This window comes from Rhinoderma darwinii, chromosome 1 (genome assembly GCF_050947455.1).
Source record: "Rhinoderma darwinii isolate aRhiDar2 chromosome 1, aRhiDar2.hap1, whole genome shotgun sequence".
Taxonomy (NCBI): Eukaryota; Metazoa; Chordata; class Amphibia; order Anura; family Rhinodermatidae; genus Rhinoderma; species Rhinoderma darwinii.
The window spans coordinates 248936789-249210282 of record NC_134687.1 but is presented as its reverse complement, the minus strand read 5'-3'; the positions used below and the strand labels follow the sequence as shown (position 1 = coordinate 249210282).

General features: G+C 43.3%; 1 protein-coding gene and 277 pseudogenes across 1 annotated transcript; 1 reads left to right on the top strand and 277 right to left on the bottom strand.

The window, feature by feature from the left end:
* The first annotated feature begins 67559 nt into the window (after window positions 1-67559).
* LOC142740775 (neurturin-like) lies at window positions 67560-104865 on the top strand. The gene is made up of 2 exons (XM_075850202.1): window positions 67560-67778; window positions 103340-104865. The coding sequence occupies exons 1-2, from the start codon at window positions 67583-67585 to the stop codon at window positions 103771-103773; spliced, it is 630 nt and encodes a 209-aa protein (XP_075706317.1). The 5' UTR covers window positions 67560-67582; the 3' UTR covers window positions 103774-104865.
* A 23054-nt stretch (window positions 104866-127919) lies between these two features.
* LOC142703378 (5S ribosomal RNA) lies at window positions 127920-128038 on the bottom strand (annotated as a pseudogene).
* Window positions 128039-129842: 1804 nt separating this feature from the next.
* On the bottom strand, window positions 129843-129961 carry LOC142699387 (5S ribosomal RNA; annotated as a pseudogene).
* Window positions 129962-130214: 253 nt separating this feature from the next.
* Window positions 130215-130333, bottom strand: LOC142685827 (5S ribosomal RNA; annotated as a pseudogene).
* A 438-nt stretch (window positions 130334-130771) lies between these two features.
* LOC142707021 (5S ribosomal RNA) lies at window positions 130772-130890 on the bottom strand (annotated as a pseudogene).
* Window positions 130891-130957: 67 nt separating this feature from the next.
* LOC142703143 (5S ribosomal RNA) lies at window positions 130958-131076 on the bottom strand (annotated as a pseudogene).
* Window positions 131077-132816: 1740 nt separating this feature from the next.
* Window positions 132817-132935, bottom strand: LOC142675323 (5S ribosomal RNA; annotated as a pseudogene).
* A 67-nt stretch (window positions 132936-133002) lies between these two features.
* Window positions 133003-133121, bottom strand: LOC142672279 (5S ribosomal RNA; annotated as a pseudogene).
* Window positions 133122-133374: 253 nt separating this feature from the next.
* On the bottom strand, window positions 133375-133493 carry LOC142716223 (5S ribosomal RNA; annotated as a pseudogene).
* Window positions 133494-133560: 67 nt separating this feature from the next.
* On the bottom strand, window positions 133561-133679 carry LOC142736426 (5S ribosomal RNA; annotated as a pseudogene).
* Window positions 133680-133746: 67 nt separating this feature from the next.
* Window positions 133747-133865, bottom strand: LOC142699179 (5S ribosomal RNA; annotated as a pseudogene).
* A 67-nt stretch (window positions 133866-133932) lies between these two features.
* LOC142683287 (5S ribosomal RNA) lies at window positions 133933-134051 on the bottom strand (annotated as a pseudogene).
* A 67-nt stretch (window positions 134052-134118) lies between these two features.
* Window positions 134119-134237, bottom strand: LOC142666932 (5S ribosomal RNA; annotated as a pseudogene).
* Window positions 134238-134304: 67 nt separating this feature from the next.
* On the bottom strand, window positions 134305-134423 carry LOC142735794 (5S ribosomal RNA; annotated as a pseudogene).
* Window positions 134424-134490: 67 nt separating this feature from the next.
* On the bottom strand, window positions 134491-134609 carry LOC142727137 (5S ribosomal RNA; annotated as a pseudogene).
* Window positions 134610-134676: 67 nt separating this feature from the next.
* On the bottom strand, window positions 134677-134795 carry LOC142697561 (5S ribosomal RNA; annotated as a pseudogene).
* Window positions 134796-134862: 67 nt separating this feature from the next.
* LOC142737750 (5S ribosomal RNA) lies at window positions 134863-134981 on the bottom strand (annotated as a pseudogene).
* Window positions 134982-135234: 253 nt separating this feature from the next.
* On the bottom strand, window positions 135235-135353 carry LOC142699115 (5S ribosomal RNA; annotated as a pseudogene).
* A 67-nt stretch (window positions 135354-135420) lies between these two features.
* On the bottom strand, window positions 135421-135539 carry LOC142699048 (5S ribosomal RNA; annotated as a pseudogene).
* A 67-nt stretch (window positions 135540-135606) lies between these two features.
* Window positions 135607-135725, bottom strand: LOC142699487 (5S ribosomal RNA; annotated as a pseudogene).
* Window positions 135726-135792: 67 nt separating this feature from the next.
* LOC142737643 (5S ribosomal RNA) lies at window positions 135793-135911 on the bottom strand (annotated as a pseudogene).
* A 67-nt stretch (window positions 135912-135978) lies between these two features.
* LOC142704166 (5S ribosomal RNA) lies at window positions 135979-136097 on the bottom strand (annotated as a pseudogene).
* A 67-nt stretch (window positions 136098-136164) lies between these two features.
* LOC142731362 (5S ribosomal RNA) lies at window positions 136165-136283 on the bottom strand (annotated as a pseudogene).
* A 439-nt stretch (window positions 136284-136722) lies between these two features.
* LOC142736665 (5S ribosomal RNA) lies at window positions 136723-136841 on the bottom strand (annotated as a pseudogene).
* A 67-nt stretch (window positions 136842-136908) lies between these two features.
* Window positions 136909-137027, bottom strand: LOC142737068 (5S ribosomal RNA; annotated as a pseudogene).
* A 67-nt stretch (window positions 137028-137094) lies between these two features.
* LOC142735884 (5S ribosomal RNA) lies at window positions 137095-137213 on the bottom strand (annotated as a pseudogene).
* Window positions 137214-137280: 67 nt separating this feature from the next.
* Window positions 137281-137399, bottom strand: LOC142676619 (5S ribosomal RNA; annotated as a pseudogene).
* A 67-nt stretch (window positions 137400-137466) lies between these two features.
* Window positions 137467-137585, bottom strand: LOC142667549 (5S ribosomal RNA; annotated as a pseudogene).
* Window positions 137586-137838: 253 nt separating this feature from the next.
* LOC142698975 (5S ribosomal RNA) lies at window positions 137839-137957 on the bottom strand (annotated as a pseudogene).
* Window positions 137958-138024: 67 nt separating this feature from the next.
* Window positions 138025-138143, bottom strand: LOC142736766 (5S ribosomal RNA; annotated as a pseudogene).
* Window positions 138144-138210: 67 nt separating this feature from the next.
* LOC142736378 (5S ribosomal RNA) lies at window positions 138211-138329 on the bottom strand (annotated as a pseudogene).
* Window positions 138330-138396: 67 nt separating this feature from the next.
* LOC142697428 (5S ribosomal RNA) lies at window positions 138397-138516 on the bottom strand (annotated as a pseudogene).
* Window positions 138517-138583: 67 nt separating this feature from the next.
* LOC142735955 (5S ribosomal RNA) lies at window positions 138584-138702 on the bottom strand (annotated as a pseudogene).
* A 67-nt stretch (window positions 138703-138769) lies between these two features.
* On the bottom strand, window positions 138770-138888 carry LOC142735693 (5S ribosomal RNA; annotated as a pseudogene).
* Window positions 138889-139141: 253 nt separating this feature from the next.
* On the bottom strand, window positions 139142-139260 carry LOC142737066 (5S ribosomal RNA; annotated as a pseudogene).
* A 67-nt stretch (window positions 139261-139327) lies between these two features.
* LOC142670710 (5S ribosomal RNA) lies at window positions 139328-139446 on the bottom strand (annotated as a pseudogene).
* A 67-nt stretch (window positions 139447-139513) lies between these two features.
* On the bottom strand, window positions 139514-139632 carry LOC142724754 (5S ribosomal RNA; annotated as a pseudogene).
* Window positions 139633-139885: 253 nt separating this feature from the next.
* Window positions 139886-140004, bottom strand: LOC142735835 (5S ribosomal RNA; annotated as a pseudogene).
* A 67-nt stretch (window positions 140005-140071) lies between these two features.
* Window positions 140072-140190, bottom strand: LOC142690831 (5S ribosomal RNA; annotated as a pseudogene).
* A 67-nt stretch (window positions 140191-140257) lies between these two features.
* LOC142672566 (5S ribosomal RNA) lies at window positions 140258-140376 on the bottom strand (annotated as a pseudogene).
* A 67-nt stretch (window positions 140377-140443) lies between these two features.
* LOC142671539 (5S ribosomal RNA) lies at window positions 140444-140562 on the bottom strand (annotated as a pseudogene).
* A 67-nt stretch (window positions 140563-140629) lies between these two features.
* LOC142685935 (5S ribosomal RNA) lies at window positions 140630-140748 on the bottom strand (annotated as a pseudogene).
* Window positions 140749-140815: 67 nt separating this feature from the next.
* LOC142685914 (5S ribosomal RNA) lies at window positions 140816-140934 on the bottom strand (annotated as a pseudogene).
* A 67-nt stretch (window positions 140935-141001) lies between these two features.
* LOC142736164 (5S ribosomal RNA) lies at window positions 141002-141120 on the bottom strand (annotated as a pseudogene).
* A 67-nt stretch (window positions 141121-141187) lies between these two features.
* Window positions 141188-141306, bottom strand: LOC142735690 (5S ribosomal RNA; annotated as a pseudogene).
* Window positions 141307-141373: 67 nt separating this feature from the next.
* On the bottom strand, window positions 141374-141492 carry LOC142737864 (5S ribosomal RNA; annotated as a pseudogene).
* Window positions 141493-141559: 67 nt separating this feature from the next.
* On the bottom strand, window positions 141560-141678 carry LOC142689611 (5S ribosomal RNA; annotated as a pseudogene).
* A 67-nt stretch (window positions 141679-141745) lies between these two features.
* Window positions 141746-141864, bottom strand: LOC142672554 (5S ribosomal RNA; annotated as a pseudogene).
* Window positions 141865-141931: 67 nt separating this feature from the next.
* On the bottom strand, window positions 141932-142050 carry LOC142667638 (5S ribosomal RNA; annotated as a pseudogene).
* A 67-nt stretch (window positions 142051-142117) lies between these two features.
* Window positions 142118-142236, bottom strand: LOC142736821 (5S ribosomal RNA; annotated as a pseudogene).
* Window positions 142237-142303: 67 nt separating this feature from the next.
* On the bottom strand, window positions 142304-142422 carry LOC142735538 (5S ribosomal RNA; annotated as a pseudogene).
* Window positions 142423-142489: 67 nt separating this feature from the next.
* Window positions 142490-142608, bottom strand: LOC142737113 (5S ribosomal RNA; annotated as a pseudogene).
* A 67-nt stretch (window positions 142609-142675) lies between these two features.
* Window positions 142676-142794, bottom strand: LOC142670346 (5S ribosomal RNA; annotated as a pseudogene).
* Window positions 142795-142861: 67 nt separating this feature from the next.
* Window positions 142862-142980, bottom strand: LOC142735672 (5S ribosomal RNA; annotated as a pseudogene).
* Window positions 142981-143047: 67 nt separating this feature from the next.
* On the bottom strand, window positions 143048-143166 carry LOC142736461 (5S ribosomal RNA; annotated as a pseudogene).
* A 67-nt stretch (window positions 143167-143233) lies between these two features.
* On the bottom strand, window positions 143234-143352 carry LOC142736442 (5S ribosomal RNA; annotated as a pseudogene).
* A 68-nt stretch (window positions 143353-143420) lies between these two features.
* On the bottom strand, window positions 143421-143539 carry LOC142672268 (5S ribosomal RNA; annotated as a pseudogene).
* A 253-nt stretch (window positions 143540-143792) lies between these two features.
* Window positions 143793-143911, bottom strand: LOC142727126 (5S ribosomal RNA; annotated as a pseudogene).
* Window positions 143912-144164: 253 nt separating this feature from the next.
* Window positions 144165-144283, bottom strand: LOC142738349 (5S ribosomal RNA; annotated as a pseudogene).
* Window positions 144284-144350: 67 nt separating this feature from the next.
* LOC142692312 (5S ribosomal RNA) lies at window positions 144351-144469 on the bottom strand (annotated as a pseudogene).
* Window positions 144470-144536: 67 nt separating this feature from the next.
* On the bottom strand, window positions 144537-144655 carry LOC142686598 (5S ribosomal RNA; annotated as a pseudogene).
* Window positions 144656-144908: 253 nt separating this feature from the next.
* Window positions 144909-145027, bottom strand: LOC142707320 (5S ribosomal RNA; annotated as a pseudogene).
* An 811-nt stretch (window positions 145028-145838) lies between these two features.
* On the bottom strand, window positions 145839-145957 carry LOC142698874 (5S ribosomal RNA; annotated as a pseudogene).
* Window positions 145958-146024: 67 nt separating this feature from the next.
* LOC142671152 (5S ribosomal RNA) lies at window positions 146025-146143 on the bottom strand (annotated as a pseudogene).
* A 67-nt stretch (window positions 146144-146210) lies between these two features.
* On the bottom strand, window positions 146211-146329 carry LOC142736613 (5S ribosomal RNA; annotated as a pseudogene).
* Window positions 146330-146396: 67 nt separating this feature from the next.
* Window positions 146397-146515, bottom strand: LOC142724273 (5S ribosomal RNA; annotated as a pseudogene).
* Window positions 146516-146582: 67 nt separating this feature from the next.
* LOC142738275 (5S ribosomal RNA) lies at window positions 146583-146701 on the bottom strand (annotated as a pseudogene).
* Window positions 146702-146768: 67 nt separating this feature from the next.
* LOC142693081 (5S ribosomal RNA) lies at window positions 146769-146887 on the bottom strand (annotated as a pseudogene).
* Window positions 146888-146954: 67 nt separating this feature from the next.
* On the bottom strand, window positions 146955-147073 carry LOC142736731 (5S ribosomal RNA; annotated as a pseudogene).
* A 67-nt stretch (window positions 147074-147140) lies between these two features.
* On the bottom strand, window positions 147141-147259 carry LOC142707120 (5S ribosomal RNA; annotated as a pseudogene).
* Window positions 147260-147326: 67 nt separating this feature from the next.
* On the bottom strand, window positions 147327-147445 carry LOC142737931 (5S ribosomal RNA; annotated as a pseudogene).
* A 67-nt stretch (window positions 147446-147512) lies between these two features.
* On the bottom strand, window positions 147513-147631 carry LOC142683643 (5S ribosomal RNA; annotated as a pseudogene).
* Window positions 147632-147701: 70 nt separating this feature from the next.
* Window positions 147702-147820, bottom strand: LOC142725151 (5S ribosomal RNA; annotated as a pseudogene).
* Window positions 147821-147887: 67 nt separating this feature from the next.
* Window positions 147888-148006, bottom strand: LOC142727115 (5S ribosomal RNA; annotated as a pseudogene).
* Window positions 148007-148259: 253 nt separating this feature from the next.
* LOC142736304 (5S ribosomal RNA) lies at window positions 148260-148378 on the bottom strand (annotated as a pseudogene).
* Window positions 148379-148445: 67 nt separating this feature from the next.
* Window positions 148446-148564, bottom strand: LOC142735860 (5S ribosomal RNA; annotated as a pseudogene).
* A 67-nt stretch (window positions 148565-148631) lies between these two features.
* LOC142696919 (5S ribosomal RNA) lies at window positions 148632-148750 on the bottom strand (annotated as a pseudogene).
* A 70-nt stretch (window positions 148751-148820) lies between these two features.
* Window positions 148821-148939, bottom strand: LOC142700743 (5S ribosomal RNA; annotated as a pseudogene).
* A 67-nt stretch (window positions 148940-149006) lies between these two features.
* On the bottom strand, window positions 149007-149125 carry LOC142736612 (5S ribosomal RNA; annotated as a pseudogene).
* A 253-nt stretch (window positions 149126-149378) lies between these two features.
* On the bottom strand, window positions 149379-149497 carry LOC142735653 (5S ribosomal RNA; annotated as a pseudogene).
* Window positions 149498-149750: 253 nt separating this feature from the next.
* On the bottom strand, window positions 149751-149869 carry LOC142698756 (5S ribosomal RNA; annotated as a pseudogene).
* Window positions 149870-149936: 67 nt separating this feature from the next.
* Window positions 149937-150055, bottom strand: LOC142699609 (5S ribosomal RNA; annotated as a pseudogene).
* A 67-nt stretch (window positions 150056-150122) lies between these two features.
* LOC142673880 (5S ribosomal RNA) lies at window positions 150123-150241 on the bottom strand (annotated as a pseudogene).
* Window positions 150242-150308: 67 nt separating this feature from the next.
* LOC142736082 (5S ribosomal RNA) lies at window positions 150309-150427 on the bottom strand (annotated as a pseudogene).
* A 67-nt stretch (window positions 150428-150494) lies between these two features.
* LOC142736351 (5S ribosomal RNA) lies at window positions 150495-150613 on the bottom strand (annotated as a pseudogene).
* Window positions 150614-150680: 67 nt separating this feature from the next.
* LOC142683599 (5S ribosomal RNA) lies at window positions 150681-150799 on the bottom strand (annotated as a pseudogene).
* Window positions 150800-151052: 253 nt separating this feature from the next.
* LOC142736794 (5S ribosomal RNA) lies at window positions 151053-151171 on the bottom strand (annotated as a pseudogene).
* Window positions 151172-151424: 253 nt separating this feature from the next.
* LOC142708523 (5S ribosomal RNA) lies at window positions 151425-151543 on the bottom strand (annotated as a pseudogene).
* A 67-nt stretch (window positions 151544-151610) lies between these two features.
* On the bottom strand, window positions 151611-151729 carry LOC142681893 (5S ribosomal RNA; annotated as a pseudogene).
* A 67-nt stretch (window positions 151730-151796) lies between these two features.
* On the bottom strand, window positions 151797-151915 carry LOC142736611 (5S ribosomal RNA; annotated as a pseudogene).
* A 67-nt stretch (window positions 151916-151982) lies between these two features.
* Window positions 151983-152101, bottom strand: LOC142737924 (5S ribosomal RNA; annotated as a pseudogene).
* Window positions 152102-152168: 67 nt separating this feature from the next.
* Window positions 152169-152287, bottom strand: LOC142738279 (5S ribosomal RNA; annotated as a pseudogene).
* Window positions 152288-152540: 253 nt separating this feature from the next.
* Window positions 152541-152659, bottom strand: LOC142737101 (5S ribosomal RNA; annotated as a pseudogene).
* A 253-nt stretch (window positions 152660-152912) lies between these two features.
* LOC142736721 (5S ribosomal RNA) lies at window positions 152913-153031 on the bottom strand (annotated as a pseudogene).
* A 67-nt stretch (window positions 153032-153098) lies between these two features.
* Window positions 153099-153217, bottom strand: LOC142709437 (5S ribosomal RNA; annotated as a pseudogene).
* A 67-nt stretch (window positions 153218-153284) lies between these two features.
* Window positions 153285-153403, bottom strand: LOC142737445 (5S ribosomal RNA; annotated as a pseudogene).
* Window positions 153404-153470: 67 nt separating this feature from the next.
* LOC142709420 (5S ribosomal RNA) lies at window positions 153471-153589 on the bottom strand (annotated as a pseudogene).
* A 67-nt stretch (window positions 153590-153656) lies between these two features.
* On the bottom strand, window positions 153657-153775 carry LOC142736512 (5S ribosomal RNA; annotated as a pseudogene).
* Window positions 153776-153842: 67 nt separating this feature from the next.
* On the bottom strand, window positions 153843-153961 carry LOC142736697 (5S ribosomal RNA; annotated as a pseudogene).
* Window positions 153962-154028: 67 nt separating this feature from the next.
* Window positions 154029-154147, bottom strand: LOC142698635 (5S ribosomal RNA; annotated as a pseudogene).
* Window positions 154148-154214: 67 nt separating this feature from the next.
* On the bottom strand, window positions 154215-154333 carry LOC142709409 (5S ribosomal RNA; annotated as a pseudogene).
* Window positions 154334-154400: 67 nt separating this feature from the next.
* On the bottom strand, window positions 154401-154519 carry LOC142737433 (5S ribosomal RNA; annotated as a pseudogene).
* A 67-nt stretch (window positions 154520-154586) lies between these two features.
* On the bottom strand, window positions 154587-154705 carry LOC142737130 (5S ribosomal RNA; annotated as a pseudogene).
* A 67-nt stretch (window positions 154706-154772) lies between these two features.
* On the bottom strand, window positions 154773-154891 carry LOC142732991 (5S ribosomal RNA; annotated as a pseudogene).
* Window positions 154892-154958: 67 nt separating this feature from the next.
* Window positions 154959-155077, bottom strand: LOC142698513 (5S ribosomal RNA; annotated as a pseudogene).
* Window positions 155078-155144: 67 nt separating this feature from the next.
* On the bottom strand, window positions 155145-155263 carry LOC142719548 (5S ribosomal RNA; annotated as a pseudogene).
* Window positions 155264-155330: 67 nt separating this feature from the next.
* LOC142738509 (5S ribosomal RNA) lies at window positions 155331-155449 on the bottom strand (annotated as a pseudogene).
* Window positions 155450-155516: 67 nt separating this feature from the next.
* LOC142736268 (5S ribosomal RNA) lies at window positions 155517-155635 on the bottom strand (annotated as a pseudogene).
* Window positions 155636-155702: 67 nt separating this feature from the next.
* Window positions 155703-155821, bottom strand: LOC142696098 (5S ribosomal RNA; annotated as a pseudogene).
* A 67-nt stretch (window positions 155822-155888) lies between these two features.
* Window positions 155889-156007, bottom strand: LOC142689522 (5S ribosomal RNA; annotated as a pseudogene).
* Window positions 156008-156074: 67 nt separating this feature from the next.
* LOC142681959 (5S ribosomal RNA) lies at window positions 156075-156193 on the bottom strand (annotated as a pseudogene).
* Window positions 156194-156260: 67 nt separating this feature from the next.
* On the bottom strand, window positions 156261-156379 carry LOC142727104 (5S ribosomal RNA; annotated as a pseudogene).
* A 253-nt stretch (window positions 156380-156632) lies between these two features.
* Window positions 156633-156751, bottom strand: LOC142731498 (5S ribosomal RNA; annotated as a pseudogene).
* Window positions 156752-156818: 67 nt separating this feature from the next.
* On the bottom strand, window positions 156819-156937 carry LOC142732980 (5S ribosomal RNA; annotated as a pseudogene).
* A 67-nt stretch (window positions 156938-157004) lies between these two features.
* On the bottom strand, window positions 157005-157123 carry LOC142716863 (5S ribosomal RNA; annotated as a pseudogene).
* Window positions 157124-157190: 67 nt separating this feature from the next.
* On the bottom strand, window positions 157191-157309 carry LOC142736641 (5S ribosomal RNA; annotated as a pseudogene).
* Window positions 157310-157376: 67 nt separating this feature from the next.
* On the bottom strand, window positions 157377-157495 carry LOC142737056 (5S ribosomal RNA; annotated as a pseudogene).
* A 67-nt stretch (window positions 157496-157562) lies between these two features.
* On the bottom strand, window positions 157563-157681 carry LOC142709398 (5S ribosomal RNA; annotated as a pseudogene).
* Window positions 157682-157748: 67 nt separating this feature from the next.
* LOC142737422 (5S ribosomal RNA) lies at window positions 157749-157867 on the bottom strand (annotated as a pseudogene).
* Window positions 157868-157934: 67 nt separating this feature from the next.
* Window positions 157935-158053, bottom strand: LOC142709387 (5S ribosomal RNA; annotated as a pseudogene).
* Window positions 158054-158120: 67 nt separating this feature from the next.
* Window positions 158121-158239, bottom strand: LOC142736500 (5S ribosomal RNA; annotated as a pseudogene).
* Window positions 158240-158306: 67 nt separating this feature from the next.
* LOC142736629 (5S ribosomal RNA) lies at window positions 158307-158425 on the bottom strand (annotated as a pseudogene).
* A 67-nt stretch (window positions 158426-158492) lies between these two features.
* On the bottom strand, window positions 158493-158611 carry LOC142698391 (5S ribosomal RNA; annotated as a pseudogene).
* Window positions 158612-158678: 67 nt separating this feature from the next.
* Window positions 158679-158797, bottom strand: LOC142709375 (5S ribosomal RNA; annotated as a pseudogene).
* Window positions 158798-158864: 67 nt separating this feature from the next.
* On the bottom strand, window positions 158865-158983 carry LOC142737410 (5S ribosomal RNA; annotated as a pseudogene).
* Window positions 158984-159050: 67 nt separating this feature from the next.
* LOC142737129 (5S ribosomal RNA) lies at window positions 159051-159169 on the bottom strand (annotated as a pseudogene).
* A 67-nt stretch (window positions 159170-159236) lies between these two features.
* On the bottom strand, window positions 159237-159355 carry LOC142732969 (5S ribosomal RNA; annotated as a pseudogene).
* Window positions 159356-159422: 67 nt separating this feature from the next.
* Window positions 159423-159541, bottom strand: LOC142737902 (5S ribosomal RNA; annotated as a pseudogene).
* A 624-nt stretch (window positions 159542-160165) lies between these two features.
* On the bottom strand, window positions 160166-160284 carry LOC142698286 (5S ribosomal RNA; annotated as a pseudogene).
* Window positions 160285-160351: 67 nt separating this feature from the next.
* On the bottom strand, window positions 160352-160466 carry LOC142688878 (5S ribosomal RNA; annotated as a pseudogene).
* A 67-nt stretch (window positions 160467-160533) lies between these two features.
* Window positions 160534-160652, bottom strand: LOC142732068 (5S ribosomal RNA; annotated as a pseudogene).
* Window positions 160653-160719: 67 nt separating this feature from the next.
* On the bottom strand, window positions 160720-160838 carry LOC142736267 (5S ribosomal RNA; annotated as a pseudogene).
* A 67-nt stretch (window positions 160839-160905) lies between these two features.
* On the bottom strand, window positions 160906-161024 carry LOC142681948 (5S ribosomal RNA; annotated as a pseudogene).
* Window positions 161025-161091: 67 nt separating this feature from the next.
* Window positions 161092-161210, bottom strand: LOC142727093 (5S ribosomal RNA; annotated as a pseudogene).
* Window positions 161211-161463: 253 nt separating this feature from the next.
* LOC142672742 (5S ribosomal RNA) lies at window positions 161464-161582 on the bottom strand (annotated as a pseudogene).
* A 67-nt stretch (window positions 161583-161649) lies between these two features.
* On the bottom strand, window positions 161650-161768 carry LOC142695391 (5S ribosomal RNA; annotated as a pseudogene).
* Window positions 161769-161835: 67 nt separating this feature from the next.
* Window positions 161836-161954, bottom strand: LOC142736406 (5S ribosomal RNA; annotated as a pseudogene).
* Window positions 161955-162021: 67 nt separating this feature from the next.
* On the bottom strand, window positions 162022-162140 carry LOC142698197 (5S ribosomal RNA; annotated as a pseudogene).
* Window positions 162141-162393: 253 nt separating this feature from the next.
* LOC142709198 (5S ribosomal RNA) lies at window positions 162394-162512 on the bottom strand (annotated as a pseudogene).
* Window positions 162513-162579: 67 nt separating this feature from the next.
* LOC142736843 (5S ribosomal RNA) lies at window positions 162580-162698 on the bottom strand (annotated as a pseudogene).
* A 67-nt stretch (window positions 162699-162765) lies between these two features.
* On the bottom strand, window positions 162766-162884 carry LOC142704058 (5S ribosomal RNA; annotated as a pseudogene).
* Window positions 162885-162951: 67 nt separating this feature from the next.
* Window positions 162952-163070, bottom strand: LOC142736488 (5S ribosomal RNA; annotated as a pseudogene).
* Window positions 163071-163137: 67 nt separating this feature from the next.
* Window positions 163138-163256, bottom strand: LOC142736840 (5S ribosomal RNA; annotated as a pseudogene).
* A 67-nt stretch (window positions 163257-163323) lies between these two features.
* On the bottom strand, window positions 163324-163442 carry LOC142736610 (5S ribosomal RNA; annotated as a pseudogene).
* A 67-nt stretch (window positions 163443-163509) lies between these two features.
* Window positions 163510-163628, bottom strand: LOC142735576 (5S ribosomal RNA; annotated as a pseudogene).
* A 67-nt stretch (window positions 163629-163695) lies between these two features.
* LOC142698111 (5S ribosomal RNA) lies at window positions 163696-163814 on the bottom strand (annotated as a pseudogene).
* A 67-nt stretch (window positions 163815-163881) lies between these two features.
* Window positions 163882-164000, bottom strand: LOC142698015 (5S ribosomal RNA; annotated as a pseudogene).
* Window positions 164001-164067: 67 nt separating this feature from the next.
* LOC142736350 (5S ribosomal RNA) lies at window positions 164068-164186 on the bottom strand (annotated as a pseudogene).
* A 67-nt stretch (window positions 164187-164253) lies between these two features.
* Window positions 164254-164372, bottom strand: LOC142697931 (5S ribosomal RNA; annotated as a pseudogene).
* Window positions 164373-164439: 67 nt separating this feature from the next.
* LOC142702329 (5S ribosomal RNA) lies at window positions 164440-164558 on the bottom strand (annotated as a pseudogene).
* Window positions 164559-164625: 67 nt separating this feature from the next.
* On the bottom strand, window positions 164626-164744 carry LOC142737816 (5S ribosomal RNA; annotated as a pseudogene).
* A 67-nt stretch (window positions 164745-164811) lies between these two features.
* On the bottom strand, window positions 164812-164930 carry LOC142735441 (5S ribosomal RNA; annotated as a pseudogene).
* A 67-nt stretch (window positions 164931-164997) lies between these two features.
* On the bottom strand, window positions 164998-165116 carry LOC142732056 (5S ribosomal RNA; annotated as a pseudogene).
* Window positions 165117-165183: 67 nt separating this feature from the next.
* LOC142736265 (5S ribosomal RNA) lies at window positions 165184-165302 on the bottom strand (annotated as a pseudogene).
* A 253-nt stretch (window positions 165303-165555) lies between these two features.
* LOC142686808 (5S ribosomal RNA) lies at window positions 165556-165674 on the bottom strand (annotated as a pseudogene).
* A 67-nt stretch (window positions 165675-165741) lies between these two features.
* Window positions 165742-165860, bottom strand: LOC142736264 (5S ribosomal RNA; annotated as a pseudogene).
* A 67-nt stretch (window positions 165861-165927) lies between these two features.
* LOC142696087 (5S ribosomal RNA) lies at window positions 165928-166046 on the bottom strand (annotated as a pseudogene).
* Window positions 166047-166113: 67 nt separating this feature from the next.
* On the bottom strand, window positions 166114-166232 carry LOC142689511 (5S ribosomal RNA; annotated as a pseudogene).
* A 67-nt stretch (window positions 166233-166299) lies between these two features.
* Window positions 166300-166418, bottom strand: LOC142681937 (5S ribosomal RNA; annotated as a pseudogene).
* Window positions 166419-166485: 67 nt separating this feature from the next.
* Window positions 166486-166604, bottom strand: LOC142727082 (5S ribosomal RNA; annotated as a pseudogene).
* A 253-nt stretch (window positions 166605-166857) lies between these two features.
* Window positions 166858-166976, bottom strand: LOC142738239 (5S ribosomal RNA; annotated as a pseudogene).
* A 67-nt stretch (window positions 166977-167043) lies between these two features.
* Window positions 167044-167162, bottom strand: LOC142736362 (5S ribosomal RNA; annotated as a pseudogene).
* Window positions 167163-167229: 67 nt separating this feature from the next.
* LOC142736404 (5S ribosomal RNA) lies at window positions 167230-167348 on the bottom strand (annotated as a pseudogene).
* Window positions 167349-167415: 67 nt separating this feature from the next.
* Window positions 167416-167534, bottom strand: LOC142697838 (5S ribosomal RNA; annotated as a pseudogene).
* Window positions 167535-167787: 253 nt separating this feature from the next.
* LOC142738064 (5S ribosomal RNA) lies at window positions 167788-167906 on the bottom strand (annotated as a pseudogene).
* Window positions 167907-167973: 67 nt separating this feature from the next.
* Window positions 167974-168092, bottom strand: LOC142683610 (5S ribosomal RNA; annotated as a pseudogene).
* Window positions 168093-168159: 67 nt separating this feature from the next.
* On the bottom strand, window positions 168160-168278 carry LOC142736832 (5S ribosomal RNA; annotated as a pseudogene).
* Window positions 168279-168345: 67 nt separating this feature from the next.
* Window positions 168346-168464, bottom strand: LOC142704049 (5S ribosomal RNA; annotated as a pseudogene).
* Window positions 168465-168531: 67 nt separating this feature from the next.
* LOC142736477 (5S ribosomal RNA) lies at window positions 168532-168650 on the bottom strand (annotated as a pseudogene).
* Window positions 168651-168717: 67 nt separating this feature from the next.
* Window positions 168718-168836, bottom strand: LOC142736839 (5S ribosomal RNA; annotated as a pseudogene).
* A 253-nt stretch (window positions 168837-169089) lies between these two features.
* LOC142699166 (5S ribosomal RNA) lies at window positions 169090-169208 on the bottom strand (annotated as a pseudogene).
* A 253-nt stretch (window positions 169209-169461) lies between these two features.
* Window positions 169462-169580, bottom strand: LOC142731477 (5S ribosomal RNA; annotated as a pseudogene).
* A 67-nt stretch (window positions 169581-169647) lies between these two features.
* LOC142732958 (5S ribosomal RNA) lies at window positions 169648-169766 on the bottom strand (annotated as a pseudogene).
* A 66-nt stretch (window positions 169767-169832) lies between these two features.
* LOC142738428 (5S ribosomal RNA) lies at window positions 169833-169951 on the bottom strand (annotated as a pseudogene).
* A 67-nt stretch (window positions 169952-170018) lies between these two features.
* On the bottom strand, window positions 170019-170137 carry LOC142736403 (5S ribosomal RNA; annotated as a pseudogene).
* A 67-nt stretch (window positions 170138-170204) lies between these two features.
* On the bottom strand, window positions 170205-170323 carry LOC142697716 (5S ribosomal RNA; annotated as a pseudogene).
* Window positions 170324-170576: 253 nt separating this feature from the next.
* LOC142683590 (5S ribosomal RNA) lies at window positions 170577-170695 on the bottom strand (annotated as a pseudogene).
* Window positions 170696-170762: 67 nt separating this feature from the next.
* LOC142736820 (5S ribosomal RNA) lies at window positions 170763-170881 on the bottom strand (annotated as a pseudogene).
* Window positions 170882-170948: 67 nt separating this feature from the next.
* Window positions 170949-171067, bottom strand: LOC142704038 (5S ribosomal RNA; annotated as a pseudogene).
* Window positions 171068-171134: 67 nt separating this feature from the next.
* On the bottom strand, window positions 171135-171253 carry LOC142736464 (5S ribosomal RNA; annotated as a pseudogene).
* Window positions 171254-171320: 67 nt separating this feature from the next.
* On the bottom strand, window positions 171321-171439 carry LOC142735575 (5S ribosomal RNA; annotated as a pseudogene).
* A 67-nt stretch (window positions 171440-171506) lies between these two features.
* Window positions 171507-171625, bottom strand: LOC142697594 (5S ribosomal RNA; annotated as a pseudogene).
* A 67-nt stretch (window positions 171626-171692) lies between these two features.
* On the bottom strand, window positions 171693-171811 carry LOC142697473 (5S ribosomal RNA; annotated as a pseudogene).
* Window positions 171812-171878: 67 nt separating this feature from the next.
* On the bottom strand, window positions 171879-171997 carry LOC142735574 (5S ribosomal RNA; annotated as a pseudogene).
* A 67-nt stretch (window positions 171998-172064) lies between these two features.
* LOC142697351 (5S ribosomal RNA) lies at window positions 172065-172183 on the bottom strand (annotated as a pseudogene).
* Window positions 172184-172250: 67 nt separating this feature from the next.
* Window positions 172251-172369, bottom strand: LOC142697229 (5S ribosomal RNA; annotated as a pseudogene).
* A 67-nt stretch (window positions 172370-172436) lies between these two features.
* On the bottom strand, window positions 172437-172555 carry LOC142736349 (5S ribosomal RNA; annotated as a pseudogene).
* A 67-nt stretch (window positions 172556-172622) lies between these two features.
* On the bottom strand, window positions 172623-172741 carry LOC142697107 (5S ribosomal RNA; annotated as a pseudogene).
* A 67-nt stretch (window positions 172742-172808) lies between these two features.
* Window positions 172809-172927, bottom strand: LOC142702318 (5S ribosomal RNA; annotated as a pseudogene).
* Window positions 172928-172994: 67 nt separating this feature from the next.
* LOC142737815 (5S ribosomal RNA) lies at window positions 172995-173113 on the bottom strand (annotated as a pseudogene).
* Window positions 173114-173180: 67 nt separating this feature from the next.
* LOC142734486 (5S ribosomal RNA) lies at window positions 173181-173299 on the bottom strand (annotated as a pseudogene).
* A 67-nt stretch (window positions 173300-173366) lies between these two features.
* Window positions 173367-173485, bottom strand: LOC142732045 (5S ribosomal RNA; annotated as a pseudogene).
* Window positions 173486-173552: 67 nt separating this feature from the next.
* On the bottom strand, window positions 173553-173671 carry LOC142736263 (5S ribosomal RNA; annotated as a pseudogene).
* A 253-nt stretch (window positions 173672-173924) lies between these two features.
* On the bottom strand, window positions 173925-174043 carry LOC142689500 (5S ribosomal RNA; annotated as a pseudogene).
* A 67-nt stretch (window positions 174044-174110) lies between these two features.
* Window positions 174111-174229, bottom strand: LOC142727071 (5S ribosomal RNA; annotated as a pseudogene).
* Window positions 174230-174482: 253 nt separating this feature from the next.
* LOC142735581 (5S ribosomal RNA) lies at window positions 174483-174601 on the bottom strand (annotated as a pseudogene).
* A 67-nt stretch (window positions 174602-174668) lies between these two features.
* Window positions 174669-174787, bottom strand: LOC142727060 (5S ribosomal RNA; annotated as a pseudogene).
* Window positions 174788-174854: 67 nt separating this feature from the next.
* Window positions 174855-174973, bottom strand: LOC142736283 (5S ribosomal RNA; annotated as a pseudogene).
* Window positions 174974-175040: 67 nt separating this feature from the next.
* LOC142736024 (5S ribosomal RNA) lies at window positions 175041-175159 on the bottom strand (annotated as a pseudogene).
* Window positions 175160-175226: 67 nt separating this feature from the next.
* Window positions 175227-175345, bottom strand: LOC142731949 (5S ribosomal RNA; annotated as a pseudogene).
* A 253-nt stretch (window positions 175346-175598) lies between these two features.
* Window positions 175599-175717, bottom strand: LOC142737293 (5S ribosomal RNA; annotated as a pseudogene).
* Window positions 175718-175971: 254 nt separating this feature from the next.
* On the bottom strand, window positions 175972-176090 carry LOC142736838 (5S ribosomal RNA; annotated as a pseudogene).
* Window positions 176091-176343: 253 nt separating this feature from the next.
* LOC142688636 (5S ribosomal RNA) lies at window positions 176344-176462 on the bottom strand (annotated as a pseudogene).
* A 67-nt stretch (window positions 176463-176529) lies between these two features.
* Window positions 176530-176648, bottom strand: LOC142703093 (5S ribosomal RNA; annotated as a pseudogene).
* A 67-nt stretch (window positions 176649-176715) lies between these two features.
* LOC142736248 (5S ribosomal RNA) lies at window positions 176716-176834 on the bottom strand (annotated as a pseudogene).
* A 67-nt stretch (window positions 176835-176901) lies between these two features.
* LOC142668268 (5S ribosomal RNA) lies at window positions 176902-177019 on the bottom strand (annotated as a pseudogene).
* Window positions 177020-177086: 67 nt separating this feature from the next.
* Window positions 177087-177205, bottom strand: LOC142737928 (5S ribosomal RNA; annotated as a pseudogene).
* Window positions 177206-177272: 67 nt separating this feature from the next.
* On the bottom strand, window positions 177273-177391 carry LOC142736609 (5S ribosomal RNA; annotated as a pseudogene).
* Window positions 177392-177644: 253 nt separating this feature from the next.
* Window positions 177645-177763, bottom strand: LOC142700217 (5S ribosomal RNA; annotated as a pseudogene).
* An 811-nt stretch (window positions 177764-178574) lies between these two features.
* LOC142703070 (5S ribosomal RNA) lies at window positions 178575-178693 on the bottom strand (annotated as a pseudogene).
* A 67-nt stretch (window positions 178694-178760) lies between these two features.
* Window positions 178761-178879, bottom strand: LOC142738348 (5S ribosomal RNA; annotated as a pseudogene).
* A 67-nt stretch (window positions 178880-178946) lies between these two features.
* Window positions 178947-179065, bottom strand: LOC142737520 (5S ribosomal RNA; annotated as a pseudogene).
* A 67-nt stretch (window positions 179066-179132) lies between these two features.
* On the bottom strand, window positions 179133-179251 carry LOC142738017 (5S ribosomal RNA; annotated as a pseudogene).
* A 439-nt stretch (window positions 179252-179690) lies between these two features.
* Window positions 179691-179809, bottom strand: LOC142691406 (5S ribosomal RNA; annotated as a pseudogene).
* Window positions 179810-179876: 67 nt separating this feature from the next.
* On the bottom strand, window positions 179877-179995 carry LOC142737519 (5S ribosomal RNA; annotated as a pseudogene).
* Window positions 179996-180248: 253 nt separating this feature from the next.
* Window positions 180249-180367, bottom strand: LOC142738255 (5S ribosomal RNA; annotated as a pseudogene).
* A 67-nt stretch (window positions 180368-180434) lies between these two features.
* Window positions 180435-180553, bottom strand: LOC142738326 (5S ribosomal RNA; annotated as a pseudogene).
* A 253-nt stretch (window positions 180554-180806) lies between these two features.
* LOC142676410 (5S ribosomal RNA) lies at window positions 180807-180925 on the bottom strand (annotated as a pseudogene).
* Window positions 180926-180992: 67 nt separating this feature from the next.
* On the bottom strand, window positions 180993-181111 carry LOC142736804 (5S ribosomal RNA; annotated as a pseudogene).
* Window positions 181112-181178: 67 nt separating this feature from the next.
* Window positions 181179-181297, bottom strand: LOC142665485 (5S ribosomal RNA; annotated as a pseudogene).
* Window positions 181298-181549: 252 nt separating this feature from the next.
* On the bottom strand, window positions 181550-181668 carry LOC142672059 (5S ribosomal RNA; annotated as a pseudogene).
* Window positions 181669-182293: 625 nt separating this feature from the next.
* Window positions 182294-182412, bottom strand: LOC142732389 (5S ribosomal RNA; annotated as a pseudogene).
* Window positions 182413-182479: 67 nt separating this feature from the next.
* LOC142735965 (5S ribosomal RNA) lies at window positions 182480-182598 on the bottom strand (annotated as a pseudogene).
* Window positions 182599-183013: 415 nt separating this feature from the next.
* Window positions 183014-183132, bottom strand: LOC142736233 (5S ribosomal RNA; annotated as a pseudogene).
* Window positions 183133-183385: 253 nt separating this feature from the next.
* LOC142738325 (5S ribosomal RNA) lies at window positions 183386-183504 on the bottom strand (annotated as a pseudogene).
* Window positions 183505-183571: 67 nt separating this feature from the next.
* Window positions 183572-183690, bottom strand: LOC142675676 (5S ribosomal RNA; annotated as a pseudogene).
* A 67-nt stretch (window positions 183691-183757) lies between these two features.
* Window positions 183758-183876, bottom strand: LOC142665795 (5S ribosomal RNA; annotated as a pseudogene).
* Window positions 183877-183943: 67 nt separating this feature from the next.
* On the bottom strand, window positions 183944-184062 carry LOC142704404 (5S ribosomal RNA; annotated as a pseudogene).
* Window positions 184063-184502: 440 nt separating this feature from the next.
* Window positions 184503-184619, bottom strand: LOC142700150 (5S ribosomal RNA; annotated as a pseudogene).
* A 68-nt stretch (window positions 184620-184687) lies between these two features.
* Window positions 184688-184806, bottom strand: LOC142674487 (5S ribosomal RNA; annotated as a pseudogene).
* A 625-nt stretch (window positions 184807-185431) lies between these two features.
* LOC142696986 (5S ribosomal RNA) lies at window positions 185432-185550 on the bottom strand (annotated as a pseudogene).
* Window positions 185551-185617: 67 nt separating this feature from the next.
* Window positions 185618-185736, bottom strand: LOC142667991 (5S ribosomal RNA; annotated as a pseudogene).
* A 67-nt stretch (window positions 185737-185803) lies between these two features.
* Window positions 185804-185922, bottom strand: LOC142666323 (5S ribosomal RNA; annotated as a pseudogene).
* A 67-nt stretch (window positions 185923-185989) lies between these two features.
* On the bottom strand, window positions 185990-186108 carry LOC142737370 (5S ribosomal RNA; annotated as a pseudogene).
* A 253-nt stretch (window positions 186109-186361) lies between these two features.
* On the bottom strand, window positions 186362-186480 carry LOC142665955 (5S ribosomal RNA; annotated as a pseudogene).
* Window positions 186481-186547: 67 nt separating this feature from the next.
* LOC142735935 (5S ribosomal RNA) lies at window positions 186548-186666 on the bottom strand (annotated as a pseudogene).
* A 241-nt stretch (window positions 186667-186907) lies between these two features.
* LOC142731041 (5S ribosomal RNA) lies at window positions 186908-187026 on the bottom strand (annotated as a pseudogene).
* A 439-nt stretch (window positions 187027-187465) lies between these two features.
* Window positions 187466-187584, bottom strand: LOC142737282 (5S ribosomal RNA; annotated as a pseudogene).
* A 67-nt stretch (window positions 187585-187651) lies between these two features.
* On the bottom strand, window positions 187652-187770 carry LOC142727049 (5S ribosomal RNA; annotated as a pseudogene).
* A 67-nt stretch (window positions 187771-187837) lies between these two features.
* LOC142696853 (5S ribosomal RNA) lies at window positions 187838-187956 on the bottom strand (annotated as a pseudogene).
* A 67-nt stretch (window positions 187957-188023) lies between these two features.
* On the bottom strand, window positions 188024-188142 carry LOC142673018 (5S ribosomal RNA; annotated as a pseudogene).
* A 67-nt stretch (window positions 188143-188209) lies between these two features.
* LOC142737123 (5S ribosomal RNA) lies at window positions 188210-188328 on the bottom strand (annotated as a pseudogene).
* A 67-nt stretch (window positions 188329-188395) lies between these two features.
* Window positions 188396-188514, bottom strand: LOC142696731 (5S ribosomal RNA; annotated as a pseudogene).
* Window positions 188515-188581: 67 nt separating this feature from the next.
* On the bottom strand, window positions 188582-188700 carry LOC142736803 (5S ribosomal RNA; annotated as a pseudogene).
* A 67-nt stretch (window positions 188701-188767) lies between these two features.
* LOC142716940 (5S ribosomal RNA) lies at window positions 188768-188886 on the bottom strand (annotated as a pseudogene).
* A 253-nt stretch (window positions 188887-189139) lies between these two features.
* LOC142734897 (5S ribosomal RNA) lies at window positions 189140-189258 on the bottom strand (annotated as a pseudogene).
* Window positions 189259-189325: 67 nt separating this feature from the next.
* On the bottom strand, window positions 189326-189444 carry LOC142696609 (5S ribosomal RNA; annotated as a pseudogene).
* A 67-nt stretch (window positions 189445-189511) lies between these two features.
* Window positions 189512-189630, bottom strand: LOC142667485 (5S ribosomal RNA; annotated as a pseudogene).
* A 439-nt stretch (window positions 189631-190069) lies between these two features.
* Window positions 190070-190188, bottom strand: LOC142713997 (5S ribosomal RNA; annotated as a pseudogene).
* A 439-nt stretch (window positions 190189-190627) lies between these two features.
* LOC142688779 (5S ribosomal RNA) lies at window positions 190628-190746 on the bottom strand (annotated as a pseudogene).
* A 67-nt stretch (window positions 190747-190813) lies between these two features.
* On the bottom strand, window positions 190814-190932 carry LOC142727038 (5S ribosomal RNA; annotated as a pseudogene).
* Window positions 190933-190999: 67 nt separating this feature from the next.
* Window positions 191000-191118, bottom strand: LOC142731786 (5S ribosomal RNA; annotated as a pseudogene).
* Window positions 191119-191185: 67 nt separating this feature from the next.
* LOC142698298 (5S ribosomal RNA) lies at window positions 191186-191304 on the bottom strand (annotated as a pseudogene).
* Window positions 191305-191371: 67 nt separating this feature from the next.
* Window positions 191372-191490, bottom strand: LOC142735539 (5S ribosomal RNA; annotated as a pseudogene).
* A 67-nt stretch (window positions 191491-191557) lies between these two features.
* LOC142696488 (5S ribosomal RNA) lies at window positions 191558-191676 on the bottom strand (annotated as a pseudogene).
* Window positions 191677-191743: 67 nt separating this feature from the next.
* On the bottom strand, window positions 191744-191862 carry LOC142727016 (5S ribosomal RNA; annotated as a pseudogene).
* A 253-nt stretch (window positions 191863-192115) lies between these two features.
* LOC142733689 (5S ribosomal RNA) lies at window positions 192116-192234 on the bottom strand (annotated as a pseudogene).
* A 67-nt stretch (window positions 192235-192301) lies between these two features.
* Window positions 192302-192420, bottom strand: LOC142732154 (5S ribosomal RNA; annotated as a pseudogene).
* Window positions 192421-192487: 67 nt separating this feature from the next.
* LOC142727005 (5S ribosomal RNA) lies at window positions 192488-192606 on the bottom strand (annotated as a pseudogene).
* Window positions 192607-193045: 439 nt separating this feature from the next.
* LOC142716268 (5S ribosomal RNA) lies at window positions 193046-193164 on the bottom strand (annotated as a pseudogene).
* A 67-nt stretch (window positions 193165-193231) lies between these two features.
* LOC142737281 (5S ribosomal RNA) lies at window positions 193232-193350 on the bottom strand (annotated as a pseudogene).
* A 67-nt stretch (window positions 193351-193417) lies between these two features.
* LOC142696366 (5S ribosomal RNA) lies at window positions 193418-193536 on the bottom strand (annotated as a pseudogene).
* Window positions 193537-193603: 67 nt separating this feature from the next.
* On the bottom strand, window positions 193604-193722 carry LOC142673007 (5S ribosomal RNA; annotated as a pseudogene).
* A 67-nt stretch (window positions 193723-193789) lies between these two features.
* On the bottom strand, window positions 193790-193908 carry LOC142737121 (5S ribosomal RNA; annotated as a pseudogene).
* Window positions 193909-193975: 67 nt separating this feature from the next.
* Window positions 193976-194094, bottom strand: LOC142696295 (5S ribosomal RNA; annotated as a pseudogene).
* Window positions 194095-194161: 67 nt separating this feature from the next.
* Window positions 194162-194280, bottom strand: LOC142736802 (5S ribosomal RNA; annotated as a pseudogene).
* Window positions 194281-194347: 67 nt separating this feature from the next.
* LOC142726994 (5S ribosomal RNA) lies at window positions 194348-194466 on the bottom strand (annotated as a pseudogene).
* Window positions 194467-194719: 253 nt separating this feature from the next.
* Window positions 194720-194838, bottom strand: LOC142732555 (5S ribosomal RNA; annotated as a pseudogene).
* A 67-nt stretch (window positions 194839-194905) lies between these two features.
* LOC142731296 (5S ribosomal RNA) lies at window positions 194906-195024 on the bottom strand (annotated as a pseudogene).
* A 67-nt stretch (window positions 195025-195091) lies between these two features.
* On the bottom strand, window positions 195092-195210 carry LOC142726983 (5S ribosomal RNA; annotated as a pseudogene).
* A 439-nt stretch (window positions 195211-195649) lies between these two features.
* On the bottom strand, window positions 195650-195768 carry LOC142726973 (5S ribosomal RNA; annotated as a pseudogene).
* A 67-nt stretch (window positions 195769-195835) lies between these two features.
* On the bottom strand, window positions 195836-195954 carry LOC142731971 (5S ribosomal RNA; annotated as a pseudogene).
* Window positions 195955-196021: 67 nt separating this feature from the next.
* Window positions 196022-196140, bottom strand: LOC142736779 (5S ribosomal RNA; annotated as a pseudogene).
* A 67-nt stretch (window positions 196141-196207) lies between these two features.
* On the bottom strand, window positions 196208-196326 carry LOC142728035 (5S ribosomal RNA; annotated as a pseudogene).
* Window positions 196327-196393: 67 nt separating this feature from the next.
* LOC142693246 (5S ribosomal RNA) lies at window positions 196394-196512 on the bottom strand (annotated as a pseudogene).
* Window positions 196513-196765: 253 nt separating this feature from the next.
* Window positions 196766-196884, bottom strand: LOC142715710 (5S ribosomal RNA; annotated as a pseudogene).
* A 67-nt stretch (window positions 196885-196951) lies between these two features.
* LOC142697008 (5S ribosomal RNA) lies at window positions 196952-197070 on the bottom strand (annotated as a pseudogene).
* A 253-nt stretch (window positions 197071-197323) lies between these two features.
* Window positions 197324-197442, bottom strand: LOC142700655 (5S ribosomal RNA; annotated as a pseudogene).
* Between the last annotated feature and the right edge of the window lie 76052 nt (window positions 197443-273494).

The following is a 273494-nucleotide window of genomic DNA, read 5'->3' as shown; positions in this document are numbered from 1 at the left end:
AGTAACTTTTACTAGGTTGCTAGAGACAGGTAATTGAACCAGGGATTTGTTCTCATATTTGGAGTGTGAAATTAATTTCCCCCACAATATGAGGCAATTGGCAGCTGTCTCCTAGGGGTTTTTACATTTCTCTGGATCAACACTGTAGAATTATAAGTTTGACTTGATGCACATGCTTTTTTCAACCTTATCAACTATGTAACTGTGTAATTATGTATTTATCAGCGAAGTGTATGTTGCCTATGAGGAAAAACATGCCTTCTGTGCATGCAGAGCGTCTAAAAGACAATAATTGTTTACTTATCAGTTATTTATCAGTTTATTTATTCTTACATAGTTACATAGTTCATACGGTTGAAAAAAGACACATGTCCATCAAGTTCAACCAAGGGAAAGGAAAAGGGAAGGTAAAAATTTCTACACATAGGAGCTAATATTATTTTGTTCTAGGAAATTATCTAAGCCTTTTTTAAAGCCATCTACTGTCCCTGCTGTGACCAGCTCCTGCGGTAGACTATTCCATAGATTCACAGTTCTCACAGTAAAGAGGCTTGTCGCCTCTCCAGGTTGAACCTTTCTTTTTCCAGACGGAGGGAGTGCCCCCTTGTTTTTTGAGGGGGTTTTACATGGAACAGGATTTCACCATATTTTTTGTATATGCCTTTAATATATTTATATAAATTAATCATGTCCCCCTTAGTCGTCGTTTTTCAAGGCTAAATAGGTTTAGTTCTTTTAATCTTTCCTCATAGCTTAGATTCTCCATGCCCCTTATTAGCTTCGTTGCTCTTCTTTGTATTTTTTCCAACTCCAGGGCATCCTTTCTATGAACTGGAGCCTAGAACTGAACTGCATATTCTAGATGAGGCCTCACTAATGCTTTGTAAAGTGGTAATATTACATCCCTGTCCCGTGAGTCCATGCCTCTTTTAATACACAACAATATCTTGCTGGCCTTTGAAGCAGCTGTGTAACGTCTATGGCCACGGCCCGTCGTTCTGACTCAAACCTCGACGGCCAAGGCCATGGACATCTTACCTGCATTCAGCATCGTCCTCCTATGAGGCGCCGGCACTCACTTCCGGACATCGAGATTACATCCAGCAGGCGCGCGCGCCCACGTGTGCATTGTCTTAAAGGGCCAGTGTGTGCATTTTGCTGGAATTCTTCAATCTAGCCCAGGATGCTCTGGGCTATAAAAAGGGCTCTGCCCTCTTGCTCTTTGCCAGAGCTTTGTTTGTTACCCATAGTTTGTCGTGCTAATGGTCTCACAGTTTCTTCCAGTTTACCAGTGTACCTTGTTCCTGTATCCCGTATCCTGTTTCCGTGTTACCAAGTTCTAGTGCCATGCTGTGCTGTTGCCGTGCTGTGCTACAGTCTCGCTTGATTTGCTACGCCTCACCTGATGTTTTCCCACCGCCTGGTCCAGGACGTGCCTGCTTCGCTACTGTCTACGTTGCCTCAGGTATCCTCGCTGAACTATTGAACTCTGTACTTACCTGTTTGGCCAGCTGCCATCCCGCTATGCGGTACGGCCCAGTGGGTCCACACCCCGCTTCGTGACAGTACGCTCTGGCCATGGACTCCGCTGGTCAATTCAAAGGCTTGGCACCCTCCCAAGCTATGCAGGCGGACCTGCTGGATCTCCGAGCTAGGAAGGATCTGCTCCTTGTGGCAGTGGACTCTATGGCGCAGCAGCTAGTGACGCTAGTTGCTTCTCTTCCTGCCTCTATGCAAGTTTCTCAAGCCGATACTCCTGTTACTCCTCCTGGCAGTTCCTGTCCGGATCCTTGGTTCTCGCTGCCATTGCCCTCACGCCAGTGCATGTCGGGGGTTTCTGAACCAATGCCACATTCATTTTACCCTGCACTCCCGAACATTTCCGTCGGATGGAGCCAAGATCACATTCATCATATCCCTCCTGACTGGCAAGGCCCTTGCATGGGCTAATCCCATCTGGGAACGTCAGGGACCCGAGACCCAAGATTTCCAGGGGTTCGTATGAATATTCTGAACTGTTTTTGAGGAGCCAAGGCGAGTCTCATCGGCAGCCACTGCCATCTTCAACCTTCGCCAAGAGGACACCTCTGTGGGCGAGTATACCTTTTGGCATGGCCTGACGTCCGAGATCAAGGACGAACTGGCCGCTCGAGACCTGCCTCCTGCCTTGGACGACTTGATTCTGCTTGCCACTCGGGTAGACATAAGGCTGAGGGAGAGATCTCACGAAGTTTGTCAGGAGCGTCGGCGCCCTAGACTGGCGCCCAACTTCCAGCAATCCCTCTTGCCTGCTTCTATTGCTTTGCCCAAGGTCCCGATGCAAGTAGACCGACTAAAATTATCGGTCCATGAGAAACAGCGCAGGCGCACCTCTAGAATTTGCTTATATTGCGGCCTCGCTGGCCATGTTGTGTGTCTGTGCTCTCACAAGCCAAAAAACCCCAACGCCTAGGTTTGGTTGGAGAGACAACCCTGGACGTCAACACATTGAATCAAGAACTCTCTTCCAAACTATTCATTCCCGTAACCATCATTGCTGACGAGAGGTCCCATCCGATCTCTGCCTATGCTGGACTCTGCAGCCAACTTCATCTGCCAGAACCTTGTGGATCTTCTTCAGTTGCCTACTATCCCGCTTGAAAGGCCGTTGATCGTTGCCATCGGTGGATGGACTGCCATTGCCTGACCCAGTTGTGTCCGTAACCAAGCCGTTGAGACTACAAGTGGGAGCCCTTCATGCTGAACTCATCTCCCTGTTTGTCCTGTCCAAGGCCGTCAACCCCGTGCTGCTGGGTTTGCCTTGGCTCCGTCTGCCTGCCCCCGTCCTGGATTGGAACTCTGGAAAGGTTCTCCAGTGGAGCCCGAAGTGTCTTGACCGCTGTCTTGGCCATATCCAGTCGCCACATCCTGCCCCTTTTCAGCCTTTGACAGGGTTGCCTTCTTGTTTCTCCATGTTCTCCAATGTCTTCAACAAAAATGAGGCTGAGACCTTGCCGCCACACCAGGCATATGATTGTCCGATCGACCTGGTTCCTGAATCGTCTCCTCCCCGTGGTAGAGTGTACCATCTCTCCTTGCCAGAGACCCAATCCATGTCGGCCTACATTAAGGAGAACCTGGAGAGGGGTTTCATTCGTAAATCCTCATCCCTGGCCGGAGCGAGGTTCTTCTTTGTTAAGAAAAAAGATGGATCGCTAAGACCATGCATTGACTACCGAGGCCTAAACCAGATCACGGTGAAGAACAGGCACCCTCGGCCTTTAATTTCTGAACTGTTTGATTGCATACTGGGGGAATTTTTTTTTTCTAAACTGGACCTGCGGGGGGCCTACAATCTGATCCGGATTCGTCGAGGTGACGAATGGAAGACTGCCTTTAATACTCGTGATGGGCACTACGAATACTTAGTTATGCCCTTCGGCCTGTGTAACGCCCCCGCAGTATTTCAAGAATTTGTCAATGACATTTTTCGTGATCTCCTTTATGTTTGTGTTGTGGTGTATAACGATGACATTTTGATGTTTTCCCCAAATCCAGTAACTCATCAAAGACATGTCCGCCAGGTGTTGCTCTGTCTAAGAGAGAGTCGCCTTTATGCCAAGCTGGAGAAGTGTGTATTTGAGAAGAAGTCTCTATCCTCCCTGGGCTATATCATCACCGATCAGGGCCTCAAGATGGACCCCCAGAAGGTAAAGGCTGTCCTGGAGTGGCTACTGGTATGTGGCTACTATTCTAAGCTGTTTTCTTCCGCAGAGCGCAACTACTCGATTGGGGATCGGGAGTTACTGGCCATCAAGCTGGCTCTGCAGGAGTGGAGACATCTACTGGAGGGCGCGGTTCATCCTATCCTGATCTTCACGGATCACAAGAATTTGACCTACCTACAGACGGCCCAGCGGTTGAATACTTGTCAAGCCAGGTGGTCGTCGTTCTTTGCTCGATTCCCGTTCGAACACCACTACCGACAAGAATGTGAGGGCCGATGCTTTGTCTAGATCTTGTACACGGTCTTAAAGGGCCGGTGTGTGCATTTTGCAGGAAGTCTGCAATCTAGCCCAGGATGCTCTGGGCTATAAAAAGGGCTCTGCCCTCTTGCTCTTTGCCAGAGCTTTGTTTGTTACCAGATAGTTTGTCGTGGTCTCCCAGTGTCTTCCAGTTTCCCAGTGTACCTTGTTCCTGTATCCCGTATCCTGTTTCCGTGTTACCAAGTTTTAGTGCCGTGCTGTGCTGTTGCCGTGCTGTGCTACAGTCTCGCTTGATTTGCTACGCCTCACCTGACGTCTTCCCGCCGCCTGGTCCAGGATGTGCCTGCTTCGCTACTGTCTACGTTGCCTCATGTATCCTCGCTGAACTATTGAACTCTGTACTTACCTGTTTGGCCAGCTGCAATCCCGCTACGCGGTACGGCCCAGTGGGTCTACACCCCGCTTCGTGACAAGCTGATTGACATTGCATGCTGTTATTTAGTTTATGATTTACAAGTACACCCAGATCCTTCTCAACAAGTGAATCCCCCAGTGTAGCTCCCCCTAGGACATTTGATGCATTCAGGTTGTTGGTACCCAGATGCATAACTTTACATTTATCTACATTAATCTTCATTTGCCAACTGGATGCCCAAACACTTAGTTTGTTTAAATCCGCTTGCAATTCACGAACATCTTCCATAGACCGAACTATATTACATAGCTTGGTGTCATCTGCAAAAATAGAAATAGTGATATTAATCCCATCCTCTATATCATTAATATCATTAATGAATAAGTTGAATAATAGTGGTCCCAGCACAAAGCCCTGGGGTACACCACTTATAACCGGGGACCATTCATAGTCGGAATCATTGACCACAATTCTTGCTTACTAGAGCTGGGTTCTGAGTTCAGGATGCTCATTTTATAGTCAGAGGAGTGATCAGCTAAAATTAATTTCTTCCAATCTCTCTTTGGAAAACCTTTCTCTCTATCTCTCTTTGGAGCAACACGCAGACATCAATTTAATTTCAATAGGCACTGTGTAATGCTTAATTTCCCCTGTGGGAACACTGCAGAGAAACTGAACACTTGCTACCAGGTTCCTCCCCAAATTATTGGTAATTGCTGGGGTTCCAAGCAGCAGGACTTTGTGATCAGCCTTATTTTGGGGTATTGCTCAATGGCTTTGTTACCACATTATAAGTGCTCTATCTCCTACATAAGGAGATGGGCGCTATAATGTAGGTGACAGCAGTGCTTTTTATTTAGAAAAACGATCTATATTTACCACGTTAGGAGCGATTTTATCTTTATGCTAATTTGTTTCTTAATACCCAAGTGGGCGTGTTTTTACTTTAGACCAAGTGGGCTTTGTACAGAGGATTGTGTGACGCTGACCAATCAGTGACCAATCAGCGTCATGCACTTCTCTCCATTCATTTAATCAGCGCATAGTGACACTGCGTTGTTCACTATGTGCGGTCTTATACTGACATATTAACGTTACTCAAGTGTTTAGACAGTGACTAGACATTCCTTTCAGCCAGGACAGGATGTCTATTCACAATCCATGCACTTCGTTAACTTTTCTGTGGTACTTACAGCAGAGCAAGCGTAATCTCGCGAGATCTCGCTGTAAATGACAGGTTACAGCGAGATTACGCTTTGCTCTGCTGTAAGTACCAAACAAACGTTAACAAAGTGCAGGGATTGTGAATAGACATCCCATCCTGGCTGGAAGGAATGTCTAGTCACTGTCTAAACACTTCAGTAACGTTAATGTATCAGTATAAGACAGCACATAGTGAACAACGCAGAGTCACTATGCGCTGACTAAATGAATGGAGAGAAGTGCATGACGCTGATTGGTCAGCGTCATACACTCCTCTGTACAACGCCCACTTGATCTAAAGTAAAAACACGCCCACTTGGGCATTAAAACACTAATTAGCATAAAGATAAAATCGCTCCTAACGTGGTAAAAATAGAGCGTTTTTCTAAATAAAAAGCACTGCTGTCACCTACATTATAGCGCCCATCTCCTTATGTAGGAGATAGGGCACTTATAATGTGATGACAAAGTCTCTTTAAAGCTTCCTAAAATTTGCCACATGAATATAAAATTCTGTCAGTTGCTTCTCATGTCTCTTTAACATTTAAATACAGTGCATTCTTGGAGATGTGCACACTATATAATGCATGTGATTTGAAATGTTTTGTTCTGCAGAAAAATAACAAAAACTGTTTGAATTTGAAAATAATTCAACACAAATACAGTTTTTGTCAGAATTCTGGGAAGTAGATAGAAATGAGCAAAGTATTTTGTCATTTCCAAGACTCATCCTGAATGATTGTTTGTTTATTTAGTGTTCACAGAAATTTGGATCCAAATGTGAATTAATCTACATTTAACAAAAACAGATGAAAGAAATGCACCATTCATTAAATTATTTACAGGACAAAAATCATTTGTAGAATATCCTTAAGTGAACCGTAGTCCGCAGATCTTATGTAACTGAGATCCAGCATTCCAGATCTACATAATGTCTCTCTGAAATCCTCATCATTCTACTGCTTCCCCTAGTTTTACAGTCTATAACAGGGCAGCAGTTATCAGGTAGGCAGAATAAGAATGCTATACTCAGACACTAAACTGCTTACTGGAGATCTAAAAGAATTAACTGAAAAAATACTGCCATGTTCCTAAAATTCCCTGAAAATTTAGAAAGTAGAAAGACATTGTACTAGAAGCTGGGCTGCCCTGAAATATGTGGGTAGATATATTTATCATGATACACATGGTTGTTTCACCTATTTCCGCACACATTTTCTTTTTACATTTGTACAGTTGATTTTTTTTTTTATTGTTTTCATTTTGTCTGCCCACCATCCAGTGATATGTTCCCCCATTCATCCACCTTAATCTCATTACACATTTTAAAGGATCTGATGTGAATTAAGCTGTGGAATTTGTGTCTGGATGGCGCCTCTCCTCTGGTAGTAATTAGGTCCGGGATGTTTTGAAATGCTCAGAATCATTATTAGGCTTCTTCAGTGAAGGAGTAAATAGAGATGTACACAGTGTCCTAGCTTGTCATTTCTCTGCAGGAACAGCCCCGAGTTAAACTGCCCTCATAACCTAAGAAAACAAACATCATAAGGCCTTGGAAAAGAGATACCACACACACACACGCACACGCACACGCACACGCACACACACACACACACACACACACACACACACACACACACAAACACACACATTCACTGTTAGCATTATATGCCACATGAGCCACTAGATTATGCTCTAGGAAAATTATAGGTAAATCAGTCAGTCTACCAGTGAGCCATTAAAAATGTATTCATGTCTGATTACTATGATATATTACTGAGATATAATTTTGACCATCATCATGTACATTAGTGAGCATCATCTGTTCCTAACAAAATGAATAAGAGAGAATGATTTCTAGGAAACACTTAAATGGTGCGCTCCTCTTAATATAGCCAAGGTATTTGCTACCAAACCAAAAACTTAACCCTTGTGGTGACAGCTGCAAACATATGGTTAATAAAAACATCATTCTGATTTGTGACCAAATTGATGTAGCACATTCAGGTTAAACTATCATTGTCATTTTTAAGCCTTTGTTCACAGTGAATTCCTCCTTATATACCACTTCTTCAGATTCTTTATGCTAATAGCAGGAGTTACATTTACCAACTGAAGAGTTAAGTATGTCCAATACTCCAATATATGGGGTGAATTACTGCATGTATCATTTCTGCAACACATGGAAATTAAATCCAGGAAGAGAATGCTAGCAAAGTCCCCGCTGAGTTTACAAATTTGTTTTTCATCCTTGTTGCTGCGAGGTTTGTTCAGTGCCTGTATTTGAGGATCAAAGGATTTAATAAGAAAAGTGGTTCATTTTTTCCCCGTAGTTAAATGGTAATTTTTGCGCTAAAGTAACTTGGTTTGTAACAAGTTTAATGTTGTTTCGATTAGATTCAGTGTTCTTCTAGGAAGTCATGGCAAGTTAATGACAAGCCCCCATACGAGCAATCTGTAACGTTGTGCCACTTTTTTTCTTATAAACAGAATACAGCTTACTTAACCTTACAGATGTGGACCACCATATGAGAGAATTGTGTATTGTTGGTGTGGAAAGAGAATAAACGCAGAGTGATGGGCTTTGTGACATTTTCTCATAATGCAACTATGTTTCAGATTCTTCTAAGGTAAAAAAGTTTGTTGTGCAGTCATTTCAGAAAGTCACAGAAAGAACAGAAACAATACAATATTCTGTATGATTTTATTCACATAAAACATTATAAACAAATATTATATAACAACATATATAATAAATGTAACAATCAAAAAAGATAAATAAATACATTTACTTGTTTTTCATAGCATTGGGAATAGGTTCACCTTTTTCACTTTACATGTCCAAATCAGGTCAGTTCATGTATTTGGCATTAAGTACGGTTTTAGTAAACCCTTGGCACAGTTGGATTTGTACAGTCTAGATTGAGGCATGGAGTCTAAGCAACCCCTAGTATTCATCACTAGCCCCCACAAAGATGCAGTGTTTGCCAAGATATGAAAGATAACACAGAAAAAGGCCATACTTACAAATGGACACAGCCAGGTCAGAAACGCTGATGAAGGAGTGAGCAGGTGCTTTAAATAATAATAGCCACTCCCACTGGTCTTGAGGGGAGTGGTGTGTGTGGTGCATGGGATGTGTAGTAAGAAATAATAAATGAATAGTGTGTGTGCAAGTGTAATACTATGAGTGAAATATAGGGGGCAGTAATGAGTGAAGTGCCTCAATAGAAATAAATGGATAATGGGGTGCAAGTGTGTGAAACATGGAGGGATAGTGTGTACGTCATGAGGCACAACGTGTATAGCCAGGTAGAAGCCTATTTGTGACGCCTTGATAATTCATAGAGCGGGCTACCCTGCTTGCTATGCCAAACAACAACACACCATGCTCTCCCAGCATCAAAGACCCGGCTGTGTCCAAGAGAAGCGAATATATGTAGTAATGAAAAATACCTGGGGTATTAGTAATCATTTTGGCCAAAAGGACGCAAGCTCGCAATCCACGACAAGGATCCCCAGACTTGCGAGTCCCTAACTCCTAAATGGAACAGAATGTTCCTGATGTACAAACAGAACCGATAAAAACAAGGGGACATATACGAAAACACAGAAAAAGGCCATACTTACAAATGGACACAGCCAGGTCAGAAACGCTGATGAAGGAGTGAGCAGGTGCTTTAAATAATAATAGCCACTCCCACTGGTCTTGAGGGGAGTGGTGTGTGTGGTGCATGGGATGTGTAGTAAGAAATAATAAATGAATAGTGTGTGTGCAAGTGTAATACTATGAGTGAAATATAGGGGGCAGTAATGAGTGAAGTGCCTCAATAGAAATAAATGGATAATGGGGTGCAAGTGTGTGAAACATGGAGGGATAGTGTGTACGTCATGAGGCACAACGTGTATAGCCAGGTAGAAGCCTATTTGTGACGCCTTGATAATTCATAGAGCGGGCTACCCTGCTTGCTATGCCAAACAACAACACACCATGCTCTCCCAGCATCAAAGACCCGGCTGTGTCCAAGAGAAGCGAATATATGTAGTAATGAAAAATACCTGGGGTATTAGTAATCATTTTGGCCAAAAGGACGCAAGCTCGCAATCCACGACAAGGATCCCCAGACTTGTGAGTCCCTAACTCCTAAATGGAACAGAATGTTCCTGATGTACAAACAGAACCGATAAAAACAAGGGGACATATACGAAAACACAGAAAAAGGCCATACTTACAAATGGACACAGCCAGGTCAGAAACGCTGATGAAGGAGTGAGCAGGTGCTTTAAATAATAATAGCCACTCCCACTGGTCTTGAGGGGAGTGGTGTGTGTGGTGCATGGGATGTGTAGTAAGAAATAATAAATGAATAGTGTGTGTGCAAGTGTAATACTATGAGTGAAATATAGGGGGCAGTAATGAGTGAAGTGCCTCAATAGAAATAAATGGATAATGGGGTGCAAGTGTGTGAAACATGGAGGGATAGTGTGTACGTCATGAGGCACAACGTGTATAGCCAGGTAGAAGCCTATTTGTGACGCCTTGATAATTCATAGAGCGGGCTACCCTGCTTGCTATGCCAAACAACAACACACCATGCTCTCCCAGCATCAAAGACCCGGCTGTGTCCAAGAGAAGCGAATATATGTAGTAATGAAAAATACCTGGGGTATTAGTAATCATTTTGGCCAAAAGGACGCAAGCTCGCAATCCACGACAAGGATCCCCAGACTTGCGAGTCCCTAACTCCTAAATGGAACAGAATGTTCCTGATGTACAAACAGAACCGATAAAAACAAGGGGACATATACGAAAACACAGAAAAAGGCCATACTTACAAATGGACACAGCCAGGTCAGAAACGCTGATGAAGGAGTGAGCAGGTGCTTTAAATAATAATAGCCACTCCCACTGGTCTTGAGGGGAGTGGTGTGTGTGGTGCATGGGATGTGTAGTAAGAAATAATAAATGAATAGTGTGTGTGCAAGTGTAATACTATGAGTGAAATATAGGGGGCAGTAATGAGTGAAGTGCCTCAATAGAAATAAATGGATAATGGGGTGCAAGTGTGTGAACACAGAAAAAGGCCATACTTACAAATGGACACAGCCAGGTCAGAAACGCTGATGAAGGAGTGAGCAGGTGCTTTAAATAATAATAGCCACTCCCACTGGTCTTGAGGGGAGTGGTGTGTGTGGTGCATGGGATGTGTAGTAAGAAATAATAAATGAATAGTGTGTGTGCAAGTGTAATACTATGAGTGAAATATAGGGGGCAGTAATGAGTGAAGTGCCTCAATAGAAATAAATGGATAATGGGGTGCAAGATACAGAAGCCATCATAGCCAACGTAGTGACCAGAGTCAAAGCAATATGACAGATTGGAACCAAGTCAAGAGATGTAACCAGGACTTGTAAAGTCTAGACAATATACTGAAGCCATAGGACAGACCAAAACCTGAACCACAATCAAGGCCAAGAACAGAGCGAACAGTTGATCAGTAAGAGTCAGGGTATGTGCACACGGTAGCAGGCTTTTACGTCTGAAAAGACAGACTGTTTTCAGGAGAAAACAGCTGCCTCGTTTCAGACGTAAATGCTCCTCCTCGCATTTTGCTAGGCTTCTCTGACAGCTGTAAATTTTGAGCTGTGCTTCATTGAGTTCAATGAAGAACGGCTCAAATTACGTCTGAAAGAAGTGTCCTGCACTTCTTTTGACGAGGCTGTATTTTTACGCGTTGTTTTTTGACAGCTGTCAAACGACGACGTGTAAATGACAGGTTGTCTGCACAGTACGTCGGCAAACCCATTCAAATGAATGGGCAGATGTTTGCCGACGTATTGTAGCCTTATTTTAAGACGTAAAACTAGGCATAATACGCCTCGTTTACGTCTGAAAATAGGTTGTGTGAACCCAGCCTCAGTCTTGAACAGTAAAGCACAAGCTCTGAAAATCCTGTGTGGCTTTGGCTTAAATATTCTGTTGGCTGATGGTGCCGCCATGAGAAATGAAACACAAGAGCAGGGAGCTGTGGCCACCATTGTAAAGTGTGGAGGTAAATAACATTGATCTATCTCATATTTATTGATATATTTTACTCCTTCGTCATGATTCTAGAAACCAAATGAGTTCTGAAGTCAGCTGTTATGCTGTGTTATCCTATGATTTTATATACTATGAGTCATTATGTCAAGAATTCTTTTATCAGCAGAATCAGAGCGGTTCATATTAAAAGACCAAAATCTAAAAAAAGTTACACTGTGAAGGAGATTTACTAAGAATAAGGCACCAGAATTTTGGCACAAATTGTGCCCAAAAAGTAGCGTGTTAGGCACTTTTTGCACCTTCCCAGTTTTGAAGCTTCTAGAAAAAGGGTAGTGTCTAAGAGGAGTCATAAATGCACCACATTTGTTACCGGTGTGCACCATTTTTTTGGCGGAAAATATCGGTGTTTTGTGCAATGATTGCTATACACGTTTATATATATGTTTTGTCTTTAGCATTAGCAAGTTTTACTTAAGCCTGCAATAGATACTAACATTTTCCACATTCTGCTAAGGATCCTATGTTTTTATGTTATTTAAGTGAGCATTACAAAAATATGTACAGAGAGAGATTTGTGTTACTATGTTCAGAATGGTAACAAACAGAGGTGTAACAAGATAGAGCCGTCCCCATACCTCCCCCCAATTTGTACTCCCCCAGATTGGACTATTTGAATTCACTGCACCTCTTCACTTGTCTGCAGGTGGCACGTCCGACATGAAGCCTGAGGCCGGAGAGCACCAGGACATTATATGCAACACAGCACATGTCCTCTTTGTGTGCTGCATCACACACTAGGTCCTAACACTGCTCGGTGTCAGAACTTTGTATGCGCAGCAGTGCAGACCTTTGGCAGGGCCTGATGTGCCAGCCTGAGGGGATTCGGGTCGGGTCCCCTTCCCCTCCAGACCCGGTTTGCGAACGTACCCCCTGCGACCGCAATCGTTACACCACTGCCAACAAACATCATTCTAATTGTCGCACTTGCAATGACTTGCAAGCTTTAAAAAGGTTCACTTAGAACCGAAACATTGCTGGTGTCTATATTATGGGACAATAAAAATATTTGCTTTTTAGAATGTTGACATCATCGCTTCTTCCTGTGAGTCTGTGTGAGTGGCTGTTATCTAAAGTGACGTCACCATGGGAAATATCACCACTATTAGACATGAATGTCATGGACCCACATATTCTCTGTAAACAGAGAGGACTGTAAACCAGTGGGAAACAGTAGCACCAAGAACAAAGAAGAGTCAATCAGTAATTATATTAGACATTTATTTTTTAATTTTATGCCCAAACATCAATACACAAATAAACTGTAAAACCATATTATTAATACATGTGTATTACTATGTGTCTTTCTGCAATATAGACATATCTGAATATATGTGGCGGCAGTATTAATAATATTAATACCCAGAAACATCTAAAGTTCTGTATTTGTGCACAAGAGTAGTATTACTCCTGAGCAAGTAAGTGTGTACACACCCATTCATTCCCATTTTCAACTCACTCAGGTTTCAGACTCTGGAAAAAGCAGTTCTTGCCAGGAAAAGTGAGTGGCATATAAAAAGATCAGGGTCAATAATGGCTTGTAAGATCAGGGCAGAGCTTCTCTTTGTTCTGTTATAAACACTGTAGATTTGATTAAAGTGTGTCTTCCGCAGCAGCAATGGATATATAACAGATTTGGCATGGCATACAATATGGTCTAATTTTTCATCTTATGTTTCACCAAGAGATACTGGGTATAGGAATAGCTAGCTTACAGGAAAAATCTGTCAGATCAAAGACATTTCACCCCCACTCTCTAACCTAACCCCCATTAAATGCTGCCCTCCTTTTTTTTCTCCACAGACAAATCAACCCTTTCTTAGGTGCTATAATACAAGCAGCACTCATATATATAATAGCCCTTAAACAGAGCAGCATATACGTACTTGCCCGGCACACATTGTGCATTATCACAAAGGTATAAATGATAGGAGCTTAGGGGTAAGCGGTTATGCTTAGCAAAAAGTGTTGTGCTAGGTTCACAATACCTTCATGTGCCTGTCGGGGTAGGAGAATGAAGCTAAAATTCCAGTTGGAAGCCACTGGGGCACTATAAATAGTATAGGTGGAGGTAGATGGAAAAAAAACAAAACACTTGGAATATTTCCCCAGTGCTGTCTCTTCAAGAAGATGGTAGATGCAGTTGGAATATGCAAAGTCAGTCTATGGGAGTCAGGAGGTAAAGTGCTATATGTTTATTGAATAAAAGCTTTGCGTTACGAGATCGGAACAATCCCTTCATAAGGCTTAAAAACATACATCATACATACATGTATGTTTTTTAGCCTGATGAAGAGATTGGTCCCATCTCATAACGCGTGACTTTTACTCAATAAACATATAGCACATTACCTCCATATTCCACCTACATCTACCATCTTCTTGAAGAGACAGCGCTTGGGAAATATTCCAAGTGTTTTGTTTGTTTTTTTGTTTTTTTTACATCTACCTCCACCTAAAGTATATATATTGGCTTAACTATTAAAGAATCCTGGCAACAAATGTATTTGACTAAATTTAAACAAATAATAATGTAATAATAAATGCAGTTCATAGTGGAAAGGACGTATTTGTCTAAATATATCTTGGTCCACTCATTTTGCTGCTTAATTGAATAAAATGTGAATGTAACTATTGTATTCTTAACCATTGTTCAATAGTGTCCTGCAATCCAATGATACACAACAGTGGTGTTATACATTATTATAGCCTAACAAAAATAACATTGTGCTCAACATTTTTGTGCCTTACTCAGCACACAGTAGTATGACTTGTAGTGTGGGAGTAAAGAGGAAGTTTCTGTATTCCACACTTCTACCCTGAGGGGCATTTCAGTACCATGGACAGCAGCCAGATCTGGTCTAAGTCTGGTTGCCAAAGGTCACAAGATACCCTGTGGATCAATGGGTTTGTTGTCATATCTCGTGTGACACATGGCCTGTTCACTCTAAGACATTTCTATTGTTTAACACTCGCTGCTGAGGATGTGCTGTTACTAAATTTGTAAAATGAGGATAGAATTTACAGATGAAAGTGATTCCCTATGAGGTTTGTTTTAGACTGTATAAGTGTTTTATGTATATGTTTGCTTCTTCTTGCCATTCATTCTATGGCCCCACTATCTCTGACTCTTATCTGATACAGTTATGTTTTACTTAAGTTAGTTATATTTTGTTCTTTCAAATTGAACCACCAACTTTTTAGGTACAAGATATTGGGTTGACCTTGATGAAAAAAATTTGCAAATGTCCTGTATTTTAATATCACATCATTCAAATGTTTCTGAATTTAACCTTATTGATAGTTTTCTGTGCCAGTAGCCCCAGGCATTTAGTTGTTATTTTTTTTACTTCTTCCTTCGTGTCACCAGGAAAAGATAATAGTAAATTACTGTTCACTTTCTAGGCTTAAATTTTCCTGATCCTTGTGTTTAACTGCAGATGACTCTAAGTGAAGATAAAGATTATTTATGAGTACATCTGCATCTAAGATTTGCAGTTTCCACTGAGATGATTGATGTATTTAATGATCTGCCGCTAAGCAGTAACAATAATTGGCAGAGAACAATATAGTGATGTTCACATGCCAAGGTCTAGAATGTTGGTTTGTTGGTAACCAGCAATAAAGAGCTGCAATTGTGAAATTAAATATTTGTTGGAGAAGAATCAGAATTTCCTCCGATTTTTACAGTAAACTTTTAATAACGACCTTCTATCCACTATTTAGTAGTTAAATAGTAACCTGCTATTATACAGTAGGGCAGATTTATTGATGTTAATGTTGTTGGAATCAGTTTTGCTGCTGTTCTCAAAATTGTCATTAATAAGGCTGATGCATGAGCTCTGTTCACTTTTTCAAGACACATTCTATATTTAGACATGTATATACTTGTCACACAGCTGTGACTTACAAGCTATATCTTGTTTTGCCTCTTTTGAAATTTCAAATTTCAAGTGTCTTATGAGTTAGTAGGTAGCTGTTTGATAAATGTGACACATGTCACATGTGAGGACCCTCTCATGCCAGGTTTAAAGAGGATGAGTCATGGAGACAGACCCTTTATTAAATTAGGGCATCTATTAGATAAAGAAGAACAAGTCAAGAGTCTAGACTAAGAACCGAAACAGTGAATGATCATGAAGATTGGGCATGCTTGCTTTCATGGTAGAAATAATAAAAGCCTTTCCACTATATTATGTAATAAAGTATCTCTATTCACCATGAAGGTATTTGGCTTTACCAATGCATTTTTGTTTGTTTTTATCTTGGTTAGTATCATTCATATTATTGCAGTTTGAACACTAGCACCTTTCAAGGCTAAATCTATGCTTTTTAACACATGGTTTTAAGGTAAAATTGCATGCAACTTTCTACGAGTGTGCTTTGCACTGTGAACTTAGCCTTGTCCAGCCTTGACTTTGTATTATATTCTAGCGTAGATGACAGGTGATAATCTCTAGACAAATTAACGGTCAGATATTTAATCAGGGATGGGACGCATGTGTCTACAGGTGGCTCTGCAAAAAGGGCCGCTCAGCAGATGCGGTCACAGACCACTCCTTACAGACAGAGGGAGCACACAGTGGCCATCAGATAACAACACTTGCATGTACTCCTTCTGAATCTGATCTCCGTTAGTATGCATGTAGCCAAATTGATCTTGACGCTGATAACTTGCTGCAGAGTGATATCACACAACAAAAGCCATTGAAAATTATTGAATAAGTCAAGTTAAAGTTTCTTGCCATTGTGTATTTAATGCATTAAAGGGATCATGCCATCAACAGAAATGGCAATATATAAACTCAATGAACATTTTAGAGTAACTTAATAAAGTATTGTTATTACAAAAAAAGTTTCCTTGCAGAAATAAGGTAATTATCTGCTTGTAATAGCACCCCCTGGTGTTCAAATGTATAGGTCTATGCACATATTTATAGAGAATGTCAGAAGTGCATGCACAGTACAATACAGTTAAAGAAACAGGCATATCTTTAAGGCTAGACATATGCCTTACTTCTACATCTCAGAGTACACAAACTTCAAGCAGTAAGGGTTAAAGCTATTAGATAACCTCCTCAACAGTCCATACTGCTTTCCTCCTTATCAGGGACAGAGATAAGAACTATCGTTCAGCACAAGCACTGAAGTGCTTATCTAATGGCTTTTTTCTTCACTGCTTGCAGTCTGTATACCTCTTAATGCCCATGCTGGGCTTTCTTTCTCTCTGTTTGTTTCACTGATAAGAGCAGAAGCTGCGCGTCTAAGGCTTCATTCACATCTGTGCCAGGGTCCCGTTCCGACGTTCCGTCGGAGCTTTCCATTGGAACTGGACCTTGACTGACACAAATGGAAACCAAAGGTTTCCATTTCCATCGCCATTAATTTCAATGGTGATGGATCCAGTGCCAATGGTTTCTGTTTGTCTCCGTTGTGCAAGGGTTTCAATGTTTTGAGGGAATCGATAGCGTAGTCGACGAACCCCTGCACATCTGAGACAAACAGAAACCATTGGAGCCGAATCCGTCAACATTGAAATCAACAACTGAGACAGACGGTACCATTGGCACCGGATCCGTCACCATTGAAATTAATGGTGTCGGTGGCTAAAAACCCCGCCCGGAGGCGGAGCCTGATCGGCTTGCTGTCAGTGAACAACTGACAGTTCTAATACATTGCACTACATAGGTAGTGCAATGTATTAGAACATCAATCAAACAGTTGGACCTTTAAGACCCCTAGTGGGACTAAAAAAAAGTGTAAAAAACAGTTTACAAAAGTATAAATAATACTTGTAAAAAATAAAATAAAAGTTTAAAGTAATAAAATAAAACACAATAGACCCTTTTTCCTTTATCAAGTCATTTATTATTAAAAATAAATAAAATAAACCATACATATTTGGTATCGCTGTGTCCATAACAACCTGAACTATAAAAATATTATGTTATTTGTCCCATTTAGTGAACGCCGTAAAAAAAAAACTAAAAAATACTGCCAGAATTGCTGTTTCTTTGGTCACTTTGTCTTCTAAAAATTTAAATAAAAAGCTAAATTTATAGCTTGTCTTGCAAAAAACAAGCCCTCATACAGCTCCGTCGACGAAAAATGTAAAAAGTTATGGCTCTTACAATATGGCGACAGAAAAAATGCATTATTTTTACAAAAGTAATTTTATTGTGCAAAAAGTTGTAAAACAAAAAAGTGCTAGAAAATTTTGGTATCGCCGGAATCATACTGACCGGCAGAATAAAGTTAACATGTAATTTATGACGCGTGGTGAACGCTATAGAAAAAAAAACTAAAGAAACTATATCAGAATTGCTGTTTTTTGGTCACCTTGCCTCCCAAAAAAAAAGGATAAAAAGTAATCAAAAAGTTGCATATACCCCAAAATCATACCAATAATAACTACAGCTCGTCGCGCAAAAAAACAGCCCTCATACCACTACGTCTATGAAAAAATAAAATAAGTTAAGGCTCCAATAAGTCAGGAAAGAAAAATATGCAGTTGGGAACATTGCTTCTGTTTCAAGAGGTGATTTATCAAGGCCCATAAATTAGGGAACCAGGAAGGGGAAGACTCAAACATATCTGCTGGAAGTGACGGTGCCCGTATTATACCAGGACAACACTTCCCAGCAAATTTCCACAAACTGCAAAGGTGTAGATTGTGCACCAAAAGGGGGATTAGAAAGGACACCATTTATCAGTGCGACACTGGCTTGTGCATAAAGGATTGCTTCACAACGCAACACACATCTACAGATTATTTTACCCCATTATTATACCACCTGACTATGCCCCTGATGTTTTCTGCCCAGATTTCATATGCCTCCACATTATAAACTAAAATACCAGTAAAACTCCAAACAAAACTACTACCAAGCAAAATCCACGCTCCAAAACCCAAATGGTGCTCCCTCCCATCTGAACCCTACAGCGTACCAAAGCAGCAGTTTACTTCCACATATATGGCATCGCCAAACCAGAGAGAACCCTTTTAACAATTTTTGGGGTGTGTGTCTCCAGTGGGACAAGCTGGGCACGACATATTTGCCACTGAAATGGCATATTTGGGTAAAATTCCTATTTTTACTTTGCACCATCCGCAGCGCAATCATTTATGGAAAAGATCCGTGGGGTGAAAATGCTTACTGCACTCCTTAATAAATGCCTTGAGGGTGTAGTTTGCAAAATGGGATCACTTCTCAGGGGTTTCTTTTATTATTTCACATCCGAACCTCTGCAATTGTGAACCAATACTTTATAAGTCGCCAAATTAGGCCTTAATTTCGCATGGTACTCTTTCAATGCAGAGCCCTGTCGATCATCAGGGCAAAAAGATTAGGTCTACATGTAGGGTGTTTCCAAAACCGGGAAACACAGCATAATTATTAGAAAGTTGTCTTTTCATGGTGGCACAAGCTGGGCGCCACATATTGGCATATCTATGGAAAAATTCCCATTTTCACTCTGCAACATTGAGTGCACACTAATTTGTGGAAAACACCTGCATTGTTAACATGCTCACTACACGCCTAGGTGAAAACCTTGAGGAGTGTAGTTTCCAAAATGGGGTCACTTCTGGGGAGTTTCCACTGTACTGGTACCTCAGGGGCTTTGCAAATGTGACATAGCACCCAGAAACCAATCCAGCAAAATCTGCACTCCAAATGCCAAATGGCACTCCTTCCATTCTGAGCCCTCCTCGGAAGCCCACATATGGGGAATTACCGTACTCAGGAGAAATTGCTTAAGAATTGAAATTGCTTTACAAATGTTGGGGTGCTTTTTTTCCCCTTTATTTGTTGAGAAAATGAAACATTTTGAGCTAAAGCTACGTCTTATTGGAAAAAAAATTTTTTCTATTTTCACTGCCCAATTCTAATAAAAACTATGAAACACCTGTGGGGTCAAAATGCTCAATACACCCCTAGATTTATTCCACAGGGGGTGTAGTTTCCTAAATGGAGTCACTTTTGGGTAGTTTCCACTGTACTGGTACCTCAGGGGCTTTGCAAATGCGACATGGTGCCGAGAAACAAATCCAACAAAATCTGCGCTCCAAAAGCCAAATGGCGCTTCTTCCCTTCTAAGCCTTGCCATGTGCCCAAACAGCAGTTTATGACCACATATGGGGTATATACATACTCTGGAAAAGTTGCTTTACTAATGTTGGGCGGCTTTTTCTTCTTTATTTCTTGTGGAAATATTTTTTTTTTAGCTAAAACTACATCTTATTGGAAAAAAAAACAAAAAAACAGAAAAAGAAACAAGTCACGACCAAGTACCTGAAAAAATACAAACCATCTTTATTAATGTCAATTTGACACAGAAGAAACACATAACAACTATACACAGTAAAATAACATGGACCCTCAAGAAAAGATGGAATCCGAACATAAAGGCAGAATGGCCCCCCAGATGTTGAGCTGGTCAAACGATCCCACACAAGGCTACAGTGCATAAATCAGTACTATTAGGCAGGTGCTAGGCATGATACATTTGCACAGATGGTTATCTGTATGTAATAAATATAAAGTGCAATCCTAGATACATAAAGCAATGCAGAGTAATACCCCTGACGAAGCACCAGCGAAACGCGCGTTGGGTCCAGCAGAGTTCCCCTCTCCCGGTCCTGATCCCCCATTCATTCTCCACTACGTGGGTGTAGGTATATTACTCTGCATTGCTTTATGTACCTAGGATTGCACTTTATATTTATTACATACAGATAACCATCTGTGCAAATGTATCATGCCTAGCACCTGCCTAATAGTACTGATTTATGCACTGTAGCCTTGTGTGGGATCGTTTGACCAGCTCAACATCTGGGGGGCCATTCTGCCTTGATGTTCGGATTCCATCTTTTCTTGAGGGTCCATGTTATTTTACTGTGTATAGTTGTTATGTGTTTCTTCTGTGTCAAATTGACTTTAATAAAGATGGTTTGTATTTTTTCAAGTACTTGTTCGTGACTTGTTTCTTTTTCTGGTTTTGTTATATCAGTCACTAGGACCACTAGTATAATTTGGGGCATTGCTCGGTTTGCTTAATCTTATTGGAAAAATGTAAGGGAGTTTCCTTTGTTTTGGCACCACAAGACCTTTTCAAACCTGACATGGTGCCTAAACTATAATCTAAGAAAAAGAAGGCCCCAATATCCTCTAGGTGCTCCTTTGCTTGTGAGGCCAATGTTTCAGTCCAGTAGCACATTAGGGCCACATGTGGGATATTTCTACAAACTGCAGAATCTGGGCAATAAATATGGAATTGCGTTTGTCTTGTAAAACCTTCTGTGTTACAGAAAAAATGAATTAAATATGAATTTCTGCAAAAAAAATGAAATTTGTAAATTTCACCTCTACGTTGCTTTAATTCTTGTGAAACGCCTAAAGGGTTAAGAAACTTTCTAAATGCTGTTTTAAATACTTTGAGGGTATCAGTTTTTTAAATGGGTGGTTTATGGGGGATTTCTAATAAAACGGGCCCTCAAAACGACTTCAGAACTGAACTGGTCCATGAAAAAATAGCCTTTTAAAATTTTCTTGAAAATGTGAGAAATTGCTGCTAAAGTTCTAAGCCTTAAAAAATAAAAGGACGTTCAAAAAACCATGAAATGTTGAAAATTTTAACTAGTAATTATTTTGTGTGATATTACTAGCAATTTTACAAGCAGATACATTTAAATTTAGAAAAATTCTAATTTTTGCAAATTTTCTCTACATTTTGGTGTTTCTCACAAATAAATATTGAATTTATCGACTCAATTTTTTCACTAACATAAAGTCCAATATGTCAACATTCTCAGAACCGCTTGGATAGGTAAAAGCATTCCAAAGTTATTACCACATAAAGTGACACGTCAGATTTGAAAAATAAGGCTCTGTCAGGAAGGTCAAAATTGGCAACAGCGGGAAAGGGTTAAGAGTTAATATAAAGATGGCTACATCTGTATATGGAAAGAGGTACTGTTGCTGTGACCATGTAAAAGAGGAAAGCATTGCTGTGACTGATAAGAAAAGAGGGGTAGGCACTGTTGCCCCTCTACAGGGGGCACTACCTACAGGGGGCACAATCTTCAGGGGACTCTACAGGGTGCCCTATCTACAGGGGGCACAATCTATATTGGGCACTATCTACAGGGGGCACTCTATGGGGGCACTATCTATGGGGAACTCTAGGGAAGCACTATCTACAGGGGGCTCTATGAGAGGCACTAGCTACAGAGGGCTCTATGAGGGGCACTGTCAACAGGGGGCTCTATGAGGGGCATGATCTACAGGGGCTCTATGAGGGGGATTACAGGGCTCTACAGGGGACACTGTGTGTGTGTGTGTGTGTGTGTGTGTGTGTGTGTGTCTTTGTGTGTGTGTGTGTGTGTGTGTGTGTGTGTGTGATGCATTACTTTACAGTGTTTGAAACAATTTTATTCATGGTCACGATGTATGGTACTATTATATTCAGGGGCACAATGTATGATACAATTATATTCAGGGGCATAGAGTGTGGCACCATTTTGTCTGGCAGTGTGGCAGAATTTTATCTTCGTTTATAGGTGAGAAAATGTTAGAAAAGTGAGCAGTCGAAGACATCTGAGCGGCAAGCTCCAGAAATAGGTTGTGGCCAGGAGAAGTAATCATGGAGGTCTGGACCGGATGGAAAAATAGAGAAAGAGAATGACTTCAATCTGAGAAGACATCACCTGTGAGTCACTAAATGTAAATGTTTATTTTCACAGTGACCGATCAGTACTGTAGTCACTGTATAAACTGATGATGGGTGTATCGTTCTTTTTTGTGAAACAGCAACTCCCAGCATATCCTTACCATTGTTCAAGCTGTAGTTTTATGCCATACAAACTTATATAGCAGGGGTTAAACTGAATTTGCAAATGATCTCTGTACTTAGCTGTATTTGTGCTTGTGCTGTATATATGTACTGAGCTTGGTTCTAGTGCTGTATATTTGTACTGAGCTTGATTCTTGAGTTATATACATCATAACAACCAAGCTCAATACATATATACAGCACCAAAACCAAGCTCAGTACATATATATAGCACCAGAACAAGGCTTAGTATGTATATACAGTATAACAACCAAGCTCAAAACATATGTACATGTAATAAGCATAGTTCTTGTAACGTCCATGGCCGCGGACCGTCAGGATTACTCACCCCTTGACGGCTGCAGCCATGGTCTGGTGAGCGGTGGCCCGCATCTCCTCCCTATGATATGCCAGTGCTCACTTCGGCTCCACTCTGCTGTGTCCCGTAGGGTGCGCGCGCACGCTCGCACCCGGCCTTAAGGGGCTAGTGCGCGCAAATGTAAAACATCATTAATTAGCCCATGATCAGTAAAGTACAGAAAAAAATGTGAAAAAAATCCTCCAGCTCACCTTGTCACAAGAAGGGTATGGGAATCAGCACACGGATCCTCGTGTCGGCGCACGCAAGAGATACTTCAGAAACTGGGGAGTTAGATCCAGCGCTGAGAGTGCAATTTCTGTTAAAACGGGAATCTGTTCCCAAGTTTTATTTTGTCTTGGTTAAAATCGCAGCAGAGAAGCTACGAGCAACAGTTAGTGATGGGTGGGTATAGTCCAAAGTACAGAGAGAAGAAGAAAGATAGGCGGTAGCCTACGCGTTTCAGACCTTCACTAGGTCCTTAGTCATGGCTTGACCATAAGCCATGACTAAGGACCTAGTGAAGGTCTGAAACGCATAGGCTACCGCCTATCTTTCTTCTTCTCTCTGTACTTTGGACTATACCCACCCGTCACTAACTGTTGCTCGTAGCTTCTCTGCTGCGATTTTAACCAAGACAAAATAAAACTTGGGAACAGATTCCCGTTTTAACAGAAATTGCACTCTCAGCGCTGGATCTAACTCCCCTGTTTCTGAAGTAGCCCATGATCACCCTGGACTAAAAAATTATCTGTCCTTCTGGGCTACATCATCTCGGATCAAGGTCTCAAGATGAATCCTGAGAATGTAAAGTCTGTCCTAGAATGGCCACGTCCTCAGGGCCTGCGGTCCATACAGTGTTTTTTGGGATTCGTCAACTTCTACAGGCAGTTTATCCAAAATGTCTCATCTCTGACGGCTGCCATCTCTACCCTTACCAACAAGGGTATGAAAGCCAAGGTGTGGACTCCAGAGGTAGAATCTGCATTTAATAGACTCAAGAATGCCTTTAACTCAGCCTCATTCCTCCATCATCCTGATGTCTCTCGACAGTTGGAGGTGCATGCTTCCTCTGTTGGTGCAGGTGCACTTCTGTTCCAGAGAAGCTTCAAAGGAAAGGCAGTGGTGTGTGGCTATTACTCAGGACCTTTTTCCTCTGCTCAGCGCAATTACTCTATTGGGGATCGAGCGTTATTGGCCATCAAGTTGGCGTTGGAGAAGCGGAGACATCTGGTAGAGGGCGCTGCTTATCCCATCCTGATATACACCGACCACAAGAACCTCACTTACCTCCAGTCAGCTCAACGGCTAAACCATCGTCAAGCCAGGCAGTCAAAATTCTTCACCCGTGTCCATTTTGTGCCCCACTACCGTCCTGCTGACAAAAATGTGAGGACCGATGCCCTATCCAGGTAGTTTGAAACAGAGGACATTGTGGAGTCCCCCCAATGTATCATAGTCCTGTCCTGCATTATTACGGCTAATACCCTGCAAGTTAGAGACATCCCTACAGGGAGGACTTTTGTGCGGTTGGCAGACAGGAGGAGAATCCTTCGCTGGGGACACAGTTCCAAGATGGCTGGACACGCGGGTGTTTGTAAGACTCGAGACCTGATAACTCGTCATTTCTGGTGGCCCACTCTGCCCAAAGATGTAATGGACTTTGTGCTTCAAACAAGGTTGCTCACTCCAAGCATGCCAGTCAGTTCCAACCTCTGCCTGTACCCAATGCCCCTTGGCAGCACATTGCAATGGACTTTGTCACTGACCTCCCTCCCTCAGCTGGATGCAATACTGTCTGGGTGGTGATCGACCGGTTTTCAAAGATGGCACATGTTATCCTGCTGACCGGCCTACCTTCTGCTTCTCGACTGGCAAGTCTCTTCATCCATCTTCCGCTTGCATCGCTTGCCCCTTCACATCGTGTCCGATCGGGGGTTCAATTTACCTAAAAATTCTGAAAAGCCCTCTGTAAACTCCTGGATGTGAGATTGGACTTTTCCTCAGCCTATCACCCCCAGTCCAATGGGCAAGTCAAGAAGATTAACCAGATCATGGAAAATTATCTCCGCCACTTCATCTCCATGCAGCATTATGACTGGACACAGCTTCTTCCATGGGCCGAGTTCTCGTATAACAACCACACCAGTGAGTCCACCACTTCCACACCATTCTTCATTGTCTACGGCCAACATCCACGAATCCCTCTTCCTGTGGCGGCTACATCTCAGGTACCCGCAGCTGACTCTGCATTTTGGGACTTTCTGCAAATCTGGGAACATACCCTTTCCTCTATTCTGCTGGCAGTCAATCGCATGAAGCGAAAGGCGGATACTAGAAGAAGAGAGCAGCCTCAGTATCTTCAGGGTACCAAAGTCTGGCTGTCCTCAAGGAATATTCGTCTAAAGGTGCCTTCATACAAATTTGCTCCCAGGTTCCTCTGACCTTTTGAGACCCTGCATCAAATTAACCCTGTCTCCTATAAGCTTCAGCTGCCGCCTACCCTCAAAATCCCCAACTCCTTTCATGTGTCCCTCCTGAAGCCTGTGGTCCTGAACCGCTACACTAAAACTCCTAGTCCTGCAGTTGCTCCTAGCGGTTCTTCCGATGTGTTCGAGGTAAAGGAGATTCTGCACTTCAAGAAAGTAGGAGGAAGGACTATTTATTTGGTGGATTGGAAGGGGTTTGGTCCAGAGTAGAGGACCTGGGAGCCAGAAGAGAACCTCAATGCTCCTAACATCACAAGTTCCTCTCTCGTTCTGGTCCCAAGAAGCAGGGATACTGTAACGCCCATGGGCACGGACCGTCGGTATTACTCACCCCTCGACGGCCGCAGCCATGGTATGGTGAGCACTGCCCCGCATCTCCTCCCCAGGAGACGCCAGCGCTCACTTCCGCTCCACTCTGCTGCGTCTCGTAAGGTGTGCGCGCACGCTCCCGCCCGGCCTTAAAGGGCCAGTGCGTGCACATGTAAAACATCATTAATTAGCCCTTGGTCACCCTGAACTATAAGAAGGGCCCTGTCCCTTTGCTCTTTGCCTGAGCATTGTTAGTATTCCTCTGTTAGTCTTGCAAATGGTCCCTTAGTGTTATCCTGTTCCCGTTGTACCTGTGCCCTGCAACCTGTATCCTGTATCCCGTGTTGTAGTTGTCACTGTGCCCGCTATAGTGTTGAAGTCGAGTTCTGCCACCTCTGCTGTGTTACACCACTTCTTGTGTCATCTGTCTCGTCTGCATCACCTGCCATCAAGATCCCATCTGTGCCTAGCCGTTGCTACTGTCTGGACTATCACAGGTACCCTTGTGCTTGGACTATATATATTGACTTGGTACACTGTAGTTTAACCAGCTGCCATCCGCTACGGTGGCTCAGTGGGTCCACACACCCACAGATCGTGATAGTTTTGGTGTTGTATACATGTACTGAGCTTCTCTTTGTTGCTTTATATATGTATTGAGCTTGGTTCTAAAGTTGTATATTTGTACTGAGTTTTGTTCTGGTGCTGTATATATGTACTGAACTTGGTTCCGGTGTTGTATATATGTACTGAGCTTGGTTGCTATGATGTATATATGTACTAAACTTGGTTCTTGGTTCTGGTGTTGTATTTATGTACTGAACTTTGTGCTGGTGTTCTATTTATGTACTGAGCTTTGTTCTGGTGCTGTACATATGTACTGAGCTTGGATACGGTGTTGTATTTATGTCCTGAGCTTGGTTCTGGTGCTGTATTTATGTACTGAGCTTTGTTCTGGTGCTGTATACGTGTACTGAGATTGGTTCTGGTGTTGTGTATATATATAAATATATATATATATATATATATATATATATATATATATATATATATATATGTACTGAGCTTGGTTCTATTGCTGTATGTATGTACTGAGTTTTGTTCTGGTGTTGTATTTATGTACTGAGCTTTGTTCTGGTGCTGTATATATGAACTGAGCTTGGTTCTGGTGTTGTATTTATGTGCTAAACTTGGTTCTGGTGTTGTATTTATCTACTAAGCTTTGTTCTTATGCTGCATTTATGTATTGAGCTTGGTTCTGGTGTTGTATTTTTGTACGGAGCTTGGTTCTGGTACTTTATTTATGTACTGAGCTTGGTTCTGGTGCTGTATATAAGTACTGAGTGTCACTGTGTGTGGGTATGTGGACCCACTAGACTGCACCGCTGTAGCAGGGAGGCAGCGGGCCAAAAAACAGGGATCCCCAACAATACAAAGTCCCGCACAAGGGTACCTGGACAGTCCAGGCAGTGGTCACAGCTCTGACACAGATGGAGATGGGTGCAGCAGGCAACGCCAGACGTGGCGGATTACAGCAGGTGCCGCAGGTTGCGCCAGACGTGGCGAATCCCTCTGGATGTGGGAGATGACACAGGACGTGGCGGATGACACAGGTGCAGTAGACACGACTCCAACTAGTAGGCACAGGAACAAGAACACAGCACGGGATACAGGAACTGGTAACAGGGCACGGGTAACAACTGGAACGGGAAACACTAAGGGACCATTTGCAAGACAGACTTGGGAATTACTAACAACGCCCAGGCAAAGATCAGAAGGGCTGGGGCCTTCTTATAGTCCAGGAAATCATGTGTGTTGACGATGATGATTTCCTTCATGTGCGCGTGCACCCTACAAAACACATTGGACCGGAGCGAAAGTGAGTGCTGGCGTCTCCTGGGAAGGAGATGGGGACCAGCGCTCACAGATCCATAGCTGCAGGCGTCAGGAGGTGAGTAGACCCGACGGCCCATGGCCATGGACGCTGCAGTATCCCCCTTCTTACGCCCCCTCTTCTTGGGAACAGAGCGAGAGAGGAACTTCTTAACGAGAGCAGGGGCATCGAGGTGCTCCTCTGGCTCCCAGGACCTCTCCTCAGGACCAACCCCTTTCCAGTCCACCAAATAGAAAGTCCTCCCTCCTACCCTCTTGCAGTCCAGGATTTCCCTCACCTCAAACACATCAGAAGAACCGCTGGGAACAATTGTGGAACTGGAAGTCTTGCTGTAGCGGTTCAGGACCACTGGTTTCAGGAGGGACACATGAAAGGAGTTGGGGATTTTGAGGGTAGGAGGCAGCCACAGTTTATAGATGACAGGGTTAATCTGTTGCAGAATATCAAAAGGACCAAGGAAACTGGGAGCAAACTTGTATGAAGACACCTTCAAACTAATGTTCCGTGAGGACAGCCAGACTTTGGTACCAGGAAGATACTGAGGCGGCTCTCTTCTCTTAGTATCCACCTTTCACTTCATGCGATCGACAGCCAGCAAAATAGAGGACCGGGTCTGTTGCCAGATTTTCAGAGTCAGCAGCGGGTACCTGAGAAGTAGTAGACACTGGAAGAGGGACTCTACGATGTTGACTGTATACAATGTAAAACGGAGTGGAAGTGGTGGACTTGCTTGTGTGGTTGTTGTACGAGAACTCGGCCCATGGAAGAAGCTGTACCCAGTTATCATGCTGTAAGGAAATAAAGTGACAGCGATAATTCTCCATGATCTGGTTGATCCTCTCGACTTGCCCATTGGACTGGGGGTGATAGGCTGAGGAAAAGTCCAATCTCACATCCAGGAGTTTACATGGAGCCCTCCAGAATTTCGAGGTAATCTGAACCCCCCGATTGGACACAATATAAAGGGGCAAGCCATGCAAGCGGAAGATGTGCTGAATGAAGAGATTCGCCAGTCGGGGAGCAGAAGGTAGGCCAGTCAGCGGGATAAAATGTGCCATCTTCGAGAACCGGTCCACCAACACCCAGATAGTGTTGCATCCTGCTGAGGGAGGAAGGTCAGTGACAAAGTCCATCGCAATGTGCTGCCAGGGGGCATTGGGTACAGGAAGAGGTTGAAGCAGGCCGGCAGGCTTGGAGTGAGTAACCTTGTTAGAAGCACACACCAAGAAAAAGACAAAGTCCACAACATTCTTGGGCAGCGTGGGCCACCAGAAGTGACGAGCAATCAGGTCTCTGGTTTTACGAACACCAGGCTGCCCAGCCAGTTTAGAACTGTGTCCCCATCGGAATATTCTTCTCCTGTCTGCCAACCGAACAAAAGTCCTCCCCGGAGGGATATCTCAAATCTGCAAAGGATTGGCAGTGACAATGCAGGACGGGTCTATGATACTTTGAAGGGACTCCACCGTGTCATCCGTCTCAAATGACCTGGATAGGGCATCGGCCCTCACATTCTTGTCAGCGGGAATGGTAGTGGAGCACAAATTGGAAACGGGTGAAGAACAGCGACCACCTGGCTTGACGGGGATTTAGTCATTGAGTGGACTGAAGGTAGGTGAGGTTCTTGTGGTCGGTGTAGATCAGGATGGGGTGAGCTGCGCCCTCCAGCAGATGTCTCCACTCCTCCAGAGCCAATTTGATGGTCAGTAGCTCCCGATCCCCAATAGAGTAATTGCGCTCTGCAGAAGAAAGAGTTCTCGAGTAGTAGCCACATACTACTGCCTTTCCTTTGGAGCTCCTCTGGAACAGAAGTGCACCTGCACCAACAGAAGAGGCGTCCACCTCCAAAGAAAACTGCCGAGATACGTCAGGATGATGGAGGATCAAGGCTGAAGTGAAACCTTTTTTTAGACTAATAAATGCAGACTCTGCCTCTGGGGTCCACACCTTGGCGTTCACACCCTACTTAGTAAGGGTGGAAATGGGAGATGTCGAATCCCAGGAAACGCTGTATGGAACTCAGGCCTTGAGGACGTGGACACTCCAGGACATCTCTCACTTTCTCAGGATCCATCTTGAGACCTTGATCCGAGATGATGTAGCCCAGGAATGGCAGAGAACTCTTCTCAAAGACGCAGTTCTCCAGTTTGGCGTATAAACGATTCTCCCTTATTCGTAGCAGAACCTGACGGATATGCCTCCAATGAGTCGTCAGATCTGGGGAGAAAATCAAAATATCATCGAGATAAACAACAACACAGATATAGAGGAGATCTCGGAAGATATCATTAACGAATTCCTGGAAGACCGCGGGAGCGTTACACAGTCCAAATGGCATCACCAGGTATTCATAGTGCCCATCTCGAGTGTTGAACGCTGTCTTCCACTCGTCACCTTGATGGTTCCGGATCAAATTATAAGCCCCACGCAAGTCTAGTTTAGAAAAAATTCTGGCTCCTCGTATATGGTCAAGCAGTTCAGATATAAGTGGCAACGGGTATTTGTTCTTGACCGTGATCTGGTTGAGACCACGGTAGTCAATGCAGGGTCGAAGGGATCCGTCTCTCTTTTTAACAAAGAAAAACCCAGCCCCGGCTGGGGAGGAAGACTTTCGTATGAAACCCCTCTCCCAATTATCCTTGATATAGGCCAACATGGATAGAGACTCTGGCAAGCAGAGAGGATATACTCGGCCACCGGGGAGAGAGGCATTAGGAACCAGTTCAATGGGGCAGTCATTAGTCCAATGTGGAGGCAGCGTCTCAGCCTCCCTTTTGCTGAAGACATCTGCAAACTGAGCAAACTGGGGGTCAGTCCCGCCTTTGACTGAGGCAGAGGAGGCTGGACAAGAAGAATCTGCAACAGACAACGACCAAGGCACTTGGAGCCCCATTGGAGAACTTGTCCAGAATTCCAGTCCAGGACTGGTGCATGCAGTCGAAGCCAAGGCAGGCCCAGCAGAACAGGATTGATGGCTTTGGGCAAAACAAAGTAAGAAATTAGAACAGAATGAAGAACTCCAACCTGGAGCTTCAACAGCTTGGTTTTAGAAACAATGAGATCAGGCAGAGGCAGTCCATTCACTGAGGCAACAGCCAAAGATATCTCCAGGGAAACTGTGGGCAACTGAAGATGATCCACTAGCTCCTTTTGGATGAAGTTTGCTGCAGACCCAGAGTCAAGATAAGCAGAAACTTGATGCATCCTCTCGCCGGATACTAGGTTCACAGGAATAGTCAGCTTGGAACAGAATGCTTTATTAGGTACCGTTCCACCTAGGGTTGTCTCTCCAACCAATCCTAGGCAATGGCGTCACTCTGGCCTCTGGGGACACAGATGCACAATATGGCCTCCGAGGCCGCAATACGGACAAAGTCCAGAAGTGCGTCTGCATTCTTTCTCCTGGATAGACAATTTGACATGGTTCATCTGCATAGGATCTTCTGGTGGGACGACTGAGTAGCATAGTATGGATTGCTGGAAAGTAGAATCCAGCCTAGGAAGTTCTCTCTCCCGGAGAACCTCTTGGGAACGCTCCCGGATCCTCATGGCAAGTAGGATAAGATTGTCCATTTTAGATGGCAGATCGCGAGCGGCCAGCTCGTCCTTAATCCCCGAAGACAGCCCCTGCCAGAATGTGGCCACCAAAGCCTCGTTGTTCCAGGTTAACTCAGCAGCCAGGATACAGAACTGAATGGCATACTCGCCCACGGAGACATCTCCCTGGTGTAGGATCAGCAGAGATGCAGCAGCCGAAGAAACCCTCCCAGGTTCCTCAAATATCGAGCGGAAGGTCCGTAAGAAGCCTTGCAAGTCACGGGTCTCTGGTCCCTGATGTTCCCACAGAGGATTTGCCCATGCCAGGGCTTTGCCAGTAAGGAGAGAGATGATGAAGGCGATCCTGACGACATCCGAAGAGAAGGACCTGGCATGTAGTCTGAAGTGGATCAGGCACTGATTCAAAAATCCCCTGCAGGTCCTCGGGTCTCCGTTATAGCGTGGAGGTAGCGGCAAGAAGCACAGGGGATCAGCACTGGTACAGACAGGAAGTGTAGGAGGAGGAACAGCGGGAATGGGTGCAGTGACGACTGTGGTTGGAGCAACCAGCCGATGTGCTATGGCGTTCTCCGACAGGAGGAGTTGGTCTTGCCAAGACTGGAGGTCTTGCATCTCGGCCAGCACGGCTTGTGTCGTTAAGGTCTTAGGTTGACCAGTGGGGTACATGGCCTGAGCGTACTGTCAAGGTGTGTGGGTATGTGGGCCCACTAGGCCATACCGCCATGGCAGGGAGGCAGCTGGCCAAACAACAGGGAACCCCAGCAATACAAAGTCCCGCACAAGGGTACCTGGACAGTCCAGACAGTGGCCGCAGCTCTGGCACGGATGGAGATGATTGCAGCAGGCAACGCCAGACGTGGCGGATGACAGCAGGTGCTGCAGGTTGCGCCAGACGTGGCGAATCCCTCTGGACGTGACAGATGACACAGGACATGGCGGATGACACAGGTGCAGTAGACACGACTCCAATTAGTAGGCCCAGGAACAAGAACACAGCACGGGATACAGGAACAGGTAAGAGGGTATGGGTAACAACTTGAACGGGAAACACTAAGGGACCATTTGCAAGACAGACTTGGGAATTACTAACAACGCTCAGGCAAAGATCAGAAGGGCTGGGGCCTTCTTATAGTCAAGGAAATCATGTGTGTTGATGATGATAATTTCCTTCATGTGCGCACACTGGCTGGCCCTTTAAGAGCGGGCACGAGCATGCGCGTGCACCCTATGGGACACAGCGGACCAGAGCGGAAGTGAGCGCTGGCGTCTCCAGGGAAGGAGATGGGGACCAGCGCTCACAGATCCATGGCTGCGGGCGTCAGGAGGTGAGTAGACCCGACGACCCGCGGCCATGGACGCTACACTGAGCTTTGTTCTGGTTCTGTATTTATGTACTGAGCTTGGTTCTGCTGCTGTATATATGTACTGAGCTCATTTCTAGCATTGTATATATGTACTGAGCTTTGTTCTGGTGTTGTATATATGTATTGAGCTTGATTCTGGTGTTGTATAAATGTATTGAGCTTGGTTCTCGTGCTGTATATATGTATTAAGCTAGTTTCTGGTGCTGTATATATGTACTGAGCTTTGTTCTGGTGTTGTATTTATGTACTGAGCTTGGTTTTGGTGTTGTATATATGTACTGAGCTTGGTTCTGGCCCCGTATGTATGCATTAGCTGGGAGATTTGTCGCGGCTTACTGCGCACACCACAATATCCTCCACCCTTCTCACAGTGCACAGTCTAACTAAATGGGCTGAGCACACTTAGGATATTGAATGTGCGCATATAGGTCTATATGTAATGTGTGAATTTAATATAATGAATGTCGGTAGGTAGGTATGTAAGCTTACGTAGATACGTACATAGTGTGGAAATCCAGTTAAACATTCTGGACAGGGAATCTCTCTATTCAGAGTCCACTTTAATATAGGGTGTATTTGGAATATTTTAATTGCTTTATTTGATTACTATAATCATTTTCCATGGCGCGATACACTTCGAAACATTGAAACCCCCCCTGGATTTCTTTGTTCGCAAAACAGCGAACCTGTTGTTAAATATTTTAATCCTATCCCTGTGTATACACAATCAGTAAACAGTATTCACATTGTGACAACTTGGGGTAAGTTAGCTCACAGGATCGCCATCTCCAGGGTAAGGTGGTTGGCACACTTAGGAATTTTCACTCCAACACAGTGGTTCGGTATGAAACTGGCCGCAACCAGCTTTACTGTCTTCATACAGGGAAAGCAGTTTTACAGAACAGTTCAAAAATAAACCCTTGGCCATCAAACTAAACATACAGGTTCCCTAGCTATCAGGGTGAAAGGCTTTCTGCCCAGGACCTCACAACAAACATATGTTCTTACCAGAACCTCTGACTCCCACAGGCGGGCAATACCTGTCTTCCTCAGACTTGGAGTCTTGTGTGAATAGGTCACACCTTTATTAAAGGAGCCTTAACAGCTGGCAGCCAATGAGACTCATAAGGCAGCCCAAACCCTGGACTGTCCTGAAGACGGAGTGGAACTTTTACTATTCTTTTCCACTCCAGCAACCCAGACCTTTTAAATATATAATTCTGGGCCCAAATCCTGCCCCTTAGTAGCTGCACTGCTACAACATGTACAATATATACACAATCAGTAAGCAGTATTTATATGTAAAGTGTATACACGAGCAGTTAACAGTATTTTTAAGTAAAGAGTATACACCATCATTTATATGCAAAGTGTATACACAATCAGTAAACAGTATTTATATGTACAGTGTATAGACGATCAGTAAACAGCATTAATATTTACAGTGTATTTGCTGCATGAGAAAGTGCTTTTCAATCTCTATTATGTCTCTTTAGTTTTGCTAAGGAGAGCTGAGATTATAATCAGTAGTAAACATTTACATTAGCTTTTTTTTTAGGTCATATTCACCCCATTTGAACATCCTATGATATACTACATAACTTACTGATCTAAGAGTTCAATCACAAGTGCCCTGTTGGATTTTTAAAATAAAAATTGACACAAAAGATAAAACTAGTAACAGAGCTTCATACTTGTTGCTGTTCATGAAAGTTGCATTTAAAAACAAAATTCAAAGAAGAAAAACCAGCACTCAGGTGAGCTCCATTGGTATAAAAAACAACCTTTTGATACCATTTTCAAAGGCTATGTACACCTATGAAATCGTGTTTTTTTTCTTAAATGAAATTGTCCATCAGTGTGATTGGTGCAACTTTCTAATTACATTTTATTAAAAATAATTTTTACTTTTTGAGAAACAGCTGCTTTGTATTCTGTATACAGTGCAGCTGTATCTTGCGCTGAATCCTGTATCTGTCAGGTCAGTGGCACTGACTGAGTTTAGTGTTAGTGGGTCCTGCGCGTCTCTTGACACACAGGATCGAGCTGCTATTGATCACATCTAAGTTCATAACTTAGATGTGATCGATTACAGGTAAATCCTGTGTGTCAGAAACACTGTATTTAGGAGTCTGCACCAATCACACAGATGCACAATTTTATAAAAAACAAAAAACGATTTCAAAGGTATACCTTGACTTTAAGGTGTTTTCATTCTCCTAAAAAGTAATAATATATTGTAATATATATAGTTTTTGTGATATCTAGCTCAATGTCGTTTTTGTGGTAAAATTTGTGAAATCACCGAACCCTAATAAGAGGTAACACTGTGATTACTGGTGGAAGGGAAAAAGGAGCTGCTGATAGGCAGGTAGCTGAATGTGTGTGAGCTCGGTTCAGAAATCCATCGTGACCAATGTTTTTTTTGTCCTTTGGATTTATGCTTTTTTTTCTGTTCTTAAAGAAACAATAATAGGAAATGTTTTTTAAAACTGTTTTCTAATGAAAACCAATTATGTGATAGTCCATGAAAAAACTACAAGTATTTATATTTTAGGGTTGTGTTGTGAAGTTATGTGCCTATAGGTTTCTGTCATGTAAACCCTGTACTGGAAAGTAGTGTCGCATGCAAGTCTTTTGTTAAAAATATATTTTCTTTGCCTTAATTCCCTCTATTATATTTTCTTATTTCTGTTGAAATATTATACAATTGACAGACTTTGTGTGATCTGTTCCCTAATGAATTGTGTGTCTCTTCTTCATTACACTTTTTAGACATGTCTCAGCATATTCTTCTATGAAACTCTCTCTTAGGTACAGTTTTATTCTTCCCTCTATAACTTTACTGTCCGCTTTATAATCTTGCCCCACAAAAGTCAATATATATTCTTAACTCCTTTCCATTCACCCGTAATCCTTAGGATGTACGCCAACCACGAGGTACATATAACACATTCTCATGGCAGGGAAAGAGAGAAGGGATGGATGAAGTCCCAGAAACCTTTTAACGCTGTTGGAAAGGAATCTCTATGTTGTAAATAGACAGTGAGGGGGCTCTGAAGAATGGCGGTTATCATGAGTCAACATCCCACTTGGCTGTAGTATAAGAGCAAGCTCTGTTTTTGTATGAATGTCTATCAAGGGCAAAAAAAAAGAGAAAACCATTGAACAACTTTGCCATGCCTAGAACATAAATTCTATCTGTGCCTAGTTTTATGTTTCAGATTTACCTTTCACAGACCTATAACTATATTAGAATATTGCATGAACAGCAATTCCCTAACATATACCTGTCATTAGACTCACTCCATATATGTGCAGAAGTAATCCAATGATAGAGCACAAAGTCCATGGGGCATTAAGACTCTCTACTATTGCCAGAACTTCAGCAACAGAATACAGGCTGCTGTATATAGCATTATGGAACAGATAACACTGCACAATCTAATTGTACATGTTCTAGAAAAACACACCAACTTGTAAAATAAATCATTCCTATCATAAATATATATGAGCACATTTTAAGAATTGAGCAAAACTTTGCCAGCATTTCAGCCAAACCAGACATCTGTTTCTATTTGAAATTTATATCAGAACTGTTATAGTATGTTAATTATTTGTGGGTGACTACAGTAATAGGACTAGGGCTAACAATCTTGGGGGCAAGTAGTGGCTTCAGTTTTGGAATCCTACTGACATTAGCACTAGGGCAACTAATGGACGCAGCACGTGCACAAAAACACTTTAAAAAAAATGTCTTTAATTATTTTCCCCAGAAGGAACCTAACACCCCACTAATGCACACACAAAGGCTTAGAATTGCCGTTCACGAGAGAACGTAGCTTTTATTCACACTGGAATCATATATCAATATAGTTGTAAAGGATCTGCCAGGCACAGCTTCGGGGTTAACTCCCATAATTAATCAGTCAGCACCTGAATCTACATACCTGAGACTGACTCCAGCTTCCACCACTCAGGCTGGCAGGCTTAGGAGTGGGAGAGCCTATCGCAACCTGGCCAGACTCAGCTAGCTCCCGCCCTCGGTCTATTTAAGCCTGCCCTTCCTGTCCCTCGGTGCTTGTGATTCTTTTCGTGTGGTTTCCTGGCCCAGCTACAGCTCCTTCTATTTTGATCCTGCTCCATACAGACCCTGGCTTACTGACTACTCTTCTGCTCTTCGTTTGGTACCTCGCACACTTCTGGCTTGACTCGGCTCGTTCACCACTCTGGTTGCTCACGGTGTTGCCGTGGGCAACTGCCCCTTTCCCTTGCTTGTATTCCCTTGTATGTTTGTCGTGTTTGTCGTGCACTTACTGAGCGCAGGGACCGCCGCCCAGTTGTACCCCGTCGCCTAGGGCGGGTCGTTGCAAGTAGGCAGGGACAGAGTGGCGGGTAGACTAGGGCTCACTTGTCCGTTTCCCTACCCCCCGTCATTACATAATCACAAGCCCATACCTAGTCTACCCTGGTCCCTGACACCACTATGGACCCCCGTGAGACCCTGGCTCAGCAAATGCAGGGTCTCTCCCTACAGGTCCAGGCCCTGGCTCAGAGGGTCAACCAGCCTGATGCTACCTTGGTAGTTCCCCTCACCTCACCTCTTGAACCCCACCTCAAGTTGCCCGACCGGTTCTCAGGGGACCGGAGGGCTTTTCTCTCCTTTCGGGAGAGTTGTAGGCTTTACTTTCATTTAAAGCCTCATTCCTCAGGTTCTGAGAGCCAGCGGGTGGGTATAATTATGTCCCGGCTCCAGGAAGGGCCCCAAGAGTGGGCCTTCTCCTTGGCTCCTGACGCCCCTGAACTTTCCTCCGTTGATTGTTTCTTTTCTGCTCTCGGACTTATTTATGATGAGACTGACAGGACTGCCTTTGCCGAGAGTCAGCTGGTGACCTTACGTCAGGGTAAGAGACCTGTTGAGGAGTATTGTTCTGACTTTAGGAAGTGGTGCGTAGATTCTTGGTGGAATGACCCTGCCTTAAGGTGCCAGTTTAGGTTGGGTCTGTCGAATGCCCTGAAAGACCTGCTAGTTAGCTATCCCTCTTCTGACTCCCTAGACCAGGTTATGGCTTTAGCGGTACGACTTGACCGACGTCTCAGGGAACGACAACGTGAACGTTTATGTGTTTTCTCCTCCGACTCCCCCATGATGCCTCAAGAAGTTCTGTTGCTTCGTTCCTCCCCGAAAGACTCAGAGATACCTATGCAACTCCGGGCCTCCGTGTCCCCCCAACAACGTAGAGAATTCCGCAGGAAGAATGGTCTCTGCTTCTACTGTGGGGATGACAAGCATCAAGTGAACAACTGTCCTAAGCGTAAGAATGCAGCCAGAGAACTTCCGCGCGTAAGTGATCATCGGGGAGGTCACTTGGGCGCACAGGTATTTCCCGTAAATAGGAAACATACTAAGATCTTGCTTCCCTTTCAGGTCTCTTTTGGTGGTAGGTCTGCTACCGGCAGGGCCTTCGTGGATTCAGGGTCCTCTACTAATATCATGTCTGTGGAATTTGCTATGTCTCATGCTATGCCTCTGATTGATTTGCCTAAACCTGTCCCGGTAGTGGGTATCGACTCCACTCCTCTTGCTAATGGTTATTTTACACAGCATACCCCTGTTTTTGAACTCATTGTTGGCTCCATGCATTTGGAGCAGTGCTCTGTACTGTTGATGCAGGGATTATCGTACGATTTGGTTCTAGGCCTTCCCTGGTTGCAGTTGCATAATCCCACGTTTGACTGGAATACTGGGGAGCTAACCAAATGGGGTAATGAATGTTTTACGTCATGTTTTTCTGTTAATTCTATTTCTCCCCCTGAGGAGGCGAACACGCTACCCGAGTTTGTTCAGGACTTCGCTGATGTTTTCTCTAAGGAGGCCTCCGAAATGTTACCTCCTCATAGAGAATACGATTGCGCTATCGAATTGGTACCAGGAGCTAAGCTTCCTAAGGGTAGGATATTTAATCTTTCTTGTCCCGAACGTGAAGCCATGAGAGAGTATATCCAGGAACGCCTGGCCAAGGGTTACATTCGTCCCTCTACTTCTCCAGTAGCTGCTGGCTTCTTCTTCGTAGGGAAGAAGGATGGTGGTCTTAGGCCATGCATTGACTACCGTAGCCTGAATAAGGTCACGGTAAGGAACCAGAATCTCCTTCCTTTGATTCCTGATCTCTACAATCAGGTTCAGGGGGCCCAATGGTTCTCTAAGTTGGACCTACGGGGGGCGTATAACCTTATCCGCATCAAAGAGGGGGATGAGTGGAAGACTGCGTTTAACACGCCCGAAGGCCATTTCGAATACCTCGTCATGCCCTTTGGGTTGTGTAATGCCCCTGCGGTCTTCCAGAATTTCATAAATGATATTTTTAAAAATTACCTGTGGATATTTCTTGTAGTGTACCTTGATGATATACTGGTGTTTTCCAAGGACTGGTCCTCCCACATTGAGCATGTCAGGAAGGTGCTCCAGGTCCTTCGGGAAAACAAACTGTTTGCCAAAACCGAAAAATGTGTGTTTGGGGTACAGGAAATACCATTTTTGGGTCAAATCCTCACTCCTCATGCATTCCGCATGGACCCCGCCAAGGTTCAGGCTGTGGCGGAATGGGTCCAACCTGCCTCCCTGAAGGCGTTAATGTGTTTTTTGGGGTTCGCTAATTATTACAGGAGATTTATTGCTAACTTCTCGGTCATCGCTAAGCCTCTTACGGACCTCACTCGCAAAGGAGCTGATCTCCTCCACTGGCCTCCTGAGGCTGTCCAGGCTTTTGAGGTCCTTAAGAAGTGCTTTATCTCGGCCCCGGTGCTGGTTCAGCCCAACCAAATGGAGCCATTTATCGTGGAAGTTGACGCATCTGAGGTGGGAGTGGGGGCTGTCTTGTCCCATGGTACCAGGTCCCTCACCCATCTCCGCCCCTGTGCCTACTTCTCCAGGAAGTTTTCGCCCACTGAGAGTAACTATGATATTGGCAACCGCGAACTCTTAGCCATTAAATGGGCATTTGAAGAGTGGCACCACTTCCTGGAGGGGGCTAGGGACCAGGTAACGGTCCTTACCGACCACAAGAATCTGGTTTTCCTAGAATCTGCCCGGAGGCTAAACCCGAGACAAGCTCGATGGGCGTTATTTTTTACCAGATTCAATTTTTTGGTTACCTATAGGGCTGGGTCTAAAAATATTAATGCTGATGCACTGTCGCGTAGCTTCATGGCCAGCCCTCCTTCGGAGGAAGATCCTGCTTGTATTTTGCCTTCAGGTATAATCATTTCCTCGATCGATTCTGATTTAGTCTCTGAAATTGCTGCTGATCAAGGTTCAGCTCCCGGGAACCTTCCTGAGAACAAGCTGTTTGTTCCCCTGCAATTCCGGCTAAGGGTACTTAGGGAAAATCATGACTCCGCACTATCTGGTAATCCAGGCATCCTGGGTACCAAACACCTCATTACTAGAAACTATTGGTGGCCTGGGTTGCCTAAAGACGTTAAGGCCTACGTCGCCGCTTGTGAGGTTTGTGCTAGGTCCAAGACTCCCAGGTCCCGACCAGCGGGCTTACTGCGTTCGTTGCCCATTCCACAGAGACCTTGGACACATATATCCATGGATTTTATCACCGATTTGCCTCCATCCCAAGGCAAGTCGGTGGTGTGGGTGGTAGTAGACCGCTTCAGTAAGATGTGCCACTTTGTGCTCCTCAAGAAACTACCCAACGCCAAGACGTTGTCTACCTTGTTGGTCAAACACATCCTGCGTCTCCATGGGGTCCCTGTCAATATTGTTTCGGACAGAGGGGTACAATTTGTTTCATTGTTTTGGAGAGCCTTCTGTATGAAGTTGGAGATTGATCTGTCCTTCTCCTCTGCCTTCCATCCTAAAAACCAATGGCCAAAGTGAGAGGACTAATCAATCTCTAGAACAATATTTAAGGTGTTTTGTCTCTGACTGTCAATATGATTGGGTCTCATTCATTCCCCTCGCCGAATTTTCCCTTAATAACCGGGTCAGTAACTCGTCAGGGGTCTCCCCCTTTTTCTGTAATTTTGGGTTTAATCCACGGTTCTCCTCCGTTTCACCTGGTAGTTCCAACAATCCCGAGGTAGATGTCGTTCATCGGGAACTGTGCACAGTCTTGGCCCAGGTTCAGAAGAACCTAGAGGCGTCCCAGAGCGTACAAAAAACTCAGGCTGATAGAAAACGTTCTGCTAACCCCTGTTTATGGTCGGGGATCTGGTGTGGTTGTCGTCTAGGAACTTGCGTCTCAAGGTTCCGTCCAAGAAGTTTGCTCCCCGGTTTATTGGGCCGTATAAGGTCATTGATGTCCTCAATCCTGTCTCCTTCCGGCTGGAGTTACCCCCGTCTTTTCGTATACACAACGTGTTTCATGCCTCTCTCCTTAAACGCTGCTCCCCGTCCTTGGCTCCCTCGAGGAGACCTCCTGTTCCAGTCCTCACCCCTGAGGGGGTGGAATTCGAGGTGGCCAAGATTGTGGACAGCAAGATGGTCCAAGGCTCCCTCCAGTACCTGGTCCATTGGAGAGGATACGGGCCTGAGGAGAGGACTTGGGTACCCGCCCGGGATGTTCACGCTGGGGTATTGGTCAGGAGGTTCCACCTGCGTTTCCCCAGTAAGCCAGGTCCACTTAGAAAGGGTCCGGTGGCCCCTCATAAAAGGGGGGTACTGTAAAGGATCTGCCAGGCACAGCTTCGGGGTTAACTCCCATAATTAATCAGTCAGCACCTGAATCTACATCCCTGAGACTGACTCCATCTTCCACCACTCAGGCTGGCAGGCTTAGGAGTGGGAGAGCCTATCACAACCTGGCCAGACTCAGCTAGCTCCCGCCCTCGGTCTATTTAAGCCTGCCCTTCCTGTCCCTCGGTGCTTGTGATTATTTTCGTGTGGTTTCCTGGCCCAGCTACAGCTCCTTCTATTTTGATCCTGCTCCATACAGACCCTGGCTTACTGACTACTCTTCTGCTCTTCGTTTGGTACCTCGCACACTCCTGGCTTGACTCGGCTCGTTCACCACTCTGGTTGCTCACGGTGTTGCCGTGGGCAACTGCCCCTTTCCCTTGCTTGTATTCCCTTGTATGTTTGTCGTGTTTGTCGTGCACTTACTGAGCGCAGGGACCGCCGCCCAGTTGTACCCCGTCGCCTAGGGCGGGTCGTTGCAAGTAGGCAGGGACAGAGTGGCGGGTAGACTAGGGCTCACTTGTCCATTTCCCTACCCCCCGTCATTACAATAGTTCCCCACCCAGACCTACAAACAGGATATTACTGCCTAAGGAGATTGCTAATGGCTGTGCTATTGTAAAGGATCTGCCAGACACAGCTTCATTGTCGACGCCCGTGGTTAATCAGTCTGCACCTGCTCCTAGGTCTGATAGAGTGACTCGATCTGCTACCACTCAGGCTGGTAGGCTCAGGAGTGGGAGAACCTTTCACAGCCTGGCCAGACGGTTCTAGCTCCTGCCCTCGGCCTATTTATACCTTCATTTCCTGCTTGTCTTTGCCTGTGATTCTTTCCGGTTTCCTGGCTCTGCTGCTCCTGCTATTATTATTGACCTTGCTTCATTTTGACCCTGGCTTTACTGACTACGCTACTGCTCTGCATTTGGTACCTCGTACACTCCTGGTTTGACTCGGCTCGTTCACTACTCCTGTTGCTCACGGCAACTGCCCCATTTCCCTTAGCTTCTGTGTACCCTTGTCTGTTTGTCTGTCGTACACATATTGAGCGTAGGGACCGTCGCCCAGTTGTGCGCCGTCACCTAGGACGGGCCGTGCAAGTAGGCAGGGACTGAGTGGCGTGTAGATTAGGGCTCACCTGTCTGTCTCCCTACCCCGTCATTACAGCTATAACACTAATTTTGCTAACTAAATTGAATTCTAAAGGCTGAATATTAACATTTATCCTTTGTATATGGCACTACTCTGATTTGTGGGAAACACACAAAAAATCTTTGGAAGAAGCCTGTCATATATTGCATGTGCAAAAATAATAAAAGTATAACAGTAACAGTTTAAAACATACGTAACTTTTCAGATGACTTTTAAGAATAAGCTGTCGTATATGTGTACATGAGGATTAACACTATTTCTGGCCATTATATGACTTATATGTATATGGCATTTTTTACTAGATTTTCCCTCTGCAGGCTCTATCTCTAATTCTCAGTTATCTTTGCTAGTGGGCGGCGGAGCCTAACAGCTATCATGTCTTTTATACAAGGCACACATATATAGAAGCTGCAGCAGTATGGAGGAGATTATACAGCAGTAATGAGTAATGTAGCTGAGAATCTAGGACTGTGGTAAGATATAGATCTTACCAAGAAGCTGCAGCAAATCTTTTTGTGTCTTTCTCACTTTGTTCCCCCTCTCCATACACTTGTATTGGCAGCGTGTTTGTGTCTCTTTCTGACTTTGCTCTCTCCACTTGCTCTCCCTTCCCTCTCCATAGACTTGTATGGGCAACAGTGTCTGTGTCTCTTTTTCTCCCCCCTCTCTATAAACTTGTATTGGCAACAAGCCTGTCCCTTTGCTCCCTCGTCCTGCTACCTCTCCCTCTCCAATAGACTTGTTTTGGCAGGCAGTGAAGAGAAACACATCCCCACTTCTTGCAGTTTGTCTGTAACTAGAGACGGATTTTACTTGATAACAGGAGGTGGACAGCAGACTACAGGAAGGGAAACACCTAGTTGCAGTAATTTCAGACAGAATTTGCATGGATAAAACAACAACATTTTATCAGTATCTAAATTACAAAGTTGATCTATATCAGATATACTATTAGTTTAACAGTTTAAAGCTGCCTATATGCTCCCACAATGTCATTATCTATTATTGACTATTCTATTGCAATAAAGTTGGTAACAGAAAGAACTCGCATCCAGTTCATAATATTAAGTTCTTAGGACCCTTTTACACAAGCCAATAATCGAGCAAACGAGCGTCCATATGAATGCTCGTTCCCCATCATTGCCCTGCAAACACTCGGGCATTCAATTGTTTCGTTTATGCAGCAAAAAATATTATAATACCAGGCCCTGTGTATCACTAAGTGCCAGGAAGTAGTAGAAGGGCAAAGTGTGTGGTATTAAATAGAAGTTATTTATTTATATAAAAAGTAACTTTTATTAATTACACTAAAATGAAACAAATAGTTACAGAAATCTCCTAGATTTCAAACTGGGCAGGTGTGAGTGACCCCCACCATCACACCCCCAGGCTGGGTAAAATTAGCCATCAATATTAACTTGTGGCACTTATAATAAATTGCCACTATTATTGAGACAGGTATAGAAGAAGAGACCCAATATGTGCTAGTAGAGGATACACTTGTAAGTATCAATATAATTGTATCATATGGGACAATAAACCCCCGTATGCAGTGGTCCTATAAACAGAGTCACACAGTGGTGTAAAGATGATTGTATTGAACCAGCGACACACTGCCAGTTGACATTCACAGTAAGTCCTCATGAATACAACCGTAGCTGTGTGCACGGTCCGTGATTATGGCACAGATGGCCTGAGATGTGTCATGACCCCACCATCACATCCCCAGGCTGGGTAAAATTAGCCCTCAATATTAACTGGTGGCACTTATAATAAATTGCCACTATTATTGAGACAGGTATAGAAGTAGAGTCCCAATATGTGCTAGTAGAGGATACACCTATTAGTATCAATATAATTGTATCATATGGGACAATAAACTCCCGTATGTAGTGGTCCTGTACACAGAGTCACACTGTGGTGTAAAGATGATTGTATTAAACCAGCGACACACTGCCAGTTGATATTCGCAGTAAGTCCTCATGTATATGACTGTAACTGTGTGCATGGTTCGTGATTGTCATGGCACGGATGGCCTGAGATGTGTCGGACCGCAAATGAGGCTGGTAAAATTATATGTCCTATTTTTTTTTGCGGTCCTGGCACTGGGCAATGCATGGAGCAGACATTGCATGGATGGTCGTGTGCATTGGCCCATAGGATATAATGTGCCCTATACTATTCGCAATTGCAGCTTTGCAATTTCGGAATGTATGCAGACACAAATGCACAGACGTGTTCATGGCGACTTAGTGGCAGACATGGCAGTCTGCAGCGGCGCCTCACAGGGCTACAGATTGTGCAGACCTGGTAAGGCGGCGCTGCAGACAGGAACTGAGTCTGCTAGGGAGAGGGGCAATCCCAGCGATATCACGCTGCTCCGGGATTCAGTGCCGTTGTACTCTGTCAGAGCGGTGAAACCGCAAATTGCTGTCACAGCCCGCCCAAGTGTAATACTGAGGCGTGCTCAGATAATTTTGAATGAATAGAAAAGTTGATTTTGCTTATTTAAATAGTATACCGAATTATTACATATGGAATGCAAATATAGTTTATTGTATATTCCCAGTTGCTAAACGACGGGCTGGTTCCCGTTAGACCTTCCTACTTCAAGCTATTATATTGAGGAAGGGATAGTGTATAAAATATAACTTTGAATTATTTGTCCATATAAAATGGGATAACAATATAGATAAAAATTGTGCTATAGATAAGTAGCATATGTAGCACTATAATGTTCAATTTGCCCAGTGCTTTTTAAATGTCCAGATTCGTATTAAGCAGGATTACTCAGGATCAGTTACGAAACACAATGGTTTTCTATCTGTCCCTTGCGTCTCAAATTTCCTTACTGTACCAACATAACAGGCTCACGTTCTTAAAAGAACGACCTGGTTGTTTCTGGAAGCTGTCCCTATGATGAAGACCGTATTCTAACTAGGTTCATGCTCCTACGCGTTTCAGCAGTTATACTGGCTCGTCAGGGAGATAGAGAGCCTCACGGCTTGACAGATCATATGGCAATGGCAGCGAATGCCTGTATCAGCGCTCTTTTTATGTGCATAAACTCTGCCCACTGTAGAGGCTCGGTCATCGGACATCCAATCAAATGAGAGAGCTGCTGTGTCTTCACCCTCCCCTCGATACCGCGTCCTACGTTACCTGCACGGTGAGTTGATACAATGATATCATATAGGAGATTCATTCAGCCATTCCCCTATATGGCTTTCCTATCATGAAGTTACACAGATCGAGTGATTAAGTTATGATAGTGATAGCAAGCTACAACTACAATTTAACAATGTTATTTAGGGTCCAGATGAGAATATCGCTATTGACAGTACGAACCCTTAATAAATAGGAATGACAAAATCCCCTATACAATCACCTATGTCTTGATCGAGAATCTCTCTCTTCCCGTCCCGTCACTTTGCTATTGAACTACTTATTTTGGCACAAAAAAAATCACTCGATCTGTGTAACTTCATGATAGGAAAGCTGTTAGCCATATAGGGGAATGGCTGAATGAATCCCCTATACGATATCATTGTATAATAAGTTGGTACAGCAAGGAAATTTGAGACGCAAGGGACATATAGAAAACCATTGTGTTTCATAACTGATCCTGAGTAATCCTGCTTAATACGAATCTGGACACTTAAAAAGCACTGGGCAAATTGAACATTATAGTGCTACATATGCTACTTATCGATAGCACAATTTTTATCTATATTGTTATCCCATTTTATATGGACAAATAATTAAAAGTTATATTTTATACACTATCCCTTCCTCAATATATTTGCAAATATAGTTTTGTTTCAAAAGGCATTTATTGGTATATTAGGTTAGAAATTGAATATACAGCTACGTTAAGAGTAAAGAGGATAATACAGAAGAAAAAAAACAATCCCCACACAGGAGGATATAATGAAAAGTGCTTGTATCACATAGGGAGACACATACAGGGAAAAAGGGACGTGGAGGGACATAGGACGGGTAAATAGAAACCAAACAACTGAGCCATAACATAAAATTGCACATATTAGTCACATAAATGTAGAGCGAGCAGAGTATCACATTAGAGGATTACACATTATAAGGTAATGGTATACTGAAAGTCTGGGGAATGAGGGGACGAAAGCCATGGGTCCCACACCGCACGAGGTGGAGTGAGTCAGTTCTCACAGCCTCCAACTTTTCAAAAATAGCGATACGATTAACTCTATTAATAACCATAGAGAAATCAAGATCAGCTGTACGCCACTTGGAAGCTATATAAATTCGAGCAGCCAGGAATATAAACTGGGCAAGCTTAAATTTAGAATTAGACATTCTGGGAGGAATAGCCCCCAATAGACACGTAGGTAGCCGTTTTGGGACGGTAAACTGGCAGATATTGGAGATTAAAGTACAGACATCTGACCAAAAAGTCGACACTCGAGGGCAGGACCACCAAATATGATACATAGTACCATCCAGGCTACATCCTCTAAAGCAACCGGCCGAAACCGTAGGGTAGATGGTCTGAAGTGTTGTTAGAACATAGTAAGCTCTATGGAGCAATTTCGTGGACGTCTCAACCAATGATACCTGCCAGCTACCCTTACTTATCGTGTCACAGCATTGTCTCCAATGTGCAGGCGAGAGAGTGGCACCCATGTCTCCCTCCCACTTCAACTTATACAGCAATTTGGTGTCAGGATGTGGGGTATTAAAAATACTATATACCATAGACAACAAACCCAGTCGAGAGGGTGAGTAAAGTAAAACATTTTCCATAGGGGTGTATGACATACTAACTTGGGCAGGAACTAACTTGTGCAAAAAGGAGAACAGCTGGATAGCCTTGTAGTGCTCAGGTGCAGGGGGGGCATAGGCTTCAGTGAATTGCACGTATGAGATCAAACGTTCATCCCTAATGAAATCATGAACTTTGGTTAAATGTTTAGAGTACCACCAGTGAAAATTTGGGCACTGGAAACCCGAGGGAAACTCTGTATTCCCAAACTCAGAAATCAGCGAGGAGCATCGGGATTGCAAACCATGTCTAAACCTAATAGAGCGCCATAGGAGTAGGGAATGGTAGCAAAGGAGAGAGATATTCTTTAACGTAGCCGGCAGGGGCGATATCATCCACATCAGTGCGCCCCAAGAATATGGTGCAAACTGAGCGACCTCTAGGGAAACCCACACCGGCGCCCTATCTGGTGGGAGATGCATCAATAATAGTTGAGCCACCCTAGCCGCCTTGTAGTATTTTAGTAGGTTCGGGACTGAGAGACCCCCAATTCTTTTATGATACATCATGATATGTGTCGATATCCTGGGACGTTTATTGTTCCAAATGAATTTAAAAATATCTTTCTGGAGGTGTTGTAGATCACCCTTCTGGAGGGGGATAGGAAGGGTTCTAAATAAATAAAGCAGTCTGGGGAGGATAACCATTTTGATAGTATTAATTCTACCCACCCATGAGATCGGTAATTTAGTCCACTTAGCCATATCAGCCCTAATGGCCTTAAACAACGTGGGGTAATTATGTTTATAGAGTGCATCAAGGGAGGGGGTCAGAGCTATGCCCAATTAGGGAAGATAATGTGTTTGGGTGTGAAAGCCAAAATTCAACTCCACTAGTTTTTGCAGGGGAGGTGGGACGTTACAATAAAGGGCCTCCGACTTGGATTGATTCACACGAAGACCTGAGACTGCGGAAAAGGAGCTGAGAGCCGCTATCAGATTTGGGAGGGAAGTCAACGGTTAAGTAACAGTGAGGATGAGATCGTCCGCAAAGAGACTTAACTTTTGTTCCTTGTTTCCAACATGATGACCCGTAATATCTGGATTGCATCTAATGATTTCCGCTAAGGGCTCCATAGCAAGTGCAAATAAGGCTGGCGAGAGGAGACATCCCTGCCTAGTGCCTCTCCGAATATGTATGGGATGAAGTGTGGTAGCTGGTAATTTAAGGTGCGCCTCAGGGTTGTTATATATCGCCTTAACAGCTCGAAGAAAGAGACCCCCGATACCCAACTTTTCCAATACTTTAAATAGGTATTCAAAGGAAAGGCTATCAAAAGCTTTTTCGATATCTAAAGTGAGAAGGACCATCTGAGATTTAGAAGTATTAGCTGAATGGATAGTATTAAGGATTTTCCTAACATTATCAGGCGCTTCTCGTCCCGGAATAAATCCTACCTGATCTCTATGAATTAATTGAGACAAGAACCTGTTTAACCGTCTGGCTAAAATTTAAGTAAATATTTTAGTATCTAGGTTAAGTAGAGAGATTGGTCTATAGTTACCTGTCATCAGGGGGTCCCTGTTGGGTATGGGAATAACCGTTATCATTGCGGAGAGGAATTCAGTGGGCATGGGCCGACCCCTCATCAGATCCGTACAAAAATGTAAAATATGGGGGACTAACTGTTCAGAGAATTTTTTGTAATATAAGGCTGTGAATCCATCAGGTCCCGGTGCCTTCCCCAGTTTCAACTCTTTAATTGTGACCTCCACCTCATTGCTCAAAATTTCAGTATTCAAAAAATCAATAGCCATTTGGGGAAGTTGAGGGATATTGACAGAAGCTAAAATGTCTCTCACCGCAGTCTCAGAAGGGTGAGAGGAGTTGGCATATAAGGATTGGTAAAAAGTGGTAAAGGCAGCATGAATATGATCTGGGTTAGAGGTGGTCTGTCCTGGGCGTGATTGGATACGAAACACCTGGTTGATTCGCTGACGAGCCTTAAGCTGCTGGGCCATAAGTTTATCCGACATATTAGCCCATTTATAGTATTTTGAGTCCATCTAAGGGCCTTTTCCGTCTTGTGGGTTAATAACATATCAATCTGAAGCTTGGTATCTTTAATAGCACGAATAAGATAAAAGGAAGGACTTCTTTGATTGGCCGCCACTAGGCGGGCAAGTTTAGCTTCAAGAGCATTCTGGGCCTGGGACCGTTCTTTTTTACATTGAGAAGCCAATGCCATTATCCTACCCCTTATAAATGCTTTATGGGCAAGCCACATAGTATTTGGGTTAACATCAGGAGTCGCATTATCCTTAAAGTACTGAGAGCGCTCAGTTTGGAGCTGTGACTGAACAGTAGGGTTAGACAAAAGCGACTCATTGAGCCTCCAGGAGAAGGCCATGGCACCTCGTTTGGAGAAATCAAATTCGGCTAGAACTATATCATGGTCAGACCAGGCAGACAGGACATGTCTAGAATAGGGGAGGGAGTTAGTTGAGGCAAGAATCATATCAATACGGGTATGTAGACGATGGGCCGGGGAGAAGTACGTATAACCCCTTCTCGTACCATTATGTTCTCTCCAAGTATCCGCAATAGAGAGCGAGCCCATAATCTTAGTGATCAAAGCTGCCTGACTACGCGTACGCCTGCAAGGAGCAGGTGAGGAACGGTCTAGTGTAGTGTTCAGTACAAAATTAAAATCTTCACTCCATGTTAAATGTTAGTACTGTAGAGTGAGTAAGATATCATGCAAACATTCAAAAAGAGCAGCGGATCATCATTCAGGGCGTATGAATTCACAATACATAAGACTTTATCAAATAACAGGCCGAGTATGATCACAAACCTGCCCTGAGGGTCTATTCTAGTTTCAGTGACTTGAATAGGGAAATTATTCTTAATTAAGGTGATCACTCCCCGTGATTTAGAGGGAAAAGTAGAGGAGTAAAATATAGTATACCGGGGATGAAAGAATTTAGGGTGAGATGTGGGTGTGACATGACATCGGGGTTCTGCTTAACATAGGAGAGACATGCTTTTCTCCTTTTCTGCGGGGAGTTGAATCCCCTTACATTATGACTTAGTACTTTACACATAATACAAGTAAAGAGGTGGTATACACCCGGCAATTACAGAGATAAGAGAGATACTAGGCATACAGTAAAATATGTATAAGTGACTTGTACTTTTCACATATAGACTCATATATGACAGAGGAAACTTAATAAACAAATAACAATGAACACGTGTCCAAAAAAATCCGTAGAGTATTCAGCAAACAGATAGTGCCTCCCGGGGTGCACATCTCTGCTACAGCAATTCTCATAGATAAGGCCAGCATGATGGCCGACAACACCAAGCCTGGTAACAAGACTTAGCCGTAAAGTCCACCGGATCAAAAAAAGGCATAGATGGCTTAGTTGAGGTGTAACATACAGAAATAATATAGACCATTATAGGGCATGATACTCATCTGAATTCCAAGAAAAATAAGAGGATCCTTGTAGTATGTGTCCTCAGGGCCCACGAGGGTCGGGCTGCCTAATAGGAGTGTTCGAGGTTCTCGGCCCAGGTGTCCAGTTCCTAGCCGGTCGTTGAGGTCGGGGCAGGAGGACTGAAGCAGGAACCACTGAGATTCCAGCACAACGTAGGGCATCTCGATCCTCTGCCGGCGATTTAACCACATAGGTTCTGTTGTTCACCTGGAAGTTAAGCGAAAAGGGGAATCCCCATCAGTAATGGACCCGAGCCATCTGTAGAGCTTGAGTGATGTCCCGAGTGTAGAGGGTGCTAAATCCGCATACAAAAGGACAGAGGGTGACATTCCCGGTAAAGGCGAAAGATTCCGTGCCGTCATAAGGATTTTATCTCTAGCCTCCGGATAATGAAATTTCAATATCACATCACGCGGTAAATCCGGATTGCGTGGTCGTGTTAGGGCTCTATGAACCCTATCCATACGAAATAAAGCAATGTAATCTTGGATCAAAAGGGTACAAAAAAGCGTGGTGAGAGTGGGTTCCAAATCTGTAATAGTCTCCAGCAGGCCTCTGACCCGCAGATTCCCTCTCCGGGACCTGTTCTCCAGATCCTCCAATTTAAATTCCAGTGCCTCCAGCTGAACTGGATGGGAATCAATATCCCTGCGGTCTGTCTCTAACGCATCCGCCATGTCATCTGCTCTAGTCTCCATGTCAGAGACTCTTTGACCCACTTCATAAATTTGGCGGGAAAATTCAGCGACCGCCTGTGATAATTCCGTTCGGAACAATGCTGCGATATTCCTAAATAAATCATCAGTGTCAGTGTGGGTTGTTGCTTCTGGAGGTGAGGATGGTGGGGAAGCGTCCACCGATGACGGACTCCTACTGACCTGAGCCGCGGCCGGGTCGGCCATGATGGATTGCCTCGTGGTGCGGAATATCTCCGGTATAGTTGGAGAAGGGGCTGGAGTAGCCGGTCCTCTAGGCTTGGACTTGTTGGTCCGGGTCATATTGAACCTTACCAGACTTTTCGGCTGCTAAGGAGCTGTAAAAGACAGCGCTAATACGGCTTAATCAGTGATGCCGGAGCGGAGCTCACATCAGGTGCGTCCTGTCCCTTGAGCTTCGCGCATGCGCCTCCTCTGCAAATATAGTTTAAATGGCATTCCGTAATGTAGGAGGCATTTCTGAAAACGTTAAGCTTCAACTTACGGGGAGAAAGCCACACAGGTAATTGCATATTTTTATGAGTTATATCATAGTATACATAGTATATCGTCACCATGTACCCCAAGATCTCATTTTAAGGACTGGGACATGATGATGATGAAAATTTTCATTAAGGCCATGTGCGTTGGCTGAATTAATCTTAAAGATCCACTAATTCTCTTTTAAGAAGGGCGAGATCCACAGCACAGTGTGATTGTGCAGTGAAAGAAGCTGGGCTGGAACAATGAGAAGTGTATGACACTGATTGGTCACTGATTGGTCAGCCTCATACACTTCTTTACAACGCCCACTTGGTCAAAAGTAAAAACACGCCCAGTTGGTCTTTAAGAAACGAAATCTAAAATTGCTCATAACTTGCTAAAAAATTATTGTTTTTCCAAAATAAAAACCACTGCTGTTATCTACATTACAGCACTGAACAGATTATGTAGGAGATAGGGAACTTATAATGTGGTGACAGAGCCTCTTTAATACCACACACTTTGCCCTTCTACTCTTTTCCCTACACTTAGACATTTATTTGTTGGTGTTGTACACCCGTGTGGTTAATCTCAATCTTTATTCTCACGTTATTTAATAAGGTCGTAACTATTTCTAATTGATTTTATGCCATCTCCCTGTGTAAACAGAGAGATGTGCTGCCGACTGGGCTGTAAATCTAGAGGGTTTTACACTTTTTCGGAAAGACAGGACAAATAGGAAAGGTGGTGGTGAATGTCTGTATGTGAGAAGTTATATGAAGGCGAGTGTGAAAGAGAGAATAGTGGGTGAAGATTGTGAGGAGGTTGAAGCCTTGTGGGTGGAACTAGAAAGGGAGGTAAACACTGAAAAAAATACTTTTAGTGTAATCTATAGACCCCCCCCCCCCCCCGCAGTATAACTGAGGAGATGGAAGGTCGGCTATATAAACAGATGGATCAGGCTGCACAGGCAGGTAATGTAGTAATAATGGGAGAATTTAATTACCGGGATATTAATTGGTGTCATGGTTCGGCTTCAACTGCAAAGGGGAGACATTTCCTCAACTTGTTGCAGGAAAATGTTATGGCCCAGTTTGTGGAAGACCCGACTAGAGGTGAAGCTCTGTTGGGTCTGGTCATTTCAAATAATGCAGAGCTTGTTGGGAATGTCAATGTTCGTGAAAACCTTGCTAACAGTGATCACAATATAGTTACATTTTACCTATACTGTAAAAAACAAACACAGGCTGGAAGGGCAAAAACACTTTCCCCAGGATGAGGGCTGCAATTCAAGATATAGACTCGGAAGAACTAATGTTAAATAATGGGACAAATGATAAATGGAAGATTTTCTAATCTACTTTGTGTAATTATAGTGCAAAATGTATTCCTATAGGTAACAAGTATAAACGACTAAAATTAAATCCCACATGGCTTACACCTTCTGTAAAAAGGGCAATACATGACAAAGAAAAAGGGCATTTAAAAAATACAAATCTGAGAGTACAGCTGTAGCCTTTTTAAATTATAAAGAGCGTAATAAAAATCGGTAAAAATGTAATAAAATGAGCAAAAATACAAAATGAAAGGCAGGTGGCCAAGGATAGTAAAACAAATCCCCATGTAATGGAAGGGGGGTAGGGAAACAGACAGTGAGCCCTAATCTACCCACCACTCAGTCCCTGCCTACTTGCAACGACCCGCCCTAGGCGACGGGGTACAACTGGGCGACGGTCCCTACGCTCAGTAGGTGCACGACAGACAAACAGACAAGGGGACACAAGCAAAGGGAAATGGGGCAGTTGCCCACGGCAACACCGTGAGCAACAATAGAGGTGAACGAGCCGAGTCAGCCCAGGAATGTACGAGGTACCAAACGCAGAGCAGGAGAGTAGTCAGTAAGCCGGGGTCAGTATGAAGCAAGATCAAATAGCTAGGAGCTGCAGCAAGGCCAGGAAACCACACGAGAAGAATCACAAGCAAAGGAGGAACAGGAAAGGCAGGTATAAATAGACAGAGGCCGGGAGCTAGCTCCGTCTGGCCAGGCTGCGATAGGCTCTCCCACTCCTAAGCCTGCCATCCTGAGTGGTGGAAGATGGAGTCAGTCTCAGAGACATAGAACCAGGTGCAGACTGATTACCCATGGGCGTATACACAGAAGTTGTGCCTGGCAGATCCTTTACACCCCAAAAATTCTTCAAGTATATAAATGCAAAAAAGCCAAGGTCTGAACATTTAGGACCCCTAAATAGTGATAATGGGGAGTTGGTCACAGGCGATCAAGAGAAGGCAGAGTTACTAAATGGGTTCTTTAGCTCTGTATATACAACAGAAGAAAGAGCAGCTGATGTAGCCGCTGCCAGTTCTGTTAATATATCAGTTGATATACTGAATTGGATGAATGAAGATATTGTCCAAGCTAAATGAAATAAAATAAATGTGCACAAGGCCCCGGACCAGATGGGTTGCAACCTAGAGTTCTTAAAGAGCTTAGTTCAGTTATTTCTGTCCCCCTCTTCATAATATTTAGAGATTCTCTAGTGACTGGTATAGTGCCAAGGGACTGGCGCAGGGCAAATGTGGTGCCTATTTTCAAAAAGGGCTCTAGGTCTTCCCCGGGTAATTATAGGCCAGTAAGCTTAACATCCATCGTGGGGAAAATGTTTGAGGGGCTATTGAAGGACTATATACAGGATTATGTGACAAAAAATAGTATTATAAGTGACAGCCAGCACGGTTTTACTAAGGACAGAAGTTGTCAAACTAACCTGATTTGTTTTTATGAAGAGGTGAGCAGAAGCCTAGACAGAGGGGCCGCTGTGGATATAGTATTTTTGGGCTTTGCAAAGGCATTTGACACTGTCCCTCATAGACGTCTAATGGGTAAATTAAGGTCGATGGGTTTAGAAAATATAGTTTGTAATTGGATTGAGAATTGGCTCAAGGACCGTATCCAGAGAGTTGTGGTCAATGATTCCTGCTCTGAATGGTCCCCGGTTATAAGTGGTGTACCCCAGGGTTCAGTGCTGGGACCACTATTATTCAACTTATTTATTAATGATATAGAGGCACTATTTCTATTTTTGCAGATGACACCAAACTATGTAATGTAATTCAGTCTATGGAAGATGTTCGTGAATTGCAAGTGGATTTAAACAAACTAAGTGTTTGGGCATCCAGTTGGCAAATATAGTTTAATGTAGATAAATGTAAAGTTATGCATCTGGGTACCAACAACCTGCATGCATCATGTGTCCTAGGGGAGCTACACTGGGGGAGTCACTTGTTGAGAAGGATCTGGGTGTACTTGTAAATCGTAAACGAAATAACAGCATGCAATGTCAATAAGCTGCTTCAAAGGCCAGCAAGATATTGTCGTGTATTAAAAGAGGCATGGACTCGCGGGAAAGGATTGTAATATTTCCACTTTACAAAGCATTAGTAAGGCCTCATCTAGAATATGCAGTTCAGTTCTGGGCTCCAGTTCATAGAAAGGATTCCCTGGAGTTGGAAAAAATACAAAGAATAGCAACGAATTTAATAAGGGGCATGGAGAATCTAAGTTATGAAGAAAGATTCAAAGAATTAAACTTATTTAGCCTTGAAAAAAGATGACTAAGGGGGGACATGATTAACTTATATAAATATATTAATAGCACATACAAAAAATATGGTGAAATCCTGTTCCATGTAAAACCCCCTCAAAAAACAAGGGGGCACTCCCTCCGTCTGGAGAAAAAAAGGTTCAACCTGCAGAGGCAACAAGCCTTCTTTACTGTGAGAACTGTGAATCTAAGGAATAGTCTACCGCAGGAGCTGGTCACAGCAGGGACAGTAGATGGCTTTAAAAAAGGCTTAGATAATTTCCTAGAACAAAAAAATATTAGCTCCTATGTGTAGAAATTTTTACCTTCCCTTTACCCGTCCCTTAGTTGAACGTGATGGACATGTGTCTTTTTTCAGCCGTACTAACTATGTAACTATGTAATTATGTAACTATGACATGATAGAAATGTATATGGGCGAGCGATCGTACTTGCAATATGAAGAATTGAAACTCAGTAAATTTTCTCTATCTGTTTTGAAGTGGCTCTAATACTTGGTATTGGCCTCTTTGGCAGAAAGAGCACACATTTTTTATAACTGTGTACCAGTCTCTGAATAACATGAAGCAGATCCTTCCTCTTCAAAATGAGGTTCTGCTATTTTCTATTACGTTGCAAACCATGTTCCTCACAAACAGTGCTTGCCAAAGTACCCTCCAAACTATGTGAGCCTCAGTGCCACCCATAATAGTGCCAGCCCCAAATGTTCCAATATTACACCAGCCACAAATAACCCATACACCAGCCGCAATGCCAAACATAAGCTAAATATGTGTTGCTTAAAGTCAAATGACACAAATACTATTAACATACATGTCAATGTAAAAACCACCATTCGTAGTTTGCATTATTTTTTCTTTTATATTTTTAATTACTAACTGTATAACTGACAATAGGCACGAAAAATGTTCCAACAAACTACAGGATGGCAGCCACTGTAGACATTTGGTTCACCTGGGAAAAATGCATGTGTTATAGCTTGAAAACAACTGTATTATGATATAATGTGACTCTACTTGTATTGGGTCATCATACATGTTATAGAATTCTCAGCACATTCCTTGTGCTTTTGATATGTCAATTTATAATGTGGTGTATGTGTCATTAGTACTTTTCAGATTGGGTGACTCAGTGTTATAAATTGAATCCATTGCTTTTAAATTGTGTTCTCTAGCCAGCAATGGTTAATTGCTCAGTTACAACATGAAAAGGGGGTTATGTGTACCGTATATGTGTATAAATTAAAATCTTTACATTTTCCTACAAACCAATAAGAATTTTTCCATTATTTTTAGTTACAGTTGCAAATGAAAAGTATAGTGTAAAACACAATCTATATCATTATAATGTACCCCAAAAGAAGACATGTAAAAAAAGACGTGGTGGAATAAAAAAGAGTATATATTTGGCACTGTATACTCAAGACAAGTATAATAAATTTCCAAGGTTTCTTGTTCATGTTTAAAAGTAATACATTTAGTTACATAGTTATATCATTTATACAATTGAGATAGTCATAGTAACAAAACTAGTAAAATTGAAAAAAGACCATAAAATACATCCTACTATATTACATAGTTCATCTAGAGGAAAGCAAAAAAACCTAAACAAAACATTATAAAGTGGTTGTCAATTGCCTCACGTTAAGGGGAAAATGCCTACCTGACTCCAAACATGTATAATAAATCCCTGGATCAATGACCCATGTCCAGCAATTTCATTCACATAACTTGTTTTATTGTTTGCTACTTTTTTATTTGCCTTGTCAGCAGTTGCCTGGCACTGGTTGCTAAAGACAAGTTTCTTGCTAGTCAATATGCCCAAGTCCCTTTCAGTGGCAGTTTATCCCACTGTTTTACTATTTAATGCATAATTGAAGAATGTGTTTTCTCAGCCCTTGTGCATAACCTTACATAAATCCAAATTACAGTTTAATTGCCATTTTTTGCCCAAGCCCCCAGCTTCCCCAAATCCCTCCTAATATTCTTTTATTTTCTTCTGTGTTGATTACTTTACAGAACATAGTATCAACTGCAAATATTGGACATATGTTCTGTAAACGAGGTCATTAATAATCAGATTGAAAAGAAGAGGGCCCAATACTGACCCCTGTGGAGCCCAACTGGATGACTGTAACTCAAATTGAGTATTTTTCATCTGTTTTCTGTCTTTGAGACAGTTATTAAAGGGGTTTACCAGCCAGTAAAAATTGATGGCCTCTCTTTAGGATAGGCCATCATTAGCTCATGGGTCGGGGTCCGACTCCCGGGACCCCCGCTGATCAGCTGTTTTGAAGGAGGTGCAGCGCTCGTACGAGCGCTGCTTCCCCTTCATTTCTACTTGTTCACCGTAAATCGTCGACACAGATGTAGCGACGATTCACAGTATTGCAGCCTTCTCCCATTTACTTCAATGGGAGAAAAGGCTGCAATACCTGTGAATCATCGCTAAATGCGTGTCGAATATTCACAGTGTACAAGTAGAAATGAAGGGGAATCAGCACTCGTACAAGCACTGCACCCCCTTCAAAACAGCTGATCAGCGGGGGTCCCGGGAGTCGGGCCCCGACACATCAGCTATTGATGGCCTATCCTGAGGATAGGCCATCAATTTTTACTGGCTGTAAAACCCCTTTAAGTCCATCTAGTTCAGGGGTCTCAAGCACGCATGCGGCCGCTGGGGCTGTCATCTGCGGCCCGCGGGACACAGAGCCGCTAGTATCGGCTCTGCTCCGAGACTCTGGAAATCCCTGACATCGCTGTCCACTTATGAACAGCGATGTCTGGGGCTTCCCCAGAGCCGGAGTCCTGGGCAGAGCCCTAGTATAGGCTCTGCTCCGGGACTCTGTGGAATTCCCTGACATCGCTGTCCATATATGGACAGTGTGTCAGGGTCTTCCCCAGAGCGGAGTCCCGGGCAGAGCGCTAGTATAGGCTCCGCTCTGGGGAAGCCTCTGACATCGCTGTCCATACATCGACAATGATGTCAGGGGCTTCCCCAGAGCAGGAGTCCCAGTGATGTCAGGAGCACATCTGGAGTCCCAGGAAGAGCTTACTAGCGCTCTGCCCGGGACTCTAGCTCTGGGGTTGCCCCTGACATCTCTGTCCATATATGGACAGTGATGTCAGGAGCAGAGCTGGAATCCAAGGCTCCACTCACAACTCTACTATTATATCATGTACTTTACTCCAGTCACATCCAGAGCTGCACTCACAACTCTACTGTAACATCATGTACTATACTCCAGAGACATCCACAGCTACACTCACAACTCTACTGCAAGATCAGTAGATGCAGATGCAAACATCTTGTCTTATACTCCAAATAAATCTAGAGCTCCAGTCACAACTCTACTATTATATAATGTGCTATACTCCAGTCACATCCAGAGCTGCAGTCACAACTCTACTGTAACATCATGTCTTATACTCCAGCCACATCCAGAGCTGCAGTCATAACTCTACTGTAACATCATGTCCTCTACTCCAGTCACATCCAGTGCTGCAGTCACAACTGTACTGTAACATCAGGTCCCATACTCCAAACAAATCAAAGAGGGCATCCGCCGAGGGCACTGCGGCTGCATCCGCCGAGGGCACTGCGGCAGCATCCGCCGAGGGCACTGCGGCAGCATCCGCCGAGGGCACTGTGGCAGCATCCGCAGAGGGCACTGCGGCAGCATCTATAGAGGGCACTGTGGCAGTATCTACAGAGGGCACTTTGGCACTATCTAAAAAGGGACTGCCCAATCTTGACATGTGTGTCTGCCAAACGCTGCTAACTGAGTCGCCGGACTGCATTTAGCGACACTTAAACTGGAAAGCTGGATTGTTGAAATAAGCACGTGGGGAATTCTCTAAAATTTTAAAACTAGCGGTATTATTATAGTAATGTAGTATTATTATAGTAATATAGTGTTATTCTAGTTCAAATAACTAATTGATTAATAATAATTTTGTATTGTATCAAATTTGAAAGTAATGCGGCCCATCAACTTCCCATTTTTTCTATATGTGGCCCACTTACCCGGCCGAGTTTGAGACCCCTGATCTAGTTCAACCTATTATCCTTTATTATTGAATCAGACGAAGGCAAAATTGTCCTTATTCTAGGGTTAGAATAAAAATCTTTTTTTAACTCCAAATATTTCAATCAGAATAAATCAGTGGATCAATTACCATCTCAAGCAATCTAATACAAATAACCTGTCATCTCTACCCCATCAGCCATAGTTTGTGCCTATGATATATAACCAACAGTCCTTGTGAATTTTATAAATGACCTTATCCCAATATGTGTCTTCCTCCAAACATACAACATTGTAAAGCTGATGTATGGAAACTCTGGATGATAAATTGCACTGGAAAGTTCAAATAGTGTGGAAAACTAAGCCAAGAGCACTTATGATTCACTATTGGTCTCTGTAGTCAGACAATTTTATATTTCTCTAATGTGTTGCCTGGCAGCACATGTATTTAATAAGATCTGTAAGTTTATCCTTTGACAGAACGTTGTTGAAATGATCAGCATGATAAACACTTTAACAACACTTGGGGGAATGGATGTATAAATGTGGCTTATCATTTACAATTTTGACAGACAATCTAGAACAACAAGAAAAAAAAAGACCATATATTAAAGAATTTTTCATTTAGTACTTTATGATATATCAGCCAATAGGTTACAAAAAAAACAGTAGTAAAACTTTGCCAGATCAGAATTACTGATTAATTTGTGTTCAAAGGACAGACCATAATTTGTATATGATTTTACGGAAATAAAATATTAAAAAGCTAAAGTAATATTTTCTCAATTCTATAATGTGAAATTCTAGAGCACATAGGCTTGGATAAAATTTAATATATTTTTCCGTTCAAATGTGAGAATCCCAATTCAATATCTTCTGGGCACCTTGAAAAATGTCAGTTGCTTTATTAGATCTACTTTTTTGTTTATAGAATATGCTAAAGTTTATACTTTGTACAGGTGTTAGACAAGATAACGGAGAAAACATAGACTTTGGCAAAAACTACATTAAAAGAAATGCTAACCGACTGTGGTTGAAATACAAGTCGAGCTGTTCATTGATTCTCATTGATACATAAATCCCCATCTGTGTTTTAAAGGCATTGTCTGCCATCCCTTTTCGTTAGAAGGGTCCCCTTACAATAAACTAATCAGAGGGTATTCCGCTGCTGTGACCCATTGAGATCAGCTGTTATGTGTGAGGGAACCTAGCAGCAAGTGTTCTATCCCCCTGCAGCACCACCATACAAGAAATGTCTGGTTAAGAGATGAAGGCCCTGAATTAAGGACCTCCTCTATTAACCGTAATTCCCTAATAGCCTATTGGAAAATGTTTTTCAAAGCAGACAACCCTTTTAAGATGGGTACAAAAAATGTATTGCCATTAGTTCTAATGGTAACCGCACTGAGGGAAATGTATCACGGCAATTAAGACAATTTTCTGGCATAACGGCATGAAAAAATATATTTATAAAGCCTTTACAGCACTTTTTGCAACACAAATTTTCATGTGATGTGGTTTTATGTTTAGAGAATTGTTGGTTAACTGCTCTGATCTTGTCCTTGACAGGCCTTTGCCATGAAAAGATATGGGGCACAAACCAAAAAAACTGTATTGAAGACAGCAGAGCTGTAAGACAACTTTTAGAACACATGATAGGCCTACATACACTGCCTCAGCAGTACACTGTCCTTAGATATTACTTCATAAAGAAAATCAGCACTGTGAGTTCTAGCTCCTGTATTCATAGATGCATCAACCCTACCCCCAAATAAGTCATACACTTACCAAATAATACCACAAAAAATGACCAAATAATGCCTCCACACCATGACCAAATATAACTACCACAAAGACTACTATTACCAGTAATATTGCCATACAATGAACAAATAGTGTTGAGATACTGATACGGATGTAGCCATCTTTAACTTGATTCTGATAACTTGCTGCAGCGTGGTATCACACAACAAAAGCCATTGAAAAGTCATTGAAAAATTCAAGATAAGAGATCTAGCCATTGTTTATTCATTTTGTTAAAAGTCAAGGGAAAGACGGCTACATCTGTACTACACTGGCACTCTGCTCCGTAAATACAGTTGAGTTAAATCCATTGACACACGGTTCACGACTACTCTAATTGTAGTCATTCACTCTTACTATTTTTCTTCAAACAGCCCCGATTGCTATGGCGATATTTCCCATCCACAACTTGTCTCTGCAAAGTTTTCTGTCAAGACATCTTTGGCTCTTCGCTTTTCTAACACATTCCTTACCCTCTACACTAACTTTCCATCTTTCCCCTTTAACAGTGTACTACTGCTGTGCCCCATACAGCAATATTCCCCTTAGTGCGCCACACAGTAATAGTGCCCTACACAGTAAGAGTGCTCCCCTTCGGCCCCACACAGTAGCAGTGCTCCTTTTGTGGTCCACACAGTAAAAATACTCCCCACACATTAATATAACCCCTTTTGTGCTCACACATTAATAGTGCCCCCACATAGTAGCAATGTTTTTTATACAGTGATAGTGCCCCCACACAATACTGATGCCCCCATAGGGACCCTAACACAGTAATAGGTGACCCACAAAGTAATAGTGCCCCCACACAGTAATGAGCCCCCACATAGTAATAGTGTACCCTTAGTGCCCTTTCGCACAGCAATAGTGCTTCTGAAAAGAATAAAATTAATACTCCCATTATGAACATAAAAGCTCAAGCTTCGGGCTTCTTTCAGAATATGATTTGTGCCGTTGGTGGCAAGGTGCAGATGGGCAAGATGAGATCACTGCTCTTCACCAGCCTGTGTTGACTTCCCGTCCTTTTATCATGTTGGCTACAGGCCAGTTTATAGGCCAAAGAGTAATGTGAATAGAGTTTTTGCGCATACAGATGAAAGTGATGATCGCCTGGGGATCCAGAGCATTGGACCATAAATCTGTAGCATGTACTCTGGATGCCTGGTGCTAGACACCATGGTTGGGGAACATGGCACATGCTGCCCTAAGATTACACAATGAGGTATCCAATATCTCAAAGTTCTAATGATCTAGTCATGGGAAATTACAAACTATTGACAAACTATGGTAATAATACTGAACAATTAGGGGTATTTTAAAAGGCATCATTGTCTAACATTACATTTTTGGATTTAAATATTTTGTTCCACAGAATGCAGATAGTCTCCTAAATTACTTTTGCTTATAATAATAATAATAATAATAATAATAATAATAATAATAATAATAATAATAATAATAATGTATTGCAAGCTATCATTCAGCTATCTTAATCAGTATTAACAGGTTATAATCCTGCTATTGTTCTAGTTTATCCCTAGACTCAAATACACCAAGGAACGTAGTGTACTCATGTCAGAAAACCCTGGAGGGTGAACACAGATAATTTCCGACAGTACAACAAGGTCAATAAAAGTTCTGTTTATTTCTTCAGGTCTCTGTCAGAGATAAACAGTAAGCTCCTACTATAATCTTATGAACATAATTGACCTACCCTACACAGTGCAATTTTTTACAACCCATTGGAACAATGAAGCACCTTTAACTAATACTACTAAGGCCTTATTCACACGACAGGGTCCGAGTGTCGGGCGTTAAAATCGGCCGTTTTGGGCCGTTTCTCCCGGCCGGTTTGCATCCGTTTTGCATCCGTTCCGATTCCGTTCCGGGCCGTGTTGCCGTTTTTAACGGACGATTTTGACCCATTTTGCATCCATTTTTTTCCCTGTCCGTTTTAAAATCGGATGAATTTCATTTGTACATTTTTGCCACACACTTCCCTCTGTAGATAATGCCACACACTGCCCTCTGTAGATACTGCCACAGCCCCCTGTAGGTAGTGCCACACAGCCCTTTGTAGGTAGTGCCACACAGCTCCCTGTAGGTAATGCCACACAGCCCCTGTAGGTAATGCCACACAGCCCCCTGTAATGCCACACAGGCCCCTGTAGGTTGTGCCACACAGCCCCCTGTAGGTAGTGGCACACAGCCCCCTGTTGGTAGCGGCACACAGCCCCCTGTAGGTAGTGCCACACAGCCCCCTGTAGGTAGTGGCACACAGCGCCCTGTAGGTAGTGGCACACAGCCCCCTGTAGGTAGTGGCACACAGCCCCCTGTAAGTAATGCCACACAGGCCCCTGTAGGTAATGCCACACAGCCCTCTATAGGTAATGCCACATAGGCCCCTGTAGGTAATGCCACACAGCCCTCTGTAGGTAATGCCACACAGGTCCCTGTAGGTAATGCCACACAGCCCTGTGTAGGTAATGCCTCACAGCCCCCCCCCCCATAGGTAATGCCACACAGCCCCCTGCAGGTAGTTCTACACAGCCCCCTACCTGTCTGTAGATAGCGCCACCGTTCCAGGAGAAGTCCCTGACTTCAATGTCCATATATGAAGACAGTGAAGTCAGGGACTTCTCCTGGAGTGGAGACACCAGCCACAGGGTCGGGGATTCCGCTTCAGAAGTGCCTGACGTCACTGTGTCCATATATGGACACAGTGAAGTCAGGGACTTCTCCTGGAGTGGAATCCCCGGCCACATCGCCGGGGATTCCGCTTCCGAAGTCCCTGACGTCACTGTGTCCATATATGGATACAGTGAAGTCAGGGATTTCTGCTGGAGCCAAATCCCCAATCCCTGGCCACAGCGTTGCCGAAGCTCCTACAGGGAGCAAAAAACATACCCTCCTCCTCCTCACATGCACTTCGCACTGTGGGGAGAAGAAGGGAGAGCGAGCGACGGAACACACGGCCGTCACTTGGAGCACATTCAAGTGATGGCCGTGTATTACCCGGCCCCATAGACTTCTATGGGAGGCGGGCGGCCGGGAGAAAATAGGGCATGTCCCATTTTTTGACGGCCGGGTTTCCCGGGCCATCAAAAAATCGGTAGTGTGACTTGCCCCATTAGGGGTCTATTGTTCCTACTGCAGCCGTCTGACGGCCGTTTCTTGAAATTTATCTAAGTTACCACTAAGAGAAACTGTAAATGTATATTGTTATAATGTACATGCTATACAAGACGGTAAAAAACATGGCAGTAAAAAGCACTAATATTGCTGTGACTAAACACATAATTTCTACACTACTGTGTACAGATTTTTAGGGCCCAATACACATGAGCACATAATGGCTCTGAAGAACCGCAGAGTTTTACAGAGCCATATTTCAGCACCCATAGAAGGCCCTATTGTACCTATGAATGCCTACCCCGATTTTAATACGCAATCTGATAAACAATAATCATGGTGTAATAGTGGGGTGTGATTGGGTAGAACCCGCAGGAATGAAGAAAGAGATAAAATGATGCAGGAAGTTAGAGTGCCAACTTTAACTTTTTAATTTACATTTAAAGATATATACAATTCCTTTTCCAGCGCTGAGGGTGCACACTGCCAAGTAAAATATGTAAGTTTCTTCCTGCTCTGGAAAGGCATAAAAATTCTAGTTATAGTATTTACAATCTTCTCACTACTGAGAGGCACAGATTCTGTTTTGATTCAGGCAGGCAATATGATTGGCTTGTTCTGATGTGACAAGCAAATAGTGGGACGAGGGCACCCCTCCTTAATACAAGGTCTATACTGCCTAAGGCCTAGTAGGCCTCAAGATGAGGGCTGCTACTGCATGGTTTGGGCTTATTGCCACTTGTGCTGGTGGTTTCTGACTGCATTTTTATATTAGGCCTTACAAGTCTCCACGTGGGCCGATTATCCCCACAGTCAAATATTATTCTGTCCACTACACTGGCTCAGTAACCGTCATGGCTCCTCCAGGACCTGAATTGCTGATGTTCTGTCCGGAGATTCAGCACCTAGAGGGAGCCCCTGACATCCCTGTCCATAAATGGACAGAGACGTCAGGGTCTTCTTCTGGACCAGAATCCCTGGCCAGGGCATTGCCGATGCTCTGGCCGTGGATTCCGCTCCTGGAAAGGCTCCAGACGTCACTATCCATATATGGACAGTGACGTCCCAGGATCCTCCAATAGCGAAATCCCCGGCCAGAGCGTTGCCGACACTCTTGCCGGGGATTCCGCTCCTAGAGGGAGCCCCTGACGTCCCTGTCCATATATGGACAGTGACGTCAGGTGCTCCTCTAGGACCGTAATCCCTGGCAAGATCGGCAATACTCTGGCTGGGGATTCCACTCCTAGAGGGAGCCCCATTGGAGCTATCTACAGGGGGTGTGTGTGGCGCTATCTACAGACGGCACTGTAGCATTATCTAAAGAGGGCACTGTGGCAATATCTAAAGAGAGCACTGTGGCATTAACTACAGATGGCACTGTGGCATTATCTACAGAGGGCACTGTATATATGGGAGCACAAACTGAGGGCCTAACTTCAATATAGGGACATAAAGGGGGTCTAACTTTTAGATGGGGGCACAAACTGGGGGCCTAACTTCTATATGGGGGCACAGACTTCAGTTTTTTGACATTTTACTGCCATCATAAGTGAGTTCCCCCAAAAAGTAGCCTACTAAGTCTGTGTCGCCCAAGGGCCCACAAAAACCTGGAGCCCTGTGTATACGTCTTATGACAGTGTTGGGCTACGCTTCTATGTTCCCTTTCTTGTATGCCCAGCTATTTCTACAGTAGGGCCCTACACACCAACCCTGCCAGCTCTTCAGGATCTGTTGCCACCCCAGGCCCAATGATGTGATACTGACTAGTACGGTCCTCACCAGTCAAACTTAGGCTCCGCATTTCCAACTCTCTAACAGTCGGTGGTCCTATCCCTCCTTTCAACTTTTATCTCGTTCCAGTTTCGAAAAAACAGCACCTCTCCTCAGCAAGCAATATTTCAGATCATTCTAAGCTTCCCAACACTAAATATTAAATGGGGGGCTCACCACATTTTTTTATCCTAATCTCCGCCCCAAGCCGCGATGACGAATACACTCTTACAGAGCACAAAATGCAGCTATAAATGGCTTTGGGGCCCTACATCACAGTGCCTTAAATTTATAAGCTAACAAGTCAAGCATTGGCCTTAGGGGTTAAAACAAGTATGAAACATAATTGATGCAATTTACTCACGAAGTCTTCATTGTCAGATAGACACCCTTTCCCTCCATTGCAGAACACCTCAGCTGACCTTCCCTTTATTTCAGACAATGGCCAGTTTAACCAATGTACAAGTTTCACCTGTAGTGGACGGAATAAGAATACAACCGCAACAACTAAAACATCATATAATAGCGAGACAATAGCGCTTGAATTCACAGTACACCAGATATGAAGCAATTATATTTATAAAGCTGTGGTCATCGCTAAAGATACTTTTAGAAGAAAGCTATTTTATTCCCCAGATGTTACAGTGCCATGCTTCATCAGTTGCTGTATGACAGAAGTATTTTACCCGAGATGCAAAGAATACCTCTGTTAAAAGGGTACCATAGGGAGGCACCATATGGTGGTGCAGGAAGCTGCAGGGACTTTGTGTAACTGTACAGGTTCCAGGTTTTGCCATGTGCTTGATACCTAAGCAATACTGTACTTTAACATTTCATACCTTCTACTAATTGTCACAGTTATTGTGAGTCCAATACTCAAACTAAATATAGGAGGAAAAAAAGTTATATTCTTAATACGAGCTGAGCCAAGACAATATGGACAGCTGAGTCAAGGATGTAACAACAAATTTAAACTAAAAATCCATTGACATTTCTCTTCTTTTGGAATCAGAATCTTCTAAACAGACATACCCTCTACAAACAAAAAGTTCTTTCTTTAAAATAGTCTATTGATTCAAAACACTAAGAATGAATGAATAAATGACACTGCGGAATGACCAATCTGTGTATGAGTTTGCTAAATTGACCTCATTGTTAAAATTTTCCACAAATTAAACAGAAACGTTAAAAAAGCTATTAACAAATCACCCAGACGGAGTTATATATCTGATACAAACAAGGCACAGTTGCAATTCTAGTTAGATATGAAGAGAAGTGATACATAGTATGCAATTTAAACATATTCTCAAATAATTATAGAAATTTTCTCTTTTTACCTTCTTTTTCTGTTAGGTGCCATTTGCAAATGATGGTTTGTACCCTACTATCAACCCCAATTATTCTCATGTCTGCCTGTGTGTTGACTTTTCTCCAGTATTTCACGTGTAATATTATGTTGTTTTTCAGCGTCTCAATGCCTTGATTGTTCTTAAGATGAAGGTATGGAAGAGGACAACTCCTGCTTTGATGCTCCTCTGTGCTGTGTTGTCCTTACTCGTTTGCACAGAAGTCTTCTTCCGGAGCTGGAAAGTCAGCTCAACCCCTTCTCAGTCAGTCATGGGTTCATCACCAAAGAGACCACGGAGATTTCCACGAGCCTCCGAACGCAAGCCACCTATGATTTCACAATGTAAGAGCAGATTTATTTAGTTACCTTGTCTTAGTCTTCCATTTTTTCATATGTATTCAATTTAAATATTTAGAACATTTGAACATTTAATATAGAGCAATAGCTAGACAAATACTTTTCAATGAAGTGATGGTACAGTAATTTATTACTTCTTTTAGGATTCATAATGAACATAGTAGGAAGCGTATAGCGCTCGCATTGGATAAAAACGGTAAATGAGCCTTTAGTTTGAATATGACAGCATATTTATTGTACTTACATCTAAATCAGGTGGTTTACATTCTCATACACAAGCCAGATTGCAATTTCAAGTAAGGGCAGGTCGCTCTTTACTTATGGGTTTGAGATAAAAGGCAGTAAAGTATTGTTGGTATGTACTTTGTGAAGAAACGCATGGCATGTAATGATTTAGTTATTGTGCAGAATAAGTGATTGTACTTTGTTGTTGTTGTTTTACATTTTCTTGTAAGTGTATGAACTCTTACAATAGAGCGGGCACATGTTGTAGCTTAATACATGCTGATAGGTTGAAGATTATTAATTTGTTTTTCATTGTATGCTTTTATAGTTTTTACCTTCAGATTACTATGTATTTGTTTGCACATGCATGCAGGCAAAAGGTTTTGTATACATTGTAATGTCTTTCTGGCCCCTTTATTTTCTAAAACTCTTTTATATATAAAAAGCAGACTTTTTTTTCTAAATACAAAGATTTGCTCTCAGAACAAAGGTTACTCCAGAATAAAAATCACAAAGCAATAAAGTTAGTAAAAGCTGCAGGGGATGAACTATGAGGTGGTTTATAGTTTCAAACCTTCTTCACATCTTTTTTTTAATGCTAAAATCACAGGATGTCTAACATCTACCTTTAGTTTTTACAGTATGATGAAAAAAAAAATCTGATCTTGGGGACTGCAGTTTGATGTTGGGTTGAGTTATTGGTAAACTTCTGGGCTTTTGGTAGGCTTTTGCAGAGCAGCCAATCTAAAGAACATCTCCATTATAAAGCATAGTTGTTGGACAGAGTAGCTATCTCAGAATGACATACGGATGTAGCCAAATTTATCTTGACTCTGATAACTTGCTGCAGCGGGATATCACACAACAAAAGTTAAAGTTTCTTGACACTGTGTATTTAAAGAGGCTCTGTCACCAGATTATAAGTGCCCTATCTCCTACATAGTCTGATCAGTGCTGTAATGTAGATAACGGCAGTGGTTTTTATTTTGAAAAATGATAATTTTTGAGCTAGTTATGAGCAATTTTAGATTTATGCTAATGAGTTTCTTAAAGACCAACTGGGCGTGTTTTTACTTTTGACCAAGTGGGTGTTGTAAAGAAGTGTATGAGGCTGACCAATCAGTGACTAATCAGTGTCATCCACTTCTTATTGTTCCAGCCCAGCTTCTTTCACTGCACAATCACACTGTGCTGTGGATCATGCTGGGCTGGAACAATGAGAAGTGGATGTCACTGATTGGTCACTGATTGGTCAGCCTCATACACTTCTTTACAACACCCACTTGGTCAAAAGTAAAAACACGCCCAGTTGGTCATTAAGAAACTCAGCATAAATCTAAAATTGCTCATAACTAGCTCAAAAATGATCGTTTTTCAAAATAAAAACCACTGCTGTCATCTACATTACAACACCGATCAGACTATGTAGGAGACAGGGCACTTATAATCTGGCGACAAAGCCTCTTTAATGAGTTAAAAGTCAAGATAAAGATGGCTACATCTGTACCTTAGACTCACATTAGACAATGCAGCTCAGCTGCAGCCACTGATTACCTGTGACTAAAGGCCCTATTAGTCGGAGCGATTATCGTACACATTTTTGTATAATTGTTCGAATGTAAGAGATAATCGCTACGTGTAATAGCATGCAACGATCGAACGATAAATTGTTGGGTTCCGAGGATCGACCACATCTACCTCGGTGAAAGATTATCGTTCGTCGCTGCCACATTCCCTAGTCTAATCAGAAATCTTCCAGTCATTAGCAGTTCAAAGAGGAGGTGTGGGCGAACAAGCAATGATCGCAGTAACGTCTGATCAGCGAAAATCTTTAGCAATTATTTTCATGTGTTATAGACCGTCTTTTGAGCGTAAACGATTTGCTAAATCATAACTCGTCGCTCGTTCATGAAAGAATATGTTCCCGTCTAATAGGACTTTAATACACCGATAATAACATTACAACAACTGACAGGTGTAGTGAATAACATTGATTATAACATTACAATGGCTCCTCTCAAGGGATTGGATATTTCAGGCAGCAAGTAAACAGTCAGTTCTTGAACTTGATGTGTTGAAAGCATGAAAAATTGGCAAGCTTAAGGTTCTGAGTGACTTTGACAAGGCCAAATTGTTATGGCTAGATGATTTTGTCAGAGCATATCAAAAATTTAAGGTCTTGTGAGGTATTCCCTGTATGGAGTGGTTAGTACCTACTAAAAGCAGTCCAAGGAAGGACAACCAGGGAACTGGCGACATGGCCAAGGGTGCCCAAGGCTCATTGATGTGCAGGAGGAGCAGCAAAGGCTTGCTAGTCTGGTTGCTGTCACAGAAAGCAGTTGCAACACAAATCTCTTAAAAAGTTAATGCTGGCTAAGATAAAAAGGTGTAAGAACAATCAGTGCATATCAACCTGATGAGTTTGGGGCTGCATAGAAGCAGACTTGTCAGAATGTCCACGCAGACACCTGTTTACTACCGAATGCACCTACAATGGGCATCAGAACGGGATCATGGTGCAATGAAAGAAGGTGGCCTGGTCTGGTCATTCTTGTACATCACGTGGAATTCCAGTTGCGTGTGTGTGTTGCTTACTTGGAGAAGAGATGACACCAGAATGCACTATTAGAAGGCAAGCCAGCCTATGTAGTGCGTTGCTCTGAGCAATGTTATGCATTTAAACCTTTTGTCCTGGAATTCATGTGGAAGTTACTTTGACATGTACCATCTATCTAAACATTGTTGCAGACCAAGTACACCCCTTCATGGCAATGGTATTCCCTATTGTCAGTAACCTCTTTCAGCAGGATAATACACCCTACCACACTTCAAAAATTGTTCAGGAATGGTTTGAGGAACATGACAAAGACTTCAATGTCTTCAATCTGATCGAGCATCTGTGTGATGTGATCTATAAAAAGTCTGATCTATACAACATACATTACAACTTACAGAACTTAAAAGATCTGTTGCTAACGTCTTGGTGCCAGATAACACAGGACACCATCAGTGGTCTTGTGGAGTTCATGCCTTGATGAGTCAGAGCGGTGTTTTGGTAGCACGAGGGGGACCTGCACAATATTAGGCAGTTAGTTTTGTTGTTATGGCCAGTGGCGTAGCTATAGGGGTCGCAGCGGTCGCACTTGCGACCGGACTCCTAAGTCAGGGGGGCCCGCAGGCCCACCTCACCACACTAACGCTGACTAAGGAAGAGGAGTTAGGATAATCACACTTCCACACTCCGCGCTGTATCAGGCAGCAGTGGTGAACGTGCATGCGCTGCTCTGCCCTTACTTTCCCGTCATTAGGATGAATTTGCTCTGGCCACTGGTCTCTGTGCCTGGGTTATTCTCCCCCTTCCCTCCTGCAAAGACTTTCAGGACATTGTAGTTTGACAGCTGAGCTGCCGAATAACTTTAGATAAGACTAGTACTGCTCCGTCTGCAAGCACCCTGCCATCCCGTCTTATCTTCTCTGCACTTGCCAAGGAAAGAGAAAGAAAAGAAAAACTCTGATTTCTTTCTCCTGAACAGTGCAGAGATATTTCGATCTCTATTTAAAATGTGTACTGCTTTGTATATCATAGTGCATGCTAAGTATACTGTACCACTTCATGCTTCACTGCCCATGAAAGATACAAATATATGGTATGGGTGGTAATGAGGAATAGTTTAAAGCCTATGCAAATATTTGGAGGGCAATTTATTATTCATTTTTTTTTTAATAAAACGCTCCAACATTGTGATTAGTGCAACTTTCTAAATAGTTTTTATTACAAATTATTTTTACTTTCTGAAATACAGCTGCTCTGTATATTATATATATATATATCAGCTGCATCTAGCATTAAATCCTGCTTCCGTCAGGCCCGCGGGACTGACTGGTTCAGAGACACGTAGGATCAACCTGAATATCCCTCATATCTACGTTCATAACTTAGAAGTGATAGATTACAGGTGGATCCTGCGTGTCAGAGAAACACAGGACCTGCTGACACTGAACCCTTCAGGTCCACGGGACTGACGGATTCAGGTGTTATATACAGCTGCTCTGTTTAGAGAATACAGAGCAGCTGTATTTCAGAAAGTAAAAAGAAGGTGTACTAATCACACTGACTGACCTCTTTATAAAAAAAAGTTGCCCTCCAAAAGGTGTACATAGCCTTTAAAGGCTGAAAGCTATTTAATTTTTTTTTAATAAAAGGGTCAGTCAGTGTGTTCTGTGCAATTTTATAATTAGTTTTTATTAAACATTATTTTTAATTTTTAGAGATACAGCTGCTCTGTATTCTCTATATAGAGCAGATGTATCATTTGCTAACCAGGAAGTGAAAAGCGGTCCGTGTGTTGGCCGGATTTCCCGACCTGACCACGATACATGTGAACGGGACTCCTGGCATCATAGACATTTATGATGCTAGGGGTCTCTGCATCCCCACAGAACTGCTGTTCCGTACTGTATCATTTCATTCAGCAAAGAACAGCAGTTCCGTGGGGAGGCAGAGACTTCTAGCGTCATAAATGTCTATGATGCCAGGAGTCCTGTTCACATGTACGGTGGTCGGGCTGGGAAATCCGGCCGACACACAGACCATTTTTCACGGCCCAGTTTCGGTCGTGTGCAAGAGATGTAAGGCCTGAATCCATTAGGTCCGCGGGACTGATCCGTTCAGTGACAGTGGGAAACACGCAGGATCCAACTGTAATCGATCACATCTAAGTTATGAACTTAGATTTGATGGATAACAGGTGGATCCTGCGTGTCAGAGACATGCAGGACCTGCTGTCACTGAACCTGTCAGTCCCGCGAACCTGACTGGTACAGGATTTAGCGTAAGATACAGCTGCTCTATATATAGGATACAAAGCAGTTGTATCTCAAAAAGTAAATATAATTTTTAATAAAGGCTAATTATAAAGTTGCACAAAAAACACTGACCTTTTTATTAGGAAAAAAGAAAAATCGCTTTCAAAGGTTTACAAAGCCTTTGAGGATGTTGCAAAATAGTGCCAGTCCACTGGTGTAGAAGCACATGCTGTGTTTGCTGTGCTGACATACAAGTTCTGCTGTAGGGAGAAATGGGTGATTGTCGGCCAACCAAATGGAAACATACAAGGAACTGGAGGGATAAAGTCATAAAGGGTCCCTGTAAGTTATTTAAAGAAAACAAAAACTTTACATTTGGATATATTAGCAATATAGACACTTTGTCCATGAAGACTGTCATGAGACAATCCACAGTCATGCAGACCCCACAGTCTGTCTCAGCAGACTGCAGGAGGTATTATTAATTTAGGAGGCTCAGGGGGGATTATTACTTTGGGGCACTAGTACTGTAATGTTGCACAAAGCAGTGTACTATTACTCTGTAGGGGCACTGGGGGTAGCAGCAGCATAGGACGTTTGTGTGCAAATACGAGTCATGGCTGGAACTTGGAAGAAGTCAAGAAGGGAAAGAAAAGACGTTACATGTAAGTCATTGGATGTAACTGTACTGTGTTCACTTTTCACTGTGTAGAACTGTTACCATTAGTGGGTTCTGCATTATTTAGAAGTATGGGGGGGCGGTACAAAACATATGTCTTGGTGTTTGGGCCCATGAGCTTTTTAGACCCCTGCAACGCCCCTGGCTACTTGTGCTTCATTAATGGGTCACTTAAGAGACCCAGCAATGCCGCTGAATATTACGGGTCCACAGGGGGCCCAAGTTGAACTTTTGCATCAGGGCCCATGAGCCTTTAGCTATGCCCCTGGTTATGGCTAAATGGTGTATATAGAATAATGAGTCCTAACTGTGAACTATAAGGGTTAATAGGTTAGGCGCATCTCTGCGCCAGATAGTGAAATTTACAACAGTGTAGATTTGCACTATAATTTACACCAATTTCTGGCGTAAATTGTAGTCAATTTGTTGGGCTGCGGGTGGCCTCGTCCCCTTCCGCTAAGTTTGACCCAATTTGGTAAATTGTCATGAACAACTTAAATTCTGCAAAAGTCCAATTTTTTGGCGCAAATTGTGACTGTGGCGGCACTGGTGTAGAACGTTTGATAAATTTCCCCCTTTGTTGCTAGCACTGTATGGGGGTAGTTGCAGCTGTCACTGTTAAGGTAGACACAGTGGCTAGAATTGTTATGCGTGGCACACTGTGACTGGCACTGTAAGACATAGATGACATGAAGGGCCCCCTTGCAAAAAGAGCTTCCTCATTAACTGAAGTGGTGATTTGAAGGAATATTGTGATCTCTACTTAAAATGATCAATAATATTAGAAGTTATATTATCTTGGATTTATGTGACCTATTTATAAGTAATCTGCTTGAAGCCGGTTGCTTTTCTGTGGTCAGTGAACTCCTCATTAGCTTCTAATTGTAGGAAATGCATTTAGCTATTTTAAAACCCCTTTATAGCTAGATAAACATCTAAATTCTGCTACTTAATCCTAAAAAAAAGTCTGAAGTTATTTGAAAATAAGAAATGTCAGGCTCCTTATAACCATGGCCATACACACGACAGGATGGGTAATACTGATAATCTGTATGTTATGTGGCAAAAGTGTACAAGTAGACCAGGACAACAGAGATCCGTTCAACACAGTTTTATTTTCAGTAAAATCAGAACCAATTTGCTGAGTGGTCTTTTGAGGCCTGAACCTTCTACTATAGGACGTCTCTCCTAGACAGGCATATATAGAACTCACATGCTTCTGTGGGTCACAGAGAATAATGCACTCAAAATAATGCAGCTGTGGACAGCAGCTGCACTGCTTGTCTAAGGCCTGATCCACAGCAGACATGTGTTGCGGGTCGTCGCGGTGGCTAGCCGCTACCTTCGCCTGGCGGACTTTACTCTACGGTGGATGAATGGGTTACGCCTTGTCAACTTGTCAACTGTCAGTGTCAAGGAAGATTACGCATTGCTCTAAAGTCTAAACAGTCTGACACAAATTGGTGTATAGTCTATTTAAGGACCATTCTAGTCTACCGTATCACAATGCTTTATCTTGTACAATATTCCATCGTTCAGAATGTAACAGGCACACTTAAAGCGGTTTTCCACTTTCAAATAACTAATAACAAACAGATAGCAAATATCAATAAACCCCTTCACGTCACAGCCATTTTTTGGATTTTCCTTATGATTGTTTCCTCCACATCTTCCAAAAGCCATAACTTATTTATTTTTCCATCGATAAAGCCGTATGACGGCTTGTTTTTTGCGGGACCATTAATTGCACCATATAATGTATTGGGAAACTGGAAAAAAATTATTTGTGAGGTGGAATAATAAAAAAAAACGTGATTCCTCAATCTTTTGAGCGGTTTAATTTTTACGGCTTTAACTGTATGATAAAAATGGCATGTTAACTTATTAACTTTATTTTACTACGATTATGGTGATACCAAAGTTATATAGTTTTTCTTTATGTTTTACTATTTTTACAAGAAGGAAACTAATTGTTAAAAATAAAATTTGTGCTTTGTCGCCACAACTTTTTTATTTTTCTGACGATTGAGCTGGATCAGAGCTTATTTTTTTGCAGAGCAAGCTGTAGTTTCTATTGGTACTATTTTGGGCTACATGAGACTTTTTGATTACTTTTTATTATTTTTTTGTGGGATATGAAATGACCAAAAAATAGCGATTCTGGCATTTTATATTTTTTTACTTTTTACGTTCATCATGCACATTAAATAATGAGATATTGTAATAGTTCAGACTTTTACAGATGCAGCAATGCAATATTTTTTATTTTTATCTTTTACATTACTTCTGAGGAAAAATGGGAAAAGTTTTTTTTTTTTTTACTTTTAACCCCTTCCCGCTTTGGCCACATTTGACCTTACTGACAGAGCCTCATTTTTCAAATCTGACATGTTTCACTTTATGTGGTAATAACTTCGGAATGCTTTCACCTATCCAAGCGATTCTGAGATTGTTTTCTCGTGACACATTGGACTTTATGTTACTGGCAAAATTTGTTCCATACATTCAGTATTTAATTGTGAAAAACACCAAAATTTCGTGAAAAATTGCAAAAATTTGCATTTTTCTAAATTTAAATGTATCTGCTTGTAAGACAGGCAGTTATACCACACAAAATTGTTGCTAATTAACATCCCCCATATGTCTACTTTAGATCGGCATAATTTTTTGAATATTGTTTTCTTTTTCTAGGACGTTACAAGGCTTAGAACTTTAGCTGCAATTTCTCAAATTGTCAAAAAAATTTCAAAAGGCTATTTTTACAGGGGGCAGTTCAGTTGTGAAATGGCTTTGAGGGCTTTATATATTAGAAACCTTGAATAAGTCACCCCATTTTAAACACTTCACCTGTCAAAGTATTCAAAACAGCATTTAGAAAGTTTCTTAACCCTTTAGACGTTTCACAGGAATTAAAGCAAAGTATAGGTGAAACTTACAAATTTCCTTTTTTTTTTGCAGAAATTAATTTTGAATCAATTTTTTTTGTAACACAGAAGGTTTTACCAGAGATATGCAACTCAATATTTTTTGCCCAGTGTCTGCAGTTTTTAGAAATATCCCACATGTGGCCCTAGTGTGCTAATGGACTGAAGCACCGGCCTCAGAAGCAAAGGAGTACCTAGTGAGTCTTGGGGCCTCATTTTATAAGAAAATATTTTAGGCACCATGTCAGGTTTGAAGGCCTCTTGTGGGGCCAAAACAGTGGAAATCCCCAAAAAGTTAACCCATTTGGGAAACTAGACCCCTCAAGGAAATTATCTAGGGGTATAGTGAGCATTTTGATACCACAGGTTTATTGCAGAAATTATTGGAATCAGGCCATGAAAATGGAAAAATGTAGATTTAGCTAATTTTTTTCTCATTTCCACAAAATCTAAAGGACAAAAAGCACTGCCACATTTGTAAAGCACTTTCTCCCGATTAAAACAACACCCCACATGTAGTCCTAGTACTGTTTGGACTAGATTAGAAGGGAGAGAGCGCCATTTGGCTTTTGGAGCTCAAATTTAGCATGAATGGTTTGGGGAGGCCATGTCACATTTGCAAAGCCCCCAAAGGGACAAAACAGTGGAAACCTCCCACAAGTGACCCCATTTTGGAAACTACAATCCTTGAGGAATTCATCTACGGGTGTAGTGAGCATTTTGACCCCACAGGGGTTTTACATTTTTTCAATAAATAAAAGAAAAAAAGGACCACAACGTTTGTAAAGCAATTTCTCCCGAGTACGGCAATACCCGATATGTGGTCATAAACTGCTGTTTGGACACAGAGTAGGGCTCAGAAGGGAAGGTGTGCCATTTGGCTTTTGGAGTACAGATTTTGCTGGATTGGTTCTGGTTGCTATATCGCATTTGCAAAGCCCCTGTGGGACTAAAACAGTAGAAACCCCCCAGAAGTGACCCCATTTTGAAACTACAACCGTCAAGGTATTTACCTAGGGGTGTAGTGAGCATTTTAACCACGCAGGTGTTTTGCAGAAATTAGTGTGCACTCGATGTTGCAGAGTGAAAATTGTATTTTTTCCATAGATATGCCAATATGTTGTGGTGCCCAGCTTATGCCACCATAACAAGACAGCTCTCTAATTATTATGCTGTGTTTGCCGGTTTTAGAAACACCGTACATGTGGCCCTAATCTTTTGCCTGGACTATCGACAGGGCTCAGGAGTGAGAGAGTACCCTGCGAAATTGAGGTCTAATTTTGCAATTTACACAGTATTGGTTCACAATTGCAGAGGCTGTGATGTGAAATAATAAAATAAACACCTGAGTAGTGACCCCATTTTGGAAACTACACCCCTCAAGGCATTTATGTAGAGGTGCAGTGAGCATTTTCACCCCACAGGTGTTTTCCATAAATGATTGCGCTGCAGATGGTGCAAAGTAAAAATTTAACATTTTCCCTAGATGTGACAGTTCAGTGGGAAATATGTCGTGCCCAGCTTATGCCACTGTAGACACACGCCCCAAAAATAGTTAAAACGGTTCTCCCAGGTATGGCGATGCCATACACTACCGTTCAAAAGTTTAGGGTCACTCTGAAATTTCCTTATTTGTGCAAGAAAAGCACAGTTTTTTTCAATGAAGATAACATTAAATTAATCAGAAATACACTCCATACATTGTTAATGTGCTAAATGACTATTCTAGCTGCAAACGTCTGGTTTTTAACCGCTTCCCGACCGCCCACTGTATATTCACGTCGGCATTTGCTGGGCTCTGTGCAGTGCCGACGTGAATTCACGGTGGGTGTTAAAAGCACGATCCGGGTGTCTCAGAGTAGCGCTGACACCCGGATCGCGCTGTTATCCCCTGCCACTGGTCCCGGAGATATGATTGGGACCTGATTAGTTCAGGTCCCGGTCATGTGATCGCAGGGAAAGTGTGTTGTAGCAACGAACTGGAAAGTTTGTTACTACAACAAACTGGAAAGTTTGTTGCTACAACAAACTTTCCCGGGGACCGATTGCAGGTGCTGCACTCGGTTATAAGGCAGAACCGGGGGCCACACAACGGCCCCCGGGTCTGCCATGCACGGCATTCTATGAGAACCAGCCGGAGGCCGGTCCTCATAAGCTTCCTGTCAGTGTGACTCTCAGCGTCACACTGACAGTTTATAAAACGTTACACTACCTAGGTGTAATGTATTATAGCAGCGATCAGTGCTGCCAGTCTTCAAGTAAAGCAAGTAAAAAGTAAAAAATAAAGTAATAAAAATGTTCTATAAAAGTGTAAAAACAAGTTATAAGAGTTACAAAAACAAAAAATGCTTTTTTTCCTATAATAAGTATTTTTGTAAAGGATCTGCCAGACACAACTTCTGTGTCGACGCCCATAGTTAATCAGTCTGCACCTGCTTCTATGTCTGTGAGACTGACTCCATCTTCCACAACCCAGGATGGCAGGCTTAGGAGTGGGAGAGCCTATCACAGCCTGGCCAGATGGGTCTGTCGAACGCCCTGAAAGACCTGCTAGTTAGCTATCCCTCTTCTGACTCCCTAGTCCAGGTTATGGCTTTAGCGGAACGACTTGACCAACGTCTCAGGGAACAACGACTTGTACGTGTTTGTGTTTTCTCCTCTGACTCCCCCATGATGCCTCCCGAGGTTCCGTTGCTTCATTCTTCCACGGAAGACTTGGAGGTACCTATGCAACTCGGGGCCTCCGTGTCCCCCCAACAACGTAGAGAGTTCCGCAGGAAGAATGGTCTCTGCTTCTACTGTGGGGATGACAAGCATCAAGTGAAACACTGTCCTAGGTGTAAGAATAAGCAGCCGGAAGGACTTCCGCGCCTAAGTGACCATCGGGGAGGTCACATGGGGGCACAGGTATTTCCCGTAAATATGAAACGTAATAAAATCTTGCTTCCCTTTCAGGTCTCTTTTGGTGGTAGGTCTGCTACCGGCAGTGCCTTCGTGGATTCAGGGTCTTCTGCTAATATTATGTCTGTGGAATTTTCTATGTCTCTAGCTATGCCATTAATTGATTTGCCTAAACCTGTCCCGGTAGTGGGTATCGACTCCACTCCTCTTGCTAATGGTTATTTTACACAGCATACCCCTGTTTTTGAACTCCTTGTTGGCCCCATGCATTTGGAGCAGTGCTCTGTACTGGTGATGCAGGGATTATCGTCCGATTTGGTTTTAGGCCTTCCCTGGTTGCAGTTGCATAATCCCACGTTTGACTGGAATACTGGGGATCTTACCAAATGGGGTAATGAATGCATGATGTCCTGTTTTTCTGTTAATTCTATTTCTCTCCCTGAGGAGGTGAACACTCTACCTGAGTTTCTTCAGGACTTCGCTGATGTTTTCTCTAAGGTGGCCTCCGAAGTGTTACCTCCTCATAGAGAATACGATTGCGCTATCGATTTGGTACCAGGAGCTAAGCTCCCTAAGGGTAGGATATTTAATCTCTCTTGTCCCGAACGTGAAGCCATGAGAGAGTATATCCAGGAATGCCTGGCCATGGGTTACATTCGCCCCTCTACTTCTCCGGTAGGTGCTGGCTTCTTCTTCGTAGGGAAGAAGGATGGTGGTCTTAGGCCATGCATTGACTACCGTAACTTGAATAAGGTCACTGTAAGGAACCAGTATCCCCTTCCTTTGATTCCTGATCTCTTCAATCAGGTTCAGGGGGCCCAATGGTTCTCTAAGTTTGATCTACGGGGGGCTTATAACCTTATCCGCATCAAAGAGGGGGATGAGTGGAAGACTGCGTTTAACACGCCCGAAGGTCATTTCGAATACCTTGTCATGCCCTTTGGGTTGTGTAATGCTCCTGCGGTCTTCCAGAATTTCATAAATGAGATTTTAAGAGACTACCTGGGGGTATTTCTTGTAGTGTACCTTGATGACATACTTGTGTTTTCCAAGGACTGGTCCTCCCACATTGAGCATGTCAGGAAGGTGCTCCAGGGCCTTCGGGAAAACAAACTGTTTGCTAAGACCGAAAAATGTGTGTTTGGGGTGCAGGAGATACAGTTTTTGGGTCAAATCCTCACTCCTCATGAATTCCGCATGGACCCCGCCAAGGTCCAGGCTGTGGCGGAATGGGTCCAACCTGCCTCCCTGAAGGTGTTACAGTGCTTCCTGGGGTTCGCTAATTATTACAGGAGATTTATTGCTAACTTCTCGGTCATCGCTAAGCCTCTTACGGATCTCACTCGCAAAGGTGCTGATCTCCTCTACTGGCCTCCTGAGGCTGTCCAGGCTTTTGAGGTCCTTAAGAAGTGCTTTATCTCGGCCCCAGTGCTGGTTCAGCGTAACCAAATGGAGCCATTTATCGTGGAGGTGACGCATCCGAGGTGGGAGTGGGGGCTGTCTTGTCCCAGGGTACCAGGTCCCTCACCCATCTCCGCCTACTTCTCCAGGAAGTTTTCGCCCACTGAGAGTAACTATGATATTTGCAACCGCGAACTCTTAGCCATTAAATGGGCATTTGAAGAGTGGCACCACTTCCTGGAGGGGGCTAGTCACCAGGTAACGGTCCTTACCGACCACAAGAATCTGGTTTTCCTAGAATCTGCCCGGAGGCTAAACCCGAGACAAGCTTGATGGGCGTTATTTTTTACCAGATTCAACTTTTTGGTCACCTATAGGGCTGGGTCTAAAAGTATTAAGGCTGATGCACTGTCGCGTAGCTTCATGGCCAGCCCTCCTTCGGAGGAAGATCCTGCTTGTGTTTTGCCTCCAGGTATAATCGTTTCCTCTATTGATTCTGATTTAGTCTCTGAAATTGCGGCTGATCAAGGTTCAGCTCCCGGGAACCTTCCTGAGAGCAAGCTGTTTGTTCCCCTGCAATTCCGGCTAAGGGTACTTAGGGAAAATCATGATTCTGCACTATCTGGCCATCCAGGCATCCTGGGTACCAAGCACCTCATTGCCAGAAACTATTGGTGGCCTGGTTTGCTCAAAGACGTTAAGGCCTATGTCGCCGCTTGTGAAGTTTGTGCTAGGTCCAAGACTCCCAGGTCCCGACCAGCGGGCTTACTATGTTCTTTGCCCATTCCCCAGAGACCTTGGACCCATATCTCCATGGATTTCATCACCGATTTGCCTCCATCAAAAGGCAAGTCGGTGGTGTGGGTTGTAGTAGACCGCTTCAGTAAGATGTGCCACTTTGTGCCCCTCAAGAAACTACCCAATGCTAAGACGTTAGCTACCTTGTTTGTCAAACACATCCTGCGTCTCCATGGGGTCCCTGTCAATATTGTTTCTGACAGAGGGGTACAATTTGTTTCATTGTTTTGGAGAGCCTTCTGTAAAAAGTTGGAGATTGATCTGTCCTTCTCCTCTGCCTTCCATCCTGAAACTAATAGCGAAACTGAGAGGACTAACCAGTCTCTAGAACAATATTTAGGTGTTTTATCTCTGACTGTCAATATGATTGGGTCTCATTCATTCCCCTCGCCGAATTTTTCCTTAATAACCGGGTCAGTAACTCGTCAGGGGTCTCCCCCTTTTTCTGTAATTTTGGGTTTAATCCACGGTTCTCCTCCGTTTCACCTGGTAGTTCCAACAATGCCGAGGTAGATGTCGTTCATCAGGAACTGTGCACAGTCTGGGCCCAGGTTCAGAAGAACCTAGAGGCTTCTTAGAGCATACAAAAGACTCAGGCAGATAGAAGACGTTCTGCTAACCTCTTGTTTGTGGTCTGGGATCTGGTGTGGCTATCGTCAAAAAATTTGCGCCTTAAAGTCCCGTCCAAGAAGTTTGCTCCCCGGTTTATAGGGCCATACAAGGTCATTGAAGTCCTTAACCCTGTCTCCTTCCGACTGGAGTTGCCCCCGTCTTTTCGAGTACACAATGTGTTTCATGCCCCCCTCCTTAAACGCTGCTCCCCGTCCTTGGCTCCCTCGAGGAAACCTCCGGTCCCTGTTCTCACCCCTGGGGGGGTAGAATTCGAGGTGGCCAAGATTGTGGACAGCAGGATGGTCCAAGGCTCCCTCCAATACCTGGTCCATTGGAGGGGATACGGGCCTGAGGAGAGGACTTGGGTACCTGCCTGGGATGTTCACGCTGGGGTATTGCTCAGGAGGTTTCACCTTCGTTTCCCCAATAAACCAGGTCCACCTAGAAAGGGTCCGTTGGCCCCTCATAAACAGGGGGGTACTGTAAAGGATCTGCCAGACACAACTTCTGTGTCGACGCCCATAGTTAATCAGTCTGCACCTGCTTCTATGTCTGTGAGACTGACTCCATCATCCACCACCCAGGATGGCAGGCTTAGGAGTGGGAGAGCCTATCACAGCCTGGCCAGACGGAGCTAGCTCCCACCCTCTGTCTATTTATATCTGCCTTTCCTGTTCCTCCTTTGCTTGTGATTCTTCTCTGCTGGTTTCCTGGCCCTTCTGCAGCTTCTTGAACTACTAATCCTCTGCTTGTGATTGACCTTGGCTTTACTGACCACTCTCCTGCTCAGCGTTTTTGTACCTCGCTCATCTCCTGGTTTGTCTCGGCTTGTTCACTTCGCTTGTTGCTCACGGTGTCCCCATGGGCAGCTTCCCCATTTCCCTGGCTTCTTTGTACCCTTGTCTGTTTGTATGTCGTGCACCTATTGAGTGTAGGGACCGTCGCCCAGTTGTACCCCATTGCCTAGGGCGGGTCGTTGCAAGTAGGCAGGGACTGAGTGGCGGGTAGCTTAGGGCTCACCTGTCTGTCTCCCTACCCCGGCATTACAATTTTATTATAGGAAAAAAATGAAAATGTTAAAAAAAGTACACATATTTGGTATCACCGCGTTCGTAACGACCCAAAATATAAAACTGTAATATTATTTTTCCCGCACGGTGAACAGTGCAAAAATAATAATTAAAAAAACAATGTCAGAATCACTATTTTTTGGTCATCAACCCTCCAAAAATATAGAATAAAAAGTGATCAAAAGGTCGCATGTACCCTAAAATAGTACCAATAAAAACGACAACCCGTCCCGCAAAAAACAAACCCTTACACAGCTTTTTTGACTGAAAAATAAAAAAGTTATGGCTCTCAGAATATGGTGACACAAAAAAGAAATAATTTTATCGAAAAGTGATTCTGGTATCGCCGTAATTGTATCGACCCGCAGAATAAAGTAAAATGTCATTTATAGCGCACGGTGAAAAGTGTAAAAAAAAAAAGACAAAAAACATTGTCAGAATTTGTTTTTTTGTCACTTTGCTTGCCCAAAAAATCTAATAAAAAGTGATAGAAAAAGCACATGTACCCTAAAATGGTACCAATGAAAACTACAGATTGTCCCGCAACAAATAAGTCCTCGCACGGCTCCGGTGAAGAAAAAATAAAAAAAGTTCTGGCTCTCAGAATATAGCGACAGAAATTGTGCAGTGTCCAAAAGCTGATAAGATCGGGCGCCATTTATCAGTGCGACATCGGCCACATATCTGCGGATTATTATTTATTTACTGAATTATTATACCCTCTTATTATGTCCTGATGTACTCTGCCCAATTTACACATACCCCCATATCATAAACTGAAATACCAGCAAAACCCCAAACAGAACAGTTACCAAGCAAACTCTGCACTCCAAAAGCCAAATGGCGCTCCCTCCCTTCTGAGCCCCACAGCGTGCCCAAACACCAGCTTACGTCCACATATATGATATTTTATATCCGGGAAAACCCGCTCAACATTGTATGAGGTACTTGTCTTCAGTGGCACAAACTGGGCACAACATATTGTGCGTTAAAATGGCATATCAGTGTAAAATTGTAATTTTCACTTTGCACCATCCGCTGCGCATTAACGCCTTCACACACCACGACTTAATAGCATGTCGTGGTGCGGGGGGTTATATATGGAGCGGGCTCATGCGCTGCGCCCGCTCTATAGTCTGCAGGTGTCCGCTGTATATTACAGCTGACACCCAGGACTAAGGGACAGGAACAGCGATCGCGCTGTTACAGGAGCCTATAAAAATGATATTATACTGCAATACATTAGTACTGCAGTGTATTGTACCAGCGACCTAATGATCGCTCTTTCCAGTCCCCTAAAGGGACTTTTGCCCATTTTCACTGTTTTGGTACCTCAGGGGCTTTGCAAATGCGACATGACACCCGAAAACCATTCCAGCTAAATTTGAGCTCCAAAAGGCAAATATTGGTCCTTCCCTTCTGAGTCTTGCCGTGGGTCCAAACAGCAGTTTATTACCACATATGGCGTATTTCTGTAATCAGGACAAATTGCTTTACAAATTTTGGGGTGATTTTTCTCCTTTATTCATTGTAAAAATTAAACATTTCTATGTTTTTTCAGAAAAAAGTAGATTTTCATTTTCACTACCTAATTTCACTAGATTCAGCAAAAAAACTGTGGGGTCAAAATGCTAACTATACCCCTAGAAACATTCCTTGAGGGGTGTAGTCTACAAAATGGGGTCACTTTTGGGGGGTTTCCACCGTTTTGCACCCTCCAGGGCGTTGCAAACGCGACATGGCACTGAAAACCAATCCAGCAAAATCTGCGCTTCAAAATCCAAATGGCTCTCCCTCCCTTCTGATCTGTGCCGTGGGTCCAAACAGCAGTTTAGTACCACATATGGGGTATTGCTGTAATCGGGAGAAGTAGCTTTACAAGTTTTGGGGTGCTTTTTATTCTGTGTCCCTTGCAAATATCTTTTTTTTAAATATTTTTTCAGAAAAAAAGTAGATTTTCACTTTCACAGGCAAACTCCAATAAATATAGCAGAAGACCTGTGGGGTCAAGATGCTAACTATACCCCTAGATAAATTCCTTGAGGGTGCAGTTTCCAAAACCGTGTCACTTTGGCAAAAATGGCAAAATGTATTACAAATGAATTGCAGCAAAAAAAAAAAAATTTGTCAATTTCCCCTCTACATTGCTTTAATTCCTGTTAAACGCCTAAAGGGTTAAGAAACTTTCTGAATGCTGTTTTAAATACTTTGAGGGGTGCAGTTTTTAATATGGGGAGATTTATGGGGTCTATCTAGTACATAAGGCCCTCAAAGCCGCTTTAGAACTGAACTGGTCCCTGTAAAAATCGCCTTTTGAAATTTTCTTGAAAATGTGAGAAATTGCTGGTAAAGTACTAAGCCTTGTAACGTCCTAGAAAAATAAAATAATGTTCGAAAACGATGCAAATATAAAGTAGACATATGGAATATGTGAAATAGTAACTATTTTGTGTGATATTACTATCTGTTTTACAAACAGATACATTTAAAATTAGAAAAATCATAATTTTTGCAAATTTTCTCAAAATTTTGGGGTTTTTCACAAATAAGCAATGAATTTATTGACCAAATTTTTCAACTAATATAAATAACAATATGTCACGGGAAAACAATCTTAGAGTCGCTTGGATAGGCAAAAGCATTTCAGAGTTATTACCACATAAAGGGACACATGTCAGATTTGAAAAAATGGGGCTGGTCCTGAAGGCCAAAATGAGCTCGGTCTTGAAAGGGTTAAGCATAAAAATAAATGTCTAGAAATGGGTCTAGAAGAGTCTGATTTGGAAGGCCTTGAAGTGCTTGAGGGGTTGCTCGAGGAATCAAGTAGAGCCCCAGGACAAGGTCCGTTTACTAGACTAAAAATTAAAAGTAGGAAACTGCCGCCAGTTGGAGATTTTACAAATGTTGATCTATTTGTTGAATTGGTGGGAGATGAGTTAATGGCATTGGATCAGGATATGAGTGGAATGCGATATAATGTTTCCCGGTCTGAACATGAGGCTCTGAGTACCTTGGAAAAGAGACAAAATATAGTTTTGAAAGCATCCGACAAGGGTGGGAACATTGTAGTTATGAGTAGGGAGGATTATAAAAAGATATGTAAAGATATACTACTCAATCCTGAGTGCTATACCATCCTCAAAGAGAACCCCACCGCTCAATTTAAGAAGGAGCATTTAGACATCCTTCGAGATGCAAAAAGTAGAGCACTGATTAGTGCTAGCGAGTTTAAAGAGACTCTGTCACCAGATTTTGCAACCCCTATCTCCTATTGCAGCAGATCGGCGCTGCAATGGAGATAAGAGTAACGTTTTTTTTTGTTTTTTTAAACGAGCATTTTTGGCCAAGTTATGACCATTTTAATATTTATGTAAATGAGGCTTTCTAAAGTACAACTGGGCGTGTTTACAGTAAAAGTACAACTGGGCGTGTATTGTGTTCGTTACATCGGGGCGTTTTTACTTCTTTTACTAGCTGGGTGTTGTGTATAGAAGTATCATCCACTTCTCTAAACAACGCCCAGCTTCTGGCAGTGCAGACACAGCGTGTTCTCGAGAGATCACGCTGTGACGTCACTTCCTGTCCCAGGTCCTGCATCGTGTCGGACGAGCGAGGACACATCGGCACCAGAGGCTACAGTTGATTCTGCAGCAACATCAGCGTTTGCAGGTAAGTCGATGTAGCTGATGATCATAAAAAAAGTGAATTACTCCTGTTGCCATAGTAGCAGTCGCCAGCCTTGCCATCGCATGGCAGGCTGCCGATTTGCTATAAACCACTTTGATGAAGCGATCGAATTGGAACGCTGCATCGAAGGGGTTAATGGCAGGAATCGGAGCTAGCTCCGGTTCCTGCCGATACATTGGGGTGTTCGCTGTAACATAGACACCCACTGCTGATGACGCCGGCTCAGCTTCTGAGCCGGAAGCTTAGCCGGCGCCATCTTGCCGATGGTGCCGGAAGCCTTTTAGGCCCCGCTGCCAAGCGGGGCATAGGCGGCTTCCGTTGCTTGCAGATCGGGAGGTAAGTATTAGGCCTCCGATCGCCTTTGCAGTCATCGGCAACCCAACGATCCCGTTGCTGGGGTGCCGGTGCCTAAAAACTCCTCACATGCTGCGATCTCTATTGAACGCAGAATCTGAGGGGTTAATCGGCTGGTCCAGATGCTAGCTCCGGTCCTGGCCGATACCTCAGGGTGCCAGCTGTAACATAAAGGTGGCACCCGTCGGTGATGGTGCGGGCTCAGCTCTTAATGGTACTGCGCTTTGCGGGAAGCCCTTCCCAATTGCGCCGTATGTATACGGCAGATGTCAGGAAGGGGTTAATATGTATTTTAAGAGGCAGTCCTGGGGGCCTTCATTAGGCCCTTGGGCTGCCATGACATCCATCGGCACACCCTGATCGCATTGTGGGGGCGTCAGTGAGCTATTGGAGGGGAGCACACCCCTCTTTCTAACGTCTTAGATGCTGCGATCGTGATTTATTGCAGCTTCTAAGGGGTTAAATTGCCAGAAAAAGCTCAATCGCTGTTCCTGGCCCTTAGTCCCGGGTGTCAGCTTTAATCCACAGCTGACACCAGCTGCGTACGGAGCGGTCTCAGTGGATGGGTGCTATCACGTCGTGGTGCGTGTAGCGGTTACATTTTTTTTCTAATATAGTTACTTTTTAAAGATCTTGAATGGTCCTCATTGCAAATGCGCTCACGTGATGCCGCCCCCATCGGAATTCTGGACTTCCAATGACGTCTCAACTGTTTAGTGTTCTTCTGCCCTTCCAGACGAATGCCTCTTCCGACCGGCTCACTGGATTGTACTGGGCAGGTTTTGCTCTCGATTTTTGCTCTCGGTGCACAGTTTGCTGGGAGAGAGGCGGACTGGAAGCTGTCATAGTAGCAATGGACGCATGTCAACAAACTGCAGCATGTCAACAAATCAAGTTTAGAGCGCTGAAATTACCGGAAAATAAATAAAAGGTATTCAGGGGAGGTTTATGTGTGTAAAATAGAGCAACTGACAGTAAATTAAAATATGTCTTTGATCTCGAAAAACCTCTAACTTTAAGGGTATGTTCACTCACAAACTCAAAAACATCTCAAAATACAGAGCTGATTTTCAGACGTTTTTTAAGCCACTCGCGATTTTTACTGCGTTTTTTACGCCCGTTTTTGGAACTTTTTTCGATAGAGTCAATGAAAAACGGCTCCAAAACCGTCCAAAGTAGTGACTTGCATTTCTTTTTAGTGGCCATTTTGTTACGCGTAAAAAAATGCTGCGAAAAACGTTCCGTCGGAACAGAACGCCATTTTCCCATTGAAATCAATGGGCAGATGTTTGGAAGTGTTCTGCTTCCGATTTTTCGGCGTTTACAGCCCGAAAAAAGGGCGAAAATAAGCCGTGTGAACATACCATCAGAGTGCAGAGGTCATTCACAGTCTCTGCTGGCAAACTCTTATTTCCTGCTCTACACAAATTCCACGGCAGCAGAACGGCTGCAACTCTTAGGGCCTCCTGCCCACAGCTGTTGCAGGGCCTGTGCCTGCCAGGCAAATAAAATTTAGGGATGCAGGGGGCCCTGGTGCTAGCGACAGCCACATTAACTTATAGCTGTGTCCTCAGGACACAGATACAAATGAATATTATAGGCTGCAGGCCACATTAGGCCTGAAGCCTATAAGGCACTGGGAAGACTCCCTGCGCAGGCCGGCGTAATGACGTAACTGTATCACGCTGGTCTGCATATGCATCCCGCCCGGAGGCAGTGCATCTCTCCATCCGTCACGGGAACGGGGCTAGGTAAGTACAATTTAAAAAAAAAAATTGGTGGTTGTCTGGCAATATTCGGGGGGGGGGGGGAGTGGCTGTGTAGCACTATATACAAGGGGGGTGCGCTGTGTAGCACTATATACAAGGGGGGCGGTGCTGTGTAGCACTATATACAAGGGAGGCGGCGCTGTGTAGCACTATATACAAGGGGGGGTGGCACTGTGTAACACTATAGACAGGGGGGGCGGCGCTATATAGCGCTATACACAGCAGGGGCACTGTGTAGCACTATATACAAGGTGGGTGCTGTGTAGCTCTATATAAAAGGGGAGGCTGTGTAGCACTGTATACAAGGGGGGGCTGTGTACTATTTACAAGGGGGCGCTGTGTAGACCAATATACAAGGGGGCGGCTGTGTAGTACTATATTTAACGGGAGGAGCGCTATGTAGCACTATATACAAGGGGACTGTGACGCTGTGTAGCACTATATACAAGGGGGGCGGCGCTGTGTAGCACTATATAAAATGGGGGGCATCGCTGTGTAGCACCATATACAAGGGGCGGTGCTGTGTAGCACTATATACAAGGGGGCGGCACTGTTTAGCACTATAGACAGGGGGTGGCGCTGTATAGCACTATATACAACGGGGGAGAGCTGCCTAGCACTATATACAAGGGGGGCGCTGAGTAGCACTATATACAAGGGGAGGCTGTGTAGCACTATATACAAGGGGGGCTGTGTAACACTATATACAAGGGGGCGCTGTGTAGCACTATATGTAAGGGGAGGTTGTCTAGCGCTATATACAAGGGGGGCTGTGTAGCACTATTTACAAGGGGGCGCTTTGTAGCACTATATACAAGGGGGCGGCTGTGTAGTACTATATTCAATGGGGAGAGTGCTGTGTTGCACTATATACAAGGGGGGGTCAGAGCTGTGTAGCACTGTATACAAGGGGGGTGATGCTGTGTAGCACTATATACATTGGGGGGCAGCGCTGTGTAGCACTATATAAAAGGGGTGCAGTGCTGTGTAGCACTATATACAGCGGGGGTCACTGCGTAGCAATAAATACAAGGGGAAGCTGTGTAGCACTATATACAAGGGGGCGGCTATGTAGCACTATATACAATGGGGGGGCGCTGTGTAGCACTATATACAAGGTGGCGCTGTGTAGCACTATATACAAGGGGAGGCTGTATAGCACTGTATACAAGGGGGTGGCTTTATAGTACTATATTCAATGGGGGAGCCCTGTGTAGCACTATATACAAGGAGGGGCAGAGCTTTGTAGCACTATATACAAGGGGGTGTGACGCTGTGTAGCACTATATACATGGGGGCGGCGCTGTGTAGCACTATATACAAGGGGGGTAGCGCTGTGTAGCACTATATACAAGGGGGCGGTGCTTTGTAGCACTATATACAAGGGGGGCGGCGCTGTGTAGCACTATATACAAGGGGGGTGGCGCTATGTAGCACTATAGACAGGGGGCGGCACTGTATAGCACTATATACAACGGGGGGGGGGGCGCTGTGTAGCACTATATACAATGGGGCACTGTGTAGCACTATATGCAAGGGGAGACTGTGTAGCAATGTATACAAGGGGGGCTGTGTAGAACTATTTACAAGAGGGAGCTGTGTAGCACTATATACAAGGGGGCGGCTGTGTAGTTTTATATTCAACGGGGGGAGCGCTGTGTAGCACTATATACAAGGGGGGGCAGAGCTGTGTAGCGCTATATACATGGGGGCGGCACTGTGTAGTACTATATACAAGGGGGCGGCACTGCGTAGCACTATATACAAGGGGGGCGGTGCTGTGTAGCACTATATACAATGGGGGGCACTGAGTAGCAATATATTCAAGGGGAGGCTGTTTAGCACTATATACAAGGGGGGCTGTGTAGCACTATATACAAGGTTGGCGCTGTGTAGCACTATATACAAGGGGGCGGCTGGGTAGTACTATATACAACGGGGGAAGCACTGTGTAGCACTATATACAAGGGGGAGCGCTGTGGAGCACTATATACAAGGGGGGGCTGTGCGGCATTATATACAAGTTGGGGAGTGCTTTGTAGCACTATATACAAGAGGGGGCCCTGTGTAGCATTATATACAAGGGGTGGCGGTGCTCTGTAGCACTATATACAAGGGAAGGCACTGCGAAGCAATAAATACAAGGGGAGGCTGTGTAGCACTGTATACAAGGGAGGCTGTGTAACACTATATACAAGGTGGGCGCTGTGTAGTACTATATACAAGGGGGCGGCTATGTAGCACTATATACAATGAGGGGCGCTGTGTAGCACTATATACAAGGGGGGCGCTGTGTAGCACTATATACAAGGGGAGGCTGTGTAGCACTGTATACAAGGGGGGGCTGTGTAGCACTATTTACAAGGGGGCGCTGTGTAGCACTATATACAAGGGGGCGGCTGTGTAGTACTATATTCAATGGGGGGAGCGCTGTGTAGCACTATATACAAGGGGGGCAAAGCTGTGTAGCACTATATACAAGGGGGGGGTGACGCTGTGTAGCACTATATACATGAGGGGCGGCGCTGTGTAGCACTATATACAAGGGGGGCGACGCTGTGTAGCACTATATACAAGGGAGGTGGCACTGTGTAGCTCTATATACATGGGGAGGCGCTGTGTAGCACTATATACAAGGGGGGCGGCGCTGTGTAGCAATATATACAACGGTGGGTGCTGTGCAGCACTATATACAAGGGGGGCGCTGTGTAGCACTATATGCAAGAGGAGGCTGTGTAGCACTGTATATAAGGGGGGCTGTGTAGCACTGTATATAAGGGGGGCTGTGTAGCACTATTTACAAGGGGGCGCTGTGTAGCACTATATACAAGGGGGCGACTGTGTAGTACTATATTCAACGGGGGGAGCGCTGTTTAGCACTATATACAAGGGGGGCAGAGCTGTGTAGCACTATATACAAGGGGGGTGACGCTGTGTAGCACTATATACATGGGGGGCGGCGCTGTGTAGCACTATATACAAGGTGGCGGCGCTGTGTAGCACTATATATAAGGGGGGCAGTGCTGTGTAGCACTATATACAATGGGGGGCACTGTGTAGCAATATATTCAAGGGGAGGCTGTGTAGCACTGTATACAAGGGGGGCTGTGTAGCACTATATACAAGGTGGGCGCTGTGTAGCACTATATACAAGGGGGCGGCTGGGTAGTACTATATACAATGGGGGGAGCACTGTGTAGCTCTATATACAACGGGGGAGCGCTGTGTAGCACTATATACAAGGAGAAGTTGTGTGGCATTATATACAAGAGGGGGAGTGCTTTGTAGCACTATATACATGAGGGGGCCCTGTGTAGCACTATATACAAGGGGGGAGCGCTGTGTAGCACTATATACAATAGGATGGGGGCTGTGTGGCACTAGATAAAGGGGGGCTGTATAACAATATATACAAAGGGGCGCTGTGTGGCACTATATACAAGGGCGAGCACTGTGTAGCACTATATACAAGGGGGGCTGTGTAGCACTATATACAAGGGGGGCACTGTGTGGCACTATATACAAGGGGGGCGCTGTGTGGCACTATATACAAGTTGGGGGCTGTGTGGCACTTTATACAAGGGAGTGGGGCTGTGTGGCACTATATATACAAGGGGGGCAGTGTGGCACTTTATATACAAGGGAGTGGCACTATATAGAAGGGAGGGGGCTGTGTGCCACTATCTACTAAGGGGAGGTTTTGTGGCACTATATATAAGGGGGGAGGACTGTGGCGCTATCTACAAGGGGCACAAAGGGGGGCATTACGGCTGTGGTGGCACAAGGGGGGCACGGTTACTGATGGGGCACTTTTATTGTGTCGAGCATTGAGGGATCCTTATTACCATCTTGGGCACTGTAGATTACGAGTTTGTTTAGAGGTTGGGGTATAGTTGTGGTGGGTGCTTAAAAAGCGAGAAACCAATATGTCTGTGTGTTAAATTCTGCAGAGACGAGTCGTGGCTGAAATAAGTTGTCACCGTCGTCTGGGCCGGATGGAAAAAAAAGGGAAAGTGAATGACTCTAATCAGAGAAAACTTCATCTGTGAGTCACTATATCTAAATGTGCTGTAATCACTTATATAGTCTGCAGAGCTCCTGTGTATAACTAGCCTTTACCACTATATGGTCACTACATGTTGGTAATATTGGTCTTTGTATAGTGGTTTTTATTCAGTAACAGTATATAGTTATGGTGTGGAGGTATTATTCAGTAACAGTATGCAGGTAATATTTAATCTGGTATAGTGGTATGATTTAATAACTGTATATGTATATAGATAATTCTTTTGTTTGACAGAGGGGACTTATGCTTTGGGGCTTCCAACACTCCTGGACGTGCTAGAAATCAGTGATGCAGTTCTCTGCACACCGCCTTCTGAATTGAGTGCATTATTGATACAGTAAGGGTGAGTTCACATCTGCGTCGGGGTTCCGTTGATGGCTTCCGTTAGACTTTTCCGTCAGGGGAACCCATGCACGCAAACTAAACGGAAACAATAGCTTTCGTTTGCATTACCATTGATTTCAGTGGTAATGCTTCCTTTGCAAATGGTTTCCGTTTGTGTCCATTCCGTAAGGTTTCAGTTTTTTCGACGGAATCAATAGCGCAGAGTAATTTTATCCAGGTGGAAACTGTTAATGGGTTTTAAAAGGGGTTTATGGTTCTTGGATATGATGATGTAGGTAGGTTAGTAGATTATTGGATTAGAGAGTATCTAATTAATAAAAGAGTATCTAATTAATAAATATGATTTTGAGATGGGTGGTCTTAAAAGTTGTTGAAGGTGTTAGACTAATTTGTGGAAGGTGTAAGAAATTGTTTTGATGGAAGTGAATGCCTGATTGAGGTTGTAAAGCACATAGAATTACAATGTACCTCCCTAGAGCCAACCTCTTGATCTACATGTATCTGTTACCCAGACCCTATCTGGTGGTTTTAATTTAAAGTACTTGGGAATGTTCTCCTGCATTGCAGGAAACAGTATTCCTTTGATCAAGATCTCATACCATTTTCATAGACATGCGAACCCTTAACTCCTTCTTAGTTATCAGTGCGCATAGAGTTTTACTTCTAAAATGTTTCCTCTTATTTATTTGAAAAATCCTTCAGCACAAAATGGCAAGAGTAGGGTTAACCACTTCACACAGTTCTTTCTCTTTTACTCCCAGATGTAACTTTACAGTGCAATTTCATTTTACACCTGGGAATAATAAATGAAAGCTAATAATTTTTATGCAGTGGATCTGCATATTTCCTGGATAATAAATTCAGTATTTTATGACACTGGAATAAAGTATTTGTAGGATTTCAATATTGAGGTGTAAAGTTGACACTAGGAGATGAAGGGGGTGATAAAGAGAGCAATAACATGAGTTACAAGGATACATTACGCTGAGCACAAGAAGTTACAATACAAAGTTATAGGGTGTAATAATGTGGTTAATAGAAAGAGTCTGTATGAAACACCTATGGGTAGGGATATATGAGGGGACAGGCAGAGCAGTACAAAGCTATTGAGAACTTGATTACAGAAATCAATATTAACAGTTACAGAAGGAGAATACTGAGTGATAGAATAAACCAAAAAGAAAGAGGACATCGTAGAACCTGAAAAGTAAGTACAAATGAATTACAGTGTTAGGCCTCATTTACACGAGCGTATTATACGCGCGTGCGACGCGCGTGCTTTTCACGCGTGTCGTACGCACCTATAATAGTCTATGGGGCTGTTTAGACGATGCGTGAATTTTGCGCTGCGTGAGTGCGTTGCGTAAAACTCACGACATGTTCTATATTCTTGCGTTTTTCACGCAACACGCACCCATTGACTTCAATGGGTGCGTGAAAACAACGCATGCCACACGGACGGTCCTGCGTTGCATGCGCGAAAATCACGCAAGAGCTGTCAAACTCCTGAATGTAAACAGAAAAGCACCACGTGCTTTTCTGTTTACAAACATCCAAACGGAGTGTCAAATTCGAGATGAGCGCACCGAACTTCACCGGGTTCGGCCAAACTCGTTTTGACCGAAACCGGTAAAAAATGTTCGGGTACGCGACGTCAGGAGACAGTCACTGTCCACGGTGCTGAAAGCGTTAAACTGGCTCAGCACCATGGACAGTGACTTCCGCTCCGAAAATCCATGAACCTGTAAAAAAAAAAAGACGTTCTGACTTACCGATAACTCCGGTCCGACCTCCCGGGATGACAGTTTAGTCCAAGTGACAGCTGCAGCCAATCACAGGCCAAGCACAGGCTGCAGCCAATCACAGGCTGCAGCGGTCTCATGGACTGCGGCGTCATCCTGGGAGGTGGGGCCGGATGACAAGAGAGGGACGCGTCACCAAGGCAACGGCCGGGAGCCCGGACTGGGGGAAGCAGGAAGTTCTTGGTAAGTATGAAATTTTTTTTTTATTCACAGGTTGGTGTATATTGTGTTCGGCATTCACTGTCGAGGGTGCTGAAAGAGTTACTGCCGATCAGTTAGCTCTTTCAGCACCTTGGACAGTGACGGGCGTCGACTAGCCTCATCTCTATGATGGCGGCTGCGTGAAAATCACGCAGCCGCGCATCATACACGGATGACACACGGAGCTGCCAAGTGCCTTTTGCGCGCGCAAAACGCAGCGTTTTTTGCGCGCGCAAAACGCACACGCTCGTGTAAATGAGGCCTAACTGTGAATGTTTCATCTGTGTAGTATTAAAGGGGAATTGATCAGCAGCCAAGAGCACACCTTAAATGAACAAATCATCAGAACAATGCACTCTAAGGCCACGTTCAGACATGGCGGAATGGCTGGTGACAGTCCGCAGTGGAATTCTGCAGCAGCCATTTTTTACATTTGTTTCTATACATTTTTAGTTAACTGAGTTCAGACATTGCGGAAAATAACTGTGTGGAAATTAGGCTGCGGTGCAGAATTTTCCCTCCGCAGCATGGTCATTACATTGCGGAGAAAAAGCGGAATTTCACTGCGGATTTCAGCCTTTGCGAATCCGCAAAGGCTGAAATCTGTGGCTAGTCCGCTGTGATATCTGCAACGTCTGAATTACCTGTCAAATATGCAAATGTTGGTGCAGATTCATTGTGTAATTGCCAAAATCTGTACCAACATTTGCAGCAAAAAAAAATCTGCCACGTCTGAACGTGGCCTTAGGGTATGTTCACACGGCAAATTAAAAAAGGCTGTAAAATCAGGAGCTGTTTCCAAGGGAAAATAGCATCTGATTTTCAGCCGTTTTTTAAGCCTCAAACGTTTTTTGATGCGTTTTTTGCGGCCGTTTTTAGAGCTGTTTTTCTATTGACACAATGAAACACTGCTCAAGAAGTGACATGCACTTCTTTTTATGGGGCGTTTTTTTACAAGCTATTTTTTCAAACGCCCGCATAAAAAAAAACGCCCTGTCGGAACGAAACGAGGTGAAATCAATGGGCAGAAGTTTGGAGGCGTTCAGCTTTTCTTGAATATTAAAATAGAGCTAAAATTTCAAATGATAAATGAATATCAGTGCTATATTGTGGTGAAATAACAATATATATTTGATAATGACACCAAAACATCTTTCTACAAGCTGGAATGTCAGTCTTTCCTTTCCTGAGGATCAGGGGCGTAACTAGGAAAGACTGGGCCCCATAGCAAACCTCGCCTGGGTATCACACAACCCCCCTTGTAGATAGTGCCTCACTATAGATTCCGCCACACAACTCCCCCCAATAGATAGCACCATACAGCCCCCTGTAGATAGCGCCATACACAGCCCCCTGTAGATAACGCCATACAGCCCTCCCTCTGTAGATAACGCCATACAGCCCTCCTGTAGATAACGGCATACAGCTCCCCTGTAGATAATGCCATACAGCCCCCCTGTAGATAATGCCATACAACCTTCCTTGTAGATAACACCATACAGCCCCCTGTAGATAACGCCATACAGCCCCCTGTAGATAACGCCATACAGCCCCCCCTTCTGTAGATAACGCCATACAGCCCCCCCCCCATAGATAATGCCATACAGCCGTCCCCCTGCAGATAACGCCATACAGCCCCAAACCCCCCTTGTAGATAATGCCATACAGCCCCCTGTAGTTAATGCCATACAGCCACCCCTTAGATAACGTCAAACAGCCCCCTGTAGATAATGCCATACAGCCCCAAACCCCCCTGTAGATAACGCCATACAGCCCCCCTGTAGATAACGCCATACAGCCCCCCTGTAGATAACGCCATACAGCCCTCCCCTGTAGATAACGCCACACAGCCACCCTGTAGATAACGCCATATAGCCCCCTGTAGATAACGCCATACAGCCCCCCTGTGGATAACGCCATACAGCCCCCCCTGTAGATAACGCCATACAGCCCCCCCTGTAGATAACGCCATACAGCCCCAAAACCCCCTGTAGATAACACCATACAACCCCCTGTAGAAAAACGCCATATAGCCCCCCACTGTAGAGAAAGCCATACAGCCCAAAACCCCCTGTAGATAACGCCATACAGCCCCCCTGTAGATAACGCCATACAGCCCCCCTGTAGATAATGCCATAAACCCCCTCCCCCCCCAAAAAAACGACCTACAGTTTGTCCTACAAAAGAGATGTATCCCCTATCCACAGGATAGGGGATACATGTAGGATCGCTGGCAGCGATAAGGAGAACGGGGAACCGAAAGTCCCCCGAAGTTCTTCATGACAAACCTCGGACTTCCAGGGTCTGCGAAGTTCAATAAAAATGGAAGGAGCGCTGGTAACGTATGCGCAGAAGCGCGACTGGTGCACAATTAGTTCTCCTTATCGCTGGGTGTCCCAGTGATCACACATGTATCCCCTATCCTGTGGATAGGGGATGCATGTCTTTTGTAGGAACAACCCCTTCAGTGGCGTCGCGCTGTAGCAGCCATAGCAGATGCTAGCGGAGCCTCCGGCCATGGGAGGGTCTTATGCTGCGGGCCCCGCAGCAGCCGCTACGGCTACTACAGCGGTAGTTACGCCACTGCTGAGGATGTGTTTTCAAATTTAGCAAATTCCAGTGTAATATCATTGGAACACATGTTATATGGGTATTATTTTATTTTTTTACACACTAACATAGGTTAAAAAAAGACGCAGGTCCATCAAGTTCAACCTTTCTCAATTAATAACACGTCATGCAGGATTTATTATAATCCTCAATGCCATTTGTCAGTAAATAAACATCTAGCCTTTTTTAAATGCTGTCATTGTATCTGCCATTACTACCTCTTGGGTTAGGGCATTCCATGGGTTGACTACTCTAAGGGTATGTAGTGGTTCAGAATGCACTGGACCAAGGCAGGTGCACGAATAGGGTCCCAACCCAATCGTATTTGAAGAAGTATTCGGCACACAAAATGTAGTTTTTAATTGGCGCCAAAACAAGCGGTTAGCCGCCATACAGATAATAGCGCCGAACCCCTGGATATTTCAGGAACCAGTGGAACTAAGTGCCTGATGAAGATCTCCTGACCGAAACGTCGCACGCACTAAGCCTCTGGCATCAAATACAATCAACCTAAAGAATTTAAATACTCTAATGGTATGTTCACACGACCTCTTTTCAGATGTAATGGAGGCGTTTTACGCCTCGAAACACGCCTGAAAAGACGTCTCCAATACATCGGAAAACATCTGCCCATTGCTTGCAATGGGTCTTACGATGTTCTGTGCAGACAAGCTGTCATTTTACGCGTCGCTGTCAAAATACGGCATGTAAAATGACGGCTCGTCAAAAGAAGTGCAGGACACTTCTTGGGACGTTTTTGGAGCCGTTTTCTCATAGACTCTATTGAAAACAGCTCCAAAAACGGACGTAAAAAACGATGTGAAAACGCTGCGAAAAACGCGCAAAATACGCGAGTTGCTCAAAAAACTTCTGAAAATCAGGTGCTGTTTTCCCTTGAAAACAGCTCCGTATTTTGAGACGTTTTTGACTCTGCTTGTGAACATACCCTTACTGTAAAGGACCCTTTCCTATATTGATGTTTGAAACGCAATGAAGTTCCCCTGGCCCTCTGTAAATTCCTCTAAAAGAAAAAATCATGTGCTAGTTCTTTGTAGAGACTAGAGATGGGTGAACCTATTTGGCACTGATTAAATTTGGTTAGAATTTCCCATAAGTTTCGGATTCGCCAAAATTCAAGACTTTTGAGATTCGCGATGCACAAATTGGCAAAATGGCGGCCGCCAGCGAGTGCCAGCTGACACTATATAGATTAGAGCAATAAAAAGAGGGAAAAAGAGAAGATTAAAAAAAGAAAATACTGTACTCACCACCTCCCCTGGTTTCCCATAGTGACGCGTTCCTGCCGGCCTCCTGAAATGGCATTGTTTTGTCCCATGTCACCGCTGCAGTCTGTGATTGACTGCAGCAGTCACATGGGACAATAAGACATTATCTCAGGGGGCCAACAGATGAGATGATGTTGTTGTTTTCCATGTGACCGCTGCTGTCAAACACAGCGGTCATATGGGACAAAATTATGTCATCTCAAAAAGTCGGCAGGGATGCATCACTATGGAAGAACAGGGGAGGGTGGGTATGGGATTTTTTTTTTTTTTAGGGTGGAATTGCAACTGCCCCGATTGCCCTGTTTAACTCTATGATGTCTTCTAGGACTGTATCCAACTTGGATACAGTCATAGAAGACATCAGAAAGTTAGACAGGGTAATGGGGGCACTTGCAACTCACAGAAAATTTATTTCGGCCTGAGAGAGACCTTTCATCCCATTTAATAATCTAGCAGCCTGCTTTTGAACTCTCTAAAGCTCTCCTTTATCCTTTTTACAGTGTGGAGCCCAAAACGAAATCCTATATTTCAATATTTATGATGTGGCCTTACTAGGGATTTATAGGGGTAACATTACATTTTAATCATGGGTTTTTATCTCTCTATTTATATACCTTAACATTTTATTTGCGTTTGCAGCTGATAAGATATGTGTCTCACATAATAGGAAAAAAAACTCTGTGATGAACATACATTTAGGAATATTAAGCATGCAGTTGAAATATCAAGACCTTTGTAGAGATCTTTTGTTCAACTGTTAGAATCTCTGTTGTCATCCGTCTGTTTTCTCACACAAAAGGATAGCTACAATAAATAAACAGACAATAAAGCTGCCTATATATATATTACAATAAACTAGCTAAGAAGTGATTTTGTGTACTACGTTATTGTTTCCATTAAAAAAACTGAAACTTTACAGAATTTATTATCAATGGTAATGCAAACGGAAGCTATACTTTCTGTTCGGTTTTCCGGTTTTCTGTTTCTCTGACGGAATAGATGAACGGAAACCCCAAACGGAACCCAACGCTGATGTGAATAGGCCCTAAATGGTTACATTTTAAGATTTCTGTAAACAATATGCATGAATTCAATTATTGTTTTCAGCAATTATTTAATATGTAAAAATCAATCTTATGGCACGACAATTAATAAAATGTGGACAACACTGCCTACACGACATATCGTCATTTTACTTATATGACCTGGCCAGTGACTAGTATTCTGTCTAACTTAAGCAATTTTCAAAGGTCATGGTTATGATCATTCCAAACTTACAATATGAATCCAGTCTCCAGTATTAAAGAGAAATTCTTTAGGGCCAATTCACAGTTTTATGGTGCTGATTTTGACTGGGAAACCGCATCAGAATCAGTGCCAAAAAACGTCCGAAACTGCCTCCCATTGATTTCAATGGGAGACTGAGGCGTTTTTTTTTCTGCGCCAGCTTTTAGCCGCTCGCAGAAAAAAAAAGTGGCATGTTCTCCGCCTCTGACCTTTCATTGAAATCAATGGGAAGCGGAGAAAGCATTTTTTCGCAGCGTTTTTTGCCCGCAGCCCTTGATGGCCGTGGGCGAAGTGCAGGCACAAAGGTGCAGGCAGGTCAAAATCTGCCTCAAAATTTCTGAAGGAATTTTGAGGTTGATTTTTTTTTGCCTGCAAATTCCACTGTGTGAACTAGGCCTTTTTGCCAAGGATTCCGACACGGTTTCCGCGTCAAAATCAGCACAAAAAAAAAACTGTGTGAACTGGACCTTAAGTGTAAACAGCATTAGGATTATTTTTAGATGTCTAAGTGCAAAAGTTTGCTACTTTGTGCAGTTATGCTATAACATATAATACACACACACACGTAGCCCAAAAATCTACTTTTGATATATATATATATATATATATATATATATATATACACACAGTGCTATAGTAAAGCACTGTACAGTAAAGTAAAATTACACTGATACTTTCAGAGCATCAAGGAAAGATTGCCATAAAAAAATACAACAGAGCTAAATATAAAACAGTAAATGAAGCAAAAAAAAGCCGTGTATGATGACTACTTAAAAACACACACATTGCATGCCAATATATCCTGTAATATAAATATGTGCACACAGCAATGTGCCAATAAACCAAACAAACATATTTAGAAAGCAATTGTATCAATTATTCTAAACACAATATATCAGATGCCAACACAACAGTTGTGAGTAAATTGTAAATATGCCACCACATACTATATAATATGCCAAACGTGCCACTGCATAAAGTCTGCCCTTAAAGTAAGAGGTCAGAAGAAAAAAATTAACATAAGCATATACATATTGTATCTCTATAAATAGGACATATCAACCAGTTGCTAACCTAGTGAGTAATTTCCCATCTAAAGAGATTAAACGGTCATTACTTATCCATAGCTATACTTTATTGATTATGCACACGTCAGTATTCTGGTCAGTATTTTGCTTCAGTATTTGGAAGCCAAAACTAGGAATGGGTCCAAAACACGGAAGAGGTGCAAATCTTTCCATTAGGGCGGGTTCACACGTGGCGGAATTTCACTTAAATTCCGCTGCGGACACTCCGCAGCGTTAATCCGCAGCGGTGCCGTTTGTCCATTGACTTACACTTTAATTTAGCAGTGTTCGTTTAGACGAGGCGTAAAATTCCGCTGCGGAGCATAGGCTGCGGAGCGGAATTTGGTGTCCGCAGCATGCTCTGTCTGTTGCGGAGCAGTGGCGGACTCATGGCGGAATTTCTCCATTGACTTCAATGGAGAGTCAAAATTCCGCAATGAAGTCCGCAGATCTTATGTGTGCTGCGGAGCGTATTGGTTTTACTACCATGACATTTCTTCATTCTGGCTGGACCTATGTATTTCTAGGTCTACAGCCAGACTGAGGAAGTCAATGGGGCTCCCGTAATGACGGGAGCGTTGCTAGGAGACGTCTGTAAATAGTCACTGTCCAGGGTGCTGAAAGAGTTAAGCGATCGGCAGTAACTGTTTCTGCACCCGGGACAGTGACTACCGATCTCAATATACATGTATCTGTAAAAAAACATATAAGTTCATACTTACCGAGAACTCCCTGCGTCTGTCTCCAGTCCGGCCTCCCAGGATGACGTTTCAGTGTAAGTGACGGCTGCAGCCAATCACAGGCCAAGCACAGGCTGCAGCGGTCACATGGACTGGCGCGTCATCCAGGGAGGTCGGGCTGGATGCCGAAAGAGGGACGCGTCACCAAGACAACGGCCGGTAAGTATGAAAATCGTTTACTTTCACTAGGGAAAGTGCTGTCCCTTCTCTCTATCCTGCACTGATAGAGAGAAGGGAAGCACTTTTCCCGCAGTCCGCAGCAGCTAGTCCGCATCAATGTACTGCACATTTTGTGCAGATCCGCAGCAGAATCTGCAACGCAGATTCTGTGCGGCATTGATGCGGACAGTTGCGGAGGAAATCCGCCACGTGTGGTCATGCCCTTATAGGTTTTCTCTGTTTATGTTCCACTACTGGTTTCGGCTTCCAAATACTGAAGCAAAATACTGACCAGAATACTGACGTGTCCATGAGGCCTTAGCATCCAGATACTAGTTAATAGGACTCAAAAAGAGTTGTGCAAGGCAACTTGGACTTCTAGGTATAACAAATCTAATTTACTGCTAAATGCTATGAGTACTTGATATAATATGAACTCTCTGCTTCAATTTCCTATTTTAGCAGCAACTTGAAGTTTACAATCTATTTAATTTCATATTTCATAAAATGGGGCATACAGCTGACAATGTCAGGTATTACGTCAAACGAAAGAACCATAATTTTCTCAATTGATATATTTTTGCCGAAAAATATCTATAAATTAAATTAAATGGTAGGACAATTCCATATGTGAAAATATGCTGATGATAAAACAAATTACAAAATGGTTCAGACTATTGTAACTTATTGCATTTTAATTTCTTTATTTAATAAAGCTTTTTTCTACCATTGACAGATATTTGTCTTTTGTTTTCAGACACTGCTCTTTTCGAGAGTTATACTCAAGGCGAGATACGAGAACTTGTTTCTACTCTTGTAGAGAGGTACAGCCAATCTATACATTCTGGGGACGACCCAAAAAATGTAGCAAGAATGAAGAGAGCCCGTGCGCGCAAACAGCCTTGTACTATAAAAGAGCTAGAAGTGAGAGTCAGCGAGCTTGGTCTGGGCTACATATCCGACGAAACAGTTCTGTTCCGCTATTGCAGTGGTACATGCGAAGCTGCTGTACGCAACTACGACCTCTCTCTACAGAGCATCAGAGGCAAAAAGAAGATAAAAAAAGAGAAAGTAAGAGCCAAACCTTGCTGCAGGCCTCTAGGATACGATGATGATATTTCTTTCTTGGACGCCAAAAATCATTACCATACCATCAAAGAGGTATCAGCTAAGGATTGTGGCTGTGTTTGACAGGTATCAAGGATGAAACCAAAAAAAGGTTTGTGTCCACTAGAATGAATGTACACACTTCAAATTATAAAGCTTCATCCCATGAAGACAGGAGATCACCAATTTCTACCTCATTGAATTTCATACATTGAGATATGACTAAAAAAAAAAAATGGTTGCAAGTGACTGAAAGAACTAGATGGAATCAAGGAACTGGAGGTTCTATATAATCTGAATGGATGACCATAACTCAAATACAGATCCGGACTTATGTCAGTGAAACATGATAATGAAACATGAGAAGGAGTCAAGCTTTAAGTCTTGCAATATATTTGCATAGCAAGTGGACTGGGCTGATACCCTCTGAGTGAAATATTTATAGGTTCTTCTCTACTTCCTGCAACCAGACGACCTTTCTATTTTCTTTTAACCAAAAAATAGATTTCATCAAATAAATGACGTACAGTGAACTTTTTATCACTTATTCATCCAGATGACCAAATAAAGCAGTCACAGAATATCCGTGCCAAAATTCAAGCTCTGCAACTTTGGACAATGACTTTAAAGTGTGTATCTTCTCTTACTATCACAAGTAGCCTGAAGGCACCAGGTTATCAGCATTATTTAATTGTATACATGTACATTTTGCCTGTAAATGTCAATGAATGCCGAAAGATATGAGTTGATGTATTTTCTGTATTGGTAATATTTATAAGTATTAAATATAGTCAAGAATCTGATTATGAAATGGCAGAATAGAATAATGACCCTTTCATTTATATTTATGTTTAGTAATAAATTAAAGGGGAACTTCCACCCAAATCAAACAATTGGGCCATAGATTAGTAAATCGCTAGTTAGAGCAGAAGCCAAAATTTGGTCATTACTTATTTAATTACAGAGATATTGGAATTTTTCTGACAACCGGAAGTGCGGCCATATAGGTTGTCACTTTTGAATTGTCTTTTCAGTAGCTAATGGTAAAACCATCGCTTTGATATTGGTAGAACGTTCAGACAAAATGAGAGCTGACCTTTAGTTTCTTAGCAGCTACAATATTTAGCAAAAATTATGGTGACACCTGACCATCACACTCATATGATCTTGTGAGACATCCCATTACAAAAGCATGTGCATTAATATGGAGTTGGACCCCCTTTTGCAACTATATCAGGCTCCACACTTCCGGGAAGCCTTTCCACAAGATTTTGAAATGTGTCTGGGGGAATTTGTGTCAAATCAGCCAAGAGCATTTGTAAGGTCAGGCATTGATGTTGAATGAGAAGATCTAGATCACAATCGGCGTTCCAATTCATCCCAAAGGTGATTGATGGGGTTAAGGATAGGGCTCTGTGCGGGCCACTGAATTACCTCCACACAAAACTTGTCAAACCAGAAAATAGCTTTCCCTAAATTGTTGCCACAAATTTGGAAACATAAGATTCTCCTGGCATCCACTAAACCCAGATTCATCCATCAGACCGCCAGATAGTGAAACCTGATCCATCACTCCAGAGAACACGATTCCATTGCTCCAGAGTCCAGTGACGGCGTGCAATACACCATTCCAGCTAATGCTATGATATTAGACTTTTGTGCATATGCTGGAGCATGGAAACCCATTTCATAAAGCTCCCGATGCACAGTTCTTGTGTTGATGTAATTTCCAGAGGCAGCAGCACTGTAGTGAGTGATGCAACAGAGGATAAGCAATTTTACGTACTACACGTTTCAGTAATCCATGGACCAGCTCTGTGAGTTTGCGTGGCTGAGCTTTTGTAACTCCTAGATGCTTGCACTTCACAATAATAGCACTTAGAGTTGACCAAAAAGACCTAATAAAAACTTTTACAAACTGACACGTGACAAAGGTGGCATCCTATGACTGTGCTACATTTAAAAAAATATATTTTTATTTTTATTATGGATGCCAGAGGCTGTATGTGCGACGTCGACGTTTCGGTCAGACAGACCTTCGTCAGTACTGACCACAGCAGCGCTATACACGCATCATTTTGTACCGATCCAGTCCCCAGCACGGCTCAGTGCCCGACGAAGGTCTGTCTGACCGAAACGTCGACGTCGCACATACAGCCTCTGGCATCCATAATAAAAATAAAAATATATTTTTGTAACACAAGCAAGGTGTGCCGAGTACAAATTCTTAACCTATACCCGGGTTGGGACCCTACCTCGAGCACCCAAAGAAACCAGTGCCATCTGAACACAACCATATGTGCTACATTTAAAGTCACTGAGTTCTTCATTTGGATGTGGCTGAAATGCCTGAACTCAATATCAAAGGGTAACTAAACGTTTAAAAAACTTTTTACATGTCAATAGCGATTCAATTTAGCGATCGGTGGGGGTCTCAGTGCTCGGACTCCCACCGATTGCTAAAAATAATCGCTGTGCTGCTTTGTTTCTGATCGGCTTTCCTCAGAACGCCAAGCAGTGTACGGACTCATAGACTTTCAATTAAGCCCATACACCACTCGCTTTCCAAGGAAAGATGATCAGAAACAAAGTGGCACAGCACTCACCTGAGTGCTCAGACCCCCACCGATCAAAACTTCTGGAATGTCAAAACTTTAAGAGTTTAGTTACACTTTAAGAAGGGCTGTCTACATACTTTTGGCCATATAGTGTCATTTAAAAGTGACAACTGATATAGCTGCACTTAACATACAATGTATATATATCTCATTAAGTAGAAACAAACATAGTTACCAAAGTTTGGCTATTATTCTAACGTGTGATTTAATCATATATGGACAATTTTAGGTTTTGGGTGAAAATCCTTTTTAAATGAGTGTATTTACATTGCATTCACTAAAAAAGATATATTTATCTATGCAAACAGTGGAGTATTTACAGACAATCATTTCTTTCTATATACTGTTTAAACAAAGCATACATTTTGTTGATAAGCAATTACTTTGTTAAAACAAAGATTTGGTTTCACCTAATAAAGAAGCTGTCGGTTCTTTTGAAATGTCTGGTTTAGTAATTGCTTATGTTTCCCATGAAATAACAATTCTGGAGCATCTTTCTTCAGAATTCCATACTGCTGCATTGTTCTGTCATTCCTCCTGCAATTGAAAACTGGGGTGTGTGCCTACACAGTTGGCACAATTAGCACTGATTGGACAGTGTCAGGATGTGTAGGGACACACCCCATTGACAAGGGGAATGGCAACACCCAGTTGTTAATTTATTCATACATTTCTAGGAGGAATAACAGAAGAATGGCACAATTCAGAGTTCAAAGAAAATATGCTCCAGAATTGTTATTTCATGAGGAATAAAGCTATTTACTAACATAAAAAAATAAAAAACACAAAAAATTATCTAAACAAAATAATCTTAAAGGGTAACTAAACTTTCTGAAAACTTCTGACATGTCTTAGTGACATGTCAGTAAGTTTTGATGGGTGGGGGTTCCGAGCACTGATACCCCCACCGATTGCTAGAACGAAGCGGCAGAAGCGCTCGGGTGAGCAATGAGTCACTTAGTTTCTGATCGGCTTTTCACGGAAAGCCGAGCAGTTGGTGTACGGGCTCATAGACTTTCTATTGGGTCCCTTTAGCTCAGCTTTCTGGAAAAAGCCAATTAGGAACCAAGCGGATCACCGCTCACCCGAGCGCTTCTGCTGCTTCATTTTAGCGATCGGTGGGGGTCTCAGTGCTCAGACCCCCGCCAATCAAAAGTTCTGACTTGTCACTATGACTTGTCAGATGTTTTCTGAAAGTTTAGTTACCCTTTAACACAGTACAGTAGGAGGTAACAATTTTAAAAATAAAGGAATACATTTGCACTTTCTTAGACAAATTAAAATTAATTTATAACTTTGTTAAATATAAATACTTTAAACAATTTTTACAAAGATTATCAGGTGATTGTGCACAACACTGACATCAAATACCCGGACTGGTAATAATATTCCACATTGAAAACAATAATTCATGCATGTCCAACTATTAAAGCCACCCTCTGGTTTTACCTAAAAATTTAATTTCTAGCTTGGAATGCAGAGTTACCTTACCTGTTGCCCTCCATTTTTGCTTCTTGTGACACCAATCCGCTGATTCCTGGTCCCCCTCTTCTGTCATCCTAGATGGCCCTGGACATCGTTGGTAAGCGGTGCTCATGGCTGCTCACGTGAGCAGCGCTAGCCAATTGGATAGAACTGTGGAGTGTCTCAGACTACTGAAGCACAGTGTGCATTGAGTAGTCTGAGGAGCGCTGCGGCTATCTTGGATGACAGAAGAGGGGGCATGTGAGGCGGCAGATCACAACAAGTGAAATGGAGGGCACCAGGTAAGTTAATGCTGCATACCCCAGCAAGGGTTACATTTTTAGGTAAAACTGGAGGGTCACTTTAAATTCATGTACGTATAGCCATTAATTCATAAGGTATCAATTCATCAATAAGTAAACAAAATGGCAGGACGTGTCTAGTGGGCCTACTGATCATAGACACATAAATGTAAGGAGTGGGTGATTATTATCAGTAGGCTCACTAGACATTCCCTGCCATTTTGGTTACTTTTTGATGAATTGATACTATAGAAATTAATCGTTGTATATACATGAGTTATATTTAATGGTTGTACATACATGAATTACTACTTTCAATGTAAAATGTTATTACCTGTCAATGTACCTGATATAAGTTTTGTGCAGAATCACCTGATGAACTTTGTTTAAAAAAAATGAACTATTTATATTTAATAAAGATATCAATTAATTTTAATTCCTCTACATGGACATGACCTCTTTAAAATTCCACATTTTAGCACAATTTTAGAGTTAAAATGTTATTTAAAAGTTAAGTAACTTTGTAAATACTTTGCTTTATTGTTCTTGCATCATTTTCAAGTTATTTCATGTTGTATTCTCCATTCATATATGTCTCTGCTTTTGATAGTTGTTCAGAGTATGCTGCTTTTGTATTGCTTTCACTGTCAGACATGTGACCTAACATCATAGTTGTAAAGGTATAACTGTCATCTGGGCTCCTTTCTGTGGTAACAGGATTTCAGCTATCACTGATAATAATTGTGTTTGTCTTCGAGAGCTCACAAAGACTCTAACTAATTTATTTGCAGTTTATTAAAATGTATTATTTATAACACCTATAATATATGTATACATAAAATTGCTGCACTATTATTGGTCAGTTCTATAGGATTGATAATTTGACTATTACAATTCTACTAAAACATTGGATAGCTTCAAGTCTACCTAACTTTTCAGGTGACTTTTCAGAATAACTTGTCATGTGTGTACATGAGGAATAACACAATTGTTGGCGATTATATGCATTTTCACGTGTTTTGCTGTGGTTTTTTAGCCGTTGAATGTAATGCAAAAACCGCCGCAAAAAAAACCCGCTCCAAACGAGTGACGTAGGTTGTTTCTGCCTCCATTTGAGCCAGAGTCAGAGGCAGAAACCGCTCAAAGAAAGAGTATGCCGCATTATTTTCTGCGTGCAGCCAAAATTCGCAACGAAAATTTCTGCCTCCCATTGAAATAAATCGGGGCGATTTTGGGCATTTCTTGGCGCTGATTCCAACGCGGTTTCCACGTCAAAATCAGCACCCAAAAAATACTGTGTAAATGACCACATAGCAGAGCAGAATACTGCTCTCCTATCTCTGTCTGTCATGAGGGGGCCCGTGCCCCCGACAAGCCTAGCCCCTCCCATGCCCAGTGGCACCGCTAGCAGCCGTCATGATTTCTACAGCGGTACTGACACCACTACGGGGCCTGCGCCGCTCAGCTCCTAACATTTAGGGGCCGGACAGCACAAGTCCCCTCATGCACGGTGGCATCGCTAGGACCGGAGGGGGCCCTGGTGCTAGCGACAGCCGCAATCTCTTGTAGGGGGGCTGTGTGACACTATACATGGGAGGGGGGCCTGGTGGCACTATATAAAAGGGGGCTTTGTGCCACTTTATGCAAGGGGGGCTGTGTGCCACTATATACAAGGGAGGGCTGTGTGACACTATATACAAGGGAAAGGGGCTGTGTGGCACTATATACAAGGGGAGACTGTGTGGCACTATATACTATCTACTAGGGGGGCAGTATGGCACTATTTACAAGGGGGCTGTGTGGCGCTAGCTACATGGACTGTGTGTGGCAAAATCTACAGGGGACTGTGTGTGGTGCAATCTACAGGGCGCTGTGTGTGGCGCTATCTACAGAGGTCTGTGTGGCACTATATACAAGGGAGGGGGCTGTGGCACTATATACAAGGGGAAGGCTGTGTGGCACTATATACAAGAGAGGGCTGTGTGGCACTACATACAAGGGGACTCTGTGGCACATACAAGGGGGTTGTGTGGCACTATACACAAGGGGGAGCTGTGTGGCACAATATACAAGGGGGGAGCTGTGTGGCACTATATACAAGGGGGGCTGTATGGAACTACTAAGGGGGGGGTTGCGTGGCACTACTAAGGGGGGCTGTATGACACTATTTACAAGGGAGAGGGCTGTGTGGTGCTATCTACAGAGGTCGGTGTGTGGAGCTATCTACAGGGGTCTGTGTGTGGTGCTATCTATAGGGGTCTGTCTGTGGCGCTATCTACAAGGGGCTCTGTGGCACTATCTACTAAGGGGGGCTATGTATGTGGCACTATATACAAAGGGGGCTGTGTGGCACTATATACAAGAGGGGGCTGTGTGGCATTACATACAAGGGGGCTGTGTGGCACTATATACAAGGAGGGGCTGTGTGGAACTATACACAAGGGGTGCTGTGTGGCACTATACACAAGGGGGAAGCTGTGTGGAACTATATACAAGGGGGGCTGTGTGGCACTACTAAGGGGGGGGCTGTGTGGCATTATCTACTAGGGGGCTGTATGGCACTATTTACAAAGGGGAGGGCTGTGTGGCATTATCTACAGGGGTCTGTGTGTGGCACTGTCTACAGGGGTCTGTGTGTGGCACTATATACAGGGGTCTGTGTGTGGTGCAATCTACAAGGGGCTCTATGGCACTATCTACTATTGGGAGCTGTGTGACACTATATATAAGGGAGGGGGCTTTGTGGCACCATATACAAGGGAGGGGGCTGTGTGGCACTATATACAGGGGATCTCTATGGCGCTATCTACTAAGGGGGGGCTGTATGGCACTATATACAAAGGGGGCTGTGTGGCACTATATACAAGGGGGGCTGTGTGGCACTATATACAAGGGGGAGCTGTGTAGCAATATATACAAGGGGGGCTGTGTGGCACTTCTAAGGGGGACTGTGTGGCACTATCTACTAAGGGGGCTGTATAAAACTATTTACGTGGGCTGTTTGGCGCTATCTACATGGGCTATGTGTGGAGCAATCTACAGGGGTCTGTGTGTAGCACAATCTACAGGGGGCTGTGTGTCGTGCTATCTACAGGGGTCTGTGTGGCACTATATACAAGGGAGGGGGCTGTGGCACTATATACAAGGGGAGGGCTGTGTGGCACTATATACAAGAGGGGGCTGTGTGGGACTACATAAAAGGGGGCTGTGTGACACTATATACAAGGAAGCGCTGTGTGGCACTATACACAAGGGGTGCTGTGTGGCACTATACACAAGGGGGAAGCTGTGTGGAACTATATACAAGGGGGGCTGTGTGGCACTACTAAGGGGGGGGCTGTGTGGCACTATCTACTAGGGGACTGTATGGCACTATTTACAAAGGGGAGGGCTGTGTGGCACCATCTATAGGGGTCTGTGTGTGGCACTATCTACAGGGGTCTGTGTGTGGCACTGTCTACAGGGGTCTGTGTGTGGTGCTATATACAGGGGTCTGTGTGTGGTGCAATCTACAAGGTTCTGTCCGTGGCGCTATCTACAAGGGGCTCTATGGAACTATCTACTATTGGGGGCTGGGTGACACTATATATAAGGGAGGGGGCTTTGTGGCACCATATACAAGGGAGGGGGCTTTGTGACACTATATACAGGGGGAGCTTTATGGCGCTATCTACATGGGGGGCTGTATGGAACTATCTACAAGGGGGAGGTGGGGGCACTATCTACAAGTGGGCCGTGACACTGTCTACAGGGGGGCTGTATAGCACTGTCCACAGGGGGACTGCATGGCACAATCTATAGGGGGACTGTATAGCACTGTCCACAGGGGGCTATATGGCACAATCTACAGGGGGCACTATCTATAAGGGCTGCGTGTGGCACCTAGGGAAAGAGGGGCCCAGTCAAAAGTTTGCTATGGGGCCTATTCTTTCCTAGTTATGCCCCTGTTAGTCTCTCTCTCTCTCTCTCTTTCTCTCTCTCTCTCTCTCTCTCTGCTCCCTCATCCTGCTCCCCCTTCCCTCTCCACAGAAAGTTGTAGGCAGGCAGTGAAGTGATACACCCCCACTTTCTGTAGCCCGTCTGTAACCAGGGATGGCCAAAGCTTGACTACAGGGGGTGGACAGCAGATTACAGGATAGGAAACACCTAGTGGCAGTAACAGAAAATTAGCAGGGATAAAAGTTGTTTTTTTTATCAGGCATACTATTAGATCAGTAGAAGTTGTTTGAAAAGTTAGTGTCCATTTAAGTTATACAGAATATTAGTCATTGGCCAGGCCATATAAGCAAAATGACGATGTGTTATATAGACAGTGTTGTCCACATTTTATTAATTGTCATGCCAGACTATTGAATTCTACATACTAGATAATTGCTCAATGCAATAATTTAACACATGCACATTTTTTATGGAAATCTTAAAATGTAACCACTTATATCTTTGTCAACAGGAACTAACATTTAGATAATCAGGACTTTTGCAGCACAACAGGTAGTGTTGTTTCTTATACACATAAAGACTTTTTATTGTAAGTATTGCAAGTTTATTGTAATATATATAGCCAGCTTATATATTACTTAAAGGTTGGATAGGTTAAGTGTAATAACTGGTCTGTTCTCCTTATTCCTACGTATCTCACACCGACTGATTGTTCTTAACCCATCAAGTGCAGTCAGTCGTTGTGATATAGGAATAGGGATACTGCAGGTCTTTGATCCCAGAATGCTCTCTTTAGAGATAAGGGTAAAACAGACCAGTTATCACACTGGGGGTATGTATACAAGCAGAGTTTTCAGGCCTATTTCGGGGAGTAAATGACTCGAAATACAGCTTGAAAAACGCTAGCTAAATGCCTACATACATCTGCTCATTGAATTCAATGGGAAAAACGGCGTTTAGTTCAAACAGGCATTTTTTTACACCGCTGTATTAAAAAAAAGACGCGGAAATAGAGGCCCCGTAAAAAGAAGGAGCATGTCACCTCTTGAGCCGTTTTTCATTGTGTCAATGGAAAAACAGCTCCAAAAAACGCCTCAAAAAACGTTTTCGGCTACAAAAACTGCTGAAAGTCAGAGGCTGTTTTTCCTAGAAAACAGCATCGTCATTTTCAGCTGTTTTTGATTTTGCGTGTGAACATACTCTGAACCTATCCAACCTTTGAGTAGGACTGTAATAGACAAATTATCAATCTATAGGGCTTATCAATAATAGTGCAGCATTTTTACATACACATACGTTACAGGTGTTTTAGTGTAACAGGAATTAAGCTGAATTCATTCTGATTTACAAAGTTACTTAAGTAGAGTCAAACTATGGAATATTGCAACATGTTATTCAAGAGTGGAGTTTTCATTTAATTCTTGAGTACTCTTTGAGGCAATAAATTATAGCCACAAACTTCTGACATTAATGTGTAATACAGTGAAACCTTCAGAAGGACAACTCTTTGAGAATGCTTCCCCAAAATGACCAGATTTTTTTGTGACTAATTTGCAATTACATTATAGTCCATGTACAGTGGCCCTCCTTAATTAGAACACCTTTTATTCTGACCGGTGACTGTCCTTTATGAACAGGTTTTGCTGTGGCCACCTTTGAGAGCACCACATTTTTCACTGACTTGACCCTTCTCTGCCCTACTGTGTCCTATGAAATTAAATACAGCAAGGTCAGTAGAAGATAGGATGAACCCAGATGACAGGATGTAGCTCACAGGCTCTGAATGGCTTCTTTTGATTTCTTACACAACCTAAAAGATTCCTCTAAACAGACCATAAAGGGCCCTTCATCTACATACCTGAAAAGCTACAATAGTATCCCACAAACAGAAGGATAACATGCCCAAATAGTAATATGAATATGACTTTAATAGTAGATTGTCAAAAATACAATAAATAGCAAATACAATTAAAAACGAGAGAGCAAGATGTGAGACACAGAAAACAGGTACCTATACAATATCCAGTATAAAGTGAATGAGTGCCTGAGCCAAAATAAACAATGGATAATACCAATTATAACCTAACCATAATCAAATAGATAATGTATCATAAATGGAACTGTCATGTCCGTGGCTGCGGGCTGTCAGCTCCGTTCTTCCCCTGACAGCCGCAGCCACTAGTCGGCAAGCGCTGGCCCCAGCCTCCTCCTCAGGAGAAGCCAGCGCCCGCGTCTACTCACCAATGCCGGATCCCGTAGGGTGCGCGCGCACGCGCGTGCCCGCTCTTAAAGGGGCAGCGCGCGCACCGGACCTCGTTCCTGAACTTTGACCCGTGAGTACTCTGGACTATAAGAGGCGTCCAGACCCCTAGTTCTATGCCTGAGCTTTGTTGTTGTATCCCTAGTCTGTCTTGCAAATGGCCCCCTAGTTTTTCCTGCTCCCAGTGTTTCCTGTTTCCTGTTCCTGTTTCTGTATCCTAATCTTGTGCCGTGCTTGCTGTAGCCGTGCTGTGCTGTATTATACGCCTGACCTGCTTTTCCACACCTGACGTCCACCTGCTGCCAAGTTCCTGCCTAGCCTGCCTTGCTACTGACCGAGCTGCCACAGATACCCTATACGAACTATAGACTCTGACCTGCGTCCTGTTAGCCAGCTGCCATACCGCCAAGGCGGTACGGCCCAGTGGGTCCACAAACCCCCCCCCCCCCCGTGACAGGAACAGAGCACTAATGCATGACCAAGTATGTCTAGCTGCGTATAACATGTGGGGAGGTAACCCCACAAAATGAAATGGATATATCCAGATAGAAATACCTAGTCAAGGATATACAAGTGCAGCCTGAAGCCCAAAAGCTGGACATAAGTAATATGCGAAAAAATACTGAGAGCTAAATGAATACAAAGAAATAGGAATCAAAACCGGAAGAGATATGGACACCTCAAAAGAACGCCTGTTTTCTGTGTCTCACATCTTGCTCTCTCGTTTTTAATTGTATTTGCTATGAATTGTATTTTTGACATTCTACTATTAAAGTCATATTCATATTACTATTTGGGCATGTTATGCTTCTGTTTTTGGGGTGCTATTGTAGGTTTTCTTTTGATTTCTTCACAGTGTTGATGCTTTTACTGGTTGAATATAGCACAGAAGCCTCCGTCTCTCTTACAGGAGGATGGAAGAGAGCAAAGGGAAGGGGAACACCCAAGCTCTATATGCAGTTGTCATCATGTTGCATGTGAACAGATATCAGCACTTGTAATAAGCTACAGCACAGTCTGCCACTACCTGCGGAGGAAGGAGCCATCATTTGGAGGAAAACAAGTTAGTGACGCTGGGTAGAATGAGAATGAGAGGGTAGCCTATGCTAGGTACTGAGGAGAGGAAAGCCATGCTGGGGACTAAGTAAAGGGGAGCTATTCCGGTGGCTAAAAATTAAAGGGGAGCCATGCTGAGGACTGAGAAGTAGAGGGGAGCCAGGGGATTGAGAAGAGGGAAGCCATACTGGGGAATAAGAAGGACTGTGGTGCCATGCTGGGGACTGAGAAGCAGAGTTCAGCCAAGTTGGGGACTGACAAGGACAGTGAAGCCACTGAGGGATACTGAACAGCACTATGTGTTCTTCAACCTGTGGCTCTCCAGCTGTTATGAAATTAAAACTCCCATCATGTGCTACAGGTTTCTGGTAGAGTTAACTGGGAAGCCAAAGGTAGAAGACTGCAGTACAATGTTTGGATAGTAAGTTACATGACTAGTTACAGGGAAGGACAATACTTCTCAGATGCAAGGAATAAATGGATTTATTTTTGTTTAAAAAAAGTACAATATGATATGTGCAAACGGTGTCATTGAATACATGATTTTGGGCTGTTTTATCATTTTGCGTGTTTATTTGTGAACTGTACATGTTTGCTGACTGCATTAAACACATTAAGCACTATTGTATATACTTTTACCTTTGAGAGGACCAGCCCCAAAAGAGATCATTTTTCTGAGTAATTTTGACTGGTCATCTCAAAGACTTTTCACTATATACATAATATATATTCATATTATATATCAAATCATAGATAATTGCCTTGATAGTGGGACACAAATTTGGATCTCAGTCAGTGTTTCTACTATTAGTATTTGTGAGAACAATGTTGTGCCCCTTAACAACAGGATGTCGGTTCTCACTACATGGACAAACTTGGATGTTTTCTTTGAAAAGATTTAATAATTTATACTATTTCGGACACTATACCCTTCTATAATAAGGCTGCTATTTGCACTGTTTTTTCAGCCTTCGGTTGGAAAGGAGAAGTCTTCAAGGAAATGACCTTAAGTGTAAACATGCAAGTGTCTGACAACCACAACAACTTGAGGCAGTTCTACAGTAAAATGTCTCCCTGTATTTATCCTCAACTACCACACTCTACAGAATTCCAATAAAACTTAAGAATTAATTAAATTCCTATCTTACATTTATTTGCTATTTAAGGGTAAATCTTCTCACTAACAACATTTTGATAAGGTTTTCAAAGAAAAACAAAACCTCTATTCAATAAAAACAAACTGCACCATGGAAATCTATTTGCACCCTAGTAAATATTGTTCACTGACATGGCCACATATGTGTTTTTCTCTCATGATAGAGAAGTTAATGCTACAATATTTGTGAAACATGTTGACAGCTCTAATAGGTGTTCTGACAAATGGATGCATGTTCAAACCCATTGTTTCACAGGGATAACAAATGTCTTTGATGATCACGTCCCGTAATCAAATTTTTAATTATAATCACTAAATATATGGCCAGCTAAGTCTTCTTGGATATTTTTAACCTTGGGCTCATTCATTTGAGACTTCCCCTAAATATTGGCAATGAGGTTTCTATAGTACATGTACTGATCACCCTCTAGTGGATTAAAAATTGAACTGTTCAAGGTTAAAATTAAATTTTCAAATTTCTTCAAGTTGAACAAGTACATTAAGTATAGAAACGTATTGCAAATCTTGCACATATTGCAAACAGGCATTGGTCCCTTGCACACGAGTGTGTTCATTTCAGCCCATAACTTGGTACACAAAGCGGAACCATTTTGCACAATGTATTGGCCACTTTGTTGTGTGTGAGAATCTGTTTCACAAATTGTGTCTTTCTCTATAAGCATTGAACTAAATGCTTCTAGGAGAGCATGCAAGTTGTCATACGCCATCCGATGGAGCATACTGCAATTTTCTTTTATGAATACACTGTATTTTAATAAAAATGGTGTGCATGGCCCCATTGAAATACATTAACAATGTATTGGGGATCTACAGTATGTGATACAGATCCCAAATACAGTCATGCACATGAGGCCTTACTCTTCGAGTCCATGCATTGGTGTGAAACTCAATTTTTACTGAATTACAACAATCATATAGGAGTCTAGCTCCAACACTATTGCAATAAATTGGGTTTCATATGTAGGAGTAGTTATGACCTAACAAAAGACTGTAAAATACATTCACTCATAATGTGGGACCTTTGTAAGTTAACCTTAAATCTAACTAATTGTTATGGAATTATATTTGAATGTTTTCATCCTAAATGTGAACCAACCATCCTGCATCCAACATTTTGATTTCTCTAGCAGAAAATTGACTTACACATATTCAGTAAATGCCACAGTTATGCCAAATGCTTTATTTTTACTTTCAAATAATTTATTGCATTTTTCAACAAAGCAAACAAATTTGAAGCCTAAACATTTGATTCCATTTTTTTTAAATTAATATTATTACAAAATAGTGATGAAAGTCCATGAAAAAGGAAAGATACAAATGGTGATTACAATGTCAATATATATTACAAAACTATTAGCCTCTCAACTCACCAACAATCAGTATCTTATTTCCAAAAATTTAGATATCATGAATTTCTATCAAATTTGATATTTTGAGTTGTCAACAAAATGAAATGCTGTATATTATTTTATCCCATGAAATGTATGGTTCTAGCTTGTGTAAACATCTGCTTAATTGACTTTGCAAATAGCGATGCATCTATATCTGTTATAAAGTATTTACAGCTCTTTCTGTTATTATCATCATATGGGATCCAATAGCACATTAAGGCCGGGTCCACAAGGGACGGAAATGTGGCAAATTTTCTGTGCGGATTACATTACTAGCCTTGTGGATGAGATATGAACAAATTGCATCCACATGCTGCAGAACATTTTTCCCACGGAAATCAGAATATGAAGCAGAGTTTTAAATCCGTAGCATGCTCATTTTATTGCAGATATTCAGCGGAGTTCAGCCTTTTCAATGTAGAAGGGGTGAAATCTGCAGTGAATCTGCAACAATATCCACAACAAAGCCATTATGGGTATGAGTACCCTTAAAAAAGATCAATAATTCAATCAAAGCATCTGATATTAAAATAAAATTTGTCCACATGTCTATTGAATTATTTTACCAAGGTCCTGCAAATCTTGCAATTTTGTTCATCTATATAACGTTTTGTTTTCAAAAACAACCAAGAGATATGGTTATTTTATTTCATTCCTTATTTAAACTTTTTTTTTTCATTTCCTTCCTTTGTAAAAGTGTATTTATACCTCTTTATTCTTCAACGTTTTATTTGTACCATTTAATTTTGTATAAAAGGTGTTAAAATGCTAAATATTTAAACAAATAAAGTGTAATTTTCAGAAAGATTGTATGGATTTATGCAATATAGTTTACCATATTTTTTATTTTTTTTAAAAAGAGCATGAACTATTGATAGAGTTCTAAATTGTGGAATTTTATCACATCATATGGCTGCCGTGGGTCTTCAGTTTCTTGCGCTATCAAAGGAGATTCATGACAGACACAATTTGTGGATTTCTATCACATATATCCTAATACAGCAGCTTCACATGTTTATTATACAACATGTATAAACAAAAGACAACACAACTGTAATCTTCGGACTACATGTATCAAATCTGTTTCAGGAAACCAACCAATCATAGTGTGAGTTTTATTTTTCCATTGGGATTAAAAACTATTTCTTATTGCTACGGGCAGATGTGATACCGAATGCCCATTATGCCTACAGAGAAGCGCTTTTTAAAACATTGTACAGTGGGAGATCAAACATTTATGGCATATACCTAGTATTGGGAGGTGTGCTTAAAGGGGTTTTCCAGTCCAATAAAATTGATGGCCTATTTGTGATCGGTGAACGGTCGGGATCCGACTCCCGGCACCCCCACCGATCAGCTGTTTTGAAGGGGCCGCAGTGCTCGTATTGTGAATCGTCGACACACTTGTAGCGGCAGTTCACAGTATTACAGAATTTACTCATTCATTTTAATGGGAGACAGCTGTAATACTGTGATCCGTCGCTACAAGTGTGCCGGCAATTCACAGTGTGAGCAGTGATCATAATAAAGGGGAAGCAACGCTTGTACAAGCGCTGTGGCTCCTTCAAAACAGCTGATCGGCGGGGGTGCCAGGTGTCGGACACCGACTGATCACATATTGATGGCCTATCCTGAGGATAGGACATGAATTTTTGGGACTGGTAAACCCCTTTAAGGCTCATACACACCACCATAATATGGCCCTGTACAACCTAAGTCTATGGGGCCTTACTGTAGTGTTCATAGTGAGCCATAGAGAGGTTATTTTTCCATATAAATCTGACGGAAAAAGAATAGTGCCATGTTCCATGAGAAGTTCTGTCACAGAGGTATTCTCCCCTAGAAACATTGCTTCCAAGGAAAAATATTTCTGTAAGTATGGAGGGCCTACTGCACCATATTATCATCTGCTGAAACTCTGTGTGCTTCCATACAGGCTCCGTGCACTAGGTGCTGCCTTGTGCATGAGGTCTTAATTTAAACTAACCTATCTGGACATAGGGCTCTGTTCACACCACATTTGCATGTTATTGAAAGGTACTGTTTTTTATATTAAAAAAGTGCATTTAAATTAAGATCCGAAAAAAAACTAGCCTCCATTTTGTGTCCTGTTGCATCCTGTTTTAAAAGTAAATTTGACAAAAAAAACAAAAACAGTATTTTTCAACACCCTTGCATAAATACAATGCAAACAAAGGGTAAGGCAAAATGCCAATGGAGGACATAATACTGCTCCTATATCCAGCTTGAATAAATCACCCCACCTTATTCTCCCCTGGTTTTCTCATTTGCTTGTATTGGAAATTGGAATGCTACATGCTATCTCTGGCGTACAGGAATTTAAAGTGCCAGTGTGAGTTCTATTCATACTGTCCATTTACACAACATAAGATATCTTGTCACATAGTTTCACAATTAGTATGGTTAAAAAAAAAATAAATACAGGATCAAGCTAAAAAAAAAATGGGCAGAAATGTAAAACTAATATATGAGAGACATTTGTCTAGGCAAAATTGTCTTGTTTTCTGTAAATATAGACAATCATGACAAAAAATGTATACAAATATATGCCAAAAGTATGTTATACACTTGCATATGTCACCTCATTAACTTCTTTTATTTAAAAAAAAATTATATTTTGCTTACACTTTTTTTATAATGTAATCAATACACATATGCTAAACAATCTGCAATATGTTTGCCCCAGAGATATGTTTTTTTTATAAGTTTATTGACAAACAAAAACTTTTCAAAAGGATAGAAACAAACATGGTGTACAATCCTGGCCAAAAGTTTTGAGACTGACAAATTTTGGTTTTCACAAAGTTTGCTGCTTCCGTTTTTATAGTGGCAATTTGCATTAACTCTAGATTGTTATAAAGAGTGATCAGATGAATTGCAATTAACCCCTTAGTGACCACCAATATGCCTTTGCACGGCGGTCACTAAGAGGCCTTAGGCTATTCAAGGCGGCCCAGTCTCAGCCCTGCACGGGTTTCCTGTGCAGGCTGGAGCCGGGGCTCGGCTGTCTGATGACAGCCGGGCTCCTGCTCCAACTCCCGCGATCAAAGTTTACTTAGATCGCGGCAGTTTAACCCGTTAAATGCCGCGGTCAATAACGACCTTGGCATTTAACTTGTTTACAAAGGGAGTGAGCTCCCTCTGTCACCCATCGGCAGCCTGCAAATACAATTGCGGGCCTCCGATGGGGTGTCATGGCAGCCGGGGGCATGATAAAAGCCCCCAGGTCTGCCCTGGGCATATGCCTATTAGGACGCGCCAGAGGCACGTTCTAATAAATTGCCTGTCCGATTTACACAGATTTAAAAACGTATGAAATGCTTATAATTGTACTTCAGTATACCATAGAAACATCTCACTAAGGGCTTATTCAGATTAACGTATAATACGTCCGTGCAACGCGCGTGATATTCAAGTGCCTCGCACGGACCTTTGTTAGTCAATGGGGCCGCTCAGATTGTCCGTGATTTTCACACAGCGTGTGTCCGCTGCATAAAACTCACGGCATGTCCTATATTTGCCCGTTTTTCGTCCATCACGCACCCATTGAATTCAATGGGTGCGTGAAAACCGCGCACGGCACACGGACGCACTTCCGTGTGCTGCGCGTGATGCACGCTACAGTAGTCACCACGTGCTTTCTGTTTACAAACATAGAAACAGAGTGCCATAATGATGCCGGCTGCGCGAAAATGACGCAGCCATGCATCATATGCTGCTGACACACAGAGCTTTTATGGACCTTTTGCGTGCGCAAAACGCGCAAAACGCGCAAAACGCACATGCTCGTGTGAATCCGGCCTTAGACAAACTAAGAAAACAAAAATTTGTGTCAGTCTCAAAACATTTGGCCAGGACTGTACAATGGACCTAAGCTGTTTTAGGTATTCATTATCTAAACAACTATGTTCACTTTTGTCTCAATGAGCGTTCACTTCATATTGCAGGCGGTTGTGTAAGCAGCACCTTTAGCATCAGTGCTAACTCTTTTTGTTTACCATGATCAAGCTTTTCTCTTTGGACATCTGATACACTTATGTGAAAAGTTTAATCAAAGTCTCTGTGCTCACAAATTAGATTGTGAAGCTGAGGTCACCATATTTTCCATGAAGCATGATTTCTGGCAGAGTAAATAGTCAATAAACTTGAATTCTCATTTTAAGGCAAAGCAACATTTTAATAAAGACAGAGTTAATGAGGTCTCATGAACTCTTACAACACAGTGCATTAACAAGCTTAGTGCTGGTAGAAATTTGATATTATCTTTATTTGTGCACTAAGGTGATATTTGAGCTGATCCTCATCTAAATCGTAATAACAGATAAAGTGGATAGACAACAATTGGCACAAACAAAGATATTTGTCCTTACTTTTTAAAATGAGATGTTCATTCGCAGTAATTTTTAGGTCAATGCTCCCCTCTAAAGCCCCATGTACACGACATAGATTGTGTCTGTAATTACAGACCATAATTATGGACCCATTCATTTCTATGGCCGACATACACCTTCCCGTATATTTCCTGGAAGGTTTCTGTACTGTAGAAACCTTTTGTAAAAAATAGGACATGTCCTATTTTTTTATTTTACGGACCATGCTCCCATACTTTATAATGGGAGCACGGCCCGCAAATGCGGATGACTGTCCACAGCAGTCCACGGCCATCCATGCCCATAATCACGTACCGTGATTACGGGCACGGTCGTATGCATGGGGCCTAAGTCTTTGTAGCTAGTGAGTAGGGTAATTTGGGATCTGAGTACTGTTCCCTCTAAGCAAAGGTTATCCTGAACAGCCTCAAATAAATATTGCCTTATAACACCCAAATAATTAGATACAACTGTCAGAAACACAGTGCCCCAAAGCGCCCACATTTTTTTTTTACAGCATCCAGATATAGTAGGGATATATTTAATGTTAAAGGCTATGTACACCTTTGAAAGGCATTTTTAATTTTTTTTAAAAACTAAATTTTTATAAAAAACTATTTAAAAAAACAAAAACAAAATCTTTTAAAACTTTCTAATTAGTTTTTATTTTTTGAGATACAGCTGCTTTGTATTCTCTATACAGAGCAACTGTATCGTTCGCTAAGACCTGAATCTGTCAGTCCCGCGGACCTAACGGGTTCAGTGTCTAAGTTATGAACTTATATGTAATGGATAACAGCTAGATCCTGCGCATACCTGTTAGTCCCGCGGACGTGTCTGAAACAAGATTTAGCAGCTGTATCTCAAAAAGTAAAAATAATTTTTAATAAAAAGTAATTATAAAGTTGCACCAAACACACTGATTGACCTTATTATTAAAAAAAAAATCCCTTTCAAAGGTTTACATAGCCTTTATTAACATTAAATACATCCCTATGCTGTCTGGATGCTGTAACTCTCCATGTGTCTATGGCAGTGAAAGGGTTATTCAACATCCCTAGTGGTCTACGGTAGTGAAAGGGTTATTTCCCACTTCCTTGGTGGTCTAGGGCAGTGAAGTGGTAATCCTATCATCCCTGGTGGTGGTGTAGGACAAGGAAGCATCCTTGATGATCTAGGACAAAAAAGGAGTTGGAAAGGATGGGGTTACTATTTCATAGTGTTTAGTGGTTTACTCACATCTCCAGGCTCTGTTGCTATAGTTTTGACAGGAAGCTGAGCAACACTAGTGTTGAACGTCCTGTTCCCTTCCTGCACTAGGGCTCCACTTTGGCACCAAGTTCAAAACTTTAAAACCTTGTTATTATTTAAGTCTCCCTAATGCACAGGCATTATGCAAAAAGTGATGCCAATAGTACAGGAATAATGCACACAGTAATTTCACTGTGTATAATCAGGGCAGCCATTAGAAATTTTGGGACCCCATACAGTAAGATTAGTCAGGGCCCCTGGGCAGTGGCGGATTAAGTGTACCGTGGGCCTTGGGCTGTTGACACAACTTGGGCCCCCTCCTTCCCCCTCACATGCAATTCAACCCCCCAACCCACTGACACTGTACCCGTCAGTGCCACTGACCTGACGCATACAGGTTTTAGCACTAGATACAGCTGCTCTGTATTCAGTTGTATCTCAAAAAGTAAAAATCATTTTTAATAAAAAAGTATTTAGAAAGTTGCACCAAACACACTGATATACTGTTTTATTAACCCCTTCCCGCTTTGGCCACTTTTGACCTTCCTGACAGAGCCTCATTTTTCAAATCTGACATGTTTCATTTTATGTGATAATAACTTCGGAATGCTTTTACCTATCCAAGCAATTCTGAAATTGTTTTCTCGTGACACATTGGACTTTATGTTACTGGAAAAATTAGCTCGATACATTCAGTAATTAGCATTTTTCTCAATTTAAATGTATCTGCTTGTAAGATAGATAGTTAGTTATACCACACAAAATTGTGACTAATTAACATCCCCCATATGTCTACTTTAGATTGGTATCATTTTTTGAACATCCTTTTATTTATCTAGGACGTTATAAGTCTTTGAACTTTAGCAGCAATTTCTCACATTTTCAAGAAAATTTCAAAAGGCTATTTTTACAGGGGCCAGTTCAGTTGTAAAGTGACTTTGAGGGCCTTATATATTGGAAACCCCCAAAAAGTCACCCCATTTTAAAAACTTCACCCCTCAAAGTATTCAAAACAGCATTTAGAAAGTTTCTTAATCCTTTAGACGTTTCACAGGAATTAAAGCAAAGTAGAGGTGAAATTTACAAATTTCATATTTTTTGGCAGAAATTAATTTTTAATCCATTTTTTTTGTGACACAGAAAGTTTTACCAGAGAAATGGAACTCAATATTTATTACCCAGGTTCTGCAGTTTTAGGAAATATCTCATGTGACCCTAGCGTGCTACTGAACTGAAGCACCGGTATCAGAACAAAGGAGCAACTAGTGGATTTTGGGGCCTTATTTTTATTCGAAAATATTTTAGGCACCATGTCAGGTTTGAAGGACTCTTGCGGTGCCAAAAGACTGGAAATCTCCCAAAAGTGACCCCAGAGTACGGCAATACCCCATATGTGGTCATAACCTGCTGTTTGGGCACACGACAAGGCTCAGACGGGAAGGAGCAGCATTTGGCTTTTGGAGTGCAGATTTTGCTGGATTGGTTTCTGGGCGCCTGTGGGACCAAAACAGTGGAAACCCCCCAGAAGTGACCACATTTTGGAAACTACACCCCTCATCCACCTAGGGGTGTAGTGAGCATGTTAACCCCGCAGGTGGTGTTCTGTAGAAATTAGTGTGCACTCGATGTTGCAGAGTGAAAATTTGTTTTTTTTCCATAGATATGCCAATATGTGGTGCTTAACTTGTGCCACCATAACAAGACAGCGCTCTAATTATTATGCTGTGTTTAGAAACACCCTACATGTGACCCTAACCTTTTGCCTGGACATTTCACAGGGCTCAGGAGTGAAAGAGTACCATGTAAAATTGAGGCCTAATTTGGCGATTTACAAAGTATTGGTTCACAATTGCAGGGCTCAAATGTGAAATAATAAAAAGAAAGTGACCCCATTTTGGAAACTACACCCCTCAAGGCATTTATTATGGGGTGTAGTGAGCATTTTCACCCCACAGGTTTTTTCCATAAATGATTGCGCTGAGGATGGTGCAAATTCAAAATTTATATTTTTCCATATATATGCCATTTCAGTGGCAAATATGTCGTGCAGAGCTTGTGCCACTGGAGACACACAGCCCAAAAATTGTTAAAAGGGTTCTCCCGGGTATGGCGATGCCATATATATGGGAGTAAACTGCTGTTTGGACAAACTGTAGGGCTCAGAAGGGGGGGGGGGCTTTTGGAGAGTGGAATTTGCTTGGTAATAGTTTTGTTTGGAGTCTTGCTGATGTTTCCGTTTATAATGTGGGGCATATGTGAGCTGGGCAGAGTACATCAGGGGCATAGTCAGGTGGTATAATAATAAGGTAAAAAAATAATAAAATAATCCATAGATGTGTGTTACTTCCTCATCCCCCTTTTGGTCCACACTCTGCACCTTTGCAGTTTGGGGAATTTTGCCGGGAAAGTATTGTCCTGGCATAATACGGGCGCCCTCGCTACCAGCAGATATGATTGGGCCCTCCCCTTCCTGGTTCCCTAATTTTAGTGCCTTGATACATCGCCTTTTGAAACAGAAGAAATGTTGCCCTCGGGCCGACACAACCACATATTTTTCATTCCTGACTTATTGGAGCCTTAACTTAGAGCTGTTTTTTTGCGGGACGAGATGTAGCTTTTATTGGTACCATATTGGGGTACATGCGACTTTTTGATCACTTGTTATCCTTTTTTTGAGAGGCAAGGTGACAAAAAATTTTTTATACAGTGTTCACCATGCGTTATAAACTACATGTTACCTTTATTCTGTGGGCCAGTACAATTCCGGAGATACCTAACTTATAGAACTTTTTTATAACTTTTTGCACAATAAAATTACTTTTGGAAAGAGAATGTATTTTTTCTGTCGCCATGTTGTGATAGCCATTACTTTTACATTTTTTCGTCGATGGAGCTGTATGAGGGCTTGTTTTTTGTGAGACGAGTTATAGATTTTATAGGCACCATTTTTGGATACATGCGGCTTTTTGATCACTTTTTATTTCAATTTTTGGAAGACAAAGTGACCAAAAAAAAAGCAATTATGGCAGTGTTTTTTAGTTTTTTTTTTACGGCATTCACTGCGCGGGATAAATAACATAATATTTTTGTATGGTTTCTTATTTTTTTCAATAATAAATGACTTGATAAGGGAAAAAGGGGGAGATTGTGTTTTATTTTATTACTTGAAACATTTATTGTATGTTTTGAAACTTTTTTTTACACTTTTCTTTAGTCCCACTAGGGGACTTGAAGGTGCAACTGTTTGTTTGATGTTCTAATACATTGCACTACCTATGTAGTGCAATGTATTGGAACTGTCAGTTGTTCACTCAAGCAAGCCGATCAGGGTCCGCCTCTGGGCGGGGCCTAATCAGCTTCCGTAATGGCAGACAGGAGGCCATTGTTAGGGCTCCTGTTGACATAGTAGCAGTCGCCAGCCTTGCCATCGCATGGCAGGCTGCCGATTTGCTACAAACCTCTAGGATGAAGCGATCACAATGGATTGCTGCATCGAAGGGGTTAATGCCAGGAATCTGAGCTAGCTCCAGTTCCTGACGATAGATTGGGGGGGGCACTGTAACATAGAACAGACACACGCTGATGATGACGCTGGCTCAGCTTCGTCGAGCAGGGCATAGGAGGCTTCAGTTGCTGGCAGACCGGGAGATAAGTATTAGGCCTCCGATTTCCTTTGCAGCCACCGGCAACCCAGCGATCACGTTGGCTAAAAACTCCTCACATGCTGCAATCTCTATTGAATGCAGCATCTGAGGGGTTAATCGGCCGGATCAGATGCTAGCTCTGGTCCTGGCCGATACCTCAGGGTGCCAGCTGTAACACCGGCGGTGATGGTGCGGGCTCAGCTCCTGAGCTAGCTTCATCTCCTTCACGTACTGTAACGTGAAAAGGCGTTAAGACACCAGTTTCCATCACGATTGGGCAGAAAGGGGATAATAGATTGTGAAACACAATCTAAACAACAAGTCAACCGCACCACAGATTCCCAGACAGTCTCCATACTGGTACTAGCGATGCCTTGAGCTGTGTAACTTCTGCAAGACAGATTCCCACACTGGTATTAGCAAGGTCTTAACCTGAGTAACGTCTACAATCTGACTAGAGCAGGCACATTCAGCTTAGAATGGCCATTGACATTTAAAGCTTTAGTCCATAGTCCTTTTATAATCGATTGCAAAACAAAATCTAAATGACATAGCTATAAGTCAACCGCACCACGGATTCCCAGACAGTCTCCCACATTGGTACAAGCGAGTCGTTAAGGTGGGTAACTACTGTGCTCTAACAAAAGCAGGCACATTCATGGCCATTGACTTTTAAATCTTTAGTCCATAGTTCTTTTTAATCGATAGTGAAATAAAATCTAAACAGCATAACAATAAGACAACAGCACCACTGCATCACAGACAGTCTCCCACACTTGTACTAGCGAGGCCTTAAGCTGTGTAACTTCTGCAATCTGACGAGAGCAGGCACATTCAGCTTAGAATGGCCATTGACATTAAATCCTTTAATCCATAGTCCTTTTTAATCGATTGTGAAACAAAATCTAAACGACATAATAAAAAGGCAACCGCACCACGGATTCCCAGACAGTCTCCCACACTGGTACCAGCGAGGACTTAAAGAGGCTCTGTCACCAGATTTTGCAACCCCTATCTGCTATTGCAGCAGATAGGCGCTGCAATGTAGATTACAGTAACGTTTTTATTTTAAAAAAACGAGCATTTTTGGCCAAGTTATGACCATTTTTGTAATTATGCAAATGAGGCTTGCAAAAGTCCAAGTGGGTGTGTTTAAAAGTACAAGTCCAAGTGGGTGTGTATTATGTGCGTACATCGGGGCGTTTTTAATACTTTCACTAGCTGGGCGCTCTGATGAGAAGTAACATCCTCTTCTCTTCAGAACGCCCAGCTTGTGACAGTGCAGATCTGTGACGTCACTCACAGGTCCTGCATCGTGACGGCCACATCGGCACCAGAGGCTACAGTTGATTCTGCAGCAGCATCAGCGTTTGCAGGTAAGTCGATCTTACCTGCAAACGCTGATGCTGCTGCAGAATCAACTGTAGCCTCTGCTGCCGATGTGGCCGTCACGATGCAGGACCTGTGAGTGACGTCACAGATCTGCACTGTCACAAGCTGGGCGTTCTGAAGAGAAGAGGATGTTACTTCTCATCAGAACGCCCAGCTAGTGAAAGTATTAAAAACGCCCCGATGTACGCACATAATACACACCCACTTGGACTTGTACTTTTAAACACACCCACTTGGACTTTTGCAAGCCTCATTTGCATAACTACAAAAATGGTCATAACTTGGCCAAAAATGCTCGTTTTTTTAAAATAAAAACGTTACTGTAATCTACATTGCAGCGCCTATCTGCTGCAATAGCAGATAGGGGTTGCAAAATCTGGTGACAGAGCCTCTTTAAGCTGCGTAACTTCTGCGATCTGACAAGAGCATGCACATTCAGCTTAGAATGGACACTGACATTAAATGCATTAATCCATAGTCCTTTTTAATCGATTGTGAAACAAAATCTAACCAACATAATAAAAAGGCAACCGCACCATGGGTTCCCAGACAGTCTCCTACACTGGTACTAGCGGGGCCTTAAGCTGTGTAACTGCTGCTAACTGACAAGAGCAGAGATATTAAGCTTAGAATGGCCATTGATTTTAAAAGCTTGAATCCATAGTCCTTTCTAATCTATTGTGAAACAAAATCTAAACGACACAATACAAAGTCAACCGCACCACGGATTCCCAGACACTCTCCAACACTTGTGCTAGCGGGGCCTTAAGCTGTGTAACTGCTGCTAACTGACAAGAGCAGGCACATTCAGCTTAGAATGGCCATTGACATGAAATGCTTGAATCCATAGTCCTTTTTAATCTATTGTGAAACAAAATCGAAACTACATAATATAAAGTCAACCGCACCACGGATTCCCAGAAAGCCTCCCAAACTGGTACTAGCGAGGGCTTAAGCAGTGTAACTTCAGCGATCTGACGAGAGCAGGCACATTCAGCTTAGAATGGCCATTGACATTAAATGCTTTAATCCATAGTCCTTTTTAATCGATTGTGAAACAAAATCTAAACGACATAATAAATAGTCAACCACACCACAGATTCCCAGACAGTCTCCCACACTGGTACTAGCGAGGTCTTAAGCTGTGTAACTTCTGCAATCTGACGAGAAAAGGCACATTCAGCTTAGAATGGCCATTGACATTAAATGCTTTAATGCATAGTCCTTTGTAATCGATTGTGAAACAAAATCTAAACGACATAATAAAAAGACAACCGCACCACGGATTCCCAGACAGTCTCCCACACTGGTACTAGCGAGGACTTAAGCTGTGTAATTTCTGCGATCTGACGAGGGCAGGCACATTCAGCTTAGAATGGCCATTGACATTAAAGGATTTAATCCATAGTCCTTTTAAATCGATTGTGAAACAAAATCTAAACAACATAATAAAAAGTCAACCACACCACAGATTCCCAGACAGTCCCCCACACTGGTACTAGCGAGGCCTTAAGCTGTGTAACTTCTGCGATTTGACGAGAGAAGGCACATTCAGCTTAGAATGGCCATTGACATTAAATGCTTTAATCCATAGTCCTTTGTAATCGATTGTGAAACAAAATCTAAACTACATAATAAAAAGACAACCACACCACGGATTCCCAGACAGTCTCCCACACTGGTACTAGCGAGGACTTAAGCTGTGTAATTTCTGCGATCTGACGAGAGCAGGCACATTCAGCTTAGAATGGCCATTGACATTAAGTGCTTTAATCCATAGTCCTTTTTAATCGATTGTGAAACAAAATCTAAACGACATAATAAACAGCAACCGCACCACAAACTCCCAGACAGTCGCCCACCAAGGTACTAGCGAAGCCTTAAGCTGTGTAACTTCAGCGATCTGACGACAGCAGGCACATTCAGCTTAGAATGGCCATTGACATTAAATGCTTTAATCCATAGTCCTTTTTAATCGATTGTGAAGCCAAATCTAAACGACATAATAAAAACTTAAACGCACCACGGATTCCCAGACATTCTCCCACACTGGTACTAGCGAGGCCTTAAGGTGTGTAACTTCTACGATGTGACGAGAGCAGACACATTCAGCTTAGAATGGCCATTGACATTAAAAGAGTTAATCCATAGTCCTTTTTAATCGATTGTGAAGCCAAATCTAAACGACATAATAAAAAGTCAACCGCACCACAGATTCCCAGACAGTCTCCCACACTGGTACTAGCGAGGCCTTAAGCTGTGTAACTTCTGTGATCTGACGTGAGCAGGCACATTCAGCTTAGAATGGCCACAGACACTAAATGCTTTAATCCATAGTCCTTTTTAATCTATTGTGAAACAAAATCTAAACGACATAATAAAAAGTCAACAGCACCAAAGATTCCCAAACAGTCTCCGATAATGGTACTAGCGAGGCCTTAATCTGTGTAACTTCTGCGATCTGACGAGAGCAGGCACATTCAGCTTAGAATGGCCATTGACATTAAATATTTTAATCCATAGTCCTTTTTAATCGATTGTGAAAATAAATCGAAACGACATAATAAAAAGGTAGCCGCACCGCGGATTCCCAGACAGTCTCCCACACTGGTACTAGCGAGGTCTTAAGCTGTGTAACTTTTGCGATCTGACGAGAGCAGGCACATTCAGCTTAGAATGGCCATTGACATAAAATGCTTTAATCCATAGTCCTTTTTAATCGATTGTGAAACAAAATCTAAACGACATAATAAAAAGTCAACCGCACCACGGATTCCCAGACAGTCTCCCACACTGCTGCTAGCGAGGCCTTAAGCTGCGTAACTTCTGCGATCTGACAAGACCAGGCACATTCAGCTTATAATGGCCATTGACATTAAACGCTTTAATCCATAGTCCTTTTTAATCGATTGTGAAACAAAATCTAAACGACATAATAAATAGTCAACCGCACCACGAATTCCCAGAGAGTCTCCCACACTAGTACTAGCGAGTTCTTAAAATGTTATTCATCTGCGATCTGACAAGAGCAGGCACATTCAGCTTAAAATGCCCATTGACATCAAATGCTTTAATCCATAGTCCTTTTTAATCGATTGTGAAACAAAATCTAAACGAAATAATAAAAAGTCAACTGCTTCACGGATTCCCAGACAGTCTCGCACACTGGTACTAGTGAGGCCTTAAGCTGTGTAACTTCTGCAATCTGATGAGTGTAGGCACATTCAGCTTAGAATGGCCATTGACATTAAATGCTTTAATCCATAGTCCTTTTTAATAGATTGTAAAACAAAATCTAAACTACATATTAAAAAGTAAACCACACCACGGATTCCCAGACAGTCTCCCACACTGGTACTAGTGATGTCTTAAAGTGTTATTCATCTGCGATCTGACGAGAGCAGGCACATTCAGCTTAGAATGGCCATTGACATTAGATGCTTTAATCCATAGTCCTTTTTAATCGATTGTGAAACAAAATCTAAACTACATATTAAAAAGTAAACCACACCACGGATTCCCAGACAGTCTCCCACACTGGTACTAGCGAGGACTTAAGCTGTGTAATTTCTGCGATCTGACGAAAGAAGGCACATTCAGCTTTGAATGGCCATTAACTTAAATGATTTAATCCATAGTCCTTTTTAATCGATTGTGAAACAAAATCTAAACGATATAATAAAATCTCACCCGCACCACGGATTCCCAGACAGTCTCCCAAACTGGTACTAGCGAGGGCTTAAGCTGTGTAACTTATGCGATCTGACGAGAGCAGGCACATTCAGCTTAGAATGGCCATTGACTTTTAATGCTTTAATCCATAGTCCTTTTTTATCGATTGTAAAACATAATCTAAACGACATAATATAAAGTCTACCACACCACGGATACCCAGACAGTCTCCCACACTGGTACTAGCGAGGTCTTAAGCTGTGTAACTTCTGCGATCTGACGAGAGCAGGCAAATTCAGCTTAGAATTGCCATTGACATGAAATACTTTAATCCATAGTCCTTTTTAATCGATTGTGAAACAAAATCTAAACGTCATAATAAAAATTAAACCGCACCAGGAATTCCCAGACAGTCTCCCACACTGGTACTAGCGAGCCCTTAAGCTGTGTAACTTCTGCGATTCGACGAGAGAAGGCACATTCAGCTTAGAATGGCCATTGAGATTAAATGCTTTAATCCATAGTCCTTTTTAATCGATTGTGAAACAAAATCTAAACAATATAATAAATAGTCAACTACACCACGAATTCCCGGACAGTCTCCCACACTGGTACTAGCGAAGCCTTAAGCTGTGTAACTTCTGCGATCTGACGAGAGCAGGGACATTCAGCTTAGAATGGCCATTGACATTAAATTCTTTAATCCATAGTCCTTTTTAATCGATTGTGAAACAAAATCTAAACGACATAATAAAAACTTAACCGCACCACGGATTCCCAGACAGTCTCCCACACTGGTACTAGCGAGGCCTTAAGCTGTGTAACTTCTGCGATCTGACGAGAGCAGGCACATTCAGCTTAGAATGGCAATTGACGTTAAATGTTTTAATCCATAGTCCTATTTAATCTATTGTGAAACAAAATCTAAACGAAATAATAAAAAGTCAACCACACCACGGATTCCCAGACAGTCTCCCACACTGGTACTAGCGAGGCGTTAAGCTGTTTAACTTCTGCGATTTAACGAGAGCATGCACATTCAGCTTAGAATGGCCATTGACATTAAATGCTTTAATCCATAGTCCTTTTTAATCGATTGTGAAACAAAATCTAAACGACATAATAAAAAGTCAACCGCACCACGGATTCCCAGACAGTCTCCCACACTGGTACTAGCGAGGCCTTAAGCTGTGTAACTTCTGCGATCTGACGAGAGCAGGCACGTTCAGCTTAGAATGGCCATTGACTTTAAAAGCCTTAATCCACAGTCCTATTTAATCTATTGTGAAACAAAATCTAAACAACATAACAAAAAGTTAACCGCACCACGGATTCCCAGACAGTCTCCCACACTGGTACTAGCGAGGCCTTAAGCTGTGTAACTTCTGCGATCTGACGAGAGCAGGCACATTCAGCTTAGAATGGCCATTGACATTAAATGCTTTAATCCATAGTCCTTTTTAATCGATTGTGAAACAAAATCTAAACGACATAATAAAAAGTCAACCGCACCACGGATTCCCAGACAGTCTCCCACACTGGTACTAGCGAGGCCTTAAGCTGTGTAACTTCTGCGATCTGACGAGAGCAGGCACATTCAGCTTAGAATGGCCATTGACATTAAAAGCCTTAATCCATAGTCCTATTTAATCTATTGTGAAACAAAATCTAAACAACATAATAAAAAGGCAACCGCACCACGCATTCCCAGACAGTCTCCCACACTGGTACCAGCGAGGCCTTAAGCTGTGTAACTTCTGCGATCTGACGAGAGCAGGGACATTCAGCTTAGAATGGCCATTGACGTTAAAGGCTTTAATCCATAGTCCTTTTTAATCGATTGTGAAACAAAATCTAAACGACATAATAAAAACTCAACCGCACCACGGATTCCCAGACAGTCTCCCACACTGGTACTAGCGAGGCCTTAAGCTGTGTAACTTCTGCGATCCGACGAGAGCAGGCACATTCAGCTTAGAATGGCCATTGACATTAAATGCTTTAATCCATAGTCCTTTTTAATCGATTGTGAAACAAAATCTAAACGACATAATAAGAAGTCAACCGCACCACGGATTCCCAGACAGTCTCCCACACTGGTACTAGCGAGGCCTTAAGCTATGTAACTTCTGCGATCTGACGAGAGCAGGCACATTCAGCTTAGAATGGCCATTGACATTAAATGCTTTAATCCATAGTCCTTTTTAATCGATTGTGAAACAAAATCTAAACGACATAATAAAAAGTCAACCGCACCACGGATTCCCAGACAGTCTCCCACACTGGTACTAGCGAGGCCTTAAGCTGTGTAACTTCTGCGATCTGACGAGAGCAGGGACATTCAGCTTAGAATGGCCATTGACATTAAATGCTTTAATCCATAGTCCTTTTTAATCGATTGTGAAACAAAATCTAAACGACATAATAAAAATTCAACCACACCACGGATTCCCAGACAGTCTCCCACACTGGTACTAGCGAGGCCTTAAGCTGTGTAACTTCTGCGTTCTGACTAGAGCAGGCACATTCAGCTTAGAATGGCCATTGACGGTAAATGCTTTAATCCATAGTCCTATTTAATCTATTGTGAAACAAAATCTAAACGACATAATAAAAAGTCAACCGCACCACGGATCCCCAGACAGTCTCCCACACTGGTACTAGCGAGGCCTTAAGCTGTGTAACTTCTGCGATCTGACGAGAGCAGGCACATTCAGCTTAGAATGGCCATTGACGTTAAATGCTTTAATCCATAGTCCTATTTAATCTATTGTGAAACAAAATCTAAACGACATAATAAAAAGTCAACCGCACCACGGATTCCCAGACAGTCTCCCACACTGGTACTAGCGAGGCGTTAAGCTGTGTAACTTCTGCGATCTAACGAGGGCTGGCACATTCAGCTTAGAATGGCAATTGACATTAAATGCTTTAATCCATAGTCCTTTTTAATCGATTGTGAAACAAAATCTAAACGACATAATAAAAAGTCAACCGCACCACGGATTCCCAGACAGTCTCCCACACTGGTACTAGCGAGGCCTTAAGCTGTGTAACTTCTGCGATCTGACGAGAGCAGGCACATTCAGCTTAGAATGGCCATTGACATTAAAAGCCTTAATCCATAGTCCTATTTAATCTATTGTGAAACAAAATCTAAACAACATAATAAAAAGTCAACCGCACCACGGATTCCCAGACAGTCTCCCACACTGGTACTAGCGAGGCCTTAAGCTGTGTAACTTCTGCGATCTGACGAGAGCAGGCACATTCAGCTTAGAATGGCCATTGACATTAAAAGCCTTAATCCATAGTCCTATTTAATCTATTGTGAAACAAAATCTAAATGACATAATAAAAAGTCAACCGCACCACGGATTCCCAGACAGTCTCCCACACTGGGACTAGCGAGGCGTTAAGCTGTGTAACTTCTGCGTTCTGACGAGAGCAGGCACATTCAGCTTAGAATGGCCATTGACGTTAAATGCTTTAATCCATAGTCCTATTTAATCTATTGTGAAACAAAATCTAAACGACATAATAAAAAGTCAACCGCACCACGGATTCCCAGACAGTCTCCCACACTGGTACTAGCGAGGCCTTAAGCTGTGTAACTTCTGCGATCTGAAGAAAGCAGGCACATTCAGCTTAGAATGGCCATTGACATTAAATGATTTAATCCATAGTCCTATTTAATCTATTGTGAAACAAAATCTAAATGACATAATAAAAAGTCAACCGCACCACGGATTCCCAGACAGTCTCCCACACTGGTACTAGCGAGGCGTTAAGCTGTGTAACTTCTGCGATCTAACGAGGGCAGGCACATTCAGCTTAGAATGGCAATTGACATTAAATGCTTTAATCCATAGTCCTTTTTAATCGATTGTGAAACAAAATCTAAACGACAAAATAAAAAGTCAACAGCACCACGGATTCCCAGACAGTCTCCCACACTGGTACTAGCGAGGCCTTAAGCTGTGTAACTTCTGCGATCTGCCGAGAGCAGGGACATTCAGCTTAGAATGGCCATTGACATTAAATGCTTTAATCCATAGTCCTTTTTAATCGATTGTGAAACAAAATCTAAACGACATAATAAAAATTCAACCGCACAACGGATTCCGAGACAGTCTCCCACACTGGTACTAGCGAGGCCTTAAGCTGGGTAACTTCTGCGATCTGACGAGAGCAGGCACATTCAGCTTAGAATGGCCATTGACGTTAAATGATTTAATCCATAGTCCTATTTAATCTATTGTGAAACAAAATCTAAACGACATAATAAAAAGTCAACCGCACCACGGATTCCCAGACAGTCTCCCACACTGGTACTAGGGAGGCGTTAAGCTGTGTAATTTCTGCGATTTAACGAGAGCAGGCACATTCAGCTTAGAATGGCCATTAACATTAAATGCTTTAATCCATAGTCCTTTTTAATCGATTGTGAAACAAAATCTAAACGACATAATAAAAAGTCAACCGCACCACGGATTCCCAGACAGTCTCCCACAATGGTACTAGCGAGGCCTTAAGCTGTGTAACTTCTGCGTTCTGACGAGAGCAGGCACATTCAGCTTAGAATGGCCATTGACGTTAAATGCTTTAACCCATAGTCCTATTTAATCTATTGTGAAACAAAATCTAAACGACATAATAAAAAGTCAACCGCACCACGGATTCCCAGACAGTCTCCCACACTGGTACTAGCGAGGCCTTAAGCTGTGTAATTTCTGCGATCTGACGAGAGCAGGCACATTCAGCTTAGAATGGCCATTGACATTAAATGCTTTAATCCATAGTCCTTTTTAATCGATTGTGAAACAAAATCTAAACTACATAATAAAAAAGCAACCGCACCACGGATTCCCAGACAGTCTCCCACACTGGTACTAGCGAGGCCTTAAGCTGTGTAACTTCTGCGATCTGACGAGAGCAGGTACATTCAGCTTAGAATGGCCATTGACATTAAATGCTTTAATCCATAGTCCTTTTTAATCGATTGTGAAACAAAATCTAAACGACATAATGAAAAGTCAACCGCACCACGGATTCCCAGACAGTCTCCCACACTGGTACTAGGGAGGCCTTAAGCTGTGTAACTTCTGCGATCTGACGAGAACAGGGACATTCAGCTTAGAATGGCCATTGACATTAAATGCTTTAATCCATAGTCCTTTTTAATCGATTGTGAAACAAAATCTAAACGACATAATAAAAATTCAACCGCACCACGGATTCCCAGACAGTCTCCCACACTGGTACTAGCGAGGCCTTAAGCTGTGTAACTTCTGCGATCTGACGAGAGCAGGCACATTCAGTTTAGAATGGCAATTGACGTTAAATGTTTTAATCCATAGTCCTATTTAATCTATTGTGAAACAAAATCTAAACGACATAATAAAAAGTCAACCGCACCACGGATTCCCAGACAGTCACCCACACTGGTACTAGCGAGGCGTTAAGCTGTGTAACTTCTGCGATCTAACGAGAGGAGGCACATTCAGCTTAGAATGGCCATTGACATTAAATGCTTTAATCCATAGTCCTTTTTAATCGATTGTGAAACAAAATCTAAACGACATAATAAAAAGTCAACCGCACCACGGATTCCCAGACAGTCTCCCACACTGGTACTAGCGAGGCCTTAAGCTGTGTAACTTCTGCGATCTGACGAGAGCAGGCACATTCAGCTTAGAATGGCCATTGACATTAAAAGCCTTAATCCATAGTCCTATTTAATCTATTGTGAAACAAAATCTAAACAACATAATAAAAAGTCAATGGCACCACGGATTCCCAGACAGTCTCCCACACTGGTACTAGCGAGGCCTTAAGCTGTGTAACTTCTGCGTTCTGACGAGAGCAGGCACATTCAGCTTAGAATGGCCATTGACATTAAAAGCCTTAATCCATAGTCCTATTTAATCTACTGTGAAACAAAATCGAAACAACATAATAAAAAGTCAACCGCACCACGGATTCCCAGACAGTCTCCCATACTGGTACTAGCGAGGCCTTAAGCTGTGTAACTTCTGCGATCTGACAAGAGCAGGCACATTCAGCTTAGAATGGCCATTGACATTAAATGCTTTAATCCATAGTCCTTTTTAATCTATTGTGAAACAAAATCTAAACGACATAATAAAAAGTCAACCGCACCACGGATTCCCAGACAGTCTCCCACACTGGTACTAGCGAGGCCTTAAGCTGTGTAACTTCTGCGATTCTGACAAGAGCAGGCACATTCAGCTTAGAATGGCCATTGACATTAAATGCTTTAATCCATAGTCCTTTTTAATCGATTGTGAAACAAAATCTAAACGACATAATAAAAAGTCAACCGCACCACGGATTCCCAGACAGTCTCCCACACTGGTACTAGCGAGGCCTTTAGCTGTGTAACTTCTGCGATCTGACGAGAGCAGGGACATTCAGCTTAGAATGGCCATTGACATTAAATGCTTTAATCCATAGTCCTTTTTAATCGATTGTGAAACAAAATCTAAACGACATAATAAAAATTCAACCGCACCACGGATTCCCAGACAGTCTCCCACACTGGTACTAGCGAGGCCTTAAGCTGTGTAACTTCTGCGATCTGACGAGAGCAGGCACATTCAGCTTAGAATGGCAATTGACGTTAAATGTTTTAATCCATAGTCCTATTTAATCTATTGTGAAACAAAATCTAAACGAAATAATAAAAAGTCAACCGCACCACGGATTCCCAGACAGTCTCCCACACTGGTACTAGCGAGGCGTTAAGCTGTTTAACTTCTGCGATCTAACGAGAGAATGCACATTCAGCTTAGAATGGCCATTGACATTAAATGCTTTAATCCATAGTCCTATTTAATCTATTGTGAAACAAAATCTAAACGACATAATAAAAAGTCAACCGCACCACGGATTCCCAGACAGTCACCCACACTGGTACTAGCGAGGCGTTAAGCTGTGTAACTTCTGCGATCTAACGAGAGCAGGCACATTCAGCTTAGTATGGCCATTGACATTAAATGCTTTAATCCATAGTCCTTTTTAATCATTTGTGAAACAAAATCTAAACGACATAATAAAAAGTCAACCGCACCACGGATTCCCAGACAGTCTCCCACACTGGTACTAGCGAGGCCTTAAGCTGTGTAACTTCTGCAATCTGATGAGAGCAGGCACATTCAGCTTAGAATGGCCTTTGACATTAAATGCTTTAATCCATAGTCCTTTTTAATCGATTGTGAAACAAAATCTAAACGACATAATAAAGAGTCAACAGCACCACGGATTCCCAGACAGTCTCCCACACTGGTACTAGCGAGGCCTTAAGCTGTGTAACTTCTGCGATCTGTCGAGAGCAGGGACATTCAGCTTAGAATGGCCATTGACATTAAATGTTTTAATCCATAGTCCTTTTTAATCGATTGTGAAACAAAATCTAAACGACATAATAAAAATTCAACCGCAAAACGGATTCCGAGACAGTCTCCCACACTGGTACTAGCGAGGCCTTAAGCTGGGTAACTTCTGCGATCTGACGAGAGCAGGCACATTCAGCTTAGAATGGCCATTGACATTAAATGCTTTAATCCATACTCCTTTTTAATCGATTGTGAAACAAAATCTAAACGACATAATAAAAAGTCAACCGCACCACGTATTCCCAGACAGTCTCCCACAATAGTACTAGCGAGGCCTTAAGCTGTGTAACTTCTGCGATCTGACGAGAGCAGGCACATTCAGCTTAGAATGGCCATTGACATTAAATGCATTAATCCATAGTCCTTTTTATTCGATTGTGAAACAAAATCTAAACGACATAATAAAAAGTCAACCGCACCACGGATTCCCAGACAGTCTCCCACACTAGTACTAGCGAGGCCTTAAGCTGTGTAACTTCTGCGTTCTGACGAGAGCAGGCACATTCAGCTTAGAATGGCCATTGACGTTAAATGATTTAATCCATAGTCCTATTTAATCTATTGTGAAACAAAATCTAAACAACATAATAAAAAGTCAACCGCACCACGGATTCCCAGACAGTCACCCACACTGGTACTAGCGAGGCGTTAAGCTGTGTAACTTCTGCGATCTAACGAGAGCAGGCACATTCAGCTTAGAATGGCCATTGACATTAAATGCTTTAATCCATAGTCCTTTTTAATCGATTGTGAAACAAAATCTAAACGACATAATAAATAGTCAACCGCACCACGGATTCCCAGACAGTCTCCCACACTGGTACTAGCGAGGCCTTAAGCTGTGTAACTTCTGCGTTCTGACGAGAGCAGGCACATTCAGCTTAGAATGGCAATTGACATTAAAAGCCTTAATCCATAGTCCTTTTTAATCTACTGTGAAACAAAATCTAAACGACATAATAAAAAGTCAACCGCACCACGGATTCCCAGACAGTCTCCGACACTGGTACTAGCGAGGCCTTAAGCTGTGTAACTTCTGCGATCTGACAAGAGCAGGCACATTCAGCTTAGAATGGCCATTGACATTAAATGCTTTAATCCATAGTCCTTTTTAATCTATTGTGAAACAAAATCTAAACGACATAATAAAAAGTCAACCGCACCACGGATTCCCAGACAGTCTCCGACACTGGTACTAGCGAGGCCTTAAGCTGTGTAACTTCTGCGATCTGACAAGAGCAGGCACATTCAGCTTAGAATGGCCATTGACATTAAATGCTTTAATCCATAGTCCTTTTTAATCGATTGTGAAACAAAATCTAAACGACATAATAAAAAGTCAACCGCACCACGGATTCCCAGACAGTCTCCCACACTGGTACTATCGAGGCCTTAAGCTGCGTAACTTCTGCGATCTGACGAGAGCAGGGACATTGAGCTTAGAATGGCCATTGACATTAAATGCTTTAATCCATAGTCCTTTTTAATCGATTGTGAAACAAAATCTAAACGACATAATAAAAATTCAACCGCACCACGGATTCCCAGACAGTCTCCCACACTGGTACTAGCGAGGCCTTAAGCTGTGTAACTTCTGCGATCTGACGAGAGCAGGCACATTCAGCTTAGAATGGCAATTGACGTTAAATGTTTTAATCCATAGTCCTATTTAATCTATTGTGAAACAAAATCTAAACGACATAATAAAAAGTCAACCGCACCACGGATTCCCAGACAGTCACCCACACTGGTACTAGCGAGGCGTTAAGCTGTGTAACTTCTGCGATCTAACGAGAGCAGGTACATTCAGCTTAGAATGGCCATTGACATTAAATGCATTAATCCATAGTCCTTTTTATTCGATTGTGAAACAAAATCTAAACGACATAATAAAAAGTCAACCGCACCACGGATTCCCAGACAGTCTCCCACACTAGTACTAGCGAGGCCTTAAGCTGTGTAACTTCTGCGTTCTGACGAGAGCAGGCACATTCAGCTTAGAATGGCCATTGACGTTAAATGCTTTAATCCATAGTCCTATTTAATCTATTGTGAAACAAAATCTAAACGACATAATAAAAAGTCAACCGCACCACGGATTCCCAGACAGTCACCCACACTGGTACTAGCGAGGCGTTAAGCTGTGTAACTTCTGCGATCTAACGAGAGCAGGCACATTCAGCTTAGAATGGCCATTGACATTAAAAGCCTTAATCCATAGTCCTATTTAATCTATTGGGAAACAAAATCTAAACAACATAATAAATAGTCAACCGCACCACGGGTTCCCAGACAGTCTCCCACACTGGTACTAGCGAGGACTTAAGCTATGTAACTTCTGCGTTCTGACGAGAGCAGGCACATTCAGCTTAGAATGGCCATTGACGTTAAATGCTTTAATCCATAGTCCTTTTTAATCGATTGTGAAACAAAATCTAAACGACATAATAAAAAGTCAACTGCACCACGGATTCCCAGACAGTCTCCCACACTGGTACTAGCGAGGCCTTAAGCTGTGTAACTTCTGCAATCTGACGAGAGCAGGCACATTCAGCTTAGAATGGCCATTGACATTAAATGCTTAAATCCATAGTCCTTTTTAATCGATTGTGAAACAAAATCTAAACGACATAATAAAAAGTCAACAGCACCACGGATTCCCAGACAGTCTCCCACACTGGTAATAGCGAGGCCTTAAGCTGGGTAACTTCTGCGATCTGACGAGAGCAGGCACATTCAGCTTAGAATGGCCATTGACATTAAATGCTTTAATCCATAGTCCTTTTTAATCGATTGTGAAACAAAATCTAAACGACATAATAAAAAGTCAACCGCACCACGGATTCCCAGACAGTCTCCCACACTAGTACTAGCGAGGGCTTAAGCTGTGTAACTTCTGCGATCTGACGAGAGCAGGCACATTCAGCTTAGAATGGCCATTGACATTAAATGCTTTAATCCATAGTCCTTTTTAATCGATTGTGAAACAAAATCTAAACGACATAATAAAAAGTCAACCGCACCACGGATTCCCAGACAGTCTCCCACACTAGTAATAGCGAGGCCTTAAGCTGTGTAACTTCTGCATTCTGACGAGAGCAGGCACATTCAGCTTAGAATGGCCATTGACGTTAAATGCTTTAATCCATAGTCCTATTTAATCTATTGTGAAACAAAATCTAAACGACATAATAAAAAGTCAACCGCACCACGGATTCCCAGACAGTCTCCCACACTGGTACTAGCGAGGCCTTAAGCTGTGTAATTTCTGCGATCTGACGAAAGCAGGCACATTCAGCTTAGAATGGCCATTGACATTAAATGCTTTAATCCATAGTCCTTTTTAATCGATTGTGAAACAAAATCTAAACGACATAATAAAAAGTCAACCGCACCACGGATTCCCAGACAGTCTCCCACACTGGTACTAGCGAGGCCTTAAGCTGTGTAACTTCTGCAATCTGACGAGAGCAGGCACATTCAGCTTAGAATGGCCATTGACATTAAATGCTTTATTCCATAGTCCTTTTTAATCGATTGTGAAACAAAATCTAAACGACATAATAAAAAGTCAACCGCACCACGGATTCCCAGACAGTCTCCCACACTGGTACTAGCGAAGCCTTAAGCTGTGTAACTTCTGCGATCTGACGAGAGCAGGGACATTCAGCTTAGAATGGCCATTGACATTAAATTCTTTAATCCATAGTCCTTTTTAATCGATTGTGAAACAAAATCTAAACGACATAAATAAAAACTTAACCGCACCACGGATTCCCAGACAGTCTCCCACACTGGTACTAGCGAGGCCTTAAGCTGTGTAACTTCTGCGATCTGACGAGAGCAGGCACATTCAGCTTAGAATGGCAATTGACGTTAAATGTTTTAATCCATAGTCCTATTTAATCTATTGTGAAACAAAATCTAAACGAAATAATAAAAAGTCAACCACACCACGGATTCCCAGACAGTCTCCCACACTGGTACTAGCGAGGCGTTAAGCTGTTTAACTTCTGCGATTTAACGAGAGCATGCACATTCAGCTTAGAATGGCCATTGACATTAAATGCTTTAATCCATAGTCCTTTTTAATCGATTGTGAAACAAAATCTAAACGACATAATAAAAAGTCAACCGCACCACGGATTCCCAGACAGTCTCCCACACTGGTACTAGCGAGGCCTTAAGCTGTGTAACTTCTGCGATCTGACGAGAGCAGGGACATTCAGCTTAGAATGGCCATTGACATTAAATGCTTTAATCCATAGTCCTTTTTAATCGATTGTGAAACAAAATCTAAACGACATAATAAAAATTCAACCGCACCACGGATTCCCAGACAGTCTCCCACACTGGTACTAGCGACGGCTTAAGCTGTGTAACTTCTGCGCTCTGACGAGAGCTGGCACATTCAGCTTAGAATGGCCATTGACGTTAAATGCTTTAATCCATAGTCCTATTTAATCTATTGTGAAACAAAATCTAAACGACATAATAAAAAGTCAACAGCACCACGGATTCCCAGACAGTGTCCCACACTGGTACTAGCGAGGCCTTAAGCTGTGTAACTTCTGCGATCTGACGAGAGAAGGCACATTCAGCTTAGAATGGCCATTGACATTAAATGCTTTAATCCATAGTCCTTTTTAATCGATTGTGAAACAAAATCTAAACGACATAATAAAAAGCAAACCGCACCACGGATTCCCAGACAGTCTCCCTCACTGGTACTAGCGAGGCCTTAAGCTGTGTAACTTCTGCGATCTGACGAGAGCAGGGACATTCAGCTTAGAATGGCCATTGACATTAAATGCTTTAATCCATAGTCCTTTTTAATCGATTGTGAAACAAAATCTAAACGACATAATAAAAAGTCAACCGCTCCACGGATTCCCAGACAGTCTCCCACACTGGTACTAGCGAGGCTTTAAGCTGTGTAACTTCTGCGATCTGACGAGAGCAGGCACATTCAGCTTAGAATGGCCATTGACGTTAAATAGTTTAATCCATAGTCCTATTTAATCTATTGTGAAACAAAATCTAAACGACATAATAAAAAGTCAACCGCACCACGGATTCCCAGACAGTCACCCACACTGGTACTAGCGAGGCATTAAGCTGTGTAACGTCTGCGATCTAACGAGAGCAGGCACATTCAGCTTAGAATGGACATTGACATTAAATGCTTTAATCAATAGTCCTTTTTAATCGATTGTGAAACAAAATCTAAACGACATAATAAAAAGTCAACCTCACCACGGATTCCCTTACAGTCTCCCACACTGGTACTAGCGAGGCCTTAAGCTGTGTAAGTTCTGCGATCTGACGAGAGCAGGCACATTCAGCTTAGAATGGCCATTGACATTAAAAGCCTTAATCCATAGTCCTATTTAATCTATTGTGAAACAAAATCTAAACAACATAATAAAAATTCAACCGCACCACGGATTCCCAGACAGTCTCCCACACTGGTACTAGCGAGGACTTAAGCTATGTAACTTCTGCGTTCTGACGAAAGCAGGCACATTCAGCTTAGAATGGCCATTGACGTTAAATGCTTTAATCTATAGTCCTTTTTAATCGATTGTGAAACAAAATCTAAACGACATAATAAAAAGTCAACCGCACCACGGATTCCCAGACAGTCTCCCACACTGGTACTAGCGAGGCGTTAAGCTGTGTAACTTCTGCGATCTAACTAGAGCAGGCACATTCAGCTTAGAATGGCCATTGACATTAAATGCTTTAATCCATAGTCCTTTTTAATCGATTGTGAAACAAAATCTAAACGACATAATAAAAATTAAACCGCACCACGGATTCCCAGACATTCTCCCACACTGGTACTAGCGAGGCCTTAAGCTGTGTAACTTCTGCGATCTGACGAGAGCAGGCACATTCAGCTTAGAATGGCCATTGACGTTATATGCTTTCATCCATAGTGCTATTTAATCTATTGTGAAACAAAATCTAAACGACATAATAAAAAGTCAACCGCACCACGGATTCCCAGACAGTCTCCCACACTGGTACTAAAGAGGCGATAAGCTGTGTAACTTCTGCGATCTAACTAGAGCAGGCACATTCAGCTTAGAATGGCCATTGACATTAAATGCTTTAATCCATAGTCCTTTTTAATCGATTGTGAAACAAAATCGAAACGACATAATAAAAAGTCAACCGCACCACGGATTCCCAGACAGTCTCCCACACTGGTACTAGCGAGGCCTTAAGCTGTGTAACTTCTGCGATCTGACGAGAGCAGGCACATTCAGCTTAGAATGGCCATTGACATTAAAAAGCTTAATCCATAGTCCTATTTAATCTATTGTGAAACAAAATCTAAACAACATAATAAAAAGTCAACCGCGCCACGGATTCCCAGACAGTCTCCCACACTGGTACTAGGGAGGCCTTAAGCTGTGTAACTTCTGCGATCTGACGAGAGCAGGGACATTCAGCTTAGAATGGCAATTGACATTAAAGGCTTTAATCCATAGTCCTTTTTAATCGATTGTGAAACAAAATCTAAACGACATAATAAAAATTCAACCGCACCACGGATTCCCAGACAGTCTCCCACACTGGTACTAGCGAGGCCTTAAGCTGTGTAACTTCTGCGATCTGACGAGAGCAGGCACATTCAGCTTAGAATGGCCATTGACCTTAAATGCTTTAATCCATAGTCCTTTTTAATCGATTGTGAAACAAAATCTAAACGACATAATAAAAAGTCAACCGCACCACGGATTCCCAGACAGTCTCCCACACTGGTACTAGCGAGGCCTTAAGCTGTGTAATTTCTGCGATCTGACGAGAGCAGGGACATTCAGCTTAGAATGGCCATTGACATTAAATGCTTTAATCCATAGTCCTTTTTAATCGATTGTGAAACAAAATCTAAACGACATAATAAAAATTCTACCGCACCACGGATTCCCAGACAGTCTCCCACACTGGTACTAGCGAGGCCTTAAGCTGTGTAACTTCTGCGATCTGACGAGAGCAGGCACATTCAGCTTAGAATGGCCATTGACGTTATGTGCTTTAATCCATAGTCCTATTTAATCTATTGTGAAACAAAATCTAAACGACATAACAAAAATCCAACCGCACCACGGATTCCCAGACAGTCTCCCACACTGGTACTAGCGAGGCCTTAAGCTGTGTAACTTCTGCGATCTGACGAGAGCAGGCACATTCAGCTTAGAATGGCCTTTGACATTAAAAGACTTAATCCATAGTCCTATTTAATCTATTGTGAAACAAAATCTAAACAACATAATAAAAAGTCAACCGCACCACGGATTCCCAGACAGTCTCCCATACTGGTACTAAGGAGGCCTTAAGCTGTGTAACTTCTGCGATCTGACGAGAGCAGGGACATTCAGCTTAGAATGGCCATTGACATTAAAGGCTTTAATCCATAGTCCTTTTTAATCGATTGTGAAACAAAATCTAAACGACATAATAAAAATTCAACCGCACCACGGATTCCCAGACAGTCTCCCACACTGGTACTAGCGAGGCCTTAAGCTGTGTAACTTCTGCATTCTGACCAGAGCAGGCACATTCAGCTTAGAATGGCCATTGACGTTAAATGCTTTAATCCATAGTCCTATTTAATCTATTGTGAAACAAAATCTAAACGACATAATAAAAAGTCAACCGCACCACGGATTCCCAGACAGTCTCCCACACTGGTACTAGCGAGGCCTTAAGCTGTGTAACTTCTGCGATCTGACGAGAGCAGGCACATTCAGCTTAGAATGGCCATTGACATTAAATGCTTTAATCCATAGTACTTTTTAATCGATTGTGAAACAAAATCTAAACGACATAATAAAAAGTCAACTGCACCACGGATTCCCAGACAGTCTCCCACACTGGTACTAGCGAGGCCTTAAGCTGTGTAACTTCTGCGATCTGACGAGAGGAGGCACATTCAGCTTAGAATGGCCATTGACATCAAAAAATGCTTTAATCCATAGTCCTTTTTAATCGATTGTGAAACAAAATCTAAACGACATAATAAAAAGTCAACCGCACCACGGATTCCCAGACAGTCTCCCACACTGGTACTAGCGAGGCCTTAAGCTGTGTAACTTCTGCGATCTGACGAGAGCAGGCACATTCAGCTTAGAATGACCATTGACATTAAAAGCCTTAATCCATAGTCCTATTTAATCTATTGTGAAACAAAATCTAAACAACATAATAAAAAGTCAACCGCACCACGGATTCCCAGACAGTCTCCCACACTGGTACTAGCGAGGCCTTAAGCTGTGTAACTTCTGCGATCTGACGAGAGCAGGGACATTCAGCTTAGAATGGCCATTGACATTAAAGGCTTTAATCCATAGTCCTTTTTAATCGATTGTGAAACAAAATCTAAACGACATAATAAAAATTCAACCACACCACGGATTCCCAGACAGTCTCCCACACTGGTACTAGCAAGGCCTTAAGCTGTGTAACTTATGCGTTCTGACCAGAGCAGGCACATTCAGCTTAGAATGGCAATTGACGTTAGATGCTTTAATCCATAGTCCTATTTAATCTATTGTGAAACAAAATCTAAACGACATAATAAAAAGTCAACCGCACCACGGATTCCCAGACAGTCTCCCACACTGGTACTAGCGAGGCCTTAAGCTGTGTAACTTCTGCGATCTGACGAGAGCAGGCACATTCAGTTTAGAATGGCCATTGACATTAAATGCTTTAATGCATAGTACTTTTTAATCGATTGTGAAACAAAATCTAAACGACATAATAAAAAGTCAACCGCACCACGGATTCCCAGACAGTCTCCCACACTGGTACTAGCGAGGCCTTAAGCTGTGTAACTTCTGCGATCTGACGAGAGCAGGCACATTCAGCTTAGAATGGCCATTGATATTAAATGCTTTAATCCATAGTACTTTTTAATCGATTGTGAATCAAAATCTAAACGACATAATAAAAAGTCAACCGCACCACGGATTCCCAGACAGTCTCCCACACTGGTACTAGCGAGGCCTTAAGCTGTGTAACTTCTGCGATCTGACGAGAGCAGGTACATTCAGCTTAGAATGGCCATTGACATCAAAAAATGCTTTAATCCATAGTCCTTTTTAATCGATTGTGAAACAAAATCTAAACGACATAATAAAAAGTCAACTGCACCACGGATTCCCAGACAGTCTCCCACACTGGTACTAGCGAGGCCTTAAGCTGTGTAACTTCTGCAATCTGACCAGAGCAGGGACATTCAGCTTAGAATGGCCATTGACATTAAATGCTTTAATCCATAGTCCTTTTTAATCGATTGTGAAACAAAATCTAAACGACATAATAAAAATTCAACCGCACCACGGATTCCCAGACAGTCTCCCACACTGGTACTAGCGAGGCCTTAAGCTGTGTAACTTCTGCGATCTGACGAGAGCAGGCACATTCAGCTTAGAATGGCCATTGACGTTAAATGCTTTAATCCATAGTCCTATTTAATCTATTGTGAAACAAAATCTAAACGACATAATAAAAAGTCAACCGCACCACGGATTCCCAGACAGTCTCTCACACTGGTACTAGCGAGGCGTTAAGCTGTTTAACTTCGGCGATCTAACGAGAGCAGGCACATTCAGCTTAGAATGGCCATTAACATTAAATGCTTTAATCCATAGTCCTTTTTAATCGATTGTGAAACAAAATCTAAACGACATAAAAAAAAGGCAACCGCACCACGGATTCCCAGACAGTCTCCCACACTGGTACTAGCGAGGCCTTAAGCTGTGTAACTTCTGCGATCTGACGAGAGCAGGCACATTCAGCTTAGAATGGCCATTGACGTTAAATGCTTCAATCCATAGTCCTATTTAATCTATTGTGAAACAAAATCTAAACGACATAATAAAAAGTCAAACGCACCACGGATTCCAAGACAGTCTCCCACACTAGTACTAGCGAGGCGTTAAGATGTGTAACTTCTGCGATCTAACGAGAGCAGGCACATTCAGCTTAGAATGGCCTTTGACGTTAAATGCTTTAATCCATAGTCCTATTTAATCTATTGTGAAACAAAATCTAAACGACATAATAAAAAGTCAACCGCACCACGGATTCCCAGACAGTCTCCCACACTGGTACTAGCGAGGCCTTAAGCTGTGTAACTTCTGCGATCTGACGAGAGCAGGCACATTCAGCTTAGAATGGCCATTGACATTAAATGCTTTAATCCATAGTCCTTTTTAATCGATTGTGAAACAAAATCTAAACGACATAATAAAAAGTCAACCGCACCACGGATTCCGAGACAGTCTCCCACACTGGTACTAGCGAGGCCTTAAGCTGTGTAACTTCTGCGATTTGACGAGAGCAGGGACATTCAGCTTAGAATGGCCATTGACATTAAATGCTTTAATCCATAGTCCTTTTTAATCGATTGTGAAACAAAATCTAAACGACATAATAAAAAGTCATCCACACCACGGATTCCCAGACAGTCTCCCACACTGGTACTAGCGAGGCCTTAAGCTGTGTAACTTCTGCGATCTGACGAGAGCAGGCACATTCAGCTTAGAATGGCCATTGACGTTAAATGCTTTAATCCATAGTCCTATTTAATCTATTGTGAAACAAAATCTAAACGACATAATAAAAAGTCAAACGCACCACGGATTCCCAGACAGTCTCCCACACTGGTACTAGCGAGGCCTTAAGCTGTGTAACTTCTGCGATCTGACGAGAGCAGGCACATTCAGCTTAGAATGGCCATTGACATTAAAAGCCTTAATCCATAGTCCTATTTAATCTATTGTGAAATAAAATCTAAACAACATAATAAAAAGTCAACCGCACCACGGATTCACAGACAGTCTCCCACACTGGTACTAGCGAGGCCTTAAGCTGTGTAACTTCTGCGATCTGACGAGAGCAGGCACATTCAGCTTAGAATGGCCATTGACATTAAATGCTTTAATCCATAGTCCTTTTTAATCGATTGTGAAACAAAATCTAAACGACATAATAAAAAGTCAACCGCACCACGGATTCCCAGACAGTCTCCCACTCTGGTACTAGCGAGGCCTTAAGCTGTGTAACTTCTGCGATCTGACGAGAGCAGGCACATTCAGCTTAGAATGGCAATTGACGTTATATGCTTTCATCCATAGTCCTATTTAATCTATTGTGAAACAAAATCTAAACGACATAATAAAAAGGCAACCGCACCACGGATTCCCAGACAGTCTCCCACACTGGTACTAGCGAGGCGTTAAGCTGTGTAACTTCTGCGATCTAACTAGAGCAGGCACATTCAGCTTAGAATGGCCATTGACATTAAATGCTTTAATCCATAGTCCTTTTTAATCGATTGTGAAACAAAATCTAAACGACATAATAAAAATTAAACCGCACCACGGATTCCCAGACAGTCTCCCACACTGGTACTAGCGAGGCCTTAAGCTGTGTAACTTCTGCGATCTGACGAGAGCAGGCACATTCAGCTTAGAATGGCCATTTACGTTATATGCTTTCATCCATAGTCCTATTTAATCTATTGTGAAACAAAATCTAAACGACATAATAAAAAGTCAACCGCACCACGGATTCCCAGACAGTCTCCCACACTGGTACTAGCGAGGCGTTAAGCTGTGTAACTTCTGCGATCTAACTAGAGCAGGCACATTCAGCTTAGAATGGCCATTGACATTAAATGCTTTAATCCATAGTCCTTTTTAATCGATTGTGAAACAAAATCGAAACGACATAATAAAAAGTCAACCGCACCACGGATTCCCAGACAGTCTCCCACACTGGTACTAGCGAGGCCTTAAGCTGTGTAACTTCTGCGATCTGACGAGAGCAGGTACATTCAGCTTAGAATGGCCATTGACATTAAAAGCCGTAATCCATAGTCCTATTTAATCTATTGTGAAACAAAATCTAAACAACATAATAAAAAGTCAACCGCGCCACGGATTCCCAGACAGTCTCCCACACTGGTACTAGGGAGGCCTTAAGCTGTGTAACTTCTGCGATCTGACGAGAGCAGGGACATTCAGCTTAGAATGGCCATTGACATTAAAGGCTTTAATCCATAGTCCTTTTTAATCGATTGTGAAACAAAATCTAAACGACATAATAAAAATTCAACCGCACCACGGATTCCCAGACAGTCTCCCACACTGGTACTAGCGAGGCCTTAAGCTGTGTAACTTCTGCGATCTGACGAGAGCAGGCACATTCAGCTTAGAATGGCCATTGACCTTAAATGCTTTAATCCATAGTCCTTTTTAATCGATTGTGAAACAAAATCTAAACGACATAATAAAAAGTCAACCGCACCACGGATTCCCAGACAGTCTCCCACACTGGTACTAGCGAGGCCTTAAGCTGTGTAATTTCTGCGATCTGACGAGAGCTGGGACATTCAGCTTAGAATGGCCATTGACATTAAATGCTTTAATCCATAGTCCTTTTTAATCGATTGTGAAACAAAATCTAAACGACATAATAAAAATTCTACCGCACCACGGATTCCCAGACAGTCTCCCACACTGGTACTAGCGAGGCCTTAAGCTGTGTAACTTCTGCGATCTGACGAGAGCAGGCACATTCAGCTTAGAATGGCCATTGACGTTATATGCTTTAATCCATAGTCCTATTTAATCTATTGTGAAACAAAATCTAAACGACATAACAAAAATCCAACCGCACCACGGATTCCCAGACCGTCTCCCACACTGGTACTAGCGAGGCGTTAAGCTGTGTAACTTCTGCGATCTAACGAGAGCAGGCACATTCAGCTTAGAATGGCCATTGACATTAAATGCTTTAATCCATAGTCCTTTTTAATCGATTGTGAAACAAAATCTAAACGACATAATAAAAAGTCAACCGCACCACGGATTCCCAGACAGTCTCCCACACTGGTACTAGCGAGGCCTTAAGCTGTGTAACTTCTGCGATCTGACGAGAGCAGGCACATTCAGCTTAGAATGGCCTTTGACATTAAAAGCCTTAATCCATAGTCCTATTTAATCTATTGTGAAACAAAATCTAAACAACATAATAAAAAGTCAACCGCATCACGGATTCGCAGACAGTCTCCCACACTGGTACTAAGGAGGCCTTAAGCTGTGTAACTTCTGCGATCTGACGAGAGCAGGGACATTCAGCTTAGAATGGCCATTGACGTTATATGCTTTAATCCATAGTCCTATTTAATCTATTGTGAAACAAAATCTAAACGACATAATAAAAAGTCAACCGCACCACGGATTTCCAGACAGTCTCCCACACTGGTACTAGCGAGGCCTTAAGCTGTGTAATTTCTGCGATCTGACGAGAGCAGGCACATTCAGCTTAGAATGGCCATTGACATTAAATGCTTTAATCCATAGTCCTTTTTAATCGATTGTGAAACAAAATCTAAACGACATAATAAAAAGTCAACCGCACCACGGATTCCCAGACAGTCTCCCACACTGGTACTAGCGAGGCGTTAAGGTGTGTAACTTCTGCGATCTAACGAGAGCAGGCACATTCAGCTTAGAATGGCCATTGACATTAAATGCTTTAATTCATAGTCCTTTTTAATCGATTGTGAAACAAAATCTAAACGACATAACAAAAAGTCAACCGCACCACGTATTCCCAGACAGTCTCCCACACTGGTACTAACGAGGCCTTAAGCTGCATAACTTCTGCGATCTGACGAGAGCAGGCACATTCAGCTTAGAATGGCCATTGCCATTAAAAGCCTTAATCCATAGTCCTATTTAATCTATTGTGAAACAAAATCTAAACAACATAATAAAAAGTCAACCGCACCACGGATTCCCAGACAGTCTCCCACACTGGTACTAGCGAGGCGTTAAGGTGTGTAACTTCTGCGATCTAACGAGAGCAGGCACATTCAGCTTAGAATGGCCATTGACATTAAATGCTTTAATCCATAGTCCTTTTTAATCGATTGTGAAACAAAATCTAAACGACATAATAAAAAGTCAACCGCACCACGAATTCCCAGACAGTCTCCCACACTGGTACTAGCGAGGCCTTAAGCTGTGTAACTTCTGCGATCTGACGAGAGCAGGCACATTCAGCTTAGAATGGCCATTGACATTAAAAGCCTTAATCCATAGTCCTATTTAATCTATTGTGAAACAAAATCTAAACAACATAATAAAAAGTCAACTGCACCTCGGATTCCCAGACAGTCTCCCACACTGGTACTAGCGAGGACTTAAGCTGTGTAATTTCTGCGTTCTGACGAGAGCAGGGACATTCAGCTTAGAATGGCCATTGACGTTAAATGCTTTAATCCATAGTCCTATTTAATCTATTGTGAAACAAAATCTAAACGACATAATAAAAAGTCAACCGCACCACGGATTCCCAGACAGTCTCCCACACTGGTACTAGCGAGGCCTTAAGCTGTGTAACTTCTGCGATCTGACGAGAGCAGGCACATTCAGCTTAGAATGGCCATTGACATTAAACGCTTTAATCCATAGTCCTTTTTAATCGATTGTGAAACAAAATCTAAACGACATAATAAAAAGTCAACCGCACCACGGATTCCCAGACAGTCTCCCACACTGGTACTAGCGAGGCGTTAAGGTGTGTAACTTCTGCGATCTAACGAGAGCAGGCACATTCAGCTTAGAATGGCCATTGACATTAAATGCTTTAATTCATAGTCCTTTTTAATCGATTGTGAAACAAAATCTAAACGACATAACAAAAAGTCAACCGCACCACGTATTCCCAGACAGTCTCCCACACTGGTACTAACGAGGCCTTAAGCTGCATAACTTCTGCGATCTGACGAGAGCAGGCACATTCAGCTTAGAATGGCCATTGCCATTAAAAGCCTTAATCCATAGTCCTATTTAATCTATTGTGAAACAAAATCTAAACAACATAATAAAAAGTCAACCGCACCACGGATTCCCAGACAGTCTCCCACACTGGTATTAGCGAGGCCTTAAGCTGTGTAACTTCTGCGATCTGACGAGAGCAGGCACATTCAGCTTAGAATGGCCATTGACGTTAAATGCTTTAATCCATAGTCCTATTTTATCTATTGTGAAACAAAATCTAAACAACATAATAAAAAGTCAACCACACCACGGATTCCCAGACAGTCTCCCACACTGGTACTAGCGAGGCCTTAAGCTGTGTAACTTCTGCGATCTGACGAGAGCAGGCACATTCAGCTTAGAATGGCCATTGACATTGAATGCTTTAATCCATAGTCCTCTTTAATCGATTGTGAAACAAAATCTAAACGACATAATAAAAAGTCAACCGCACCACGGATTCCCAGACAGTCTCCCACACTGGTACTAGCGAGGCCTTAAGCTGTGTAACTTCTGCGATCTGACGAGAGCAGGCACATTCAGCTTAGAATGGCCATTGACATTAAATGCTTTAATCCATAGTCCTTTTTAATCGATTGTGAAACAAAATCTAAACGACATAATAAAAAGTCAACGGCACCACGGATTCACAGACAGTCTCCCACACTGGTACTAGCGAGGCCTTAAGCTGTGTAACTTCTGCGATCTGACGAGAGCAGGCACATTCAGCTTAGAATGGCCATTGACATTAAATGCTTTAATCCATAGTCCTTTTTAATCGATTGTGAAACAAAATCTAAACGACATAATAAAAAGTCAACCGCACCACGGATTCCCAGACAGTCTCCCACAATGGTACTAGCGAGGCCTTAAGCTGTGTAACTTCTGCGATCTGACGAGAGCAGGGACATTCAGCTTAGAATGGCCATTTACATTAAATGCTTTAATCCATAGTCCTTTTTAATCGATTGTGAAACAAAATCTAAACCACATAATAAAAAGTCAACCGCACCACGGATTCCCAGACAGTCTCCCACACTGGTACTAGCGAGACCTTAAGCTGTGTAACTTCTGCGATCTGACGAGAGCAGGCACATTCAGCTTAGAATGGCCATTGACATTTAAAGCCTTAATCCATAGTCCTATTTAATCTATTGTGAAACAAAATCTAAACAACATAATAAAAAGTCAACCGCACCACGGATTCCCAGACAGTCTCCCACACTCGTACTAGCGAGGGCTTAAGCTGTGTAACTTCTGCGATCTGACGAGAGCAGGGACATTCAGCTTAGAATGGCCATTGACATTAAATGCTTTAATCCATAGTCCTTTTTAATCGATTGTGAAACAAAATCTAAACGACATAATAAATATTCAACCGCACCACGGATTCCCAGACAGTCTCCCACACTGGTACTAGCGAGGCCTTAAGGTGTGTAACTTCTGCGTTCTGACGAGAGCAGGCACATTCAGCTTAGAATGGCCATAGACGTTAAATGCTTTAATCCATAGTTCTATTTAATCTATTGTGAAACAAAATCTAAACGACATAATAAAAAGTCAACCGCACCACGGATTCACAGACAGTCTCCCACACTGGTACTAGCGAGGCCTTAAGCTGTGTAACTTCTGCGATCTGACGAGAGCAGGCACATTCAGCTTAGAATGGCCTTTGACATTAAATGCTTTAATCCATAGTCCTTTTTAATCGATTGTGAAACAAAATCTAAACGACATAATAAAAAGTCAACCGCACCACGGATTCCCAGACAGTCTCCCACACTGGTACTAGCGAGGCCTTAAGCTGTGTAACTTCTGCGATCTGACGAGAGCAGGGACATTCAGCTTAGAATGGCCATTGACAATAAATGCTTTAATCCATAGTCCTTTTTAATCGATTGTGAAACAAAATCTAAACGACATAATAAAAATTCAACCGCACCACGGATTCCCAGACAGTCTCCCACACTTGTACTAGCGAGGCGTTAAGCTATGTAACTTCTGCGATCTAACGAGAGCAGGCACATTCAGCTTAGAATGGCCATTGACATTAAATGCTTTAATCCATAGTCCTTTTTAATCGATTGTGAAACAAAATCTAAACGACATAATAAAAAGTCAACAGCACCACGGATTCCCAGACAGTCTCACACACTGGTACTAGCGAGGCCTTAAGCTGTGTAACTTCTGCGATCTGACGAGAGCAGGCACATTCAGCTTAGAATGGCCATTGACAATAAATGCTTTAATCCATAGTCCTTTTTAATCGATTGTGAAACAAAATCTAAACGACATAATAAAAAGTCAACCACACCACGGATTCCCAGACAGTCTCCCACACTGGTACTAGCGAGGCCTTAAGCTGTGTAACTTCTGCGATCTGACGAGAGCAGGCACATTCAGCTTAGAATGGCCATTGACGTTAAATGCTTTAATCCATAGTCCTTTTTAATCGATTGTGAAACAAAATCTAAACGACATAATAAAAAGTCAACCGCACCACGAATTCCCAGACAGTCTCCCACACTGGTACTAGCGAGGCCTTAAGCTGTGTAACTTCTGCGATCTGACGAGAGCAGGCACATTCAGCTTAGAATGGCAATTGACATTAAAAGCCTTAATCCATAGTCCTATTTAATCTATTGTGAAACAAAATCTAAACAACATAATAAAAAGTCAACCGCACCTCGGATTCCCAGACAGTCTCCCACACTGGTACTAGCGAGGCCTTAAGCTGTGTAATTTCTGCGTTCTGACGAGAGCAGGGACATTCAGCTTAGAATGGCCATTGACGTTAAATGCTTTAATCCATAGTCCTATTTAATCTATTGTGAAACAAAATCTAAACGACATAATAAAAAGTCAACCGCACCACGGATTCCCAGACAGTCTCCCACACTGGTACTAGCGAGGCCTTAAGCTGTGTAATTTCTGCGATCTGACGAGAGCAGGCACATTCAGCTTAGAATGGCCATTGACATTAAATGCTTTAATCCATAGTCCTTTTTAATCGATTGTGAAACAAAATCTAAACGACATAATAAAAAGTCAACCGCACCACGGATTCCCAGACAGTCTCCCACACTGGTACTAGCGAGGCGTTAAGGTGTGTAACTTCTGCGATCTAACGAGAGCAGGCACATTCAGCTTAGAATGGCCATTGACATTAAATGCTTTAATTCATAGTCCTTTTTAATCGATTGTGAAACAAAATCTAAACGACATAACAAAAAGTCAACCGCACCACGTATTCCCAGACAGTCTCCCACACTGGTACTAACGAGGCCTTAAGCTGCATAACTTCTGCGATCTGACGAGAGCAGGCACATTCAGCTTAGAATGGCCATTGCCATTAAAAGCCTTAATCCATAGTCCTATTTAATCTATTGTGAAACAAAATCTAAACAACATAATAAAAAGTCAACCGCACCACGGATTCCCAGACAGTCTCCCACACTGGTACTAGCGAGGCGTTAAGGTGTGTAACTTCTGCGATCTAACGAGAGCAGGCACATTCAGCTTAGAATGGCCATTGACATTAAATGCTTTAATCCATAGTCCTTTTTAATCGATTGTGAAACAAAATCTAAACGACATAATAAAAAGTCAACCGCACCACGAATTCCCAGACAGTCTCCCACACTGGTACTAGCGAGGCCTTAAGCTGTGTAACTTCTGCGATCTGACGAGAGCAGGCACATTCAGCTTAGAATGGCCATTGACATTAAAAGCCTTAATCCATAGTCCTATTTAATCTATTGTGAAACAAAATCTAAACAACATAATAAAAAGTCAACCGCACCTCGGATTCCCAGACAGTCTCCCACACTGGTACTAGCGAGGCCTTAAGCTGTGTAATTTCTGCGTTCTGACGAGAGCAGGGACATTCAGCTTAGAATGGCCATTGACGTTAAATGCTTTAATCCATAGTCCTATTTAATCTATTGTGAAACAAAATCTAAACGACATAATAAAAAGTCAACCGCACCACGGATTCCCAGACAGTCTCCCACACTGGTACTAGCGAGGCCTTAAGCTGTGTAACTTCTGCGATCTGACGAGAGCAGGCACATTCAGCTTAGAATGGCCATTGACATTAAATGCTTTAATCCATAGTCCTTTTTAATCGATTGTGAAACAAAATCTAAACGACATAATAAAAAGTCAACCGCACCACGGATTCCCAGACAGTCTCCCACACTGGTACTAGCGAGGCGTTAAGGTGTGTAACTTCTGCGATCTAACGAGAGCAGGCACATTCAGCTTAGAATGGCCATTGACATTAAATGCTTTAATTCATAGTCCTTTTTAATCGATTGTGAAACAAAATCTAAACGACATAACAAAAAGTCAACCGCACCACGTATTCCCAGACAGTCTCCCACACTGGTACTAACGAGGCCTTAAGCTGCATAACTTCTGCGATCTGACGAGAGCAGGCACATTCAGCTTAGAATGGCCATTGCCATTAAAAGCCTTAATCCATAGTCCTATTTAATCTATTGTGAAACAAAATCTAAACAACATAATAAAAAGTCAACCGCACCACGGATTCCCAGACAGTCTCCCACACTGGTATTAGCGAGGCCTTAAGCTGTGTAACTTCTGCGATCTGACGAGAGCAGGCACATTCAGCTTAGAATGGCCATTGACGTTAAATGCTTTAATCCATAGTCCTATTTTATCTATTGTGAAACAAAATCTAAACAACATAATAAAAAGTCAACCACACCACGGATTCCCAGACAGTCTCCCACACTGGTACTAGCGAGGCCTTAAGCTGTGTAACTTCTGCGATCTGACGAGAGCAGGCACATTCAGCTTAGAATGGCCATTGACATTGAATGCTTTAATCCATAGTCCTCTTTAATCGATTGTGAAACAAAATCTAAACGACATAATAAAAAGTCAACCGCACCACGGATTCCCAGACAGTCTCCCACACTGGTACTAGCGAGGCCTTAAGCTGTGTAACTTCTGCAATCTGACGAGAGCAGGGACATTCAGCTTAGAATGGCCATTGACCTTAAAAGCTTAATCCATAGTCCTTTTTAATCGATTGTGAAACAAAATCTAAACGACATAATAAAAATTCTACCGCACCACGGATTCCCAGACAGTCTCCAACACTGGTACTAGCGAGGGCTTAAGCTGTGTAACTTCTGCGTTCTGACGAGAGCAGGCACATTCAGCTTAGAATGGCCATTGTCGTTAAATGCTTTAATCCATAGTCCTATTTAATCTATTGTGAAACAAAATCTAAACGACATAATAAAAAGTAAACTCGCACCACGGATTCCCAGACAGTCTCCCACACTGGTACTAGCAAGGCCTTAAGCTGTGTAACTTCTGCGATCTGACGAGAGCAGGCACATTCAGCTTAGAATGGCCATTGACATTAAATGCTTTAATCCATAGTCCTTTTTAATTGATTGTGAAAAAAATCTAAACGACATAATAAAAAGTCAACCGCACCTCGGATTCCCAGACAATCTCCCACACTGGTACTAGCGAGGCCTTAAGCTGTGCAATTTCTACGTTCTGACGAGAGCAGTGACATTCAGCTTAGAATGGCCATTGACGATAAATGCTTTAATCCATAGTCCTATTTAATCTATTGTGAAACAAAATCTAAACGACATAATAAAAAGTCAACCGCACCACGGATTCCCAGACAGTCTCCCACACTGGTACTAGCGAGGCCTTAAGCTGTGTAACTTCTGCGATCTGACGAGAGCAGGCACATTCAGCTTAGAATGGCCATTGACATTAAATGCTTTAATCCATAGTCCTTTTTAATCGATTGTGAAACAAAATCTAAACGACATAATAAAAAGTCAACGGCACCACGGATTCACAGTCTCCCACACTGGTACTAGCGAGGCCTTAAGCTGTGTAACTTCTGCGATCTGACGAGAGCAGGCACATTCAGCTTAGAATGGCCATTGACATTAAATGCTTTAATCCATAGTCCTTTTTAATCGATTGTGAAACAAAATCTAAACGACATAATAAAAAGTCAACCGCACCACGGATTCCCAGACAGTCTCCCACAATGGTACTAGCGAGGCCTTAAGCTGTGTAACTTCTGCGATCTGACGAGAGCAGGGACATTCAGCTTAGAATGGCCATTGACATTAAATGCTTTAATCCATAGTCCTTTTTAATCGATTGTGAAACAAAATCTAAACGACATAATAAAAAGTCAACCGCACCACGGATTCCCAGACAGTCTCCCACACTGGTACTAGCGAGACCTTAAGCTGTGTAACTTCTGCGATCTGACGAGAGCAGGCACATTCAGCTTAGAATGGCCATTGACATTTAAAGCCTTAATCCATAGTCCTATTTAATCTATTGTGAAACAAAATCTAAACGACATAATAAAAAGTCAACCGCACCACGGATTCACAGACAGTCTCCCACACTGGTACTAGCGAGGCCTTAAGCTGTGTAACTTCTGCGATCTGACGAGAGCAGGCACATTCAGCTTAGAATGGCCTTTGACATTAAATGCTTTAATCCATAGTCCTTTTTAATCGATTGTGAAACAAAATCTAAACGACATAATAAAAAGTCAACCGCACCACGGATTCCCAGACAGTCTCCCACACTGGTACTAGCGAGGCCTTAAGCTGTGTAACTTCTGCGATCTGACGAGAGCAGGGACATTCAGCTTAGAATGGCCATTGACAATAAATGCTTTAATCCATAGTCCTTTTTAATCGATTGTGAAACAAAATCTAAACGACATAATAAAAATTCAACCGCACCACGGATTCCCAGACAGTCTCCCACACTTGTACTAGCGAGGCGTTAAGCTATGTAACTTCTGCGATCTAACGAGAGCAGGCACATTCAGCTTAGAATGGCCATTGACATTAAATGCTTTAATCCATAGTCCTTTTTAATCGATTGTGAAACAAAATCTAAACGACATAATAAAAAGTCAACAGCACCACGGATTCCCAGACAGTCTCACACACTGGTACTAGCGAGGCCTTAAGCTGTGTAACTTCTGCGATCTGACGAGAGCAGCCACATTCAGCTTAGAATGGCCATTGACAATAAATGCTTTAATCCATAGTCCTTTTTAATCGATTGTGAAACAAAATCTAAACGACATAATAAAAAGTCAACCACACCACGGATTCCCAGACAGTCTCCCACACTGGTACTAGCAAGGCCTTAAGCTGTGTAACTTCTGCGATCTGACGAGAGCAGGGACATTCATCTTAGAATGGCCATTGACATTAAATGCTTTAATCCATAGTCCTTTTTAATCGATTGTGAAACAAAATCTAAACGACATAATAAAAATTCAACCGCACCACGGATTCCCAGACAGTCTCCAACGCTGGTACTAGCGAGGCCTTAAGCTGTGTAACTTCTGCGTTCTGATGAGAGCAGGCACATTCAGCTTAGAATGGCCATTGACATTAAATGCTTTAATCCATAGTCCTATTTAATCTATTGTGAAACAAAATCTAAACGACATAATAAAAAGTCAACCGCACCACGGATTCCCAGACAGTCTCCCACACTGGTACTAGCGAGGCCTTAAGCTGTGTAACTTCTGCGATCTGACGAGAGCAGGCACATTCAGCTTAGAATGGCCATTGACATTAAATGCTTTAATCCATAGTCCTCTTTAATCGATTGTGAAACAAAATCTAAACGACATAATAAAAAGCCAACCGCACCACTTATTCCCAGACATTCTCCCACACTGGTACTAGCGAGGCCTTAAGCTGTGTAACTTCTGCGATCTGACGAGAGCAGGCACATTCGGCTTAGAATGGCCATTGACAATAAATGCTTTAATCCATAGTCCTTTTTAATCGATTGTGAAACAAAATCTAAACAACATAATAAAAAGTCAACCACACCACGGATTCCCAGACAGTCTCCCACACTAGTACTAGCAAGGCCTTAAGCTGTGTAACTTCTGCAATCTGACGAGAGCAGGGACATTCAGCTTAGAATGGCCATTGATATTAAATGCTTTAATCCATAGTCCTTTTTAATCGATTGTGAAACAAAATCTAAACGACATAATAAAAATTCAACAGCACCACGGATTCCCAGACAGTCTCCCACACTGGTACTAGCGAGGCCTTAAGCTGTGTAACTTCTGCGATCTGACGAGAGCAGGCACATTCAGCTTAGAATGGCCATTGACATTAAATGCTTTAATCCATAGTCCTTTTTAATCGATTATGAAACAAAATCTAAACGACATAATAAAAAGTCAACCGCACCACGGATTCCCAGACAGTCTCCCACACTGGTACTAGCGAGGCGTTAAGGTGTGTAACTTCTGCGATCTAACGAGAGCAGGCACATTCAGCTTAAAATGGCCATTGACATTAAATGCTTTAATCCATAGTCCTTTTTAATCGATTGTGAAACAAAATCTAAACGACATAATAAAAAGTCAACCGCACCACGAATTCCCAGACAGTCTCCCACACTGGTACTAGCGAGGCCTTAAGCTGTGTAACTTCTGCGATCTGACGAGAGCAGGCACATTCAGCTTAGAATGGCCATTGACATTAAAAGCCTTAATCCATAGTCTTATTTAATCTATTGTGAAACAAAATCTAAACAACATAATAAAAAGGCAACCGCACCACGGATTCCCAGACAGTCTCCCACACTGGTACTAGCGAGGCCTTAAGCTGTGTAACTTCTGCGATCTGACGAGAGCAGGGACATTCAGCTTAGAATGGCCATTGACATTAAATGCTTTAATCCATAGTCCTTTTTAATCGATTGTGAAACAAAATCTAAACGACATAATAAAAATTCAACCGCACCACGGATTCCCAGACAGTCTCCCACACTGGTACTAGCGAGGCCTTAAGCTGTGTAACTTCTGCGATCTGACGAGAGCAGGCACATTCAGCTTAGAATGGCCATTGACATTAAAAGCCTTAATCCATAGTCCTATTTAATTGATTGTGAAACAAAATCTAAACGACATAATAAAAAGTCAACCGCACCTCGGATTCCCAGACAGTCTCCCACACTGGTACTAGCGAGGCCTTAAGCTGTGTAATTTCTGCGTTCTGACGAAAGCAGGGACATTCAGCTTAGAATGGCCATTGACGTTAAATGCTTTAATCCATAGTCCTATTTAATCTATTGTGAAACAAAATCTAAACGACATAATAAAAAGTCAACCGCACCACGGATTCCCAGACAGTCTCCCACACTGGTACTAGCGAGGCCTTAAGCTGTGTAACTTCTGCGATCTGACGAGAGCAGGCACATTCAGCTTAGAATGGCCATTGACATTAAATGCTTTAATCCATAGTCCTTTTTAAACGATTGTGAAACAAAATCTAAACGACATAATAAAAAGTCAACCGCACCACGGATTCCCAGACAGTCTCCCACACTGGTACTAGCGAGGCCTTAAGCTGTGTAACTTCTGCGATCTGACGAGAGCAGGCACATTCAGCTTAGAATGGCCATTGACATTAAATGCTTTAATCCATAGTCCTTTTTAATCGATTGTGAAACAAAATCTAAACGACATAATAAAAAGTCAACCGCACCACGGATTCACAGACAGTCTCCCACACTGGTACTAGCGAGGCCTTAAGCTGTGTAACTTCTGCGATCTGACGAGAGCAGGCACATTCAGCTTAGAATGGCCATTGACGTTAAATGCTTTAATCCATAGTCCTATTTAATCTATTGTGAAACAAAATCTAAACAACATAATAAAAAGTCAACCGCACCACGGATTCCCAGACAGTCTCCCACACTGGTACTAGCGAGGCCTTAAGCTGTGTAACTTCTGCGATCTGACGAGAGCAGGCACATTCAGCTTAGAATGGCCATTGACATTAAAAGCCTTAATCCATAGTCCTATTTAATCTATTGTGAAACAAAATCTAAACAACATAATTAAAAGTCAACCGCACCACGGATTCCCAGACAGTCTCACACACTGGTACTAGCGAGGCCTTAAGCTGTGTAACTTCTGCGATCTGACGAGAGCAGGGACATTCAGCTTAGAATGGCCATTGGCATTAAATGCTTTAATCCATAGTCCTTTTTAATCGATTGTGAAACAAAATCTAAACGACATAATAAAAATTCAACCGCACCACGGATTCCCAGACAGTCTCCAACGCTGGTACTAGCGAGGCCTTAAGCTGTGTAACTTCTGCGTTCTGACGAGAGCAGGCACATTCAGCTTAGAATGGCCATTGACATTAAATGCTTTAATCCATAGTCCTATTTAATCTATTGTGAAACAAAATCTAAACGACATAATAAAAAGTCAACCGCACCACGGATTCCCAGACAGTCTCCCACACTGGTACTAGCGAGGCCTTAAGCTGTGTAACTTCTGCGATCTGACGAGAGCAGGCACTTTCAGCTTAGAATGGCCATTGACTTTAAATGCTTTAATCCATAGTCCTTTTTAATCGATTGTGAAACAAAATCTAAACGACATAATAAAAAGTCAACCGCACCACGGATTCCCAGACAGTCTCCCACAATGGTACTAGCGAGGCCTTAAGCTGTGTAACTTCTGCGATCTGACGAGAGCAGGGACATTCAGCTTAGAATGGCCATTGACATTAAATGCTTTAATCCATAGTCCTTTTTAATCGATTGTGAAACAAAATCTAAACGACATAATAAAAAGTCAACCGCACCACGGATTCCCAGACAGTCTCCCACACTGGTACTAGCGAGACCTTAAGCTGTGTAACTTCTGCGATCTGACGAGAGCAGGCACATTCAGCTTAGAATGGCCATTGACATTTAAAGCCTTAATCCATAGTCCTATTTAATCTATTGTGAAACAAAATCTAAACAACATAATAAAAAGTCAACCGCACCACGGATTCCCAGACAGTCTCCCACACTCGTACTAGCGAGGGCTTAAGATGTGTAACTTCAGCGATCTGACGAGAGCAGGGACATTCAGCTTAGAATGGCCATTGACATTAAATGCTTTAATCCATAGTCCTTTTTAATCGATTGTGAAACAAAATCTAAACGACATAATAAATATTCAACCGCACCACGGATTCCCAGACAGTCTCCCACACTGGTACTAGCGAGGCCTTAAGGTGTGTAATTTCTGCGTTCTGACGAGAGCAGGCACATTCAGCTTAGAATGGCCATAGACGTTAAATGCTTTAATCCATAGTCCTATTTAATTTATTGTGAAACAAAATCTAAACGACATAATAAAAAGTCAACCGCACCACGGATTCCCAGACAGTCTCCCACACTGGTACTAGCGAGACCTTAAGCTGTGTAACTTCTGCGATCTGACGAGAGCAGGCACATTCAGCTTAGAATGGCCATTGACATTTAAAGCCTTAATCCATAGTCCTATTTAATCTATTGTGAAACAAAATCTAAACAACATAATAAAAAGTCAACCGCACCACGGATTCCCAGACAGTCTCCCACACTCGTACTAGCGAGGGCTTAAGCTGTGTAACTTCTGCGATCTGACGAGAGCAGGGACATTCAGCTTAGAATGGCCATTGACATTAAATGCTTTAATCCATAGTCCTTTTTAATCGATTGTGAAACAAAATCTAAACGACATAATAAATATTCAACCGCACCACGGATTCCCAGACAGTCTCCCACACTGGTACTAGCGAGGCCTTAAGGTGTGTAACTTCTGCGTTCTGACGAGAGCAGGCACATTCAGCTTAGAATGGCCATAGACGTTAAATGCTTTAATCCATAGTCCTATTTAATCTATTGTGAAACAAAATCTAAACGACATAATAAAAAGTCAACCGCACCACGGATTCACAGACAGTCTCCCACACTGGTACTAGCGAGGCCTTAAGCTGTGTAACTTCTGCGATCTGACGAGAGCAGGCACATTCAGCTTAGAATGGCCTTTGACATTAAATGCTTTAATCCATAGTCCTTTTTAATCGATTGTGAAACAAAATCTAAACGACATAATAAAAAGTCAACCGCACCACGGATTCCCAGACAGTCTCCCACACTGGTACTAGCGAGGCCTTAAGCTGTGTAACTTCTGCGATCTGACGAGAGCAGGGACATTCAGCTTAGAATGGCCATTGACAATAAATGCTTTAATCCATAGTCCTTTTTAATCGATTGTGAAACAAAATCTAAACGACATAATAAAAATTCAACCGCACCACGGATTCCCAGACAGTCTCCCACACTTGTACTAGCGAGGCGTTAAGCTATGTAACTTCTGCGATCTAACGAGAGCAGGCACATTCAGCTTAGAATGGCCATTGACATTAAATGCTTTAATCCATAGTCCTTTTTAATCGATTGTGAAACAAAATCTAAACGACATATTAAAAAGTCAACAGCACCACGGATTCCCAGACAGTCTCACACACTGGTACTAGCGAGGCCTTAAGCTGTGTAACTTCTGCGATCTGACGAGAGCAGGCACATTCGGCTTAGAATGGCCATTGACAATAAATGCTTTAATCCATAGTCCTTTTTAATCGATTGTGAAACAAAATCTAAACGACATAATAAAAAGTCAACCACACCACGGATTCCCAGACAGTCTCCCACACTGGTACTAGCGAGGCCTTAAGCTGTGTAACTTCTGCGATCTGACGAGAGCAGGGACATTCAGCTTAGAATGGCCATTGACATTAAATGCTTTAATCCATAGTCCTTTTTAATCGATTGTGAAACAAAATCTAAACGACATAATAAAAATTCAACCGCACCACGGATTCCCAGACAGTCTCCAACGCTGGTACTAGCGAGGCCTTAAGCTGTGTAACTTCTGCGTTCTGATGAGAGCAGGCACATTCAGCTTAGAATGGCCATTGACATTAAATGCTTTAATCCATAGTCCTATTTAATCTATTGTGAAACAAAATCTAAACGACATAATAAAAAGTCAACCGCACCACGGATTCCCAGACAGTCTCCCACACTGGTACTAGCGAGGCCTTAAGCTGTGTAACTTCTGCGATCTGACGAGAGCAGGCACATTCAGCTTAGAATGGCCATTGACATTAAATGCTTTAATCCATAGTCCTCTTTAATCGATTGTGAAACAAAATCTAAACGACATAATAAAAAGCCAACCGCACCACTTATTCCCAGACATTCTCCCACACTGGTACTAGCGAGGCCTTAAGCTGTGTAACTTCTGCGATCTGACGAGAGCAGGCACATTCGGCTTAGAATGGCCATTGACAATAAATGCTTTAATCCATAGTCCTTTTTAATCGATTGTGAAACAAAATCTAAACGACATAATAAAAAGTCAACCGCACCACGGATTCCCAGACAGTCTCCCACACTGGTACTAGCGAGGCCTTAAGCTGTGTAATTTCGGCGATCTGACGAGAGCAGGGACATTCAGCTTAGAATGGCCATTGACATTAAATGATTTAAGCCATAGTCCTATTTAATCTATTGTGAAACAAAATCTAAACAACATAATAAAAAGTCAACCACACCACGGATTCCCAGACAGTCTCCCACACTAGTACTAGCAAGGCCTTAAGCTGTGTAACTTCTGCGATCTGACGAGAGCAGGGACATTCAGCTTAGAATGGCCATTGATATTAAATGCTTTAATCCATAGTCCTTTTTAATCGATTGTGAAACAAAATCTAAACGACATAATAAAAATTCAACAGCACCACGGATTCCCAGACAGTCTCCCACACTGGTACTAGCGAGGCCTTAAGCTGTGTAACTTCTGCGATCTGACGAGAGCAGGCACATTCAGCTTAGAATGGCCATTGACATTAAATGCTTTAATCCATAGTCCTTTTTAATCGATTGTGAAACAAAATCTAAACGACATAATAAAAAGTCAACCGCACCACGGATTCCCAGACAGTCTCCCACACTGGTACTAGCGAGGCGTTAAGGTGTGTAACTTCTGCGATCTAACGAGAGCAGGCACATTCAGCTTAAAATGGCCATTGACATTAAATGCTTTAATCCATAGTCCTTTTTAATCGATTGTGAAACAAAATCTAAACGACATAATAAAAAGTCAACCGCACCACGAATTCCCAGACAGTCTCCCACACTGGTACTAGCGAGGCCTTAAGCTGTGTAACTTCTGCGATCTGACGAGAGCAGGCACATTCAGCTTAGAATGGCCATTGACATTAAAAGCCTTAATCCATAGTCTTATTTAATCTATTGTGAAACAAAATCTAAACAACATAATAAAAAGGCAACCGCACCACGGATTCCCAGACAGTCTCCCACACTGGTACTAGCGAGGCCTTAAGCTGTGTAACTTCTGCGATCTGACGAGAGCAGGGACATTCAGCTTAGAATGGCCATTGACATTAAATGCTTTAATCCATAGTCCTTTTTAATCGATTGTGAAACAAAATCTAAACGACATAATAAAAATTCAGCCGCACCACGGATTCCCAGACAGTCTCCAACGCTGGTACTAGCGAGGCCTTAAGTTGTGTAACTTCTGCGTTCTGACGAGAGCAGGCACATTCAGCTTAGAATGGCCATTGACGTTTAATGCTTTAATCCATAGTCCTATTTAATCTATTGTGAAACAAAATCTAAACAACATAATAAAAATGCAACCACACCACGGATTCCCAGACAGTCTCCCACACTGGTACTAGCGAGGCCTTAAGCTGTGTAACTTCTGCGATCTGACGAGAGCAGGGACATTCAGCTTAGAATGGCCATTGACAATAAATGCTTTAATCCATAGTCCTTTTTAATCGATTGTGAAACAAAATCTAAACGACATAATAAAAATTCAACCGCACCACGGATTCCCAGACAGTCTCCCACACTTGTACTAGCGAGGCGTTAAGCTATGTAACTTCTGCGATCTAACGAGAGCAGGCACATTCAGCTTAGAATGGCCATTGACATTAAATGCTTTAATCCATAGTCCTTTTTAATCGATTGTGAAACAAAATCTAAACGACATAATAAAAAGTCAACAGCACCACGGATTCCCAGACAGTCTCACACACTGGTACTAGCGAGGCCTTAAGCTGTGTAACTTCTGCGATCTGACGAGAGCAGGCACATTCAGCTTAGAATGGCCATTGACAATAAATGCTTTAATCCATAGTCCTTTTTAATCGATTGTGAAACAAAATCTAAACGACATAATAAAAAGTCAACCACACCACGGATTCCCAGACAGTCTCCCACACTGGTACTAGCGAGGCCTTAAGCTGTGTAACTTCTGCGATCTGACGAGAGCAGGCACATTCAGCTTAGAATGGCCATTGACATTAAAAGCCTTAATCCATAGTCCTATTTAATCTATTGTGAAACAAAATCTAAACAACATAATAAAAGTCAACCACACCACGGATTCCCAGACAGTCTCCCACACTGGTACTAGCAAGGCCTTAAGCTGTGTAACTTCTGCGATCTGACGAGAGCAGGGACATTCAGCTTAGAATGGCCATTGACATTAAATGCTTTAATCCATAGTCCTTTTTAATCGATTGTGAAACAAAATCTAAACGACATAATAAAAATTCAACCGCACCACGGATTCCCAGACAGTCTCCAACGCTGGTACTAGCGAGGCCTTAAGCTGTGTAACTTCTGCGTTCTGATGAGAGCAGGCACATTCAGCTTAGAATGGCCATTGACATTAAATGCTTTAATCCATAGTCCTATTTAATCTATTGTGAAACAAAATCTAAACGACATAATAAAAAGTCAACCGCACCACGGATTCCCAGACAGTCTCCCACACTGGTACTAGCGAGGCCTTAAGCTGTGTAACTTCTGCGATCTGACGAGAGCAGGCACATTCAGCTTAGAATGGCCATTGACATTAAATGCTTTAATCCATAGTCCTCTTTAATCGATTGTGAAACAAAATCTAAACGACATAATAAAAAGCCAACCGCACCACTTATTCCCAGACATTCTCCCACACTGGTACTAGCGAGGCCTTAAGCTGTGTAACTTCTGCGATCTGACGAGAGCAGGCACATTCGGCTTAGAATGGCCATTGACAATAAATGCTTTAATCCATAGTCCTTTTTAATCGATTGTGAAACAAAATCTAAACAACATAATAAAAAGTCAACCACACCACGGATTCCCAGACAGTCTCCCACACTAGTACTAGCAAGGCCTTAAGCTGTGTAACTTCTGCGATCTGACGAGAGCAGGGACATTCAGCTTAGAATGGCCATTGATATTAAATGCTTTAATCCATAGTCCTTTTTAATCGATTGTGAAACAAAATCTAAACGACATAATAAAAATTCAACAGCACCACGGATTCCCAGACAGTCTCCCACACTGGTACTAGCGAGGCCTTAAGCTGTGTAACTTCTGCGATCTGACGAGAGCAGGCACATTCAGCTTAGAATGGCCATTGACATTAAATGCTTTAATCCATAGTCCTTTTTAATCGATTGTGAAACAAAATCTAAACGACATAATAAAAAGTCAACCGCACCACGGATTCCCAGACAGTCTCCCACACTGGTACTAGCGAGGCGTTAAGGTGTGTAACTTCTGCGATCTAACGAGAGCAGGCACATTCAGCTTAAAATGGCCATTGACATTAAATGCTTTAATCCATAGTCCTTTTTAATCGATTGTGAAACAAAATCTAAACGACATAATAAAAAGTCAACCGCACCACGAATTCCCAGACAGTCTCCCACACTGGTACTAGCGAGGCCTTAAGCTGTGTAACTTCTGCGATCTGACGAGAGCAGGCACATTCAGCTTAGAATGGCCATTGACATTAAAAGCCTTAATCCATAGTCCTATTTAATTGATTGTGAAACAAAATCTAAACGACATAATAAAAAGTCAACCGCACCTCGGATTCCCAGACAGTCTCCCACACTGGTACTAGCGAGGCCTTAAGCTGTGTAATTTCTGCGTTCTGACGAAAGCAGGGACATTCAGCTTAGAATGGCCATTGACGTTAAATGCTTTAATCCATAGTCCTATTTAATCTATTGTGAAACAAAATCTAAACGACATAATAAAAAGTCAACCGCACCACGGATTCCCAGACAGTCTCCCACACTGGTACTAGCGAGGCCTTAAGCTGTGTAACTTCTGCGATCTGACGAGAGCAGGCACATTCAGCTTAGAATGGCCATTGACATTAAATGCTTTAATCCATAGTCCTTTTTAAACGATTGTGAAACAAAATCTAAACGACATAATAAAAAGTCAACCGCACCACGGATTCCCAGACAGTCTCCCACACTGGTACTAGCGAGGCCTTAAGCTGTGTAACTTCTGCGATCTGACGAGAGCAGGCACATTCAGCTTAGAATGGCCATTGACATTAAAAGCTTTAATCCATAGTCCTATTTAATTGATTGTGAAACAAAATCTAAACGACATAAGAAAAAGTCAACCGCACCTCGGATTCCCAGACAGTCTCCCACACTGGTACTAGCGAGGCCTTAAGCTGTGTAATTTCTGCGTTCTGACGAAAGCAGGGACATTCAGCTTAGAATGGCCATTGACGTTAAATGCTTTAATCCATAGTCCTATTTAATCTATTGTGAAACAAAATCTAAACGACATAATAAAAAGTCAACCGCACCACGGATTCCCAGACAGTCTCCCACACTGGTACTAGCGAGGCCTTAAGCTGTGTAACTTCTGCGATCTGACGAGAGCAGGCACATTCAGCTTAGAATGGCCATTGACATTAAATGCTTTAATCCATAGTCCTTTTTAAACGATTGTGAAACAAAATCTAAACGACATAATAAAAAGTCAACCGCACCACGGATTCCCAGACAGTCTCCCACACTGGTACTAGCGAGGCCTTAAGCTGTGTAACTTCTGCGATCTGACGAGAGCAGGCACATTCAGCTTAGAATGGCCATTGACATTAAATGCTTTAATCCATAGTCCTTTTTAATCGATTGTGAAACAAAATCTAAACGACATAATAAAAAGTCAACCGCACCACGGATTCACAGACAGTCTCCCACACTGGTACTAGCGAGGCCTTAAGCTGTGTAACTTCTGCGATCTGACGAGAGCAGGCACATTCAGCTTAGAATGGCCATTGACGTTAAATGCTTTAATCCATAGTCCTATTTAATCTATTGTGAAACAAAATCTAAACAACATAATAAAAAGTCAACCGCACCACGGATTCCCAGACAGTCTCCCACACTGGTACTAGCGAGGCCTTAAGCTGTGTAACTTCTGCGATCTGACGAGAGCAGGCACATTCAGCTTAGAATGGCCATTGACATTAAAAGCCTTAATCCATAGTCCTATTTAATCTATTGTGAAACAAAATCTAAACAACATAATTAAAAGTCAACCGCACCACGGATTCCCAGACAGTCTCACACACTGGTACTAGCGAGGCCTTAAGCTGTGTAACTTCTGCGATCTGACGAGAGCAGGGACATTCAGCTTAGAATGGCCATTGGCATTAAATGCTTTAATCCATAGTCCTTTTTAATCGATTGTGAAACAAAATCTAAACGACATAATAAAAATTCAACCGCACCACGGATTCCCAGACAGTCTCCAACGCTGGTACTAGCGAGGCCTTAAGCTGTGTAACTTCTGCGTTCTGACGAGAGCAGGCACATTCAGCTTAGAATGGCCATTGACATTAAATGCTTTAATCCATAGTCCTATTTAATCTATTGTGAAACAAAATCTAAACGACATAATAAAAAGTCAACCGCACCACGGATTCCCAGACAGTCTCCCACACTTGTACTAGCGAGGCCTTAAGCTGTGTAACTTCTGCGATCTGACGAGAGCAGGCACTTTCAGCTTAGAATGGCCATTGACTTTAAATGCTTTAATCCATAGTCCTTTTTAATCGATTGTGAAACAAAATCTAAACGACATAATAAAAAGTCAACCGCACCACGGATTCCCAGACAGTCTCCCACAATGGTACTAGCGAGGCCTTAAGCTGTGTAACTTCTGCGATCTGACGAGAGCAGGGACATTCAGCTTAGAATGGCCATTGACATTAAATGCTTTAATCCATAGTCCTTTTTAATCGATTGTGAAACAAAATCTAAACGACATAATAAAAAGTCAACCGCACCACGGATTCCCAGACAGTCTCCCACACTGGTACTAGCGAGACCTTAAGCTGTGTAACTTCTGCGATCTGACGAGAGCAGGCACATTCAGCTTAGAATGGCCATTGACATTTAAAGCCTTAATCCATAGTCCTATTTAATCTATTGTGAAACAAAATCTAAACAACATAATAAAAAGTCAACCGCACCACGGATTCCCAGACAGTCTCCCACACTCGTACTAGCGAGGGCTTAAGATGTGTAACTTCTGCGATCTGACGAGAGCAGGGACATTCAGCTTAGAATGGCCATTGACATTAAATGCTTTAATCCATAGTCCTTTTTAATCGATTGTGAAACAAAATCTAAACGACATAATAAATATTCAACCGCACCACGGATTCCCAGACAGTCTCCCACACTGGTACTAGCGAGGCCTTAAGGTGTGTAACTTCTGCGTTCTGACGAGAGCAGGCACATTCAGCTTAGAATGGCCATAGACGTTAAATGCTTTAATCCATAGTCCTTTTTAATCGATTGTGAAACAAAATCTAAACGACATAATAAAAAGTCAACCGCACCACGGATTCCCAGACAGTCTCCCACACTGGTACTAGCGAGGCCTTAAGCTGTGTAACTTCTGCGATCTGACGAGAGCAGGGACATTCAGCTTAGAATGGCCATTGACATTAAATGTTTTAATCCATAGTCCTTTTTAATCGATTGTGAAACAAAATCTAAACGACATAATAAAAATTCAACCGCACCACGGATTCCCAGACAGTCTCCCACACTTGTACTAGCGAGGCGTTAAGCTATGTAACTTCTGCGATCTAACGAGAGCAGGCACATTCAGCTTAGAATGGCCATTGACATTAAATACTTTAATCCATAGTCCTTTTTAATCGATTGTGAAACAAAATCTAAACGACATAATAAAAAGTCAACAGCACCACGGATTCCCAGACAGTCTCCCACACTGGTACTAGCGAGGCCTTTAGCTGTGTAACTTCTGCGATCTGACGAGAGCACGCACATTCAGCTTAGAATGACCATTGACATTAAAAGCCTTAATCCATAGTCCTATTTAATCTATTGTGAAACAAAATCTAAACAACATAATAAAAAGTCAACCGCACCACGGATTCCCAGACAGTCTCCCACACTGGTACTAGCGAGGCCTTAAGCTGTGTAACTTCTGCGATCTGACGAGAGCAGGGACATTCAGCTTAGAATGGCCATTGACATTAAATGCGTTAATCCATAGTTCTTTTTAATCGATTGTGAAACAAAATCTAAACGACATAATAAAAATTCAACCGCACCACGGATTCCCAGACAGTCTCCCAAACTGGTACTAGCGAGGCCTTAAGCTGTGTAACTTCTGCGTTCTGACGAGAGCAGGCACATTCAGCTTAGAATGGCCATTGACATTAAAAGCCTTAATCCATAGTCCTATTTAATCTATTGTGAAACAAAATCTAAACGACATAATAAAAAGTCAACCGCACCACGGATTCCCAGACAGTCTCCCACACTGGTACTAGCGAGGCCTTAAGCTGTGTAACTTCTGCGATCTGACGAGAACAGGGACATTCAGCTTAGAATGGCCATTGACAATAAATGCTTTAATCCATAGTCCTTTTTAATCGATTGTGAAACAAAATCTAAACGACATAATAAAAATTCAACCGCACCACGGATTCCCAGACAGTCTCCCACACTGGTACTAGCGAGGCCTTAAGCTGTGTAATTTCTGCGTTCTGACGAGAGCAGGCACATTCAGCTTAGAATGGCCATTGACTTTAAATGCTTTAATCCATAGTCCTATTTAATCTATTGTGAAACAAAATCTAAACGACATAATAAAAAGTCAACTGCACCACGGATTCCCAGACAGTCTCCCACACTCGTACTAGCGAGGCCTTAAGTTGTGTAACTTCTGCGATCTGCCGAGAGCAGGGAGATTCAGCTTAGAATGGCCATTGACGTTAAATGCTTTAATCCATAGTCCTTTTTAATCGATTGTGAAACAAAATCTAAACGACATAATAAAAAGTCAACTGCACCACGGATTCCCAGACAGTCTCCCACACTGGTACTAGCGAGGCCTTAAGCTGTGTAACTTCTGCGATCTGACAAGAGCAGGCACATTCAGCTTAGAATGGCCATTGACGTTAAATGCTTTAATCCATAGTCCTATTTAATCTATTGTGAAACAAAATCTAAACGACATAATAAAAAGTCAACCGCACCACGGATTCACCAGACAGTCTCCCACACTGGTACTAGCGAGGCGTTAAGCTGTGTAACTTCTGCGATTTAACGAGAGCAGGCACATTCAGCTTAGAATGGCCATTGACATTAAATGCTTTAATCCATAGTCCTTTTTAATCGATTGTGAAACAAAATCTAAACGACATAATAAAAAGGCAACCGCACCACGGATTCCCAGACAGTCTCCCACACTGGTACTAGCGAGGCCTTAAGCTGTGTAACTTCTGCGATCTGACGAGAGCAGGGACATTCAGCTTAGAATGGCCATTGACATTAAATGCTTTAATCCATAGTCCTTTTTAATCGATTGTGAAACAAAATCTAAACGACATAATAAAAAGGCAACCGCACCACGGATTCCCAGACAGTCTCCCACACTGGTACTAGCGATGCCTTAAGCTGTGTAACTTCTGCGATCTGACGAGCGCAGGCACATTCAGCTTAGAATGGCCATTGACGTTAAATGCTTTAATCCATAGTCCTATTTAATCTATTGTGAAACAAAATCTAAACGACATAATAAAAATTCAACCGCACCACGGATTCCCAGACAGTCTCCCACACTGGTACTAGCGAGGCCTTAAGCTGTGTAACTTCTGCGATCTGACGAGCGCAGGCACATTCAGCTTAGAATGGCCATTGACGTTAAATGCTTTAATCCATAGTCCTATTTAATATATTGTGAAACAAAATCTAAACGACATAATAAAAAGTCAACCGCACCACGGATTCCCAGACAGTCTCCCACACTGGTACTAGCGAGGCGTTAAGCTATGTAACTTCTGCGATCTAACGAGAGCAGGCACATTCAGCTTAGAATGGCCATTGACATTAAATGATTTAATCCATAGTCCTTTTTAATCGATTGTGAAACAAAATCTAAACGACATTATAAGAAGTCAACCACACCACGGATTCCCAGACAGTCACCCACACTGGTACTAGCAAGGCCTTAAGCTGTGTAACTTCTGCGATCTGACGAGAGCAGGCACATTCAGCTTAGAATGGCCATTGACATTAAATGCTTTAATCCATAGTCCTTTTTAATCGATTGTGAAACAAAATCTAAACGACATAATAAAAAGTCAACGCACCACGGATTCCCAGACAGTCTCCCACACAGGTACTAGCGAGGCCTTAAGCTGTGTAACTTCTGCGATCTGACGAGAGCAGGGACATTCAGCTTAGAATGGCCATTGACATTAAATGCTTTAATCCATAGTCCTTTTTAATCGATTGTGAAACAAAATCTAAACGACATAATAAAAAGTCAACCGCACCACGGATTCCCAGACAGTCTCCCACACTGGTACTAGCGAGGCCTTAGGCTGTGTAACTTCTGCGATCTGACGAGAGCAGGGACATTCAGCTTAGAATGGCCATTGACATTAAATGCTTTAATCCATAGTCCTTTTTAATCGATTGTGAAACAAAATCTAAACGACATAATAAAAATTCAACCGCACCACGGATTCCCAGACAGTCTCCCACACTGGTACTAGCGAGGCCTTAAGCTGTGTAACTTCTGCGATCTGACGAGAGCAGGCACATTCAGCTTAGAATGGCCATTGACGTTAAATGCGTTAATCCATAGTCCTATTTAATCTATTGTGAAACAAAATATAAACGACATAATAAAAAGTCAACCGCATCACGGATTCCCAGACAGTCTCCCACACTGGTACTAGCGAGGCGTTAAGCTATGTAACTTCTGCGATCTAACGAGAGCAGGCACATTCAGCTTAGAATGGCCATTGACATTAAATGCTTTAATCCATAGTCCTTTTTAATCGATTGTGAAACAAAATCTAAACGACATAATAAGAAGTCAACCGCACAACGGATTCACAGACAGTCACCCACACTGGTACTAGCGAGGCCTTAAGCTGTGTAACTTCTGCGATCTGACGAGAGCAGGCACACTCAGCTTAGAATGGCCATTGACATCAAAAGCTTTAATCCATAGTCCTATTTAATCTATTGTGAAACAAAATCTAAACAACATAATAAAAAGTCAAGCGCACCACGGATTCCCAGACAGTCTCCCATACTGGTACTAGCGGGGCCTTAAGCTGTGTAACTTCTGCATTCTGACGAGAGCAGGCACATTCAGCTTAGAATGGCCATTGTTGTTAAATGCTTTAATCCATAGTCCTATTTAATCTATTGTGAAACAAAATCTAAACGACATAATAAAAAGTCAACCGCACCACGGATTCCCAGACAGTCTCCCAGACAGTCTCCCAGACAGTCTCCCAGACAGTCTCCCAGACAGTCTCCCAGACAGTCTCCCAGACAGTCTCCCAGACAGTCTCCCAGACAGTCTCCCAGACAGTCTCCCAGACAGTCTCCCAGACAGTCTCCCAGACAGTCTCCCAGACAGTCTCCCAGACAGTCTCCCAGACAGTCTCCCAGACAGTCTCCCAGACAGTCTCCCAGACAGTCTCCCAGACAGTCTCCCAGACAGTCTCCCAGACAGTCTCCCAGACAGTCTCCCAGACAGTCTCCCAGACAGTCTCCCAGACAGTCTCCCAGACAGTCTCCCAGACAGTCTCCCAGACAGTCTCCCAGACAGTCTCCCAGACAGTCTCCCAGACAGTCTCCCACACTGGTACTAGCGAGGCCTTAAGCTGTGTAACTGCTGCGATCTGACGAGAGCAGGCACATTCAGCTTAGAATGGCCATTGACATTAAATGCTTTAATCCATAGTCCTTTTTAATCGATTGTGAAACAAAATCTAAACGACATAATAAAAAGTCAACCGCACCACGGATTCCCAGACAGTCTCCCACACTGGTACTAGCGAGGCGTTAAGCTATGTAACTTCTGCGATCTAACGAGAGCAGGCACATTCAGCTTAGAATGGCCATTGACATTAAATCCTTTAATCCATAGTCCTTTTTAATCGATTGTGAAACAAAATCTAAACGACATAATAAGAAGTCAACCGCACCACGGATTCACAGATAGTCTCCCACACTGGTACTAGCGAGGCCTTAAGCTGTGTAACTTCTGCGATCTGACGAGAGCAGGCACACTCAGCTTAGAATGGCCATTGACATTAAAAGCCTTAATCCATAGTCCTATTTAATCTATTGTGAAACAAAATCTAAACAACATAATAAAAAGTCAACCGCACCACGGATTCCCAGACAGTCTCCCACACTCGTACTAGCGAGGCCTTAAGCTGTGTAACTTCTGCGATCTGACGAGAGCAGGGACATTCAGCTTAGAATGGCCATTGACATTAAATTCTTTAATCCATAGTCCTTTTTAATCGATTGTGAAACAAAATCTAAACGACATAATAAAAAGTCAACTGCACCACGGATTCCCAGACAGTCTCCCACACTGGTACTAGCGAGGCCTTAAGCTGTATAACTTCTGCGATCTGACGAGAGCAGGCACATTCAGCTTAGAAAAGCCATTGACGTTAAATGCTTTAATCCATAGTCCTATTTAATCTATTGTGAAACAAAATCTAAACGACATAATAAAAAGACAACCGCACCACGGATTCCCAGACAGTCTCCCACACTGGTACTAGCGAGGCGTTAAGCTATGTAACTTCTGCGATCTAACGAGAGCAGGCACATTCAGCTTAGAATGGCCATTGACATTAAATGCTTTAATCCATAGTCCTTTTTAATCGATTGTGAAACAAAATCTAAACGACATATTAAGAAGTCAACCGCACCACGGATTCCCAGACAGTCTCCCAAACTGGTGCTAGCAAGGCCTTTATCTGTGTAACTTCTGCGATCTGACGAGAGCAGGGACATTCAGCTTAGAATGGCCATTGACAATAAATGCTTTAATCCATAGTCCTTTTTAATCGATTGTGAAACAAAATCTAAACGACATAATAAGAAGTCAACCGCACCACGGATTCACAGATAGTCTCCCACACTGATACTAGCGAGGCCTTAAGCTGTGTAACTTCTGCGATCTGACGAGAGCAGGCACACTCAGCTTAGAATGGCCATTGACATTAAAAGCCTTAATCCATAGTCCTATTTAATCTATTGTGAAACAAAATCTAAACAACATAATAAAAAGTCAACCGCACCACGGATTCCCAGACAGTCTCCCACACTCGTACTAGCGAGGCCTTAAGCTGTGTAACTTCTGCGATCTGACGAGAGCAGGGACATTCAGCTTAGAATGGCCATTGACATTAAATTCTTTAATCCATAGTCCTTTTTAATCGATTGTGAAACAAAATCTAAACGACATATTAAGAAGTCAACCGCACCACGGATTCCCAGACAGTCTCCCAAACTGGTGCTAGCGAGGCCTTTATCTGTGTAACTTCTGCGATCTGACGAGAGCAGGGACATTCAGCTTAGAATGGCCATTGACAATAAATGCTTTAATCCATAGTCCTTTTTAATCGATTGTGAAACAAAATCTAAACGACATAATAAAAATTCAACCGCACCACGGATTCCCAGACAGTCTCCCACACTGATACTAGCGAGGCCTTAAGCTGTGTAATTTCTGCGTTCTGACGAGAGCAGGCACATTCAGCTTAGAATGGCCATTGACGTTAAATGCTTTAATCCATAGTCCTATTTAATCTATTGTGAAACAAAATCTAAACGACATAATAAAAAGTCAACCGCACCACGGATTCCCAGACAGTCTCCCACACTGGTACTAGCGAGGCCTTAAGCTGTGTAACTTCTGCGATCTGACGAGAGTAGGCACATTCAGCTTAGAATGGCCATTGACATTAAAAGCCTTAATCCATAGTCCTATTTAATCTATTGTGAAACAAAATCTAAACAACATAATAAAAAGTCAACCGCACCACGGATTCCCAGACAGTCTCCCACACTCGTACTAGCGAGGCCTTAAGTTATGTAACTTCTGCGATCTGACGAGGGCAGGCACATTCAGCTTAGAATGGCCATTGACATTAAATGCTTTAATCCATAGTCCTTTTTAATCGATTGTGAAACAAAATCTAAACGACATAATAAAAATTCAACCGCACCACGGATTCCCAGACAGTCACCCACACTGGTACTAGCAAGGCCTTAAGCTGTGTAACTTCTACGTTCTGACGAGAGCAGGCACATTCAGCTTAGAATGGCCATTGACGTTAAATGCTTTAATCCATAGTCCTATTTAATCTATTGTGAAACAAAATCTAAACGACATAATAAAAAGTCAACCGCACCACGGATTCCCAGACAGTCTCCCACACTGGTACTAGCGAGGCCTTAAGCTGTGTAACTTCTGCGATCTGACGAGAGCAGGCACATTCTGCTTAGAATGGCCATTGACATTAAATGCTTTAATCCATAGTCCTTTTTAATCGATTGTGAAACAAAATCTAAACGACATAATAAAAAGTCAACCGCACCACGGATTCCCAGACAGTCTCCCACACAGGTACTAGCGAGGCCTTAAGTTGTGTAACTTCTGCGATCTGACGAGAGCAGGGACATTCAGCTTAGAATGGCCATTGACATTAAATGCTTTAATCCATAGTCCTTTTTAATCGATTGTGAAACAAAATCTAAACGACATAATAAAAAGTCAACCGCACCACGGATTCCAGAAAGTCTCCCACACTGGTACTAGCGAGGCCTTAGGCTGTGTAACTTCTGCGATCTGACGAGAGCAGGGACATTCAGCTTAGAATGGCCATTGACATTAAATGCTTTAATCCATAGTCCTTTTTAATCGATTGTGAAACAAAATCTAAACAACATAATAAAAATTCAACCGCACCACGGATTCCCAGACAGTCTCCCACACTGGTACTAGCGAGGCCTTAAGCTGTGTAACTTCTGCGACCTGACGAGAGCAGGCACATTCAGCTTAGAATGGCCATTGACGTTAAATGCTTTAATCCATAGTCCTATTTAATCTATTGTGAAACAAAATCTAAACGACATAATAAAAAGTCAACCGCATCACGGATTCCCAGACAGTCTCCCACACTGGTACTAGCGAGGCGTTAAGCTATGTAACTTCTGCGATCTAACGAGAGCAGGCACATTCAGCTTAGAATGGCCATTGACATTAAATGCTTTAATCCATAGTCCTTTTTAATCGATTGTGAAACAAAATCTAAACGACATAATAAGAAGTCAACCGCACAACGGATTCACAGACAGTCACCCACACTGGTACTAGCGAGGCCTTAAGCTGTGTAACTTCTGCAATCTGACGAGAGCAGGCACACTCAGCTTAGAATGGCCATTGACATTAAAAGCCTTAATCCATAGTCCTATTTAATCTATTGTGAAACAAAATCTAAACAACATAATAAAAAGTCAAGCGCACCACGGATTCCCAGACAGTCTCCCACACTGGTACTAGCGAGGCCTTAAGCTGTGTAACTTCTGCGATCTGACGAGAGCAGGCACATTCAGCTTAGAATGGCCATTGACATTAAATGCTTTAATCCATAGTCCTTTTTAATCGATTGTGAAACAAAATCTAAACGACATAATAAAAAGTCAACCGCACCACGGATTCCCAGACAGTCTCCCACACTGGTACTAGTGAGGCCTTAAGCTGTGTAACTTCTGCGATCTGACGAGAGCAGGGACATTCAGCTTAGAATGGCCATTGACATTAAATGCTTTAATCCATAGTCCTTTTTAATCGATTGTGAAACAAAATCGAAACAACATAATAAAAAGTCAACCGCTCCACGGATTCCCAGACAGTCTCCCACCCTGGTACTAGCGAGGCCTTAGGCTGTGTAACTTCTGCGATCTGACGAGAGCAGGGGCATTCAGCTTAGAATGGCCATTGACTTTAAATGCTTTAATCCATAGTCCTTTTTAATCGATTGTGAAACAAAATCTAAACGACATAATAAAAAGTCAACCGCACCACGGATTCCCAGACAGGTACTAACGAGGCCTTAAGCTGTGTAACTTCTGCGATCTGACGAGAGCAGGGACATTCAGCTTAGAATGGCCATTGACATTAAATGCTTTAATCCATAGTCCTTTTTAATCGATTGTGAAACAAAATCTAAACGACATAATAAAAAGTCAACCGCACCACGGATTCCCAGACTGGTACTAGCGAGGCCTTAAGCTGTGTAACTTCTGCGATCTGACGAGAGCAGGGACATTCAGCTTAGAATGGCCATTGACATTAAATGCTTTAATCCATAGTCCTTTTTAATCGATTGTGAAACAAAATCTAAACGACATAATAAAAGTTCAACTGCACCACGGATTCCCAGACAGTCTCCCACACTGGTACTAGCGAGGCCTTAAGCTGTGTAACTTCTGCGATCTGACGAGAGCAGGCACATTCAGCTTAGAATGGCCATTGACGTTAAGTGCTTTAATCCATAGTCCTATTTAATCTATTGTGAAACAAAATCTAAACGACATAATAAAAAGTCAACCGCACTACGGATCCCCAGACAGTCTCCCACACTGGTACTAGCAAGGCATTAAGCTGTGTAACTTCTGCGATCTAACGAGAGCAGGCACATTCAGCTTAGAATGGCCATTGTCATTAAATGCTTTAATCCATAGTCCTTTTTAATCGATTGTGAAACAAAATCTAAACGACATAATAAAAAGTCAACCGCACCACGGATTCCCAGACAGTCTCCCACACTGGTACTAGCGAGGCCTTAAGCTGTGTAACTTCTGCGATCTGACGAGAGTAGGCACATTCAGCTTAGAATGGCCATTGACATTAAAAGCCTTAATCCATAGTCCTATTTAATCTATTGTGAAACAAAATCTAAACAACATAATAAAAAGTCAACCGCACCACGGATTCCCAGACAGTCTCCCACACTCGTACTAGCGAGGCCTTAAGTTGTGTAACTTCTGCGATCTGACGAGAGCAGGCACATTCAGCTTAGAATGGCCATTGACATTAAAAGCTTTAATCCATAGTCCTTTTTAATCGATTGTGAAACAAAATCTAAACGACATAATAAAAATTCAACCGCACCACGGATTCCCAGACAGTCACCCACACTGGTACTAGCAAGGCCTTAAGCTGTGTAACTTCTGCGTTCTGACGAGAGCAGGCTCATTCAGCTTAGAATGGCCATTGACGTTAAATGCTTTAATCCATAGTCCTATTTAATCTATTGTGAAACAAAATCTAAACGACATAATAAAAATTCAACCGCACCACGGATTCCCAGACAGTCTGCCACACTGGTACTAGCGAGGCCTTAAGCTGTGTAACTTCTGCGACCTGACGAGAGCAGGCACATTCAGCTTAGAATGGCCATTGACGTTAAATGCTTTAATCCATAGTCCTATTTAATCTATTGTGAAACAAAATCTAAACGACATAATAAAAAGTCAACCGCATCACGGATTCCCAGACAGTCTCCCACACTGGTACTAGCGAGGCGTTAAGCTATGTAACTTCTGCGATCTAACGAGAGCAGGCACATTCAGCTTAGAATGGCCATTGACATTAAATGCTTTAATCCATAGTCCTTTTTAATCGATTGTGAAACAAAATCTAAACGACATAATAAGAAGTCAACCGCACAACGGATTCACAGACAGTCACCCACACTGGTACTAGCGAGGCCTTAAGCTGTATAACTTCTGCAATCTGACGAGAGCAGGCACACTCAGCTTAGAATGGCCATTGACATTAAAAGCCTTAATCCATAGTCCTATTTAATCTATTGTGAAACAAAATCTAAACAACATAATAAAAAGTCAAGCGCACCACGGATTCCCAGACAGTCTCCCACACTGGTACTAGCGAGGCCTTAAGCTGTGTAACTTCTGCGTTCTGATGAGAGCAGGCACATTCAGCTTAGAATGGCCATTGATGTTAAGTGCTTTAATCCATAGTCCTATTTAATCTATTGTGAAACAAAATCTAAACGACATAATAAAAAGTCAACCGCACCACGGATTCCCAGACAGTCTCCCACACTGGTACTAGGGAGGCCTTAAGCTGTGTAACTTCTGCGACCTGACGAGAGCAGGCACATTCAGCTTAGAATGGCCATTGACGTTAAATGCTTTAATCCATAGTCCTATTTAATCTATTGTGAAACAAAATCTAAACGACATAATAAAAAGTTAACCGCATCACGGATTCCCAGACAGTCTCCCACACTGGTACAAGCGAGGCGTTAAGCTATGTAACTTCTGCGATCTAACGAGAGCAGGCACATTCAGCTTAGAATGGCCATTGACATTAAATGCTTTAATCCATAGTCCTTTTTAATCGATTGTGAAACAAAATCTAAACGACATAATAAGAAGTCAACCGCACAACGGATTCACAGACAGTCACCCACACTGGTACTAGCGAGGCCTTAAGCTGTGTAACTTCTGCAATCTGACGAGAGCAGGCACACTCAGCTTAGAATGGCCATTGACATTAAAAGCCTTAATCCATAGTCCTATTTAATCTATTGTGAAACAAAATCTAAACAACATAATAAAAAGGCAAGCGCACCACGGATTCCCAGACAGTCTCCCACACTGGTACTAGCGAGGCCTTAAGCTGTGTAACTTCTGCGTTCTGACGAGAGCAGGCACATTCAGCTTAGAATGGCCATTGATGTTAAATGCTTTAATCCATAGTCCTATTTAATCTATTGTGAAACAAAATCTAAACGACATAATAAAAAGTCAACCGCACCACGGATTCCCAGACAGTCTCCCACACTGGTACTAGCGAGGCCTTAAGCTGTGTAACTTCTGCGATCTGACGAGAGCAGGCACATTCAGCTTAGAATGGCCATTGACATTAAATGCTTTAATCCATAGTCCTTTTTAATCGATTGTGAAACAAAATCTAAACGACATAATAAAAAGTCAACCGCACCACGGATTCCCAGACAGTCTCCCACACTGGTACTAGTGAGGCCTTAAGCTGTGTAACTTCTGCGATCTGACGAGAGCTGGGACATTCAGCTTAGAATGGCCATTGACATTAAATGCTTTAATCCATAGTCCTTTTTAATCGATTGTGAAACAAAATCGAAACAACATAATAAAAAGTCAACCGCTCCACGGATTCCCAGACAGTCTCCCACACTGGTACTAGCGAGGCCTTAGGCTGTGTAACTTCTGCGATCTGACGAGAGCAGGGGCATTCAGCTTAGAATGGCCATTGACATTAAATGCTTTAATCCATAGTCCTTTTTAATCGATTGTGAAACAAAATCTAAACGACATAATAAAAATTCAACCGCACCACGGATTCCCATACAGTCTCCCACACTGGTACTAGCGAGGCCTTAAGCTGTGTAACTTCTGCGATCTGACGAGAGCAGGCACATTCAGCTTAGAATGGCCATTGACGGTAAATGCTTTAATCCATAGTCCTATTTAATCTATTGTGAAACAAAATCTAAACGACATAATAAAAAGTCAACCGCACCACGGATTCCCAGACAGTCTCCCACACTATTACTAGCGAGGCGTTAAGCTATATAACTTCTGCGATCTAACGAGAGCAGGCACATTCAGCTTAGAATGGCCATTGACATTAAATGCTTTAATCCATAGTCCTTTTTAATCGATTGTGAAACAAAATCTAAACGACATAATAAGAAGTCAACCGCACCACGGATTCACAGACAGTCTCCCACACTGGTACTAGCGAGGCCTTAAGCTGTGTAACTTCTGCGATCTGACGAGAGCAGGCACACTCAGCTTAGAATGGCCATTGACATTAAAAGCCTTAATCCATAGTCCTATTTAATCTATTGTGAAACAAAATCTAAACGACATAATAAAAGGTCAACCGCACCACGGATTCCCAGACAGTCTCCCACACTGGTACTAGCGAGGCCTTAAGCTGTGTAACTTCTGCGATCTGACGAGAGCAGGCACATTCAGCTTAGAATGGCCATTTACATTAAATGCTTTAATCCATAGTCCTTTTTAATCGATTGTGAAACAAAATCTAAACGACATAATAAAAAGTCAACCGCACCACGGATTCCCAGACAGGTACTAACGAGGCCTTAAGCTGTGTAACTTCTGCGATCTGACGAGAGCAGGGACATTCAGCTTAGAATGGCCATTGACATTAAATGCTTTAATCCATAGTCCTTTTTAATCGATTGTGAAACAAAATCTAAACGACATAATAAAAATTCAACCGCACCACGGATTCCCAGACAGTCTCCCACACTGGTACTAGCGAGGCCTTAAGCTGTGTAACTTCTGCGATCTGACGAGAGCAGGTACATTCAGCTTAGAATGGCCATTGACGTTAAATGCTTTAATCCATAGTCCTATTTAATCTATTGTGAAACAAAATCTAAACGACATAATAAAAAGTCAACCGCATCACGGATTCCCAGACAGTCTCCCACACTGATACTAGCGAGGCGTTAAGCTATGTAACTTCTGCGATCTAACGAGAGCAGGCACATTCAGCTTAGAATGGCCATTGACATTAAATGCTTTAATCCATAGTCCTTTTTAATCGATTGTGAAACAAAATCTAAACGACATAATAAGAAGTCAACCGCACAACGGATTCACAGACAGTCACCCACACTGGTACTAGCGAGGCATTAAGCTGTGTAACTTCTGCGTTCTGACGAGAGCAGGCACACTCAGCTTAGAATGGCCATTGACATTAAAAGCCTTAATCCATAGTCCTATTTAATCTATTGTGAAACAAAATCTAAACAACATAATAAAAAGTCAACCGCACCACGGATTCCCAGTCAGTCTCCCACACTGGTACTAGCGAGGCCTTAAGCTGTGTAACTTCTGCGATCTGACGAGAGCAGGCACATTCAGCTTAGAACGGCCATTGACATTAAATGCTTTAATCCATACTCCTTTTTAATCGACTGTGAAACAAAATCTAAACGACATAATAAAAAGTCAACCGCACCACGGATTCCCAGACAGTCTCCCACACTGGTACTAGCGAGGCCTTAAGCTGTGTAACTTCTGCGATCTGACGAGAGCAGGGACATTCAGCTTAGAATGGCCATTGACGTTAAATGCTTTAATCCATAGTCCTTTTTAATCGATTGTGAAACAAAATCTAAACGACATAATAAAAAGTCAACCGCACCACGGATTCCCAGACAGTCTCCCACACTGGTACTAGCGAGGCCTTAAGCTGTGTAACTTCTGCGATCTGACGAGAGCAGGCACATTCAGCTTAGAATGGCCATTGACATTAAATGCTTTAATCCATAGTACTTTTTAATCGATTGTGAAACAAAATCTAAACGACATAATAAAAAGTCAACCGCTCCACGGATTCCCAGACAGTCTCCCACACTGTTACTAGCGAGGCCTTAAGCTGTGTAACTTCTGCGATCTGACGAGAGCAGGGACATTCAGCTTAGAATGGCGATTGACATAAAATGCTTTAATCCATAGTCCTTTTTAATCGATTGTGAAACAAAATCTAAACGACATAATAAAAATTCAACCGCACCACGGATTCCCAGACAGTCTCCCACAATGGTACTAGTGAGGCCTTAAGCTGTGTAACTTCTGCGTTCTGACGAGAGCAGGCACATTCAGCTTAGAATGGCCATTGACGTTAAATGCTTTAATCCATAGTCCTATTTAATCTATTGTGAAACAAAATCTAAACGACATAATAAAAAGTCAACCGCACCACGGATTCCCAGACAGTCTCCCACACTGGTACTAGCGAGGCCTTAAGCTGTGTAACTTCTGCGATCTGACGAGAGCAGGCACATTCAGCTTAGAATGGCCATTGACATTAAAAGCCTTAATCCATAGTCCCATTTAATCTATTGTGAAACAAAATCTAAACAACATAATAAAGAGTCAACCGCACCACGGATTCCCAGACAGTCTCCCACACTGGTACTAGCGAGGCCTTAAGCTGTGTAACTTCTGCGATCTGACGAGAGCAGGCACATTCTGCTTAGAATGGCCATTGACATTAAAAGACTTAATCCATAGTCCTATTTAATCTATTGTGAAACAAAATCTAAACAACATAATAAAAAGTCAACCGCACCACGGATTCCCAGACAGTCTCCCACACTAGTACTAGCGAGGCCTTAAGCTGTGTAACTTCTGCGATCTGACGAGAGCAGGGACATTCAGCTTAGAATGGCCATTGACATTAAATGATTTAATCCATAGTCCTTTTTAATCGATTGTGAAACAAAATCTAAACGACATAATAAAAATTCAACCGCACCACGGATTCCCAGACAGTCTCCCACACTGGTACTAGCGAGGCGTTAAGCTGTGTAACTTCAGCGATCTAACGAGAGCAGGAACATTCAGCTTAGAATGGCCATTGACATTAAATGCTTTAATCCATAGTCCTTTTTAATCTATTGTGAAACAAAATCTAAACGACATAATAAAAAGTCAACCGCACCACGGATTCCCAGACAGTCTCCCACACTAGTACTAGCGAGGCCTTAAGCTGTGTAACTTCTGCGATCTGACGAGAGCAGGCGCATTCAGCTTAGAATGGCCATTGACATTAAAAGCCTTAATCCATAGTCCCATTTAATCTATTGTGAAACAAAATCTAAACAACATAATAAAGAGTCAACCGCACCACGGATTCCCAGACAGTCTCCCACACTGGTACTAGCGAGGCCTTAAGCTGTGTAACTTCTGCGATCTGACGAGAGCAGGCACATTCAGCTTAGAATGGCCATTGACATTAAAAGCCTTAATCCATAGTCCTATTTAATCTATTGTGAAACAAAATCTAAACAACATAATAAAAAGTCAACCGCACCACGGATTCCCAGACAGTCTCCCACACTGGTACTAGCGAGGGCTTAAGCTGTGTAACTTCTGCGATCTGACGAGAGCAGGGACATTCAGCTTAGAATGGCCATTGACATTAAATGATTTAATCCATAGTCCTTTTTAATCGATTGTGAAACAAAATCTAAACGACATAATAAAAATTCAACCGCACCACGGATTCCCAGACAGTCTCCCACACTGGTACTAGCGAGGCGTTAAGCTGTGTAACTTCAGCGATCTAACGAGAGCAGGCACATTCAGCTTAGAATGGCCATTGACATTAAATGCTTTAATCCATAGTCCTTTTTAATCGATTGTGAAACAAAATCTAAACGACATAATAAAAAGGCAACCGCACCACGGATTCACAGACAGTCTCCCACACTGGTACAAGCAAGGCCATAAGCTGTGTAACTTCTGCGATCTGACGATAGCAGGCACATTCAGCTTAGAATGGCCATTGACATTAAAAGCTTTAATCCATAGTCCTATTTAATCTATTGTGAAACAAAATCTAAACAACATAATAAAAAGTCAACCGCACCACGGATTCCCAGACAGTCTCCCACACTGGTACTAGCGAGGCCTTAAGCTGTGTAACTTCTGCGTTCGGACGAGAGCAGGCACATTCAGCTTAGAATGGCCATTGACGTTAAACGCTTTAATCCATAGTCCTATTTAATCTATTGTGAAAAAAAATCTAAACGACATAATAAAAAGTCAACCGCACCACGTATTCCCAGACAGTCTCCCACACTGGTACTAGTGAGGCGTTAAGCTGTGTAACTTCTGCGTTCTGACAAGAGCAGGCACATTCAGCTTAGAATGGCCATTGCCGTTAAATGCTTTAATCCATAGTCCTATTTAATCTATTGTGAAACAAAATCTAAACGACATAATAAAAAGTCATCCGGACCACGGAGTCCCAGACAGTCTCCCACACTGGTACTAGCGAGGCCTTAAGCTGTGTAACTTCTGCGATCTGACGAGAGCAGGCACATTCAGCTTAGAATGGCCGTTGACATTAAATGCTTTAATCCATAGTCCTTTTTAATCGATTGTGAAACAAAATCTAAACGACATAATAAAAAGTCAACCGCACCACGGATTCCCAGTCAGTCTCCCACACTGGTACTAGCGAGGCCTTAAGCGGTGTAACTTCTGCGATCTGACGAGAGCAGGCACATTCAGCTTAGAACGGCCATTGACATTAAATGCTTTAATCCATACTCCTTTTTAATCGATTGTGAAACAAAATCTAAACGACATAATAAAAAGTCAACCGCACCACGGATTCCCAGACAGTCTCCCACACTGGTACTAGCGAGGCCTTAAGCTGTGTAACTTCTGCGATCTGACGAGAGCAGGGACATTCAGCTTAGAATGGCCATTGACGTTAAATGCTTTAATCCATAGTCCTTTTTAATCGATTGTGAAACAAAATCTAAACGACATAATAAAAAGTCAACCGCACCACGGATTCCCAGACAGTCTCCCACACTGGTACTAGCGAGGCCTTAAGCTGTGTAACTTCTGCGATCTGATGAGAGCAGGCACATTCAGCTTAGAATGGCCATTGACATTAAATGCTTTAATCCATAGTACTTTTTAATCGATTGTGAAACAAAATCTAAACGACATAATAAAAAGTCAACTGCTCCACGGATTCCCAGACAGTCTCCCACACTGTTACTAGCGAGGCCTTAAGCTGTGTAACTTCTGCGATCTGACGAGAGCAGGGACATTCAGCTTAGAATGGCCATTGACATAAAATGCTTTAATCCATAGTCCTTTTTAATCGATTGTGAAACAAAATCTAAACGACATAATAAAAATTCAACCGCACCACGGATTCCCAGACAGTCTCCCACAATGGTACTAGTGAGGCCTTAAGCTGCGTAACTTCTGCGTTCTGACGAGAGCAGGCACATTCAGCTTAGAATGGCCATTGACGTTAAATGCTTTAATCCATAGTCCTATTTAATCTATTGTGAAACAAAATCTAAACGACATAATAAAAAGTCAACCGCACCACGGATTCCCAGACAGTCTCCCACACTGGTACTAGCGAGGCCTTAAGCTGTGTAACTTCTGCGATCTGACGAGAGCAGGCACATTCAGCTTAGAATGGCCATTGACATTAAAAGACTTAATCCATAGTCCTATTTAATCTATTGTGAAACAAAATCTAAACAACATAATAAAAAGTCAACCGCACCACGGATTCCCAGACAGTCTCCCACACTGGTACTAGCGAGGCCTTAAGCTGTGTAACTTCTGCGATCTGACGAGAGCAGGGACATTCAGCTTAGAATGGCCATTGACATTAAATGATTTAATCCATAGTCCTTTTTAATCGATTGTGAAACAAAATCTAAACGACATAATAAAAATTCAACCGCACCACGGATTCCCAGACAGTCTCCCACACTGGTACTAGCGAGGCGTTAAGCTGTGTAACTTCAGCGATCTAACGAGAGCAGGAACATTCAGCTTAGAATGGCCATTGACATTAAATGCTTTAATCCATAGTCCTTTTTAATCTATTGTGAAACAAAATCTAAACGACATAATAAAAAGTCAACCGCACCACGGATTCCCAGACAGTCTCCCACACTAGTACTAGCGAGGCCTTAAGCTGTGTAACTTCTGCGATCTGACGAGAGCAGGCGCATTCAGCTTAGAATGGCCATTGACATTAAAAGCCTTAATCCATAGTCCCATTTAATCTATTGTGAAACAAAATCTAAACAACATAATAAAGAATCAACCGCACCACGGATTCCCAGACAGTCTCCCACACTGGTACTAGCGAGGCCTTAAGCTGTGTAACTTCTGCGATCTGACGAGAGCAGGCACATTCAGCTTAGAATGGCCATTGACATTAAAAGCCTTAATCCATAGTCCTATTTAATCTATTGTGAAACAAAATCTAAACAACATAATAAAAAGTCAACCGCACCACGGATTCCCAGACAGTCTCCCACACTGGTACTAGCGAGGCCTTAAGCTGTGTAACTTCTGCGATCTGACGAGAGCAGGGACATTCAGCTTAGAATGGCCATTGACATTAAATGATTTAATCCATAGTCCTTTTTAATCGATTGTGAAACAAAATCTAAACGACATAATAAAAATTCAACCGCACCACGGATTCCCAGACAGTCTCCCACACTGGTACTAGCGAGGCGTTAAGCTGTGTAACTTCAGCGATCTAACGAGAGCAGGCACATTCAGCTTAGAATGGCCATTGACATTAAATGCTTTAATCCATAGTCCTTTTTAATCGATTGTGAAACAAAATCTAAACGACATAATAAAAAGTCAACCGCACCACGGATTCACAGACAGTCTCCCACACTGGTACAAGCAAGGCCATAAGCTGTGTAACTTCTGCGATCTGACGATAGCAGGCACATTCAGCTTAGAATGGCCATTGACATTAAAAGCCTTAATCCATAGTCCTATTTAATCTATTGTGAAACAAAATCTAAACAACATAATAAAAAGTCAACCGCACCACGGATTCCCAGACAGTCTCCCACACTGGTACTAGCGAGGCCTTAAGCTGTGTAACTTCTGCGATCTGACGAGAGCAGGCACATTCAGCTTAGAATGGCCGTTGACATTAAATGCTTTAATCCATAGTCCTTTTTAATCGATTGTGAAACAAAATCTAAACGACATAATAAAAAGTCAACCGCACCACGGATTCCCAGTCAGTCTCCCACACTGGTACTAGCGAGGCCTTAAGCTGTGTAACTTCTGCGATCTGACGAGAGCAGGCACATTCAGCTTAGAACGGCCATTGACATTAAATGCTTTAATCCATACTCCTTTTTAATCGACTGTGAAACAAAATCTAAACGACATAATAAAAAGTCAACCGCACCACGGATTCCCAGACAGTCTCCCACACTGGTACTAGCGAGGCCTTAAGCTGTGTAACTTCTGCGATCTGACGAGAGCAGGCACATTCAGCTTAGAATGGCCATTGACATTAAATGCTTTAATCCATAGTACTTTTTAATCGATTGTGAAACAAAATCTAAACGACATAATAAAAAGTCAACCGCTCCACGGATTCCCAGACAGTCTCCCACACTGTTACTAGCGAGGCCTTAAGCTGTGTAACTTCTGCGATCTGACGAGAGCAGGGACATTCAGCTTAGAATGGCGATTGACATAAAATGCTTTAATCCATAGTCCTTTTTAATCGATTGTGAAACAAAATCTAAACGACATAATAAAAATTCAACCGCACCACGGATTCCCAGACAGTCTCCCACAATGGTACTAGTGAGGCCTTAAGCTGTGTAACTTCTGCGTTCTGACGAGAGCAGGCACATTCAGCTTAGAATGGCCATTGACGTTAAATGCTTTAATCCATAGTCCTATTTAATCTATTGTGAAACAAAATCTAAACGACATAATAAAAAGTCAACCGCACCACGGATTCCCAGACAGTCTCCCACACTGGTACTAGCGAGGCCTTAAGCTGTGTAACTTCTGCGATCTGACGAGAGCAGGCACATTCAGCTTAGAATGGCCATTGACATTAAAAGCCTTAATCCATAGTCCCATTTAATCTATTGTGAAACAAAATCTAAACAACATAATAAAGAGTCAACCGCACCACGGATTCCCAGACAGTCTCCCACACTGGTACTAGCGAGGCCTTAAGCTGTGTAACTTCTGCGATCTGACGAGAGCAGGCACATTCTGCTTAGAATGGCCATTGACATTAAAAGACTTAATCCATAGTCCTATTTAATCTATTGTGAAACAAAATCTAAACAACATAATAAAAAGTCAACCGCACCACGGATTCCCAGACAGTCTCCCACACTGGTACTAGCGAGGCCTTAAGCTGTGTAACTTCTGCGATCTGACGAGAGCAGGGACATTCAGCTTAGAATGGCCATTGACATTAAATGATTTAATCCATAGTCCTTTTTAATCGATTGTGAAACAAAATCTAAACGACATAATAAAAATTCAACCGCACCACGGATTCCCAGACAGTCTCCCACACTGGTACTAGCGAGGCGTTAAGCTGTGTAACTTCAGCGATCTAACGAGAGCAGGAACATTCAGCTTAGAATGGCCATTGACATTAAATGCTTTAATCCATAGTCCTTTTTAATCTATTGTGAAACAAAATCTAAATGACATAATAAAAAGTCAACCGCACCACGGATTCCCAGACAGTCTCCCACACTAGTACTAGCGAGGCCTTAAGCTGTGTAACTTCTGCGATCTGACGAGAGCAGGCGCATTCAGCTTAGAATGGCCATTGACATTAAAAGCCTTAATCCATAGTCCCATTTAATCTATTGTGAAACAAAATCTAAACAACATAATAAAGAGTCAACCGCACCACGGATTCCCAGACAGTCTCCCACACTGGTACTAGCGAGGCCTTAAACTGTGTAACTTCTGCGATCTGACGAGAGCAGGCACATTCAGCTTAGAATGGCCATTGACATTAAAAGCCTTAATCCATAGTCCTATTTAATCTATTGTGAAACAAAATCTAAACAACATAATAAAAAGTCAACCGCACCACGGATTCCCAGACAGTCTCCCACACTGGTACTAGCGAGGCCTTAAGCTGTGTAACTTCTGCGATCTGACGAGAGCAGGGACATTCAGCTTAGAATGGCCATTGACATTAAATGATTTAATCCATAGTCCTTTTTAATCGATTGTGAAACAAAATCTAAACGACATAATAAAAATTCAACCGCACCACGGATTCCCAGACAGTCTCCCACACTGGTACTAGCGAGGCTTTAAGCTGTGTAACTTCAGCGATCTAACGAGAGCAGGCACATTCAGCTTAGAATGGCCATTGACATTAAATGCTTTAATCCATAGTCCTTTTGAATCGATTGTGAAACAAAATCTAAACGACATAATAAAAAGTCAACCGCACCACGGATTCACAGACAGTCTCCCACACTGGTACAAGCAAGGCCATAAGCTGTGTAACTTCTGCGATCTGACGATAGCAGGCACATTCAGCTTAGAATGGCCATTGACATTAAAAGCCTTAATCCATAGTCCTATTTAATCTATTGTGAAACAAAATCTAAACAACATAATAAAAAGTCAACCGCACCACGGATTCCCAGACAGTCTCCCACACTGGTACTAGCGAGGCCTTAAGCTGTGTAACTTCTGCGATCTGACGAGAGCAGGGACATTCAGCTTAGAATGGCCATTGACATTAAATGCTATAATCCATAGTCCTTTTTAATCGATTGTGAAACAAAATCTAAACGACATAATAAAAATTCAACCGCACCACGGATTCCCAGACAGTCTCCCACACTGGTACTAGCGAGGCCTTAAGCTGTGTAACTTCTGCGTTCTGACGAGAGCAGGCACATTCAGCTTAGCATGGCCATTGATGTTAAATGCTTTAATCTATAGTCCTATTTAATCTATTGTGAAACAAAATCTAAACGACATAATAAAAAGTCAACCACACCACGGATTCCCAGACAGTCTCCCACACTGGTACTAGCGAGGCCTTAAGCTGTGTAACTTCTGCGATCTGACGAGAGCAGGCACATGCAGCTTAGAATGGCCATTGACATTAAATTCTTTAATCCATAGTCCTTTTTAATCGATTGTGAAACAAAATCTAAACGACATAATAAAAAGTCAACCGCACCACGGATTCCCAGACAGTCTCCCACACTAGTACTACCGAGGCCTTAAGCTGTGTAACTTCTGCGATCTGATGAGAGCAGGCACATTCAGCTTAGAATGGCCATTGACATTAAATGCTTTAATCCATAGTCCTTTTTAATCGATTGTGAAACATAATCTAAACGACATAATAAAAAGTCAACCGCACCACGGATTCCCAGACAGTCTCCCACACTGGTACTAGCGAGGCTTTAAGCTGTGTAACTTCTGTGATCTGACGAGAGCAGGCACATTCAGCTTAGAATGGCCATTGACATTAAATGATTTAATCCATAGTCCTTTTTAATCGATTGTGAAACAAAATCTAAACGACATAATAAAAAGTCAACCGCACCACGGATTCCCAGACAGTCTCCCACACTGGTACTAGCAAGGCCATAAACTGTGTAAATTCTGCGATCTGACGATAGCAGGCACATTCAGCTTAGAATGGCCATTGACATTAAAAGCCTTAATCCATAGTCCTATTTAATCTATTGTGAAACAAAATCTAAACAACATAATAAAAAGTCAACCGCACCACGGATTCCCAGACAGTCTCCCACACTGGTACTAGCGAGGCCTTAAGCTGTGTAACTTCTGCGATCTGACGAGAGCAGGAACATTCAGCTTAGAATGGCCATTGACATTAAATGCTTTAATCCATAGTCCTTTTTAATCGATTGTGAAAGAAAATCTAAACGACATAATAAAAAGTCAACCGCACCACGGATTCCCAGACAGTCTCCCACACTGGTACTAGCGAGGCCATAAGCTGTGTAACTTCTGCGATCTGCCGAGAGCAGGGACATTCAGCTTAGAATGGCCATTGACATTAAATGCTTTAATCCATAGTCCTTTTTAATCGATTGTGAAACAAAATCTAAACGACATAATAAAAATTCAACCGCACCACGGATTCCCAGACAGTCTCCCAAACTGGTACTAGCGAGGCGTTAAGCTGTGTAACTTCTGCGATCTAACGAGAGCAGGCACATTCAGCTTAGAATGGCCATTGACATTAAACGCTTTAATCCATAGTCCTTTTTAATCGATTGTGAAACAAAATCTAAACGACATAATAAATAGTCAACCGCACCAAGGATTCCCAGACAGTCTCCCACACTGGTACTAGCAAGGCCTTAAGCTGTGTAACTTTTGCGATCTGACGAGAGCAGGCACATTCAGCTTAGAGTGGCCATCGACATCAAACGCTTTAATCCATAGTCTTTTTTAATAGATTGTGAAACAAAATCTAAACGACATAATAAAAAGTCAACCGCACCACGGATTCCCAGACAGTCTCCCACACTGGTACTAGCAAGGCCTTAAACTGTGTAATTTCTGCAATCTGACGACAGCAGGAACATTGAGCTCAGAATGGCCATTGACATTAAATGCTTTAATCTATAGTCCTTTTTAATCGATTGTGAAACAAAATCTAAACGACATAATAAAAAGTCAACCGCACCACGGATTCCCAGACAGCCTCCCACACTGGTACTAACGAGGGATTAAGCTGTGTAACTTCAGCGATCTGACGAGAGCAGGCACATTCAGCTTAGAATGGCCATTGACATTAACCCCTTAAGGTCGCAGCCTAGTTTGGGCCTTAAGGCTCAGAGCCCATTTTTTAAATCTGACATATTTCACTTTATGTGGTAATAACGTCGGAATGCTTAAACCTATCCAAGCGATTCTGAGATTGTTTTCTCGTGAGACATTGGGCTTTATGTTAGTGGTAAAATTGTCAATATATTCAGTGTTTATTTGTGAAAAATTGCAAAAATTTGAAAAAATAGCATTTTTCCGAATTTTAATGCATGTGCTTGTAAAACAGATGGTTATACCAGCCAAAATAGTTACTAGTTCACATTTCGCATAAGTCTACTTTAGATCTGCATAGTTTTTAGAGCATTATTTTATTTTTCTTGGACGTTACAAGGCTTAGAATTTTCTGGTGCTAAGTCATGTGTGCAGAAGCCCCTGAGGTATCAGTACAGTTGAAACCCCCGAGAAGTGACCCCGTTTTAAAAACGACACCCCTTAAGGAATTCATCTAGAGGTGTAGTGAGCATTTTGACCCCACAGGTATTGTGTAAAAGATAATGCCCAGCAGATGGTGCAGTGTGAGATTTGCAATTTTCTATATATATGCTATGTCAGTGTCCGATATATTGTGCCCATCATGTGCTACCAGAGACATACACCCCATAAACTGTAATGTGGGTTCTCCCGGGTACGGCAATACCCTACATGTGGCTGTTATTAGCTGCCTGGGCACACGGCAGGGCTCAGAAGGAAAGGACCACCATTTGGCCTACTGGAACTTTTCTGGTGCTAAGTCTTGTACGCAGAAGCCCCTAAGGTACCAGTACAGTTGAAACCCCCGAGAAGTGACCCTGTTTTAAAATCTACACCCCTTAAGGCATTCAACTAGAGGTGTAGTGAGCATTTTGACTACACAGGTATTGTGTAAAAGATAATGTGCAGCAGTTGGTGCAGAGTGAAATTTGCAATTTTCTATACATATATGCCAATTCAGTGTCCGATATAGTGTGCCCAGCATGCGCCACCGGAGATATACACCTCATAAACTGTAATGTTGGTTCTCCCGGGTACGGCAATACCCCACATGTGGCTGTTATCAGCTGCCTGGGCACACAGCAGGGCTCAGAGGGGAAAGATGAGGAGGGGTAAGCTGTGCGAAGTGGATCAGAGCGAGTAAAACTGGGGTAAATTAAAAATAAAGGGATGGATGATAAATTTGAAAACACTTTCATACAGAGCTCTGGTTTTTCGGGACACACGTCACATTGATATATTGTGTCCCTCCTTATCCCCCTCTTATAGCAGACTTTGCACCTCTTTTGACTTTTTCCCTTCTTGCCAGTTTGGGGAACTTCTCCTAAAAAGTGTTGCCCTGGTACGATGCGTGTGGCCTCGCTTCCAGAAGTACTGTAGGGCTTCAGGACTTGATCTGACAAGTCCACCCCTCCCATGTACCTATTGTAGTCCAGGATGCAGTCTGGTTTGGGGGTCTCTGTACTGGTACCTCGTACAGGTACATGGGTACTGGTGTGGCATCTCCCTTGTCTTGTACTTGACACACAATATGTTGCTGCTAGAATGTGCCCGGCTCTCACGCCTTCTTTTTTGCCCAAGCAGAGTCTTAGGGAGGCCTCTCAGATTTCTTCTAGCAGTGCCGCATGCCGCAGGACTTCTGGAAGCGAGGCAGTCGAAGAGTGGGACGCTGGTATAAAAATTATCCAGGTAGAGTAGACCCTGGTCCAGCAGTGGGTGCACCAAATCCCACACAATTTTTGTATTAACTCCCAGTAAGGGGGGGCATTCTGGGGGCTGAATACTGGTGTCCTTCCCTTCATATATCCTAAATTTGTAGGTATACCCTGATGCACTGTCGAACCCTCCCTTTAAAATGTACCAAGGACTCATCAATAGAAATACACTTCTCGGGGTTGTATGCTTGGGAAAACCGGGCACTGAAACGGTCTAATAGGGGTCTCCGTTTATACAAACGGTCAAAACTGGGGTCATTTCGGGGTGGGCACGGCTCATTATGAGTATAATGTAAGAACCGAAGTATTGCCTCATTTTTATTTTATTTTGTCGTTTCCAGCTCAGTTCTGAAGTTGCTTTGAGGGGCCCATATATTAGACACCCTTATCAAACACCCCATTTCAGAAACTAGACCCCTCAAAGTATTCACAACAGCATTTAGAAAGTTTATTAACCCTTTAGGTGTTTCACAGGAATTTAGAGCAAAGTAGAGGTGACTTTTAATTAATTTAATTTATTAGGCACCATGTCCGGTTTGAAGAGGTCTTGTGGTGCTAAAACAGTGGAAACCCCCAAAAGTGACCCCTTTTTGGAAACTAGAGACCTTGAGGAATTCATTGTAGTTTTCTTGAGGTGCATGCGACTTTTTGATCAGTTTTTATTCTATTTTTAAGAGGCGTGGTGACTAAAAAACAGGAATTTTACTATTGTTTTTTATTAAAATTTTTTTACAGTGTTCACATGCGCTATAAATGACATATTCACTTTATTCTGCGGGGCGATACGATTATGGCGATACCCTATGTTTAGAGTTTTATTTTATGTCTTATGGCGTTTGCACAATAAAATACATTTTGTAAAGTATAATTTATTTTTTGTGTTACCTTATTCTAAGAGCCATAACTGTTTTATTTTTCCATCAGGAAAGTCGTGCGAGGAGTTATTTTTTGCATAACGAACTGTAGTTTCGATCAGTACCATTTTTAGGTACATGCGACTTTTTGATCTGTTTTTATTCCATTTTTTGGGAGATGAAGTGACCAAACAATTGTGATTGTGGTACGGTTTATTATTATTTTCTTTTACGGCGTTCACCACGCGGGATAAATAACGACATTGTTTTGTAGTTCAGGACGTTACGGACGCGGCGATACCAATTATGTATAGTTTATTTGTTTATTTATATTTTTTTATTAATAATAAAGGACTGATAAGGGAAAAAGGGGGATTTTTACTTTTAAAACTTTTATTTTCTTTTTTTTACACAACTTTTTTTTACTTTGTCCCACTAGGGGACATGAGGGCAGGAGGCTCTCATCGCTATTCTAATACACTGCACTACATACGTAGTGCAGTGTATTAGAACTGTCAGCTGTTCGCTGACAGCAAGCATAGTGGGTCCTGACTTGGTCAGGACCCACTAGGCTTCCGTCGATGGCATAGCCAGAGTCCATCGTTAGAATTCTGGTTGCCATAGTAGCCATCGCGGCCCGCTATCGTGTAGCAGGCCGGCGATGGCAGCTTAACCCCTAAGAAGCCGCGATCGCTATTGAACGCGGCTTCTAAGGGGTTAATCGGCGGGGACCACCGCGATCGGTCCCTGCACACTGAGCTGTGATAGCCTGCTGTCGGAAACAGCAGGTATCAGAACTCAAACACGCGCCGGGGAAAGATGGCGCCGTGTTAACTCAGGTCAGTACTATTACTGAGCAGAGCGCGAACGATGCGCTCAGCGCGACGTAATAGTACTGACCTGAGCGCGAAGGGGTTAACCCCTTAAGGACGCAGCCTAGGTGGGCCTTAAAGGCATGGTGTCGCCCGAAAAACATGTTTTTTTTTTAAAATTTAAACATTTAGTGTGTGGGTGATTAAACATTGTTCAAATTTTTTTTATTTTTTTCGCGAGTCAGGAAATATTATAAATTTTTTCTAATTTATAATACTACCCATTTTTGGTCACTAGATGGAGCTAGTTCCCAAAATTGCAGCATTGCAACATTGGGTTAAAAGCTCTCGCTCTAGTGAGCTCTCAGCATCCCCCCCTCCTTTATCCTGGCTAGTGCCGGGATAAACGAGGGGTTTGAAAGGTTTAACCTCCTACACTGTGTGTCGCCATTTTTTGAGGTAACCCACAGTGTAGTAGGTTTACATACAGTAGTAAACACACACAAACACTAACATACATTGAAATCTCTTACCTGCTCCTGCCGCCGCGGCTCCCTCCGGGCCGTCCGCTCCCTTTGCTGCCGCTGTTCCATGTGCACAAGTCCGGAAGCCGCGACCGGAAGTAGTAATATTACTGTCCGGCCGCGACTTCCGGTCCACAGGAAAATGGCGCCGGACGGCGCCAATTTCGAATAGGACTGTGTGGGAGCGGCGCATGCGCAGTTCCCACACAGACGCCGTACACGGACGTGAATGGGACGGGAGCCGTTCACAGTCCCTATGGGACTGTGGCTGCCGTACTCCATGTCTGTGTGTGTCGTTAATCGACACACACAGAAATGGAACAAAAAATGGCAGCCCCCATAGGGAAGAAAAAGTGTAAAAATAAGAGACAGTAAAACACAAACACACAAATGAATATAAACGTTTTTATTAAAGCACTAACATCTTTAACATATAAAAAAATTATTTGTGATGACACTGTTCCTTTAAGGCTCAGAGCCCATTTTTCAAATCCGACATATTTCACTTTATGTAATAACTTCGGAACGCTTAAACCTATCCAAGCGATTCTGAGATTGTTTTCTCGTGAGACATTGGGCTTTATGTTAGTGGTAAAATTTGGCCGATATATTCAGTGTTTATTTGTGAAAAATTGCAAAGTTTAGAGAAAATGTAGATAAAATAGCATTTTTCGGAATTAAATCTGCTTGTAAAACAGATGGTTATACCACCCAAAATAGTTACTAGTTCACATTTCCCATATGTCTACTTTAGATTGGCATCGCTTTTTGAACATTCTTTTATTTTTCTTGGACGTTACAAGGCATAGAACATAAACATCAATTTCTCATATTTTTAAGAACATTTCAAAAGCCTTTTTTTTAAGGTACCTGTTCTGTTCTGAAGTGGCTTTGAGGGGCCTATGTATTAGAAACCCCTTAAAACACCCCATTTTTAAAACTAGACCCCTCAAAGTATTCAAAACAGCATTTAGAAAGTTTTTTTTAACCTTTTATGCATTTCAAAGGAATTAAAGCAAAGTGGAGGTGAAATTTGCAAATTACATTTTTCTTGCTGAATTTCAACTTTATTCCATTTTTTTCTGTAACACAGAAGGATTTACCAGAGAAACACTACTAAATATGTATTGTCCAGATTCTGCCGTTTTTAGAAATGTCCCACATGTGGCTCTAGTGTGCTCGTGGAGTAAAACACAAGCCCCAGAAGCACCTAGTGCATTTTGGGGCCTCTTTTTTTATTAGAATATATTTTAGGCAGCATGCCAGGTTTGAAGTGGTGTTGAGGTGCCAAAACAGTAGGAATCCCCCAAAAGTGACCCCATTTTGGAAACTAGAAGAGACAAATAGGAGACCCTTAGTGGCTGGCAGGGATGAATTTATCAAACACAATATCTAATATGCCTAGGCATAATGGTCCCAATTTCCCAACCACTAGTCATGTTATCTAGTAATTAAAACAATGTAATCTAGTAATATTTTAATAATGCAGTTTAAATAAGGAACGTAAAACAAAAAGAAAGTTAAAATTTATACAGAGACGGGAGCCCCCCCAACATGTTTCACTGCAAAAGCAACGTCCTCAGGGGATAAATCAGGGCTTTTGCAGTGAAACATGTTGGGGGGGTTATCGCTATTTTAATGTTCACTGGCGGCTTTGCAGTCTATCCGACCTCAGTGTGACCTAATGGTTAAACGGAAGTCTGCAGCTGCTGACCGAGTCAGTCACACTACACCATAGCAATACGCTATACATACACATTCCATTCTTTATGATGTGCTGGCCGTCTCTGTATAAATGTTATCTTTCTTTTTGTTGTACGTTCCTTATTTAAACTGCATTATTAAAAGTTATGTTTTAATTACTAGATACCATGACTAGTGGTTGGGAAATTGGGATCATTATGCCTAGGCATATTAGATATTGTGTTTCATTTTGGAAACTACACCTCTCAAGGAATTCATTTATGGTTGTTGTTACCATTTTGACCCCACAGTTTTTACACAGCACGTATTTGAATTGGGCTGTGAAATGAAAAAAAATTTAATTTTTTCCAATAAAATGTCATTTTTCATCAACATTTCTTATTTTCACAAGGAATAAAATACCCCATTTTGTTGCCCAGTTTGTCCTGTGTGCAGCAATACCCCAATTGTGGTGGTAAACTGCAGTTTGGGCCCATGGGAGGGCTCAGAAGGAAAGGAGCGCTATGTGTTCTTTGGAGTCCAGATTTTGCTGGATTGGTTTTCGGGTTCCATGTCACACTTGCAGAGCCCCAGAGGTATCAAAGCAATGGAAACCCACCAGAAGTGACCCCATTTTGGAAACTACGCCCCTCCAGGAATTCATTTATGGAGTGTTGTGACCATTTACACCCCACAGCTTTTTCACATAATTTATTTGAATTGGGCTGTGAATTAAAAAAATGTTAATTTTTTCCAATGAGATGTCGTTTTGGCTCAACATTTCAAATTTTCACAAGGAATAAAATACCCCATTTTGTTGCCCAATTTGTCCGGAGTGCGGCAATATCCCATTTGTGGTGATAAACTGCCGTTTGCGCTCATGGGAGGGCTCAGAAGGAAAGGACCACCTTTTGGCCTACTGGGGATTTTCTGGTGCGAAGTCATGTATGCAGGAGCCCCTGAGGTACCAGTACAGTTGAAACCCCAGAGAAGTGACCCCGTTTTAAAAACGACACCCCTTTTAAGGCATTAATCTAGAGGTGTAGTGAGCATTTTGACCGGAGACATACACCCCATAAACTGTAATGTGGCTGTTAACAGCTGCCTGGGCACACGGCAGGGCTCAGAAGGGAAAGATGAATGAGATAAGCTGTGCGGAGTGCATCAGGGTAAGGAAAACAAGGGTAAATTAAAAATCAAGGGATGTATGATAAATTTTAAAACACTCTTTCATACAGAGCGTTTTTTAGGACACGTGTCACATTGATATATTGTGTCCTTCCTTATCCCCCTCTTATAGCAGACTTTGCACCTCCTTTGACTTTTTCCCTTCTTGCCAGTTTGGGGAACTTCTCCTGGAAAGTGTTGCCCTGGTACGATGTGTGTGTGGCCTCACTTCCAGAAGTACTGGTTGTCCCCCCTTCTTGGTCCCTAAAGATTAGGTTCTTGATAACCACCTCTTGAAATTCCAGGAAAGTTCCCGTCTGGCCTGCACGTACGCATTGTACAATGCCCTCTGTATGATGTGCACGCCAGCTTCTTATACCACACCGCATGGCACTGTAGGGCTTCAGGACTTGATCTGACAAGTCCACCCATCCCATGTACCTCTTGTAGTCCAGGATGCAGTCTGGTTTGGGGGTCTCTGTATAGGTACATGGGTACTGATGTGGCCATGTATTGTTGTCAATACAAGGACATCTCTCTTGTCCTTGTACTTGACACACAATATATTGCTGCTAGATTGTGCCGTGCTCTCACCCCTTCTGAGTGTTTGCCCATGCAGAGTCTTAGGAAGGCCTCTCAGATTTCTTCTAGCAGTGCCGCATGCCGCAGTACTTCTGGAAGCGAGGCACTTGAAGAGTGGGACGCTGGTATAAAAATTATCCAGGTAGAGGTGGTAACCCTGGTCCAGCAGTGGGTGCACCAAATCCCACACAATTTTTTAATTAACTCACAGTAAGGGGGGGCATTCTGGGGGCTGAATACTGATGTGCTTCCTTTCATATATCTTCAAATTTGTAGGTATACCCTGATGTACTCTAGCACAGCTTATACGTCTTCACGCCATACCTTGCCCTCTTACTCGGCAGGTACTGGCGGAATTAAAGCCTCCCTTTAAAATGTACCAAAGACTCATCAATAGAAATACACTTCTTGGGGGTGTATGCTTGGGAAAATCGGGCACTGAAATTGTCTAATAGGGGTCTCCGTTTATACAAACGGTTAAAACTGGGGTCATCTCGGGGTGGGCACTGCTCATTGTCAGTATAATGTAAGAAGCAAAGTATTGCCTAATTTATTTATTTTTAAGGTTCCAGTTAAGTTCTGAAGTTGCTTTGAGGAGCCTATATATTTAGAAACCCCTATCAAACACCCCATTTTAGAAACTAGACCCCTCAAAGTATGCACAAGAGCATAAAGAAAGCTTATTAACCCTTTAGGTGTTTCACAGGAATTTAGAGCAAAGTATAGGTGAAATTTACATATTTGTTTTTCTTGTCAGAAAATCCTTTTTATTCCATTTTTTTCTGTAAAACATAAGGCGTTACCTGAGAAACGCAACTCAAAACTTATTGCCCAGATTCTGTAATTTTGAGAACTATCCCAACTGTGGCCCTAGTGCGGTAATGGACTGAAGCACTGGCCTCCAAAGCAAAGGACCACCTAGAAGATTGAGGCCTCCTTTTTATTAGGCACCATGTCAGGTTTGAAGAGGTCTTGTGGTGCCAAAACAGTGGAAACCCCCCAAAAGTGACCCTATTTTGTAAACTAGACCCCTTGAGGAATTCATTGTAGTTTTCATGGGGTGCATGCAACTTTTTGATCAGTTTTTATTCCATTTTTAAGAGGTGTGGTGACTAGAAAACAGCAATTCTACTATTGTTTTTTATTTTATACTCATTTAACGTCCATACCACTTGTTGCGGCGGTTTATACTCCTCAGATATAGTAAACCAAAAACCAAACAAATTAGGAGCTTGAAACCAGAAATGATAACCATATAATTTAAAATTGTATAAATAGTTTATTAAATTCTCATGTTAAAAATTAAATGTTTGCAGGTCATAAAAATAAACATTTACTACAGAATATATCAAAGAACAATGATATCAACAATTGGCAACGCTTATTATTTTATACTGGACTAAAAAAAATCATGTATGATAATGTCTATATAACATGTGACAAGCTTTATAGTGATAGTATAGGTCTATGTCAGAACGCTAGCAAGTTTTTAGGAGTTACTCAATGCTGAACAACCAACCATGTGTTTTACTTGTAAAAAAAAGCAGAGTCCCTGCATATATAAAGAAAGAAACAAACACTCAGGGATGAATACATCACTATTACAATGGTATTTCCTCATACATTATTCATAGTCTGCTGATTAAATGTTTTTTATATAAGTATAACAGCATCCATATGAAATAACTTACTTATCCTTAGATGATATTAGTTTTAAGCGTGTGCTGCACCTCAACGCACGTTTCTCTTAGTAATCCTCAGGAGGCGTGATTGAAAGAACATAGGAGGAGAAGGATATAGTATCGGATAGCCAATAAGAAGAAGCCTAGGAGATCTCAGCTGCAAAGCTAATTATACTAATAGCATGCATTGATGGCACACCCACCATCCTGAACATTAGCATATCTAACTGAGACGCATGTCTCATCCCTTAGGATCTAAAGTGCTATTGCAAACTTATACAGCGATCCTGAGACTGATGCGGATGAAGCGTATGTATATAAAATAATGAACAGGTGCCCATCATATAAACCTCTTTTCTCTTTCTCTCCTTATTAGTAACCCACACTCCAATTCAGCGCTTTCCTCGATGGTCCGGTTCCTATGGAAACCACCAAACACCGCCGCAGGGCGCATGCGCCGGCAGAATCACCCATCCACAGACCCGTCCGGACAGGTCTGTAACGGAGAGCGATCTACCAACACATCCACACAATTGCGGCAGCACCGAGGGATCCGGAAACAGACCAAAGAGACGAGCGCATCGAGATAGGGTAAGTAATAAGTGAACAGAATATAGATTAGGATTTATTCAACATTAAATAAATTCCCCATTTCTATTGATATTAGTGAAATAAATCTATTATATCTAAAAACTGCATCAGTGTAAAGACCCATATAGTGACATTAATCTTTAAACACACATAATAACAAACATAGAAAAAAGCAGAGGATTGGAGCAGCACTGTGAACAAATGCCTGACTAGGCTGGTGCAAAGCTTCAAAAATAAAGGAGTGACCTCTCCTTATGTGTTAGATATCCAAAAAAGAGAACGTGAAGCAGCACTCAAATAAAGTGAATTTATTCATCCAACATGGAACCACAACGTTTCACCTCCTCTATGAAGGCATTTTCAAGGCCTTCATAATGCTTGAAAATGCCTTCATAGAGGAGGTGAAACGTTGTGGTTCCATGTTGGATGAATAAATTCACTTTATTTGAGTGCTGCTTCACGTTCTCTTTTTTGGATAATAACAAACATATATTTAGGCTGATGCTAAACAAAAATAGAAAAATATATAAGGCATCAGGTTATGTAAAATTGTTATTTAAAAAACATAAAAACACAAAAAAAAAAAGATAAATAAATAATACAAAAAATAAAAAAAAATAAAGAAAAATAAAAAATTACATTAAAAGAAAGTGCAATAAAAAAAAAAAGTGACAAGAGGACCAGGATTAAAGGTGAATACGTGACATTAATGATATACAATCAATTTTCAGTTAGGTTACAGAAGATTAAATATTATTCATAAAAATATGAATTCTATCAGGAATCATAAGTTACTTTGAAACCCTTCTAAAGAATAATAAAGTGCAAAACTGCCCAATTATTACAAAGAATTAGTGCAAAATGTCTATTAAAATTAATTACCCATAGTTAAAAGTATGCTATTTCCCTTTGTTAATTTCTATCAGATCTTATTATATGAAGAGAAAAACCGAATTAATTGATTTATTAAAACAAATGCATGGATTTAAACAGAAATCGTTATCATCTCCAGATTTTTCATTGTTGGCCATTGGTCATATCGAACATCCGTATCCACCATATGAAAATGATATATATAGAAACTATTACTAAAAAAGAAATATAATTAAAATCAAAATATATATATAACCACCTTCAATCTTAAAAACAATAACAAAAGAAGACAATTTATTAACCCCTTCCCGCTATTGGGCGTAACTGTACGCCCGGAAACCAAGTGAGTTCCCGCACACGGGCGTACAGTTACGCCCTGCAGATAAAGAGCTGTGCGCGCTTTATCTTCAGCGGCTGTCAGCTGTTATACACAGCTGACATGCCGCTGCAATGGCTGCGATGGCTGTTACCGCCGATCGCAGCCATTTAACCCCTTCAATGCGGCTGTCAATGACGTCCGCCGCATTGAAGTGGTTTACAGAGGAAGCGATGGATCGCGGGTGGCGATTGTTGCTATGGCAACCAGGAAGCCGTTACTAGGCTTCCTGGTTGCCCAGGTACAGTAGCCTATTAGGTCCTGCCCGAGGCAGGACCTAATACGCTAACTGTCAAATGAAGAATGACAGTTACAATACACTGCACTACATAAGTACATACATAAGTAGTGCAGTATATTGTACCGGGGATCAGAAGACCAGATCTTGTAAAAGAAAAAGTAAAAAATTTTAAAAAAAATGTGAAAGAAAAATAAATAAATAAAAGTTAATAAATAATAAATAAATAATAAAAACAACACTTGCCCTGTTTCCGTGATCAACTCCTTTATTTTTAGAAAAAAAATGAAAATATGAAAAAAAACTATACATAATAGGTATCGCCGCGTTCGGAACGGCCTGATCTATAAAAATATCACTTTATTTTTACCACACGGTGAACACCGTAAAAAATTTTAATAAAAAACAATGACAGCATTTTCTTTTAGAAACTACAGTTCGTCATGCATAAAACAAGCCGTCCCGCAGCGATATCAACTAAAAAATAAAAAAGTTATGGCTGTCAGAAAATGGCGACACTAAAACATGATTTTTTTAGAAAAGAGTATTTTTATTGTGGGAACGTAGTGAAACTTAAAAAATCTATATAAATTTGGTGTCGCTGTAATCGTATCGCCCCGCAGAATAAAGTTAACATGTTGTTTATACTGTACGGTGAACACTGTAAAAAAACACAAAAAAGAAACGTGCTGGAATGGCTGTTTTTTGGTTTCCTCATCTCCCAAAAAATTGAATAAATAGTGATAAAAAAATCGCATGTACCCCAAAATGGAACCAATAAAAATTACAGCTCGTTCCACAAAAAACGCGCCCTCACACGGCTCCGTCAACGGAAAAATAACACGTTATGACTCTCAAAACGCAATGATGCAAAATGATTCTAAATGATGGCCCAGACTCATTTTTAGGTCCAGTAGAATTTCACTAAATACCCCACATCATCATTTGCTGGACCCCACAGGTGGACCCTGTAGAGGCAGCGGAGATGAGGAAACTTTAGGGCCTTGTGCGGCTTATAGGGCTAGTGAAGAAGTCAAATATAAGGCAACACTGGAGCGCAGATATTTTGTATAATACCCAATAAACCCGGCCTGTGTATAAAGGATTGGTTCAAAGCGTACCACACCAATCCATGGATTATTCATTCTCCCCATTATTACATCTGTAATGATGGGGGTAGGGAAACAGACGAGTGAGCCCTAATCTACCCGCCACTCTGTCCCTGCCTACTTGCAACGACCCACCCTAGGCGACGGGGTACAACTGGGCGGCGGTCCCTACGCTCAGTAAGTGCACGAGACAAACAGACAAGGGAATACAAAGCAAAGGGAAAGGGGCAGTTGCCCACGGCAACACCGTGAGCAACCAGAGTGGTGAACGAGCCAAGTCAAACCAGGAGAGCACGAGGTACCCAACGCAGAGCAGGAGAGTAGTCAGTAAGCCAGGGTCAGTATGGAGCAGGACCAAATAGTTAGGAGCTGTAGCTGGGCAAGGAAACCACACGGAAAGAATCACAAGCAAGGAGGAACAGGAAAGGCAGGTATAAATAGACTGAGGGCGGGAGCTACCTCCGTCTGGCCAGGCTGCGATAGGCTCTCCCACTCCTAAGCCTGCCATCCTGAGTGGTGGAAGATGGAGTCAGTCTCAGAGACGTAGATTCAGGTGCAGACTGATTACCCATGGGAGTTAACCCCGAAGCTGTGCCTGGCAGATCCTTTACAGTACCCCCCCCCCTTTTATGAGGGGCCACCGGACCCTTTCTAAGTGGACCTGGTTTACTGGGGAAACGAAGGTGGAACTTCCTGACCAATACCCCAGCGTGAACATCCCGGGCGGGTACCCAAGTCCTCTCCTCAGGCCCGTATCCTCTCCAATGGACCAGGTACTGGAGGGAGCCTTGGACCATCTTGCTGTCCACAATCTTGGCCACCTCGAATTCCACCCCCTCAGGGGTGAGAACGGGAACAGGAGGTTTCCTCTAGGGAGCCAAGGACGGGGAGCAGCGTTTAAGGAGGGAGGCATGAAACACGTCGTGTATACGAAAAGATGGGGGTAACTCCAGCCGGAAGGAGACAGGATTGAGGACTTCAATGACCTTATACGGCCCAATAAACCGGGGAGCAAACTTCTTGGACGGGACCTTAAGACGCAAGTTCCTAGACGATAACCACACCAGATCCCCGACCATAAACAAGGGGTTAGCAGAAAGTTTTCTATCAGCCTGAGTTTTCTGTACGCTCTGGGACGCCTCTAGGTTCTTTTGAACCTGGGCCCAGACTGTGCACAGTTCCCGATGAACGACCTCTACCTCGGGATTGTTGGTACTACCAGGTGAAACGGAGGAGAACCGTGGATTAAACCCAAAATTACAGAAAAAGGGGGAGACCCCTGACGAGTTACTGACCCGGTTATTAAGGGAAAATTCAGCGAGGGGAATGAATGAGACCCAATCATATTGACAGTCAGAGATAAAAATATCTAGAGAAATATTGTTCTAGAGATTGATTAGTCCTCTCCGTTTGGCCATTAGTTTCAGGATGGAAGGCAGAGGAGAAGGACAGATCAATCTCCAACTTTTTACAGAAGGCTCTCCAAAACAAAGAAACAAATTGTACCCCTCTGACCGAAACAATATTGACAGGGACCCCATGGAGACGCAGGATGTGTTTGACAAACAAGGTAGCTAACGTCTTGGCGTTGGGTAGTTTCTTGAGCGGCACAAAGTGGCACATCTTACTGAAGCGGTCTACTACCACCCACACCACCGACTTGCCTTGGGATGGAGGCAAATCGGTGATAAAATCCATGGAGATATGTGTCCAAGGTCTCTGGGGAATGGGCAACGAACGTAGTAAGCCCGCTGGTCGGGACCTGTGAGTCTTGGACCTAGCACAAACCTCACAAGCGGCGACGTAGGCCTTAACGTCTTTAGGCAACCCAGGCCACCAATAGTTTCTGGCAATGAGGTGTTTGGTACCCAGGATGCCTGGATGACCAGATAGTGCGGAGTCATGATTTTCCCTAAGTACCCTTAGCCGGTATTGCAGGGGAACAAACAGCTTGTCCTAAGGAAGGTTCCCGGGAGCTGAACCTTGATCAGCCGCAATTTCAGAGACTAAATCAGAATCAATAGAAGAAATGATTATACCGGGAGGCAAAATACAAGCAGGATCTTCCTCCGAAGGAGGGCTGGCCATGAAGCTACGCGACGGCCTTAATATTTTTAGACCCAGCCCTATAGGTAACCAAAAAGTTGAATCTGGTAAAAAATAGCGCCCATCGAGCTTGTCTCGGGTTTAGCCTCCGGGCAGATTCTAGGAAAACCAGATTCTTGTGGTCGGTAAGGACCGTTACCTGGTGCTAGCCCCCTCCAGGAAGTGGCGCCACTCTTCAAATGCCCATTTAATGGCTAAGAGTTCGCGGTTGCCAATATCATAGTTACTCTCAGTGGGCGAAAACTTCCTGGAGAAGTAGGCACAGGGGCGGAGATGGGTGAGGGACCTGGTACCCTGGGACAACACAGCCCCCACTCCCACCTCGGATGCGTCAACTTCCACGATAAATGGCTCCATTTGGTTGGGTTGAACCAGCACCGGGGCCGAGATAAAGCACTTCTTAAGGACCTCAAAAGCCTGGACAGCCTCAGGAGGCCAGTGGAGGAGATCAGCACCTTTGCGAGTGAGGTCCGTAAGAGGCTTAGCGATGACCGAGAAGTTAGCAATAAATCTCCTGTAATAATTAGCGAAGCCCAAAAAACACTGTAACGCCTTCAGGGAGGCAGGTTGGACCCATTCCGCCACAGCCTGAACCTTGGCGGGGTCCATGCAGAATTCATGAGGAGTGAGGATTTGACCCAAAAATGGTATCTCCTGTACCCCAAACACACATTTTTCGGTTTTTGCAAACAGTTTGTTTTCCCGAAGGACCTGGAGCACCTTCCTGACATGCTCAATGTGGGAGGACCAGTCTTTGGAAAACACCAGTATGTCATCAAGGTACACTAGAAGAAATATCAGCAGGTAATCTCTCAAAATCTCATTTATGAAATTCTGGAAGACCGCCGGAGCATTACACAACCCAAAGGGCATGACGAGGTATTCGAAATGACCTTCGGGCATGTTAAACGCAGTCTTCCACACATCCCCCTCTTTGATGCGGATAAGGTTATACTCCCCCCGTAGATCAAACTTAGAGAACCATTGGGCCCCCTGAACCTGATTAAAGAGATCAGGAATCAAAAGAAGGGGATACTGGTTCCTTACAGTGACCTTATTCAAGTTACGGTAGTCAATGCATGGCCTAAGACCACCATCCTTCTTCCCTACGAAGAAGAAGCCAGCACCTACCGGAGAAGTAGAGGGGCGAATGTAACCCTTGGCCAGGCATTCCTGGATATACTCTCTCATGGCTTCACGTTCGGGACAAGAAAGATTAAATATCCTACCCTTAGGAAGCTTAGCTCCTGGTACCAATTCGATAGCGCAATCGTATTCTCTATGAGGAGGTAACACTTCGGAGGCCTCCTTAGAGAAAACATCAGCGAAGTCCTGAACAAACTCAGGTAGCGTGTTCACCTCCTCAGGGGGAGAAATAGAATTAAAAGAAAAACATGACGTCAAACATTCATTACCCCATTTGGTAAGCTCCCCAGTATTCCAGTCAAACGTGGGATTATGCAACTGCAACCAGGGAAGGCCTAAAACCAAATCGGACGATAATCCCTGCATCAACAGTACAGAGCACTGCTCCAAATGCATGGAGCCAACAAGGAGTTCAAAAACAGGGGTATGCTGTGTAAAATAACCATTAGCAAGAGGAGTGGAGTCGATACCCACTACCGGGACAGGTTTAAGCAAATCAATCAAAGGCATAGCAAGAGACATAGCAAATTCCACAGACATGATATTAGCAGAGGACCCTGAATCCACGAAGGCACTGCCGGTAGCAGACCTACCACCAAAAGAGACCTGAAAGGGAAGCAAGATCTTATTACGTTTCAGATTTACGGGAAATACCTGTGCGCCCAAGTGACCTCCCCGATGATCACTTAGGCGCGGAAGTTCTCCGGCTGCATTCTTACGCTTAGGACAGTTGTTCACTTGATGCTTGTCATCCCCACAGTAGAAGCAGAGACCATTCTTCCTGCGTAAATCTCTACGTTGTTGGGGGGACACGGAGGCCCCGCGTTGCATAGGTACCTCTGAGTCTTCCAGGGAGGAACGAAGCAACGGAACCTCGGGAGGCATCATGGGGGAGTCGGAGGAGAAAACACATAAACGTTCACGTTGTCGTTCCCTGAGACGTCGGTCAAGTCGTACCGCTAAAGCCATAACCTGGTCTAGGGAGTCAGAAGAGGGATAGCTAACTAGCAGGTCTTTCAGGGCATTCGACAGACCCAACCTAAACTGGCACCTTAAGGCAGGGTCATTCCACCGAGTAGCTACGCACCACTTCCTAATGTCCGAACAATACTCCTCAACAGGTCTCTTACCTTGACGTAAGGTCACCAGCTGACTCTCGGCAAAGGCAGTCCTGACAGTCTCGTCATAAATGAGTCAGAGAGCAGAAAAGAAACGATCAACGGAGGAAAGTTCAGGGGCGTCAGGAGCCAAGGAGAAGGCCCACTCTTGGGGCCCTTCCTGGAGCCGGGACATAATTATACCCACCGGCTGGTTCTCAGAACCTGAGGAATGAGGCTTTAAGCGAAAGTAAAGCCTACAACTCTCCCGAAAGGAGAGAAAAGCCCCCCAGTCCCCTGAAAACCGGTCGGGCAACTTAAGGTGGGTTTCAAGAGGTGAGGTGAGGGGCACTACCATGGTAGCATCAGGCTGGTTGACCCTCTGAGCCAGGGCCTGGACCTGTAGGGAGAGACCCTGCATTTTCTGAGCCAGGGTCTCAAGGGGGTCCATAGTAGTGACAGGGACCAGGGTAGACTAGGTATATGGGCTTGTGATTATGTAGTGATGGGGGTAGGGAAACAGACGAGTGAGCCCTAATCTACCCGCCACTCTGTCCCTGCCTACTTGCAACGACCCGCCCTAGGCGACGGGGTACGACTGGGCGGCGGTCCCTACTCTCAGTAAGTGCACGAGACAAACAGACAAGGGAATACAAAGCAAAGGGAAAGGGGCAGTTGCCCACGGCAACACCGTGAGCAACCAGAGTGGTGAACGAGCCAAGTCAAACCAGGAGAGCACGAGGTACCAAACGCAGAGCAGGAGAGTAGTCAGTAAGCCAGGGTCAGTATGGAGCAGGATCAAATAGTTAGGAGCTGTAGCTGGGCAAGGAAACCACACGGAAAGAATCACAAGCAAGGAGGAACAGGAAAGGCAGGTATAAATAGACCGAGGGCTGGAGCTAGCTCCGTCTGGCCAGGCTGCGATAGGCTCTCCCACTCCTAAGCCTGCCATCCTGAGTGGTGGAAGATGGAGTCAGTCTCAGAGACGTAGATTCAGGTGCAGACTGATTACCCATGGGAGTTAACCCCGAAGCTGTGCCTGGCAGATCCTTTACAACATCATCCTATTATGACCTGTTGCACTCCGCCCAGCTTACATATGCCCTGATGTACTCTGCCCAGGTTACATATACCCTGATGTACTCCTCCCAGCTTACATATACCCTGATGTACTCCGGCCAGTTTACATATACCCTGATGTACTCTGCCCAGCTCACATATGCCCCCACATTATAAGCTGAAATACCACTAATACACCAAGCAAAATCTGCGCTTCAAAAGCCAAATGGTGGTCCAACTGAGCCTGGCTGTGTACCCAAACTGCAATTTATGACCACATATGGGGTATTCTGGAGAACCCGCTTAACAATTTATGGGATGTGTGTCTACGGTGGTACAAGCTGGGCACAAAACATTGGGCACTGAAATGGCATATCTGTGGAAAACAGCAATTTTCAATCTGCAACATCTATTGTTTACTCATTTTTGCAAAACACTTGTGCGGTCAAAATGCTCTCTACACCCCTAGATCAATTCTTTAAGGGATCTAGTTTCCAAAATGGGGTAATTTTTCGGGGGGTACCACTGTACTGGTACTATAGCTCAATGCAACATGGTGTCAAAAAACGAATCTTGTAAAATCTCCACTCCAAATACTAAATGGCGCTCCTTCCCTTTAGAGCCTTGCTGTGTGTCCAAATAGCAGTTTACGACCACGTGTGGGGTATTTCCCTACTCTGAAGAAGTTGCTTTACAAATGTTATGGTGCTTTTTCTCCTGTATTTGTTGAGAAAAAGAAATTTTTTTTTAACTAATGCTGCGTCTTATTGGAAAATAATGTAATTTTTCATTTTCACTGCCCATTTCTAATAAAATATATGAGACACCTGTGGGGTCAAAATGCTCACTACACCCCTAGATGCATTCCTCAATGGGTGTAGTTTGCCAAATGGAGTCACTTTTGGGTAGTTTCCACTGTACTGCTGCCTAAGGGGCTTTGCAAAAGCGACATGGCGCAGAAAAACCAATCCAGCAAAATCTGCTCTCCAAAAGCCAAATGGCGCTCCTTCCCTTCTGAGCCCTGATGTGTATTCATACAGTACTTTATTACCACATATGGGGTATTTCCGTACTCTGGAGAAGTTGCTTTACAAATGTTAAGGTGATTTTTCTCCTTTATTTGATGAGAAAATGAAACATTTTTACCTAAAGCTACGTCTTAGTGGAAAAAAATGAAATTTTTCATGTTTACTGCCCAATTCTAATGTAATCTATGAAACACCTGGGGGAGTCAAAATGCTCACTACACTCCTAGTTTAATTCCTCTAGGGGTGTAGTTTCCCAAATGGAGTCACTTTTGGGGGGTTTCCACTGTACTGGTACCTTAGGAGCTTTACAAATGCGACATGGTGCCGAGAAATCAAACCAGCAAAATCTGTACTTCAAAAGCTAAATGGCGTGCCTTCCCTTCTGAGTCCTGCCGCTTCCCCAAACAGCCGTTTATGACCACATGTTCTGTATTTCTGTACTCTGGAGAAGTTGCTTTACAAATATTGGGGTGCTTTTCATAATTTATTTGTTGAAAAAAATAAAAAATTTGAGGTAAAGCTACATCTTATTGGAAAATAATGTCATTTTTCATTTTCACTGCCCAATTCTAATGAAATCTATGAAACACCTGTGGGGTAAAAATGCTCACTACATCCCTAGATGAATTCCTCAAGGGGTGTAGTTTCCTAAATGGAGTCACTTTTGGGGGGTTTCCACTGTTCTGGTACCTTAGGAGCTTTACAAATGCGACATGGTGCAGAGAAATGAATCCAGCAAAATCAGAGCTCCAAAAGCTAAATGGCGTGCCTTCCCTTCCGAGTCCTGCCGCTTGCCCAAACAGCAGTTTATGACCACATGTTTGGTATTTCCGTACTCTGGAGAAGTTGCTTTACAAATGTTGGGGTGCTTTTCCTCATTTATTTGTTGAAAAAAAGAAACATTTTGAGGTAAAGCTACATCTTATTGGAAAATAATGTAATTTTTCATTTTCACTGCCCAATTCTAATGAAATCGATGAAACACCTGTGGGGTCAAAATGCTCACTACACCCCTAGATGAATTCCTCAAAGGGTATAGTTTCCCAAATGGAGTCACTTTTGTGGGGTTTCCTTTGTTTCGACACCACAAGACCTCTTTTAACCTGACATGGTGCCTGAAATATAATTTAAGAAAAGGAAAGGCCAAAAATCTTCTAGGTACTCCTTTGCTTCTGAGGCCGGTGTTTCAGTCCAGTAGAGCACTAGGGCCACATGTGGGATATTTCTAAAAACTTCAGAATCAGGGCAATAAATATTCAGTTGTGTTTCTCTGGTAAAAACCTTCAGTATTACAGGAAAAATGGATTAAAATGGAATTTCTGCAAAAAATAAAAAATTAAATTTGCAAATTTCCCTTCCTGTGAAACGCATAAAGGGTTAAGAAACTTTCTAAATGCTGTTTTGAGTACTTTAAGGGGTGCAGTTTTTAAAATGGGGTGATTGCTGCTAAACTTATAAGCCTTGTAACGTCCTAAAAAAATAAAAGGATGTTCAAAAAACGATGCCAATCTAAAGTAGGCATATGGGAAATGTTAGCTAGTAACTATTTTGTGTGGTATTATTATCTGTCTTACAAGCAGATACATTTGAATTTCGAAAATGCTAATTTTTTGCACATTTTCTCTACATTTTGGTGTTTTTCACACAAAATTATTGAATATATCGACCAAATTTTTTCACTAACTTAAAGTACAATATGTCACGAGAAAATAATCTCAGAATCGCTTGGATAGGTAAAAGCATTCCAGAGTTATTACCACATAAAGTGACACGTCATATTTAAAAAATGAGGCTGTCATAAGGTCCAAAAGTGGCTGCGTCCTTAAGGGGTTAAAGAAAGGCATTAAAACCAAAGCTTTCATTGAGTCCACATGGAGTCAGAGTCCCTAATTTGTGGATCCATCTGCTTTCCATTTGGGCCAATATCTTACTTCCATTTCCCCCTCTGGATCCTAGATGTAATTTATCTATTCTTCTGAATTTTAATAATTTTGAGTTACTTTCTTGGCCATCTTGAAGTGTCTTGGCAACGTTTTTAATTTAAGAAGATCAGTTTCTTCTTTAGCATGTTCTATGTCTCTTATATGTTCCCGAACTCTTATTCTGAATTTCCTTGTAGTAAGTCCAATGTAAATTTTTTTACACGGGCAAGTTGCATAATATACCACCGAGGTCGAACTACAGGTGATATGTTGTGTGATTTTGAAAGTATGTTGTTGGGATGAGTCTTCGAAATCGAAGGCTCTCTCTATATTTCCACAGGCCTTACATGAACCGCAAGTAAAGCAGCCCCATTTTGGGCCTTTGGTACCAAAAGAATTAGTCATCTGAGGAATATAATGACTGTGTACCAACTGATCCTTGAGATTCTTTGCTCTCCGTGCTGTCAGCTGAGGAGTTTTTGGCAGATTCTTTTCAAGTACTGAATCAGACAGAAGCACTGGCCAATGTCGTTTGAATATTTCAACCATAGCAGGCCATTGTGTATGATAAGTTGTTATCATACGTGTTTGAGATTTTTTTTTCCTTTTCATAAATTTTATTGGGACACAATAGATCTTCCCTATGCAGGGGCGTAGCTAGGGGGGGGGCAGGAGGGGCATGCACCCCGGGCGCAACCCGGAGGATAGGGAAGGGGGGCGCCGAAGAGCAGCTGATCGCTGCTGACAGGCGCCCCGTATGTCGGACACCTGCAGCAGCTTAGGAAGAGCCAAGACATTACGGTGTTCTGACTGGGGTCTGTGACGGCCAGGGAGTGGACCAGTCCAGTCACCTGACCTCACGTCAGTGACATGAGGTCAGATGACTCAGGTCAGGGGACAGGTCCACTCCCGTGCTGCAGCCTTCCAGCTCTGTGCTCTGCCGAGAAGCAGAGAGGAAGCTCCGCCCACACACAGCCCATCCTGACCTGTCAGCAAGGAAACATGGTGAGTGTCTGTGTGTGTAATGTGTCTATCTGTGTTTGTATGTGTATATGTTAGTGTGTGTGTGTGTGTGTGTGTGTGTGTGTGTGTGTGTATGCATGTGTTTGTCTCTTACATCTACTACATTATCTGTACTCAGAGAGTTCTCTGTGTTATCTGTGGTGTTACATAGGACTGCAGGGTACATCTACTACATTATCTGTACTGTGTGCTAAATTACAATCTCAGCTCTGCTACACAGTACAGATAATGTAGTCGATGCCTGCAGTCCTATGTAACACCACAGATAACACATTGTGCTAAATTACAATCTCAACTCTGCTACAATGTGTCATCTGTGGTGTTACATAGGACTGCAGGCAACAGCTATTACATTATCTGTAATCAGAGTTATCACTGTGTTATCTGTGGTGTTACATAGGACTGCAGGTAACACTACTATCTGTATTTAGAGAGTTATCACTGTGTTACATAGGACTGCAGATAACATCTACTACATTATCTGTACTCAGAGTTATCACTGTGTTATCTGTGGTGTTACATAGGACTGCAGGTAACATCTACTACATTATCTGTGCTGTGTATATATGTGCCTGTGTACATATATGGGTCTGTTTGTGAATGTGTCTTTGTGCTTGTATATTTGTGCCTTTTATGTATTTGTATATGTTCCTGTCTGTGTATTTATATGCCGGTGTGTGTGCGTATATGTGTCTGTACGTATGTATATATATATATATATATATATATATATATATATACCTGTATGTATGTATTCCAGAATGTGTGTATGTATATTTGCCTGTATGTCTAAATATCTGTCTTTATGTATGTACAGTATATATGTTCCAGCGTGTCCATATATGTGGTTCATTTTTGGTTTGTGTAGGGGGCGGCAATAGAGAGTCCCACACAGGGCGCCATCCAACCTAAGGCCGGCCCTGGCTGTCACCAACCCTAGTCAGAAGGAACTCCGTCGCTGCCTGCGCAGAATGACCTCCTCGGCTCCTCCGGTAAGTCACACCAGGCAGAGCGGAGAGTGGTAGCGGTAGGCTACCGCTCTGTTCACAGTGTGGCGCTAAGTACAAGGGGTGGGAGTGTGGCGATATTTAAAAGGGGGGGCGGAGTGTGGCGCTATTTACAAAGGGGCAGCGGGCTGTTTGTGGCACTATCTACAAGGGGTGCTATGTGGCACTATTTACAAGGGGTGCTGTGTGGCACTATTTACAAGGGGTGCTGTGTGGCACTATTTACAAGGGGTGCTGTGTGGCACTATTTACAAGGGGGGCTGTGTGGCACTATTCACAAGGGGTGCTGTGTGGCACTATTCGCAAGGGGTGCTGTGTGGCACTATTTACAAGGGGTGCTGTGTGGCACTATTTACAAGGGGTGCTGTGTGGCACTATTTACAAGGGGTGCTGTGTGGCACTATTTACAAGGGGTGCTGTGTGGCACTATTTACAAGGGGGGAATGTGGCACTATCTACTGGGGGCTGTGTGTGGCACTATCTACAGGGGGCTGTGTGTGGCACTATCTACAGGGGGCTGTGTGTGGCCTCTTTAATTTATTTTCTTTTAGTTTATTTTTATGTTAATTACATTATAGAACTATATCGCTTGTAAAATGTAGAAATGCTTTTATACTCAAGTTACATTAAAAAAATTGTGAACAAAAAATTACATCTCATTGATTGGTAGGGAAAGAAAACATGGCGAGGGGGAAGGAGATGTCGGGAAATAAGTTGGGGGGGGGGGCGCCAATCTGCCCCGGGTGCAGGAGAACCTAGCTATTCCTCTGTCCCTATGTTTCCCTCTGGCTCTGCGGTATCCTCTTTTTATGGTCCTATTTGAAAAACCTCTCTCCTGGAACCTTATTTTTAGATCCTCAGCCTGTTTTTCAAAATTATCCACTGAGGAACAGATCCTCTTCATCCTCAAGAACTGTCCAATGGGAATGGCTCTAATAGGAGACGGCAAATGTGATAAACTAGCATGTAATAGAGAATTGACTGCAGTGGTCTTTCTAAATGTATCTGTTTCAATCTTCCCAGTGCTGTCAACCTGAATGTTAATGTCCAAAAAGTCTATTTCCTGCCCAAATTAATAGGAGAGTTTTACATTGATGTTATTTTTGTTTAATTCCTTCATCATGAATTTAAGTTCTTCCTCCGTATTGTTTTTTATTCTATATTTTTTTCTTACAGCGTTCAGCGTGCGCTATAAATGACATATTCACTTTATTCTGCGGGGCGATACGATTACGGCGATACCAGATGTTTATCGTTTTTTATGTCTTATGGCGTTTGCACAATAAAATACTTTTTGTTAAAAATCATTTACTTTTTGTGCTACCTTATTCTAAGAGCCATAACTTTTCTATTTTTCCATCAAGAAAGCCGTGCGAGGACTTGTTTTTTGTGTAACGAACTGTAGTTTCGATCAGTACCATTTTTAGGTACATGCGACTTTTTGATCTATTTTTATTCCATTTTTTGGGAGGTGAAGTGACCAAACAAATGTGATTCTGGTATGGTTTATTATTTTCTTTTATGGCGTTCACGGCGCAGGATAAATAACTAAATAATTTTGTAGTTCAGGCCGTTACGGACGCGGCAATACCAATTATGTATAGTTTATTTGTTTATTTTTATTAATAATAAAGGACTGATAAGGGATTTTTACTTTTATTACTTTTAAAACTTGTATTTTCTTATTTTTACACAACTTTTATTTACTTTATTACTTTGGGGACTTGAGGGCAGGAGGCCCGATCGCAATTCTAATACACTGTACTACATGCGTAGTGCAGTGTATTAGAGCTGTCAGCTACTCGCTGACAGCAAGCATAGTGGGTCCTGACTTTGTCAGGACCCACTAGGCTTCCGTAGATGGCATAGCCGGATTCGATTGTTAGGCGTCCGGTTGCCATAGCAACCATCGCTGCCCACTATCATGTAGCGGGCCGTCGATGGTGGTTTAACCCCTAAGAAGCCGCAATCCCTATTGAACGCGGCTTCCAAGGGGTTAATCAGCGGGGACACAGCGATTGGTCCCTGCTGAAGGAGCTGCGGCAACTGCTGTACGAGACAGCAGCTGTCACAGCTCCTGTATGTGTCGGTAAGACGGCCGAAATGGCCGTTCCTCCCGTGACGTACTATTCCGTCATGGAGTGCGAACGCTATGGTTATCATGACAGAATAGTACGTCACTGAGTGCGAAGGGGTTCAAAAACCCAAAGACAACTGTTGTTGTTCCTTTTCTGATTTCTTCCTGATAGCGAAATATAACCCGACTTTTCACAACATGCAATGTGTGTGTGTGTGTGTGTGTGTATGTGTATGTATGCAGGTGGGCAAACACTTTTTTATCAAAATGTGCACTAAGAACCTCCCTATTGTAAGTAGAATTAGCATGTAATGCATATTTATTTATATTTAGCGGTTTAGGTTACATTGGTGTTCGCAGTGTGCTGTCGCCATTTTGTATGTGCTGTATATTTGCAGTCACAGGCATTCTTGCACCTGTACACACATTTTGTTGAAATGTGCAGTTCAATCTTTTGTGTTTATGTGATTCATATATGTGGGGTTAGTGACTGCCTCCATTTTTTTGTTCTTGCACTCCTCCCATTCTGCCCTGGGTGATTTTAATTAGTTTAATGCTGGTTCCTACCATCCCCAGGTATATGTAGGCTTAGTCCCAGTTCTGGGTGTATGTGCAGAGTAGGTCCCCACCTATGGAGGACACCTTGTCGTGGCAGGTGGGCAAACACTTTTTGATCAAAATGTGCACTAAGAACCTCAGTGTGCTTATATATCAAACATGATCATGTCCCCCCCTAAAAGGCATGCTCTAGACAACATAGGCATTGACGTGCTTAGAAACAGGAGGTGTTCCCCCTGTAACATTGTACCACAATCCTGGCAGCCTCATGAAGGTGCAGAGGTCTTCCTTTTTTTCAACATTCCGACAAATGGTAATTTTGGCAAAACATTTGTAATGCACAATTTAAAGCTAGCCAACTAGAATTTGATTTTTCTTCTCCCCATGGTGTTTGATTTATGAAAGTCTTTGATTAGTGACCAAGTTACATATCTTATTTATTATTTTGGGTTCTGGTGGGTGGTACAAAATTTGGTCACTACAAGAAACATGTCAGGAGCGGGAATGGATGAAAGTATTTAGAAACTCACAGAAACTATTTTATTTTTATTCAACATTCTCATAGATCGTCTGAAAATGTACCAGAAAGTAGGCGAGAGTGCCCTGCCGAACTCAAGGAACAGCAGCAGAGGGAGAGGGAACCCACTCCAAGAACCTCTCAGCAAAAACCTCTGGAAGCAGAGGGGGACTCGGAAGATCAGGCCGGACCTTCATGGGTGGATACAGCACCAGAGGGGGAAGACCACCTGCTGCTGCCCCTTCACTAGTGGCCACCCGAACATGTCCGGACACCTTCCACCCGACGGCGGACTCTGAAAACCCTCCGCACAATGGACAGGCAACTTGAGGTCGAGACAGACGCCATGCCATTTATCCGGAGGGTCGACAGCGATGATGAATTTGATTTCTTTGCCTATGGGATTGCATCTCGCTCCCGCCAGATGCAATCCCAACTAAGTCAGAATTTAATGGCTCATTTTAACGCGGCGGTGGCAGTCTTCGAGTCCGCTGACCCCTGCCAGAAATCAAAGATCTGATCAACAACCTCCGGACGTTCGCTGGCCTTAGGGAGGCTCCTTTACAAAGGCCACAACCACCCAGATCCCTAAACGCATCCACCCAGACAGAGCCAAACAACCCCCCGCCCCCCCCCCCATTCCATTCTCTCTGCTGGTTCCCACTTTATACAATCCTTTTACCCTTACCCATCCTCACAATACACCACCACTGGTTATCCCCAAACTTATCCCCTGCCTCATACTGTGATTCTCCTCCCCGTTTTACCCAAATGTGAACGCTTGTATTTTTGTCTGGGTGGAGGTAATGATGTAAATATGTCAATATTTTGTTTTATTTAATGACACGTAATAAGGTTTTTTTTGTGTTACATGGTGATTGGGAGGGGGGTGGGGTCAAATTGTTTGTAAGACAAATCATTCTTGCGAATATGTTTGCTTTATTTTCCATAAAAAAAATTTACGTTCTTAAACACGTGTGTTGTGTTTTATTTACAACATCAAGGGACACAAGAAGAACACTAAAAAAGTTATGTCCAAGAAACAATAGACACACCACATACATGTTGCTTTGTGTGGAACTTTACCTGATTTTGTGAATGTAAAAAGTTAATAAAAAGCCAAATGTCAAATAATGGTACAAATGATAAATGGGAGATTTTCAAATCTACTTTGGGCAATTATAGTGCAAAATTTATTCCTATACGTAACAAGTATAAATGACTAAAATTAAACCCCACATGGCTTACACATTCTGTAAAAAGGACAATACATGACAATAAAAAAGGGCATTTGAAAAATACAAATCTGAGGGTACAGCTGTAGCCTTTTTAAATTATAAAGAGCGTAATAAAATCTGTAAAAAGGTAATAAAATCAGCAAAAATAAAAAATGAAAGACTGGTGGCCAAGGAAAGAAAAACAAATCCCCAAAAATTCTTCCAGTATATAAATGCAAAAAAGTAAGGTCTGAACATGTAGGACCCCTAGATAGTGGTAATGGGGAGTTGGTCACAGGGGATCAAGCGAAGGCAGAGTTACTAAATGGGTTCTTCAGCTCTGTATATACAACAGAAGAAAGAGCAACTGATGTAGCCGGTGCCAGTGCTGTTTATATATCAGTTGATATACTGATTTGGATGATTGTAGAGATGGTCCAAGCTAAATTAAACAAAATAAATGTACGCAAGGCCCCGGGGCCAGATGGCTTACACCCTAGAGTTCTTAAAGAGCTTAGTTTAGGTATTTCTGTCCCCCTCTTCATAATATTTAGAGATTCTCTATTGATTGGAATAGTTCCAAGGGATTGACGCAGAACAAATGTGGTGCCTATTTTCAAAAAGGAATCTTGGTCTTCCCCGGGTAATTATAGACCAGTAAGCTTAACATCCATTGTGGGGAAAATATTTGAGGGGCTATTGAGGGACTATATACAGGATTATGTGACCAAAAATAGTATTACAAGTGACATCCAGCACGGTTTTAGGGCGGGTTCACACATAGCGGAATTTCACTTAAATTCCGCTGCGGACACTCCGCAGCGTTAATCCGCAGCGGAGCCGTTTCTCCATTGACTTTCACTTTAATTTAGCAGTGTTCGTTTACACGATGCGTACAATTCCGCTGCGGAGCATAGGCTGCGGAGCGGAATTTGGTGTCCGCAGCATGCTCTGTCTGTTGCGGAGCAGTGGCGGACTGGTTGCGGACTCATGGCGGAATTTCTCCATTGACTTCAATGGAGAGTCAAAATTCCGCAATGAAGTCCGCAGATCTTATGTGTGCTGCGGAGCGTATTGTTTTTACTACCATGACATTTCTTCATTCTGGCTGGACCTATGTATTTCTAGGTCTACAGCCAGACTGAGGAAGTCAATGGGGCTCCCGTAATGACGGGAGCGTTGCTAGGAGACGTCTGTAAATAGTCACTGTCCAGGGTGCTGAAAGAGTTACGCGATCGGCAGTAACTGTTTCTGCACCCGGGACAGTGACTACCGATCTCAATATACATGTATCTGTAAAAAAAAATATAAGTTCATACTTACCGAGAACTCCCTGCGTCTGTCTCCAGTCCGGCCTCCCAGGATGACGTTTCAGTGTAAGTGACGGCTGCAGCCAATCACAGGCCAAGCACAGGCTGCAGCGGTCACATGGACTGGAGCGTCATCCAGGGAGGTCGGGCCGGATGCCGAAAGAGGGACGCGTCACCAAGACAACGGGCGGTAAGTATGAATTTCTTTGACTTTCACTAGGGAAAGTGCTGTCCCTTCTCTCTATCCTGCACTGAATAGGGAGAAGAGAAGCACTTTTCCTGCAGTCCGCAGCGGCCAGTCCGCATCAATTTTCTGCACATTTTGTGCAGATCCGCTGCAGAATCTGCAACGCAGATTCTGTGCGGCATTGATGCGGACAGTTGCGGAGGAATTCCGCCATGTGTGGTCATGCCCTTACTAAGGAAAGAAGCTGTCAAACCAACCTGATTTGTTTTTATGAAGATGTGAGCAGAAGCCTAGACAGAGGGGCTGCTGTGGATATAGTGCTTTTGGACTTTGCAAAGGCATTTGACACTGTCCCTCATAGACGTCTAATTGGTAAATTAAGGACTTTAGAAAGTATTGTTTGTAATTGGATTGAGAATTGGCTCAAGGACCGTATCCAGAGAGTTGTGGTCAATGATTCCTACTCTGAATGGTCCCCGGTTATGAGTGGTGTACCCCAGGGTCCCGTGCTGGGACCACTATTATTCAACTTATTTATTAACCCCTTAAGGACGCAGCCACTTTTGGACCTTATGACACAGCCTTATTTTTTAAATCTGACATGTGTCACTTTATGTGGTAATAACTCTGGAATGCTTTTACCTATCCAAGCGATTCTGAGAATGTTTTCTCGTGACATATTGTACTTTAAGTTAGTGAAAAAATTTGGTCGATATATTTTATTTTTTTGTGTGAAAAACACCAAAATTTAGAGAAAATGTGCAAAAATTTGCATTTTCTAAATTCAAATGTATCAGTTTATAAGACAGATAGTTATACCACACAAAATAGTTACTAGCTAACATTTCCGATATGTCTACTTTAGATTGGCATCGTTTTTTGAATATTCTTTTAATTTTTTTTAGGACGTTACAAGGCTTATAAGTTTAGCAGCAATTTCTCAAATTTTCAAGAAAATTTCAAAAGCCTATTTTTTTAGGGACCAGTTCAGTTCTGAAGTGGCTTTGAGGGCCTTATATATTAGGAACCCCCACAAATCACCGCATTTTAAAAACTGCACCCCTTAAAGTACTCAAAACAGCATTTAGAAAGTTTCTTAACCCTTTATGCGTTTCACAGGAATTAAAGCAAAGTGGAAGGGAAATTTGCAAATTTCATTTTTTTTGCTGAAATTCCATTTTAATCCATTTTTCCTGTAATACTGAAAGTTTTTACCAGAGAAACACAACTGAATATTTATTGCCCTGATTCTGAAGTTTTTAGAAATATCCCACATATGGCCCTAGTGCGCTACTGGACTGAAACACCGGCCTCAGAAGCAAAAGAGTACCTAGAGGATTTTTGGGCCTTCCTTTTCTTAAATTATATTTCAGGCACCATGTCAGGTTAGAAGAGGTCTTGTGGTGCCGAAACAAAGGAAACCCCACAAAAGTAACTCCATTTGGGAAACTATACCCTTTGAGGAATTAATCTAGGGGTGTAGTGAGCATTTTGACCCCACAGGTGTTTCATAGATTTCATTAGAATTGGGCAGTGAAAATGAAAAATTACATTATTTTCCAATAAGATGTAGCTTTACCTCAAAATTTTTATTTTTTTCAACAAATAAATGAGGAAAAGCACCCCAACATTTGTAAAGCAACTTCTCCAGAGTACGGAAATACCAAACATGTGGTCATAAACGGCTGTTTGGGGAAGCGGCAGGACTCGGAAGGGAAGGCACGCCATTTAGCTTTTGGAGCGCTGATTTTGCTGGATTAATTTCTCTGCACCATGTCGCATTTGTAAAGCTCCTAAGGTACTAGTACAGTGGAGACCCCCCAAAAGTGACTCCATTTAGGAAACTACACCCCTTGAGGAATTCATCTAGGGGTGTAGTGAGCATTTTGACCCCACAGGTGTTTCATAGATTTCATTAGAATTGGGCAGTGAAAATGAAAAATTACATTATTTTCCAATAAGATGTAGCTTTACCTCAACATTTTTATTTTTTTCAACAAATAAATGATGAAAAGCACCCCAACATTTGTAAAGCAACTTCTCCAGTGTAAGGAAATACCCAAAATGTGGTCATAAACGGCTGTTTGGGGAAGCGGCAGGACTCAGAAGGGAAGGCACGCCATTTAGCTTTTGAAGTACAGATTTTGCTGTTTGATTTCTCGGCACCATGTCGCATTTGTAAAGCTCCTAAGGTACCAGTAAAGTGGAAACCCCCAAAAGTGACTCTATTTGGGAAACTACACCCCTGGAGGAATTCAACTAGGGTTGTAGTGAGCATTTTGACCCCCCAGGTGTTTCATAGATTTCATTAGAATTGGGCAATAAACATTAAAAATTTCATTTTTTTCTACTAAGACGTAGCTTTAGGTAAAAGTGTTTCATTTTCTCATCAAATAAAGGAGAAAAATCACGGTAACATTTGTAAAGCAACTTCTCCAGAGTACGGAAATACCCCATATGTGGTAATAAAGTACTGTATGAATACAAATCAGGGCTCAGAAGGGAAGGGGCGCCATTTGGCTTTTGAAGTACAGATTTTGCTGTTTGATTTCTCGGCACCATGTCGCTTTTGCAAAGCCCCTTAGGTAGCAGTACAGTGGAAACTACCCAAAAGTGACTCCATTTGGCAAACTACACTCATTGAGGAATTCATCTAGGGGTGTAGTGAGCATTTTGACCCCACAGGTGCCTCATATATTTTGTTAGAAATGGGCAGTGAAAATGAAAAATGACATTATTTTCCAATAAGACGCAGCATTAGTTTAAAAATTTTCATTTTCTCAACAAATAAAGGAGAAAAAACACCGTAACATTTGTAAAGCAACTTCTTCAGAGTAGGGAAATACCCCAGACGTGGTCATAAACTGCTATTTGGACACACAGCAAGGCTCTAAAGGGAAGGAGCGCCAATTAGTATTTGGAGTGGAGATTTTATAAGATTCGTTTTTTGACACCATGTTGCATTGAGCTATAGTACCAGTACAGTGGTTCCCCCCTGAAAAATTATCCCAAAACTAGATCCCTCAAAGAATTGATCTAGGGGTGTAGTGAGTATTTTGACCGCACAAGTGTTTTGCAAAAATGAGTAAACAATAGATGTTGCAGATTGAAAATTGTTATTTTCCACAGATATGCCATTTCAGTGCCCAATGTGTTGTGCCCAGCTTGTACCACCGTAGACACACATCCCATAAATTGTTAAGCGGGTTCTCCAGAATACCCCATATGTGGTCATAAATTGCCGTTTGGGTACACTGCCAGGCTCAGTTGGACCACCATTTGGCTTTTGAAGCACAGATTTTGCTTGGTGTATTGGTGGTATTTCGGCTTATAATGTGGGGGCATATGTGAGCTGGGTTGAGTACATCAGGGTATATGTAATCTGGGCGGAGTACATCAGGGTATATGTAATCTGGGCGGAGTACATCAGGGTATATGTAAACTGGACGGAGTACATCAGGGTATATGTAAACTGGACGGAGTACATCAGGGTATATGTAAGCTGGGCGGAGTACATCAGGGCATATGTAAGCTGTGAGGAGTAAATCAGGATATATGTAAGCTGTGCGGAGTACATCAGGGTATATGTAATATGCGCGGAGTACATCAGGATATATGTAAGCTGTGCGTAGTACATCAGGATATATGTAAACTGTGGAGTACATCAGGGTATATGTAATATGTGCGGGTACATCAGGCTATATGTAAGCTGTGCGGAGTACATGAGGGTATATGTAAGCTGGGCGGAGTACATCAGGGCATATGTAAGCTGGGCGGAGTACATCAGGGCATATGTAAACTGGGCGGAGTGCAACAGGTCATATTAGGATGATGTAATAATGGGGAGAATGAATAATCCATGGATTGGTGGGGTACGCTTTGAACCAATCCTTTATACACAGGCCGGGTTTATTGGGTATTATACAAAATATCTGCGCTCCAGTGTTGCCTTATATTTGACTTCTTCACTAGCCCTATAAGCCGCACAAGGCCCTAAAGTTTCCTCATCACCGCTGCATCTACAGGGTCCACCTGTGGAGTCCAGCAAATGATGATGTGGGGTATTTAGTGAAATTCTACTGGACCTAAAAAATGAGTCTGGGCCGTCATTTAGCATAATAGCGTTTTGACAGTCATCACGTGTTATTTTTCCGGTGACGGAGCTGTGTGAGGGCTTGTTTTTTGTGGAACGAGCTGTAATTTTTATTGGTTCCATTTTGGGGTACATGCGATTTTTTTATCACTATTTATTCCATTTTTTGGGCTATGAGGAAACCAAAAAACAGCCATTCCAGCACGTTTCTTTTTTTTTTTTTTTTTACAGTGTTCACCGTGCAGTATAAACAACATGTTCACTTTATTCTGCGGGGCGATACGATTACAGCGACACCAAATTTATATAGTTTTTTTACGTTTCACTACGTTCCCACAATAAAAATTATCTTTTCTAAAAAAATCATGTTTTAGTGTCGCCAATTTCTGACAGCCATAACTTTTTTATTTTTTAGTTGATATCGCTGCGGGACGGCTTGTTTTATGCGTGACGAACTGTAGTTTCTATTGGTACCATTTTGCGTTACTTGCAACTTTTTGATCACTTTTTATTAAAAAAATTTTGAGACAAGATGACCAAAAAAGAAAATGCTGTCATTGTTTTTTATTAAAATTTTTTACGGTGTTCACCGTGTGGTAAAAATAATGTAATATTTTTATAGATCAGGCCGTTCCGAACGCGGCGATACCTATTATGTATAGTTTTTTTTTTCATATTTTCATTTTTTTTCTAATAATAAAGGAGTTGATCTGGGAAACAGGGCAAGTGTTGTTTTTATTATTTATTTATTATTTATTAACTTTTATTTATTTATTTTTCTTTAACTTTTTTTTTCTACAGTTTTTACTTTTTTTTTTTACACTGACCTGGGGACTTGAAGATCTGGTCTTCTGATCCCCGCTACGATGCACTGCACTACTTATGTAGTTGTACTGACAGGGTAGGGAGACAGACAGGTGAGCCCTAATCTACCCGCCACTCAGTCCCTGCCTACTTGCAACGACCCGTCCTAAGCGACGGGGTACAACTGGGCGACGGTCCCTACGCTCAGTAAGTGCAAGACAAACAAATAGACAAGGGTACACAGAAGCGAGGGAAACGGGGCAGCTGCCCACGGAGACACCGTGAGCAACAAGAGTAGTGAACGAGCCGAGTTAAACCAGGAGAGAACGAGGTACAAAAACGCTGAGCAGGAGAGTGGTCAGAAAGCCAAGGTCAATAACAAGCAGATGATGAGTAGTACAAGCAGCAGCAAGCCAGGAAACAAGCATAGAAGAATCACAGGCAAAGGAGGAATAGGAAAGGCAGGTATAAATAGACAGTGGGTGGGAGCTAGCTCCGTCTGGCCAGGCTGTGATAGGCTCTCCCACTCCTAAGCCTGCCATCCTGAGTGGTGGAAGATGGAGTCAGTCTCAAAGATATAGGAGCAGGTGCAGACTGATTGCCCACGGGCGTCGACACAGAAGCTATGTCTGGCAAATCCTTTACAGTACCCCCCCTTTTATGAGGGGCCACCGGATCTTTTCTAGGTGGACCTGTTTTATTGGGGAAGCTAAGGTGGAACCTCCTGAGCAATACCCCAGCGTGAACATCCCGGGCGGGTACCCATGTCCTCTCCTCAGGCCCGTATCCCCTCCAATGGACCATGTACTAGAGAGAGCCTTGGACCATCCTGCTGTCCACAATCTTGGCCACCTCGAATTCTACCCCCTCAGGGGTGAGAACAGGGACCGGAGGTTTCCTCGAGGGAGCCAAGGACGGGGAGCAGCGTTTAAGGAGCGAGGCATGAAAGACGTCGTGCACTCGAAAAGACGGGGGCAACTCCAGTCGGAAGGAGACAGGGTTAAGGACTTCAATGACCTTGTACGGCCCTATAAACCGGGGAGCAAACTTCTTGGACGGGATTTTAAGGTGCACATTTTTAGAAGATAGCCACACCAGATCCCCGACCACAAACAAGGGGTTAGCAGAACGTCTTCTATCTGCCTGAGTCTTTCGTATGCTCTGGGACGCCTCTAGGTTCTTCTGAACCTGGGCCCAGACTGTGCATAGTTCCTGATGAACGACATCTACCTCGGGATTGTTGGAACTACCAGGTGAAACGGAGAACCATGGATTAAACCCAAAATTACAGAAAAAGGGGGAGACCCCTGACGAGTTACTGACCCGGTTATTAAGGGAAAATTCGGCGAGGGGAATGAATGAGACCCAATCATGTTGACAGTCAGAGATAAAACACCTTAAATATTGTTCTAGAGACTGATTAGTCCTCTCCGTTTGGCCATTAGTTTCAGGATGAAAAGCCGAGGAGAAGGACAGATCAATCTCCAACTTTTTACAGAAGGCTCTCAAAAACAATGAATAAATTGTACCACTCTGTCAGAAACAATATTGACAGGAACCCCATGGAGACGCAGGATGTGTTTGACAAACAAGGTGACTAACGTCTTAGCATTGGGTAGTTTCTTGAGGGGCACAAAGTGGCACATCTTACTGAAGTGGTCTACTACAACCCAAACCACCGACTTGCCTTGAGATGGAGGCAAATCGGTGATAAAATCCATGGAGATATGGGTCCAAGGTCTCTGGGAAATGGGCAAAGAACATAGTAAGCCCGCTGGTCGGGACCTGGGAGTCTTGGACCTAGCACAAACCTCACAAGCGGCGACGTAGGCCTTAACGTCTTTAAGCAACCAAGGCCACCAGTAGTTTCTGGCAATGAGGTGCTTGGTACCCAGGATGCCTGGATGGCCAGATAGTGCAGAGTCATAATTTTCCCTAAGTACCCTTAGCCGGAGTTGCAGGGGAACAAACAGCTTGTTCTCAGGAAGGTTCCTGGGAGCTGAACCTTGATAACCCGCAATTTCGGAGACTAAATCAGAATCAATAGAGGAAATGATTATACCTGGAGGCAAAATACAAGCAGGATCCTCCTCCAAAGGAGGGCTGGCCATGAAGCTACGCGACAGTGCGTCAGCCTTAACATTTTTAGACCCAGCCCTATAGGTGACCAAAAAATTTAATCTGGTAAAAAATAACGCCCATCGAGCTTGTCTCGGGTTTAGCCTCCGGGCAGACTCTAAGAAAATCAGATTCTTGTGGTCGGTAAGGACCGTTACCTGGTGCCTAGCTCCCTCCAGGAAGTGGCGCCACTCTTCAAATGCCCATTTAATGGCTAAGAGTTCGCGGTTGCCAATATCATAGTTACTCTCAGTGGGCGAAAACTTCCTGGAGAAGTAGGCACAGGGACGGAGATGGGTGAGGGACCTGGTACCCTGGGACAAGACAGCACCCACTCCCACCTCGGAGGCGTCAACCTCCACGATGAATGGCTCCATTTGGTTGGGCTGAACCAGCACTGGGGCCGAGATAAAGCACTTCTTAAGGACCTCAAAAGCCTGGACAGCCTCAGGAGGCCAGTGGAGGAGATCAGCACCCTTGCGAGTGAGATCCGTAAGAGGCTTAGCGATGACCGAGAAGTTAGCAATAAATCTCCTGTAATAATTAGCGAATCCCAGGAAGCACTGTAACGCCTTCAGGGACGCAGGTTGGACCCATTCTGCCACAGCCTGGACCTTGGCGGGGTCCATGCGGAATTCATGAGGAGTGAGGATTTGACCCAAAAATGGTATCTCTTGCACCCCAAACACACATTTTTCGGTCTTAGCAAACAGTTTGTTTTCCCGAAGGACCTGGAGCACCTTCCTGACATGCTCAATGTGGGAGGACCAGTCCTTGGAAAACACAAGTATGTCATCAAGGTACACTACAAGAAATACCCCCATGTAGTTTCTTAAAATCTCCTTTATGAAATTCTGGAAGACCGCGGGAGCATTACACAACCCAAAGGACATGACGAGGTATTCGAAATTACCTTCGGGCGTGTTAAACGCAGTCTTCCATTCATCCCCCTCTTTGATGCGGATAAGGTTATAAGCCCCCCGTAGATCAAACTTAGAGAACCATTGGGCCCCCTGAATCTGATTGAAGAGATCAGGAATCAAAGGAAGGGGGTACTGGTTCCTTACAGTGACCTTATTCAAGTTCCGGTAGTCGATGCACGGCCTAAGACCACCATCCTTCTTCCCTACGAAGAAGCCAGCACCTACCGGAGAAGTAGGGGGGCGAATGTAACCCTTGGCCAGGCATTCCTGGATATACTCTCTCATGGCTTCACGTTCGGGACAAGAGAGATTGAATATCCTACCCTTAGGGAGCTTAGCTCCCGGTACCAAATCAATTGCGCAATCATATTCTCTATGAGGAGGTAACACTTCGGAGGCCTCTTTAGAGAAAACATCAGCGAAGTCCTGAACAAACTCAGGTAGAGTGTTCACCTCCTCAGGGAGAGAAATAGAATTAACAGAAAAACATGACGTCATGCATTCATTACCCCATTTGGTAAGCTCCCCAGTATTCCAGTTAAACATGGGATTATGCATCTGCAACCAGGGAAGGCCTAAAACCAAATCGGACGATAATCCCTGCATCACCAGTACAGAGCACTGCTCCAAATGCATGGAGCCAACTAGGAGTTCGAAAACAGGGGTATGCTGTGTAAAATAACCATTAGCAAGAGGAGTGGAGTCGATACCCACTACCGGGACAGGTTTAGGTAAATCAATCAATGGCATAGCTAGAGACATAGCAAATTCCACAGACATAATATTAGCAGAAGACCCTGAATCCACGAAGGCACTGCCGGTAGCAGACCTACCACCAAAAGAGACCTGAAAGGGAAGCAAGATTTTATTAGGTTTCATCTTTACGGGAAATACCTGTGCGCCCAAGTGACCTCCCCGATGATCACTTAGGCGCGGAAGTTCTTCCGGCTGCTTATTCTTACGCCTAGGACAGTTGTTCACTTGATGCTTGTCATCCCCACAGTAGAAGCAGAGACCATTTTTCTATTCTTGGGGCCCGTCCTGGAGCCGGGACATAATTATATCCACCCGCTGGCTCTCAGAACATGAGGAGTGGGGCTTTAAGCGAAAATAGAGCCTACAACTCTCCCGAAAGGAGAAAAAAAGTCTTCCGGTCCCCTGTGAACCGGTCAGGCAACTTGAGGTCGGGTTCGAGAGGTGAGGTGGGGGGCACTACCAGGGAAGCATCACGCAGGTTGTCCCTCTGAGCCAGGGCCTGGACCTGTAGGGAGAGGCCCTGCATCTGCTGAGCCAGGGTCTCAAGGGGGTCCATAGATGTGTCAGGGACCAGGGTAGACTAGGTATATTGGCCTGTGATTATGTAATGACAGGGTAGAGAGACAGACAGGTGAGCCCTAATCTACCCGCCACTCAGTCCCTGCCTACTTGCAACGACCCGTCCTAAGCGACGGGGTACAACTAGGCGACGGTCCCTACGCTCAGTAAGTGCAAGACAAACAAACAGACAAGGGTACACAGAAGCGAGGGAAACGGGGCAGATGCCCACGGAGACACCATGAGCAACATGAGTAGTGAACGAGCCGAGTCAAACCAGGAGAGAACGATGTACAAAAACGCTGAGCAGGAGAGTGGTCAGAAAGCCAAGGTCAATAACAAGAAGATTGTAATTGTCGGCAAGCGCTGGCCCCAGCCTCCTCCTCAGGAGACGCCAGCGCTTGCATCCTCTCACCTCCACCGGAGCCTCCCAGAGTCCCTCTTCCTGTGTCGACTTCATCTCAGGTTCCTGCTGCTGACTCTGCATATGGGGACTTCCTGCAAATCTGGCAACAGACCCGGTCCTCTATTTTGCTGGCAGTAGATCGCATGAAGCGAAAGGCAGATACTAAGAGAAGAGAGCCGCCTCAGTATCTTCCGGGGACTAAAGCCTGGCTGTCCTCTCGGAACATTCGCTTGAAGGTGCCCTCATACAAATTCGCTCCTAGGTTCCTTGGACCATTCGAGGTCCTGCAGCAGATCAACCCTGTCGCCTACAAGCTTCGGCTGCCTCCTACCCTCAGGATTCCCAACTCCTTCCACGTCTCCCTCCTGAAGCCTGTGATCCTAAATCGCTATTCCAAGACTCCCAGCGCTGCGGTTGCTACCAGCGGCTCCTCGGACATCTTTGAGGTCAAGGAGTCCTTTTATTTGGTGGATTGGAGGGGGTTTGGCCCCGAAGAGAGGTCCTGGGAGCCAGAGGAGAACCTCAATGCGCCTACTCTTCTAAAGAAGTTTCTCTCTCGCTCCGGTCCCAAGAAGAGGGGGCGTAAGAGGGGGGATACTGTAATGTCCGTGGCTGCGGGCTGTCAGCTCCAGCCTCCCGCCGCGAGTTGGCAAGCGCTGGCCCCAGCCTCCTCCTCAGGAAACGCCAGCGCTTGTATCCACTCACCTCCGCCGGAGCCAGCAGGGTGGGCGCGCACGCTCGTCCCCGCTCTTAAAGGGGCAGCGCGCGCACCGGACATCTTGAACGACCTTTGACCCGTGAGTACCCTGGGCTATAAGAGGGATCCAGCCCCCTAGTTCGATGCCTGAGCGTTGTTAGTCTTTCCCAGTCTGTCTCGCAATGGTCCCTTAGTGTCTCCCGTTCCAGCTGTTACCCATGCCCTGTTAACGTTCCTGTATTCCGTATTGTTCCAGTTCCTGTGCCTACCAGCGTTGGAATAGTGTCTTCTGCCACGTCAAGTGTCTTCTGCCACGTCAAGTGTCGGCCTCCACGTCAAGTGTCTTCTGCCACGTCAAGTGTCTTCCGCCACGTCAAGTGTCTTCTGCCATGTCAAGTGTCTTCTGCTTCATCGGATACTGCCCGCCACGTCTGGCGCCACCTGCCGCACCAGCCTCCATCCGTGCTGGAGCCACAGCCACCGCCCGGACTATTTCAGGTACCCAAGCATTACTGTCTGCCATTGACTTCCGTATAGACTGTAACTTGGTCATCTGCCTCCCCGCTACGGTGGAGCGGCCTAGTGGGTCCACATACCCTGTGTCCGTGACAGTACGCTCAGGCCATGGAACCCGCTGGCCAGCCCAAGACCCCAGTACAGAAGATTCAGACAGAGATGCATGACCTACGCACACGTCAGGATCAACTCCTTGAGGCGGTGAATTCTATCCTGGTCCGCCTGGATCTACTCGCTGTTCCACCTCCGGTTCTTCCTCCGGAAGCTGTTGCCGTGCCACTGCCTGTTGCTTCCCCTGTTTGTTCCGGATCATCAGTTCCTCTGCCCCTTCCTCCACGCTACGACGGTGACCCCAGAGCATGTAGAGGATTTCTCAATCAATGCACGGTGCATTTTAGGCTACGGCCTCATCTCTTCCCCTCCGAGGAGGCCAAAGTGGCATTTATTATCTCTCTCCTCGCTGGCAAGGCCCTCGCATGGGCGAACCCAATATTGGAGCAACAAGGACCTGTATCCGCGGACCTAGCCTTGTTCCTGCAGTCCTTTGGTGCCGTGTTCGAGGAGCCGGGTCGAACATCCTCTGCCGCAGCTACTCTGTTGACCCTTAAGCAAGAGGGCTCCACAGTAGGGGAGTATGCTATCTCCTTCCGTACCCTAGCAGCCGAGCTGGCATGGAACAATGAGGCACTGGTGGCGACCTTCTGGCAGGGACTGTCCTCTCACATCAAGGACGAACTGGCACTGTTAGCCACCCGGGTTGATATGAGAATCCGGGAGCGCTCTCAAGAGGTTCGTCAGGAGAGCCGGGCCCACAGACCAGCACCCTCTGTCCAGAGACCACTATTGTCCACTCCTAGTGCGCTACCTGAGGAACCCATGCAGGTAGACAGAGTCCGGTTATCTGAACAGGAGAAGCAGCGCAGACGCTCCTCTGGACTTTGTATGTATTGTGGCCTCAAGGGTCATTTTGTGCGCCAATGCCCACAGAAACCGGGAAACTCCAGTACCTAGGGTTGGTTGGAGAGACAACTCTAGGTGGAACGTCTCCAAATGTTAAAACCTCTTCCAGATTATCGATACCTGTGGCCATCGTCACCGGACAGACATCACATCCTTCCTCCGCCTATCTTGACTCTGGAGCGGCTGCTCATTTTATCCACCAGGATCTAGTGGATCGGTTTAGACTACCCACAGTCCGTCTGGAGAGACCCCTGGCAGTTGCCTCTGTGAATGGTCTACCATTGCCTGATCCGATCATGCTCATCACTGAGCCGTTGACACTACGGGTCGGAGCTCTTCACTCAGAACAGATCACCTTCCTGGTACTACCCAAGGCTATCAACCCTATCCTGCTGGGTCTGCCATGGCTCCGTCTACACGCCCCGACACTCGACTGGAGTTCTGGAGAGGTTCTTCAATGGGGTTCCAGATGCCATAGCCATTGCCTGTCACCAGTCCGTCCTGTTGTGCCCCCGCTGCCTCAGTCACTTTCCGGCCTACCATCTCAGTATGCCATTTTTGCGGATGTCTTTTGCAAAAGAGAGGCTGAGACGTTGCCTCCACATCGGAATTATGACTGTCCCATTGAACTGGTTCCCAATGCTTCTCTTCCCTGTGGACGAGTATATCCTCTCTCCTTGCCAGAGACTTTATCGATGTCAGCCTATATCAAGGAGAACTTGGAGAGGGGTTTTATTCGAAAATCTTCCTCCCCGGCCGGGGCAGGCTTCTTCTTCGTTAAAAAGAGAGAGATGGATCTCTCCGACCCTGCATTGACTACCGTGGTCTCAATCAGATCACGGTCAAGAACAAATACCCGTTGCCACTTATTTCCGAGCTGTTTGATCGAATACGAGGAGCCAAAATTTTTTCCAAGCTAGATCTGCGGGGGGCCTATAATCTAATCCAGATTCGCCGGGGTGACGAATGGAAGACGGCATTTAACACCCGTGATGGGCATTACGAATACCTAGTGATGCCCTTCGGACTGTGTAAGGCTCCCGCAGTATTTCAGGAGTTTGTTAATGATATCTTCCGAGATCTCCTCTATATGTGTGTTGTAGTTTATCTCGATGATATTCTAATTTTCTCCCCAAATCTGATGACCCATCGGAGGCATGTTCGCCAAGTTCTCCTGCGACTAAGAGAGAATCGCTTGTATGCCAAGTTAGAAAAATGCACCTTTGAAAAGAGGTCTTTGCCCTTCCTGGGCTATGTCATCTCGGATCAAGGCTTTAAGATGGACCCTGAGAAACTAAAGTCTGTCCTGGAATGGCCACGTCCTCAAGGCCTAAGGGCCATACAGCGGTTCCTGGGTTTCGCCAATTTCTACCGGCAGTTTATTCCGAACTTTTCTTTTCTGACGGCTCCCATCTCTACCCTTACCAAGAAGGGTGTGAACGCCAAGGTGTGGACTCCAGAGGCAGAGTCCGCATTCATTAGCCTCAAGAAAGCCTTCACTTCAGCTTCAATCCTCCATCACCCTGACGTATCTCGGCAGTTCTCACTAGAGGTGGACGCTTCCTCTGTTGGTGCAGGCGCACTTCTGTTCCAGAGGAGCTCCAAAGGAAAGGCAGTTGTATGTGGCTACTACTCAAGACTGTTTTCTTCTGCTGAGCGCAATTACTCCATTGGAGATCGGGAGCTACAGGCTATCAAATTGGCCATGGAGGAGTGGAGACATCTTTTAGAAGGCGCAGCTCACCCCATCCTGATCTTCACCGACCACAAGAACCTCACCTACCTTCAGTCCGCTCAAAGACTGAATCCTCGTCAAGCCAGGTGGTCACTGTTCTTCACCCGTTTCCAATTTCTGCTCCACTACCGTCCCGCTGACAAGAATGTGAGGGCCGATGCCCTGTCCAGATCATTTGAGACGGAAGACACGGTGGAGTCCCTTCAGACGATCATAGACCCATCCTGCGTTGTCACCGCCAATCCTCTGCAGCTTAGAAATATCCCTCCGGGAGAAATTTTGTTCGGTTGGCAGACAGAAAAATAATTCTCCGCTGGGGACACAGTTCTAAGCTAGCTGGGCACGCTGGTGTCCGTAAGACCCAAGACCTGATTGCTCGTCACTTTTGGTGGCCCACGCTACAAAAGGATGTTCTGGACTTTGTCTCTGCTTGCACGGTGTGTGCCTCTAATAAAGTGACTCACTCCAAGCCTGCCGACCTGCTTCAACCTCTGCCTGTACCCAGTGCCCCCTGGCAGCACATCGCAATGGACTTCGTCACAGATCTTCCTCTCTCAGCAGGATGCAACACCATCTGGGTGGTGGTGGACCGGTTCTCTAAGATGGCACATTTTATCCCGCTGACAGGCCTACCTTCTGCTCCCCGACTGGCGAGTCTCTTCATTCAGCACATCTTTCGCTTGCAAGGCTTGCCTCTTCACATTGTGTCCGACCGGGGGGTTCAGTTTACCTCTAAATTCTGGAGAGCACTCTGTAAACTCCTGGATGTGAGTTTGGACTTTTCCTCTGCCTATCACCCCCAATCCAATGGGCAAGTTGATCGGATCAACCAGATCATAGAAAATTATCTCTGCCACTTCATCTCTTCTCAGCACGATAACCGGGTACAGCTTCTTCCTTGGGCCGAGTTTTCATATAACAACCACACAAGTGAGTCCACCACCTCCACTCCGTTTCACATCGTGTACAGTCAACATCCCAGAGTCCCTCTTCCTGTGTCGACTTCATCTCAGGTTCCTGCTGCTGACTCTGCATATGGGGACTTCCTGCAAATCTGGCAACAGACCCGGTCCTCTATTTTGCTGGCAGTAGATCGCATGAAGCGAAAGGCAGATACTAAGAAAAGAGAGCCGCCTCAGTATCTTCCGGGGACTAAAGTCTGGCTGTCCTCTCGGAACATTCGCTTGAAGGTGCCCTCATACAAGTTCGCTCCCAGGTTCCTTGGACCATTGGAGGTCCTGCAGCAGATCAACCCTGTCGCCTACAAGCTTCGGCTGCCTCCTACCCTCAGGATTCCCAACTCCTTCCACGTCTCCCTCCTGAAGCCTGTGATCCTAAATCGCTATTCCAAGACTCCCAGCCCTGCGGTTTCTCCCAGCGGCTCCTCGGACATCTTTGAGGTCAAGGAGACCTTTTATTTGGTGGATTGGAGGGGGTTTGTCCTGAAGAGAGGTCCTGGGAGCCAGAGGAGAACCTCAATGCCCCTACTCTTCTAAAGAAGTTTCTCTCTCGCTCTGGTCCCAAGAAGAGGGGGCATAAGAGGGGGGATACTGTAATGTCCGTGGCTGCGGGCTGTCAGCTCCAGCCTCCCGCTGAAAGCCGCAGCCACGAGTCGGCAAGCGCTGGCCCCAGCCTCCTCCTCAGGAGACGCCAGCGCTTGCATCCACTCACCTCCGCCGGAGCCAGCAGGGTGCGCGCGCACGCTTTTCCCCGCACTTAAAGGGGCAGCGCGCACAACGGACATCTTGAACGAACTTTGACCCGTGAGTACCCTAGGCTAGAAGAGGTGTCCAGCCCCCTAGTTCGATGCCTGAGCGTTGTTAGTCTTTCCCAGTCTATATCGCAATGGTCCCTTAGTGTCTCCCGTTCCAGCTGTTACCCGTGCCCTGTTACCGTTCCTGTATTCCGTATTGTTCCAGTTCCTGTGCCTACCAGCGTTGGAATAGTGTCTTCTGCCACGTCAAGTGTCGGCCACCACGTCAAGTGTCGTCCGCCACGTCAAGTGTCGTCCGCCACGTCAAGTGTCTTCTGCTTTATCGGATACTGCCCACCACGTCTGACGCCACCTGCCACACCAGCTTCCATCCGTGCTGGAGCCACAGCAACCGCCCGGACTATTTCAGGTACCCAAGCATTACTGTCTGCCATTGACTTCCGTATAGACTGTGACCTGGTCAGATGCCTCCCCGCTACGGCGGAGCGGCCTAGTAGGTCCACATAGCCTGTGTCCGTGACACATATGATGAGTAGTACAAGCAGCAGCAGCAAGCCAGGAAACAAGCATAGAAGAATCACAGGCAAAGGATGAACAGGAAAGGCAGGTATAGACAGTGGTCGGGAGCTAGCTCCGTCTGGCCAGGCTGTTATAGGCTCTCCCACTCCTAAGCCTGCCATCCTGAGTGGTGGAAGATGGAGTCAGTCTCACAGACATAGGAGCAGGTGCAGACTGATTGCCCACGGGCGTCGACACAGAAGCTGTTTCTGGCAAATCCTTTACAGTAGTGCAGTGTATCGTAACTGTCATTCTTCATTTGACAATTAGCGTATTAGGTCCTGCCTCGGGCAGGACCTAATAGGCTACCGTACCTTGGCAACCAGGAAGCCTAGTAACGGCTTCCTGGTTGCCATAGCAACAATCGCCACCCGTGATCCTTCGCAGGGGGGCCCGGGGGTTACAGAGGGAGCTCCCTACCTCTGTCAACCACTTCAATGCGGCGGACGTCATTGACAGCCGCATTGAAGGGCTTAAATGGTTGCGTTTGGCGGTAACAGCCATCGCAGCGGCATGTCAGCTGTGTATAACAGCTGACAGCCGCTGAAGATAAAGCGCACACAGCTCCTGTAATAGCGGGAAGGGGTTAATGATATAGAGGATGGGATTAATAGCACTATTTATATTTTTGCAGATGACACCAAGCTATGTAGTAATGTTCAGTCTATGGAAGATGTTTGTGAATTGCAAGTGGATTTCAAAAAAACTGAGTGTTTGGGCGTCCACTTAGCAAATTAAGTTTAATGTAGATAAATTTAAAGTTATGCACCTGGGTACGAACAACCTGCATGCATCATATGTCCTAGGAGGAGCTACACTGGGGGGAGTCACTTGTTGAGAAGGATGTGGGTGTACTTGTAAATCATAAACTAAATAACAGCATGCAATGTCAATCAGCTGCTTCAAAGGCCAGCAAGATATTGTCGTGTATTAAAAGAGGCATGGACTCGCGGGACAGGGATATAATATTACCACTTTACAAAGCATTTGTAATGATGGGGGTAAGTGAGCCCTAATCTACCCGCCACTCAGTCCCTGCCTACTTGCAACGATCCGCCCTAGGCGACGGGGTACAACTGGGCGACGGTCCCTACGCTCAATATGTGCACGACAGACAAACAGACAAGGGTACACAGAAGCAAGGGAAAAGGGGCAGTTGCCCACGGCAACACCGTGAGCAACAAGAGTGGTGAACGAGCCGAGTCAAACCAGGAGTGTACGAGGTACCAAACGCAGAGCAGGAGAGTAGTCAGTAAGCCAGGGTCAATATGAAGCAGGGTCAAATGGTTCAAGAAGCTGCAGCAGGGCCAGGAAACAAAACGAGAAGAATCACAAGCAAGGAGGAACAGGAAAGGCAGGTATAAATAGACAGAGGGCGGGAGCTAGCTCCGTCTGGCCAGGCTGTGATAGGCTCTCCCACTCCTAAGCCTGCCATCCTCAGTGGTGGAAGATGGAGTCAGTCTCACAGACATAGAAGCAGGTGCAGACTGATTACCTATGGGCGTGGATACAGAAGCTGTGCCTGGCAGATCCTTAACAGCATTAGTGAGGCCTCATCTAGAATATGCAGTTCAATTCTGGGCTCCAGTTCATAGAAAAGATGTCCTGAAGTTAGAAAAAATACAAAGTAGAGCGACAAAGCTAATAAGGTGCATGGAGAATCTAAGTTATGAGGAAAGATTAAAAGAACTAAACCTATTTAGCCTTGAAAAAAGACGACTAAGGGGGGACATGATTAACTTATATAAATATATTAATGGCACATACAAAAAAATATGGTGAAATCCTGTTCAATGTAAAACCCCCTCAAAAAATAAGGGGGCACTCCCTCCGTCTGGAAAAAGAAAGGTTTAACCTGCAGAGGCGACAATCCTTCTTTACTGTGAGAACTGTGAATCTATGGAATAGTCTACCGCAGGAGCTGGTCACAGCAGGGACAGTAGATGGCTTTAAAAAAGGCTTAGATAATTTCCTAGAACAAAAAAAATATAAGCTCTTATGTGTAGAATTTTTTTTTACTTCCCTTTTCCCATCCCTTGGTTGAACTTGATGGACATGTGTCTTTTTTCAACCATACGAACTATGTAACATGGAAAATTGATAAGACATAGTGGGTACAAAGGGGTGAAGGATACACACTTTTCAATGGGCACCAGAAGGAAAATTATATTTTTTTGCCCGGTCTACTCATCATCTAATAGGCAATGACATGCCAGCCAGTCAGGGTGAAAACAATCTGAAAATAATTTTCTAGTCCTGGATTGGCTGCTGAACACGGTGGCTGGAATCCTGCCGGGGCACCGCACCTTCGGGACTCATAGAGAAGTCCACGAAGGCATCTGTCACCTGTACTCCACAGTTGGATGGTCTTCCAAAGCCCCAGTTGATGTGTGGATCACGGAAAGCTGTCTGTCTTCATCTCCACGTCTGCTCTCTCGTTATCACGAACATAGTTGTGAAGAACACAGGCAGCTTTAATGACTCCATCAACTGTGCACCCATCCAACTGAATTGCACAGATGAAGACCCTCCATTTACTCACCATGATCCCAAAGTTGCACTCCACGAAGCGTCGTGCCCAGCTCAGCCTCTCATTGAAAACTCTCCTCCGGGCATCTAGTCTCCTCCGTGTGTATGGGCCGAAGTCAATAGCCACAAACTTGTACGAGGCATCAGCCACCGCCATCAGGACCACAGAAAAATACTTCTTGTAGTTGAAGTAATGGGATCCTGAACGCGGTGGCTGCTGCACACGTACATGCTTACCGTCGACGGCGCCTATGCAATTCGGGAATTGGCCACAGATTGAAAGCCTGCTGCCACCTGCAACCAAATCTCCGGAGTCGGACTGGGCATCGCGATGGGCTGGAAATGCTGCCATATCACCTGGCATGTGCTCCTGACAATTCCGGAGATTGCAAGTACAGGGATGAATAAGGCTATGTTCACACATTATTTACATTCGTTTTTCAGGGGGTAAACGGCCGAAAAATCGGAAGCAGAACACCTCCAAACATCTGCCCATTAATTTCAATGGGAAAAACGGCGTTCTGTTCTGACGGGGCGTTTTTTAAAAACGGCCGCGAAAAAGTATTGCATGTCACTTCTTGAGCCATTTTTGGAGCCATTTTTCATTGACTTAAAAACGCTGCGAAAAAAGTGAGTTTGCTTAAGAAACGGCTGAAAATCAGGAGCTGTTTTCCCTTGAAAACGGCTCCGTATTTTCAAACGTTTTTTTGCTAAGCGTGTGAACATAGCCTAAGGCTATGTTCACATGGAGTTTTTTGCAGGCGGAATTTCTGCCTCAAAGTTCCGTTTGGAAGTTCGAGGCAGATTTTGCTCTCCCTGCACGCCGATTTTCAGGCCGCGGCCACTGAGCGCCGCGGGCATAAAACGCCGCAAAATACGCTTTCTCTGCCTCCCATTGAAGTCAATGGGAGGTCAGAGGCGTAAACACCCGAAGATAGGGCATGTCGCTTCTTTACCGCTCGTGGGAAAAAGACGCTTCCACCTCCCATTGAAATCAATGGGAGGCTTTTTCGGGCCGTTTTTGATGAGTTTTTTGGCGCGGTTTCCGCGTCAAAAAACTCGTCAAAAAACTCAGTGTGAACATAGCCTAACTCTCCCCTGTTGCAAGAAATCTGTTTTTTTTTTTTAGTATCAACAAATAACAAGTAACACCAGGCTAACTTGCACATTAATTCATTAATAATACAAAAACATACATGACTTAGATTCACTACCATCATACTGTTCAATGCTGAACCAAAGGCTTAAACCAGGGGTCTCAAACTCGGCCGGGTAAGTGGGCCACATGTAGAAAAAATGTGAAGTTGACGGGCCGCATTACTTTCAAATTTGATACAATACAAAATTGTTAATCAATTATTTATTTACACTACTATAATAATACCGCTAGGTTTAAACTTAACGGAAATTTGCGAGATTTCTCCACATGCTTATTTCAACAATCCAGTTTTCCAGCTTAAGTGTTGCTAAATGCAGTCCGGCGGCTCAGTTGGTAGTGTTTGGCAGACACACAAATGTCAAGATTGGGCAGCCCCTTTTTAGATAGTGCCACAGAGCCCTCTGTACATAATGCCACCCCCATAGATAATGCCACAGTGCCCTCTGTAGAAACTGCCACAGTGCCCTCTGTAGATACTGCCACAGTGTCCTCTGTAGATACTGCCACACACCCCTAGATAATGCCAGTGTCCTCTGTAGATACTGCCACCCACCCACAGTGACCTCTGTAGATGCTGCCAAAGTGCCCTCTGTAGATGCTGCCACAGTGCCCTCTGTAGATAATGCCACACACACCCCTTGTAGATAATGCCACAGTGCCCTCTGCAGATGCTGCCACAGTGCCCTCTGTAGATAATGCCACACACACCCCTTGTAGATCGTGCCACAGTGCCCTCTGTAGATAATGCCATACAACCTTTGTAGATAGTGCCACAGTGCCCTCTGTAGATAGTGCCACATACACCCCCATTAGACAGCTCCATTGGGGCTCCCTCTAGGAGTGGAATGCCCAGCCAGAGCGTTGCCGACGCTTTGGCCAGGGATTCCTCTGCTGGAGGAGCCCCTGATGTCACTGTCCATACACAGTGACGTAAGGGGATCCTCCTGGACCGGAATGTGATGTTAGGGGCAACCCCAGAGCCGGTGTCCCAGAGCAGAGCACTAGTATAGGCTCTGCTCCAGAACTCTGGTGAAGAAACTGACATCAGTGTCTATATATGGAGAGCGATGTCAGGGGCTTGCCCAGAGCTGGAGTCCCGGAGCAGAGCCGCTTCTAGCACTCTGCCTGGGATTCCAGCTCTGCTCCTGACATCACTCTTCATATATGGACAGAGATGTCAGGGGCAACCCCAGAGCTGGAGTCCCGGGCAGAGTGCTAGTAGCGCTCCTACTGGGACTCCAGCTGTACTCCTGATATCACTCTCCAGCTCTGGGGAAGCCCTAGACATCGCTGTCCATATGTGGACAGCGATGTCAGGGGATTCCACAGAGTCCCGGAGCAGAGCCTATACTAGCGGCTCTGTGTCCTGCGGGCCGCAGATGACAGCCTCAGGGGCCGCGTGCTTGAGACCCATGGCTTAAACCAATAAAAACACACCGCAACTGTAATGACCAGGGGGTAGGGAAACGGACAAGTGAGCCCTAATCTACCCGCCACTCTGTCCCTGCCTACTTGCAACGACCCGCCCTAGGCGACGGGGTACAACTGGGCGGCGGTCCCTGCACTCAGTAAGTGCACGACAAACACGACAAACATACAAGGGAATACAAGCAAGGGAAAGGGGCAGTTGCCCACGGCAACACCGTGAGCAACCAGAGTGGTGAACGAGCCGAGTCAAGCCAGGAGTGTGCGAGGTACCAAACGAAGAGCAGAAGAGTAGTCAGTAAGCCAGGGTCTGTATGGAGCAGGAACCAAATAGAAGGAGCTGTAGCTGGGCCAGGAAACCACACGAAAAAGAATCACAAGCACTGGAGGAACAGGAAAGCCAGGCTTAAATAGACCGAGGGCGGGAGCTAGCTGAGTCTGGCCAGGTTGTGAGAGGCTCTCCCACTCCTAAGCCTGCCAGCCTGAGTGGTGGAAGCTGGAGTCAGTCTCAGGGATGTAGATTCAGGTGCTGACTGATTAATTAAGGGAGTTAACCCCGAAGCTGTGCCTGGCAGATCCTTTACAGCAACGTGATCAGCAGCCCCTCCACAGGACTTAGGGTATGTTCACACGCAGAGTCAAAAATGTCTCAAAATACGGAGCTGTTTTCCAGAGAAAACAGCTCCTGATTTTCAGAAGTTTTTTGTACCACTCGCGATTTTCGTTGCGTATTTCGCAGCGTTTTTTACAGGCGTTTTTGGAGTTTTTTTCAATAGAGTCTATGAAAAACGGCTCCAAAAACATCCCAAGAAGTGTCCTGCACTTCTTTTTCGCGGCCGCTTTTTTCCGCGTAGAAAAACGCAGCGAAAAACGTTCCGTCGGAACAGAACGCCGTTTTCCCATTGAAATCAATGGGCAGATGTTTGGAGGCATGCTGCTTCCGATTTTTCGGCCGTTTTCCGCCAAAAAATTGGCCGAAAATAGGCCGTGTGGACATACCCTAATGGCCCTCCTCATCACTGTATCCTGCCTCCGTAGGCGTGTTGACAGCAGATCAACGAGAGTAACAAACGCACACATTGTCATCCGCCAAAAATCATAGAATTTGTCTGGGTGCCTGTAGATAAAAACACATTAAGGCCTCATGCACACGACCGTAAAAACTCCCGTTGCCTCTGTGAATGGTCTACCATTGCCTGATCCGATCATGCTCATCACTGAGCCGTTGACACTACGGGTCGGAGCTCTTCACTCAGAACAGATCACCTTCCTGGTACTACCCAAGGCTATCAACCCTATCCTGCTGGGTCTGCCATGGCTCCGTCTACACGCCCCGACACTCGACTGGAGTTCTGGAGAGGTTCTTCAATGGGGTTCCAGATGCCATAGCCATTGCCTGTCACCAGTCCGTCCTGTTGTGCCCCCGCTGCCTCAGTCACTTTCCGGCCTACCATCTCAGTATGCCATTTTTGCGGATGTCTTTTGCAAAAGAGAGGCTGAGACGTTGCCTCCACATCGGAATTATGACTGTCCCATTGAACTGGTTCCCAATGCTTCTCTTCCCTGTGGACGAGTATATCCTCTCTCCTTGCCAGAGACTTTATCGATGTCAGCCTATATCAAGGAGAACTTGGAGAGGGGTTTTATTCGAAAATCTTCCTCCCCGGCCGGGGCAGGCTTCTTCTTCGTTAAAAAGAGAGAGATGGATCTCTCCGACCCGGCATTGACTACCGTGGTCTCAATCAGATCACGGTCAAGAACAAATACCCGTTGCCACTTATTTCCGAGCTGTTTGATCGAATACGAGGAGCCAAAATTTTTTCCAAGCTAGATCTGCGGGGGGCCTATAATCTAATCCAGATTCGCCGGGGTGACGAATGGAAGACGGCATTTAACACCCGTGATGGGCATTACGAATACCTAGTGATGCCCTTCGGACTGTGTAAGGCTCCCGCAGTATTTCAGGAGTTTGTTAATGATATCTTCCGAGATCTCCTCTATATGTGTGTTGTAGTTTATCTCGATGATATTCTAATTTTCTCCCCAAATCTGATGACCCATCGGAGGCATGTTTGCCAAGTTCTCCTGCGACTAAGAGAGAATCGCTTGTATGCCAAGTTAGAAAAATGCACCTTTGAAAAGAGGTCTTTGCCCTTCCTGGGCTATGTCATCTCGGATCAAGGCTTTAAGATGGACCCTGAGAAACTAAAGTCTGTCCTGGAATGGCCACGTCCTCAAGGCCTAAGGGCCATACAGCGGTTCCTGGGTTTCGCCAATTTCTACCGGCAGTTTATTCCGAACTTTTCTTTTCTGACGGCTCCCATCTCTACCCTTACCAAGAAGGGTGTGAACGCCAAGGTGTGGACTCCAGAGGCAGAGTCCGCATTCATTAGCCTCAAGAAAGCCTTCACTTCAGCTTCAATCCTCCATCACCCTGACGTATCTCGGCAGTTCTCACTAGAGGTGGACGCTTCCTCTGTTGGTGCAGGCGCACTTCTGTTCCAGAGGAGCTCCAAAGGAAAGGCAGTTGTATGTGGCTACTACTCAAGACTGTTTTCTTCTGCTGAGCGCAATTACTCCATTGGAGATCGGGAGCTACAGGCTATCAAATTGGCCATGGAGGAGTGGAGACATCTTTTAGAAGGCGCAGCTCACCCCATCCTGATCTTCACCGACCACAAGAACCTCACCTACCTTCAGTCCGCTCAAAGACTGAATCCTCGTCAAGCCAGGTGGTCACTGTTCTTCACCCGTTTCCAATTTCTGCTCCACTACCGTCCCGCTGACAAGAATGTGAGGGCCGATGCCCTGTCCAGATCATTTGAGACGGAAGACACGGTGGAGTCCCTTCAGACGATCATAGACCCATCCTGCGTTGTCACCGCCAATCCTCTGCAGCTTAGAAATATCCCTCCGGGAGAACTTTTGTTCGGTTGGCAGACAGAAAAATAATTCTCCGCTGGGGACACAGTTCTAAGCTAGCTGGGCACGCTGGTGTCCGTAAGACCCAAGACCTGATTGCTCGTCACTTTTGGTGGCCCACGCTACAAAAGGATGTTCTGGACTTTGTCTCTGCTTGCACGGTGTGTGCCTCTAATAAAGTGACTCACTCCAAGCCTGCCGACCTGCTTCAACCTCTGCCTGTACCCAGTGCCCCCTGGCAGCACATCGCAATGGACTTCGTCACAGATCTTCCTCTCTCAGCAGGATGCAACACCATCTGGGTGGTGGTGGACCGGTTCTCTAAGATGGCACATTTTATCCCGCTGACAGGCCTACCTTCTGCTCCCCGACTGGCGAGTCTCTTCATTCAGCACATCTTTCGCTTGCAAGGCTTGCCTCTTCACATTGTGTCCGACCGGGGGGTTCAGTTTACCTCTAAATTCTGGAGAGCACTCTGTAAACTCCTGGATGTGAGTTTGGACTTTTCCTCTGCCTATCACCCCCAATCCAATGGGCAAGTTGATCGGATCAACCAGATCATAGAAAATTATCTCTGCCACTTCATCTCTTCTCAGCACGATAACCGGGTACAGCTTCTTCCTTGGGCCGAGTTTTCATATAACAACCACACAAGTGAGTCCACCACCTCCACTCCGTTTCACATCGTGTACAGTCAACATCCCAGAGTCCCTCTTCCTGTGTCGACTTCATCTCAGGTTCCTGCTGCTGACTCTGCATATGGGGACTTCCTGCAAATCTGGCAACAGACCCGGTCCTCTATTTTGCTGGCAGTAGATCGCATGAAGCGAAAGGCAGATACTAAGAAAAGAGATCCGCCTCAGTACCTTCCGGGGACTAAAGTCTGGCTGTCCTCTCGGAACATTCGCTTGAAGGTGCCCTCATACAAGTTCGCTCCCAGGTTCCTTGGACCATTGGAGGTCCTGCAGCAGATCAACCCTGTCGCCTACAAGCTTCGGCTGCCTCCTACCCTCAGGATTCCCAACTCCTTCCACGTCTCCCTCCTGAAGCCTGTGATCCTAAATCGCTATTCCAAGACTCCCAGCCCTGCGGTTTCTCCCAGCGGCTCCTCGGACATCTTTGAGGTCAAGGAGACCTTTTATTTGGTGGATTGGAGGGGGTTTGTCCTGAAGAGAGGTCCTGGGAGCCAGAGGAGAACCTCAATGCCCCTACTCTTCTAAAGAAGTTTCTCTCTCGCTCTGGTCCCAAGAAGAGGGGGCATAAGAGGGGGGATACTGTAATGTCCGTGGCTGCGGGCTGTCAGCTCCAGCCTCCCGCTGAAAGCCGCAGCCACGAGTCGGCAAGCGCTGGCCCCAGCCTCCTCCTCAGGAGACGCCAGCGCTTGCATCCACTCACCTCCGCCGGAGCCAGCAGGGTGCGCGCGCACGCTTTTCCCCGCACTTAAAGGGGCAGCGCGCACAACGGACATCTTGAACGAACTTTGACCCGTGAGTACCCTAGGCTAGAAGAGGTGTCCAGCCCCCTAGTTCGATGCCTGAGCGTTGTTAGTCTTTCCCAGTCTATATCGCAATGGTCCCTTAGTGTCTCCCGTTCCAGCTGTTACCCGTGCCCTGTTACCGTTCCTGTATTCCGTATTGTTCCAGTTCCTGTGCCTACCAGCGTTGGAATAGTGTCTTCTGCCACGTCAAGTGTCGGCCACCACGTCAAGTGTCGTCCGCCACGTCAAGTGTCGTCCGCCACGTCAAGTGTCTTCTGCCACGTCAAGTGTCTTCTGCTTTATCGGATACTGCCCACCACGTCTGACGCCACCTGCCACACCAGCTTCCATCCGTGCTGGAGCCACAGCAACCGCCCGGACTATTTCAGGTACCCAAGCATTACTGTCTGCCATTGACTTCCGTATAGACTGTGACCTGGTCAGATGCCTCCCCGCTACGGCGGAGCGGCCTAGTAGGTCCACATAGCCTGTGTCCGTGACACATATGATGAGTAGTACAAGCAGCAGCAGCAAGCCAGGAAACAAGCATAGAAGAATCACAGGCAAAGGATGAACAGGAAAGGCAGGTATAGACAGTGGTCGGGAGCTAGCTCCGTCTGGCCAGGCTGTTATAGGCTCTCCCACTCCTAAGCCTGCCATCCTGAGTGGTGGAAGATGGAGTCAGTCTCACAGACATAGGAGCAGGTGCAGACTGATTGCCCACGGGCGTCGACACAGAAGCTGTTTCTGGCAAATCCTTTACAGTAGTGCAGTGTATCGTAACTGTCATTCTTCATTTGACAATTAGCGTATTAGGTCCTGCCTCGGGCAGGACCTAATAGGCTACCGTACCTTGGCAACCAGGAAGCCTAGTAACGGCTTCCTGGTTGCCATAGCAACAATCGCCACCCGTGATCCTTCGCAGGGGGGCCCGGGGGTTACAGAGGGAGCTCCCTACCTCTGTCAACCACTTCAATGCGGCGGACGTCATTGACAGCCGCATTGAAGGGCTTAAATGGTTGCGTTTGGCGGTAACAGCCATCGCAGCGGCATGTCGGCTGTGTATAACAGCTGACAGCCGCTGAAGATAAAGCGCACACAGCTCCTGTAATAGCGGGAAGGGGTTAATGATATAGAGGATGGGATTAATAGCACTATTTATATTTTTGCAGATGACACCAAGCTATGTAGTAATGTTCAGTCTATGGAAGATGTTTGTGAATTGCAAGTGGATTTCAAAAAAACTGAGTGTTTGGGCGTCCACTTAGCAAATGAAAGTTTAATGTAGATAAATTTAAAGTTATGCACCTGGGTACGAACAACCTGCATGCATCATATGTCCTAGGAGGAGCTACACTGGGGGGAGTCACTTGTTGAGAAGGATGTGGGTGTACTTGTAAATCATAAACTAAATAACAGCATGCAATGTCAATCAGCTGCTTCAAAGGCCAGCAAGATATTGTCGTGTATTAAAAGAGGCATGGACTCGCGGGACAGGGATATAATATTACCACTTTACAAAGCATTTGTAATGATGGGGGTAAGTGAGCCCTAATCTACCCGCCACTCAGTCCCTGCCTACTTGCAACGATCCGCCCTAGGCGACGGGGTACAACTGGGCGACGGTCCCTACGCTCAATATGTGCACGACAGACAAACAGACAAGGGTACACAGAAGCAAGGGAAAAGGGGCAGTTGCCCACGGCAACACCGTGAGCAACAAGAGTGGTGAACGAGCCGAGTCAAACCAGGAGTGTACGAGGTACCAAACGCAGAGCAGGAGAGTAGTCAGTAAGCCAGGGTCAATATGAAGCAGGGTCAAATGGTTCAAGAAGCTGCAGCAGGGCCAGGAAACAAAACGAGAAGAATCACAAGCAAGGAGGAACAGGAAAGGCAGGTATAAATAGACAGAGGGCGGGAGCTAGCTCCGTCTGGCCAGGCTGTGATAGGCTCTCCCACTCCTAAGCCTGCCATCCTCAGTGGTGGAAGATGGAGTCAGTCTCACAGACATAGAAGCAGGTGCAGACTGATTACCTATGGGCGTGGATACAGAAGCTGTGCCTGGCAGATCCTTAACAGCATTAGTGAGGCCTCATCTAGAATATGCAGTTCAATTCTGGGCTCCAGTTCATAGAAAAGATGTCCTGAAGTTAGAAAAAATACAAAGTAGAGCGACAAAGCTAATAAGGTGCATGGAGAATCTAAGTTATGAGGAAAGATTAAAAGAACTAAACCTATTTAGCCTTGAAAAAAGACGACTAAGGGGGGACATGATTAACTTATATAAATATATTAATGGCACATACAAAAAAATATGGTGAAATCCTGTTCAATGTAAAACCCCCTCAAAAAATAAGGGGGCACTCCCTCCGTCTGGAAAAAGAAAGGTTTAACCTGCAGAGGCGACAATCCTTCTTTACTGTGAGAACTGTGAATCTATGGAATAGTCTACCGCAGGAGCTGGTCACAGCAGGGACAGTAGATGGCTTTAAAAAAGGCTTAGATAATTTCCTAGAACAAAAAAAATATAAGCTCTTATGTGTAGAATTTTTTTTTACTTCCCTTTTCCCATCCCTTGGTTGAACTTGATGGACATGTGTCTTTTTCAACCGTACGAACTATGTAACATGGAAAATTGATAAGACATAGTGGGTACAAAGGGGTGAAGGATACACACTTTTCAATGGGCACCAGAAGGAAAATTATATTTTTTTGCCCGGTCTACTCATCATCTAATAGGCAATGACATGCCAGCCAGTCAGGGTGAAAACAATCTGAAAATAATTTTCTAGTCCTGGATTGGCTGCTGAACACGGTGGCTGGAATCCTGCCGGGGCACCGCACCTTCGGGACTCATAGAGAAGTCCACGAAGGCATCTGTCACCTGTACTCCACAGTTGGATGGTCTTCCAAAGCCCCAGTTGATGTGTGGATCACGGAAAGCTGTCTGTGTCTTCATCTCCACGTCTGCTCTCTCGTTATCACGAACATAGTTGTGAAGAACACAGGCAGCTTTAATGACTCCATCAACTGTGCACCCATCCAACTGAATTGCACAGATGAAGACCCTCCATTTACTCACCATGATCCCAAAGTTGCACTCCACGAAGCGTCGTGCCCAGCTCAGCCTCTCATTGAAAACTCTCCTCCGGGCATCTAGTCTCCTCCGTGTGTATGGGCCGAAGTCAATAGCCACAAACTTGTACGAGGCATCAGCCACCGCCATCAGGACCACAGAAAAATACTTCTTGTAGTTGAAGTAATGGGATCCTGAACGCGGTGGCTGCTGCACACGTACATGCTTACCGTCGACGGCGCCTATGCAATTCGGGAATTGGCCACAGATTGAAAGCCTGCTGCCACCTGCAACCAAATCTCCGGAGTCGGACTGGGCATCGCGATGGGCTGGAAATGCTGCCATATCACCTGGCATGTGCTCCTGACAATTCCGGAGATTGCAAGTACAGGGATGAATAAGGCTATGTTCACACATTATTTACATTCGTTTTTCAGGGGGTAAACGGCCGAAAAATCGGAAGCAGAACACCTCCAAACATCTGCCCATTAATTTCAATGGGAAAAACGGCGTTCTGTTCTGACGGGGCGTTTTTTAAAAACGGCCGCGAAAAAGTATTGCATGTCACTTCTTGAGCCATTTTTGGAGCCATTTTTCATTGACTTAAAAACGCTGCGAAAAAAGTGAGTTTGCTTAAGAAACGGCTGAAAATCAGGAGCTGTTTTCCCTTGAAAACGGCTCCGTATTTTCAAACGTTTTTTTGCTAAGCGTGTGAACATAGCCTAAGGCTATGTTCACATGGAGTTTTTTGCAGGCGGAATTTCTGCCTCAAAGTTCCGTTTGGAAGTTCGAGGCAGATTTTGCTCTCCCTGCACGCCGATTTTCAGGCCGCGGCCACTGAGCGCCGCGGGCATAAAACGCCGCAAAATACGCTTTCTCTGCCTCCCATTGAAGTCAATGGGAGGTCAGAGGCGTAAACACCCGAAGATAGGGCATGTCGCTTCTTTACCGCTCGTGGGAAAAAGACGCTTCCACCTCCCATTGAAATCAATGGGAGGCTTTTTCGGGCCGTTTTTGATGAGTTTTTTGGCGCGGTTTCCGCGTCAAAAAACTCGTCAAAAAACTCAGTGTGAACATAGCCTAACTCTCCCCTGTTGCAAGAAATCTGTTTTTTTTTTTTAGTATCAACAAATAACAAGTAACACCAGGCTAACTTGCACATTAATTCATTAATAATACAAAAACATACATGACTTAGATTCACTACCATCATACTGTTCAATGCTGAACCAAAGGCTTAAACCAGGGGTCTCAAACTCGGCCGGGTAAGTGGGCCACATGTAGAAAAAATGTGAAGTTGACGGGCCGCATTACTTTCAAATTTGATACAATACAAAATTGTTAATCAATTATTTATTTACACTACTATAATAATACCGCTAGGTTTAAACTTAACGGAAATTTGCGAGATTTCTCCACATGCTTATTTCAACAATCCAGTTTTCCAGCTTAAGTGTTGCTAAATGCAGTCCGGCGGCTCAGTTGGTAGTGTTTGGCAGACACACAAATGTCAAGATTGGGCAGCCCCTTTTTAGATAGTGCCACAGAGCCCTCTGTACATAATGCCACCCCCATAGATAATGCCACAGTGCCCTCTGTAGAAACTGCCACAGTGCCCTCTGTAGATACTGCCACAGTGTCCTCTGTAGATACTGCCACACACCCCTAGATAATGCCAGTGTCCTCTGTAGATACTGCCACCCACCCACAGTGACCTCTGTAGATGCTGCCAAAGTGCCCTCTGTAGATGCTGCCACAGTGCCCTCTGTAGATAATGCCACACACACCCCTTGTAGATAATGCCACAGTGCCCTCTGCAGATGCTGCCACAGTGCCCTCTGTAGATAATGCCACACACACCCCTTGTAGATCGTGCCACAGTGCCCTCTGTAGATAATGCCATACAACCTTTGTAGATAGTGCCACAGTGCCCTCTGTAGATAGTGCCACATACACCCCCATTAGACAGCTCCATTGGGGCTCCCTCTAGGAGTGGAATGCCCAGCCAGAGCGTTGCCGACGCTTTGGCCAGGGATTCCTCTGCTGGAGGAGCCCCTGATGTCACTGTCCATACACAGTGTCGTAAGGGGATCCTCCTGGACCGGAATGTGATGTTAGGGGCAACCCCAGAGCCGGTGTCCCAGAGCAGAGCACTAGTATAGGCTCTGCTCCAGAACTCTGGTGAAGAAACTGACATCAGTGTCTATATATGGAGAGCGATGTCAGGGGCTTGCCCAGAGCTGGAGTCCCGGAGCAGAGCCGCTTCTAGCACTCTGCCTGGGATTCCAGCTCTGCTCCTGACATCACTCTTCATATATGGACAGAGATGTCAGGGGCAACCCCAGAGCTGGAGTCCCGGGCAGAGTGCTAGTAGCGCTCCTACTGGGACTCCAGCTGTACTCCTGATATCACTCTCCAGCTCTGGGGAAGCCCTAGACATCGCTGTCCATATGTGGACAGCGATGTCAGGGGATTCCACAGAGTCCCGGAGCAGAGCCTATACTAGCGGCTCTGTGTCCTGCGGGCCGCAGATGACAGCCTCAGGGGCCGCGTGCTTGAGACCCCTGGCTTAAACCAATAAAAACACACCGCAACTGTAATGACCAGGGGGTAGGGAAACGGACAAGTGAGCCCTAATCTACCCGCCACTCTGTCCCTGCCTACTTGCAACGACCCGCCCTAGGCGACGGGGTACAACTGGGCGGCGGTCCCTGCACTCAGTAAGTGCACAACAAACACGACAAACATACAAGGGAATACAAGCAAGGGAAAGGGGCAGTTGCCCACGGCAACACCGTGAGCAACCAGAGTGGTGAACGAGCCGAGTCAAGCCAGGAGTGTGCGAGGTACCAAACGAAGAGCAGAAGAGTAGTCAGTAAGCCAGGGTCTGTATGGAGCAGGAACCAAATAGAAGGAGCTGTAGCTGGGCCAGGAAACCACACGAAAAAGAATCACAAGCACTGGAGGAACAGGAAAGCCAAGCTTAAATAGACCGAGGGCGGGAGCTAGCTGAGTCTGGCCAGGTTGTGAGAGGCTCTCCCACTCCTAAGCCTGCCAGCCTGAGTGGTGGAAGCTGGAGTCAGTCTCAGGGATGTAGATTCAGGTGCTGACTGATTAATTAAGGGAGTTAACCCCGAAGCTGTGCCTGGCAGATCCTTTACAGCAACGTGATCAGCAGCCCCTCCACAGGACTTAGGGTATGTTCACACGCAGAGTCAAAAATGTCTCAAAATACGGAGCTGTTTTCCAGAGAAAACAGCTCCTGATTTTCAGAAGTTTTTTGTACCACTCGCGATTTTCGTTGCGTATTTCGCAGCGTTTTTTACAGGCGTTTTTGGAGTTTTTTTCAATAGAGTCTATGAAAAACGGCTCCAAAAACGTCCCAAGAAGTGTCCTGCACTTCTTTTTCGCGGCCGCTTTTTTCCGCGTAGAAAAACGCAGCGAAAAACGTTCCGTCGGAACAGAACGCCGTTTTCCCATTGAAATCAATGGGCAGATGTTTGGAGGCATGCTGCTTCCGATTTTTCGGCCGTTTTCCGCCAAAAAATTGGCCGAAAATAGGCCGTGTGGACATACCCTAATGGCCCTCCTCATCACTGTATCCTGCCTCCGTAGGCGTGTTGACAGCAGATCAACGAGAGTAACAAACGCACACATTGTCATCCGCCAAAAATCATAGAATTTGTCTGGGTGCCTGTAGATAAAAACACATTAAGGCCTCATGCACACGACCGTAAAAACTCCCGTTATTACGGGTCGTAATTACGACCCGTAATAACGGGCTCATAGACTTCTATTGGCGACGGGTGCCTTCCCGTTTTCTCACGGGAAGGTGCCCGTGCCGTTGAAAAAGATAGAACATGTCCTATTTCAGGCCGTAATAACGGCACGGACAGTCCATAGAAGTCTATGGAGCTCTCGTAATGACGGGTGGCTACATGTGTGCACCCGTCATTACGGCAGCGTTGCTAAGCGACGTCAGTAAATAGTCACTGTCCAGGGAGCTGAAAGAGTTAACTGATCGGCAGTAACTCTTTCAGCACCCTGGACAGTGACTACCGATCAGTATAAACCTGTAAAAAATAAAAATAAAAGACGTTCATACTTACCGAGAACTTCCTGCTTCCTCCAGTCCGGTCTCCCGCCCGTTGCCTTGGTGACGCGTCCCTCTCGACATCCGGCCCGACGTCCTGGATGACGTTTCAGGCCATGTGACTGCTGCAGCCAATCACAGGTCAATCACAGGCTGCAGCGGTCACATGGACTGCCGCGTCATCCAGGGATGTCGGGCTGGATGTGAAGAGAGGGACGCGTCACCAAGACAACGGCCGGGTAAGTATGAATTTCTTTAACTTTTATTACAGAAAGGGCTGTCCCTTCTCTCTATCCTGCACTGATAGAGAGAAGGGGCTGCCGATTAGTTCAGTGCTATTTTGGCGCCAAAAACGTGCCCGTAAATACGGGTGGAATACGGGTGACACCGGACCCATATTTACGGGCACGGGTTCGTAAATACTGGTGCAAAACGGGTGGAATACGTGTGACACCGGACCCGTATTTACGCCAGTATTTACGGGTGGGAAAAAATACGGTCGTGTGCATGAGGCCTAACTAAAACATACACACACACAAAAGGTGTAACGTTTATGAAATAAGCTTGCTGAAGAAATGGGACATTTAAACACATACCATGTGCAACATAAGGCTATGTTCACACGGAGTTTTTTTGCAGGCGGATTTTCTGCCTCAAAATTCAATTTGGAAGTTTGAGGCCGATTTTCCTCAACCTGCACGCCGATTTTCGCGCCGTTTTTGCCCGCGGCCATTGAGCGCCGCAGGCATAAATGCTGCCAAATACGCTTTCTCTGCCTCCCATTGAAGTCAATGGGAGGTCAGAGGCGTAAACGCCCGAAGATACGGCATGTCCCTTCTTTCTCCCACGAGGCGGTTTTACCGCTCATGGGAGAAAACCGCCCCCACCTCCCATTGAAATCAATGGGAGGCATTTTAGGGCCGTTTTTGATGAGTTTTGCGGCGCGGTTTCCGCGTCAAAAAATTCTGTGTGAACATAGCCTAAATACATGACTGCTTACAAAAGGAAACATATGTACACAATGTTTAAAAATGGAATATGGCATTGGAAACAAACTTTACTATAGCAAATTAAAGGTTTAAAAAAGAATAATGATGTTTCGAAAAAACGTTGTTGAAAGCCAAGAAATTAAGGTTCATTTCGTACACATTTCCGTTGTAAACTTAGGGTATGTTCACACGCAGTAGCAAAATACGTCTGAAATTACGGAGCTGTTTTCGCTTGAAAACAGCTCCTGATTTTCAGATGTTTTTCGCGGTGTATTTCACGGACGTTATTGGAGCTGTTTTTCAATGGAGTCAATGAAAAACGGCTCCAAAAACGTCCCAAGAAGTGACATGCACTTCTTTTTCGCAGGCGTCTTTTTACCCACCTTCTTTTGACAGCGATGCGTAAAATTTCACCTCGTGGGAACAGAACATCGTAAAACCCATTGAAAGCAATGGACAGATGTTTGTAGGCGTAATGGAGCCGTTTTTTCAGGCGTAATTCGAGGCGTAAAACGCCCGAATTACGTCTGAAAACAGTGCGTGTGAACATACCCTAACACACTGTGTGATGCAACAGATTAATCCTGATGCAAGACACATTCTCCAAGAAATTAACCCAATATGTGCTTAGGTAACGAAGAAATTGTGCAGAAAAATCATCAATGTACTTTTGCTTCAAACCCAAAAACAAAAAACCTCACCGTCGCAACTCTTGGTAAAGTTGTCCGATGTGTCCCCTTTCGTTACGGAGGAGATTAATTGGGTGAACCCATAACCACCATCGTCTTTCTTCCTACTGAGAAACAACAAGTGTGCTAAAACGGCCATTATAAAATGAAAATAAGCCAAAAACATTTCCAACATTCTCACAAAACTGACAAACATACATGACACATTCTTCACATTACATTAACCACTATTTGCATTAATGGCGGCGCCAAACTTTAATCCGCCTTTCGGGCGCATCTTCTCCTTGTTGCTGCTGCTCCTGCTGGGATGGCTCTGGTAATGATGGGGAATGCATTTTTCTCAACAACAAACAATTTAAATATATGCTCTGCTCCTCAGTAGCCACTGCTAAGCCAAAAAAGGGAAGTGGATGAGTTTTGGAAGAGTTTTTGTAGGCCTGGAACAGAACTACAGCCCCTAGTGGGCTGGCTTTGCAAACGCCTGGAAAAACACTTGTAAAAACGTCTTAAAAAAATGGCTGAAAAAACTACGGCTTTACGCGTAAAAAAACGCCTCAAATTACGCCTCAAACTGAAAAACGCTCAAAATTCAGCTTAAAAAACGCCTAGAAATCTGAGGCTGATTTTCACAAAACAGCTCCGTAATTTACAGACTTTTTTTAGTAAGGGTATGTTCACACGCACTGTTTTCAGATATAATTCGGGCGTTTTACTCCTCGAATTACGCCTGTAAAAACGGCTCCATTACGCCTACAAACATCTGCCCATTGCTTTCAATGGGTTTTACGATGTTCTGTTCCCACGAGGTGTCACTGTCAAAAGACGGCGCGTAAAAAGATGCCCGCGAAAAATAAGTGCATGTCACTTCTTGGGAAATTTTTGGAGCCGCTTTTCATTAACTCCATTGAAAAACAGTTCCAATAACGTCTGTAAAATACGCCGCGAAAAACGCGAGTTGCTACAAAAACAACTGAAAATCAGGAGCTATTTTCGCCTGAAAACAGCTCCGTATTTTCAGATGTATTTTGCTTAGCCGTGTAAACATACTGTCAGCGTGTGCACATACCCTTAGGCCTTATTCACACGAACGTGTTATACGTCCGTGCAACGCGTGTGATTTTCACGTGCGTCGCACGGACCTATGTTAGTGAATGGGGCCGTTCAGACTGTCAGTGAATTTCACGCAGCGTATGTGCGCTGCGTAAAACTCACGACATGTTCTATATTTGGCCGTGTTTCGCGCAGCACGCACCCATTGAAGTCAATGGCTGTGTGCAAATCGCGCACGGCACACGGAAGCACTTCCGGGTGCCGCGCGTGATGCGCGCTACAGTAGCAAAATAAATTAATGAAAACAGAAAAGCCCCACATGCTTTTCTGTTTGTCAACATAAAACCAGAGTGTCATAATGATGCCGGCTGCGCGAAAATCACGCAGCCACAATACCATATGCTGATGACACACGGACCTTTTGCGCGTTCAAAACACAGCGGTTTTTGCACGCGCAAAACGGACACGTCCGTGTGAATAAGGCCTTACTGTCATATACAATTTATGATGTCAACTATAACATGTTACAAGATAGACTGGTTTCTTAATGGTACCTTTTACAATAAAAAAAGAACATTAAAAAGAACTGATTTTGAAAACTCCAATCCTGGCCGTGCAGCCCTTGTGATGTTTACACTGGACAATGATCGGGAACGAGTGTTTATACGAGCACTTTTTCTATCGATCATTTGAGCCATGTAAAAGGGCCTTAAGGCCTTGTTCAGACAATGCAGATTTGCTGCACATTTTGCATGTATGATAGAAATAGTATATAAACACATCATATTTGGTGTGTACGTCTAACGACAACCCTAACTTTCCCTTTAAGGCCCTGTTCACACAGCGAATCTGCCGCAAGATTCCACCTCTCATTCATTTCAATGGGAGTCGGACACTTCTTTTTCCCGATAGCTGATTTTTTTAGCTAGAGGGAAAAATAAGTATCTTGCTCGACCTTTGGGCGGATTCCACCCGAACCTCCAAATTAAATCAATGGAAGGAGGAATCTTCCAGCCGAACGGCAGGTATAATTCCACAATGGATTTTGTGGCGGGACCCGTAACAAAAATGTCGCTGTGTGAACAGGGCCTAATTTGTACACATTTTTATTTGTTTAACCCCTTAAGGACACAGCCTTGTTTTGGCCTTAAGGCTCAGAGCCCATTTTTCAAATCTGACATATTTCACTTTATGTGGTAATAACGTCGGAATGCTTAAACCCATCCAAGCGATTCTGAGATTGTTTTCTCGTGAGACATTGGGCTTTATGTTAGTGCTAAAATTTAGACGATATATTCAGTGTTTATTAGTGAAAAATTGCAAAATTTAGAGAAAATTTATAAAATATAGCATTTTTCAGAATTTAAATGCATCTGCTTGTAAAACAGACGGTTTATACCACCCAAAATATTTACTAGTTCACATTTCCCATATGTCTACTTTTACAATTGGCATAGTTTTTTGAACATTCTTTTATTTTTCTTGGACGTTACAAGGCTTAGAACATAAACAGCAATTTCTCATATTTTTAAGAAAATTTCAAAAGCCTTTTGTTTAAGGTACCTGTTCAGTTCCGAAGTGGCTTTGAGGGGCCTATGTATTAGAAACCCCCATAAAACACCCCATTTTGAAAACTAGACCCCTCAAAGTATTCAAAACAGCATTTAGAAAGTTTATTTAACCCTTCAGGCATGTCACAGAAATTAAAGCAATGTAGAGGTGAAATTTGCAAATTTAATTTTTATTGCTGAATTTCAATTGTATTCAATGTTTTTCTGTAACACAGAAGGTTTTACCAGAGAAACACTACTAAATATGTATTGTCCAGATTCTGCAGTTTTTAGAAATGTCCCACATAGGGATGTCACGATACCAGAATTTGGACTTCGATACCGATACTTCGTTTAGTATTGCGATTTCGATACCAATTTCGATACTTTTGCCAACAGTAATAAAAAAAAATTCTTCCATTTTCTGATGTGAGGCACGATGTGATGAATTTTGAACGCTCGTCACATTAATAGTAATTAATCCCATCATGTTTCTCAGTCATATTGGGTTAATGTGCGAGGTACATGATGGGGTTAATTACTATCAATGTGAGGCACATGGAGGTTAAATTCATCGCACCTCGTGCCTCACATTAATAAGTGAATGAAAGCCATGTTCATTTAATTTTTTACAGCGTACACATCATAAATGATGCAAAAAAATTGTTGCGCGCGCCATTACTGAATGTGTGTATTTTATGTATTGAGACTTATTTTAATGTTTATTGTAAAAAAGGTGAATGTGTATTTTTTTTTAATTTTAACAATACTTTGTTTTTACTTTATTTTTAAACTTTAATGTACTGACATATATCAGATATGTGCCAGTACATTAACCTGTGGACGTATAGTACACACAGTTGTTAGGACATACTTGGGTATGTCCTAACATGAAATATGGTCAGACAGCCCTGGGGTCCGTCAATAGACCCTGGGCTGTATGCCCATATATGGTATGGCCCTCGATCGCGTCACAGGAATTCCCTGTGACGCGATCCAGGGGCATCCCCCTTCTCCTGAATGCTGCAGTCAGCTGTGATCGCAGCATTCAGGGGAATAACGGCGGAGATGAGAGGTTTCTCTCATCTCCGCCGTTATAGAGCGGGGCTGCGGCTGTGTAATACAACCATTGCCCCGCTCCTGACAGGAAGTGCGTGCGCGGTCAGCATGAGGAGGTGCGGCCGGCGCTGCTTTAATGAGCGGCAGTTCAGGCACTGAGGACAGAACATGGGGGTGTTTTGCAGTGCGCCCGCCATGTTCTGTCTTCAGTGCCGCCGCACATTAGTGCAGCGCCGGCCGCATCGCATCATCCTGACCCCGCGCACTTATCATGACTCAGGAGCGGGGCTGTGGCTGAATTACACAGCCGCAGCCGCGCTCCAATACATTCTTCATGTATTACTATACTGAGCTGTGCGGCTGCGCAGCTCAGTATCGAAATACAGGAAATAGCGGTATCGAACCGTTTAGGGATGCACAGTATCGAAACAGTATCGAAGTTTCGATGCACCGTGCATCCCTAGTCCCACATGTGTCTCTAGTGCGCTCGTGGACTAAAACACAAGCCCCAGAAGCAAAGAAGGACCTAGTACATTTTGAGACCTCTTTTTTTATTAGAATATATTTTATGCAGCATGTCAGGTTTAAAGAGGTGTTGAGGTACCAAAACAGTAGGAATCCCACAAAAGTGACCTCATTTCAGAAACTACACCCCTCAAGGAATTAATTTATGGTTGTTGTTACCATTTTGACCCCACAGTTTTTACACAGCACGTATTTGAATTGGGCTGGGAAATTTAAAAAATGTCATTTTTTCCAATAAGATGTAATTTTTGATAAAAATTTCTTCTTTTTATAGGGAACAAAATACCCCATTTTGTTGCCCAATTTCTCCTGAGTGCAGCAATACCCCATTTGTGGCGATAAACGGCCGTTTGGGCCCATGGGTGGCCTCAGAAGTGAAGGAGCGCTGTGTGTTCTTTGGAGTGCAAATTTTGCTGGATTGGTTTTCGGGTGCCATGTCGCATTTGCAGAGCCCCAGAGGTATCAAAGCAATGGAAACCCACCAGAAGTGACTCCATTTTGGAAACTACACCCCTCAAGGAATTCAATTATGGCTGTTGTTACCATTTTGACTGCACAGTTTTTTCACAGCACCTATTTGAATTGGGCTGGGAATTTAACATTTTTAATTTTTTTCCAATAATATGTAGTTTTAGCTCAAAATTTCTTATTTTCACAAGAAATAAAATACTCCATTTTGTTTCCCAATTTGTCCTGAGTGCAGCAATACCCCATTTGTGGTGATAAACTGCCGTTTGGGCCCATGGGAGGGCTCAGAAGGAAAGGACCACCATTTGGCCTACTGGGGATTTTCTGGTGCGAAGTCATGTATGCAGAAGCCCCTGAGGTACCAGTACAGTTGAAATCCCCAAGAAGTGACCCCATTTTAAAAACTACACCCCTTAAGGCATTCATCTAGAGGTGTAGTGAGCATTTTGACCGGAGACATACACCCCATAAACTGTAATGTGTGTTCTCACGGGTATGGCAATACCCTCAATGTGGCTGTTATCAGCTGCCTGGGCGCACGGCAGGGCTCAGAAGGGAAAGATGAGGGGGATAAGATGTGCGGAGTGCATCAGGGTAAGTAAAACTGGGGTAGATTAAAAATCTAGGGATGTATGATACATTTTGAAGCACTCTTTCATACGGAGCCTTAGTTTTTCGGGACACGTGTCACATTGATATATTGTGTCCTCCAACTTCTCCTGGAAAGTGTTGCCCTGGTACGATGCGTGTGGCCTCGCTTCCAGAAGTACTGGGTGCCCCCCTTCTTGGTCCCTAAAAATTTGTTCCCTGGAAAGTTCCCATCTGGCCTGCACATCGACGTAGCACGTACGCATTGTATAATGCCATCTGTATGATGTGCACGGCCAGCTTCTTATACCACACCGCATGGCGCTGTAGGGCTTCAGGACTTGATCTGACAAGTCCACCCCTCCTATGTACCTATTGTAGTCCAGGATGCAGTCTGGTTTGGGGGTCTCTGTACTGGTACGCTGGTATAAAAATAATCCAGGTAGAGGTGGTAACGCTGGTCGAGCAGTGGGTGCACCAAATCCCACACAATTTTTGCATTAACTCCCAGTAAGGGGGGGGGGGCATTCTGGGGGCTAAGCACTGGTGTCCTTCCCTTCATATATCCTAAATTTGTAGGTATACCCTGATGCACTCTCGCACAGCTTATACATCTTCACACCATACCTTTCCCTCCTACCCGGCAGGTACTGGCGGAATTGAAGCCTCCCTTTAAAATGTACCAAGGACTCATCAATAGAAATACACGTCTCGGTGGTGTATGCTTGGGAAAACCGGGCACTGAAACGGTCTAATAGGGGTCTCCGTTTATACAAATGGTCAAAACTGGGGTCGTCTTGGAGTAGGCAATGCTCATTAGGAGAAGTGAAGTATTGCCTCATTTTTATTTTTTTTAGGTTCCAGTTCAGTTCTGAAGTTGCTTTTAGGAGCCCATATATTGGACACCCCCATCAAACACCTCATTTTAGAAACTAGACCCCTCAAAGTATTCACAACAGCATTTAGAAAGTTTATGAACCCTTTAGGTGTTTCACAGGAATTTAGAGCAAAGTAGAGGTGAAATTTACATATTTATTTTTGTCAGAAAATCCTTTTTATACCATTTTTTTCTATAACACAAAAGGTTTTACCAGAGAAACGCAACTCAATACTTATTGCCCAGATTATGCAGTTTTGAGAAATATCCCACATGTGGCGCTAGTGCGGTAATGGACTGAAACACCGGCCTCCGAAGCAAAGGAGCATCTAGTGGATTTTGAGGCCTCTTTTTTATTAGGCACCATGTCCGGTTTGAAGAGGTCTTGTGGTGCCAAAACAGTGGAAACCCCCAAAAAGTGACCCTATTTTGGAAACTAGACACCTTGAGGAATTCATTGTAGTTTTCTTGGGGTGTATGTGGCTTTTTGATCAGTTTTTATTCTATTTTTAGGTGGCGTGGTGACTAAAAAACAGCAATTCTACTATTGTTTTTTTATTCTATTTTTTTATAGCGTTCACCGTTCACTATAAATGACATATTCACTTTATTTTGCAGGGCGATACGATTACGGCGATACCAGATGTTTATAGTTTTTTTATGTCTTATGGCGTTTGCACAATAAAATACGTTTTGTAAAAAATCATTCACTTTTTGTGTTACCATATTCTAAGAGCTAGAACTTTTTTATTTTTCCATCAATAAAGTCGTGCGAGGACTTATTTTTTGCGTAACGAACTGTAGTTTCTATCATTACCATTTTTAGGTACATGCGACTTTTTGATCTCTTTTTATTCCATTTTTTGGGAGGTGAAGTGACCAAACAATTGTGATTGTGGTACGGTTTATTATTATTTTCTTTTACGGCGTTCACCGTGCGGGATAAATAACAAAATAATTTTGTATTTCAGGCCGCTACGGACGCGGCGATACCAATTATGTATAGTTTATTTATCTATTTTTATTAATAATAAAGGACTGATAAGGGAAAAAGGGGGATTTTAACTTGTATTACTTTTAAAACTTTTATTTTCTTATTTTTACACATCTTTTTTTTACTTTATTACTTTGTCCCACTAGGGGACTTGAGGGCAGGAGGCCCTGATCGCTATTCTAATACACTGCACTACATGCGTAGTGCAGTGTAATAGAACTGTCAGCTACTCACTGACAGCAAGCATAGTGGGTCCTGACTTTGTCAGGACCCACTAGGCTTCCGTCGATGGCATAGCCGGACGCCATTGTTTGGTGTCCGGTTGCCATAGTCACCATCGCCGGCCGCTATCGTGTAGCAGGCCGGCGATGGTAGCTTAACCCCTAAAAAGCCGCGATCTCTATTGAACGCGGCTTTTAAGGGGTTAATCAGCGGGGACACAGCGATCGGTCGCCGCTGTAGGAGCTGCGGCAACTGCTGTACGAGACAGCAGCTGTCACAGCTCCTGTATGTGTCGGGAGGACGGCCGAAACGGCCGTTACTCCCGAGACGTACTATTAGGTCATGGAGCGCGAACGATACAGCTACCATGACCTAAAAGTACGTCCAGGAGCAGGAAGGGGTTAAGAAATGAAATGTCACATAAAAAATTTTATCGTGTTGTAGCTGATTAAGCTTTTATTAATATCTTAAAAGGTTTCGGAATAATCATTTTCCTACATTCAATATTATAAAGTAAATATTTCCTTGTACCAATATTAACCCCTTCCCTCTTTGGCCACTTTTGACCTTCCTGACAGAGCCTCATTTTTCAAATCTGACATGTTTCACTTTATGTGGTAATAACTCCGGAATGCTTTTACCTATCCAAGCGATTCTGAGATTGTTTTCTCGTGACACATTGGACTTTATGTTACTGGCAAAATTTGCCCGATACATTCAGTATTTAATTGTGAAAAACACCAAAATTTTGCGAAAAATTGCAAAGATTAGCATTTTTCTCAATTTAAATGTATCTGCTTGTAAGACAGGCAGTTATAACACACAAAAATGTTGCTAACTAACATCCCCCATATGTCTACTTTAGATTGGCATCGTTTTTTGAACATCATTTTATTTTTCTAGGACGTTACAAGGCTTAGAACTTTAGCAGCAATTTCTCACATTTTCAAGAAAATTTCAAAATGCTATTTTTACAGGGGCCAGTTCAGTTGTGAAGTGGCTTTGAGGTCCTTAGATATTAGAAACCCCCAATAAGTCACCCCATTTTAAAAACTGCAGCCCTCAAAGTATTCAAAACAGCATTTAGAAATTTTCTTAACCCTTTAGACATTGCGCATGAATTAAGGCAAAGTAGAGGTGAAATTTACAAATGTCATTATTTTTTTTACAGAAATTCATTTTGAATCCATTTTTTTTGTACCACAGAAGGTTTTACCCAAGAAATGCAACTCAATATTTATTGCCCAGGTTCTGCAGTTTTAGGAAATATCCCACATGTGGCTCTAGTGTGCTACTGGACTGAAGCACCGGCCTCAGAAGCAAAGGAGAACCTAGTGGATTTTGGGCCTCCTTTTTATTAGAATATATTTTAGGCACCATTTCAGCTTTGAACAGGTCTTGTGGAACTAAAACAGTGGAAACCCCCCAAAAGTGACCCCAATTGGGAAACTACCCCCCTCGAGGAATTTATTTAGGGGTGTAGTGAGCATTTTGACCGGCCAGTTTTTTTGCAAAAATTTTTGGAAGTAGGCCATGAAAATGAAAATCTAAATTATTTCAAATAAAATGTAGGTTTAGCAAATTTTTTTTCATTTCCAAAAGAACTAAAGTAGAAAAAGCACTACAACATTTGTAGAGCGATTTCTCCCGAGTAAAACAATACCCCACATGTGGTAATAAACGGTTGTTTGGACACACGGCAGGGCTTAGAATGGAAAGAGCGCCATTTGGATCTTAAAGCTCAAATTTAGCAGGAATGGTTTGCGGAGGCCATGTCGCATTTGCAAAGCCCCCGAGGGGACAAAACAGTGGAAACCCCCAACAAGTGACCCCATTTTGGAAACTATATCCCTTGAGGAAATTATCTAGGGGTATAGTGAACATTTTGACCCCACAGGTTTATTGCAGAAATTTTTGGAAGTAGGCTGTGAAAATGATAATCTACATTTTTTCAAATAAAATGTAGGTTTAGCTAATTTTTTTTCATTCCACAAGGATTAAAGGAGAAAAAGCACCATAAAATTTGTAAAGAAATTTCTCCACATGTGGTAATAAACGGCTGTTTGGACACACGGCGAGGCTGAGAAGGGAAAGAGCGCCATTTGGCTTTTGTAACTCAAATTTAGCAGGAAGGGTTTGCGGAGGCCATGTCGCATTTGCAAAGCCCCTGAGGGGACAAAACAGTGGAAACCCCCAACAAGTGAACCCATTTTGAAAACTACACCCCATGAGGAAATTATCTAGGGGTACAGTGAGCAGTTTGACCCCACAGGTGTTTTACAAAACTTATTGGAAGTAGGCCGTAAAAAGGAAAATCTACATTTTTTCAAAGAAAATGTAGGTTTAGGTATTTTTTTTTCATTTCCACAAGGACTGATGGAGAAAAAGCACCATAAAATTTGTAAAGCAACTTCTCCCGAGTAAAACAATACCCCACATGTGGTCACAAACATCTGTTTGGACACACGGTAGGGCTCAGAATGGAACTAGCACCATTTGGATTTTGGAATGGTTTCTGGGCGCCATGTCACATTTGCTGAGCCCCTGTAGTACTAGTACAGTGGAAACACCCCAAAAGTGACTCCATTTGGGAAACTGCACCCCCAGAGGAATCATCTAGGGGTATAGTGAAAATTTTGATCCCAAAGGTTTTTTGCTGAATTAATTAGAATTAAGCCATGAAAATGAAAAATTATTTTTTTTTTCCAACAAGATGTAGTTTTAGATCAACATTTTTCATTTTTACAAGGAATAGAGAAGAAAAAGCACCCCAACATTTGTAAAGAAATTTCTCCCGAGTACGGTAACACCCCATATGAGGTTATAATCAGCTGTTTACATATATGGGAGCATTCAGAAGAAAAGGAGCGGTATTTATTTTTGGAGCGTAGATTTTGCTGGAATGGTTTGCGGACGCCATGTTGCATTTGCAAAACCACTGATGTACCAAACAAAAGTGACGCCGTTTTAGAAACTACACCCCTAAAGGCATTTATCAAGGGGAGTAGTGAGAATTTAGACTCCACAGGTGTTTTTCAGAAATGAATACGCAGTGGATGGTGTAAAGTGAAAATTGCAATTTCTCCACTGATCTGCCTATTCACCGCACAATATGTTGTGCCCCTGGAGAATCTTACCCCATAAATTGTTAAGCGGGTTCTCCCGGGTATGGTAATGCCTTACTTGTGGACATAAATTGCTGTTTGGGCGCACTGTAGGGCTAAGAATGGAAAGACCGCCATTTTGAGCATGGATTTTGCTTGGTAATAGTTCTGCTTGGGGTTTTGCTGGTATTTCCGTTTATAATGTGGTGGCATATGTAATCTGTGCGGAGAACATCAGGGCATAATAAGAGGGTATAATAATGGGGTAAATAATACAATTATCCATACATGTGTGTTACGCTCTGAAGCGATCCATTATGCGCAGGCCGGTGTCACACTGATAAACGGTTTTCTTTCTTATCCACCTTTTGTAACGCTCTGCACCTTTTGGGGACTTTTTCTCCTTCGTAGTTTGGGAAATATTACTGGGAAAGTTTTGCGCTGATATAATACGGGCACTCTCGCTTCCAGCGGATGTGCTATGTCCATTCTCTTTCCTAGTTCCTAAATACTAGGGCCCTGAAACTGAAGGAATGTTCCCCTCCGGCCTGCGCATTGAGATGTTTTTTCATCACCGCATTACTAGTGCCATAACTTTTTTGTTTTTCAGTTGATTGAGCGGTGTGCAGGCTTGTTTTTTTGCGAGACGGGCTGTAGATTTTATTGGTACCATTTTAGAACACATACGACTTTTTGATCACTTTTTATTTCATTTTTTGGTAAAGGAAATAACAGTAGTTTTTATTGGTTTTTTTTTTCGGCATCCACAGTGCGCCCTAAATAACCTGTTAGCTTTATTCTGCGGGTCGATACGATTACGGCGATACCACATTTATATAGTTTTTTTTATGTATTGCGGCTTTTGCACAATAAAATCACTTTTTTTATAAAATCATTTGTTTTCTGTGTCGACATATTGTAAGACCCATAACTTTTTTATATTTGCGTGCACAAAGCCGTGTCAGGGATTATTTTTTGCGGGACGGATTGTCGTTTTTTATTAGTACTATTTTGGAGTAAATGTGACTTTTTGATCACTTTTTATAGCATTTTTTTGGAAGGAGATGTGACCTAAAAACAAAGATTCTGGCGTTGTTTTTCATGTTTTTTTTTACGGCGTTCACCGTGCGGGATAAATTACATAATTGTTTTGTAGATTGGGTCGTTACGTACGCGGCGATACCAATTATGTATAGTTTTTTTTATGTATTGCGGCTTTTGCACAATAAAATCACTTTTTTTATAAAATCATTTGTTTTCTGTGTCGCCATATTCTAAGACCCATAACTTTTTTATTTTTGCGTGCACAAAGAGGTGTCAAGGATTATTTTTTGCGGGACGGATTGTCGTTTTTATTAGTACTATTTTGGAGTAAATGTGACTTTTTGATCACTTTTTCTAGCATTTTTTGGAAGGAAATGTGACCTAAAAACAAAGATTCTGCCGTTGTTTTTCATGTTTTTTTTTTTACGGTGTTCACCGTGCGGGATAAATTACATAATAGTTTTGTAGTTTGGGTCGTTACGGACGCGGCGATACCAATTATGTATAGTTTTTTTTAATTTTTACGGTTTTTCCCATAATAAAAGACTTACTATGGGAAAAAAGTCAGTTTAGCTTTATTTTTATTTGAAATGTGTGTGTTTTTATTGTTTTACCACATTTTTATTAACTTTTTTTTAACTTTTTTGACTTGTTCCACTAGGGGACATGAGGGCCTGATGCCCCGAACGCTACTCTAATACACTGCACTACATACGTAGTGCAGTGTATTAGCGCTGTCAGTTATTCACTGACAGCAAGCCTATGAGGACGCACCGCAGGCGGGTCCTCATCGGCTCCCGTACAAGGCAGACTCGGACGCCATTTTCTGGCGTCCGATTGCCACAGCAACCCAGCGATTGCATCTATTGAGCGCAGCATCTGAGGGGTTAATCAGCCGGATTGGAGAATAGCTCCGGTCCTGGCAGTTACAGGAGGGTGCCAGCTGTATAATACAGCTGTCACCCCGCGGTGATGGTGCCGGCTCTGCTCCTGAGCCCGCACCATCACTGCGCCGTAACTGTACGGCGCTTTGCGGGAACACCTCCCCGGCAGCGCCGTATATATACGGCGGATGTCGGGAAGGGGTTAATATCTGGCGCCATCTACTGAAATGTATTTAGTACTGGAATAATAAGGCAACAGGCGTAAAGAGTGCAAGTTTTGCTTACATGGAAATTTACAAGTTCATCTGCTCCAACTCACACAAGAGTATGTTAAAGTTAACTGGCATTCAAAACTGCTTGAATAAAAAACAGATGTAAAATCAATCTAGTGTCGCCACTTGGAAAATGTTTAGAAAATTGGCAAGATACAAGAAAATCATGTGTCACAGAGCAACCTACTACTATTTTAGAACCCACTGGAGTGCAATTAATTCTGAGGGTATGTTCAATTCATTCTGAGGCCATAAACCAGGGGCGTAGCTAGGGGAGGGCAGGCGGGGCATGGGGGGGGTGCCGAAGAGCAGCTGATCGCTGCTGACAGGCGCCCCGTATGTCGGACACCTGCAGCAGCTTAGGAAGAGCCAGGAAATTA

Bases quoted from the DNA above. Each gene is read 5' to 3' on its own strand.
- LOC142740775 (XM_075850202.1), top strand. From the start codon at position 67,583: ATGAAGGTATGGAAGAGGACAACTCCTGCTTTGATGCTCCTCTGTGCT. The intron at 67,779-103,339 runs GTAAGAGCAGAT...TTTTGTTTTCAG, and splicing joins GCCACCTATGATTTCACAAT to ACACTGCTCTTTTCGAGAGT.